Below are 272,209 nucleotides of genomic sequence, written 5' to 3'. Positions count from 1 at the left end.
CCCCTGCGCCAGTGAAACCCGATCCCCTCCCCACCCATCGGCCGCAGGGGCGGGCTGGGTAGCAAAGGTTAGCTCCGCCCGACTCCGCCAAAAGGGAAGTCAGGCGGCGAGGGGTCCCCAGGGTCGGAGGCGCCTTCTGAGGGGGAATAAGGGTGGTGACCATTCGGGGGGCTCCCTGTGGGACCCGGTCCCCGAGTAATGCCCCGAACCCGCGGTCTGCGGGTTTCGCGCCTTCTCCAGCCCTGCGCGCGGGTCGCCCGGGGCTCTGCAGGTCGGTGGCTAACTCCAGGTGTGTCCCGGGCTGCGACCTGGCTCTGCCCTCAGGGGACCGCCAGTGGGGCGGGCAGCGGACAGACTCCACCAACATCCCAGCGTCCGTGGAGGGGGATGAACCCGGGACACCCAACCGCGGGGAGAGAGAGATTCTTTTTGCCGGAGAGGAAGCAGCCTTTGCGCTGGGCCTGTGTAGGAATTCATGGCTGCAACCAGTCGGTGGTTACTGAGGATGAATTAGTCCGTTGGGACCATAAATAGATTTATTTAAAAGAAGAAGAAAAACAAAAACAAAACGTGTGCGGGTGAAGATGGGGAGCAATGGGGTGAGACCCACAGGAACACCATTAGCCAAGTGTAGGGGTCCCCTGACCCAGCAGTCCCACTCTGGGTTACACCCAGCAGAAAGGCATATACGTGTCGTGCAGTGTGCACCAAGAGACAGAAAGTCCTGTACCAGAGTGTTCACTGCAGCGTAGTTCATAACGGCTTCCAACAAGGAAGGCCCCAACCTCACCAGCAGCATAATGAAAGCACTGGGCAGTCAGGTTGGAGCACTACACAGCCCTGAAAAGTGAGAGCTCTACAACCCAGGCAGCTACAGGGAGGCTCTCAGACACGTGCCAGACACTGAAGAACGCTTCCTGCAGGATTCTGTTGTTATGAAGAACAGGAACAAGTTAGAAGTCAGGAGAGTGATGACCCTGGGGATGGGTTAGGCACTGGAGGGGGTATGAGGCAGCTTTCTCCGGGGCCAGTTAGGATGTTTTTTAAAATCTGTGTATTGGTTTCAAGGTTGGGTTCAGTGTGTGAAATTTTATGAAGCTGCTCACTTATGACATGTGCCCTTTTCTGAATGAATGATAGATTTAAAAATCAAAAACAGAAAGACAGGGCTTCCCTGGTAGTGCAGTAGTTAAGAATCCACCTGCCAGTGCAGGGGACACGGGTTCGAGCCCTGGTCCAGGAAGATCCCACATGCCGCAGAGCAACTAAGCCCGTGCACCACAACTACTGAGCCCACGAGCCACAACTACTGAAGCCCGCGTGCCTAGAGCCCGTGCTCTGCAACAAGATAAGCCACCGCAATGAGAAGCCCGGGCACCGCAACGAAGAGCAGCCCCTGCTCCGCAACCAGAGAAAGCCCGCACGCAGCGACCAAGACCCAACACGGCCAAAAAACAATAACAACAACAGAAAGACACAACACTCATCTCCCCACAGGTTACCTCCTAAGTTTGAGGTTTGCAAAGAGCCCAGAAAAGCTCATGAAAGGGGCCCGCTTGCTAATGGCCTCCCGGGTTAAGGAGGCTTCCCAGAAAAGGGACGTGGGACCGGCAGTAGAGGGAGAAGGGTTTCCTGGGCAGAGGGAGTGGCATCTGCAAAGTGTGGAGGCACCAGAGACCCTGGGCAGCTCAGGAAGATTATCCGGTCCATTTTGACTGGACGGTGTGGGTCCCTGAAGCCCACAGATGTGCTATGGTGAGGCCCTGAAGGCAGTTGGATAAAGGGTGAGTGGGGAGCTCTAAGCTGGAGGCAGATTGGAGACTCGTTAGTACTTTAATATTAATTTGATGTTTTTAAGCCACGGGAGAATCAGGGTGCCGTGGAAGGAGGTTAGAGAACCAGGGAAAGTGTAGTGTGTGTAGCAGATTATATGCTCTTATGTTATTTCATTAATACTCACAACAGCCCCAGGAGGCTTTAGTACCCCTATTCTGCAGATGAGGAAACCAAGGCTCAGAAAGGTGAGGTCATTGGTCAAATTCTCATGACCAGTGATTGGCAGCTCTGGGATCTGAATCCAGGCCATATGACTCCCAATCCCGGGCTCATCTGTATCCAGGGTTCTGTTTTTCACCGAAAATTATAGCATAAACATCCCCCCTCTTATTAGAAATCTACATTATACATCCAGTGAGTGAATAGTATAAAAGTTGTACACACGTTTACTTAACCACTCTCCTATTATTGGACATTTAGATCATTTCAACGTTGGGGGTTATAAATCATGCTGCAGTGAAACCTGTGTGCTCTGGGCTCAGCTCCCCACAGGGATACACTAGAAGAGCAGATGCTACACCCAGGAATGGGCTAATTCACATCCCCAGAGAGAGACAGGAGCTGAGCCGTGGGTGTCTCCACCTCCTCTCCAGCACGAATATCTTTGTTTAATCTGGGCTATTTTCACAGTCAAAAGGACGGGTGTCTCGATGTTTCAATGTATATCTTTAATCATCACAGAGGTTGAACATTTTTCATATTTGTATTTCTCTTTCATAACTTTTATTCATTTTTATAATAGCAGAATTGTTTAGTCCAGTGAAAATCTAGAAAAAATGCAATGTCCGACAATAGCTTATTTATGGTATGTATGATTGAATTCAACAATGTCAACAGTCAGTGATTCAACAGAATATTGTGCCATAGTTGAAAGGGCTAAATACAATGCTTTAGTAGAAATATGATCTTTGTGAACTAATATTATGTAAAAAGAAAAACAAGATTGAGTGTGAATGTATAGATTCACACTGCAGTTATGACTCTGTAAAAGCTATAGTCATGCAGCTAAAGATCAAAAGGGAGCTAAATGAAAGTGGATGTTGTGTTTGACTAGTGAAAATGTTGTTATTTTTAATTTTTATTTTTTAGGATACAATTGAGACAGGGAGGAATAATTGTACCAGAAACCTGGAGTGATATAACTCCTGCACATAAACTTGACTCTGAGTTTCTTGGCAACCAAAGCAAAAATCAAATTATGATCACTTATGCAGTCCCTGTTTTCTGACCAAAGGAAATGTATCATTTTATCTGGAGAGACAAGTTTCTTTCTGGCACGAAATTCTAATCATTTTCTTTCTGGGTCTTGAGGTAAGAGTCAGGAAACTTGCTGAGCTGCACATTTGCCTGTAGTTTGTGGAAGATGGGATGGTCTTCAGAGAGGTTCCAAGGGGGGAATTAGGGACCAAGGGGACCCCCCGCCACCTGGCCCCCAGTCCAGGACAAGATGACACACACCCCTCGGATTCTGCTCCAAGCAGGAAGTCATCCGTTATGTCCCGTTGTGACAGTCCAGCTTTCTCCCATCTCTGAGGAGCAGAACAAATGCTTGCCCTCCTCCCCATAACAAATAATTCTCCATTTTGTTTGAAAGATCATTGTTGGCACACGTGGACTGTTTTTCCCTAAGTCAGAAAACAAATGTCTTTGACACTGCCCAGCCTCTGGAGGACAGGACCGCTATGGTTTCTCACATGAGGTGCTGCTACCCAGCCGGGTGGTTTTCTCAGGGCAGTGGCTGCCCTGGCCCCTGCCCACCGCTCCACGCTTATCTTGGCCCTGCACCCCTCACGCCCTGGCGGCAGCCCCCTGGCCTTTGCATGGCTCCTAGAACACCCCAGGTCCTCCCCTCTCTTCCTGCCTCTCTGCTGGGCCAGCCCCGTCCGGTCCTTCAGGTCTCAGCCAAGATGCCACCCCCTTCATGACACCTCTCCCTTTCATACTCCTTTCTTTCTTTGTTAAAGTGTTGGTTTTCTCTCCACCCACTAACCCGCTAGCTCCCTGAGGGCAAGGACTGTGTCTGCACACCTTGGGTGCTCAATAAATCCTGTCGAGGGACTTCCCTGGCGGTCCGGTGGTTAAGACCCCGCGCTTCCACTGCAGGGGGCGAGGGTTCGATGCCTGGCTGGGGAGCTAAGATCCTGCATGCCACAGGGCAGAGCCAAAAAACAAATCCTGTCTAGTGTGTGAATGGAGAAGCGGCCTTTCCAGCAGCTGGCAGTGCAGCACGGAGAGCAAGCAGGGCTCTGAGTCAGAGCCACGCCCAGCATCACAACCTCCACTGAGATGGGCATCCTCTCCCCCACGTGACGGCTGGGGAGACTGTGGCTCAGGGGGGTGGCAGAGCTGGCGCGCAGTGTGGCCCCAGACGCGGCCCCAGACGCTGCCTTCTGCCAGCCTGGGAACTGGCCCAGGGCTGCCATCCAAACACCTCCGCTCCTGAGCCCATTCACCGCCCCCTCTGGGTCCCTTCTCCACTCCACTAGCGTCTTTCCTCATGCAGAAGGTATTCCTCAGAGGCGCAATTGTGTGACTAGGGGGACGAGCGCAAAAAGTCCCAACCCTTCAAGTGGGCTCCCAAAATGAGAGCTTCCAAATTGTGCCAAGTACACAAGCTGTGGAGAAGCCCTGGGCTCTCCCGGGCCTCCCACAGACGCCTCTCTCTCCTGACTCTTACACCTCGAACCTGTGCCCCCCACGCAGCAGGGCAGCCCCCATCGTCAGGGCCGCCAGCGACTGGGAAGTGACCGGAAGTCCCTGCCTGGGCCCGTCTCATTCGTCCACCTCCCCGCTGACGGCGAAGGATGTAGTTCCCATCTGTCCCGCGCCTTTGCACGTCTCCGCCTTTGACCCCATTTCACTCTGCATGAACCCTCTTTCACAGCAGGGGGGGGCAGGACCATAGAGGAAACTGCCAGCCTCACGTGGGCCAGCAGCAGGGCCAGAACGCTCCCAGGCATGTCTGGGTCCTGAGCCCACACATTCTTCACCAGCCCACGGTGCCCACCAGCACGGTGGCAGGTAGTTGGTGAGTGAGTGTCCTGGGCTGAATTGAGTCCCCCACAAAAGTCACAAGTCCTAACCCCCCGTACTTCAGAATGTGACTGTATCTGGAGACCAGGCCATTGAAGAGGGGATCACATTAAATGAGGTCATTAGAGTGGTCCCCCATCCAGTAGAACTGGGGTCCTTAGAAGAAGAGGAGGTGAGGACACAGACACACACAGAGGAAAGACCATGTGAGGACATGGGGTGAGGAGAGCCGTCTACACACCAAAGAGAGAAACCTCAGAAGGGACCAGCTCTACCAACACCTGGATCTCGAACTTCTGGCTTCCAGAACTGTGAGGAAATACCTTTCTATCTTTTAAGTCCCCCAATCTGTGGTACTTTGTTATACGGCACTAGCAGGCTGATACAGTTAGAGAGGGGTTTGGAAGAGGTATTCCGTGTCTGTGGTCGGGGACTCTGTAAATAGGCGTTGGGACCAGGGAAGGAAGCAGGTGGGGGCACAACAAGGTCCGAGGGACTTTTATTACCTCAGCTGTCCTGGAACTCTCCGTAGATCAGAAGAAGAATTATCAGGGCAAATTCAAATAAAAACTGCCATCGTTTAATTTTCTGTGAAAACATAGTTCTCGAGGAGCTGTACTCTGCTTTGGAGACTATATAAAGCTGCTGCCTCGCACAAACGAAAGCCCAGAAATCAGAAAAGCCCGTGATGAGAGCCTGACATTGGGGGTAGGGGTATGATATGCGCTGTCCTGAGAGCAGGGAAGTGGAAATGGGAAAGGTGATTGTTATAAAGATTAAACCCATTGGAGCTCCTGTGGTCAAAGAAGAAAAGAAGGAGGAGGAGGAGGAGGAGAAGCCATTCCATGGCTGAAGCACATGTAATTTTGTTTTGACAAAATGAAACTCTAACTGCTGAGTTTATGGAAAACCTCTCTCCGGATGCCCTGGGGGCAGCAGTGGAGGTTGGGAAGACTTGAGTTGGGATTTTTGCTTGTTTCAGGGCAGATCTGCATTTCTTTCGTTGTTGGCCGCAGACAAAAGAATGATGATCCTTAAATTTCCTGCTAGTCCAGAAAAGTGAATGGGATTATAATAGGCATCTAACCGTTTTCCACCTTTGTTTGAGAGATTCCCCACTTTAGAGCCTCACGGGGAGGCACTGCTTTCTTCCCACTGCAGAAACTAAACCCTCACGTCCCCACAGCAGCCTCCCTTGAAGCTAGGGTGCTGGCCTGTGACCAAGGCGAGCCAATCTCATGGAACTGCCCCAGATTTTGTAGAGGCAGCTGGTGATGGAAGGAAACGAGGCTGGTGGCGAATCCATTTTGTTAGCAGTTAAAAGCAGCAGCAGCAAGAACATGGAATTTCTAGGGTCAGTGCTGGAAGCAGAGCAAGCCGTGGCATCCGGTGCTGAGTGGCATGGTGGTAGCTGGCAGTGACATCACCTGACTGGTTTTGTGCCCTGAATTTGGCTGTAGCCCTGGCTTTACTCCAAGTGTCCCCGGTCTAGCCCAGGTTTAGGCTTGGTCTGCAGTATTTTTGATAATTCTACAAGCTACCCAATACCATTTCGATAAATTTGTTTCTATTTACTTCAACCAGAGTTGGTTTCCACAGCTTGCAACTAACAGTCCTGATTGATACGGGGATTGTTACAGAATTAGTGGACAGTCCCCTAAGGATGGTGGACGCTGAACAGGGGCCTTAATTTGATTGCATCTGGGTGTAACATCTGGACATGAGGTTGGTTGCCTCTGGGTGGGGGAAAGGTAATAACTTTGTAGTGGAATGTGAGATAGTTGGGTTGAGTTAAGCAAAAACGAGTTTGTATGTAGAGAGCAAGGGGATATGGGTGTATTGAGTAGCCAAGGGGTGGAATGTGGTAGGCACCTTTGAGAAATGAAGCCCAGCCCATGACTCCCTCTTCTTTGAGAGCTGCAACTTTTTTTTTAATATAAACTTTACTATTTTAACCTTTTTTTTTTTTTTTACTTTTTTTTGGCCACGCTGCACAACTTGTGGTATCTCAGTTCCCTGACCAGGGATTGAACCCAGGCCGCAGCAGTGAAAGCACTGAATCCTCACCACTAGACCGCCAAGGAACTCCCTGAGAGCTGCAGCTTTTATTAAAATTTTGCAGTTTTTTTTTTAAAGTGCAGATCTTACATCTTAATTCTTTAGTTCTGAGCACTTTATATTTTTTATTGTCATTCTGAATGGAATATTTTTCCCATCACGTTTTCTAATTTGTTACTGCTGATGGAAAGGAAAACTATAAGTTTTTACATATTCATTATGGACAACCGTGTGTACATTATGTACAATTATATTTATTACCATGAGATTTATAATAGAAACATAAACACAAATGGAAACATAATAACTAGTGTGTAATATAGAGGAATAGTTAAGTAAATACATGACAGATCCCCACTATGGAAGATCATGTAATTGTTTGTTTTTTTTTTCATTTTTATTGGAGTGTAGTTGATTTCTCAGGGAACTATTAAATTTAAGCTATGAAGACTGTTGCAACAGAGGTGCTTGTTTTTTAAATAAAATAAAAAAGCAGAACTTAAAATTGGATATACACCAGGCTTTGTTTTTCTGTTTTTTTTTTTTAATTAATTTATTTTATTTATTTATTTTTGGCTGTGTTGGGTCTTCGTTGCTGCACGTGGGCTTTCTCTACTTGTGGCGAGCGGGGGCTACTCTTCGTTGGGGTGCGCAGGCTTCTCATTGTGGTGGCTTCTCTTGTTGCGGAGCACGGGCTCTAGGTGCGCAGGCTTCAGTAGCTGTGGCACGCAGGCTCAGTAGTTGTGGTGCACGGGTTCAGTTGCTCCGTGGCATGTGGGATCTTCCTGGCCAGGGCTCAAACCTGTGTCCCCTGCATTGGCAGGTGGATTCTTAACCACTGCGCCACCAGGGAAGCCCCAGGCTTTGTTAAATTGTATATAAATATGAAGACTACTGGAAGAAAAAGGCAGTGTCATTAGGACAGTGGCATTTGCTGGTCTTTCTGCCCTGCATATTTGTTCCTCTGTACATGTATTACTTTTACATTAAAGAAAAAAATCTAAGACAGGCCACAGGAGTGGTTCTGTAGAACTTGTTTTTACAAAGTTGGAAGTTCTATCTCTACCCTAAGAAAACCAGCCATTGTTTCTTTGTTTTGAGTTTTTTAGGTTTATAATATACTTTTAACTGTAACCACATTACAGAAGATTGGGAAGACGGAGAAAAAATTTACCCATAATCTCATCCTCTTGACACAAGTAGAATGGTGGTACATTGAGTTCCAGTGTTTTATATGCACAGTTTACGCAGCTCCTCTCGGGGCACATGGTTTGCAGCCTGATTTCCTTAATTAACCTCTTCTCGTAGCCGTGCTCCGCGTTGCTGCAGAGCCTCCCCAGCCATCCTTGCCAGTGGCCGATAAAACGCCATCAAGTTGGGGAAATATCATCAGCTCATCCCCTGTTGGACAGACAGGTTGAGTCCAGTTTCTTTGCTGTTATAGGAAATACTGCAAGGACTGTTTATTTGTTCGCAAGCCTTTCCATATTTGGGGTTATTTCTTTAGGACAGATTCCCAGAAGTCAGATGAACAGGTCAAAGGGCACATGCTGCTCTAATGAGCATCTCTTTCTAAGTTGGCCCAGACACCTGCCGTTCGCTGGAAGGACAAATGGTTCTAATTAAATAAAGGCCTGAACTTTCTTCATAGGTTCCAGCTGCGTGTATGGGGGAGTCGCCGGGGTCTTTGTGACCAGAGCAAACTTGTTAAACTAAAAGGTGGGGGCAGGGTATCTCTGTAGGTAGTGTTTTTCTAAAGGAACACAACAATCTTTTGATTGTATGGATTCATATTTTAGGACAATCTGTATAGCTGTGAGCCTTACCAAGTGTCTGCTTTGCTTAACAAGGAGCAGACCCACCAGGCCTTCCCTGAAGCCACCATCATTCCTCCTTACAACTCAAAGTTTATGAAGCGCTTCCATCTCTCTTTGCCACAAATTGCCCCCGTTCTATGGATGAGAAAACTGAGGCCGAAATAGGTGAAGGGACTTGGGAGCACACAGCAATTAAGTAGCAAAACCAAAGCTCAATCTCGTCCCTCCAGCTCCAGGGCCACTTCAGAATCAATCCACGTGGGACTGGATTTGTTCACTCACAAAGACTGAGCACAAATCTGTGCCAGGCCTGGAGGTGTCCGGCCCGGCTCCCAGGAGCTCACGGTCTGGGGGAGGCCACAGGTGCCCTGAGAAGACGCAGGATGCAGGGAGCAGGAGGGCTCTCAGGCATGCCCAGCAGAAGTTTGCCGGGTGGGCAAGGAAAGAAGGAGGAGAGTGGGTGGTGCATTTGGGCAAGTGGGCCCTGGGCCTGGCTTTCAAGAAACTCAGCTCCAGGTCTCCCGGACGGAGACAGTGTGTGAAGCAAACCCTGAAGGAAGATGGTCAGGATTCCCCTGTACACATAGAGCACCAAGGGACAAGGTTAGAGGACACCGCAGCCCTGTCTAGCCCCGTCTCACTCCTGGCAGGGTCTCCTGATGACTAAGAGCAAGCTTTGACCTCACAGACCTCTGTTAAAACACTGCCTCTGGGACTTCCCTGGTGGCGCAGTGGTTATGAACCCGCCTGCCAATGCAGGGGACACGGGTTCGAGCCCTGGTCCGGGAAGATCCCACATGCCTCGGAGCAACTAAGCCCGTGCGCCACAACTACTGAGGCTGAGCTCTAGAGCCCGCGAGCCACAACTACTGAGCCCACGTGCCACAACTACTGAACCCGCGTGCCTAGATCCCGTGTTCCGCAACAAGAGAAGCCACCGCAATGAGAAGCCCGTGCACCGCAATGAAGAGTAGTCCCCGCTCACCGCAACTAGAGAAACCCCGTGCGCAGCAACGAAGACCCAACGCAGCCATAAATAAAAAAAAACAAAAAACAAAACACTGCCTCCACCCCTCACTGGCTGGATGCCCTTAGGCAAGTCACTTACCTGCTCTGAGCTGCAGAGGCTTCTTTATAGAAAAAGGATATTGACATCACCCTCATACCGGTGCTGGGAGGATTAACTTGGATACCATTGTGAAGCTTCTAGACCTGTGCTTTGCACACGGAACCATCTGATAAGTGTTAGCTCTGATGGAGGAGGAGACGAGGGGGGTGGGGGAGGAGGATGTAGCAGGGAGAGCTGGTCTTGGAAGACTTCATGGAAACTTGAGCTGGGGAGAGGATGAAGAATTCCATGGACAGAGATGGGAGGGGAGAGACGCCCAAGGCAGAAAGAACAGCAAAGGTTTGGAGACAGGCCTTGGCCTCTGCAGGTGGGCCTGGCGTCTCTGTATGTCTACATCCTCGTGTGTCTTTATGGAGCCCTGACCAAGGGCCACATCCTGTGCCGCATGTTGGCACATCATCAGCTCAGGTCCTGCTAGAAGCCGGTGCGCTGCGGAGCTGCCGTTTTACAGAGGGAGGCCCTGGGGGTTGGATGACCGCCGGCATCCAGGCGCACACCGTGCTCACGGCACAAGGTGGCCTCCTCCGATGTCTCCACCTTGGCTGCTGGGCCTGGCCCCTCACCTTCCTTCGGGCAGCCTGGCTTTGCTCAGGATGGCTTCCCGCTTCCTCTTGCCGTGTGGCCATGTGGTAGGGGTGGCCAGGAGAAGCCTTGCACATACCACTAGCTTTACAGCAAGAAACCAGGCCAGGCCCCTGGGCTGTCCTGGAGGGCTGCGATGTTTGCGGCTGTGGCCATGGCACTGCCCAGGGTCCAGTCAGCCCCATGCCCGCTGCTCCCCGCCACAGTGTCGGGACAGTGGGCAATAGCAAAGAGACCTTGCTGCATCTCTGCTAGCTCCTCACTGTCTGCAGGACCACGTCCAGGACCTCAGACTGCCAGATGAGGCCCCTGGACAACCTGCCCTGTTTCCTTCAGTTTCCTCTCCAGCCTCTTCTCTCTGCACACCCAGCTCACTCATCCATTCACTCGCCAAGTATTTTATTGAGCACCTACTACGTGCCAGGCACTGTCCTAGATGCAGACATGAACCAAACAGACAAAATCCTGCCTTCGTGGAGCGGCTGCTATGGGGGAGGGAGTTTCCATTCAGACACGAAATATCCCTCCTTTACCTGAGCTGACATTCCCTCCCCTGCAGGCCCTCCTCCTGGCAAGCCCATTCTCATGCTTCAAAAGCTACCCCATGTGTCCCGCCTGTCTCAGGAACAGTGTAATGAGGGGGTGGGCCACCTCAGCACCGCCCCTCCTGGCCCCCCGGCCCTGGCCACAGACAGAAGCTTCGGGATCTGAGAGAGACATCTGACAAGGCACCAAGTGACCGCTGCAGGGGGCTCCGACTTTACCTTGGGTTTTAGTTTCAGTCTTAACATGAAAAGCGCAGTGTTTACCCCAACATGGGAAAAAGTCAGCCTGTGTCTTGGATTTCACAATTTACGAGGCTGACTTCATTTATGAACACACTTTACATGCTCTCGTGTTTCAGACCACCAAACACCTTTCACTCCCTCTGGGATTTTGGGGTTTGACATTGGTCGAGGTTGGGTGGTCTGTGGGCCTGGTGGGATGCAGGCCTCCTCTCCCCCAGCCCTCCTCGGGATATCCCTGGGTCCTCTGCCCTGGCTCTCTCACTGGCCAGCCTGTCCTGGCGCCGACCCTTTGCCCATCTCTCTCACCACTGGGTGGGGCCCCCCTCTGCTCCTCCCAGGGACCCCAGCTCAGGAGAAAGTGCACGTTTGTCCTGCGATCACCCATATGTAGTGTCCCGCGCAAGCGTGGGGCGTGAACAGACGGGCCTGACTTGTGGATGTATCTGATCAGATCAGCCCAGCACGGCCCGGACCACCTGTGCATCCCTCCACCAGCGGCCTGAGCCTACGCAGCTGCCATCCGCTCACGTCCGTGGATCCCAGGGCTCGAATGCAGACTCAGCCAAGCTCTGGCCAGCCACACACAGCATGGCCCTGAGTCCTCACCAACACTGTGAGATAGGGATACTGTGCCCACTTTACAGATGGAGAAACTGGGGCTCAGGAAGGCCAGGGGCTCGCCAGGCATTGTGCAGCCCCTGAGAGCCGCACCTCGTGCTCCCCTCTCCCAGCTCTCCTGGCTCCAAGCCTAGAGCTCCGTCTACTAAAGCACCAGGGAATGGGCAGGAGACCCACTGGGTCAACGAGGTGACCTCTCCCCAACTTCTTAAGAGTCTCAGTGAGGAGGAAGAAGGGGCCAGACAGGTGTCCGAAAGAGCAGGGAACGGATGGGAGGTGAGGGAAGGGGCCCATTTCCAAGAACCTGGGACACCATCTTGGAAGCAGACCTCAGGCGGAGCTACACAGCCAAGCGTGGATTTCCAAAATAATATTTTTGAAGATTCTATAAACCACATTTTAATCATATTAACAGAAATCAGAAGGCCAAGAAAAACGGACAACCCCACTGCCCCATCCCATTAGGCTCATTTTTCTGCATTCCTCTCTAGTTCTTGTTCACTTGCACGAAGGAGTTTTACAGCTGTAATCACAGTGTCGATACAATTGCGTATTTAGTTTTTTCACTTAAGCATGACTTGTATTTTTAAAAAAAGCAAGTATGTGGATAAACTACGTAGGAGACATTCTTTTTCTACTTTTTAAACTGGAGTAACAGGCCAATGTTCCCATCGCCTCAATTCGAAAAGCTGGATAAATTGCAACAATCATATTTTTAAAGGCACCAGAGAATCATGGAAGCAATGAGGCTTAGATTAGATTAAATTCTAGCGCCGGGAGACCCTGAGAGGAGCTGACAATCTCTAACCATTGTTCTTTCTGAGGACTGAGGATGGGGCTGCTCTTGGCTGGGAGGCTTGGCCAGAGGAAGGGGAAGCCCATTAGTATCCGGTCGTCACACGGGAGAGCGGGGCAAGGAAACTTGAGGGGGTTTGGATGCACAGCCCATTTTTCCTGGGGGGCGCATTTGCTGAGTTCTGGGGCTGTGCAGGGGTCCAGGGAACCAGGAGGAAATTGGAAAGGCAGAGTGAGGCTTAGGACACAAAAGCCCAGCGTGGGAGGAGACCTACGTCCAAAATGCAGCCAGCCTCCACATACCATGTAGTAGTGGATGTTGAAGCTACTTGGGCAGGATGTAGGAGAGCTGACTGTCCAGTAGTCTCTCGGGGCTGGGAGACAAAGCCCAGCAGGTGGCCAGTTGAAAGTTCAGGAGGGCATGATCTGGGAACAGGGACGCCGTGGAGACAAACTTGAGTATGACTCAAACTGCAACTCAGCCCCTTCCCTGCTCAGTTTCTGGTTGGATTGAGGTGAAAAGGCTCTCATACCATTTATCCAATAGGGAGAGTTTTTTGGTTTTTTCTTTTCTTAATAAATTTATTTATTTATTTATTTATGGCTGCGTTGGGTCTTCGTTGCTGCGCGCGGGCTTTCTTTTAGTTGTGTTGAGCGAGGGCTACTCTTCGTTGCGGTCCGTGGGCTTCTCATTGTGGTGGCTTCTCTTGTTGCAGAGCACGGGATCTAGGCACGCAGGCTCAGTAGTTGTGGCGCACGGGCTTAGTTGCTCCGAGGCATGTGGGATCTTCCCGGACCAGGGCTTGAACCTGTGTCCCCTGCATTGGCAGGCAGATTCTTAAGCACTGCGTCACCAGGGAAGCCCAGGGACAGTTTTGTATTTAGCTTTTTTTCACATAAGCAGGAATATTTTTAAGAGGTGAGGAGAAACCATCCCTAGAGGAGAATAAAGTCACTTGGAGCCTCCTTGCTTTCCATACACAATGTTCAGCTTTCAATTAAAATTACTATACCTGAAAAGAGTGAAGAAAATATGACAAGGAATGAACAGAAAAGACAAGCAAAGGATACATAACCACCGTTGATCCACATATGGAAGTTAGCTGACAAGAACTTTAAAATAATAATTATGCATATGTCAAGGAAACTGAAGGAAAACATAGGCAAAATAATGAAAGGTAGATTTTCAATAGGAAATTGGACTCTTTAGAGAAAAAAGAACCAAATAACCAAACTGACATTCTAGAACTGGAAAATTAAGAACTCAAGGGAGAGACTTCCCTGGTGGCGCAGTGGTTAAGAATCTGCCTGCCAATGCAGGGGACACGGGTTCAATCCCTGGTCAGGGTGATCCCACATGCCAAGGAGCAACTAAGTCCGTGCACCACAACTACTGAAGCCTGCGTGCCTAGAGTCCGTGCTCCACTACAAGAGAAGCCACTGCAATGAGAAGCCAGTGCACCACAACAAAGAGTAGCCCCCGCTTGCCACAACTAGAGAAAAGCCCGTGCGCAGCAACGAAGACCCAACACAGCCAAAAAAAAAAGAAAAAAAAAAAAAAGAACTCAAGGGAAAGGTTCAACAACAGATTAGACATAGTAGAACACAAGAAAAATGAAATCAAATATAAATCAATAAAAATACATAAATTGAAACATAGAAAAAAATAGAAGAATGGATTTTAAAAGAGGATAGAAGACCTATGGGACATAGTCAAAAGGTCCAACATACATGTAATTGTAGCCCCAGAAAAACAAGGGTGGGTGTGGGCAGCAAAAGCAGTACTCAGATTATGGTCAAGAATTTCCCCAAAGCAATGAAATATGCCAACCCACAGATTCAGGAAGCTCAATTTATCCAAAACAGGGTAAACACAAAGAAAACCACATTCTAAATACCGAATAGTCAAACTGTTGAAAAACAAACAAAAAGAAAAATATTTAAAGCAGCTGGGGGTATTGAGTGGGGATGGGGAAAATACATTATCTTCAATAGAACCTTGATAAATTGGGGTGGGCAGAGGGAGGGGCAGTGGGGACCCAGGAACACCCTGTTCTGATCACAGAGACACAGTGATGCCTGGAGACATGGTCCCTCCCAAAGGAGTTCACAGGCTATGAATACAACAGGATTGCAATATCATGTGATTTGTTTATGGTAGATGGACACATGGGGAACCAGGAGACCCAGAGGAGAGGAGACAGGTAACCCAGACTCGGGGACAGGGTAGTCTTCCCAGAGAGGGAGCATCTGACTGGAGTCCTGAAGAACAGGTGAGAACCACCTGGGGAAGAGAGAAGACTCTTCCAGACGGAAGCCACCAGCAAGTCCTCTCTGCACCAACCTCCAGGCAGTAATCCCCACCCCACCGCGAAGGGCCTCCAAGAGGGTCAGGTCCCTCCACTTCAGGATTCCCCAGAACTTCCCTTGGGATTCCACTGCCCCCAGCGCGTTCTGAGGGAGGAATGGGGAGTGGTGCCCAGGCCCTACCCAGGAACTCAGCAGCACCAGACTTTCTTCTTGCTTTTCTGGAGTGCCTTCCTCCAGGCAAGGCAGCTTCTTAGATTTCAAGGCACCACCTCTGCTCAGAGTTCCAAAAGTCCATCTTGGAAGTGAAAGACAGCACAGCATCCTTTGCCCAGGGGTATGAATCCTACTCTTGGGGACCCATCCTTTTAACACGCGTCTTAATGTCACATGCTTTCAAATCATCCCTTCAGCTGATATCTACTGAGCATCTAACGTTGTCTGATACTGAGCTAGGGACTTCAAATTAAGAAATGAGGGCTTCCCTGGTGGCGCAGTGGTTGAGCATCTGCCTGCTAATGCAGGGGACACGGGTTCGAGCCCTGGTCTGGGAAGATCCCACATGCCACGGAGCAGATGGGCCCGTGAGCCACAACTACTGAGCCTGCGCGTCTGGAGCCTGTGCTCTGCAACAAGAGAGGCCGCGATAGTTAGAGGCCCACGCACCGCGATGAAGAGTGGCCCCCGCTCGCCGCAACTAGAGAAAGCCCTCGCACAGAAACGAAGACCCAACACAGCCAAAAATAAATGAATACATAAATTAATTAATTAATTTTAAAAAAAACTAAAAATAAAGTTAAAAAAAAAAAGAAAAAGAAATGAATGAGTCCTAGTCCTGCCCTTGGGGAAGGTACTTAATGAGAAACATTTAGAGGCCAGTCATTGGGCAGATTGCTTTCAAGCCAATGTGCTGTAATGCTATTTCTTTTTTTTTTTTCTTTTCCCCTTAATGGGGTTAAGCTTTAGAAGTATGTTTGGCAAGTACTTTTAACAACCTACACTGCTCCCAGCCCATGTTCATTACTGGCGTTAAACAACACTGGAACTGAGACTATCCAAAATGCATGAAAAACTTTGGAGGTATATGATCTCATAATTTTATGCCTAACCTCAAATACCAGTTTTCCATGTTTAAGTTTTGGCCATTTAGAATCACAGTGGGGACATAGGCCAAACACACAAAAAACAAGCCCAAACCAAAAAAAAAAAAAAAAAAAAGTGTATAAATTAAAGACTATCATTATCTATGCAAGAGTGAACCCTGAAATCAAATCTGAGACATTCCCTGGAGTATGTGTGTACTTTTTACGGCAGGTTTTATACATGTCTAATCTTTTTCTGCACACAAAAATCACTTTAATAAAACTTCCCCACACACTCACGTTCTAGAAAGAGAGCATCTGTTGGCAATTCTGAGGTCTTATGACTTCATTCTGAAGCCAGGGAAAATTCAAAATATATTTTTTAAACTGCGATGGAGAAATGAAACAACCCATAAAGATAGGAGATGTACTTTAGAGAGACAGGTAAGGATTTGTTCAGAGTTATACAGAATTAGTAAGACTTTAGATCTGATCGGCCCCACCAAAAAAAAATTTTTGTTTGAAACACTGAAGTCACCACCAAGACTTAAAATTAGGGGCCATGGTGTCCTATGACCCTCTGTGCTCTAGTAGGACAACATTTTAACTCCCTTTAAAAACACCACGCAGGGGCTTCCCTGGTGGCGCAGTGGTTGAGAATCTGCCTGCCAATGCAGGGGACACGGGTTCGAGCCCTGGTCTGGGAGGATTCCCACATGCCGCGGAGCGACTAGGCCCGTGTGCCACAACTACTGAGCCTGTGCATCTGGAGCCTGTGCTCCACAACAAGAGAGGCCGTGATACTGAAAGGCCCGCGCACCGCGATGAAGAGTGGCCCCCGCTTGCCGCAACTAGAGAAAGCCCTTGCACAGAAACGAAGACCCAACACAGCCATAAATAAATAAATAAATAAATAAAATTTTAAAAAAAACCAAAAAAACACCACGCAGTAACCACTCATTGATCAAGCGTGTTTGGAACAAAGCCAGTCCCCACATGAGCTATTTTTCCCCAGTTTTGAAGCTTATCCCTTCCAGCAACAAGCCTTTGCTTCTTTATTTTGACAGTGTTGAATGGAAAGATTTCCAAAATGTAGAACACATTTCCTTCCTTTTAGAAACAGAGCATGAGTTTATTTCATCATGTTTTTCTTTGATGGTTTCTAGTCTTTATGTTGATAATGCCCAGTCCTGAGTTGTCCTGGGCAGGGCTGTGTCTGGCTCCGTTCTGAGCACCCAGCACACGGCCCCGCCCGGGACAGACATGCAGCCAAAGTTTGTGGATTGACCCTTTCTATGAGTGAGACTCAGAAGATGAAGAGACAGGGGAGAGTCGCTCCAGCAGCCTAGGAATGAATGACTACAAGTACTGTGACCTCTTCTCAATGAATCTGCCCCCAAAACCCTGGGGGTGTGTGAGCAAAGGCACCAAGAGAGAGAATTCCAGCTCATGCGCACTTGTGGCTGGCTAGCCAAGAAATGCTGCCCCAACACTCTACACTGCCAGCAAGAATCCTAGCTGGGCCTGGATTGATAAGAACATCACCAGACATTTCTTATCTCTCTATCCCTTTAGATAAGTCCCTAACACTTTGCTGGGCAATGGCTGCATGGTGTCATAACTCTCCCCTCCCCAACTTTCTTTCTAAACATGCTCATGCTTTATTGGAAGCCTGCAATCCCAGGGTAGGAAGAGTGAGAGAGACGAGAAATGAGGCAAGGTAAGAGGGTGAGTCAATGTGAGGAGAGCACCAAACAGAGCCACATCTATACATTTTAAATTTCTCAGTATGATTCAGCTCATACTCTGTCCTCTACCGTCGTCTTCACGTCTTAAGAAAATATGGAATTAGAAGTGTTTATACGGGTTGCAAACCAAAGGTCTACAGGCAAGTTCCACAGATAAGTTTTTTAAAGTTTGAATTTGTTTTCTAAAAAATTTATATTTTTGAAGTATAGTTGATTTACAATGTTGTGTTCATTTCTGCTGTACAGCAAAGTGATTGTTATACATATATATATTCTTTTTCATATTCTTTTCCATGATGGTTTACCCAGGATATTGAATAGAGTTCCCTGTGCTATACAGTAGGACCTTGTTGTTTATCCATCCTATATATAATAGTTTGCATCTGCTAATCCCAAACTCCCAGTCTGTCCCTCTCCCAACCCCCTCCCCCTTGGCAACCACAAGTTTGCTCTCTATGTCTGTGAGTCTCTTTCTGTTTCGTAGATAAGTTCATTTGTGTCATATTTTAGATTCCACATATAAGTGATATCATATGATACTTACCTTTGTCTAACTTACTTCACTTAGTATGATAATCTCTAGGTCCATCCATGTTACTGCAAATGGCATTATTCCATTCTTTTCATGGCTAAGTAGCATTCCATTGTATATATGCACTATAGCTTCTTTATCATTCATCTGTCGATGCACATTGAGGTTGTTTCCATGTCCTGGCTATTGTAAATAGTGCTGCAATGAACATTGGGGTGCATGTATCTTTTCTAATTATGGTTTTCTCCAGATATATGCCCAGGAGTGGGATTGCAGGATCATATGGCAACTTTATTTTTAGTTTTTTGAGGAACCTCCATACAGTTTTCCATAGTGGCTGCACCAATTTACATTCCCACCAACAGTGTAGGAGGCTTCCCTTTTCTCCACACACTTTTCCAGCATTTGTTATTTGTAGATAAAGTTTGAATTTGAATGTTTTGCTTTTTAGCCACAGACCCCACCACTCCCTATAGTACTGAGCTGTTTCACCTATTTCTGTTACTGGCCCAGTCTTGAAGCCTTCTGAACTTGCAACCCTTGGTCTAGAAGCACAAATTTATTCATTTCACATGTACTAAGTACCTACGATATTGACAGAGGGATTGAGGGTTAGAGGGAAGATTCAAAGATTAATAAGTGAATTATATCAAACATTTAAGGAAACAATAATATCAATTTTATACAAACTCTTTCAGGAAATAGAAAAGGAATGAATACTTCTCAACCCACTACTCTCTTACCAAACCAGACAAGGATACTACAAGAAAAGGAAATTGCAGCTCAATATCCCTCATGTATATAGACACAAAAATTCTTAACAATATACTATCAAATCAAATCCAGTAATATATAAAAAGTATAATGCATCATGACCAAGTTGGAATTATCACAGAAATACAAGATACGTTTAACATTTAAAAATTAATCAATATAATTCACTACATTGACATAAGCCATATAATCATTTTTATATATATGTATATATATATATATATATATATATATACACACATATATATATATAAGCATTTGACAAATTCAGCATCCACTTATGATAAAAATCTCAGCAATCTAAACAGGAAGGAAAAGGAACTTCTCAACCTGATAAAGATCATCCACATAGACTGACAGTGAACATGCTCAGAGAAGGTTGAAGAGCATCTGGGCTGTTTCTGGGTTCTGGTCATTAAGAATAAAGGTGTTATAAACATTGGTGTACAGGTTTTTCTGTGAACAGAAATCTTCATTTCTCTGGAATAAATATCCAGGAAGACAACTGTTGGGGCATATGGTATTTGAATATTTAATTTTTTAGAAAACAGCCAAATTGTTTTCCAGAGTGGCTGTACCATTTTACATTCCCATCAGCAACATGTGAGTGATCCAGTTTCTCCTCATCCTCACCAACATTTGGTGTTGTCGCTCTTTTTTATTTTAGCCATTTTTATAGGTATGTAGTGAACCATCCCACTATGGTTTTAATTTGCATTTTCCTAGTGGCTAATGATGTTGAACATCTTTTCATGTGCTTATTTGTCTTCTGTATATTTTCTTGTGAAATGTCTCTTCATGTTGTTTTTCCATTTTTTAAAATAAATTTATTTATTTTATTTTATTTTTGGCTGTGCAGGGGCTTTCTCTAGTTGTGGCGAGTGGGAGCTAGTCTTCGTTGTGCTGCACGGGCTTCTCATTTGCAGTGGCTTCTCTTGTTGCAGAGCATGGGCTCTAGGTGAGCAGGCTTCAGTAGTTGCGGCACAAGGGCTCAGTAGTTGTGGCTCACGGGCTGTAGAGAGCAGGCTCAGTAGTTGTGGCGCACGGGCTTAGTTGCTCCGCGGCATGTGGGATCTTCCCGGACCAGGGATCGAACCTGTGCCCCTGAACTGGCAGGCGGATTCTTAACCACTATGCCACCAGTGAAGTCCCTTTTTTCCATTTTCTAATTGAATTGTTTGGGTTTTTTTACTGTTGAGTTTTGAGAATTCTTGATACATTCTAGATACTAGCCCTTTGTTGGACATGTGGTGTGCAAATTTTTCTTCCAGTCTGTAACTTGTCTTTTCAGCTTTTTAACAGGGTTTTTCACAGAGGAAAATTTTAAAATTCTGTTGAGTCAAATTTACGAATTTTTCCTTTTCTGAATAATGCTTTTGGTGTCAACTCTGAGAACTCTTTGCCTAGTCCTAGGTCCCAAAGATTTTCTCCTATGCTTTTTTCTAAAAGTTTTATGTTTTACATTTAAGTTTGTTATTCATTTTGAGTTAATTTTTCATAGGTGTGAGACTCAGGATATGGGGTATAATTCTTTTTATATGTTGTTAAACTCTACTTGCTAGTATTTTGTTAAGGATTTTTGCATGAGGGATTTTGGTCTGTAGTTTTTTGTTTCATTTTTTATTGTACTGTTTTTATCTTGTTTTGATATCAAGATAATATTAACTTCATAAAATGAATTGGGAAGTGTTCCTCCTTCTATTTTCTGGACGAGATTGTGTAGAATTAATATTAATTCTTCTTTAAATACTTGGCAGAATTTTTCAGTAAAACCATCTGGGCCTGGAGGCTTCTTTTTTAAGGAGTTTTAAACTCATGAATTCAATTTCCTAAATAGTTATAGGGCTCTTCAAATTATCTATTTCATATTGGGGGAGTTGTGATAGCATGAGTTTTTGGAGAAGATGATGCATTTCATCTAATGTGCCAAGTTTATGTGTGTAGAGTTGCTCCTAGAATTCCCTTATTATCCTTTAGATGTCTGCAGAGTCTGTCGTGATATTCCCTATTTCATTCCAGATTTTGGTAACTTGTGTAGGTTCCTTTTTTTTAATTTGTCAGTCTTGCTAGGTTTGTCAGTTTTATCTTTTCAAACAACCAGCTCTTTGTTTCATAGAGTTTCTCTACTTTCTTCTATTTTCAATTTCATTGATTTTTGCTCTTTATTATTTCCTTCATTCTACTTGCTTTGGGTTTTTTTTTTTTTTTTTTTGCCCTTCCTCTCATAGAATCTTCAGGTGGACTCTTAGATTATTGATTTAACACTTTCCCTCTTTTCTTTCTTTCTTTCACTTATTTTATCTATTTATTTTTGGCTACTTAGGGTCTTCATTGCTGCGTGCGGCTTTCTCTAGTTGCAGTGAGCCGGGGCTACTCTTCATTGCGGTGCGTGGGCTTCTCATTGCGGTGGCTTCTCTTGTTGCAGAGTACAGGCTCCAGGCGCGTGGGCTCAGCAGTTGTGGCTCGTGGGCTCTAGAGCACAGGCTCAGTAGTTGTGGCACACGGGCTTAGTTGCTCTGCGGCATGTGGGATCTTCCCGGACCAGGGCTCGAACCCGTGTCCCCTGCACTGGCAGGCAGATTCTTAACCACTGCGCCACCAGGGAAGTCCCCCCTCTTTTCTAATGTACGAATTTAGTGCTATAAACTTTCCTCTCAGCACTGCTTTAGTTGTTCTCACAAATTTTGATACAGTGTATTTTGATTTTAATTCAGCTCAATATAATTTTTTAACTTCCCTTGAGACTTCCTCTTTGACCCATGGGTTATTTAGAAGTGTGTTGTTTAGTCTCCAAGTGTTTGGAGATTTTCCTGTTATCTTTTTGTTATGAATTTCTGGTTGGCTTCCATTGTGATTAGAGAACACATTGTATAATTTCAGTTCTTTTAATTTTTTTTGAGGTTTGTGTTATGGCCCAGGATATGGTCTATCTTGGTATATGTTCTCTGACTGTTAAAAAAATGTGTGTTATGCTATTGCTGGCTGGGGTGTTCTCTAAATGTTGTTTAGACAGTGTTAGTTGATGGTATTGTTGAGTTCTTCTATATCTTTGTTGACATTCTGTCCAGTTGTTCTATCAATTGTTGAGAGAGGAATGTTGAAGTCTCCAGATGTAACTGTAGAGTTATCTATTTTTCCTCTCAATTCTATCAGCTTTTGTTTCACATATTTTGCAACTCTGTTCTTTGATGCATACACATTTAGGATTGGTATCTGTCTTGTTAGTGGATTTGCCCTTTTATCATTATATAATCTCTATCTCTAGCAATTTGCCTTGCTCTGAAGTCTACTTCATCTGATATTCATATAACCATGTGATTTTTTAAATTAATCTTTGCATGATATATCTTTCCTACCCTTTTGCTTTTAAGCTGCCTGTGCTATTGTACATGGGTTTCTTGTAGATGGCACATAGTTGGGTCATCTTTAAAATTCACTCTGCCTATTTCCCTTTTTTAATTGCCAATTTCTGTCTTTTAATTGTCCTTAAATGATAAATGACCATTTACATTTAATGTAATTATCGATATGTTAGGGCTTAAGTCTGCCGATTTGTTTTTTGTTTTATATTTGTTCTATTTTTTGTTTTTCTGTTTTCTTTTTCCTGTCATTTTGTGGGTTAACTGAACTTTTTTAGAATTCCATTTTTACTTATGTATAGTGTTTCTTTATATAACTATTTTAGTAGTTGTTCTAGGTATTGCATTATGTATACATAACTTATCCGTCTATTGGTATCCGTCAGTTGGAGTGAAGTATAGAAATCTCATCTCCCTTTAGGTTCCTTTACTCTTTCTGTTTACGGTTGTCTTAAATATTTCCTCTACATATATTTAGAACTACATCAGACAGTGTTACAATTTTTCTTCCATGTCAAACATAATTTAGAAAACTCAAGAGGAGAATGAAACCCTATTGTATTTTCCTATACTTTTTCTCGCTTTCCTGATGTTCCAAGGTTCCTCGTTTCCTTTCTGTTTACAAAAATTTCTTTAGCAATTCTTTTAAGATAGGTCTACTGACAAAAAGTTCTCTTAGTTTTCCTTCAACTGACGATGTCTTGGTTTTCCTTTAATTTCTAAAGAATATTTTCTCTGAGTATAGAATTCTGAATTTTTTCTTCCAGCCCTTGTTAAAGTCGTGCTACTTCCTAATGACCTCCATGATTTCTGATGAGAAATCTGCTATAATTTGAATTGTTTCTCCTGTTGGTAAAGTGTCATTTCTCTCTTGTTGCTTTCAAGATTTTTTTCTTTGTCTTTAGTTTTCAGAGTTTTGACTACGATGCGTCTTGGTGTGGATTTCTTTAGGTTTATCATATTTGGAATTTGCTCAGCTTCCTGAATGTATAAGTTGACATCTCTTGTCAAATTAGAGAAGTTTTCAGTTATTATTTCAGCTCCACCCTCTCTCTCTTCTCTTCCCAGGACTTGATGTAACGAATATTAGATCTTTTGTTATAGTCCCATGGGTCCCCAAGGCTCTGTTCATTTTTTTCCTGTCTGTTGTTTCTCAGTTATTCATACTGAGTACTTTTTATTGTCGTCTTCTAGCTCACAGATGCTTTCCTTTTTATATCTTCTATTTCTTTGCTGAGACTTTCTATTTTTTCATTTGTTTTCAGCATATTCATAATTGCTTGTTGAAGCATTTTTATCATGGGTGCTTTGAAATCTTTGTCGGATAATCTAACGTCTCTGTCATCTCAGGGTTGGTCTCTATTTATCATCTCTTTTCATTCAGTTTTAGATCTCTCTGGTTCTTGGTATGCTGAGTGATTTTCATTTGAAACCTGGACATTCTCATATTGCAGATGAGATTTGGGGTCTTATTTAAACCTTCTGTTTCAGCTGGTTTCCTCTTACTCTGCTCTGGAAGGGGTGGCATGGGCTGGGCCTCATTCTTGCCAGGTGGAGATAGAAGTCCTTGTTTCCCAGTTGGCCTTCACTGGCACCCATGGTAGAGGTGCTCCTATTACCGCTGGGTAGAAGTGGGAGTTCTGGCTCCCCACTAAGCCTTCCCTGAAAACTCCCTGGCTGGGAGGGACAGAAGGGCTGTTTCTTCTCCTCACCTGTAGACATGGGGTTGGGGGAGGGGTGACCTTGTTATCGGGCCAAGGTGAAAGACCTGACTCTCTACCAGTCCTCCTCTGACAAAACCCTGTGGGGAGGAGGAGAGATGCCTTGTTACCGCCAGGCTGGGGTAGAGGTCTGGACTCCCCACGTGTCTCTACGGGCACCACGGGAGAGGAGCCTCGTTTCCAGCTGGTAGGGATGAAAAGTCCTGGCTTCCCACTCAGCCTCCTCTGACACCAGCCCGGTGGGGATGTTGGGACACCTCATTACAGTGCGGTGTGGGTGTGGGCGGGGCTGTGTTTTCTTCTGTGTGTTTAGCTAAAGTAGGGCAGTTATTGTCTAAAAGTTTTCTGTCTTGCTGGGCTTCCCTTTCCTGGTCTTTTGGCCAGAGAGAGAAGGCTTTTGTTTGTCTGTGCCTCTTGGCATTTTTAAATGCCAGCTTCTCCTCCTCCAAGTCTAGGATGTACGAGGCAAAAGAAAACCCAGGGAACTTGCCACTGTGCAATTCCTTGGGTCCTAAGGTCCCTAGTCAGCCCACCTGTTTCTCTCCACCTTTCAGAATCTTCTTCTATTTGTTTTTTTTGTTTGTTTTTTTTTTAATGAAAGCTTCTTTCTTTCTTAATTTCTTTTCGGCTGTGTTGGGTCTTCGTTTCTGTGCGAGGGCTTTCTCTAGTTGCGGCAAGCGGGGGCCACTCTTCATCGCGGCGCGCGGGCCTCTCACTGTCACGGCCTCTCTTGTTGCGGAGCACAAGCTCCAGACGCGCAGGCTCAGTAACTGTGGCTCACGGGCCCAGTTGCTCCACGGCATGTGGGATCTTCCCAGACCAGGGCTCGAACCCGTGTCCCCTGCATTGGCAGGCAGATTCTCAACCACTGCGCCACCAGGGAAGCCCCTTCTATTTGTTTTATATAAAACATTCAGACTTTTTAGTTGTACTTAGTGGGAGGAATAGGGAAAAGTACATCTACTCCAGAAGCAGAAATGTCTCTCTGTGTTACTTTTGCAACTTCCTGTGAATCTATATTTATTTTGAAATGAAAAGTTTAAAAGAAATTCTAACATAGGCGTCTCACCAGCTTGTTCAAGTATTAGAATCCGAGGCAAACAGTTACTCTAGGAGAAGAAGCCTGTTCATGGATTCACGTCAAAGTGTGATAAACTCCAAACGACAGCAGCTCAGAGGCGGGGCAGGCGCGGGGCTGACGTCACCGGGAGTGGGTTACCCAGGCAGCCGTGCCCAGAGCGCTGGGGCTGGGCGGGCAGCTCGGGGCGGACGTGTGGGGTGGCGTCTCGGAAGATCACGAAGCCCTTTGCAAATAAAGGGCCTCATTACCGCTCACCCTGCGGGGGTCCTCGGATGCCTGACTTTGATTCCGAGGCAGTTGCCGGCCCGGAAGACACACAACTGTTGCCTGTTAGAGCTGGAAGGGTCCTTGGGGACCATCTGCCCAGCGCCACCCCACCCCCCCCGCAGCAGGAAGCGAGGCCACAGCCCCACAGCTCTAGCCAGGCGGGTGGAAGCCGGGCCTGAGGAAGGCTGTCTGGCTGCACGGGAGGCTGGGCTGAAGGAGAGACCCGCAGCGGGGCCCAGCTGGCCAGCCGGACTCCTGGCTGGGGGAAACTGGAGCATCTGGAAAGCATCATTCACTTTGACCAATCAATGTTTAAAGACCAAACAAAGACACAGTGAGCACAGCCGGGTTTTTTTCCCCCCCTTCCAAGTCGAACAGCACATCTGGGTGTTTCATTTTAGCTCACAGTCATTTGCTGCCACAAGATGGCCTTGCGGGGGGGGGCGGGTACACAAGCCTCTTCCCACTAGAGGACACGTTTATCCACCTTTAACTCCCAGGAGTAGACTGATTTCACGAAAACAGAAACTCACACCTGCCTAAGGAAAACTGGAAATGAATATTTCCATACTTCAATTTTTATTCTATTCCTGAACCAGGCCCTGGGGTGAGTCGAAGGTGGGAGTGGGCTTGGATAAAAGCAAAACTAAGCCCCTGCCCCAAGCTGTCTGCCATCTTGTGGGAGACATGAAACAGAATGCGTGTCAGATAGAAAAAAGGGCACTTCCTGTTCAAAACAATGACCACACCCTCTTCCTTGAAGCAATCCCTTCCTTGGGGTCCCTTCTGTGACTCCACTCTCCCCTGGATCTTCTCCAGTCCCACCGGCCACAGCTTCACCCGCCCTTCCCATGCTGGGTTCCTGGATGGCTGGTCCTGAATCTCCTCTCATCTCCCTCCACTCTCTCTCCTGGACCGATTCCTCCTCTCCTGTGGCCCCAATTACCATCTCCTTGCCAGCCACCCCCAAATTCACAGCTCCAGCCAAGCCCTTCCCTCTCAACCCAGAAGGACACATCCAACATGGCTTGCGTGTCTGCGTGGTTTTCAGGACTCAACCTGTTTAAAACTACATGCATGCTGTTACGGACTGAATTGTACCTTCCCAAGACTGATCTGTTGAAGTCCTAATCCTCGGTACCTCAGAATGTGACTGCAGGGACTTCCCTGGTGGCACAGTGGTTAAGAATCCTCCTGCCAATTCAGGGACACAGGTTCAATCCCTGGTCCGGGAAGATCCCACATGCCGCGGAGCATCTAAGCCTGTGGGCCACAACTACTGAACCTGCGCTCTAGAGCCCACGAGCCACAACTACTGAGCCCGTGTGCCACAACTACTGAAGCCTGCGCACCTAGAGCCCGTGCTCTGCAACAAGAGAAGGTATCGCAATGAGAAGCCTGCATGCTGCAACAAAGAGTAGCCCCTGCTCGCAGCAACTAGAGAAAGCCCGCACGCAGCAACGAAGACCCAATGCAGCCAAAAATAAATAAAAATTTTTAAAAAAGAAAAAAAAATGCATTTACCTTTAAAAAAAAAAAAAAGGATGTGACCGCACTTGGAGAGGTGATTCAGTTAAAAAGAGGTCATTAGGGTGGACCCTAACCCAATATGACAGGCATCCTTATAAGAAGAGTAGGTTAGGACACAGACACAGAGGGATGACCATGTGAGGACACAAGAAGAAGATGCGCATCTGTAAGCCAAGCAGAGAGGCCTCAGAAGGAACCAACCCTACTGCTACCTTGACCTTGGACTTCCAGCTTCCAGAATCGTAAGACGATAAATGCCTGTTGTTTAAGCCCCCCAGTCTGTAGAACTTTGTGATGACAGCCCTAGCAGACCGATACGCACGCTTTCACCCCAACCTGGCTTGCCTCCTGTGCTCCCTCCTCTGTGAAAAACACGTCCACCAGGCAACTGCCCAAGCCAGGAAGAAGCTCAAGATTCCTCCGAATCCTTCTTCTCTGTCTTCCACAGTTGTCCACGGCCACACCTGGGCACTTGGGCTCCTAAACAGCTCTTAAATCCATTAACTTCTTTCCATCTCTTCAGCCACGCCCCCTCCCTGCTCCCACCCAAGGCTGACTGACCACAAAATAGGCAGAACTGCCAAGTTCAGTGTTTCTCAGGAGCTGTAGCCCCAGTGAGCACGACCACACGTGGCCACAGTTGGGTGAGCGCTTCGTGGCTACAGCGTCCTGCATGTGGGTGCCACCCAGATGTTGCTTCCCAGGATGCCACGCTCCTGTGGTATTCAGAAATCGCACCAGGGACTTGGGCATTACACCAGTTCACACGTTTTGCAGCCACAGAAGGCAATCATGCTGCAATTTCAGAGTGAGGTGCTTAGGAGTGTAAGAGGTCCCTACTTTGGGCTCCTCTCAACTCAGAAATCCCGCCACCCTGGACTCAGAGTGCTGTCACCATTAACCAGAAAACGTCTCCTAGGAGGAAGTGGGAGGCTGAGGCCCCGTGCTCACCAAGCATCCCCCACCAGGCCTTCCCTGGGTGCTTTGCCAAGAACGTGGCCTCTGGGTTCACTGAAATGAACAGAACGTCCGCAAGATTTATGTGTCTGCGTGCTTTCTCCCCAGGCCTCGGCAGGATCATTTCACACACGCCCAGGACACAAGCATCAGGGGCACCAAACAAGTATGAAAAGAGACAGGCTAGAATCTTGCAGCCATCAGATGTAGAAAGATGCTATTTACACAAATATTAGGTTCGTGGTTTGAATCACCAACGGGAGCCTAACCTGGAATGCTGGGCAGGGGCGGGGAAGAGAGGGACAGGGCCCTTCCCTAACACTCACAGCCGGACCCTGCTCACAGCAGCCACACCTGTCTCCTAGGACCCACTCTCGACTGCAGGAGGTGGACCCTGAACACGCAGAAGCTGCAAGGTGTCCCGTGACAGAGGAATGCAGCGGGAGCGGCAGGACCCAGAGGAAGGAAGGAGGGAGCTACTCTTGAAAAGAGACCAAAACCACCGATGCTCAAGTACGTTTTGAAAGAGGAAGGAGAGGTATTTGCCAGGCAGACCGGGTGGGACCGACAGCCCAGGCAAAGGTCTCGTACGGAGTGGGAGGTTTCGGTACAACTGGAGCAGAGTACGTAGGGGTGCCCAAGAGCAGACGTGGCTGCAGTGACAGGCAGGGGCCTGACCATGGAGGGCTTTGGAGCCACACCCACCTGCTCTGAGGTTATACGGAGAGATGCCCAGAGGACTGAGTGGAGTGATCAGGTCAGATTTGTGTATTTATTTACTCATTTGTTCATTCATTCATTCTTTTTGGCCGCACCATGCAGCTTGCGGGATCTTAGCTCCCCGACCAGGGATCCAATCTGTGCCCTCGGCAGTGAAAGTGCAGAGTCCTGACCACTAGACCACAAGGGAATTCCCAGACTTTTTTTTTTTAAAGAAGCTTGGCCCCGTGGTCCCTGTATTTTCAAACGACGACCTCAGTTTCCCCATGTCTCAAATGAGGACAATAATAGAACGTACCTCATGGGGCTGTGGTGCAGATTAAACGAGTTAATACAACCAGACATGCTTAGCATAGTGCCTGGCACATGCATTGTAGCTACAGATCAGTATGACCTATTTTCTTGTCGTGTCACTGTTGTCATCATTCGTCAGGCCCGGGATGGCAGGCTCAGGAGCACATGGCCTGTGCACTTGTGTTCATGGCCTCCTTGCTAAGGAAAGTCAGTGCTGCGCAGTGTGAAGCTGTTTACTGCACACGGACGCCAGGCCAAGGGGTGAATGGTGGCTTGGGCACCACCCCCTGCAAGCTGGCCAAGCCGTGTGCCTGGACACGGGACCACACCCATCCAGAGAGCCAGCGACGCCCTTTTCCAATTTGCCAAGCCCTGCTTTGGGAGAGGGGGCTGGGGTTTTTTCCTAATTCGTGCCTGATGTCCTGGGGTCCCCCCGGAGAGGTGAAGAAGACTTCACTGTTGCTGCCATTTGGGGTGAGGGCTGGAAGCTAAGCGACATCTCAGAGTGGTGTTGGGGGTAGGGGCGAATTGGGAGGGAGGTCTGCCCCCTTTATTCCCCCAGGTCAAGGCCCCTTCCATGGAGTACACTTCCAGGGTCAGTTAGAGGCTGATGGAATTCCACATTAAAATAGAACCCACAGAACTTCAGAAGTGAATGTCCCCAGTGTGTATCTCCTCCAGCCCCAGCCTGTGCGTCATGTTCAGCACAGAACTTAGAGTCAAATAAACCTGTATTCAGATCTCAGTGACCCCAAGCCCCTGTGGCTGTGGCTTGATGCCCTAGGGCTCGGCTTTCTCATCTAGAACATAGTGCTAACAGCTCCCCAGCACAGGGTAGACAAGAGCCCGACATGAACAAACAAACACGCAGATGGCAACTAGCATGGTGCCTGGCACAAAGCAGACACCCCAGAAATACCAGCAACGTGCCGTCCATCCAAGGTGGGGGAACATGCACGAATACTTTCCACCGATACCTAAAATATGAAGGTCGTAATTTGGACAGAGGTTTATTTTAATTAGCTAGCAGTGGGAAAGGTTGCTTCAGGAATGTGAGTGCTTGATGATTTCCCCAGGTGGTAGGGAAAAATATGAAATGACAAAAACAAACCAGGAAACATTCTTGAGGGAAAAAGAGAGAGTCCTGTTAATAGCGCCACCTAAATACAGCAAAGTATATTTTTGTAGATGGCAAAAATGATCCGAAGCTGGGGAAGAAAAATGCTGGTTCTCCCCAAATTTTCCAGCTAGCTCTTTCTTGAATCAAGGTGGCCAGGCACATCTGGAAGCTCCAGCTGAGGGAGTGTCAGTCTGTCCACCCGACTGCTGGGCACCGTCCAGCGCAGAGGGACAAAGCTTAACAATTTTCCAACCCTTCCCATAAAATCCAATATAGCGGCCCGACTGGGAGACCTTGTTCTTTCTCACCTGGTTGGGGAACTAAGATCTCACAAGCCACCTGGTGTGGCCAAAAAAAAAAAAAAAAACTTAAAAAGGAAAAGATGAACATGGCTCCACAAAGGGCCTTCCCCTTTGACCAGTTTTGAGGCAGAATTTGGTCAAATCGCTTCACAAACAAATGGGAGGCCTGGAGCCCCCCAAGCCCCTAATTGGGAACAGGTTAGTGGAGACGTCCGCCGGGAGTCGCCATGTGGTCCCCAACAGCGGCCTTCCCCACCGAATTCTTTTGCTCTGATTTCCACATAAGCCATAACAACATCATGCAGAACCAATTACGCCCGGCTCCGCAGAGGAGGCTGCGACTCTGGTTGGGGTGGCTGGAAGGGGACCCCCTGGGACGGCCTCCTCTGTGGGGGGCCACCCTGCTGTCAGTCTTGTGACCCGTCTGTGCCCGGAGCCCGCGCCTGCCCTCCCAGAGGAAAACCCCACAGCATTTGTCATGAGCTCGCTGAAGAGCTGGAGTGTTCCATGGGTGGCCAAGAAATTGATGACCCCAGAGCTGACGGCTGGTTGGGAGCCACTGTGGCATCAGCTGTTTGGAAAGGGTGGGTGGTGGGTCCATTTACATTAAATGAGTGGAGAGTGGGGACTTCCCCTTCCAGATATCAATTTACCGCTGCAGAAAGGACCTTTAGTGCTGAATCCAAAAGAGGTGTGGCATGGGGAGGGCGGGGTTTGGATGGGTGGGAGCTGCTGGGTGGTGGGAGCTGTCTGGCATAGGATTAAACAATGCATCCGAGTGCTCTATCAGCAAACATCTGCGGGTGCCAACGTCAGGTTCAAATCCTGGCTCCACCGTTGACCGGCTGTGCGACCTTGGGCCAGCGACTTAGCTGACTAGGGCCTCGATTTCTCACCCGCAAATGGGTGTAATCATAGTGTGCAGCCCACAAGCTGTTGTCAGGATTACATGAAATAATCCAAGCAAAATGCTTAGGATACGGCAGGGATGCAGCAAATGTTAGCTGCTATTGAGATTCTACTGGAGGGATCACCAGGTCAACAAAACCACACTGAGCTCGTTAGCTTTGCCCTTTGGGTGTCTTGGGCAGACTGGTAGCAGCTGGTTAGGGAAATGGGGATATGCACTCACCCAGAAAATATTTAGTTCCTAGCTGCCTTCTAAGAACAAAGCAAAGAAGCAAATGCATACAAGTTTGTTATTCATCAGAGGCCCCTGAGACTGCAACAGGCGGGTCTCCCAGCACTCGGAGACACTGGTCCAGTCCCAAGGTGCCAGTTCTAGGTGAGGGGGGGGGTTGGGCCAGGGTCGGCTGTGCCCCCCCATCGTGATTTCCAAACGCAAAGCCCAAGTGAAAGGCTATTAAGAATTGGAAAGGGGGTGCGGGAGAGCTTGCGGCATGCCTCATCTGTCTGATGCCCAGCACTGCCCGTCTGCTGTCCTGCTAATGCACTGGCGGCTTCCCCAGACCACAGGCATTGGTCCATCCTTTTGGCCTTTTCAAGGCTCAAGATTTTCTCAAGCTGGTCCTGCCCCTCTCTGCTCCCTCCTTCTGGAAACTTTCCTTTCAGTCATTACTAACTATCCATCCTGGAGCCCCACCTGGCAGGGACTGCATCTGGGTCATCTCCATTTGCCAGAATCCTGCCACCAGACCATCAGTTCCATTATCCAGGACGTGGTGGACCAGAAGAAGGGGTACAGTCTCCCCCAGGGTGTCCTCCTCTCAGGGCAGTTCCTGGAAGGTCCCCTCTTGGGTTAAATCCTAGGTATGAGTTGATATTGTTGTTATTTACATTTTTCTTGGAAGGTGGAGTTCAAGTGGAGAAACCGATGGATTTGCACTCCAGTTCAGTTCTCAAAAAGGGCCACGGCCAAATTGAATCTATCTGGGTTTTTCCAAAGATCACTTTGGCTGGAGGGGTAGGGAGTGGCTGTCAGAGGTGGGCAAGAAGAGGCTGCTGCAATGCTCCAGACTCTGGAGGAGGACCCCAAACCAGGACAGGGACCAGGGGGCTGGGGAGGAGGGGACCAAATCAGAGAGAAAAGGGCCAGCACTTGATTGATGTGAGAGCAGCATGGGCAGTGGACGGGGGAGACGGGGAATGATTCCCAGCTTTCCTGCCCAGGACGAGGTAGTGCCTTTCATCAATGTGGAATTTGAATATAGCAGAGCAGTTCTGGAGAGAAGGATGAGTTCAGTTTGGACGTGTTGAGTCTGAGTTGCATGTGGATATCCAGGTGGCGAGCTCTAGTGGCAGACGAGGAAAGCTGGAGGTGGGTGCTGGAGGTGTAATCTGGGCTGTGGGATATTTACTACCAACTGGTGATGCCTTCCCACCATCCACTTCATCCCAGTCTTCTTGATGCCTGGATAGAGGAGTGTTGCAACATCCCGAGGTGATTTATAGGGAAAACGTCTTGTGTGTTTGTTTCTCAGCACTGCCTTCCAAGTGGGAATCTAAAACCCCACATTCTGATCCTAAGTGTAATTTCCAGTCATTTCCACCGACAACATTTGGTTCTTATTATCAAAAGATACTCACACAGATGTAGCATTAAAAATCTTGGCTTCAATGGATAAAGAAAACAAGATAATCTAAAGTACTGCAGCAACTCTCAGACATTTACGATTCCAAGAAATGGTTGTTGGATAACTGCTCTAGAATATCCATTTTCCAGTGTGTTTCTGGGTGGAAGAAAGCCAGCCACTTTGTAAATTTCAGGCCGTTCATCTGAACCTTCAATCAGGAATGTCCTAGGGCCTTAGATGGTGAATTAGGCATGGGCATTTCCCCTTGGTGTCCCCAGACCCGACACACATCCAGGCACACAGACAATGCTCACTAAGGGTTTGTTGACCGAAAAAGAAACAGCTGAATACCATAAGTCAGGACATGCTAGGTTTTCTCGTTTGACGTTTCCTTTCAAATGTTCCGAGGGCTTAAATTACAGGGAAAGGAAGCTTCTGTAAGTCAGAAATGGAAACATATTTATATGGAACTGATGTTTTGAACTTTAATGGAGAACTTTATCTTTCCTGTGTCAAATTCTATATTAGTGGTTTGGGGTCCCCTCAAGCATCAGTAATTAGTAGAGGGTTCCTCGTTCATGAGTCCTGGTTATCCCCAAAGTATATTTTTTATGTAGTAATAGCTAACATTTATGAAGTACTTCTTATGTGCCAAGCACTTTAACAAATTATCTGGTTTAATTCTCACAATTCTGGGACGGTGATATGTTTATTATCCCCGTTTTACAGTCGTGGTGACTCGGCCTTGGGAAATGCAGGCCATTTTTCCAAGGCCCACGGCTAGTGAGAGGCAGAGCTGGTATTTGAGCCTAAGGAATGCGACCCCACGGCCCAATTACTGACGGTTCCTGGCGCTTCTGAGCCAACAGTGAGCCGGGGGTGGGTGGGATGGGCCTTCACGAACATTCATCTGCTTATTCCTTTCGGGAACCCTGAGAGATAGGTCGTGTTCTGAACCCACTTTACAGCTGGGGAAACTGAGCCTCACAGAGGTGAAGCCGCGTGACATGGCAGAGGCTGAACCTGGGTCCAAGGACGCCAGCATGCCCCTTTGTCTTCCCACCATTCCCAGGACTCTGCTCCTCCCTTTGCAGCCCCTGACTCTCCCCATTGCCCGAGGCTTACACAGTCTCTGTTAGACAGCCGGTCTCCATCGGGTCCCCCAGGGGCACCCAGGCCGAGAGGGGTCAGCCTCAGCCCTGGGAACCTCCAGGACCCTCCGGGACCTCAGTGCAACTGTGGCCGCACCATGCACGGCTCAGGGGGCAAAAGAGATGGACCACGTGCCGCTGATACCGCGTGAAGGGAGCCTGGATCCCAGTACCCATCCTTCCTTCCCACATCTCCCGTGCTGTTCGTCCTCTGCAAACGGCCACATGAACAGAATCGAGAGACTGATCCAATCCTGTCCCTCTTAGGAGGTTTGCTTGCTTAGCAGGTCTGAGTCAAGGGAAGCCTCTCTTCCTCCCCGTGTGGTGCCCCAGGGACCAGCCAGTCCCCTGCCCCACCCACCCAGCCCAGCCTGCGGCTTGCCAATTGCAGCCCAGGAGAGAGGACTGGGCTCCCCGAGAACAGCCTGAAATCATCCAGGATGCTGCCAGCTGCGGCTCGAGCACCCAGAGCCCATCCTCACTGTCTGCCCTCCACCTCATCGTGGTGTCATGGGATCCAGGAGCAGTGGTTTACGGAAGCCTCTGTGGACCAGGCCTCTGCCCATCAGCCCAGCCAGGTGAGCAGGTTTATCTCCAATTTACAGATGGAAGGTGGAGTCCAAAGTGGGCTTTGGGACCACACAGCCCAGATGCCCATCCCGGCTCAGTACTGCGTGGCTTTGAGCAAATCCCTTCACCTCTCGGAGCCTCAGTTTGTTCATCTCATCAGCAAAATGGGTGCAATTCAGGGGTTCTTCATCTGGGTCCACAGATTCCTGAGAGATCCTTGGAAAGGATGGAGGGGGGTCCATAAAAGAGGATGGGGAAAAGTTACCTCTTTATTTCAACCAACCTATAACTGAAATGTGGCATTTTCTTCCACCATGAATGCACAGAGCTTCCAGAGGAGTATTATCAACACCTGTGACCTGTCATCAATTAATGGCTGTGGCTACTTCGAAATTACAATCACCGGGCTTCCCTGGTGGCACAGTGGTTAAGAATCCGCCTGCCAATGAAGGGACATGGGTTCGAGCCCTGGTCCGGGAAGATCCCACATGCCACGGAGCAACTAAGCCCGTGTGCCACAACTACTGAGCCTGTGCTCTAGACCCCACGAGCCACAACTACTGAGCCTGTGTGCCATAACTACTGAAGCCCACGCGACTAGAGCCCATGCTCCGCAACAAGAGACGCCACCGCAATGAGAAGCCCGCGCACTGCAACGAAGAGTAGCCCCCGCTCGCCACAACTAGAGAAAGCCCACGCGCAGCAACAAAGACCCAACGCGGCCAGATAAGTAAATAGATAATTAATTAATTTAAAAAAATTACAGTCACCATTAGATCTGTCACCGGGTCTTGCTGTTTAATGCATTAATTTGTCAGTGCCCTTCCTGAAGTGTGTGTCTCAGAGGAAATGAGCCCTCAGCTGGCCAGTGGGGTCTGTCTCAGCTCCTCAGCTGCATGAGGTCCCTCTGTGCACACAGCCTGCCCACCTGATCGGTTAAACCACCTGTCGCCCAGCGTCTCCTGCATGGAGGGGAGGGTTTGGACAAGGACTAACTCTTTTTTTTGATTAATTGAAGTGTAGCTGATTTACAATGTAGTGTTAATTACTGCTGTACAGCAAAGTGACTCAGTTATACATATATATACATTCTTTTTCATATTCTTTTCCATTATGGTTTATCCCAGGACGTTGAATATAGTTCCCTGTGCTATACAGTAGGACCTTGTTGTTTATCCATCCTATATACACCAGTTTGCATCTGGTAATCCCAAACTACCAGTCCTTCCCTCCCCCACCCCCCTTCCCCCTTAGCAACCACAAGCCTATTCTCTATAGGATTGACTCTTTAATGCCTAGTGCAGGCCTCTCCTGGTAGGCTCAGCCCAACATCCTTTTAGAGGAAGGCATCAATTTTTGTAACAGAAACTCCTTCAAACAGTTACTCGGTTCCCAAACCTTGGCGTCACCCTTGACCCCTCTTCCAATCCGTCATCATGTCTATTTGCTCCATCTCTAAATTTGTCCAGAGGCATGTCACTTCTCTCCACGTCCGCTGCTTCACCTGGGTCTGAGCTACCATCGTCGCCTGCTCGGATCATGACCGCGGGCTCCCTGCTCGGCTCCCAGCTTCATCATTGGCCCCCCTCCCCATGTTTGTCTCACCACAGCAGCCAGAGAAGCCATTCAACATGCAAGTCAAACCGTTCCTCGCTAAAAACCCTCCAGAGGCACCAGTCTGACTCCCAGTAGGTCACAGTCCTTGCAACCTGGACCATCACTGAGAATCCAGCTCCCTCCACCCCTCGCCCTCCCCCACTGTGCTCCAGCCATGCCAGCCTCCTGGACCACCCGAGCACCGTCCCTCCTCAGGACCTGTGCGCTTGCTGTTCCCTCTGCCTGGGAAGGTTTTGGTCCTCACACCTTCAGGTTCTTATGTCAATGTCTTCTTGCTAAAGCCTTCCCTGAGGTAGTGGCCACTGTGATGTGTGGTCCTGACCCCTCTTCAGGAGCGAAGGACTTGTCCCCTGGCTGCTGGGAGGTGCCCTCGGCTCTCAGCCCCTTTTGAGGATTGTCTCAGCTGAAGAAAACCTCCTGTTCAAGCACATGCATCCTTCCAAGGCAGCCTCAGCCGATGCCGGTCAACATGGGGGATTTGAGACAATTCTGAAGGCTCATCTGTGTCCAGAACTCCATGGGGTGCTGGCTGAGTTCTTCAGCTTGAGTCACAGCTCAACTCCCAAAGCCCAATCCTGCTTCCTTCCCTTCCTCCTGCACACGTGGATTCCAACTGTCCTCCCCAATAAATACCCCCATGCGAATCCCCAAACCAGCATCTGCTTCCCCGGGAACTCAGTGACCCTGGTCACCCAACCTAAAATTGCAGAGCTTCTCCCCAAATACACGCTCCCTCAGCCCTTCCTTCCTTCCCTGCTCATCAGCACCCATCACCACCTGCAACCACAGATTTACTTGTTTATTGTCTTTCCTCCCACCAGAATGTAAGCTCCGTAAGGACAGGAACTTGTTTTGTTTTGTCATTTCATTGCCCAGAACAGTATCTGGCACCATAATCATCCACTCAGAATTTGATGAGTGAATGAGTGAGTGAACAGCTACACCATCCTTGACTTGTAGTCAACAAAATCCTCCAAATCCTTTTCTCACACTCCGTCGACTATGACATTCCGAGTTTGTGTAATTGATTTCGGGGCCTGATTCCAGATCCCGACAACTTGTCACGGCTAAATTCCATCCTGCTGATTGGATTGGTCCTGGTTCTGGCTCTAATCCCCCGAAGAACTGAGAAGCATACATTTTAGAGCTTCATCCAAGTCACCATTAAAAATGCTGCATAGAACAAAATAGCTCTCATAGGCATTTTCTTGGTAGCATTTCTGTCTGCTTTTGTTGATCTTGTCTGTGTACTGATTTGCTTGTTTATTTCCATCCCCTCATTAGCCTACACATCTTGTTAACGGCTGCAGCCCAGGGCCTAGCACTGTGCCTGGCATATTATAGGCTCTTGATAAACATGCATCAAATGAATGAATGGCTCTCCGCCTTACAGAATGTGAGCTGTCTGGGGCAGAAGCCACATCCAGTCACCTTTGAATCTGCCAGGAAGAGTCTTTCGGCATTAATATGTGAGTTACCAGGGCTGGGATATGAGCATGAGGGTGGCTGCGATTCAGGTCGTGTTGTGCTGGCCTCTTGGCCCTATCACCCCCGGGAAGTGGGTGTCACATTTCCACACCCAGGCCTGGCTGGTTATGCTCTCTGACCCCTTGGGGCACCTCTCAGGGACCACTGTAGGGACATGCTGCCTGGTACTCCCTGTGGCTCCCAGGGATGCTGGTCCTTGGACTTCCAGTACCATCCCCTGGATCTCTAACAGGAGCGCCGTGGAGCTGAGCCGCGGATCTCTCTGTTATCAACCAAGCCACTATGATTAGGAAACACCGTGTGCCTGGACTGTCATTTTCCCCACCCTGAGTTTTTCCCCAGCAACTCCTCAATCATCACACAAACAAGACCCCGGTGGATTCACCCACTTGCTCTCTAGACAGGCCCTGAGTATGTCAGAACACTGGGTGGACCAGCTCAGGCTCAGGCTATGAAACTCATGCCCCACACTACATCAATCTCATTCAGCAAATACATGTCATGTACCGTTCAAGGATCCGGGAACAGTAGCGAATAAAGTCAAGTCCCTGCCCTTTAGGAACATACATTTTAGTGGCAGGGGATCAATGTACACATCAGGTGATATATGCCATGGAGAAAAGTAAAGCAGGAGAGGAGGGAGGAGCCATGGAGGAGGGGTGTTGCCATTTTACTTAGGGGGCAGGAAAGGGCCTCACTGAGAAGGTATCTCTTGAGATGTGTCCCTAAGGAAGTGATACAGTTGGCCACAGGGATACTCAGAGAAAGAGGATTTTAAACTGCGCGAATAGCAGGTGCAAAGGCCCTGAGGCAGGAGTGTAATTGGCATGCTCAGTGAAGAGCAGGGAAGTGAGTACGGCGGAGCAGAGTGAGCAAGGGGGCGGGGGGGGCAGCGCAGGAGAGGAGGTCAGAGAGACCGCAGACAATGGGGTCAGATGGGGCTCGGAGACAACCGGCTTCACTCTGAGTGAGCTGGGAGCCACTGGAGGGTTTGAGTGAAAGGACAGACGGACAGTCTGACTTGCATTCTCACTTGGTTTCTGGGGCTATTGTGTTGAGAAGGAATGTGCACAGACAAGGGGAGAAGCAGGGGTACCAGTGAGGAGATAAGGGCTTGGACAAGGGGTTAGCCATGAAGGTGGTAAGAAGCAGTCAGATTGTTTATATATTTTGAAGTCCAGCCAACAGGATTTGCTGATGGAATGGGACGTGGGATGTGAGAGAGAGAAAATCCAGGGATGAATCCACCCTTTTTGGCCTGAGCAGTTGGAAGAATAGGATTGCCATTGACTGAGCTGGAAAAGAGTGTGAAGGAACAAGTTTGGGATAGAGATGCTTGGACACATTCATTCTGACCGCCTGTTAGACATCCAGTTGAAGCTATCAAGTCGGCGTTTGATGCTGAGCCTGGGATTCAGGGCCAAGGTCGGGCTAGAGAGATACATTGGCAAGCTGTCCCCCATCTCCAGTTTCTGGGGTTCTGCTAATCATACTTCCGGGCACTCTGTCGGGGGGTCAGCCTGTGGGACTTGGGGGTCAATGCCTGGCTCCACGTTTAACTGGCTCCAGGACCTTGGGAAAGTCAGTCCCATTCTCTGAGTCTCAGTTCCTCAACTGGGAAATAAAACTAGCAATAACACACTACAGTTTCATGAAGTTTTTAATCACCAAATATAGGCTGTGCCAGTGTTGTGCTGACCTCAAAGAGCAGCAGCCATGGATGCTATTATATTTTGCTGGGCGTGTTTATTGTTGTTGCAAACCCACCGCCCTTTGGGCCTCTGGTTAACTCTGGGCCGTATCCCCCTGGCCACAGTGATGGGGACCAGCGATGGGGCCTTGACCTCTGCACTGCTCATTTGAAAGGATGACCTGGTCTAATCAGACTCCCCGGGCATGAATTTGAGTTGGGGATGAGGAAATTGGGGCCATCAGTGGTGGGTCTGGAGCCGAAAGGCCATTCTGGGTCACTTCCTATGTGAGCAAGCCAAGGACAGAGTGACCTTGAGTGAGAGACTTCATGGTGGCTGGCTGGATCCTGCTCTCATCCCAGGGAGGCCCAGATGGCCGTCAGGCCTATGCTCAGCCTCCTTGAATTCCCACTGGACATCCAGCCAACAAAGGCGTATCTGTTGAGCCCAGGAGCCTCAGTGGGAACCATACGGGGTGATGAGTTCACGGCTCAGCCTGCTGTGGAGGAGATAGGCCCAGCCGCTTCTTTCTCCAATGGACTCTGGAATGTTCCGCCCCCAACAATTGTGGATGATGGGGTTGAAGTCTCTTTGGGCGCTGTTAAAACAAGTGTGTTTTGAAAGCTTTCTAGAACTTCTGGTAAAAAGAAAAGAGCCGTGAAATCACAGGCATTCCATTTTCCCACATCTCTCTCCATGTCCACATTCTGGGGCCATAACCAGCGCTGGGAATTGGCCACGGAGGCACTGGATGCATCCCTCGCTTGGCAAAAGAAAAGAAGGAAGGCAGGGACTGCGCTGGTGGCGCAGTGGTTAAGAATCCGCCTGCCAGTGCAGGGGATACAGGGGTTCGAGCCCTGGTCCGGGAAGATCCCACATGCCGCAGAGCAGCTAAGCCCGTGCGCCACAACTAGTGAGCCTGTGCCCTAGAGCCCGCGAGCCACAACTACTGAGCCCATGTGCCACATCTACTGAAGCCCGCGTGCCTAGAGCCCGTGCTCCGCAACAAGAGAAGCCACCGCAATGAGAAGCCCGCACACCGCAACGAAGACCCAATGCAGCCAAAAATAAATAAAGAATAAAATATACTTTAAAAAAAAGAAGGAAAAGAAGTAAGGCACACCTAACAGCCACAGGATGGGCAAAACCAGCTTGGCCGGCTCTGGGCAGAGGGGTGGTTAGTTTCCAAGATGGGGCAGCGTGAACCTGGGGGCGACGCCGGGGCCTCTGCGCGGTTGTGGAAAGCGCAGAGGGAGGCCCCACCCTGCAACTGCTTCCTCCATGTAGCTCAGCCTTGCTCTCACTAGGCTCCTTCCAAATTCTTTCATCAATGTCTTAACATCATGTGGACACATTGCACGTGATCAGGAAGACGCCTCGTTTGGAAAATGTACCCGAGGCGCCTGCTCTATACTCCCCACCGCCCCGCCCCGCCAGGTGCCTGCCTGTGACCAGGAGAGAAGCATGGGGACCAGCCACCGCCTCAGTGCACCGACGCTGTAAAGTGGCTGTCGCAGCCCGTTACACCCACAGCCTCCAGAGCAGCCCCGTCTCTCTGCCTGGAGAGACCAGAGGCACACGGGGAAACGAGGCGGCCGGGGGTCGGGGCCCTGCGGAGGGCTGGTGCATGCGAGGCAGAAACGCCACCTGCTGGTGGACTTCAGCATGGGCAACCGGCAGCCAGCTCTTTTCCCACTGTCTGGTAGCAGGTGTGTTAAGGCCCCTCCTTTTGCTGTCTTGCTGGGGGTTGGGGTGGCGTGGGGTCTTGGTGTTTTTTTCTTTACATTTCCATCATTCCAAAAAAAATTGCCTCGTGCCCTTTGCAGCCAACCCCCATCCCCTGACCTAGGCAAACACAGAATACTTCAGCGCACTGTAGAACTTCACATATGGACAATTGTATTTGTGTACTTTTGGGGGTCTGCTACAATGTTTCTGACTACAGTTTCTGATGCATCCATTTTGTTGGGTATATTAGTAATTTGTTTCTTTTAATCAGTGAGTGGTACGGGTGTCACATTTGTTTATCTGATCACCTGGTGATAGACATTTTTGTTGATTCCAGTTTGGGGCTATTATGAATAAAGATGCTACGGGACACTTCTGTAAAAGTCTTCTTGTGGACATATGTTTTCATTTCTCTTGGAATAGTTGGTCATAGGGTAAATGTATGGTTACTTTGTGAAATGTTAACTGTATGGTTAAGTGTATAGTTAAATGTTAGCTTTAAATGTTTATGGTTAATTTTGTGAAAACTGCCTCTTTTCCACCAATAATGGATTAAAGTTCTAGTTGCTCTGCATCTTGGTCATCATTTGGTATGGTTGTTTGCTTTTTTTTAATTTTAGCCATTCTAGTGCCTATGTAATGGTATCTCATGGGCTTTTGAAACATTGAGATATAATTCACATACCATAATATTCACCCTTTTAAAGTGTACAACTTAACGGTTTTTAATATATTCACAGAGTTGTGGAATCTTCACTACTATTTAGCTTCATAGCATTTTCATCACTCCAAAACCCTTTAGTTCCTGGCAGAACACTAATCTACTTTCTGTCTCTATGGATTTGTCTCTTCCAGACATTTCATATAGAGGGAATGATAAAATGTGGCCCTTTGTGTCTGGATTCTTTCACTTAGCATACTGTTTTCAAGGTTCATCCACATTGTGGCATTTAACAGGACTTCATTCCTCTTTATGGCCAAAGAATATTCTGTTGTATGAATACACATACACATCTTGTTTACTCATTCATTGTCGATGGACATTTGGGTTGTTTTCAGTTTTTGGCAATTGTGAATAAAGCTGCTCTGAACATTCATGTACAAGGTTTTTTTGGTGGTTTTTTTCCTTTTTTTTTTTTTTTTTTTTTGGCTGCACCGTGCAGCATGCAGGATCTTAGTTCCCGGACCAGGGATTGAACCCTCAACCCCTGCATTGGGAGCACAGAGTCTTAACCACTGGACTTCCAGGGAGGTCCCACGTACAAGTTTTTGTATGGGCACGTTTTTACTTCTCTTGGGCATATACCTAGGAGTGGAACTGCTGGGAAACATTGTAACTCTGCTCCACAAATTCCAGCTTCCCCAACTCTGAGCGCTTCCTCCTTAGCTCAGTGAGGTGAGTGTACTCTGCTCAGCCACCCCTCCCCCTGCCAACGTACAGCAACGCCTCCAGGGAGAAGTCCTGGGCGATTATATAGCTCACCTTGTTCCCTTCCCTCAGGAATCACGGTCCTGCGCTGTCTGTTGTCCAATGTCTGAAAACTGTTGTTTCATTTATTTTGTCCAATTTTCTGCCGTTTATAGCAGAAGAGATAGTCCAGTTACTCCACCAAGTCTGGAAGTGGAAGACCCATACACTTTTCAGATACCTATATCTGATAATTTCATCATCTAAAGTTCTAGGGAGACTCAAATCTGGCTGGTTGTTTCCACTGACATTTACTCATGGCAGGCTGTTGCCTTATGTGTTTTATATGTTTGTGTGAGCTTGTCTTTGATTGAATTTAATCTGGGAGAATCATGAGAAGTTTAAACTGGGACTGCTTTCTTCCAGAGATTATTTGTGTCAGCTTCCGTTAGGTACAATGGATGCAAAATTAATCCGAGAGTACTTAAATTTAATTTTTCTGCTGGGGATTTTTCTCACGTGTTTGAAAAAATTAAAACTCTGGGGCTATATAAGAGTGAGCATACAGGTGTGAATTCTCAAAGACCACCATCATCATCACTATCACCACCATCACCATCATCATTACCAGCATCACCATCATCATCACCATCAACACCACCATCAACACCACCATCACCATCATCTTATCACCACCATCATCACCACCATCATCATCACTATCACCACCATCACCATCATCATCATCATTACCATCATCACCATCATCATCATCATCATCATCACCACCATCATCACTATCACCACCATCACCGTCATCATTACCAGCATCACCATCACCATCATCATTACCAGCATCACCATCATCACCATCAACACCACCATCATCACCACCATCACCACCACCATCACCATCATCTTATCACCACCATCATCACCATCACCATCATCATCATCATTACCATCATCACCATCATCATCATCATCATCATCACCACCATCATCACTATCACCACCATCACCGTCATCATTACCAGCATCACCATCACCATCATCATTACCAGCATCACCATCATCACCATCAACACCACCATCATCACCACCATCACCACCACCATCACCATCATCTTATCACCACCATCATCACCACCATCATCATCACTATCACCACCATCACCATCATCATTACCATCATCACCATCATCACCAACCATCATCACCAGCATCACCATCATCACCACCATCACCATCATCATTACCATCATCACCATCATCATCACCATCAACACCACCATCAACACCACCATCACCATCATCTTATCACCACCATCATCACCACCATCATCATCACTATCACCACCATCACCATCATCACCATCATTACCATCATCACCATCATCATCATCATCATCATCACCACCATCATCACTATCACCACCATCACCGTCATCATTACCAGCATCACCATCACCATCATCATTACCAGCATCACCATCATCACCATCAACACCACCATCATCACCACCATCACCACCACCATCACCATCATCTTATCACCACCATCATCACCACCATCATCATCACTATCACCACCATCACCATCATCATTACCATCATCACCATCATCACCAACCATCATCACCAGCATCACCATCATCACCACCATCACCATCATCATTACCATCATCACCATCATCATCACCATCAACACCACCATCAACACCACCATCACCATCATCTTATCACCACCATCATCACCACCATCATCATCACTATCACCACCATCACCATCATCACCATCATTACCATCATCACCATCATCATCATCATCATCATCACCACCATCATCACTATCACCACCATCACCGTCATCATTACCAGCATCACCATCACCATCATCATTACCAGCATCACCATCATCACCATCAACACCACCATCATCACCACCATCACCATCATCTTATCACCACCATCATCACCACCATCATCATCACTATCACCACCATCACCATCATCATTACCATCATCACCAACCATCATCACCAGCATCACCATCATCACCACCATCACCATCATCATTACCATCATCACCATCATCATCACCATCAACACCACCATCATCACCACCATCACCATCATCTTATCACCATCATCATCACCACCGTCATCACTATCACTATCTCAGCCACAGTGAAGACTCACTGGTTTCTAGCAATCTCTCTGTCCCTAAGAGTGTAGCCACCTTCCAAGTTTTCAGATTAATGCTGAGGTCTCAATTTTGATGCTCACCCTTTACGAGGGTCTCTCATCTTCCTCCTGATTATTAGTTCCCAGAGCTCTGGGTTTCTGTTATCAGCCTTTGCCACCGGGGCAGCCCCAGCTTCTATTTTTTGTTACCGTTCACTGTTCTGGTTTCAGTGCATTGTTCCTTCTTGTGTGTGTGTAACTTTTTCATGGTTTCATTTACCCTCTTGTGAGCTCAGCAATGCATATAAAATGCTGGATGTAATTTGTTCAGGATCTAGCTGAATTGTAGTGGACAGACTTTTTAGGATATTTAATCTGCCGTATACATCATTCCTCTGGAAGCAGAAATCCTCCACCTCGGTGACTTTGTCTGTGAAGAATGGGGACGATAATCCTGACTTCTGAGGATTGTTGCAAGGAACCGAGATATGTACAAGGAATGTACTTAGCATAGCGCTTGTCACAGATGCAGCCTGCCTGCAGTATCCATTCTGAAGTGGGAGGTAGACCAAAGCACTAAATGCAACACGACGCACTGTTTACTCTTCAACAAAGACAAAAGTTAGGCCAGGTGCCCAGAACAAAAGCACCACCTCAGTCTGGGGGGTTTGTGTGCTTGAGCTGGGCCTCTCTGTGGCTAGATGGCCTGAGCACTAAAGCAGGAGTTAGCATGACCCGGGTTTGGATCCCTGTTCTTCTCTTCTCATGCTGTGACATTATTTATCTCTCTAAACCTCAGTCTCCTTAACTGTGAATCAAAGTAATCGACAACTGCCTATCTCACAAGTTTGTTGCAAGGATCCAATGACATCATGTCAGTGACACTTGTCTACAATGCAGCATGTAGATGTCAGAGGTTATTAGGCAGGTAGAACTGGAGAGAGGGAGGTGGCTTTTTGAGGCTATGGTGCTCTGTGTCCATGAAAGGGGGCTGGCCGGTAGGTAGTGTTACCAAGTCCAAGCTCATACTGCCCACAGCTCGATGGGCCAATATATTGAGAGACAAGTTGTTGGGACAGGGACTAGCAACTTGTTTGAAAAGCCAGTGTATTGAGAAGACGGTGGACTCATGTCCCAAAGACCCATCTTGCCTGAGTTAGAATTCAGGCTTCTTTTATACAGAAAGGGGAGGGGGTAAAGTCAAACATTTCCTGGTTCCCATCAGCCCCCAGAGGGGATGTGTTCATTTCTTCCTGCCTGCAGTCATTCACAGGTGGGCCTGGGCAGGAGGTTTCCTGTGAGCTAAACAAAGGTATTTTAGCTTAACGCTCATGACCTGGGAGGCAGGGTTCCCAGAGATGGGCTACTATGTATAATTTAAGCTTATAGGCAACATCCCTTTAGTGATGAACTTGTAATAGAACACAAAGGTTCTTCCCCATTACAGTAGCAAGGGTGGTAGGGAACACTAAGGGTAGGGAGATTGATGGTGATTCAGCTTATCTGGGTTTGAAACCAGCTCCCCCGCATTACTAGCTGTTTGACCTCCAGCAAGTTGATGACTTGTCTGCTCTTCAGCTTCCTCCTCTGTAAAACGAAGATAAATAGCGACCATGTGGTTGTTGAGACGAGCTGATATTCCATGTAACACACTTCACTGAGTTCCTGCCTGGCACATAGTAGGTGTTGGATTAGCAGGAACCGTTCCTATAATGGGGGATATTTGGAAGCCAAAGGAGTGTGGCGTAAGCATAACTGGGCTGTCAAAGATTATGGAGGAACATTTTACACTTTAACTATGTGAAATAAGTGTAAAATTGGATACACCTGCTGCAATTTGCATATTTGGAAAACAGACAAAAGCAAGAGAAAAACACTCAGCAGGGGCAAGAAGAGTCGCCAAAAGTTTTAAACATAATTGCATCAAATGATTTCGTACCAGTCCCTTATGCTGAGGATATATGCTTTTCCCGTAGAAAATGCTTATTAAAAACTCTGGAGTGAGAATCTTGGAAGACCAGATGATATGAAAGGGCCAAGTTTTGCATGAAATGGTGTGGGCAAGAACCAAATAAAATTTTATCTTCCTTTGGATCACAGTTACTAGAGGGTACAAACTGCTGGACAAGTTATACACAGGAAGTCTGAACAGGTAAGGAGGCACTGACAAATAAAAAATGTTTCCAAATTATTTCTTTAGTCAATCTACCCTTTAGCAAAGTCAGAAGCGCTGACCCTTGAGTAGTGACTAGTAATAGTAACATAATTTTGCTAGGTTTTCCTAAAGGAGGGCAGTCCAAAGAAAATAGGCAGGGAAAGATACTAGTAAAAACATTGAGAACCAAAATGAAGTTTCTGATGTGTGCAAAGATACACACTATTGAACACACAAACTGTGTTGTGTGCAATTTCTGTTTATATTACCTCATCAGTAAAGATGTTCTATTGGTGAAACAATGACCCAGGATTTAAATATTCGTATTTGCCACTAAGATACTATGCAGCGTTCAGGGTCTTGATTATACAAAGGCTCTTGGTTATACAACACCATCAACAAACAGATACTAGGACAAAGGAGGAACAGGGCAGTGGGCCCTAGACAGGAATAAAGGTGCACAGTTCACTTCTACATTATGCAGTCATGAAACGCTGCATGTGCTTTTTCTCTGTTGGGCCATCTGTAAAGTAGGGATAAGAGGATAGACAAAGGAATTCGGTTCTAGGCTTATACCCCCTAGACTGCAAATGAATTCAGTTTCCACATACTCAACTAGAACAGACTGGCAAGGCCAGGAGTAACACAGAGGCTACAAAGGAGAATCCTTGAATTATTTAGCATAGGGCTAATCCTTCATTTGTCAGTTTTTCCCTCCATCATTCTGAACACTAGAACTTGAACTCAGAATAAAGATAAAGAACAATGTGTAAGTGACTTTTTTCCCCTTCCTAGCTATTTTATGGCTTCTTTTTTTTTAAAATTCTGATATCATTTATTGGCACAAAAATTATCCAGATACAACATGGTGTCTAGACATGGCTGCACTGTATACTTTGTGCATTTAGTTTAATATTTCTTTTGCTCGTAATTCCCAACATGTACTAGACCTTCCCCCTTTGTGGTCAGCACCTCCGTGACAGCATTTCTGTATTCCATGGCTTCTTCTTTTTTTATAAATTAGACTTTATTTTTTAGAGTCTAATTTTTTATAAATTAGACTTTATTTTTTAGGTTTACAGAAAAATTGAGTGGAAAGTTCAGAGAGTTCCCATATACCTACTTCCCCACTCCCCAGTTTCCCATGTTACTAACACCTAGCTTTAGTGTAGCACATTTGTATAAATTAATGAGTCAATAGTGAAACATCATTATTAACTCAAGTCCATAGTTTAATTAGGGCTTGCTCTTTGTGTCATACGTTCTATGGGTTTAGACAAATATATAATGACCTGTATCCACCATTGTAGCATCATACAAAATAGTTTTGCTGCCCTAAAAATCCTCTGTGCTCCCTTTATTTACCACACCCGCCCCCCCGCCCCAAATCCCTGGCATACATTGATCTTTTTACTGTCTTCACAGTTTTGCCTTTTCCAGAATGTCATAAAGTTGGAATCATACAGTCTGCAGGCTTCTCAGATTGGCTTCTATCACTCAGTGATATGCATTTAAGGTTCCTCCATGTCTTTTCATAGCTTGATAGTTCACTTCTTTTGAGCAAAGAATAATATCCCACTGTATGGCTGTACCGCTGTTTGTTTATCCATTCCCCTACTGAAGGACATCTTGGTTGTTTCAAAGTTTTGGCAAGTATGAATAAAGCCGCTGTAAATATACATGTGCAGGGTTTTGTGTGGACATAGGTTTTCAACTTATTTGGATAAAGTCAAATGACTTTTGAATCCTCTTATTTTAACTTTTTTGTGCTGTTTTGTTTTAGATGTGTCGTTTGTAAGCATCATATAACTGGAATTTTAACTTTTTAAATTTTTTAATATATTTTTTAAGTTCAGAGTGATTTTATTAGATCAAATATTCTTTTTTTTTAAACATCTTTATTGGAGTATAATTGCTTTACAATGGTGTGTTAGTTTCTTCTTTATAACAAAGTGAATCAGCTATATGTATACATATATCCCCATGTCCCCTCCCTCTTGTGTCTCCCTCCCACTCTCCCTATCCCACCTCTCTAGGTGGTCACAAAGCACTGAGGTGATCTCCCTGTGCTATGCAGCTGCTTCCCACTAGCTATCTATTTTATCTATAGTGTATATATGTCCATGCCACTCTCTCACTTCGTCTCAGCTTACCCTTCCCCCTCCCCAATAACTGGAATTTTTAAAAGCCAGTTTGTGGAGAGATAGACAATGAAGCAAATATTAGCAAAATATTAATTGTAGAATCTAGGTAGTAGGTGTGTGAGTGTATTGTATAATGATTTCAATTTTTCTGTATGTGTGACATTTTTCATAATAAATGTTGGGGGAAAAAGTGAAAAACCAAGAAACAAAACAAAACCCTCTGGAGTGTGTGTGTCTGTAAAATCGTAACGGGGCCATTCAGAGGAGCCATGGAGAGGGTCCCACACCTGGAACCTGGCTCTGCCTTCCAGGTGGAGGCAAGTTACTCAACCTCCCTTCTTTTGTCTCCTCTCGGCAGGACGGCAATCACAACATCCAGGGGTGCACGGGTGTTGCAACAACCTACCCAGCACTGGGCCTGGGATGCGGTAGTTGAATTAGTTGAAATAATCCCTGGGGTTCATTCATTTTCCTGCCTGAGAACCACGGGGAATGTGTTGTGCTGCTGGTCACCAGCAGAGGGCGCACTTAAAGCAAGCAAATGTCCGGGTTTCGCGCCTCGCCTTCCTTTCGGAATATTTTTTATAATGATGCGAAATTCAACTCTACTCAATGCTCTGTGGTGACCTAAATGGGAGGGAAATCCAAAGAAGAGGGTATATATGTATATGTAGCTGATTCATTTTGCTGTACAGCAGAAGCACAACATTGTGAAGCAACTATACTCCAATAAAAATTAATTTTAAAAAAAAGATGCGAAATTCAGAGTCAAAGCAAGCCTCTCCACTTTGGGCCTGTGATTCCAGGCATATAACTGGTATTACTGACGACTGCAGGGTCCTCCTAGCGCCATCTCCCTCCTAGCCTGTGCCCAGCAGCCCGGTGTATGATTCCACCTCCCACTCCTGTGCAAGGACCTACTTCCATAAATGGGTCTCCCACTAGACTGTGAGAGATCCTAGCCCAGGGCCTGGCACAGCGTCCAGGATTTGAAGACCACTCAATGTGCACGGAATGAACTGACATCACCTCCCATCACTCACTTTATCTCCCTGCCCAACTGTAGGAGGATTAACAATCTACACAGTGTGTCACTCATCCAGGGCCCTCCCCGAAGCGTGGCTTCTTCAGCCTGGGCAACAACATTCTCAATGGGATTATCCTGGGAAGCAAGAGGGCAGGTGCCCCTCTGCATTCCCCCCATTAAGGGTTGAATTGTGCCCTTCCCGCCGCCCCCAAAAGGTATATTGGATTCCTAACTTCCAGTACCTCAGAATGTGATCTTATAAATAAGGTCATTGTAGATATAGTTTAGGTAAAGTCATTAAGCTGAACCCTAATCAAATATGGCTAGTGTCCTCATGAACAGGGAAAATTGGGACGCAGACACACAGGGTATGAGAATGCCATGTGAAGATGAAGGCATAGATGTGGGTGACGCAGCTACAAGCCAAGGAACACCAAAGGTCATCAGCAAATCTCCAGAAGCTGGGAGACAGGCCAGGAACAGGCTCTCCTGCAAGGCCCTCAGAAGGAACCAGCCCTGTCGACACCTTGGTCTCGGATTCTGGCCTCCAGAGCTGTGAGGAACTGTACATTTCTGTTGTTTAAGCCCCCCAATGTGTGGTACTTTGTTATGATAGTTCCAGGAAACTATACACCCTCAACATGCTTCCCTAAAGGATGTTCAGCTCCAACTGATCCACCTGGGAAAACCCTGCCAATCCTCAGGCTCTGGTTAAACATCAGCCAGTGAAGGGTTTCCAGCAGGGGAGAAAGTGTTTAGAAGAAGAGGGATGTGGGCTAAGCAGCCAGCACTGGTGTATCCAGCTCCACCCTGGCTAATGATGAAGTGCCACCAAGAGCTGCCACTTGTCACTGGCCATATGGATATGGTCCTGCAAGAAGCCTACACGGAGAAGGCAGAGGTAACTGGTCGGGACCCAGTCATCTGGACCTGGGAGCTAGTGACCCCGTTACTGCTGGACATACTCTCCCCCTCCCCCCGTGTAAATTGCCTCCCTTCACCTCCCTACTGGCAAATTCCAAAGCATGGTTCAAGACTCCGCAGACTGCTAGTCGTCCCCCACTCTGTGTTCTTCCATCTTTTATACCATTGTGGAATTATTGCCTGTCACGTGGTTAGCCAGCAAGGCTCCCCAGCCTCCACCGCAGCGAGGCATGGTCACATGACTAAATTCTGACCAATAGGGTGTGAGCAGAGGTGAAATGTACACTTCCGGAGCCAAGGCCTTGCTGCTGTGCGGCGTTCACCCACCCCCTTCCTTCCCGTTTTCTCCTGCCTGCTGGCCTGAATGTGATAGGATGGTGGGAGCTGGAACAGCATTCCGGGACCACAGGATGCGAGATGGCAGAGCAATGAGGGAGCACTGCTCAGCTGGGGCTCTGACGAGAGGAGGAAGTAAACTTGTGCGTTTTTGGCCACTCGTGTTTTGGGTCTTGTTACCAGGAGCCAGGAGAGAGAAGTGGTTGAGAGCCAGACACCCTGGGTTCAACCCCAGGTCCACCACGTCCCGTCAGCGTGACCTTGGGCAAGTCACTTAACGTGTCTATAGCTCAGGCTCTTCACCTGGAGAATGCGAGTAATAAAAATACCCACCCCGGGCTGCTGTGAGAACCAAATTAGTTAATTCCACGTGAAGCGGTTAAAATGATGCCCGTGAGTATTGGCGATTGCACCAGCTGAACCTAGAGTCTAATACGCAGGCTTTCATCCCTGTATCTACAGCACCAGAGCTGCTCTAGAAATAGTCTGAGCTGAGTTGAACAGACACTAATGCTCCTCATAGAAATACAGGAAGGGGTTTAATCAAGTTTTGTCTACGGTGGAAAAGTTAAGTTCAACAGTACTTCTGGACCAAAGAGCGCCTTTTTTTTTTAACAGGTGGGACTCTTCAAGGTTACTGCCCTTTATAGGTAAACGATTCAGAGGGAAAGAAGGTGGCTTTTTCATTATCGACTTCTTGTATTAAATTGTGAGAAATAATCTTCTGTGGGATGATTTGTACAGATTTCCTTCATATATTTTTTCCTGATAATAAAACAAGGAGAAAAAGAAATCAGGAAATGCCTGACTTCCTAAACATTCTACTGTTTAATTGGTGCGTTAACCCCAGGATACAGAGTGCATTCCAGCCCTACGAGCTAAATGGGGAGGAAGGGGGCATTTCGTCACTGCTGATTAGTTTAGGGACCTGCGCACGTGAAATGTGGGGATATCTTAGAATTCCATGATTGTAAAGACATTTGCTCATCCCATTTGATTTCTGTGAGATTCTCTCTTAATTCTCCTTATTTAGGCCCCCAATGATGGACCCACCGATAAACAGACATTGGAAAAAATACTGGTGGATCCCATCCGAGTTCAAGCTTGATGAATAGATAGATAAATAAGTAAATAAATAATGGGTTTTTTTTTTTAGTGACAAATTCACCTACTGATCTGCATTTGACATTTTCTGTAGCTGGAACTCTGAACTACTCCTGGGGCCTGTCTGAAATGAAGAAGAGACTCCAGACTTGTTCTTGGCAGCCCAGGAACCCCTTCCTCTCCCCGGAGAGCCCTCCCTGCAGTGGGCAGCTGGCACTGTCCTCCCCCACTTCTGAGCCACGCAGCCTCCTCCCGGAAGCCCCCCTGGCGCCCTCCCCTGGGACTCCTGGTGCCCTCCGTGTACTCCATCACCAGCACCCATGTCCGAGCCTGCTGGGGTCCGCCAGTGCCCAGGTGAGGACTGTCCAAGGAGGGGTGTTTACAGGTTGAGGGCACAATGGAATCTCAATCCCTGGTCTGTGTGGGGACTGATGGTTTCCTAGCACTTAATTTCTGGCTTCTTAGCTCTGAGTCCTTCTTCCCCTTCTCTTTACCAGGAGGCTATGCTATAGCCCCAACCACTGCTGCTACAGGGCCTCTGGTGAAATATACCCCAAGGGTCCCGAGCCCTTGGGTGGGAAGGATTCAGGGAGGGTGAGCCAGGGGTCCAGGAAAGGACGGTGCCTGCTCTATGGGCCCTGCAGGGCCAGCGCCTACCCCCGCTTTCCCCGAGCCTGATTCCCTCGATGATGCCCCCAATTCCCACCTGCCCCCCTTGACCCTAACCTGATCCCAGCCCCCTCTGCCTGTCCTCCCCACCCGTACCCCCATCTCCCCGCTCCCGCCCAGGCCCCCGCCTGGCACTGACTGTGAAAGCTGCTCCTTGGCCAGGCTGAGGTTGCTGCAGTCCAGGGCCCTGCGCAGGTCATGCCGTTGGCACTGCTGCTGCCGCTCACACAGCAAGGCGGCGCGAGCCCGCTGGACCCTCTGCCGGTCCCAGTGCATGTCTCGCTGGCGCTCTTCCTCCTGGAGCCTCTGGAGAGAGGAGAGGTGACTCACCACCGCCTGTCCCCAGCAGAAGAGCCCCAGGGGATTGTCTCTAGGAGCCGGCCTTTCATTTTACAGATGGAGAAACTGAGGCCCAGAAGGGGGGCAGGTAGGTGAGCAACGTCATGCGGGAAATCAGAGGAGACCCCCCCCGCCCCCGCACCTGCCATCATGCTGGTGGCCCAGCTGATTCCCCCTCTTGGGAGGCCTGGGCTGGCCCTCTGAGCCTGAAGGGACAGCAGAGTCTCGGTTCCAACAGTGGCTCCCAGCCCAGACCTCCGTAAGCAGGGCCCACGGGTGTCAGGTCCTCTGCATCTGGGATGCTACCAGTGGGCAGTGGCACCACCTGGCTGGACACCGGGGTCCTCTGGTCACTTCTAGAATGTGCTGATGCCACAGCCCCACCCCGGGACAATGGCTCAGGATCTTGGGGGTGAATTTCTCTGTGCCCTTTACAGCAGAATGCCTTGAAAGTATTGTCTGCACTTGCTGTCTCCTTCCCCTCCTGCCTGTTCTCTCTCCAGCCCATTAGACGGGCTGCCACCTCTCCACCAAAGAGGTGACTGCCCAGTGCTGGGTCCTGCATCCAGTCGGCAGCCCAGCAGTGGCATTTGACCCAGGGGTTCCCACACTCCCTCTGAATTCACCACGCTTGCATCCCTCCTACCTCTCTGGCTGCTCCTTCTCAGGCCGCTTTGCTCTTTATAAACGATGGGGGTGGGAGGGGAGGGTCCCTCTGTCTACACTCACTCCCTTTGTGATCTCCAGGTTCCCTGCTTTACATACTCTCAGTGCAGTGATGACTTCCTGTTTATGTCTCCAGCCCAGATCTCATTCTGAGCCCCAGACTCTACATCCAGCTGCCTGCTGGGCTTTACTTGGAAGTTGTGTCAGAAAATATAACTTGTCCACCAGTAGCCATTTTTCCTTCTTCCTTAATAAAAGAATCACCAGCACTTCACTGCCTGGAATAAATACTACATTTCTTCTTTATAGTTAGGGGCAACCTAGTGACTGAGTTGTCCAACGAAATGTAAGTGGAAATGTCTTGTGAAACTTCTAGGAAGTGTCGGTAGCGTTCTTCCCCCTTCCTTCTTCCTGCCAGCTGGAATATGCATATGATGACTGGAGCTCAAGCAGCCATCTTGCACTAAGAGGTGGGAACCAGGTGCTGAGGATGGCAGAACTTTAGTCAATGGTCATGGAGCTGCCATACCAGCCCTGGGCTGTTTGCTTAAGGATTTAGTCTACATGCAAGAGATAAAGTTCTATTTTGTTTAAGATGGTGTTATTTGGGATTTTCAGCTGAATCCTAGCAGATATAGATATCTAAAGAACATTGCACACAACATATCCAAAATTGCGCTTGTGATTTCCTTTCTCCCATGAACTTCCCTCCTGGACTTGTTTCTCCCACCATCTTCCCATCTCTGTAAGTGCCAACTCCTTCCTTCTCGTTGCTCAGGCCAGGATGCCTGGAGTAATCCTTAACTCCTCTGTCTCTCATATGCCATGCCAAACCCTTCAACCAATTCTGTTGACTCTAACTTCCAAATACATCCAGAATCCGACCACTTCTCAGCACCCCTGCTGCCAGCGCCCTGGCCTCAGCCAGCACCATCTCTGACCTTGACCATCAGCCTCCCCAGTGATCTCTCTCCTTCCCGCCTTATCCCCCTAAGTCCACCCTCAACACAGCGGCAGGAGGGATCCTGTTAACTGTGAGATCCTGTCTCTCCTCTGCTCAGAACCCGCCAGAGCTCCCCATTTCGGTCACAAAAAAGGCAAAGTCTTCCCCAGTGGCCTGCCAGGCCCTCAACCCTCTGCCTCTTGGACCTCATCCCACCCTCTCCCCTCCCTCCACTCCAGCCACCAGATGCCTCCCTTCTCTGAACAGGTCAAGATGGCCCTTCCTCAAGGCCTTTGCCCTTGCTCTTCACCCTGCCTGATCGTCCTTTCCCCAGACACGTGCAAGGTCCCTCCCCACCTTCAGCCCTTTGTTCCAGAGCCATTGGTCCCCTGATGACCCTCTCGCGCCCAGCAATCTCAGCCCCTTCCCCAGCCTCCTCCCCTCCCTAGCGCTTGTCCTCCTCTCACTAGAACACAGACTCCTTGAGGGCAGCTTCTAGGGCCGAGCGTGACAGTGGCTATAACTAGATGCTTGAGGAAGGTGGCAGGGAGCACAGGGCCCCATCTGCAGGCTCGGGGGGTGGGGGGGTGGGGGCACAGGCACCAGCTTCTCCTGGACTTGCTGTTTCTGAGCCAGGCGGATGAACTCCAGCTGCTCCCGGCTCATGCCCTTCCAGCGGTCGGGGACCACGCGATGGGGCCCGAAGGAGCTGGCTGCCTGCTGGGGGTTCTCCGAGAGCAGGTCCCCATGCAGCAGGTGGGAGATCTCGGCCAGGCTGTCCTCTTGGTCTTGTTTTTTCTCTTGAATTTTCTTTTCTGCTGACTCCAAGGCCTGAGCAGGGCAAGATATTAAGGGAGATGCCCTGAGTGACCCCGGGGGGACTGAGGCATAGGCTGGCAAGTCTCACTGGGGGCCCTTGAAGGAAGAATGTGCTAAAGGGCACCGGGGATGGGGGGAGGTGTAGACTCGTCAGGCATGGATGTGGGGAGGCCCTCAGACCCCCAGCTGCCTGGGAGATGCTGGACGAGTGGGCTGGGCTCGGGGAATCACTGCCTGTTGGTCGCGCACATAATTGCTGCACGTCTTTGTTTGCAGTGATTTGCCAAAGCAGGGAGCTGCCTCCCCCTGTTAGGCTGCCATCTCCCCTCGGCTTGGCCTCACCCACCCCAAGACAGGGCTGTGTACCCCTCCGTGTGGTCCTGGTCACCCTTGGACGGCGGTGGGCCACAAAGAACAGCCAACCAAGTGATTCACAGCAGTGGTGATTTCTAAAAGGTGCTCCCACTGCCCGGCAACCTCAGCCCCAGGGACAAATAAATTCCTGGCCAAATCCCCATTCACGTAAGGATGATGGGTGGAGGGAACGGGCCCTGGCTGTGTGACCTGGAGCAAGTCACCTGCCCTCTCTGGGCTGCAGTTATTTCTCCGTCAAGTCAAGAGACAGATTAAGAGACATTTGTCAGTATTACCAGTTCTCTTTAGTAATGAATGGACAGGGCACTTTTTGAGGTGCCCACACACAGCAGGTGCTCACAAGGAGGCCAGCTCAACTACGTTACATAAGCCCACGCTTTGCGGCTGGACAGGCTGGGATTTGAATACTGGAATCGCGGTATTTGGAAGTCCAGTATTTGAATCTGCCAAAGCAAATCAGATTAGTACTTAGGCATCCCAAAGAAAGTCAGTTCCCCACTCTGAGCCCGTTTCTTTATCAATTAAATTGGGTTAATCGTGCCCCTCTGAAAGGGTTGTTGAACACAGTGACTAATAAGAGCAGCTGATTGTTGCAGGGATTAAAAAGAACTGCTATCATTGATGAGTCAAGGAGGCTGGGGCATGCCGGGGAGGTGGCTGTGTGTTTGTCTTCCCCTCCAGACAGAGCCTGGGGTATACACCTGCTTCTTGTTGAATTCTTTCACAGCTGCACAAACCGCCTTTCTGGTGGTGCTTTCCAGATTCTGTAAATGCTTGGCTGTTTCGTCAAACTGCAGCCTTGTCTTCAGGTAGAGATCCTCTGAAAGGAAGCAAAACGCAATCAAACCTTGCGTGCCTGCCCGGAGATCCTTCCGAGATGTGCAGAGCACCCTGCGGAGTATCTGTTTCTCATCACGGCCCCATCCAAAGAAAGGGGGTGCGTCGGAAGGCTGTGGGAGATTGACACGAGTCAATTCAAGTAAAGCTCTTAGATGGGTGCCTGGCAGTGTTAGCAATCACCACTGTGGCCTGGTAATGTCTGCTATGGATTGGTAATGTCTGCCGTGGAACCAGTGGAGAGGGGTTTAGAGGGCAGCATAGCAGGAGGTAAGGTCAGACTTGTTGGTCCTTGAAATAAATTTGGCTTTTATTGAGTAAACTGAGAAGCTATTGGTTTTGAGCAAAGGATCCAGCTTAACTTTTAACGGGATCATTCTGGCTGCTGGGTTGAGAAAAGACTATGGGGAGACAAGGGCAGAAGCAGGGAGACCAGTTAGAGGTTATTGCAATGATCCAGTTGGGAGATGCTGGCTGCTTAGTCCAGAGTGGTAGTGGAGGACATGGTGAAGGTGGTTGGAATTTGGGATGACTTGCTGCTGGACTGCGTGTGGCATTTGAGGGAAAGGAAGGAGTCAAGATGACTTGGGTTTGGGCCTGGGCAACTAGAGGAACAGAGCTCCCATTGATGGAGGTGGATGGTCAGGTTCAGGGGATGATCATATTTTCTTACTGGACACGAACTGATATAGGCTGGACCTATGTCTTGGCCCACACACTGAGGGCCGGGACCGATGCTGAGTTACCCTGGACTCCAGCATCCCACTGGGGCCCGGACAGAGCACAAGCTCAGAAGGTGTTTCCTGCATGACAGGCATGTGGCTGAAGATATTTAAATCCTGGAACCCGGGTTCTCATGTCTCTTTTTTTGGCCACGTGGCCAAAGCAGCATATTAGTGAGACTTAAAAGACAAAATGAAACAAGAAAAAAAAAGGGGGGGGGATTGATTTGTTGAAGAAAGTATTGAGACCCATCTGTCTTTTTTGTTCCATTACCTGCACATTTTTGGTTGGCACGGGCGATCTTCCATTCCCTTTGCTGTTGCAAGGACCATTCCCTGTTTTGTTCCTCTTGGAATTTCTTCCTCTGATAGAAGTTTAAATCCTCTCCCATGAATTTTTGCATTCCTGATATTGTATTCCGAGCATCGTTATCTGACTGCCGGGCTGGAAGATCTTTCTTAAGGGCTAGGGGGTCGGAGAGGTCAAATTCACGGTGAGTTTCTGGCTTCTGAAAGCTCTGTTGGAAATCATTGATAGCTTTACAGAGATTTTTCCTATCTCTCCTTTCCCGGTTTTCTGATATGCATGTGATCTTGTCATTTTGCCTCATTTCAGCAGCTAGAAGAGATACAGCATATTCATCAGCTTAAGATTCAGAGGAAAGACATAAATTTGAATCTGAGGCAGGAGATAGATGGGCCCCAAGCTAGGCATTTACAACTGCCCTCCCGTGTACATTTCATGGAGCAGGAAAAAGTGGGCTTCGGGCCAGACACTTACAACTAGTCTCCTGTTTGCATTAGGACATAGATGGGCTCCAGGTTAGACATTTAAAATCAGCCTCCTGTTTGCGCTCCGAAATGGAAGTAACAACAGAAACAAGGTAAATAGCCAGGCTTTGTCTCCTGAGGATGCCTGAAGATAACAGTCGTGGCAGGAACAGAGAGGGGCTAACCTTTGTTTGGGTAAAGGATCAAGAGGTCACATATTTCCCATCCTTGGGGCAAGGGAGACATTGCACATGCGCAGAAAGGCTCCTTGGGGGTCAAAAAGGAGGGGGCACCACCCCATAATAGGTGATGCTAAGGCCGTCCCATAGGCCTCTGGGCTGAAATCCCATCTTGGAAAAAAATTTGCGCACGCATGCTGGGGAGGGGCCTAGGGCAGGTCACGTGTGGAAAAAGAAGCCAGGTAATTGGCCAAAGGTAAACAGAGTCCCGGAAGAACTGCCCTATATGAATGACTTCACCGCCTCTTTACTGGGCTCCTCCTCATTAGGGGGGACGCCCACACCCTTTCTCTCCCCGTGTGCATCTCTGCCCTGCTTCTGTCTTAAGTAAGCAAACTGTTTCTCTGTGTGCTCTCCCACTTGTTGTGCTGTGTCTCTAATAATAAACATTGTACCTGTTTTTACAGTTTTTGCCTCCGTGAGAAATGAATTTTTCACCGGGGTCAAGAGCCAGGGGGTGTGGTGGCTGGGATTCCTGGTTTTCATCCAAGCTCCCCAGGTTCAATTCCTGGGCAGGGAATTAAGATCTTGCTTCACGCCACCACTTAGTGCTGCCTCTCCAAGATCAAATCCACTTAAAAAATGATTTTTAGTGATTCTAAAGTAATCCAACCTTCCAAAAAGTTAACACAACCATTAAAGGATTAGTATTCTGAATATTTAAAAAGCACCTACAAATCAACTTAAAAAAAAAAAATAACCTAACCAAAAAGGGGGCCAAGGAGAGGAAAAGGCAAATCAATATAAAGAAACCTGAATGATCAATAAACTTGTGAAAAGATCATCAACCTTACAAGATGGGAAACATCCAATGAAATGGAGAAACATTTCAAATGCGAATAATAGCAGGTATTAGTAAGGATGTGGGGAAACAAAGATTTCTCGTTTACTGCTTGTGGGAGTGTAACTTTTATAACTTTGGAAAGCCATTTGCCAACATCCCGTAAAACTGAAAACATGCACATACTATGACCTATCAATTTCATTTCTAGGTACACCAGGGACATGAACATTGGGACATAATGCAGGACAGTCATTAACGTTGTTTGCAATTATTTTAAAAAACTGGAAAAAATCTAAATCAGCCACCAGTAGAGGAATAAAAAAATTGTGGTTAAAATTCATATGACAAAACATCATAAAGCAATTAAAATGAATATTCTGTACGTAGATCACCTATAAATTCCAAAAATAGATTGGTGAATTTTTTAAATGTTGCAAAAGGATACATTCAATATAACATCATTTATGTAAAATTTTAAAACACACACACAAATTTTATATTGTCATGGATGTACATACCTAAATAGTACAAGTACAAAAACATGCATGGGAATGATCACACCTCTGAGAAGGGAGGAAGAGGAAAATGGTAAGGTGGGGGAGAGCTTTAGCTATGTCTGTATAACATTTAATTTTCAAAAAGCATTTCTTAAGATATCTAAAGCCGGTTTGGCAAAATGTTCATATCTAGTCTGGTGGTGGGTATGTATATGTCTGTCACGTCGTTTTTGTACGTTTGAATTACTTTTTAAAAAAAATTTTACTGAAGTACAGTTGTTTTTTTTTTTAAACATCTTTCTACTATTTTTTTTAAAATTTAATTTTATTTATTTATTTATGGCTGTGTTGGGTCTTCGTTTCTGTGCGAGGGCTTTCTCTAGTTGCGGCAAGTGGGGGCCACTCCTCATCGCAGTGCGCGGGCCTCTCACTATCGCGGCCTCTCTTGTTGCGGAGCACAGGCTCCAGACGCGCAGGCTCAGCAATTGTGGCTCACCGGCCTAGTCGCTCCGCGGCATGTGGGGTCTTCCCAGACCAGGGCTCGAACCCGTGTCCCCTGCATTGGTAGGCAGATTCTCAACCACTGCGCCACCAGGGAAGCCCGAAGTATAGTTGACTTACAATGTTGTGTTAGTTTCTGCTGTACAGCAAAGTGATTGATTCAGTTATACATACATATATTCTTTTTCATATTCTTTTCCATTATGGTTTAACACAGGTTTGAATTACTTTAAGCTAGAATTTTAAAAGGTAAAAGGTTTAGAAAATATGAAACAGTATAAAGAAGAAAATCAATTTCACTCATCATGCCATCACTCCAACTTTACCACTGCTGACATTTTGGTATATTTCCTTTCTGTATTTTTCTAAGCATATTTTTATGTATTTTAAAACATATATATTTATATATGTATTTAAACTTAATTGATAACCCACTGTATATACAATTTTGTACCCTGCTTTTTTCTATTTAAAAAATCCTTATAGTGCTTTAAAAGAAATTGCTAGACATGATGGGGGAAAAGGAATACTATTTGAGTATTTGATCTAAGAGCCAGAACACTATTATTTGAACCATATCTGGTTCTGAGTCAGCTCAGGGGTATGAGCTCAGGCTACTGTAAACAGCTGTCCCCGGTAGAAGGTCTTGAACTTTTTGGCAGAAAATGTGTGTGTTTAAAGATTTTCATACCCAGTTTTTTAAGAAAACAGAGAAAAACATACATTTATCCTCACAATTTATTTCCTACAGCTCACATAGAATTCAATAGCTGTTTTTTTTTTAAGTGAGGAAGCATCAGTGCATTAAGTTAATTGAGCACAAGAAATTGTGAAGTTTTAAAAGGAGGAAGAGCATGAAAATTGCAACTTTTTACATATGTGAGGAAATGTGAACTGGGGTCTAAAGGCACACAGCCCTGAACCGCTAGATGGCCATTCAGGGAATGCTCACCAAAGGTTTCCTGTCTAGCTTTTTCAGTTGCTTCTTTTATCTTCTGGTCACAAACCTGAACATCCCAGGCTTCTGTGTCTCCCTGGGAAAGGAAAACAAAGGGAATTAGAGCCAGATAATTTGATTCAGTTGATAACAGTCCTACTGTAAGCCAAATCTTGTCATACCCGGATGCTTTTGCTTATAGCTGGTTCTTCAGCCTGTCTTAAATTTCCCCAGAGCTTCCTTCTCCTCTTTTCAGTCAATAGATCCTCATCCTCAGAACACTGCTTAGGCATCACCTCCTCTGGGGAGTCCTCTCTGATTTCCTCTCCCAGCCCCAGTTGGTGCTCCCTGGCAGCCTTTGATCGCCTCCCTCACAGCACTGACTCCACTGCATTATAATGTGACCATTTTAAATGCCTGCCTCCTCCACTCTGGGCTATGAACTCCTCAAGGTCAAGTATTGCCTTGTTCCTCGTCTCCTGGGCCCAGCTCAGGCTTGCCACAAAATAGGAACTCCACTGGCATTTGTCAAATGAACGGACTGGAGGGAATTCCTGGCAATGTAGAAAATCCGGCTCAGAGAGAGGAGAATCGCGTTCCAGTCTCTGGCCATTAACTCCAGGCATGCTCTCTCCCCACTGCAGGAGTCAATTTGCCTGTCTGGCAAGGGACAGGGGGCATTATTTGGTCTGTTAAGGTCTCTCCCATCCTCAGCGAAGTCAATACATGGAACAAATCTTCCCGGCAAAGCCTGGAGCCGTCTGCAGCGGTGCCTGGATCAAAACTTTCATTCCAAGGGTTCATCTCCTCTTGTTTCCCGCCGCCCGCCTCACTCGCCCCCAGCCGCTCCTCCACATTCCCTCCTGGCCCCTTTCCCTTCCGGGCTGGAGGATCTCACCCCGATGATCCTGTTCCTGGCATTGAAGATCCGTTTCTGCCTGCGCAGCTCCGCATATCTCCTTTTGGCCAGGCCGAAGCCCTCCTCCAGGTCCTTGGGCTGCGCTACCTCCATGACTGCGAATCGCCAAGAAATTCTAAGAGGTTTTTAAAACTTGTGAGGTTAAAAGAAAAGACAACAAACATAAAACAAGCTCAAGCCAAGCGAGGCTGGCTCCCTAGGAGGTTGGGCTGGTGGGATCCGAGCCTGCTCCAGAGGCTCTCAGTCCGGCCTTCTCCCACCGCGCCAGTGGCGAGAAGACCCGGTTCCTCGGAACCGTAAACAACCTCGGTTGCTAAGAAACATCGCAGGGCTCGCCCGTGTTCTCGCTTTCCTCTCGCGAGACAGCACGAGGCCCTTCCCGCGCTTTTCTGGCCGGCGTGTGAGAACGCGGCTGAGGAGCGGAATGTGCAGCCATGGGTCGTTTGGAGCTGCTGTTTGTGGAGAACTTCAAGTCGTGGCGGGGCCGCCAGGTCATAGGCCCCTTCAGGAGGTTCACCTGCATCATTGGCCCCAACGGCTCCGGTAACTTGGGACCTAGAACGCCCCCGCGCGCCGCGGTCGTCCGGGCCTCTTCCCCCCTGAGGGGACGTGAGGGTGGCCTCGCGGCCTGGACTCGGGCTCGACCCTTGCTGTCCACCCCGGGGACGGGGGATGGGGTGGGAGGCGACCCTCAGACTCCGCCCAGGGCGGGTTGGAGGTGGCAGGGAGCCGCTGCTCGCCGTCCACCCTAGGCTGACCCTCGCCCTCTGCCCCGGACCCCCGACCCTCGGACGGCACCCCCAGGGGCCTGCGCCTCGCCCTCTGCCCCGGACCCCCGACCCTCGGACGGCACCCCCAGGGGCCTGCGCCTCGCCCTCTGCGCCGGACCCCCGGCCCTCGGACAACACCGCAGGCCAGACCCCCGCCCTACCCCCCACCCGAGAGGTTCCACCCTGGACCCTCCTCTCTTACCCCTGCCCCGCTCCCCCCCCCCCCCCCCCCCCAACCGTGGGCTTCTTCTGCCCTCCGCTTTGGTCACCTCTCCTCTCCATCCCCTTCCCTTTCCCATCCAAAAAGATTAAGTGGGAGCGAGGTCGGGAGGAAGTCATTGGTTCCAAGGAGCCCGAACAGCCATTTGGATCCAAGGAAGCTTCGCAGGAATATTGTGAAAATGGCCGCGTTTGTTGAACTTATTCCTGAGTTCCTGGCCCCGCTCTTTTTGTTTAATCCTCACGAATGGGTATGATCCCCATTTTACAGTGGAGGACACTGAGGTTCAGAGGGGCCAGATGACTTTCCAAGGTTGCCCAGTAAGTGGCAGAGTCTGGACTGGAGTTGGGGCCTGGCCAGGCTCCCTTTGGCTCCGTGATGGGAAACAGTGGGGTGATGAGCAGAGCAGGTGGAGTGGGGCCTCAAAGGATAGTGACCTGGAGAGTCTTCTGAAATCTGGAGTCTCCGGTTTGGCTCTCTTAGCCCAGCTTTCCTTTCTTAGCCTCAGTAAATCACTTTATTTGACAGACGTGAATAGGACACTTGAATGTATGCTTTCCCTGCACACCAAATCTGGAATATAATTATTGTGGACCTGTTGTGAAATTTCTGTTGCCTTATAAAAACAGCTGCTGTTGAAGGTTTTCTTTTGCACTTAGTATATGCAAAAGAATACCTGAGCTTAGATGCATTCACATATTTGAAGATTTCCTTGCCTCTTCTGTGTAATATATTTCCTCATTTTCACTTTATTCTGTTATCAGAAAACATTGAAAAAATAATTCCTGGAATCACTCCTGCACTGTTACCCTAACTAATCTTCTCCACTCTTTTATCGGGAAGTTGCTGAGCCCACCACCAGGGAATTTTCACCTTTTAACTGGTGATTATGTGAAGGGTTGCTCAGTTACATTTTGCAACTCCAACCAGTGCAATACTCGGAATGAGTATCTGCGTGACGTCTTGAACATCATTTTAGTCCACTTGAACTACATGCCCGTTACCATTCAAGATCCTGTGAAAGTGGTGCTTTGAACTTGTGTAACCTAGTGCCAAATGAGTTTCAAAATAATATTATTTCTTTTCCTAATTTAGAAATACTTTTTGTGATTAACAACATATCTTAACGTGATTGTGAAAATGCCTTTACAAATCCTCTTGCCCTCCCTAGATCCACATGCCCTGGAAGCTCAGCTCCCCTCTAGAGAATCACTGGTATCCTAGAGACTATGCTTAGAACCGGGTAAAGCCAGTTGTGGATCATTTCAGCAGTGTCTTCAATACCATCTCTCCACAACAGGAATTTCTGGTTTACTTGTTTTTGAATTTTGCCTAAAGTGTTCACATTCTTTTTGCTATATGAAGGCCCAAACTCAATATAGTACTTATCCATGACCGATTTAATGGGTGATATTCTATTTTTGTTCATTTGAACACTTGTTGGTAGATCATCATTTTTTTAAATCTTAACGGAATTACTGGCACATTCAGATAGAATTTGTTAAGCCAATTGATAAGTTCCCATCATGCTCATTTCCTGTTATAGTTTAATTTAGTTAGTCATACTTTTTGTAATAATTTTCTATTGTCACCACCTGCCAAAACTTGACATGTTCCCATTTGTTTGTTTTTATCTATTTATTTTTAAATTTTTTTACTTTTTCAATTTTTTGGCCACACCACATGGCACGTGGGATCTTAGTTTCCCAACCAGGGATCGAACCCGCACCCCCTGCATTGGAAGCATGGAGTCTTAACCACTGGACCACCAGGGAAGTCCCTTGCTTGTTTTCAATAAAATCTAATTTGGGGCTTTTTATGGGAAGCAGAAATTTTTTATTTTTAATTTTACATTGGTGTTTTCCACTCAGATGCAGCAAATGGTTGTTGCCTATGTATAATGTTAGGAGCAGAAGAAGATGTGTAGATTAAGACAGCTCCTGCTCTGAAGGTATAGGGAGTATAAGAAAATGACACACTAATTGAAATAGAAAGCCAGATAACACTGTTTATGAAACTTTAAACACGAAAAATACAACATCTGATTTGGGGAGTTTCGGACAGGAAGAGGTGAAGATTAGGAAAGGTTTTCTGGAGGAGTTGGCATTTGAGCTGGGCTCAAAGCGTAAAGAGTATTTTCCCAGGGGTTTGTGAAAGTCTATTTGTGGGGCAGGTAATAGTCCAAATTGGCCAGAATACAGTGCATATGTAGGGAAGTGGTGGGATATAATGGAATTCTGTTGGATAAGTCCTTGCCAGAGTGAAGAGTTTATATTTAACTTTCTGGAAAGAAAAGTTAGACTTTGAAGGATTTTTATCAGTGAACTACCACGAGGGTGCCTGAGTCTGTCTAAGGCCATCCTCTCCACTTGTGCTTTGGATCCTGTCCCCTCCTTAGTCCTTTGCTTTTGTAATTATTATCTTTCTCTCTTGGATTGTATCTTTCTCCCTTATTGGATAATTTTCATTGGCATAAATACATAGATGCCTTATGAACACTCTCAGGACATTGAGGATCAGTGGATGTGTGAAAAGCAAGTATAGTACAATGTTAATTATAGAATTTAGTGGTAAATATATGGATTTTTACTATGAAATTCTTTCAACTTTCTTGTATGTTTGAAAATTTTATAATGAAATGCTTGGGGGGAAATCCCTTGAACCTCACTGTTTCCTTAGGCTATTGCCCCATTTTTTTTTTTTTTTAATCAGTACAGCAAAACTCTTTGAAACCACTGTCTGTAGTTCCATTCTCTTCTCAGCCCCCTTGATTCAGTTCTCAGCCTCAAAGTCTACTGAAATGACACTTATCTAGGTCACTATTGTGCTATATCTTATAAAAGACAGCGGTTAGTTCCTTGTCCTCATCCTGTTTGACATTTCAGCAGTATTTCATTCATTTAAAAATAATTGAGTGCCTACTATATGCCATGCACTGTTCTAGGTTGTTGGGGATTCATCAGTGAACATGATATAAAAATTCCTGCCTGTATAGAACTGACATTCAAGTGCAGAGAGACAGACAACAAACTAAATATGAAAAGTATATAGAATATTAAAGTGTTAAGTTTTAAAGAGAAACAAGGGAGGGGAATAGGAAATGCTGGGGGTGTTTTTAAAGAAGTTGGTCATGGGAAGGCCTTGCTGTCAAGGGGGCAAGGTAGACCACATTTCATCTCTCCCTCCTTTCCCCAGGTGGTCTTATCCAGTCCCATCCTTAAGCTACTGACTTTCCAAATTATATTTCCAGCCTATAATATTTAGCATTTAGTTTCCTATTTCTAGTAGCCATCTAAAACAATATAATCAGGAAGAGTAGTTAATTTCCTCTCCCCCACCACTACCAAACAACAAACCTGTTCCTTCTTAGGTCTTTACCAGCTCAGTAAAGGGCACAATTTACTCATTTATTCAGACAGAAAGCCAGAGTAATTCTTACTTACTTACTTACTTACTTACTTACTTATTTATTTATTTATTTATGGCTGTGTTGGGTCTTCGTTTCTGTGCGAGGGCTCTCTCCAGTTGTGGCAAGTGGGGGCCACTCCTCATCGCGGTGCGCGGGCCTCTCACTATCGCGGTCTCTCTTGTTGCAGAGCACAGGCTCCAGATGCGCAGGCTCAGTAGTTGTGGCTCACGGGCCCAGTTGCTCCGCGGCATGTGGGATCTTCCCAGACCAGGGCTCGAACCCGTGTCCCCTGCATTGGCAGGCAGATTCTCAACCACTGTGCCACCAGGGAAGCCCCAGAGTAATTCTTGATTCCTCCTTTTACCTTCTACACCCCACTTTCCTCATCCAGTCGTCTATAAATCCTAATGACTCTACCTCTGAAATGCATCCTGAATCCGATTGTTTCTTGCCACTCTTCACTATTACAGTTGAAGCTGCTAGAGCTCTCATTTGGACTATCGCTATAATCTCCTAACAGGTCCTTCTGCTTCCTTTTTTGTCTCTGTGCAGTGCATTCTCACTGCACTTGGAGTAAAATCCATATTTCTTACCATGATCCACAAAGCCCTTTATAACCGGACCCGTGTATGTTTCTCTTCTCAAATATTCTCTTCCTCCACATTTACTGTTCTCTGGTCAGAATTGCTTTTTTAGCTTTCCTTACACAGGCCAAGCTCATTGCTATTTCTGGGTTTTAGCATTTTCCGTTCCTTGGACTTAGAATGCCTTTCTCACAGGGTTTCATATGGCTGCTACCTTAATAAATTCTCCATCATCCTTGATAAATTCTCCCTGTCACAGCCAATACATTACCCATCATTCCAGTCCTGCCTCCTTAATAACCTTGTCCTCTTCCCTCTGTTGCCACTGCTATCACTTTATTTCACACTCTCATCATTTCTTCCTTGGATTAATGCAGTCACCTTTTAGCTAAGTTCCCAACCTCTGGTCTTACCCTACTTTAATCCATGTGGCACACTGCTGCCACAGTAATCTTCATTTGTTCCTGCAAGAAAGAAGATTCATTTTATTTTTTTGAGGAGAAGGCATTTGACAAAATTCAATATCCATTTCCATCAATAGTTTTTTCCAGATGGGGTGATTTTTCAGGTGATTTTTAAAATACTTTTTTGTTTTCCAAAACCCTACATTGAATGGTTTACTGTTATAATCAGGAAAAAAATGTTAGTTTTAAAAACCATTTTAGATAATCCAGAATGGCAGCTGAATTCTTAAAAATAATATTTTATTATCACAAAAGCACTATATATGAATTGTAAAAAATTAGAAAATAAATGAGTAAAAAAGTAAAAACATATTCCCACAATCCAGAGAGTACTATTGTAATACCTTAGGACATGTCCATGTAGATCTTTTTCCGTGCAAACTTTTTTTTTTTTAATGAAAATGAGGTTATACAATACATACTGTTGTCTAACTCACTCTTTTCAGACAATTATCCTCACCTTTCTTTCTTAGTGCATTTCATCTGATGCACAGCTCAAATTCACATTTCCTCAGTTTACTCCATAGTGTTCTTTGACCAAACCATTTTCCATCCCAGAATCACATATTGCATCTGATTGTTATATCCCTTAGATCTCTATTAATTTAGCATAGTTCTTTTTTTTTATTTATAACAGACTCATTGAAAAGGTTGAAAACGTTTTTCCATAGAATGTTTAGATGTGTCTGATTGCTTCCTTATGATGTAGTTTAGTTTGTTCCTCTGTCCCCTCTATTTTTTTGAACTGGAAGATGTCTAGAAAGTTGATGGTTTCAAATTGAAGATTTTTGGCTAGACTTCATTTTAGGTGCTATTGTGTACTTCACATTACCTTATATCACATAATATCTGGTGATGCTAAGATTGACCCCTGGATTAGGGTGGTGACAGTGATCTCTCCATTATACAGTTAGCTGTAACCTTTCTCTCTAGCCTAGTGTTCTAGTGTTACTTTGGCATTATACAAATATTCTCTATCAACCATTTACCCGAATGGTTTTAATGCCAATTAATAATCTTGCCTGAGTCAGTATTTCATTCAGGTTTGCAAAACCAGGTTTTTCTAATCCTGTCATGCTTTCTATATTCATTGGATGATATTCCCCTATTTAAAAAAAAAGTTTTACTTCATTAATTGGGGTTATTTGATTAACATAAAATGCAGTTTGCACTGTAAAATCAGAATAAATGCGCGCCCCTTTTAGTTAGTATTTTCAAAGAAAAGAGTTTTAATAGGGCAAATAGTGAAAGTGAGTTTTTCTGTTTTTGTTGTTGGTATCATTATGGACACATGGATTTTTTTTCACCTTTTATTTTTTTTTTAAATTTTTTATTTATGTTTTTATACAGCAGGTTCTTATTAGTCATCAATTTTATACACATCAGTGTACACATGTCAACCCCAATCGCCCAGTTCATCACACCACCACCCCCACTCCCCCACCGCTTTACCCCCTTGGTGTCCATACGTTTGTTCTCTACATCTGTGTCTCAATTTCTGCCCTGCAAACCGGTTCATCTGTACCATTTTTCTAGGTTCCACATATATGCGTTAATATACGATATTTGTTTTTCTCTTTCTGACTTACTTCACTCTGTATGACAGTCTCTAGATCCATCCACGTCTCAACAAGTTTCCCAATTTCGTTCCTTTTTATGGGTGAGTAATATTCCATTGTGTATATGTACCACATCTTCTTTATCCATTCGTCTGTTGATGGGCATTTAGGTTGCTTCCATGACCTGGCTGTTGTAAATAGTGCTGCAATGAACATTGGGGTGCGTGTGTCTTTTTGAATTATGGTTTTCTCTGGGTATATGCCCAGTGGTGGGATTGCTGGATCATATGGTAATTGTATTTTTAGTTTTTTAAGGAACCTCCATACTGTTCTCCATAGTGGCTGTATCAATTTACATTCCCACTAACAGTGCAAGAGGGTTCCCTTTTCTCCACACCCTCTCCAGCATTTGTTTGTAGATTTTCTGATGATGCCCATTCTAACTGGTGTGAGGTGATACCTCATTGTAGCTTTGATTTGTATTTCTCTAATAATTAGTGATGTTGAGCAGCTTTTCATGTGCTTCTTGGCCATCTGTATGTCTTCGTTGGAGAAATGTCTATTTAGGTCTTCTGCCCATTTTTGGATTGGGTTGTTTGTTTTTTTAATATGGAGCTGCATGAGCTGTTTATATATTTTGGAGATTAATCCTTTGTCCGTGGATTCGTTTGCAAATATTTTCTCCCATTCTGAGGGTTGTCTTTTCGTCTTGTTTATGGTTTCCTTCGCTGTGCAAAAGCTTTTAAGTTTCATTAGGTCCCATTTGTTTATTTTTGTTTTTATTTCCATTACTCTAGGAGATGAATCAAAAAAGATCTTGCTGTGATTTATGTCAAAGAGTGTTCTTCCTATGTTTTCCTCTAAGAGTTTTATAGTGTCTGGTCTTATATTTAGGTCTCTAATCCCTTTTTTTTAAATTAATTAATTAATTTTTTTGGCTCTGTTGGGTCTTCGTTTCTGTGAGAGGGCTTTCTCTAGTTGCGGCAAGCGGGGGCCACTCTTCATCGCGGTGTGCGGGCCTCTCACTGTCGCGGCCTCTCGTTGCAGAGCACAGGCTCCAGACGCACAGGCTCAGTAGTTGTGGCTCACGGGCCCAGTTGCTCCGCAGCATGTGGGATCTTCCCAGACCAGGGCTCAAACCCGTGTCCCCTGGATTGGCAGGCAGATTCTCAACCACTGCGCCACCAGGGAAGCCCTCTAATCCCTTTTGAGTTTATTTTTGTGTATGGTGTTAGGGAGTGTTCTAATTTCATTCTTTTACATGTAGCTGTCCAGTTTTCCCAGCACCACTTATTGAAGGGACTGTCTTTTCTCCATTGTATATCCTTGCCTCCTTTGTCACAGATTAGTTGACCATAGGTGCGTGGGTTTATCTCTGGGCTTTCTATCTTGTTCCATTGATCTATGTTTCTGTTTTTGTGCCAGTACCATACTGTCTTGATTACTATAGCTTTGTATAGTATAGTTTGAAGTCAGGGAGTCTGATTCCTCCAGCTCCGTTTTTTTTTCCCTCAAGACTGCTTTGGCTATTCGGGGTCTTTTGTGTCTCCATACAAATTTTAAGATTATTTTGTTCTAGTTCCGTAAAAAATGCCATTGGTAATTTGATAGGGATTGCACTGAATCTGTAGATTGCTTTGGGTAGTGTAGTCATTTTCACAATATTGATTCTTCCAATCCAAGAACATGGTATATCTCTCCATCTGTTGGTATCATCTTTAATTTCTTTCATCAGTGTCTTATAGTTTTCTGCGTACAGGTCTTTTGTCTCCCTAGGTAGGTTTATTCGTAGGTATTTTATTCTTTTTGTTGCAATGGTAAATGGGAGTGTTTCCTTAATTTCTCTTTCAGATTTTTCATCATTAGTGTATAGGGATGCAAGAGATTTCTGTGCATTACTTTTGTATCCTGCAACTTTACCAAATTCATTGATTAGCTCTAGTAGTTTTCTGGTGGCATCTTTAGGATTCTCTATGTATCTCTATAGTATCATGTCATCTGCAAACAGTGACAGCTTTACTTCTTCTTTTCCGGTTTGGATTCCTTTTATTTCTTTTTCTTCTCTGATTGCTGTGGCTAAAACTTACAAAACTATGTTGAATAATAGTGGTGAGAGTGGGCAGCCTTGTCTTGTTCCTAATCTTAGTGGAGATGGTTTCAGTTTTTCACCATTGAGGACGATGTTGGCTGTGGGTTTGTCATATGTGGCCTTTATTATGTCGAGGTAAGTTCCCTCTGTGTCTACTTTCTGGAGGGTTTTTATCATAAATGGGTGTTGAATTTTGTCGAAAGCTTCCTCTGCATCTGTTGAGATGATCATATGGATTTTATCCTTCAATTTGTTAATAAGGTGTATCACATTGATTGATTTGCGTATATTGAAGAATCCTTGCATTCCTGGGATAAACCCCACTTGATCATGGTGGATGATCCTTTTAATGTGCTGTTGGATTCTGTTTGCTAGTATTTTGTTGAGGATTTTTGCATCTATATTCATCAGTGATATTGGTCTGTAATTTTCTTTTTTTGTAGTATCTTTGTCTGGTTTAGGTATCAGGGTGATGGTGGCCTCATAGAATGAGTTTGGGAGTGTTCCTTCCTCTGCAATTTTTTGGAAGAGTTTGAGAAGGATGGGTGTTAGCTCTTCTCTAAATGTTTGATAGAATTCACCTGTGAAGCCATCTGGTCCTGGAATTTTGTTTGTTGGAAGATTTTTAATCACAGTTTCAATTTCATTTACTTGTGATTGGTCTGTTCATATTTTCTGTTTCTTCCTGGTTCAGTCTTGGAAGGTTATACCTTTCTAAGAATTTGTCCATTTCTTCCAGGTTGTCCATTTTATTGGCATAGAGTTGCTTGTAGTGGTCTCTTAGGATGCTTTGTATTTCTGTGGTGTCTGTTGTAACTTCTCCTTTTTCGTTTCTGATTTTATTGATTTGAGTCCTCTCCCTCTTTTTCTTGATGAGTCTGGCTAATGGTTTATCAGTTTTGTTTATCTTCTCAAAGAACCAGCTTTTAGTTTCATTCGTCTTTGCTATTGTTTTCTTTGTTTCTATTTCATTTATTTCTGCTCTGATCTTTATGATTTCTTTCCTTCTGCTAACTTTGGGTTTTGTTTGTTCTTCTTTCTCTGGTTCCTTTAGGTGTAAGGTTAGATTGTTTATTTGAGATTTTTCTTGTTTCTTTAGGTAGGCTTGTATAGCTATAAACTTCCCTCTTAGAACTGCTTTTGCTGCATCCCATAGATTTTGAATCGTCATGTTTTCATTGTCATTTGTCTCTAGGTATTTTTTGATTTCCTCTTTGATTTCTTCAGTGATCTCTTGGTTATTTAGTAACGTATTGTTTAGCCTCCATGTGTTTGTGTTTTTTATGTTTTTTTCCCTGTAATTCATTTCTAATCTCATAGCGTTGTGGTCAGAAAAGATGCTTGGTATGATTTCAGTTTTCTTAAATTTACTGAGGCTTGATTTGTGACCCAAGATTTGATCTATCCTGGAGAATGTTCTGTGTGCATTTGAGAAGAAAGTGTAATCTGCTGTTTTTGGATGGAGTGTGCTATAAATATCAATTAAATCTATCTGGTCTATTGTGTCATTTAAAGCTTCTGTTTCCTTATTTATTTTCATTTTGGATGATCTGTCCATTGGTGTAAGTGAGGTTTTAAAGTCCCCTACTATTATTGTGTTGCTGTCGATTTCCTCTTTTATAGCTGTTAGCAGTTGCCTTATGTTTTGAGGAGCTCCTATGTTGGGTGCATATATATTTATAATTGTTATATCTTCTTCTTGGATTGATCCCTTGACCATTATGTAGTGTCCTTCCTTGTCTCTTGTAACATTCTTTATTTTAAAGTCTATTTTATCTGATATGAGTATTGCTACTCCAGCTTTCTTTTGATTTCCATTTGCATGGAATATCTTTTTCCATCCCCTCACTTTCAGTCTGTATGTGTCCCTAGGTCTGAAATGGGTCTCTTGTAGACAGCATATATATGGGTCTTGTTTTTGTATCCATTCAGCAAGCCTGTGTCTTTTGGTTGGAGCGTTTAATCCATTCACGTTTAAGGTAATTATCGATATGTATGTTCCTATGACCATTTTCTTAATTGTTTTGGGTTTCTTTTTGTAGGTCCTTTTCTTCTCTTGTGTTTCCCACTTAGAGAAGTTCCTTTAGCATTTGTTGTAGAGCTGGTTTGGTGGTGCTGAATTCTCTTAGCTTTTGCTTGTCTGTAAAGCTTTTGATTTCTCCATCGAATCTGAATGAGATCCTTGCCGGGTAGAGTAATCTTGGTTGTAGGTTCTTCCCTTTCATCACTTTAAGTATATCATGCCACTCCCTTCCGGCTTATAGAGTTTCTGCTGAGAAATCAGCTGTTAACCTTATGGGAGTTCCCTTGTATGTTATTTGTCGTATTTCCCTTGCTGCTTTCAGTAATTTTTCTTTGTCTTTAATTTTTGCTATAATTTTTGCCAATTTGATTACTATGTGTCTCAGCATGTTTCTCCTTGGGTTTATCCTGCCTGGGACTCTCTGTGCTTCCTGGACTTGGGTGGCTATTTCCTTTCCCATGTTAGGGAAGTTTTCGACTATAATCTCTTCAAATATTTTCTCTGGTCCTTTCTCTCTCTCTTCTCCTTCTGGGACCCTACAGTGCGAATGTTGTTGCGTTTAATGTTGTCCCAGAGGTCTCTTAGGCTGTCTTCATTTCTTTTCATTCTTTTTTCTTTATTCTGTTCCGCAGCACTGAATTCCACCATTCTGTCTTCCAGGTCACTTATCCGTTCTTCTGCCTCAGTTATTCTGCTATTGATTCCTTCTAGTGTAGTTTTCGTTTCAGTTATTGTATTGTTCACCTCTGTTTGTTTGTTCTTTAATTCTTCTAGGTCTTTGTTAAACATTTCTTGCATCTTCTCGATCTTTGCCTCCATTCTTTTTCCGAGGTCCTGGATCACCTTCACTATCATTATTCTGAATTCTTTTTCTGGAAGGTTGCCTATCTCCACTTCATTTTGTTGTTTTTCTGGAGTTTTATCTTGTTCCTTCATCTGGTACATAGCCCTCTGCCTTTTCATCTTGTCTATCTTTCTGTGAATGTGGTTTTTGTTCCACAGGCTGCAGGATTGTAGTTCTTCTTGCTCCTGCTGTCTTCACCTTTCTTTTAAATCCTATTATTTTTCTCTCTGGTCATCTATGCAACATTCCATTTCTGAGTCTAGAGCAGGGGTCAGCAAACTTTTTCTGAACTTGGCACAGCTTAATCAGGCATTGAAGAACTTCCCAAGTGATCCTCCCTTTCTTGCTGCCTGCTCAGCTGAAGACACTCATTTTGCTTCACAGATGTATTAGCTTCTGTCCTACTCTTGAGCAAGGAGAAGCAGAGAAAACTGAGCAGCTTACAAGGTGGATACTGTTAAAAAAGAAAAAATAAAAAGGACACCTGGATTTTCATTGGTACAGTGTGTTTTTTTTTTTTTATAAATTTATTTATTTATTTTTAGCTGTGTTGGGTCTTCATTGCTGTGCGTGGGCTTTCTCTAGTTGCGGTGAGCGGGGGCTACTGTTTGTTGTGGTGTGCAAGCTTCTCATTGTCGTGGCTTCTCTTGTTGCTGAGCACGGACTCTAGGCACGCAGGCTTCAGTAGTTGTGGCATGTGGGCTCAGTAGTTGTGGCTTGTGGGCTCTAGACCTCAGGCTCAGTAGTTGTGGCTCATGGGCTTCGTTGCTCCGCGGCATGTGGGATCTTCCCGGGCCAGGGCTTGAACCCGTGTCCTTTGCATTGGCAGGCAGATTCTTAACCACTGCGCCACCAGGGAAGCCCGGTACAGTGTGTTTTAATCCACCAAAATCATTCTTTTTGATGCTCAGATTTTCATAACTTTAATCAGTGGGAACTCCTTCAAGCTGCCTCCTGTGTCCTTTGGTCATGACCTCATTAATATTTGAAAGCTTCCTTGCTTTCTAACATAAGATGTCCCAGTTTTCAGGCTTATCTTCAGTTTTCTCTGCCTCAGACTTGGAATTAGCCACTTCTCCAGTGATTTCTGCGTTTGTTTAGAAGGTAAGGTATTAAAGACTGCCATCTGGGAACTAGAATATTCAGTGCATTTGGGTAACAGTGGCTCTGGGTCATTTCAGAGGATGGGGATAGAAAATGCGTAAAGTGCTTTTTTCAGATTTGTTCTTTTTTTTTTTAATAACAGCTTTATTGGAATGTCATTTGCATATCATAAAATTCATCCTTTTAAAGTGTACACTTCAGTGATGTTTAGTATATTCATAGAGTTGTATAACCATCATCACTATCTAATTCTAGAACATTTTCATTACCCCAAAGAGAAACCTTGTACCCATTAGTAATCATTCACCATTATCTCCTCTCCACCCAGTCCCTGGCAACCACTAATCTACTTTCTGTCGCTATGGATTTGCCTGTTCTGGACATTTCGTATAAATGGAATCGTACAATATGTGGCCCTTTGTGTCTGGCTTTACATTCCCGTTGTCAATGAATAAGGGTTCAGATTTCTCCACATCTTCACCAGCAGTTGTTTTTGTTTGTCTTGTTTCTTTTAGCCATCCTAGTTGATGTGAAGTGGTATTTCATTGTAGTTTTGATTTGCTTTTTCCTAATGACTAATGTGATTTTGAACATCTTTTCATGTTACAGTAATTTTTAAAATTTGAGTTCATGCTGATATTTTGCCATTCACTTTTTAAAAATAATTAATTAATTAATTAATTAATTAAGCTGCGTTGGGTCTTTGTTGCTGTGCACGGGCTTTCTCTAGTTGTGGCAAGCAGGGGCTACTCTTCGTTGCGGTGCGCGGGCTTCTCATTGCGGTGGCTTCTCAGCGCGGTGGCGTTGCAGAGCACGGGCTCTAGGCACGAGGGCCCAGTAGTTGTGGCTTGTGGGCTCTAGAGCACAGGCTCAGTAGTTGTGGTGCACGGGCTTAGTTGCTCCGCGACACGTGGGATCTTCCCGGAGCAGGGCTTGAACCCGTGTCCCCTGCATTGGCAGGTGGATTCTTAACCACTGCACCACCAGGGAAGTCCCTCCATTCACTTTTAACTGTGTTTTCACTGTTCCTTGATTTTTGTCATTGTAAATATTTTTTCTTACTCTGAAAATCTTATTTCCTAACATGACTAATATAATTACTTATTTGCTTTAACTTAAAATATAAAGAAAACTGTCTTAAACTACCAATACCAATAACATTATAAATGATAAAGCAACTGAAGGAAATTTAAAATTACTTTGTACTTCTTTTTGGTTCTTAGAATCGATCCCACTAAGAATGTACAGTTAGAATTCTGTGATCTGAAGTCCGTTGAAATAAATCATTTCTCAGTATGCCTATGTTACCAATTTAATATTCAGTTAAGTTTACTTGTTTGTGATTGTTTTCATTTATGGGGTTTTTTAAATTTAGATTTTTTTTTTTAAATCAGGAATGCATATACATACTTTAAAGGTCAAAACTATGGAAAAGTATACACAGAGAAATCTTGCTTCTACCCCTGCTCCCTGTATCTGTCAGGGTCCCAACAGGAAACAAGTGGCACACTCAAATTAGGACAGTTTTAGGAAGATTTATTTACAAAGGGACTAATTACAAAGGTGTGGGAGGGCTGTAGAGGAATCCCAAGGAATAGAGGGATCACACAGCTAGCAGCAGTGGAGCTGCTGCCACCCCAAGACTGAGAGAGGAAGGAACCTACAAGGAACTTCAAAAAGCCAGTGACATTCTGTTGAAGGGCACAGCAAGTCAGAAGCCACCTTACAGAGAGGAAAATAGGGAAGTAAATACCCTGACCTCACTCTTTTCCCTTCTTCCCTCCTGCCAGGGCTCTCCATTGGCCAAATCCAACTAGAAGCTCAAAGGCATGAGAGCTTGTGGATAAAGGCAGAAGCAGTGTGAGGCAAACAGAAGGGGTCCAACTCAGTTTCTGTGTCCTGCTCTTCTTCACCTTCTATACATAACCATTAATTTCTTGATTATCCTTCAGTGTTTCTTTTTGCAAATGCTAGCAAATATGTGTGTATTGTTATTCCCAACCCTGCACTTTTTCTTTAAGTAAAAGTTCGTATTTAGTTTTTTGCTATATATGCTGTTACGTAATTTTCTTTTTTCATTTCCCACTTCCTCTTCTGTTCTCTTGTTGCTGTGTAATTCTCCATTGTGTGGCTGTTACATAGTTATTTCAAGTGGTCCTTTAATTTTTGGACACCTAAGTTGTTTCCAATCTACTTCTGTTAGAAATGACTTATAATTGTATAATTGTGTATTTGCCATTGTGTAGTTTTGCACACGTAGCAGGGAGATAGATTTCCAGAAGTGGAATTGCTGGTTCAAAAGCTAAGTGAAGTTATAATTTAGTTAGCTATTGCCAAATTACCCCCCATAGTGGTTGTATCATTTTGTACTCCCAACAGTAATTTAATGAGAGGTCCTGTTCAAGAATATGTTTTCAAAATTTTGGATTTTTGCCAGTCTAGTAAGTGAGAAATGGTAGTCAAAACAGTTTTAATTTACATTTCTCTTATTATGACTGAGCTCAAGTGTCTTTTCATATGGTTAAGGGCCTTTTGTATTTCTGTTTCTCTGAATTGACCTTTTATGTTCTTTGCCCATTTTTCTGGTGGGTTGTTGTCTCAGAAATCCTTATAAAATGTATGTGAAAACGTCACTGCTATTCCTAAAATCCTTCATGGCTTCACATAATCTTCAGCATGAAGTTTAGTTCTCTCTTATCATTTCCAACCTTGTAAGCTTTGCTCCACCTCTATATCATTAGTTACCCTTTTCTCACTGGAATGGTACCTTGCTTTCCCATTTGTACCAGTGATCAAGCTATCCTCTTTTCCTGGAATGGTTATGTTTACCTTCAGCACTGCCTCCCCAAACTTCTACTTACTCTTTAAAACTTAGCCCAGAATTATCTCCTGCAGAGTCTACTCAGAGTCTCCAGTAGTTAGTGCTTCTCTTAAGTGCTTCATAGTTCTTTGTGTTAATTTTATCTTAGAACTTACTATAGTAAGTTATAATTTCCTCCTTTTAGTGGGAAGAGTATAGATTTTGGAATCAGACGCCTAACCCCAAAACATGATTTGTTTGACTTTGAGCCTCTGCTTTTTTACTTCTGAAATGCAAATTAAATACCTATCTCATAGGATTATTGCAAAGACTGAATAAAGTAATAGATGTGGAGTGTCTGGCACAAAATGGGGTCCAATAAAAATTGATCATATTCCCCACTGTAAGTACCTTAGGGGAAAATCCTACATACTGTTTCTTTTTAGCTTGAGTACTTAGGAGAATGCCTGATTAATAGGTGTTCCATAAATGTTTGTAGAATGAATGAATTTGAAGAGGCAAGAGAGTGAAGGTTGAGTCCAGCTAGGAGGTTCTTGGAAGTAAGGAGTACTTGAATAACTAGAAGGATGGTAAAGAAGGAGCAGATTGGAAGAGATATGCAGAGCTGAAATCAAAAAGGAACTTACCAGCTGTTGGTAAGAGGGCAGATGAGTGGCAAATATTGAGGTTTTGAGATGGGAGAGTGATACTGTAATTTTTATATCTTGTGAATATTTGGTTCATCTTCATCAAGTGATGATAGTCTAAAAGGTAACTCTTCCAGAGTTATTATTTTTCCTGATGTTAGTTTTGAATTATTTATAGCAGAAGTTCCTGCTCTGACTATTACAAAACTTAACTTGGTTCATTATTCGTTCATTTTTGCCAACAGGCGGTTGTTAAGCTAGGCACTTAACAAATGTTTCCTGACCATGCTATCTGAAGTTACCTCTCCCAGTTACCCTCTATTTCATCACTCAGTTTGTTTCCTCATGATACTTATAATATATAATTTTTTTTCTTTATTGTTTGACTTTCTTAATAGATTATAACATTCGTTAGACAGAGTTGTATCTCTCTTGTTCTTTTACTGTATCCTTATGACCTAGCACACAAAAGAATTAATGTAATGAATGAATTTGGATGGGGAAGTGTTTATTTTAGGCAGACTTTCAATAAGGATTGACCAAAACCAGTTTCTGTTTAATTCTGTTACTGTCAGACTTAATAATTCAGTTAATGTTCGTTTGGTCCTATATACATAACCATCTTACAATAGCTTTCAATCTGCAGATTATCAATTAACCCAGAAAAGCCATGTTTCATACCTGTTAGTTAACTGAGACTTAGTTAAATACATTTGCAGCATTTTTAACCACTTCTAGTTCTTTTTAGAAAGATCATTAACTTCTAAAACTAAGCCATATTTCCAGTGATTGGCAGTATTCTCTTGTTTATGTTTCTTTCCCTGCTTTTGGCACTAGAAATTTAAATTGCTTGTGGATATGAGGGAACGAATGTGAAGAAGAAAGAAAATTAAGTACAGATGGTAGTAGCTGAAATGACATCGCACCTTGGAAATTGTCTTAAACTATCGGCTCATGGTTGGAGAACAGTTTGCCATTTGAGTTGGGAGTCCCTAAGACTACCCCCAGTTTCAGTGATTCACTAGGAGGACTCCCAGGACTCAGCATATAGTTGTACCCAGGACTGTTACTCATAACAGCGAAAGGAAACAAAGCAAACTCAGCAAAGGGAAAAGGCACATGAGGAACTCTGAGGAAACCAGGTGCAAGGTTCCATGAATCCTCCCCCAGTGGAGTCACACAGGACAGGCTTAAGTCCTCCAGCAACAAGTTGTGACAACACATGTGAGATGTTGTTTACCAAAGAACCTCATTAAAGACTCAACCCCCAGGGTTTTTATTGGGAAATGGTCACATAAGCACCTCTGCCTAGCACATACCAAAATTCCAGACTCCTAGAAAAAAAGCAAGTATTCAGCATAAATCATATTGTTTATATAAACAGTTTAGGCACAGTGAGACATTCTTATCAGAAAGTGGTGGAAACCCTCACAGAATCCAAATCCCAATCCCACGATGCCAGCTAACCTTGTAAGCAGGACTTTCAGCGGATAGCAAGCTTGGACATGCTATGTAACTTTTCTGCACTACCAACATATACCAATCATAAATATTCTAGCAACCCTAGTCTAGCCTTTGGGAAAATCCTGGAGGTAGCCATTTTTTAAAAATATGTGACACTTAAAATTTATAAAGTGGGGATAACTGAAATTCAGAGAAGTTAAATGATTTGCCATGGTATAATACTTAATAGTGGGTGAGAGCTGGGGCTTAGATCCATGTATAGATCCTTACATTTAGATAACTTAATACTCTACCATAGCTGCATAGAAACCAGTTATCTACATAAAATTGTTCCGTCACATGCATTTTGAATATAGAAAAGACAGTACTATTTAGATATGTGTATTGGCCCTTGGTAGCCTGGTTTCTTTGGCTCTGGGCAAGGTTTTTTATCATTAAGAATAAATAACTTTTTCTCTCTTTCCTTCTCCAGGAAAATCTAATGTAATGGATGCACTTAGTTTTGTAATGGGAGAAAAAATAGCTAATTTAAGAGTGAAAAATATTCAAGAACTTATTCATGGAGCACATATTGGAAAACCAGTTTCTTCTTCTGCAACTGTAAAAATGGTATACGTGGAAGAAAGTGGAGAAGAGAAAACATTTGCAAGGACTATCCGAGGTATTTTTTTTTTATCTTGGGTAGCAAGTAATAGAACCTGTTTGATTCTACACCAGACTTTTCTTTAAGCAGACATATTTGTTCAAATTCCCCTACTGTCAAGTAGCATTTTTCTCCCTGGTTATTCGGTTAAAATGAAGGAGGGAGTCTACCTCAAAGACAGTGATGTCATAAAAGTCCTTCCTGAGGTTCTTTGTTTATGTTTATATGGTTTTCCTAGTGATAAACTAACTAAATGCATATTTTTGGTTTGTTTAGAAAGTTTTTCCTACCACCAAAAAGCAAATTGTGTGAAATATTTGACTTTGTGTTTTGTTATGATTTATTCATGAATCCCTGTATTTCCTGAGTAAACAAGATTGAGAGTTATGTATATATATATTTTCTATTTATGCTGGGAGTTTACAGAGCCTCTGTAAGTAGACGTTTCTTGGTTTTGTTTTTTGTTGTTTTCAATCTGCCACTACAACATGGTTCTAATGTTCTAATGTATAAATACTCTTATTAACTTTCCTCAACTTCAATCACAGATAATTTTAGAAATACTTATTATTATGTACATATACCTTAGTGCATAATTTAAGTATTTCACCACTTTATCACCTAGATATTTTCATTGGTTAGTTTTTCACTTTCTTGGAGTTTTTTATCAAAAGTCTCCATCTCAGTCAGAGTCCCTAGCTTACTCTATTTACTTAATAAACCATCATAAATTTATTTTTTCCCATCTTTATTGAGGTATAATTGACAAATAAAAATTGTATATGTTTAAATTGTATAACTTGATGTTTTAATATACATTGTGAAATAATCGCCACAATCAAGCTAATTAACATATGTGTCACCTCACATGGTTACTATTTTCTGTGTGTGTGTGAACACTTAAGATCTACCCTCCTAGCAAATTTGAACTATACTATACAGTATTGTTAACCATAGTCACATTGCTATACTTAGATCTCCAGAACTTACTCATCTTGCATAAGTGAAACTTTGTACCCCTTGACCCACATCTCCCCATTTCCCCCTCCCCCAAGCCCCTGGCAACCACCATTCTACTCTCTGCTTCTATGAGTTTAACTGTTTTAGATTCCACATATAGATATCATTCAGTACTTGTCTTTCTGTATGTGGCTTATTTCACTACCATAATGTCCTCCAGGTTCATCCATGATGTCACAAATGGCAGGATTTCCTTCTTTTTTAAGGCTGAATAATATTCCTACATTTTCTGTATCCAGCCATCCATTGAAAGACATTTAGGTTGTTTCCATATCTTAGTTACTGTGAATAATGTTGCAGTGAACGTAGGAATGCAGATAACTCTTCAAGGTACAGATTTCATTTTTTTTGTATATATGCTCAGAAGTGGGATTGCTGGCTTATAAGGTAGTTCTATTTTTAATTCTCTTAGGAATCTTCATACTGTTTTCCATAGTGACTGTACCAATTTATATTCCCACCAACAATATTCAAGGGTTCCCTTTTCTTCACATCCTACCAACACTTGTCTTTTGTCTTTTTGATTCTAATAGGCGTGAGGTGATACCTCATTTTGGTTTTGATTTGCATTTTGCTGGTGATTCCTACTATTGAGCACCCTTTAATATACCTGTTTGCCATCTGTATGTCATCTTTTGAGAAATATCTATTCAGGTTCTTTGCCCGTTTTTAAATTGGGTTATTTGTTTTTTTGCTGTTGAGTTATATGAATTCCTTATTCATTTTGGATATTAACCCCTATCAGATAGGTGGTTCCAGAATATTTTCTCCCATTCTGTAAGTTACCTTTTGCACTCTGTTGTTTGATTCCCTTGCTGTGTAGAAGCTTTTCAGTTTGATACAATTCCACTTGACTATTTTTGCTTTTGTTGCTTGTGCTCTTGGTATCGTATCCAAAAAAATCGTTGCCCAGAGCAATGTCAAGAAGCTTTTTCCCTATGTTTTCTTTCAGTAGTTTCATAGTTTCAGGTATTACATTTAAGTCTTTAATCCATTTTGAGTTAATTTTTGTGTATGGTGTCCATTTTGTATAAGGGTCCAATTTTATTCTTCTGCATGTGAATATCCAGTTTTCCCAACACTATTTATTGAAGAGACTGTCTTTTCCCCATTGTGTGTTCTTGGCACCTTTGTTGAAGATCAGTTAACTATAGATGCTTAGATTTCTTTCTGGACTCTCTATTCTGTTCCATTGTTCTGTATGTTTTTATGACAGTACCACACTTCTTTGATTACTGTAGCTATGTAATGTAACTTCAGATCAGGAAGTGTGATGCCTCCAGCCTTGTTCTTCTTCCCAGCTCATCTGTCTTAGTCCATTTGGGCTATTATAATAAGATACCACAGACTTCATAGCTTGTAAACTATAGAAAGTTATTTCTCGCAGTTCTGGGGGCTAAAAGTGCAAGCTTAGGGTGCCAGCATGGTTGGATGAAGGCTCTCTTCTGTGCAGACTTTTCATTGTATCCTCACATGTGGATGGGACTAGGGAGCCTTGTAGGATCTTTTTATAAGGACACTAATACCATTCATGAGGGCTCCACTGTCATGACCTAATCACCTCCCAAAGGCCTCACCTTCTAACAACATGACCTTTGGGGTTAGGATTTCATCATATGAATTCAGTGGGGACACAAACATTCAGACCATTACACCATCCTATTTAAAATTGCAATGCCTCTTTCTCCTACACAGAGACTACCACACCCCCTTCCACCTCTACTTTACTCCTTAGCACTTAACACTTCCTCGCATGATAGTCATTTTACTTACATATCTCATTTTTGTCTGTCTCCATTATTAGGATATAAGCTCCTTGAGGTCAGACGTCTGTTATGTTCACCACTGTAGAGCACTCCTTGGCATGTAGTAGACACTCAATATTTGTTGACTGATTAAATGCATTTATTAACATGTATATTATTGCATAACTGGCTATTTCAGTAAGAAAAAAATTTTATTAAGCTTTCAATAGTTGTTGATATATGTCTGGTATTTATACTTCCTATAACAGCCTTTATTCTTTTATTTTAGGGGGATGCTCAGAATATTGTTTTGATGATAGTCCTGTGAGTCGTTCTGCTTATATCACAGAGTTAGAAAAGATAGGCATAATAGTCAAAGCACGGAACTGTCTAGTTTTTCAGGTAAGTAGCTTGTAGTATTTTATTTTATTCATGATTTTGAAAATATATCATTATATTTTATATGTTGGTGTGCTTAACTATTTTTAACAGGGAACTGTGGAGTCAATTTCAGTGAAAAAACCCAAAGAAAGAACGCAGTTTTTTGAGGAAATCAGCACTTCAAGAGAGCTTATAGGAGAATATGAGGAAAAGAAAAGAAAGTTACAGAAAGCTGAAGAAGATGCACAGTTTAATTTTAATAAGAAAAAAAATATAGCTGCAGAGCGTAAACATGCAAAATTAGAGAAGGAAGAGGTAAGGTGTCATGAGGTAACCAATTAAGTGTTGGATACAAAAACTTTGTGTTAGAATTTTAAGTATTGGTGTGGGGTTACTATAAAAGATGCTTTTAATAACATAAGACAAAGTCCAATATTCATCAAAGATAAACTTTTTGATGTATTTTCCACTCTTCGGGTTTTTTTCTCCCAAATAGGCAGGACAACCTGCACTGCAAAGATGTCTGATTTTCCCAACTAAAATTAAACTTGAGGGATTTATATCTTATATTGCAGAGGCTCTCAAACTTTTGGATCTTGTCCTCTTATACTTTAAAAATTATTGAGGACCCCAAAGAGTTTCTGTTCATGTGGGTTGTATCTATTTATATATATTGTATTTAAAATTAAAACTGAGACATTTTAAAAATATATTTTAATGATTAGTGTAAAAATAACAATAATAAACTCATTTCGTATTAAAATAACATATTTTTATGAAAAATAAGAGTTTTCTAAAACCAAATAATTAGAAGAGTGGTATTGTTTTACCTTTTTATAATCTCCTTAATATCTGGCTTAATAGAAGACAGACGAATTCTCATATCTGCTTCTGTATTAAATCTTATTTGTGCTAAGACCTAGCGGCTTTACCCTCCATTGGCTTTTACAGCATCAGTGCAGATGTCAACACAGTGAAAAAGGCAAATAAAATCTGAGTATTATTATGAAAATAGTTTTGACCTCAGGGGCTCCGTGAAGGAGTAAAACTGTAAAACTCTAGGAGGCCATAGCCACACTTTGCGAATGCCATTCTGTGGTAGTTCTTCTTTTTTTGTTTTTTTTTAATTAATTAATTAATTTTTTGGCTGCGTTGGGTCTTTGTTGCTGCACGCAGGCTTTCTCTAGTTGTGGCGAGCAGGGGCTACTCTGCCGTTGCAGTGCGCAGGCTTCTCTTGCTGCAGGGCAAGGGCTCTAGGTGCGCGGGCTTCAATAGTTGTGGCTCGTGGGCTTAGTTGCCCTGCGGCATGTGGGGTCTTCCTGGACCAGGGCTCAAACCTGTGTCCCCTGCATTAGCAGGCGGATTCCCAACCACTGCGCCACCAGGGAAGTCCCTCTGTGTTAGTTCTTGGTGCCCTTCACAATGTCTAATGTAGTGCCTTGTATATTGTTGATAACTGTTTGCCTTTAGAGTAATCTTTTTCAAATACAAATCAGATTCTGTCTTTGTCTTGCATAAAACCTCTTCCAGAGCAGTGCTTCCCACTGCACTGAGAATCTAGTCTCCCTTTCCAGCCTGCTGATCTGCCCCTTGTTCACCTCTGAAGCTTTAACTTCCTCTACTCTCCTACCACACTGACCTTTATTATTTATTGGAAGCACCATGCTCCCTTCTATCCTGGAGCTTTTGCTATTTCCTCTCCCTAGATAGTTGTACGCCTGATTTTTACATGGCTGGTACTCTCATTCAAGTTTTCATAAAAAAGCCATGTACTCAGGCAGGCATTTGCTGTCCACGCCCCCGATCTAAATTAGCATCCCTTCCCTGGTACTACTGCATTACTCTATTTTGTTTCTTTTGTAGCATTTTTTTTTTAAAGATTTATTATTTATTTATTTATTTTGGCTGCACCGGGTCTTAATTGCGGCATACAGGATCTTTTTTTTTGAGTTGTGGCATGTGGACTTCTTAGTTGCGGCGTGCATGCAGAATCTAGTTCCCCGACCAGAGATCGAACCTGGGCCCCCTGCATTGGGAGCACAGAGTCTTACCCACTGGACCACCAGGGAAGTCCCTATTTTGTAGCATATTTTGCTGTATGAAATTATCTTGTGTATTATTTGTTTGCTTATTTAATCTCTGACTCCTCTTCTTCCCTCCCTGCCCCATTAAAATAACTAGATTATAAACTTACAAGAGCAGAGACTGTTTCAGTCTTGTTTTCTACTATATTTCCAGTACATAGAAGAGGGCTTGGCACACAATAGGCAATTAATAAATATTTGAAGAAATAAATGAAAAGTGGATGTGTTCCTTATTAGTGATGTTTCTCTGTTTTCTTCACATTTTTATATGTATGTGTATGTCCTTGGTTTTGTCAGAAAGGGGTGGTGTTAAGTGAAAGTCAAACTATAGTATGCATAATATACTCAAACAACTCACAGCAGTGTAGAATTGCAGACCTTTAAACATTGTAAGGACAGTTAGAGTAGTCCACCTTCCCAGTTATTTTTTACAACATCCTGGCAGATGGCCATTTACCCATTACTTGGAATATTTCATTGATTAAGAGCTTTCCTCTTAAGGCAGCACTTTCCTTTATTTCTTTATTAATAGCACAAATACTAAAGAAATTCTTCCATCTCACATATAATTTAGAACTTTAAAATAGTCCTATTAGTTCTATTCCTAGAAAAAATTACATCCTATAGAAGGAATTTTACCTGGAATCATTGAATTTAAAGTCTCTAGGGACCTTAAAAGTCATATAACTTCCTTCAGTTTACAAATCAGGAAGTTGATGTCAGACATGCTTGCCAAACTCTGAGGTCAAAACAAAAATGGGACAGGACTCGGTTAGTGGGTGGCCCTTCATGGTTCTTACCACCATACCACTGAGTGCATGAATATAAAATCCTTTACTGGGCTTCCCTGGTGGCACAGCGGTTAAGAATCCGCCTGCCAGTGCAGGGGACATGGGTTCGTGTCCTGGTCCAGGAAGATCCCACGTGCCACGGAGCAACTAGGCCCGTGCGCCACAACTACTGAGCCTGCTTTCTAGAGCCTGTGAGCCTCAACTACTGAAGCCCGCATGCCTAGAGCCTGTGCTCCACAACAAGAGAAGCCACAGAGATGAGAAGCCCGTGCACCACAACAAAGACCCAACTCAGCCAAAAATAAATAAAGAAATTTTAGAAAATAAATAAATAAAATCCTTTACTGGTTTATTGTAGAAGCATATGCAGAAGCCTTCTCCAAATAATGGTACTTTGGGCAAGAATAACATTTGTTAATGATGTAAATAAAAATTCATTAGCGATCATTTGTTGGCACTCTGGTTGAGTTTATGGAAAGGTCAATGTAAAACACACTCCCTTTTAACTGTTGTTGAATTGTACTGTTTTATAGGCAGAACGTTACCAGAGTCTCCTTGAAGAACTGAAAATAAACAAGATACAACTGCAGCTTTTCCAACTGTATCACAATGAGAAAAAAATTTCTTTTCTAAACAGTGAGTTAGAGCGTGTGAATAAGGATTTGAGTGTCACAAAAGAGTCTCTTTCTCATCATGAAAACATAGTTAAAGCCAAGAAAAAGGAACATGGAATGTTAAGCAGACAACTGCAACAAACAGAAAAAGAATTAAAGTGAGTTTTCAAAATAGTTATTAACAGTTGGATTTTATGTAGATTGATAGAAAAAATAAAAATATAAGTGACACTTTGTAAGTTGATCTTTTAAATAAACTTTTTTACTTTGGAGTACTTTTAGATATACAGAAAAATTCTAAGGATAGTACAGAGAGTTCCCATATTCCCCACACAATTTCTCTCATAACATCTTATATTTTTAGTATGATACACTTGTCAGAATTAATTAACCAATATTTATACATTATTATTAACTAAAGTCCGTACTTTATTCATATTTTTTTAGGTTTTACCTAATGTTCTTTTTCCGATCCAGTATACCATATTATATTTAGTCATCATGTCTTCTTAGGCTCCTCTTGGTTGTGACAGTTTTAGACTTTCCTTGTTTTTGATGTCCTTGACAGTTTTAAGAAGCTTTGGTCAGGTTTTTCGTAGAATGTATCTCAATTAGGATTTGTCTGTTAGTTTTCTCATAATTAGACAGCGTTTATGGGTTTGGAGGAAGAAGACCACAGAGGTAAAATGCCATTATCATCACATTATATCAGGGATGTCAAATATCATATATGGGGAATTCCCTGGCGGTCCAGTGGTTACGACTCTGCACTCTCACTGCTGAGGGCCCCGTTCGATCCCTGGTCGGGGAACTAAAATCCCACAAGCTGCATGATGTGGACAATAAATAAATAAATTAAATAAAGTGGCTATACCAAAATTTTAAAAATATATATCATATATGACACATCATCTATCTAAGATATCATAGTATCAGCATGACATCATTATTATTATTTTTTGTTTGTTTGTTTTGGCTGCACCACGCGGCATATAGGATCTTAGTTCCCCGATCAGGGATCAAACGCATGCCCCTGCATTGGGAGTGCAGAGTCTTAACCACTGGACCACCAGGGAAGTCCCCTATCGTTATTGATGTTGACCTTTTCTTGCTTATCTGTAACCTCCTATTCCAACAGTAAGAAATCTGGGTTCCACAGTCTCCCATCCATTTGCTTAATTGTTCAATTCCAGTAATCATGTATGGCAGTATCAGAATTATTAACCCATATCCTTGCGGGAAGCAACTTTATCAACTGGAGTACAAGGCTTATGTACAATCCCTTTTGCTTTTAGTTTTATGGACTCCACTCATTTCCAGAGTTACTTAGGTTAGCACGTTTACCCCCACCCTCTTCAATAAGGTTGTTTCATACATTTGTAATACAGTTAGATTCTTTAGTCACATTCTACATTCTGTCTAGGATCCCTCGGCCTCCTAAGTGATTTTTTTTTAATTTGATACATTAAGATTCACTCCTGCTGCTGTAAATTTCTGTAAGTTTTGACAAATGCATGATGTCATATGTCCACCACTACAGTATCATACAGAGTAGTTTATCACTCTTAAAAAATTCCCCTGGGACTTCCCTGGTGGTGCAGTGGTTAAGAATCGCCTGCCAACGCAGGGGACACAGGTTTGAGCCCTGATCCAGGAAGATCCCACATGCCGCAGAGCAACTAAGCCTGTGAGCCACAACTACTGAGCCTGCGTTCTAGTGCCCGCGAGCCACAACTGCTGGAGCCCGCGTGTCTAGAGCCTGTGCTCTACAACAAAGAGAAGCCACCGCAATGAGAAGCCCGCGCACTGCAACAAAGAGTAGCCTCCGCTCGCCGCAACTAGAGAAAGCCCGTGCACAGCAACGAAGACCCAACGCAGCCAAAAAATAAGTAAATAAATAATAAATAAATGTGTTAAAAAAAAAAATTCCCCTGTGCTTCACCTATTTGGCTCTCCCTCGCCATCTGGTGACCACTGATCTGCTTATAGTCTCTGAAAGTCAATTTTTATCGTTTCTTTTTAAATGTATAATTTGATCAAAAGAACTTCCCTTTACATACTATAAAATTAAATTTCCTTTAAAGCAAACTTTATTTTTCTTTTTAGATCTCTTGAAGCACTTCTAAATCAGAAGAAGCCTCAGTACATTAAAGCTAAAGAAAACACTTCTCACCACCTCAAGAAGTTAGATGCAGCTAAGAAATCAATAAAGGACAGTGAAAAACAACGTTCTAAACAGGAAGATGACATAAAGGCCTTAGAGACAGAGCTGGTTGATTTAGATGGTGCATGGAGAAGTTTTGAAAAGCAGATTGAGGAAGAAATTTTACATAAAGGGCGAGACATTGAACTAGAAGCCAGTCAGGTGAAAAAGTTGACATATGGGAAATCATTTGTTTCTATTGTTTCAGCTTCTCCTTTTAATTAGAAAAAAATTAAAGGATGACCTCTCTTTCTGATATTTTAAGAGATTTTCCTCAGAATTTAAATTATGAGGATTTAAATTTTTCAGCCTGTATGTAGAATCTAAATTTAATCTTTACAGTAGGCTATTTTTCCTTCATAAAATTAGATGACATTATAACATTTATGAGTTAACTAAAGTCATAGAAAATACTTCAACAAGGTTACATGGTATCATTTTGTAATAAAAGTTAGGTAATTAAATTATATTCTTATGTTTTTAAGGTAATCATTTTTTTCCTCTCATGAATATTGTAAAAACTTAAAAGTCACATAATATATGGCTTTGAAGAAACATGATCACTTAATTGACTGAAGGGAAATTGATTCCTTAAGATTATTTAAAATGTTAAGTGATTAATTAATATCCATTTAGTACATAAGATTTAATTATAAGTCAATAGTAGATATCCAAAAATTTATGATTGAGTTTTCAAACATTCCCTCAACTAAATTTGTCATTTATCTCTTTCATTAATTTTATAATAACCTTATATCACAATATATATATACTAAAATAATTGTGACTGTATAAATAGAAAAATACACAATTTTCTCTGAACTCCTTTCTTTTTTAAGAATTTTAGTGAGTTTTAATGTTCTTTCTCTTTTAAGAATTTCTTACAGAGACCTTATAGAGTTGGTTTTGAATACCTTATTGATCTATCTAAACAGTTTTAAATAAGACGTTCATTTTACGTTCATGCTATCTTAGCCAGAGAAAATGGCTAATTATGGTCTAATTCATATAAAACATAATTTTGACAAGTTTAATTATCTGCTAGTGAAGGATAGCATATAAAGAATTTCCTCTCATGCTTCTTTAAGTGAGTTAGCAATGTTTAAATGCTCTTTATACAGCTGGATCAATACAAAGAACTTAAGGAACAAGTAAGAAAGAAAGTGGGTATAATGACCCAACAATTGAAAAAGCTGCAGTGGGAACAAAAGGCTGATGAAGACAGACTGGCATTTGAAAAGAGGAGGCATGGGGAAGCTCAGGTACCTTGGTTTGGGCAGTAATGATTTAGAATTATTTTTCATGAAATTTTATTCCCATTTTTATATTGGTTTTTCAGTATATAAATGGATTTACATCAGACATGAGGAATTAATTAAATTTTCTGGATTACCTGTTAGGCTGCTTAGTATCGTATCATTTAGGTGCTCTTTCATGGTCTAAGATATAAACAGACAGTGTCTTCATACATATAGTCAGTAAGCATTTTATGTGTATAATGATAGGTGTGGGCAGATGATATTGTCTGTTCTTACATGTAGGTTAGTCCAGTGAGGTTAGGAGGAGGATTGATAAAGGAAAAAAACAAGTATCATAATGTAGGTGAAAAGTCATTTGGAAACATTAAGGACATAGCCCAAGAGGAGCTTAATAGTCTACATGAGAAGTAACCATCAAGACAGCATTACAGTGTTCTGCCTTAGAGTAAGGCAGACCTGGCTTCTATCCAGTCTTGTCCTGTCACTGACCTGTGCTCATATAAATAAATCATTTCACTTCTCTGAACTTTGATTTCTTAATTTGAACAATGAGGTTAGGTATGTCACTTTTTATGGCTGAGTAACATTCCACTGTATATATAATATACCACATCTTCTTTATCCATTCATCTATTGATGGACACTTAGGTTGCTTCCATATCTTGGCTATTGTAAAAAATACTGCAGTGAACATGGGAGTGCATATATCTTTTTTAATTATTGTGTTTGTTTTCTTTGCATAAGTATTCAGGAGTGGTATTGCTGGATCATGTGGTAGTTCAATTTTTAATTTTGTGAGAAATCTCCATACGGTTTTCCATAGTGGCTGCACCAATTTACATTCCCACCAGCAGTAGGAGAGTTCACTTTTCTCCACATCCTTGCCAGCACGTGTTATTTGTCTTCTTTGTAATGGCCATTCTGACAGGGGTGAGGTGATATCTCATTGTGGTTTTGATTTGCATTTCCTGCTGATTAGTGATGTTGAGCATCTTTTCATGTGCCTGCTGGCTGTCTATATGTCTTCCTTGGAAAAACGTCTATTCAGGTACCCTGCCCATTTTTTAATTAGATCTTTCTTTTTTTATAAATTTATTTTATTTTATTTATTTTTGGCTGCGTTGGGTCTTTGCTGGGTGCAGGCTTTCTCTAGTTGCAGCGAGCAGAGGCTACTCTTCATTGTGGTGCACGGGCTTCTCATTGCAGTGGCTTCTCTTGTTGCGGAGCACAGGCTCTAGGTGTGCGGGCTTCAGTAGTTGTGGCACGTGGGCTCAGTAGTTGTGGCTCATGGGCTCTAGAGTGCAGGCTCAGTAGTTGTGGCACATGGGCTTAGTTGCTCCACAGCACATGGGATCTTCCCGGACCAGGGAGCGAACCTGTGTCCCCTGCATTGGCAGGCAGATTCTTAACCACTGTGCCACCAGGGAAGTCCAGGTCTTTTTTTTTTTTTTTTTTTAATAAATTTATTTATTTATCTATTTATGGCTGTGTTGGGTCTTCGTTTCTGTGCAAGGGCTTTCTCTAGTCGTGGCAAGCGGGGGCCACTCTTCATCGCGGTGCATGGGCCTCTCATTATCGCGGCCTCTCTTGTTGCGGAGCACAGGCTCCAGACGTGCAGACTCAGTAGTTGTGGCTCACGGGCCTAGCCGCTCCGCGGCATGTGGGATCCTCCCGGACCGGGGCACGAACCCGTCTCCCTGCATTGGCAGGCGGATTCCCAACCGCTGTGCCACCAGGGAAGCCCCAGGTCTTTTTTTTACGTGGAGTTGTATGAGTTCTTTCTATGTTTTGGATGTTAACCCCTTATCATATATATTGTTTGCAAACATCTCCCATTCAAAGCTGCTACCTCAGTTTAGGTCACTATAAACTTCCCTCTTAGAACTGCTTTTGCTGCATTCCATAGATTTTGGATCCTTGTATTTTCATTTGTCTTGGTGTTTTTGTTAATTTCTTCTTTGATTTCTTCATCAATCCATTGGTTGTGTAGTAGTAATTGTTTAGTCTCCACATATTTGTGTTTTTGGCAGGTTTTTCCTTGTAGTTGATTTTTAGTCTCTGTTGTGGTCAGAAAAGATTCTTGATATGATTTTAGTTTTCTTAAATGTATTGCGACTTGCTTTGTGGCCTAGCATGCAATCTATCCTGGGGAATGTTCTAAGTGCACTTGAAAAGAATGTTTATTTTGCTGTTTGGGGTTGAAATGTCATATATATATCTATTAATTTCATCTGATCTAATGTGCTGTTTAAGGCCAGTGTTTCCTTATTGATTTTCTGTCTGGATGAATTGTCCATTGATGTAACTGGAGTGTTGAAGTCTCCTCCTGTTTTTGTGTATCTGTCAATTTCTCCCTTTATGTCTCTGTTAATATTTGCTTTATGTATTTAGGTGCTCCTATGTTGGGTGCATATATACTTAAAATTGTTATCTCTTCTTGTTGGTTTGATCCCTTTATCATTATATAATAATGCCCATCTTTGTTTTAAAGACTGTTTTGTCTGATATAAGTATTGCCACTTCAGCTTTCTTTTTGTTTCCATTTGCATGGAGTACCTTATTCCATCCCCTCACTTTCAGTCTGTGTGTGTCTCTAGATCTGAAGTGAGTCTCCTGTAGGCAGTATAAACATATTTTTAAAATTCATTCAGTAACTCCATGTCTTTTTTTTTTTTTTTTTAAATTTATGGCTGTGTTGGGTCTTCGTTTCTGTGCGAGGGCTTTCTCTAGTTGCGGCAAGCGGGGGCCACTCTTCATCGCGGTGCGCGGGCCGCTCATTATCGGGGCCTCTCTTGTTGCGGAGCACAGGCTCCAGACGCGCAGGCTCAGTAATTGTGGCTCACGGGCCCAGTTGCTCTGCGGCATGTGGGATCTTCCCAGACCAGGGCTCGAACCTGTGTCCCCTGCATTGGCAGGCAGACTCTCAACCACTGCGCCACCGGGGAAGCCCCTCCATGTCTTTTGATTGAAGCATTTAGTCCATTTACATTTAAAGTAATTATTGATAGGTATGTACTCATTGCCATTTTGTTCATTGTTTTTGGGTCGCTTTGTAATTATTTTTTGTTCCTTTCATCTTTTGTCCTCTTCCCTTGTGATTTCATGACTATTTTTAGTGTTATATTTGGATTCCTTTCCTCTTTTTTTGTGTGTATCTGTCATAGGCTTTTGGTTTGTGGTTACCATGAGGTTCATATATAATATATGAACATGTTATGTTATATGTAACATGTAATATATATGATTCATATATACATATGATTATTTTAAGTTGGTATCTTAAGTTCCATTGCATTCTAACAACCTCACATTTTTACTCCCTCTTTAAGTTTAATGTTCTTTTGTTTTTGGTTTTTTTTTAAATAAATAAATTTATTTATTTATTTATGGCTGCGTCAGGTCTTCTTCGTTGCTGCGCGCGGGCTTTCTCTAGTTGGGGTGAGCGGGGGCTGCTCTTCATTGCTGTGCACAGGCTTCTGACTGCGGTGGCTTCTCTTGTTGCGGAGCACAGGCTCTAGGCACGTGGGCTTTAGTAGTTGTGGCTTGTGGACTGTAGAGCACAGGCTCAGTAGTTGTGGCGCACAGGCTTAGTTGCTCTGTGGCATGTGGGATCTTCCCAGACCAGGGCTTGAACCTGTGTCCCCTGCATTGGCAGGCAGATTCTTAACCACTGCACCACCAGGGAAGTCCCTAGTTTAACGTTTTTGACATCATATTTTACATCTTTTTGTTTTGTATATCCTTTAACTACTTATTGTGGTTACAGATGATTTTACTACTTTTGTCTTTTAACCTTCCTACTAGCTTTATAAGTGGTTTATCTACTTCCTTTACTGTAGGTTTGCCTTTACCAGTGAGGTTTTTCTTTCCATAATTTTCAGATTTCTAGTTGTGGCCTTTTCTTTTCCATTTTGAAAAGTCCCTTTAACATTTCTTATACAGCCAGTTCAGTGGTGCTGAGCTCTTAGCTTTTGCTTGTCTGTAAAACTCATTTTCACTCTTTCAAATTTGCATGATAGCCTTGCCTGGTAGAGTTTTGGTTGTAGGTGTTTCCCTTTCATCACTTAGAGTATATTGTGCTACTCCTTCTGGTCTGCAAAGTTTCTGCTGAAAAGTCAGCTCGTAGTCTTATGGGGGTTTCCTTATACATGACTAGTTGCTTTTCTTTTGCTGCTTTTAAGAATCTCTCTTTATCTTTAATTTTTGCCATTTTAATTATAAAGTGTCTTTGTGTGGATCTCTTTGGGTTCATCTTGTTTAGGACTCTGTGCTTCCTGGACCTGGATGTTTGTTTGTTTCCCCAGGTTAGGGAAGTTTTAAGCTATTATTTCTTCAAATAAGTTCTCTGCCCCTTTTTCTCTCTCTTCTCCTTCTGGGACCCCTGTAATGCTAATGTTAGTACACTTGATATTGTCCCAGAGGTCTGTTAAACTATGCTCATTTTTTAAAATTCTTTTTTCTGTTTTGCTTGGGCAATTTCCAGTACTCTGTCTTCCAGATTGCTGATCTGTTCCTCTGTATCATCTAATCTTCTGTTGGTTCCTTCTAGTGAACTTTTTTTTTTTTTTAATTTATTTTATTTTTGGCTGCATTGGGTCTTCATTACTGCATACAGGCTTTCTCTAGTTGCAGTGAGCAGGGGCTACTCTTCATTGCAGTGTGTGGGCTTCTCATTGCAGTGGCTTCTCTAGGCACACGGGCTCAGTAGTTGCGGCACATGGGCTCTAGGGCACGTGGGCTTCAGTAGTTGTGGCGCATGGCCTTCATTGCTCTGCAGCATTTGGGATCTTCCCGGACCTGGGATCTTCCCGGACCAGGGATCGAATCCATGTCCCCTGCATTGGCAGGCGGATTCTTAACCACTGCACCACCAGAGAAGTCCCCTAGTGAACTTTTTATTTCAGTTATTGTATTCTTAATCTGTTTGGTTCTTTTTTATATTTGCTAACTCTTTGTTGAAATTCTCATTGTGTTTGCCCATTCTTCTGCCTATTTTGGTGAGCATCTTTATGATCATTACCTTGGAGCATCTTTATGGAGTGGATTGCTCCTCTTCATTTCCTTTAGTTCTTTTTCTGAGGTTTTGTCTTTCTATAAAAAAAAATATTTATTTATTTATTTGGTTGTGCTGGGTCTTAGTTGCTGCTTGCAGTTTCCTCAGTTGCAGCTTGCCAGCTCCTTAGTTGCAGCACGTGGGCTCCTTCGTTGCAGCACATGGGCTCCTTAGTTGTGGCTTGAGGGCTCCTTAGTTGCAGCTCGCCGGTTCCTTAGTTGCGGCATATGAGCTCCTTAGTTGTGGCACGTGGGCTCCTTTGTTGCAGCAGGCAGTCTCCTTAGTTGTGGCAGGCAAGCTCCTTAGTTACGGCATGCAAACTCTTAGTTGCGGCATGCATGTGGGATCTAGTTTCCTGACCAGGGATCGAACCTGGGCCCCCTGCATTGGGAGCACGGAGTCTTAACCGTTGCGCCACCAGGGAAGTCCTCTGAGGTTTTGTCTTAATCCTTTATTTGGAACATATTCCCCTGTCCTCTCATTTTACCTAATTCTCTGTGTGTATTTCTATGTTTTAGGTAGATTGTTTTTGCTTCCTAATCTTAAAGAAGTAGCCTTACGTAGGAGATGTCCTATGGGGCCCAGCAGCACACTCCCCTCTGGTGCCCCCTGTGTGGGCTGCATGCACCCTTCTGTTGGGAGGGAGGTAACTACTTGGGCATGCTGGTAGGTGGGGCAGGCCCCTGGCCCTGTTGGCTGCAAGGCCCTACTTTGTGCAGTGGTTGCGGCTGATGGAGGGTGAGATAGGCTTCCATGTGGTTGGCTGTGTGGCCTAAAGGACGCAGAGCTGCTACTGGCCCACTAATAGGTGAGGCCACGTCCTGCATGGCTGGCTGCACAGCCTGGGAGTGCCCAGGGCTGCTGCTGACCACTGGTGGGTGGGGCCCGGACTCCACATGACCAGTGTAGGCTTGCTGATGGGTGGTTTTAGGCTAGAGGGAGGCTTCCAAAACAGTGCTTGCCAGCACTGGTGTCATCATAATAGAATGAGCTCAATGAGCTCCCCCAAATGGCTGCCACCAGCATCTGTGTCCCCAGGAAGAATCCCAGTTGCCTCCTGCCTCTCCAGGAGGTTCTCCAAGATCTCCTGGATCTGACCCAGGCTGCTTTCAATCTACTGCCTCTGTGCTGGGACTTAGAGCATATGAGATTTTGCATGCACCCTTTAAGAGTAGAGTCTCTGTTTCCCACAGTCCTCTGGCTCTCTGGTATGTAAACCCTGCTCATTTTCAAAGCCAGACGTTCTGGGGGCTCACCTTCCTGGTGCAGAACCCCCAGGCTGGGGAGCCCGATGTGGGGCTCTGACCCCTTGCTCTTTGGGGAGAACCTCTACGATCATCATATTTTTTCTGTTAATGAGTCCCCAACCCCGGGGTATTGGTCCTGACCGTACCATGTCTCTGCCCTGCTCACCTGTCTCGTGGTTCCTTCTTTATATCTTTTTTTGTGGCAAATCTTTTCTGATAGTCTTCAGGTTTTTCTCATAGTTACTCTATAAGTAGTTGTAATTTTGGTATGCTCATGGAAGGAGGTGAATTCAGGGTTTTCCTACTCCTCCACCTTGGCCATACCCTCTGTATTCTTATAGCTTTAAATACCATCTGTTGATGACTCCCAAGTTTGTATTTCTAGCTCACAACCTCATATATCCAGCTGCTTCCTCATCATCTTCATTCTGGGTGTTGAATAGATATCTTACGTCCCAAACTGAACTTCTGCTCACACCCAAATGCACCCCAAACATAGTCTTTCCAGTCTCTGATGATGACAAATCAGTCTTACTCGTTGATGAGGTCAGAAATCTTGGAGTCCATCTTTGACTCTTTTAGGAAATTGTGTTGGCTCCACCTTCAAAGTATACCAAAAATCTTACCACTTCTCTCCATTTCTGTTGCTACCACCATGGTCCAAGCCACCATCTTTTTGTTTTTTGTTTAGATCAGTGTAGTAGCCTGAAAAGTTTTCTCTCTTGTGTCTCCTTCATAATAGTCTCAGCACAGCAGCCAAAGTGATGCTTTTAATATCTAAATCAGATCATGAAACTTGCTCTTTTTGAAGTCCTCTAGTGACTTCCCCTTGCACATAAAGTTTAAGTCAAAGTCCTTGAGTGCCCTGCATAGACTTACCTGATCTGCTTGCCCCTTCCACCCCAATTTACCTCTCAAACCTCCTGTTTTTCTATTCTCCCTCTTGTTCTCTGTGGTCTAGCTGTAATGGCCTCCTGGAACGTATCAGACATGTTTCTGCCTTAGGGCCTTTGCACTGGCTATTCCTCTGCTTGGAACATGCTTTCCCTACATTTCTTAGTTTTTAACACTCTTCATGTCCTGTAAGTCTTTGCTCAAATGTTGCCTTCTCAATGAGGCCTGCTACCCTGACCAGCCTATTTAAAACGGTAGTCCCCGGTGCACTTCTGCTCCCCTTACCCTAGCTCTGTTTTTCCCAGTGCTTATCTCCTGACATACTGTTTAATTTGCATATTGTTTGTCTACTGTCCCTCTCTAGAATGTAAACTGCACGAGAGCAGGGATGTTTGTTTTGTTCACTGGGACATCTCAAGCACCTAGAACAGTTCCTGATCTAGAGCAGATAATAAGTATTTGTTGGATTAATGAATTTTACAAATGAAGGAATCAAGGCACGAGATAGTTAACTTGACTGAACTAGTAAGTGGAGGAACTGGGATTTGATTCTAAACACTTTGTCTCCAGAATGAACCTTCTTAATCCTACACTGTATGCCTCTCATTGTAGTCTCTTTGTGAGTTGGCAGATGAAAATACAAACAAATATGAAGGGTAGTATATGATAATATACTAATATATATATTGATAATCATATGAGTAGAAGAAAGGACATTTTGTGGAAGGAGAAAAATGTAGTAACATATCAGTAATTACTTTTAAAACACTGTATAATTTGTATCACATTATAAAATTATACACTGATTTCTGCAAATACACTGATTTCTCATTGCACATTTTTGCCTCTGTGCATGCTAATTTTGGAAAAACCTACTCATCATTACATGTTCAATTCAATAGTTACCCACACCACAAAGTCTCCCTGGTTTGCCTTTTCTCCCCACCCCACCAAAAAAAAAACCTGAAAAATAGTTTCTTCCTCATCTAATCACCCATTGTTCTTAATCTGTTTCTGTCTAAGGGCTTTTATCAGATTGGAGGAAAAGTACAGTTAATGATATAGCTCTACTAGGCTGGAAGCTTTTTAAAGGCAGGATTCGTAATAGTGTCCTATTGTAAGTCCCATGTACTTGGTAGATGTCGGTAAGTGTTGATTGAATCTCTGTTGTCTTTTGAATAGAAAAACACTGACAGAAGAAATAACATATCAGGGTGGAAAGAGATGAAAAAATCTGTACCCATACTTGGTTTCCCACAGGACTGGTGGTTCCCAGGTGGAAAGGGCTATAACTTTCCACAGATCCAAGATCACTAAGGGCTGGGCAGGGGTTGGTTTTTCTAGACAACTAGCGTGATCAGCTGGCATCTTGAATCCAGAATGCCTGGTGTCAAGGCAGTCTGATTATCCCCCATGACGTGTCCAGTGGAGCATCCAGGCCCTGACACAAGCCCTGGGACTGGCCAGAGTAAAGGCAGAGGCAGGTGTTTCCAGTTGACTAAACTTGGTCCTTGATGTTAGCTAATCTTGTTCCTGTCTCTTTGAATGGAATTCTTTTTTTTTTTTTTAATTTTATTTATTTATTTTTGGCTGCATTGGGTCTTCATTGCTGCACGCAGGCTTTCTCTAGTTGTGGTGAGTGGGGGCAACTCTTCGTTGCAGTGCACGGGCTTCTTATTGCGGTGGCTTCTCTTGTTGCGGAGCACGGGCTCTAGGCGTGCGGGCTCAGTAGTTGTGGCACACGGGCTTAGTTGCTGCACGGCATGTGGGATATTCCCAGACCAGGGCTTGAACCCGTGTCCCCTGCATTGGCAGGCGGATTCTTAACCACTGGACCACCAGGGAAGCCTGAATGGAATTCTTAAGTGAGATAACAGAATTTCAATATGGGGACTCTAATTTCAAAATGTGGGAGTCCCTGGGGCTTCCCTAGTGGCACAGTGGTTAAGAATCCTCCTGCCAATGCAGGGGACATGGGTTCGAGCCCTGGTCTGGGAAGATCCCACATGCTGCGGAGCCTGTGCGCCACAACTACTGAAGCCCACGTGCCACAACTACTGAGCCTGTGCTCTAGAGCCGTGAGCCACAACTACTGAGCCCACGTGCCACAACTACTGAAGCCCATGCGCCTAGAGCCCGTGCTCCGCAACAAGAAAAGCCACCGCAATGAGAAGGCTGCGCACCACAACAAAGAGTAGCCCCTGCTCACCACAGCTAGAGAAAGCCCACGTGCAGCAACTAAGACCCAAAGCGGCCAAAAATAAATAAATAAATTTATTTAAAAAAAAATAATGTGGGAGTCCCTGGAGAAAAGGAATTGTATCTTAATCATTTTTTTAGCTGTTGGCACCTAGCATAGTAGATGTTTGTTCAGTGAATTTCTGTGATAAATGAGTAAAATGAGATCATTAACTTCATGGTATATTTTATCCTTTACCACTTGAAAACTGGTATTTCTTCTCTTTTTTGCTGTTGTGTACTGAAAAAGAATTGTGTTTTTTACTTTTGTACACTCCTGGTTTTAGATCACTTAGTGATGAAGTAAGACAGATTAATCTTGCTATAATGCACAGGATGAATTAGACAGGGAGAATGTTAAAGATAAGTGAATTGGAGACGACCACAATCCTTGGACTTAGTGATAAGGTGAATGGAGCAAGACTTGTGAAGTTCCACAAGCCTATAGTTGCCTCATAGATTCCTATACAATTATAGTACTGAGCCACTCTATTGGAATTACTTATTTGTCTGTTTCTCTCACCAAACCTTAGTCCTTGAGAGCAGGGACTCTGTCTTGTTCATTATTATAGCCGTAGTTCCTAGCACATGGTAGCCAGTGAATAAATATTTATTGAATGAGTTAGTTTGAGAGAGAGGTAAGAACTGTATATAGGTATTTGAAAATAATCCCCCTGGGGTTTGAAGTTACCAAAGTAAACTTGCTGGAGATCAGATATCTCCAGCCAGGACATAAATGATGGAGCCAGGATTTGAACCCTGAGTCTTGAAACCTCAAAGCTCTGTACCATATTGCCTTTTCAAAATTAAAATTTGCTCTTATAAGAATTTTCATATGGTTATATATATTTCAAATTTAGAACAATGTATGCTGTTATAGTAAGTTCTGGGCATACAGTGAAAAGTAATCAATTTTGTTTGGATTTGCTGTAATTGATTTCAGATTTCATTTCCTATTTTAGGAAAATCTAAAACACATAAAAGAACAAATAGAAGATCATAAAAAGCGAATAGAGAAGTTGGAGGAGTATATAAAAACATGCATGTAAGTATAGTAAAAAAATATTCCTTGCAGCTTTCTTGTATCTCAGGGGTCTCGATGTTTGTGGTATAGTCATCAGATGAATGCTTCCACTGTATCATAATGTTCTTAGTCCTCCATTGTTTTTTTATTTCATTGTAGATAATTAAAAATTATCCTTGACCACTAAGGTTTAAGTTTTGAAAATATAAATGTTTAACAGTGGTGAAACTTAAAACTCTCTTTTGGTATCGATATTTTATAATAAAAGTATGTCATGGAAGCTAGCACCACCTAAGTATTCTACCACGAAGAATTTCTTTTTAATTGGCATTTACTTACCATTAAGCTTATGATGATTGCTCTGGTTATAGTGACCTATCCTTTCTTTTTCAGAATCCAGAAATATGTATCTTTTGAATCAAGAAAGAATGATTAAAATATCTTTTGCCCATGTTTGGTGCTAGGTTTATTATATTGTATTTTTCATCGTTTAAAATTGATAGAGCATTATTCCATTCCCCTGCAATGCCAGACTAGAGTGTACTGTATCTTGTAATTCCTAAATTTTGGTTTTTCTTTTTGCTGTATAATGTATTATTGTTACTGTTGTGTAGGAATTGCTTGAAAGAGAAAAAACAGCAAGAGGAAACCCTAGTGGATGAAATTGAAAAAACAAAATCAAGAATGTCTGAAGTTAATGAAGAGTTGAATCTTATTAGAAGTGAACTGCAGAATGCTGGAATTGATACCCATGAGGGAAAACGTCAGCAAAAGAGAGCAGAGGTTCTGGAACACCTTAAAAGACTTTACCCAGATTCTGTGGTAATTGAAATAAAAAGGCTAAGCTTTCTTATTTGGGATTAACAATTTGCCATTAATAGGAAGTAATATTATTTCAGAAATCTATAGGTTTTGTGTTTTATTATTTATATTTAAAACATAATAGTAAATAACTGAGGTAAAATGTAAATAACTCCCAGTGATGTTTATAGATAAGTAATTATTGGGGAGAAACATTGACATGAACACATTACCCAGAAAGTCCAGGTATGGCCATCATCCCCAAAGGACACAGGTGCATGAAGTAGTCTGTTGCCCATAGACACATGGCCTCAAACCTCATTTTCTTCATGATTTCAGGTTTTTTAAAATATTTTTTTCAGTAGACATTGTTGGCATACTTTTGAAACGGTGAATTTTTATTCTCCAAATGTGACTGCCATCCAGTATTACTAGTGTATTTCATTAGCCCCAGTACAGCAATATCTACTAACCTGTTGCTTGGGGGGTCAGCCTCACAGAATTGTTTCCTTTGGAATTGGGGTCTGACATCTCACTCTCTTGTCACTGACACCAGTGTACCCTGTGTTAACCGCTTGCACTCTTTGGAAACATCTGTCCATTGGCCTCCATGATACTACACTCTGTTGGTTTTCCTCCTGTCTCTCTGGCCTCCCATCTTCGTTTCCTTTACAGCATCCTTTTTGCCTTTCTGACTCTTAAGTGTTAGTCTTAACTTCTAGACAATGACAGAGGAATAAGGCTGGGTCACAGAATTCTTCCCCTAATACCAAGGAAAATGACAAAAACTAGTGAAAAACTAGTTCAACAGCCAAAAGAGGAAAGGGGCTCATACAGCATGCTATAACCTTCAGAAAATGGTAATAGTCCAGAATTTCTTAAAAAAGATTGAAGTATAGCATTGCTTTTTCTTAATTCTGCAGAAGGCAAACTGATAAATCGATTCATTCCTGAGAATTCTCACTTAGTATCCCTTAATCTAGAAAGAAGCAAACTCATATGTTTGTTTCCTTTAGAGTAAAAATCTATCACTAAAATAGAATCAGAGAACATGGACCTCTGCTTCTCTTAGATGGAAGTGAAGGCTCTAGGGCTCCTTGTTAAATTGAGAAGCCAAATCAAAACCCTCTCTCCAAAAATGGGATTTGTTATCTTCCCCCAAGGAGAGAAACCTTGGTATGGGATATTAATTAAAAACTGAGAAGAAAGAACAAAACTCAGGTATTCAAATAAAGCACATGCACAGCCTTAGCATACCTCTCTTACCCCTGCCGTCCAAGCCCTTAGATGATGGGAAATAGATCAGAAAATACTTAGAATAAAAAAAAAAAAAAAGAAAATACTTAGAATATAGAACAGAAAATACTTGGTCCATCATCTGTTGCTCAGAGGAGATAACCATCTCAATTTTAGGTGAGACAATCAAAAAAAGTTATCCGTCACAGAAAATAAAAGGTTTGCCCAGAGCTGCCCACATTAAATATAGGGAAGGTGAAGAGAATCGATATGGCAGCTATAGGTACATATAATAATAAAAAGAAAGAATAATTTAAAAGGCTTTTAGAAGTCAAAGAGCCTTGTGGAAGAAGGTTACAGAACAGAATCCCCCGTAAGTGTTCTGTGCTGTGGACAATTTAATAAGAGCTTGAATTCATAAAATCAGATTCAAATATGAGCTAAAACAGAATAAAATAAAAAGAAAAATGTAGAGCTAAGGAAACAAATCAAGAACAAATGTTACTGAACTAATAATAAATTGCAAATAACAAGGAATGGATTACATAGCTGAAAATCAAATTACTGACCTAGAAGTAAGGCTTGAGCTAGTCATAGGTAAATTGAGAAGAACAAAGACCAAGGTAATAAATATTAAAGACGATGATCTATCTTGAAGAAATTGGTATTTCTGAAGTAGAACCTAACATTGAAGAAAGAGTCTAAAGATGTAAAATTGAATCTGCAGACATTCTAGGGAGCATTGGTACAGGACGGTTGGCACTGTGACATTTAATAGACTTTTTGAACTTCAGTCTGATTCTTGACCAGTCTTCAGATCCCCAAAAACACTTCTCCACGGGAAGCCTTCCATGGCTTCTCAGGTCAACCTCGTCCCTGTTACATATTCTCAGAGCTCTCTGTGCTTAATCACAGTGTCTGTTATAACTCTACTTTGTACATGCATGTAATTATTGATTATTTATATCTTCCTTCCCTACTAGTCTGAAAGCTCTGTGAAGTCAGAGAGGATGTGTTTTATTCAGGCATGTTTACCCAGTGTGTGGCTCAGTGCCTGCATATAGTAGGTGCCTCAACAGTTTCTTATTTAATAAATAAGGGAATGAATGAATACTATTTAATTGCTAGCTTTGTAAAATATTTTAATACCTTGGTATGACTAATCCCTCCTTATTACTCTTTTGTTGAATGAAGTGTGACACACCTAAATGGATATTTCATAATGAAATTTATTTCCATTTGAATGAGACTGTTAAATTATCATGTTTATAATTTTAGAAAATTAGTTTTTGGTCTATGCTGCTTTGTTACATTAGAAAACAATGAATTATATGTTCCTCATTAATGTATTTGTTTTTCTCTCCTTTTTTGAAACCTGTTAAGTTTGGAAGACTGCTTGACCTGTGTCATCCTATTCATAAGAAATACCAGCTGGCTGTTACTAAACTTTTTGGTCGGTACTTGGTTGCCATTGTTGTAGCCTCTGAAAAGGTAGCAAAAGATTGTATTCGATTTCTGAAGGAGGAAAGAGCTGAACCTGAGACATTCCTTGCTTTAGATTACCTTGATGTAAGAAATTTATAATCCTTAGTATTTAGTAGTGATAAAATTCTGTCTTTTAAAGTGTGTCTTTATTGCCTGAGACTATGGTAGTGATTGAAAAAATCGTAAGTTGGATGCCAGTTAGTCATTCATTCAAATGGCTGGTGTTAATGTATTGGCAGGCAAAGAATAGTATCAAGTGGGTGCTATCTTTCTTGCCTTCATATCATTTCTTCCTAATCTAGTTTTGCCATAATTTACCCTGATGATTTCAAGGACATTGCTCTAGCAGTGCACCACTCTGCCTACTAGCCAGCAATTTATTTTGTCCTATAGCAAAGTATAGGAGATGGATAAGACATATGTTCTGTCGGTGAAATGCCAACCCAGAGTCTCAGTTGTAAATATATGGTCCAGTAAATATACGTGTCAGCTCTTGGTGTGGAGCAAGCCAAATTTTGAGCCTTGAGGTATGTATTGAAAGGCCTTAGAGCATCCAAAGTTTAAATTCCTGAGGCAGGAACTCCGTCATTATCACGGCTGATATCCTTCAGTGATCTTTTCATTGCTTAATAAAGAAAATGTTCTACTTGGTCCAGCTTTCAAGTCCCTGAACTGCAGGCAGTGTGCATAGTGGTTAGGAGCACATGCCCTAGAGTTGGACTGACCTGAGTTTGAATGGCAGCCCTCCTTCTAATTAGTTCTCACTGATTTGTCCTTAACTTTTCTGAGTGTCAGTTTCATCATCTGTGAAGTGGAGAAATTAGTCCTTACCTTATTGTATTATTGCAAGGAATCACTACATGTAGTACACCTAGCGCAGTGCCTGGCACAGAGGAGGGGCTCAGCAAATGCTAACTGGGTATTAATGGTTCAGACTTGGCCTTTTGTAGTTTCACACTTTTGTTTATACCTTCTGCCCACTAAAACTATTTAACCTAGTTCATTTGCCTGTTAAAATTCTGTTTTATGTATTTCATGCTAAAGATTTTTTTCAAGGCACACTCATTTTTTAAAAATATAATACAGAAGTGTATCAAGTATAAAGGAAATACTCCTACCTCATCTCAGTGCTCAATTCCTTTATCACAACTATTTTAGATTGCTTCCATCCATACAGATTTATATAAATATATGCTCCATATATATGTGTGTGTATATATGTGTGTGTGTGTGTGTGTGTGTGTACACACATATATATATATATATACACACACACACACATACTTTGGTTGTATATAGGGTTTTCCCTTTGTTTTGTTTTACAAAAATGAAATTATACTTGCTGTTTTTCAGTAATATATTGCAGACGTCTTTTGATCTCTTTATCGACCCAACTTAAAAGTCATGTCAAAGAAGGTGTAAAAGCTTTCCTGATCGTTTAAGCCTAAAATGATTTTCTGAGTTCCATGCTATTGTGCCACTCTTTTGAAAGTATGTAAATGGGTATTATCTCCCACTAGATTTTATGATTTTGAGAGCATGAAGGGCTTCTCATCTATTGCTTTATCCCAACTAGTTAGTGACAGAGTTGAATCCAGAAATTATATCTTCTGGCTTTTGATGAAGTATACTTTTAAAAAATATTACACGAGCCAAAGGTGGGATATTGTTCATCAGGTTCTTGTCAAACTTTTATTGTGTGTAAGTGCATACTACTAATCATTTGCTTTCATGCTTATGTATGTTCTTTGAAAAAGAATGTACTGAGTGTTTGGTTTTTATTTTAATATACCTAATATATCAAGTATATTTTAAACCTTTTAGATCAAGCCAATCAATGAAAGATTACGGGAGATTAAAGGCTGTAAAATGGTGATTGATGTCATAAAGACTCAGTTTCCTCAGCTGAAGAAAGTAATTCAGTTTGTGTGTGGAAATGGCCTTGTCTGTGAGACTGTGGAAGAAGCAAGGCATATTGCCTTCAATGGACCTGAAAGACGGAAAGTAAGAGGCTTAGATTGTACTTTCGGATAATTTGAAGCAGTATTTATAAGCCTAACATATTACACACACAAATATCTCTATATGCTTTCGTATGTTCTCTTATGTAGGGGAAACTAAAATAGAACCTAAGATGTTAATGGCTTCAGTAGTTTTTATAATGTTGAGTTTTCAAAAAATTAATTTCTCTAATACTTCCCCAAATCATAAATCATATTTTGGAAGTTAGATTTATTGTAGTGAGAGCCTAAAGCTGTTAATTTTTTTTTACTCTATATACAATAAATGTCCCTGTTGAATCTCAGATTTTCCCTGTACTTACATATATAATACGTGTGTTTCTGAATACCAGGAAAGATTTTAGGTGCTTATTTTACATTCTGGGTTAATTCTTCCATAGCTTAATGGAGATATTAACTGTCCTTTTACACATTCAAGGTTTTAACACATTTTGAAGTTGTAGAAATAGCACAATTGAAATGAGGTTACTAGATACCAGTCTCTCAAGGGAATAATTTTGGTTTTAAAAATATTGTTTTACTCTCAATTGAAATAGAGTTTGTATTTAGTTAAGCAGTGTTAAATTCTTCAAATTATCTGACATAGTTTTTTTTAAAACTACATCTGTGATGAAGTGTAACACAATGCCTAAGGGCATAAACTATGGAGTAAGACCAGTGATACTACTTAGTAATTAATTATGTGACTTTAGGCAAGTTTCTAAACCTCTAATTTTAGTTTGTTCATCTAAATTTGGGGAAATAATAGTACTTATTTCATAGAGTTATAGGATTAAAATAAGTAATAACATGCAAAATGCTTTTATAGTGCCTAGCAAATAGCTCTCAAAAAGTGATAGTCATTTTTTATTTACTAGTCATTTTACACATTTGATCTGGAATGTCCAGAATCGCAAATTAACACGAAGCGGGGTGGGGGTGGGGGTTGGGCTATTCTTATGAAAGATAGGAATTTCCAGTATTAAATGTATTGACTTGTCTAATATGATTAACTTCTCATACATTTTAGTAGTTATATCTATAATTATCTTAATGATAGTGTGATCACTGTCTTAGTAATCACTGTCATTGATTTCTACATGTTAAATTCAAGCAGGTGTAATAAGTGAGCTAATACAGTATCTTCCTTACTTTGCTACCTAATTAACTATGCTAAAATTGATTTTTGTATATTTGTAAAATGTATTTTGTAAAATTGATTTTTGAAGATTTGTGTGGTCAATTTAAAGAAGTCACATGAAAATAAGATTGTGTTTAACACTTCCTTCATTCAACATTGATTTATGGTTTATATCTTGTCCACAGTAACATGCCGTACCCCTTTAGGCTGTATTTTGTTCTTATCGGTATTTCAAAATTTTAATCAGGTTTATTTGTCGTATTTTTACGTTAAGTATATTCCAGGGACTCTTATCTTCTTCCTATTACTATTATTCCACTTGAAGAATATTCTCTGTGTTTTAGGATGCATAAAACATTTGGATAGGGAGTTCCCTGGTGGTCCAGGGGTTACGATTCTGTTCTTCCACTGCCGGGGGTGGGGCGTGGGGGGCGCGGGTTAGATCCCTGGTCAGGTAACTAAGCTCCTGCATGCCATGTGCGTGGCCAAAAAAACGACCAAAAAAAACCAAATATGGGAAATGCCCATTAAAACTACACTGAGATACTATTTTCACCTGTGAGATTGATCAACATAAAAAAGTTTGATAACACTTTATGGGGAAAGAGACCCTTGCATTCACTTCTGTGGGCATGTAAATTTGTACCAGCTCTGTGAAGGGCAATTCTAGCAGTTGTACTTCTTCAGAACGTTACATACACACGTATATGAAATGATATATATAAAGATTTATTCATCGAATCACTGTATGTAGCAAGCAAAATTGGAAACAATTTGCACAAGACTATGTTCAATAAAATTATAATGCGTTCATAGAATGGGACACTATGCAACCTTAAATAAGAATGAAGCTCTTTATATACAAGTGTCAGACAATCTCCAAGATATATTCAGTTTAAAAAAAAGTAATAAGTAGAGTGTAGTATGTTACCATTTATGTAAAAAATGGGGAAAGAAGAGATATATGTGTGTATTTGCTTATGCAAAAATATTTCTGGATGACTACATAAGAAATTGACAGCATCAGTCACCTCTGGGGAGGATAACCGGGTGCTGGGGTCTCGCAACGCCAGGGAAAGTCTTCACTCTTTACTCTTGTATCTTTTGGATTTTGAACTACATGAATATTTTACCCATTCAGAAATAAAAGAAAAAGTTAAAGTATATTATTTCCATATCAGTGAAAGACAACTTTAAAAATATGTATAATCTGCATAACACAAAAATTACAGAAGATCTACTTGTAACACTGAAACAGTATTTCTTGAAACAGTTGAAGTTGGTTCATTGGAATGATTGGTTAGCCCTCAGGGCAAATTTTTAATGCCAAAAAATTTCTCCTTTTCCTAAGCCATGTTCTCTGGAACTTTTATTTAATGCGATTTAAAAATTCCTCCAACTCCTTATTTTGTATAAGATCCCGGTTGTGCCAGCCATGGTATTTTTTCAGGAATGCAACCTCCAAAGTAGGCATAGGATTACTGCCCTGAGCAACCGTTGTAAGCTATAAGTTAAGGAATTTGCAGGCTGGAAATAGAAATTATAGTCCTTCCAGGATAGGAATTTGATTGTAAATCAAATGTAAATAGGTTATTTGATACTAAATTTACTTTCAGTAAATTATTTTAATAAACCTAGAAACTATCAAAAAAAAACCCCTATAATTCTATGAATTGCTGCCCATTGCATTTTTAGAATTGAAGGAGGTCTATAACATGGTGGTTATTGAGAATATGGACATTAAAAAAAAAAAAGAACATGGACATAGATGTTTGACCAACTTTTGGTTTAGGAATTTTAGTCCCTGTGTATGACTTTAGGCAAGTTTCTTAATATCTTTAAGCCCCAATCTATAAAATGGAAATCATATTTACCTCACGGGGTTGAAACATAGAATCAAATAGCATAAATGCACTCTGTCAAGCACAGTACAGTAAATGGTTGCAATAACAACAGCAGCAGCCAACCAAGCAATGAAAGTAAAAAGAATCTCAGAAAATCGTTTGTCCCTCTGCTCTGAGAGGGGAAGTTGAGTTGCCTAAGTATCATGGCTGGGAAGGGAGAGTTGGCGTTAGAACACCATGTGTATTATGACAGATTCTTAGCTCAAAGTTCTCAATACACTTCTGTCTCTTCTCTCCAAGCCAGCCCATGGATTTTTTTCCCTTTGTGTTACATTTGGCTTTTACATATCGGAAACACAAGTTAATAAATGTTCAGTTTGGGAAAAAGAGCTCAAAAAGGAAAATAACCATCCCTAACATGTCCTCTAGAATAGAGTTGCCAGATAAAATGTCTGGACATACATTTAAAAGTTATTCGTTGTTTATCTGAAATTCAAATTTACCTGGGCATCCTGTATTCTTATTTGCTAAGTCTGGCAACCATACCCTAGAAAGATCTAGTGAGTATTGTGGTATATATGCCATATATTTGATAATCAACTATATTACTCTTAACCTTTATAGGTATTTGGTATATGTATAATTGGGTCTTTACTATGAGATCAAAATATATTTACTTAACTTCACATTTTTTTAATGGTATCACTTTTATATTTTAATTTAATCTAGAATTAATTTTAATATGTATTATTAGATGTAGGTATTAGCTTTTTCCCCCTAAATGGTTAATTACCGGTCCCAACATCATATATTGAATAATTTTTCTTCTTCCTACTTATTTGATTGAATTTACTGATTTCTCATCAGAGTCTAAATTATTTATACTTTGTTCTTTTTTCACCTAGTTTAATTTGTTATCTCTAATTATTATTTGTAGCTATCTTACTGTATATTTATATTTATTAGAATAATCTTTATTATAATCTATAAAAGAATAATTTCTTTTAGGAAATAGTCAAGATATACATTATAAATAAGTAAACTATTAGCCCACAAGCACTGTAAAATCATCATGTATAAAACTACACTCAGGTTCTTCTTTCTAGATCTTGATCCCTCTCCTGTATTCTTCAATTCTTAGTACCACTATTCTAACCAATGAAATTCTGTTTTCTCCTCATGGATTTCCTTGTTACCACTACAATTCCCAAGGCTTTCTGATTATACCACCTAAATATTTCTCAAATCTTTTTCCTTTTCTTCACTGTAGGTATTGGCTGATTTCATACTATCACCTCTGGCTTCACTTGGACCACCCCATTTTCTAGATACTTGCCAGATTGGTCTACTTAAAGTTCATATCTGACCATTTCACTCTCCTGTTTGCTGTTAGACTGTTCAGTGCTAATCCCCCAGCCCCCTTCACAAGCCCCATCTGTCCTCATTTGTATTTGATCCACATTCTTCCTGTGATGACGTACAAAGAACTCTGTGATCTGCCCTGTCTACCAGCCTCATTCTTTCCCTTCTTTCTTGAAATACAGACACATAGCTAGAGCTCTAGGAGTCGTCTTAGACTACAAAATGACTTTGAAGATTGTCATATAAGAAACACTGACACACACATCACTAGTGACACACTGTAGATGTAAAGTAAGCTTTATTTAGAACAACTTAAAAGCAGAGAAGCAGTGGAGCCTGTGTATTTCCTCAGCTTTCATTCCACAGAGGTGGGCTTTGGCCAGACAGAAACAGCGTGAGCTAAAAGTGTTCCAGGAGGGGGAAGCTGCCTCAATACCACTTTATATTTTTATGGGGAGGTCGGAGGAGTAAGCTGATCACGTAACAGTGGACTTCCTGGTCAGGGAAGCTGCTTTCCAGACCAACCAGAGCTTATCTACAGGAGTTCAGTTTCCATGCCATGGCTGTTGGTATCCAGTAGAGATCTAGTGTCCTTCCATAGTTCAGGCCTGATTAGAAAACTCATTGCCAAGCTAACAGTTGGGAGGGAAGGGAGCCCCCATGGCCTTCCAGAAAATAAGAAGCCTGTCTCCCTTGAGTAATCCAAGTACTAAGGATGGTAGAGCAGTATTATAGGAGTCTTTTTTAACTATGCAACCACCATACATACGCTGGAATGTTTACCTCTGTAATTGCAAGAGAGAAACTAAGTCTTCTGTTAAATATAATTAATCTACTTCTAACTAGTACCTCTGATAAGATACAGTGAAAGCCTTCAACTCCACTGGAAGCCTTCTGTGAACCTTCCAGGCTGGGTTGGAGCACCCAAGTTTTAAGCTTCCAGATTACTCTATGTTTCTATTGTCTCATACTTTACATTGTAATGATATGTTTATATGTTTCTTTTCCCTACCAGCATGACTCCCTAAGGGTCAGTACCATATTTCACTCCCTTTTGGTCACTCCAGTCCCCAGTATAGAATGTTTCAAACACAGCAGTCATAAAGAGAATGTTTGTCTGAATGCAGGAATGAATGAGATTCCTGTCAGCTTTTTGTAAAAATTAGTTCACATTACGTGGTTTTAGTCCTCCACGAGCTGTCTCCTCTGCTTTGACTAATTAATTAGAAACATTTGCAAAACACTGAGAATTGCTTTCATTTATTCTATAAAGCATATGGTTACTCATAGGACTATAAACTTTAAGCTATTTTATACCTAAAAAATACCTTTAAGCTATTTTTGACTCCATTTAAGTTTTTTTCTTGGTCCCAGTTTCATATTCATTTTAGAGAACGTGATATTTTTGATATCCTAAAGTAACTAAGGCTGTTTTCATAGTATGTCTTTGACATGTGATGTCAGATTCTTTAAAATACAGTATTATATAATGCAGACTATGAGATATTAAATACAAATACTCTTGGTTTTTTCTTCTCTATATTGAATATGTTTAGAACTAATGTATAATTTTATTTTGAACTTTTTAAATTGCTGCTAATCTGTTGCCTAGAATTGTTTGGGCCTTAGCAAAACAAGGTTTTGTATTTGAGTTTGTTGGCTGGTGTCCCTCATAAGCTAGTTATCTTATTAGTGGAGTTCAGTAAGTAGTTTTTCTCATCTACAAAGTCTCAGCTGTGAAAGTTGTCATATTATGTTCTGTTTTTATCTTTACGTACATTTCTCCAAGGTAAAATATTTTTAATTTTACAGACAGTAGCTCTTGATGGAACGTTATTTTTAAAATCTGGAGTCATCTCTGGAGGGTCAAGTGACTTAAAATACAAGGCTAGATGCTGGGATGAGAAAGAAATAAAGAATTTAAGAGACAGGAGAACCCAACTAATCCAAGAATTAAAGGTAAATCCATGTTGTAAAAATTGGAGAATACCAAGTAGAGTAATTGTGTTTTTAAGCTAATTTCTTGGGTAATAAATGTACCATGCCTATAGTGTAAAAGGTTCAAATTATGCAGAATGGAATAAAGTAAAAAATAAAAATCTTTCCCTTACCCATCCTTACATCTCAGTGGTATTTGTTAAACATAGTTTGATGCATAGCCTCCAGAAATGTACTCTGTGTATGCAAGCATATGTGTTATTTTTCTGATTTGTTTTATAATAGACTTTTGCTATTGATAGTGTTTGCAACAAGCTTTTTCACTTAATATCATAACGTGGACATGTTTTCATTTTAGCGTATAGAGAACCACTTTATTTTTAATGAATCCTGCCTGGCGTTTCATTATATAGATTTTGCTTATTTAACCATTGTCTAATAATGGACATTTGGTTTTTGCTATTACAAATGATGCAGCATTAAACTTTCTTTAGAGAGGGAAAATAACACAGTGCCTAAGAGTATAAATCTTATAGCCACGCTGCCTGAGTTTGAATCCTGACTCTGCCACTTACCAGCAGCAGTATGACCTTAGGCAACTTACCTTACCCCTTTGTACCTTAATTTCCCATCTGTAAAATGGGGATAATAAAAGGACCTTCCTTTTAGAGTTATTTTAAAGATTAAATCAGATATTCCAGATAAAATACTTAAAACAATGCCTGGCAAAACTCTAAGCACTATATAAATGTTTGTTGTTATATCTTTACTTGTATCTCTAAGATGATTTCCTACATGTGGAATTTCTGGGTCTAAGATGTGTGTATTTAAAATGTTGATAGATACTGCTAAGTTCCCATCAAAAGAAACCTGTAGTAGAGTGTGTATGTTCCTAGATTGCAACACTAGATACTAGCAAATATTTTTAATCTTTGCCAATCTGGTAAAGAAAAAAGTGTAATCTAATTGTTTGAATATGTAATTCTTATAACTGAGGTTGAGCATTGACTCATGTATTTATTGGTTCTTTGTAATTTTTTTCTTCTGTGAACCTCTTTTTTTTAAAATAAATTTATTTGTTTGTTTGTTTATTTATTTTTGGCTGCGTTGGGTCTTCGTTGCTGCGCACAGGCTTTCTCTAGTTGCAGCGAGCAGGGGCTACTCCTCATTGCAGTGCGCAGGCTTCTCACTGCGGTGGCTTCTCTTGTTCCAGAGTGCGGGCTCTAGGCACGTGGGCTTCAGTAGTTGTGGCACACGGGATCAGTAGTTGTGGCTCGTGGGCTCTAGAGCGCAGGCTCAGTAGTTGTGGCGCCTGGGCTTAGTTGATCCACGGCGTGTGGCATCTTCCTGGACCAGGGCTGGAACCCATGTCCCAGGCATTGGCAGGCGGATTCTTAACCACTGCGCCACTAGGGAAGTCCTCTTCTGTGAACTTATTTATTTCCTGTGCATGTTTTTCTATTAGGTATTTGTTATTTTATTACCTACTTTAAGAATTATTTGTATTATAAATAAATTACCTTTAGTCATGTATGTTGTAAATATATTCATGTTCATGTTTCAATATTTCATGTTGTAAATATATTCTCTCTTCAACTTTTTTTGTCGGCTATATTGAAATGTAATTTATATACAATAGTGGTCACCAATTTTAAGTGTATGATTCAATAAGTTTTGACATGTATGTAGTTGTGTAACCACCACCAAAATCATGATATAGAACATTTCCATAACCCCCCAAAATTCCTTTGGGCTCCTTGGTAGTCAGTACCCTTCCCTGGACCCTCTGGACCCTGGCAACCCAATCTGCTTTCTATCATTGTAGCTTTTTCTGACTTAGAATTTCATATAAATGGACTCATACAGTAAGTAGTCTTTTGTGTTATGCTTTCTTCATTTAACCTAGTGCTTTTGAAATTCATATTGTGTGTATCAAAAGTTTATTCCTTTTTACCGTTCAGTATCTGTTTGACATTTGACTTTATCATACATGTATTTTTAATCTTTATGTAGCCAAATTTATTAATCTTTTATAATTTCTGGATTTCAGTGTCATGCTCAGAAAGACCTTATTCTTTCTGAAAATGACAAAAGAAATTCAATACTTCCTTCCAAAGTATCATTGGTTGAATATTATAATCCCACACACACACTTACTTGAAATGTCAACTTTAACAGATACTAAGTCAGTAGAATGCTTTTAGATTATTTATTTTTCCTATTTAGCTTTCTTCTTTTGTGTATACAAATGACCAGTTTTTGATTCAAGGAGATATTCTGGCAAGGTTACTCTGCTAATTTTAATCTTTTTCTGTAAGCATAAGACCACAAATTATGTTTTGATCTAAGTAAGGTATATAAATAAATATTCAGCTTTTAAAGGTTTTACAAATTTAGGCCTAGGCACAGAGAAAGTTCTAGGAAGGTGGCAACTTGAAATGAATCTGGCTTCCTATCCATGTTTATACTAAGCTCTTACCTGTGTGTCTCACCTGAACCTAGTGGAGAGTTGGGTGCAAATGATGTCTTGGGTTCTGGGGGAGGCCACCAGGGAAAGCTGATGCAGGGCTTCTCTTGATCTTTGAAGAGTGCTGGGAGAAGAATCAGGACATAGGGGAATCCTGGGGGGAGGTTAAATATTTGTCGCATGTGAATATGCGTAGTCTTGAACCCCATGAAGCTAAATATTAGTAGGTTGTGGCCTCCCTATTCCTGAGTTTGGGAGAGGCCAAAGAGACCAGAGAGACGTCTTTTCCTCCATCTCAGAGTGGGACACTGACAGTTTTCTGTTGTAATTGCTGGCCTTTGGGTGTAGAGAATGTTTGTGGGGCAGCTGCCATTTAGGATACCTTAATACCCAGACCTGATCCTCAGTAGGGAAAGAAATGCACAAATGCATTTGAGGTGTTCCAGGAGCCATCAACACTTCAACAAAAAAGTAGCAGTAAGGAAACGCAATGTAGTGTCGACCCTCTCTCTGTCCCCACACACAAAAAAAGACTTTCTGGCACTAATAAATGTATTTCTAAACTATAGAATGCAGTAGATAGATTGAGGGATGGGATTGCCATTGTTGAGAACCAAATTAATAACCTGGAAGACCAAGTGGAATAGTATCTCAATGAGGGGGAAAAAATTACAAAGATAAGGAAATCATGAGAAAAATAGAGACTTAGGTAGACTCAGGAGACTTGGCGTGAGAATAATAAAAGTTGCAGAAAGAGGAAGGGGAGCACAGAGGAGAGGAAATAATTAAACAAAAAAGAAGAAATGTCTCTAACTGAGGATCCACCTTAATTTACCAATTGAAAGGACACACGCAGTTCCATGTAGGTTTAATGAGAAAAGGCACACATTAACACAGAAGTCCTAGGTTTTAGAGGCAAGGCTAAAATATGAAAATACGCCACCCCCCTTTAAAAAATATTCCTTGTATTTTTTTTTTTAAATCAAGTTCGTATCAGACTACAAAACTAGATGAGACTGGAATAACAGCTATAGGCAACTGAGGGAAAAGGACTACATCCCAAGATATCATTTACCTTTCAGGAATCTGCAGATAAGCAGATTCAGAGATAATGTCATGCACATACTCCATGTTACAAAAATATCAGAGAAAGTACTCTAAGCAACACATGGATTAGAACAGACCTAATTATAATAAATGAATAGTGCTAAACTAACTCAGCAAAACCTGGGAACTAGAGATGGAGAGAGAAGTAAATATGTTCCAGAGGTCTTATCTGTGAGGAAATGAAGAAGTAAGAATATTCTAAAGATTGTATCTTGGTGGGTGGGGGGACATGGGTGGGACTAGAGTGTTTAAAAGTACACTAACACAGGAACAAATAACAAAAATAATGCATGAAAAGAATAAAAGATAAAAAGTAAGATGGAGGAAATAAAATTTTTGTTTATCAGTCATTACAGTAAACATGAGTGGATTTAAGTTTCCCATTAAAAGACCAAGATCAAACTGACTGTACTGCTGAACTGAATGAATAAGCATTTTCAGAACTCTAATGAAAAACTGATGAACTCATAAAAGTGCTAACAAAAGATCAAGATGAAAAAAAAAAATTAATTACATGGGACTGAGTGAACTGATGAGGATGAGTATAATTTTTGTGACTTTCTGTCTGAATTTAAAAAAAAAAAAATCCCACAAGGACTCAGAGGCAAAGAATATACAAATCAATTTTCACTGCAAAGTAAAGGAGCTGTTACAGTGGAGGATTACTGGACTGAATGTCAATATTATGACATAGTATGAGTGTGTTTTCATGTTTGGTAATTGCAATCATTGTTGCTTTTGTTGTGGTCATCCATGTACAATACTTGGTGTCAGTCTATTTATCCCTTGTAAAAATAAAATACAGTGTGTGTGTGTGAAAAAAAAAAAAAAAAGACTCTTTTATTAGTTTAGAGTTTTTCTGCTTTTTCATTTTATCAAGTGTCCTTTCAGTTCTTAATTATTAGAAAATATAAATAAAAATGTTCAATTATCCTTCTCTTTAACATTTATCATTTTATAGCTCTTATCAGAGTTCTACCATTTTTCCCCCAACTAAAAAGTCCTAGCCATTCATCTCTGGGTTCTGTCTTGCTATATGTGCTGTAATTATTTTAGCTGACCTTGTCTAATTTATTTCTTATCTAGCTCAGTCATTTTTGAGATAAAGAAGAGGAAAAAAAAAAAAAAAGACCAAGATCATCATAGCTTAAAATAAGGCAAAACTCAGCTAAATGTCATTTGTAAGAAATTGTCTTAAAATTGAATGTTGAAAATTATGGGATGAACACCTGGCAAATGCAAACAAAAAAGAACAGGAGTGACAAAATCAGACAATGTGAACTTTAAGGTTAAAAATCCTCACCTATAGTAAGCTTTCAATAAATATTTATTGAATGAATTGAATAAAGAAGGACATTATATATTAAAAAACAAGATTTCCATTTTAAACCTCTTTGCAGCACATAGTACCTAAATATTTAAAGCAAGGATAGTTAATAAAAATGAAACTATAGTGAAACATTTCAGTATATGTATGTCTTTCAAAATTGGACAGATCTAGTAGACAAAAACAGTAACTTAGAGGAATTGGTAATACAGTCAATAAGCTTAAATCCAGATTCTATTTCTAACACTTATTAGCAGTGTGACTCTGAGTAAGTTACTTAAATGCTTTTATGCTTTAATTTTCTCATCAATAATAATGGGGATAATAATAGTACCTATTTCATAGCATTGTTAAGAGGATTAAGTAGGTTAATGTAAACTTTACAAAACAATAAGTGCTCAATAAATGTGAGATATTATTTAAAATAACTATGAAACACTAAAAACTGTTCATATGCTTGTCCACAATGGAAACTTCAATAGTTTTTTTTAAAGTAGAGATTTTTATAGGTCATCTTGATCATAATTTAATGAAATAGAAATAGTGACCAAAAAAATCTTTGTCTACATAGAAATTCAGAAATGTACTTGTAGATAGTTTGGGGATCAAACAAGTAATCAAGAAGAAAGTTACAAAATGTCTTGAAAATGGTGAATACAAAATCTTTGAGATACAGTAAAGCTACATCAAAAGGAAAATACCTTCATTATTAAAGAAGAAAGATGAAATATAAGGGAATTTATTACTTTAAGAAATTAGAACCACCACAAAATAAACAACAATAACGGAAATTTTTAAAGCTGCAATTAACTAAATAGAAAAGGGAAAAATGAATCTAAAGCTGGTTCTTTTGAAAGACTAATAAAATAGAGAAACTCTTTGCAACTCTAATGAAGGGAAGAAAAGTTAGAAGTAATCATGTACAGATCAGGAATGAGAAAATTAAAATAATTTTAAGAGAATCTTACAAGCAAAAAATTATATAGTAAAAAAAAATTGAAAATCTGTAAGGATGATGTTCAGAAAAATATAAATTGCCAAGATCGACCAGAAAAAAAGTGGAACATTTGAAAAATGAGGCAGTGGCAGGCAGTGGTGTAGTTGGTTGGCCCAGTACCTATCCACAACCTTTTCCTTCCGTGCTTGCCTCTATTATAGAATCGTAAAAAACTAAAACAGCTTGATTTCCCAAGTTTCCTTGTAGCTAGTGGTGGCTCTGTGACAGTTTTGGAGATATAAATGGGAATGTTGGTATTATCTTTTGCATTTTCTTCTTCCTGACTGGAACGCATTCAAGAGGCCTGGAGATGCAGCAGCAGTTTTGCACCAAGAGATAGCAAGCTTGAGTATAAAAACCATTGTATTAAGAAGCTGAAAGTTAGATGCCATTGTTGAGGAGCTGCATCACTGTAGACTGCTTTTGTGTGAGAAAAAAAAACCAAAACACATTTTTTTAAGCCACTGTTAGTTGAATGATCTCTCATTGAAAAAAGACTCCAGGAATGTAAAATAGTGACAGCAGCTATGGAAGACAGTGTGGTGGCTCCTCAGGAAATTAAAAATAGAATTATCATATGATACAGCAATTCTGCTTCTGGGTATATACCCCAAGGAATTGAAAGCAGGGTCTGGAATAATACTTGTACACCCATGTTTATAACAGCATTATTCACAATAGCCAAAAAGTAGAAGCAACCCAAGTGTTCGTCAGCAGATGAATGGATAAACAAAATATGGTCTATACATATAATGGAATATTATTCAGCCTTAAAGAGGGAGGAAATCCTAACACATGCTACAGAATGGATGACTCTTGAAGACGTTACGCTATGTGAAGTAAGCGAGTCACAAAAAGACAAATACTGTATGATTCTACTACTTTTATGAGGTCCCTAGAGTAGTCTCATTCATAGAGACAGGAAAGTAGAATGATGGTTGCCAGGGCCTGGGGGGTTAGAATGGGGAGTTGTTTCATGGGTCTAGTTTTCAGTTTTGCAAGGTGAAAAGAGTTCTGGAAATTGGTTGCACAACAATGCAAATGTACTTAAACACTATTGAACCGTACACTTTAAAATGATAAAGATGGTAAATTTTATGTGTATTTTGCCACAATTAAAAAAGAAAAAGACTGGGACCAGATGGGTTTATAGCTCAGTTCTGTCTAATATAATTCTAATGTTACATAAGCCATTCTAGATCATAGAAAAAGATGGAAACTTCTCAGTTTGTTTACTAAAGGTAGTATAACTTTTTTTAATATAAATTTATTATTTATTTATTTATTTATTACTTTTGGCTGCGTTGGGTCTTCATTGCTGCACGCGGGCCTTCTCTAGTTGTGGCGAGCGGGGGCTACTCTTCGTTTCGTTGCAGTGCGTGGGCTTCTCATTGCGGTGGCTTCTCTTGTTGTGGAACATGGACTCTAGGTGCGCAGGCTTCAGTAGCTGTGGCGCACGGGCTCAGTAGTTTTAGCTCGCAGGCTTTAGAGTGCACGCTCAGTAGTTGTGGCTCACGGGCTTAGTTGCTCCACGGCATATGGGATCTTCCCGGACCAGGACTTGAACCTGTGTCCCCCGCGTTGGCCCGCGGATTCTTAACCACTGCGCCACCAGGGAAGCCCCAGTATAACTTTAATATCACATATTATAAAGATACTACAAAAAATAAAACTAAAGACTGACTTCCTTTGTGAGTATAAATATGTAATTTCTAAATTAAATATTACTATAGAGAATTTAGCAATGTAGTAAAAGAAAAATACATCTGCTGAATAGAATTTCTTCTAAGAATACATGGGTATTTCAGTATTAAGTGATCGATCAACATAATCCATTACATTAACAAATTAAAGGCAGGAGAAAAATCATATGATCATACATAAAAAGGCATTTGATAAAGTTCAGCAGCTAGTCCTAATTAAAGTTCTAAGTAGAAGAGTAATTGGTGGAAATTACTTCAATAAAATAAAAAATATCTCTTACCCAAAACTAACAGAAATAATTGCTTAAATGGTGAAACATAAAAACTGTTTTAGTTAAAATCAGGCAATAGAGATATCGGCTATCACTGTTACTATTTAACATGATCTTGGAAGTTATATTAAATATAGTTAGTCACAAAATGAAATAATTTGTATAAATTTTTGAAAAGAAGAGAAAAACTGACTTTTTGCTGATAATAAGACTGTAGTTTAAAAACTACTAGATTTAATAAAATAATGGAAGGGCAACATAAACGAAACTGTGTAGTTTTTCTCTATATTATCAAAAAGCATCTAAAAAGGGAAAAATATTCTGCTCACAATAGGAAGAAATATAAGTATAAAGGCACAGTACCTATTAGAAAACTAAATCTTATTGAAGGACAAAACAATTGAAAGGAAAGACATACTATATTCTTGGGTTAGAAGTCCTCCAATTAATATAACTTGAATGCAAGTTCAATTAAAATATTACCAAGAGGGGCACTTCCCTGGTGGTGCAGTGGTTAAGAATCCGCCTGACAGTGCAGGGGACACGGGATCAATCCCTAGTCCGGGAAAATCCCACATGCTGCAGAGCAACTAAGCCGGTGAGCCACAACTACTGAGCCCACGTGCTGCAACTACTGAAGCCCATGCGCCTAAAGCCCGTGCTCCGCAACAAGAGAAGCCACAGCAATAAGAAGCCCACACACCGCAACGAAGTGTAGCCCCCGCCCGCCGCAACTAGAGAAAGCCTGGGCACAACAACGAAGACCCAACGCAGCCAAAAATCAATAAGTAAATAAATAAAGTTAAAAAAAAAAATACCAAGAGGACTTCCCTGGCCTGCCAATGCAGGGGACACGGGTTCGATCCCTGGTCCAGGAAGAGCCATATGCCGCGGAGCAACTAAGCCCGTGCGCCACAACTACTGAGCCTGTGCTCTAGAGCCCGCGAGCCACAACTACTGAGCCCGCGTGCCACAACTACTGAGCCTGCGCTCTAGAGCCCACAAGCCCCAACTACTGAGCCCGCGTGCCACAACTACTGAGCCTGCGCTCTAGAGCCCGTGCTCCACAAGAGAAGCCACCGCAATGAGAAGCCTGCGCACCGCAACAAAGAGTAGCCCCCACTCGCGCAACTAGAGAAAAGCCCACGCAGCACCAAGGACAAAATGCAGTTAAAAAAAAAAAAAAAAAAAAAAAATATATATATATATATATATATATATATATATATGTATGTATAAAACCAAGAATTTTTTATTTGATAAAACGATCCTCTAATTCTTACAAATGAAGAATTTCCTGAGACTAGTCAAAAAATAGGTAACAAGAGAGAGTGTGGTAGAACTTGTGGTAGTATTCTGTATGTTACCAGCATACAAAATACTATGAAAAGCCATTGTAACCAAGCTGAGGTAGTACCGGCATAGGAATGGACAGATTAATGAAAAAGAATAAGGACTTCAAAAATATGGCCCAGCATATGTGATAATTTAATATACAACTAAAATGATGTTTTAGTTTGGTGGGAAAAGGTTAGATTATTTAGTGAATGGTATTGGCACATCTAGGAAAGTAATTTTGTGCCCCATAATATGACATATAAAAATAAATTCCAGATAGATTGAAAACTTGAATTAAAAAATATTTTAAATGAGGATACATTTTTTTAAAAAGTTTAAAATGAAGACTATAGGTTCTGTAGTATCAAAGAACTCTGTAAATTGACTTGAAAAAGACACGATAGAAACATCGGGGCAAAGGATAAGAGTAGTCAGTTCATAGAAGAAATCCATATGGCTAGTAAACATGAAAAAATGCTCACTATAGAATATAGTACTCAGGGGAACACAAATTAAATTAGTGTTACTTCAGATATATCAGTAAGACTTGGGAAAAATATATATGCTGGTAGGGTTGTAAAGAAACATACTCCCTCATAACATTATTTATAGAAATGTGAATTGTTGTAGCCTCTGGGAAAGCAGTTGGTACCAGCTAGTATAATAAAAACATGAATACCTTTGACCCGTTAAGCTCACTCTGGGGAATCTATTGCATGGAAATAAAAACACCAATATTTAAGGGTATACATACAAGTATGTTATTGCAGCACTGTTTGTGGTGGCAAGAACCTGGAAACCAAGTGAATGCCCATCATTACAAGAAGAGTTAAATACTTTTGTTACAGTCACACTGTGGAATAATACACAGCCATTAAAAGACTGAATTTAGAGCTTTATCAGTTGACCTTTGTACGTAACTGAATGAGAAAAGCAGGAGGCAGAAAAGCATGTTTAATGTGATTCTAAATTTGTAAAACAAGACTGAAAAGAACAACATATATAGGTATGTATACACATGTTTTCATATACGGACCTGGAGTAAAAATACAGAAGAACATATACTAGCGAGTTAATTTGGTTGAGTAATAGGGTAGGTGAAGGGAGAAGGAAATGGGTGAGGCAAGACAAGGATGCACTAAAAACAAGGCAGCACGTATCATATGATCTCATTTATGCCATTTTTGTGCCTTGGGTGGAACATGCGCTCCCCATTCCTCATTTTCATGCCTGTTTCCTGTTAGGAAGATAGTTTTTTGAGGATGTTGTATGGCATCTTGGTTACTCCAGATGACTTATGTACTTAATTGCCCAGTATCAGAAGAAGGGAAGGTGGAGTGTGGATGTGGTTATATGTAAAAAGCAGTGAATTATGACGTACGAAAGCACTGTGAAAAGTAAAAGCGTTGTCTGTTATAAAATATTTTTATATTTGCCTTCCTTTTTAGGATTTAATGAAGACACTTCGCAAGGAAACAGATTTGAAACAAATACAGACTCTAGTACAAGGAACTCATACACGACTCAAATATTCACAAAGTGAACTAGAAATGATTAAAAAGAAGCACCTTGCTGCCTTTTACCAGGTAACATAGACTTACATAAAATTTGATGGAAATTAGAACCAGGACATAGAATTTCAGGAATTACATTTATAAAGCACCATGTAGTTTTTATACTCTTCCCCATGATTGAGGTACATTATAGTTCTTTAAGTTACTTTATTTTTATGGTTGTTAATGTTGTTATCCAGTTGTACCTGAATTTACCTTATCTCACAGATTCTCTTTTTATTCTGAAAGATACCTATCATGTTTTTGGCTTCACTATATAAAGCTAAAATGACCATGTTAAAAAGACATTTTTTTCTCTTTTGTAATCAGGAACAATCTCAGCTACAAAGTGAACTACTAAATATTGAGTCTCAATGTACTATGTTGAGTGAAGGAATCAAAGAACGGCAACAAAGAATTGAGGAATTTCAAGGAAAGATACATAAGGTTATGAATGATATATTATTACTAAATGGCATGTGGAATATAGTTCTAGACCAGATACCAAATTTAGGGCTTCTTCAATATATGCTAAAGCAAAGTTTGATAAATGCTAAGTTCTATTGGTTTGCCAAATTAATTTCCTTGTGTTTTTTTTGAGAACCACTATTGCTAATCTCAAGAGAAAATGACTAGTATACATAGTTATTCTCTTCAGCTCTCCAGCCTCTCCTTGTCCATTGTAAAATTTGCAGCCACTTTCTTTATCTCACTGCCCTTAACACCAGGAAGGAAAGAACTTTGTCATTTGTGTCATTTTTAAGGTTGTGTATTCACTCAGTAATTTTTTCTTGAACATTTATTATATGCCAGGCACGGTTGCTTGGCTTTGGGGCACCGAAGATATGATCATCTAGCCTCTGCTTATAAAGTGACAGACACTTTCTGGTTTAATTCATTCCGCTGTTGCTTATCTCTAATCCTTAAAAAGTTGTTTGTCACACCATCACTCAATAACTTTCACCCATTGCCTCTAGTTCTGCCTTTTACCACATGATTTGAAACTACGCTTATGTTGCCCCTTAATTATCTTTTTCCAGGTTAAATACCCCTAATTCCTTAGTTATTTACATTTACTATGGATCTAAGACCAGTTCTGGTAACCAGCCTTTGGGTACTCTGTTATTTGTCAATGCCCAGAACAAAAAATAATGTAAAAATACTATCTGACCAGTTCAGAGTACCCTGGAACTCTGCACACAGAACTATAACTTTCCATGGCTTGGATTATCTACTTATACAATTTTTATAGCTTACTGTTGTGTCAATCATATCACTTTCATATTTAATTTATATTAAACTGAAATCTGAAAGTTTTTTAACATGTCCTGTTGTTAAAACAAGTCTCTCTTATCCTATAATAGTGCATAAATGCAGGGCTTTAAAAATATTAATGTTAAATGTTATTTTGTTGGATATGGCTCATTCTAGTTTTTCCAGGTGTTTTGAGTCTTAATTCTATGCTTCAGTCCTCTTGGTTTTACACTGCTTAAGACTCTAAAGTATTACTCAGATATAAAGAATATTTTATGTATTTATGTAGAATGTTATATTTTGGTGAATGAAATACTTCCGATTTTGTATTAAACACTTCATAGGGCCAAAACACTTAAAAGGCCAGCTATGTGCTTTCTTATTTAGTTTTCAGAATAAGAAATTTGAAAATAAGTAAGCGTAGTTTATGGAGTTAAAGAAAGAGAAAGCACTGACTTTTCAGAGTACAGTGATGCTTGTTGGGATTAGTCTTTGGCCTAATCCAGGAAAATCTTGGTGGGAAAAACATAGATTTAAGCATTGTCTATGTATTTTCTTAAAATTAATTATTAAACCGCTTGGTTTAAAATAATTTAAAAGGTTGAAGATGATATTTTTCAACACTTCTGTGAAGAAATTGGTGTAGAAAATATTCGTGAATTTGAGAACAAGCATGTTAAACAGCAACAAGAAATTGATCAAAAAAGGTATTTTTATTAAAAGATGTTGGTAAGCAGTTACTTATATATAAATATAACCATTATTTCATAATTTAAAGGAATTTGCCTGAGGTAGTCTTTATTTCAGTTCGTCAAGAAATAGCTAGTAAACATTCCTATTTTAATAAAGAGATCTAATTCTTTTATTCCACAATTTTTTAAAGAGAGAAAGCACAAATATACAAAATAAGAGAATGGGGAAATAATTACACAGTGGTTATTAAAATTTACTTAGTTTTCTGTAAATATCCATATATGGATAAAATTGTATAGCCTTTCTATAAACAAACTACCAGGGAGACAATATATTAGGTGAAAATATCCCAATTATAGTGGAGAGGAAAAAGGTAAAATACTTAGTACTTAGAAATAAACTAAGATATGAAAGCAATATATAAAGAAACCTTCAAACAAGACTGAGAATTATATACAGAAGCGTGAATTAAAAGGAAAGGCAAACTAGTTCTTTCATAGGAAGGCTCAATGTTGTAAAGAAGTTGGTATTCCCTAATTTAATCTATAGTGTACTTTAAATATCATCTCAATACATGTATGGACAAGATTTTTTTTAACTGGATAGGTGATTCTAGAGTTCACATTCAGAACTAGTTAAGAAAAATATGAAAAAGGTAATGAAAAAGGACTAGAACTCCCAGATTTTAAAACATAGTATAAAGCTATCTTAATTAAATCTTGAGGTACTGGCTCACAAATAGAGTCCAGAAATATACTCAGATCTGTAAGGGAAATTTGATTTAAAATAAAGGTGCATTTCATCAGTGGAGAAAAGATATACTTTTCAGTAACTCAGTTGGAATACATTTGTTAGCATCCTGGGAAAAAACCTACTTGGATCCCTACATCATTCCTTAGACTCAGATTAATTCCAGCTGAATCAAATATTTTAATGTAAATAAAATGAAAGCATAAAAATATTACTAGAATAAGTCATAAGAAAATTTTTTAAAATAATCTCAGATTAGGGAAGATCTTTCAGTATGACAGACCCCAGAAGCCATAAAAGAAAAGATAGATAAACTGCAAATGTATAGAAATTTTTAAAAAATTTTTGCATGGCAAAAGCATCTTGAAGAAAATGAGAAGACAAATGACAGTAAGGGGGAAAATATACATACACATACATGTTTATATGTTCCTTTCCAATTAGTATGCCTTCTATTTTCTTGTCTTGTTGCACGAGCAAGGCCCTCCAGTACAGTACTGAATAAAAGTGGTGAGAGTGGACGTCCTGCCTTATTCCCAGTCTTAGGGGCAAAGCATTAAGTCTTTAACGTTTAGGTATGATACTAACTTTAAGGTGCCCTTTAGCAGATTGAGGATGTTCCCTTCTATTTATAGTTTGCTGAAATTTTTTATCATGAATGAGTGTTGAATTTTGTCAAATACTTTTTCTGCTATCTTTTGGGATAATTGTATGGTTGGGTTTTATTTTGGGGGGATAGCTTATTAATATGGTAAATTACATTGATTGATTTTAGAATGTTAAACCAACTTAGCATACCTTGGGTGAAGCCCACTGGGTCATGTTGTAGTATCCTTTTCAAATATTTTTGGATTGATTTGCTAAAATTTTGTTAAGGATTTTTGCATCTATATTCATGAGAGTATTGGTCTATAGTTTTCTTTTCTTGCAATGTCTTTGTCACATTTTTGTATCAGGTTAATGCCAGACTCATAAAATGAGTCAAGAATTATTCTCTCCTCTTTTCTCATGGAGAGTTTTTATATTATTTCTTTCCTAAAAGTTTGGTAATTTTTCAAGTGAAGCCACTTGGGCTACCCACCTTTCTTTATGGGAAGATTTTTAAATTACAAATTCAGTTTCCTTATTAGACACAGGGCTATTCAGGATATCTTTTTTCTTGAGTGAGTTTTGGTAGTTTGTGTGTTGGAAGGAATATTTGTGTATTTCATGTGAGTTATCAAATTTATTAACAAAGTTATTAATATTCCCTTTTTATCCTTTTCAATTTCTGTAGGATCTGTACTGATGTGCCCTCTTTCATTCCTGATATTGCTGATTTGTCTTGTCTTTTTTCTTCTTGATGTCTAGCTAGAGGTCCTTTGGATCCTTGGATCCTTTCTAAGACCAGCTCTTGGCTTCATTGGTTTTCTCTGTGGTTTATCTGTTTCAATGTTGTTGATTTCTGTTCTTAACTACATTATTTCCTTCCTTCTACTTATTTTGGGTTTAATTTACTCTTCTTTTTCTTGCTTTTTAAGGTAGAAGCTTGCTTTATTTATTTTACACTCTTCTTCTTTTCATGTAAGCTGTTTATTTCCCTCTAAGTACTGCTTAAGCTGCATCCCACTGCTTCTGATATGTTTTATTTCATTTTCATTCCATTCAAGATATTTTCTAATATCCTTTGTGATTTCTTTCTGTGACCTATGGGGTGTTTAGAAGTGTTATTTAATTTAACACTTGGTGGAGGGAGGATTTAGATATATTTCTGGTACTGATTTTTATTTTAATTCCATTGTGGTAAGGAATATATTTTGCATTATTTAAATCCTTTTAAATTGATTGAGACTTATTTGATAGCATGGCATGTATTGTATCTTAGTAAATGTTCCATGTACACTTGAAATGAATATGCATTGTGCTGTTGGGTGGAGTGTTTTCTGGGTGGCACTTAGGTCAAGTTGATTGGTGTTGCTAGGTCTTCTGTGTACTTACTGATTCTCTGTCTAGTTGGTCTAGCATTTCCTAAGAGAGGAGTGTTGAAATTTCCAAGTACTTTTGGATCTCTCATTCTCTTCTTCCAGTTCTGTCAGTTTATACTTCATGTATTTTAAAGCCTTGTGACTAGGTGCATACATATTTGGGATCATTATGTCTTTTTGCTGAATTAATCCCTTTATCTTTATAAAATGCCCCTTTTTGTCCCTGTCATATTCCTTGTTCTGAAGTCTGCTTGAACTTCAATATAGTTTCTTGCTAAAGAGTTCTGCCTATCAATCATAAAAATACAACTGGAACTCTGATTGAGATTGCATTGGATTTATAGATTTATTTGGGGAGATCATCTTCAAAGTATTAAGTCCTCTCATCTAAGAACATAGAATATCTCTTCATTTATTCTAATCATCTCTATCCTTTATTAAAATTTTAAAGTTTTTTTCCATAAAGATCTTGTGTGTTCTTAATTTCTAGATATTTTATAGTTTTATTCCTCTTACGACTAGTATCTATTTTTAAGATATTTTCCTAGTTGCCTTCTACTGGCTTAGAAAAATGGTATCAAATTTTAAATTATCTAACATCTGATAACTTTGCTAACCCCTCTTATTACTTATAGTAGCTTATCCATTATGTATCCCAGGTATTAAGTTTGAGGTGCCTGTGACATCCAATTGAAGGTGTAGTAGAGTAGACAGTTGAATATACAAGTTAGGAATTCATGGGAGAGGTCCAGGCTGGAAGTGTAAATTTGGGGATTGTCAGTATACAGATGGTACTTAAAGTCATGTGACTGGATAAGATCACCAAGGGAATGAATGTACATAGAAGAGAGAAGAGATCCTAGGCTATGTAAGCAAGTTGAGGAGTTAAGAAGGAACTATTAAAGGAGCAGCCAGTGAGGGGAGAGGAAAGCCAAAGTGGTATTCTGGAGCCAAGTGAAGAAGTGTTCCACTCGTACACAGCCTGTGCGTCTTCCTCCTGCAGCAGAAATAAACCCCTGAAGGGTTTGTTCTTAACCACTCGTACAAGCAGCATGGTCAGTGGTTAAGAGCAGGGATTCTTTGGCCCTTGCCTGAGTGTGTCATGCCTGGCTCCACCACTTCCTAAGTGGGTAGCCTTGGGCAAGATACTTAGCTCTCTGTGCCTTGGTCTCCCCAACTGTTAAATAAGGATAGTGGTATTACCAACTTCAGAGAGTCATATAACTTAAGTGAGTTAATTCATGTAAAAGCATTTATAACGGTGTCTGGCATATAGTAACCTCTCATTAAATATGACTCTGTTTTTATCATTATTGTTGTTGCCTTTGTATTACTAGTATTTAGCACAGTATCTGATACAATTAGTGCTTTAAAATGTTTCTTAAGTGAATGATTCTATTAGCAGGCTATGTGAGGGAGAGTGGGTGGAGAAAGTATGAGCTACAGTTGATACTGAAATTCTTTTTGTTTAGAGATACGGCTTTTTTATTGAGTTATAGTTGATGTACAATATTATATATTATAGGTATATAATATAGTGATTCATAATTTTTAAAGGTTATACTCCATTTGTAGTTTTTATAAAATATTGGCTATATTCCCTGTGTTATACAATATATCCTTGTAGCTTATTTTATACCTACTAATTTGCACCTCTCAGTCCCCTCCCCCTATATTGCTCCTCCGCCCTTTCCTCTCCCCACCGGTAACTACTAGTTTCTTCTCTATATCTATGAGTCTGCTTCTTTTTTGTTATATTCACTAGTTTGTTGTATTTTTTAGATTCCACATATAAGTGATATTATACAGTATTTGTCTTTTTCTGTCTATTTCACTTAGCATAATACCCTCCAAGTCCATCCATGTTGTTGCAAATGGCAAAATTTTGTTCTGTTTTATGGCTGAGTAATATTCCATTGTATATATAAACCACATCTTCTTTATCCATTCATCTGTTGATGGACACTTCGTTTGCTTCCATATCTTGGCAATTGTAAATAATGCTGCTATGAACACTGGGGTGCGTGTATCTTTTCGAATTAGAGTTTTTGTTTTTTTTCAGATATATACCCATAAGTGGAATTGCTGGGTCATATGGTAGTTCTATTTTTAGTTTTTTTTTTTTGAGAAATCTCCATATTATTTTCCACAGTGGCTACACCAATTTACATTCCCACCAACAGTGTACAAGGGTTCCCTTTTCTCCACATCCTTGCCAACATTTGCTCTTTGTGTTCTTCTTAATGATAGCCGTTCTGACAGGTGTGAGGTGATATCTCATTGTGGGTTTGATTTGCATTGCCCTGTTGATAAGCAGTGTTGCGCGTCTTTTCATGTATTTGTTGGCCACCTGCGTTTCCTCTTTGCAAAAACGTCTATTCAGATCTTCTGCCAATTTTTTAATCTGGTTGTTTGTTTGATGTTGAGTTGTATGAGCTGTTTGTATATTTTGGGTATTAACCCCTTATCGGCCATATCATTTGCAAATATTTTCTCACATTCAGTAGGTTGTCTTTTCCTTTTGTCAGTGGTTTCCTTTGCTGTGCGAAAGTTTTCAAGTTTAATTAGGTCCCATTTGTTCACTTTTGCTTTTCTTTCCTTTGCTTTAGGAGACAGATCCAAAAAATATTGCTACAATTTATGTCAAAGAGTGTTCTGCCTATGTTTTTCTCTAGGAGTTTTATGGTTTCTGGCCTTACATTTAGGCCTTTAATCCATTTTGAGTTTATTTTTGTATATAGTGTTAGAGAATGTTCTAATTTAATTCTTTTACATGTAGCTGTCCAGTTTTCCCAGCATCACTTGTTGAAGAGACTGTCTTTTTGATGCTGGAATTCTTTGTGGGGACTTTATGAAGCTAGCAAAGTAGGAAAGTACATCAGGAAGGAACATGTTCTTAAATTCCCAAGTTTGGAGTTTGTGAATGAATAGCTATTTGAAAAGACTGATTGGCTAATTAAATAAGAATAAACATATAAATTGTTACTTAAAGAAAAAGATAAGGGAAGGAAACTATAGATTTTAAAGGATTTAAGAAACATATTCATATGCAGTGTATGAATCCTGATGCAGTTTTTTTTTTAATTAATGAGACCCAGGAAATTTGGCAGTGAAAGCATTTTGATATTAAGGATGTTGTTATCATTTCTACCTATAGTAGTTTATGGTTATGTATTAAAAATCACTTCACTTTTGGAGATACATGTTAAAATATGTATAGACGAAATTATATGATGTCTGAAATTTGCTTTAGATAATCCAGTGGTGGGAAAGAGTGATGAGTGGGATTATAGATAAAACAAGATTGACCATGAATTGATACTTATTAGAGTTGGGTGATAGCTATATGGGAATTCATTATAGTATTCCTTTCATGTTTGTATTTGTTTGAAATTTTCCATAATAAAAACTAAAAAAGAGTTTAAAAAATAATTGAAGGACTCTGTTTACCTCTTGTAATGCTTGACTTTATTATACTAGATTAGAATTTGAGAAACAAAAAACTCGGCTTAATGCTCAACTTGAATATAGTCGCAATCATCTGAAGAAAAAACTGAATAAGATTAACACATTAAAAGAAACTATCCAGAAAGGTAGAGAAGACATCGATAACCTAAAGAAGGTAATTAATGATGGGTGGCTGAAGTCATTGAAATGATGACTTTCTTCCATGATTCAACATTCGTTGAGTTCCTGAAAAATTCTAATAGTGATAGAAGGTGGGGGCGGGGTGCACATTTGAGAAATACTTGAAATACAGTCCACACAGCTTCATGAATTATTAGATATTGGGAGGGGTGTGACACGGGTGAGTCCTGAATTCTAACTTGGGTGATTGGTGGATAGGAGGAGAGATTAAGGAGAGAAAATTCTGGACCTGTGGAGCATGACTTCCCTGTGTGACATCTAAATAGCAATTTCCAGCAGGTAGTTAGAGAGGACGTAGATAACAGAAGTCTAGGCTGGTTTAGGGGAGTAAACTGAATCCTTATGTGAGTGGGTGAGGCTCCAACCAGAGAGGAAGGCAGTGAAGAGCAGTGGGGTGAGGATGGAGTTCTGGAAGGAGAGGCCACATAGGTTATGAAGAGAGCCCGAAGGGGTGGTGTTACAGAAGCCCCAGAGTGGGAGGGAGAAGGAAGTGAGGGAAGTTGCCGAAAAGGTAAAGTCTGGAAAATGTCCATTTTCAAGAGGTCAAAATCTGGAAAATTGCCAATTAAGAGGTCATGGTAGCAGGAACATTTTCACTGGACAGTGGAAACAGAAGTCAGATGGCAGCAAGCTGAGAAATGAATTCAAAGTGAAAGAGAAAGGTAGGTAGTGATTACCCGGAAGTGTAAACAAGGGTGGGTCACGTTCTGTGATAGAGGTTCAGGCAACCTACAGGATAGGGGTTTACCTTGGAATGGCTGGGTTTGTTATGTTAATAATAAAATGATCTATTGACCTTATTAATGTAGAAGATGGTAAATCTACAATGTAAATCATCTCCATTCAGGCTGAAGAAAATTGTCTGAAAGTTGTGGATGAACTCATGGAGAAACGGCAGCAACTTAAGGACATATTTGTCACTCAGAATACCAACACTGAGAAAGTCCAAGCTCAAATTGAAGAGGAACGGAAGAAGTTTTTGGCTGTTGATAGGTGACTAAGAAGTTTATCAGAGTTTAAAAGATGTTTACCATCAACTTGAAATTTATTATAGGAAGTTTTATTATTTGAATATACACCCTTCGTTGCTTTTGGTCCCACATCACACCTATCAAGCACTGCAGTTTGGGGGAAAACCAAGAGAGGTGGTTAGTTGTTTAGAGTGAATAGTTCCTTTTGGTGGGTGAAAACATGGACCTATATAAAGAGTTCCTTACCCTAAATCCCCCTGACACCAGTACCTTCCTACTGGGGAGTCTCCTGCTAGTCTGTCTGTGTGACAAAGCGTAGCAGGTGAGACGTAGAATCTGGAACTACACTGCATGGTTCCATGCCCCAGTTTTGCCACTTATTTACTGTGCCTTCGTTTTCTCATCAGTAAAATGGGGATAATAATAGTGCCTACCTCATAGAATAATTGTAAGGATTAAATGAGTGAGTGTTTATATGGTACTTAGAACAGTACCTGGTACACGATAAGCAGGTATGTTTGCCGTGATGATGACCAATAACGCTTTGAGTCAGCTGGCTTGTTGCCCCACAATGACATCTGCTTTCCTGTGTGACTGACACAAACATAAGCGATCAGATGAAATGAGCTCTGTTTTTGTTCAACTTCTTGGCATTTCACAATTTCCCACAATGTTCAAAGACCTTTAGTATTTCAAGATACAGCCAGAAAATTCTTTGTCTAAAATTTTTGAGTGGAATTAAGTTCATTTACTCTTGATTTTTTTTTTTTAACTCGTATTTAAACAGATCCACATCTCTGTCATCAGATTTCTAAAAACCATATAGTTCTTATTTTATTTTATTTCTGGTCCTGTTTCTGGGTCCTCTTTAACGTCCCACCTTGTTTCAACTGGTAAAACTCCCAAGCCCTCAGTAAGATAGAAGGCATTACATTAGTGGTGGTAGTAAAAAAAGTTGAGACTGTCAGGTGCATAATGACTTAACTGGTAAGACATTTCTCTTGCTAAGAGACTCTTTCTCTTGGTTTGATGTTCTAAAATGTAGAACTTATACTGAAAGAGAAATGCAGCTTGAAAAATTGTACTGATTTAAAAGTAAGGTAAGTAGGGCTTCCCTGGCGGCGCAGTGGTTAAGAATCCACCTGCCAATGCAGGGGACACGGGTTCTATCCCTAGTCTGGGAAGATCCCTCATGCCGCGGAGCAACTAAACCTGCGTGCCACAACTGCTGAGCCTGCGCTCTAGAGCCCGCGAGCCACAACTACTGAGCCCGCGTGCCTAGAGCCCGCGCTCCGCAACAAGAGAAGCCACCGCAATGAGAAGCCCGCGCACTGCAACAAAGAGTAGCCCCCACTCGCCACAACTAGAGAAAGCCCATGCGCAGCAACGAAGACCCAACACAGCCAAAAATAAATAAATTAATTAATTAATTGAAACAAAAATAAGGTAACTAGGAAAGGGCTGTATTGGTGCTAGCCTGATGAAAGTAATAATATTTATTATTGAAAATCCTCCCTTGGATTAAATAATTATATTCATGGCCTTTGTCAGGAGTGTTAAAGTTTAAATTACAAGCATCCATGGGCTAACTCTGCAACTTACAGCACTCATAAGAAAAAATCTTTTTTTTTTCATGTAAGTTTATAACATGTTTTTTTTCCTTGGTGCAACTTTACATAATTAGTAAAATATAATCACTTTTTCATATCTGTGTATTTACAGGGAAGTGGGAAAACGGCAAAAAGAAGTTGTAATGCTTCAAACTTCTCTGGAACAGAAGCGGTTAGAGAAACATAACATGTTGCTTGATTGCAAAGTTCAAGACATTGAAATAATTCTTTTGTCGGGGTCATTGGATGACATCATTGAAGTGGAGGTATTCTAGCAAATGATTTTAAAATATGTGCAGTTGTGTGGAACTTAATGTAAGGCCTTTGGCTGCTTAGTGAAGTTGCATCTATGCAGATTCTTCCTCTTGTTCTAAAAGCTCCTTTAGGGGCAGAAAAGACGTCTCTAGGAGGGAAAAAGGGCAGGATGGTCCTCATGCCAGAGGGCTGGGCATTTTGTGCAGTTCTCTTATTTCTCTTGCTAATCCGTGTCCTTTGAGCCCCACAGGATGGACCAGAGTCTCTTACCTGTGCACAGATGCCCAAGGGGGGTCAGAGACTTGAACCTGTTGGAGTTAGGGGCGCTGGGGAGGCGGTGTGAGCCACAGGCCAGGTGCCATTGGCCTGCTGGCGTGAGCACTTCTCTGTACTCTGGTAACGTTGTCCGCGGTGTGTGGAGGGGTCTTGCTCTGCACCTTCACCGACAACCTGAGGTGGTTCTCAGCAGAAACGTGCCTCACTGAGTCTGTCCAGGTGGTGAGAGTGTGGGGGAGGCAACAGCAGGCCCCACGGAGCCACAGGACGAGACCAGCGTCAGCCAGCAGTGGACGTTTCTCTGTTTGCCTCTTTCCTTTCTTCCTCGTCACATTTGTATCGCACAGTACTCTTTAGGCTGGCTGGAAGTTTATACACCCTTAGTTCTGTCACTCATGTTAAGAAAGATATGACTATACAGTTCAGGAAGAATATCTTACTGTTAGCCAATCCAGAGGATGGTGAAAATAGTTATTGCTTTTACCTCTCAGATTATCTCTGAGTTCTTTAGTGAATCTCTGTGGTCTCCCTTCCACATCCCTCCTCCCCTTTCTGCTCTGCCCCCAGTCAGAAATCCATGCATTTCCATCCAATTTCTACTCCAGAAGAGGCCTTCAGTCCTTTGGGTTCTTCAATTTGGAGTAACTATAAAACAATTGTTCTCTTGCTAACATTGACCACTTCTCATAGCATAATTCTGGTGTGATAGTATACTCAGACGTCCTTTTTCTTGGGAATTCCCTGGCGGTCCAGTGGTTAGGACTCAGTGCTCTCGCTTCTGGGCCCCCGGGTTCGATCCCTGGACGGAGAACTAAGATCCCGCAAGCTGCGCAGCTCAAGGCATCAGATGACTCATATAGAAGCTTAATACAAAATACGATGTTGAATCACATAAATAGGAATCGTGAGATTCAGGATTACATTTTGTATTCAAGTTCCACTTCTTTGTGAACCATTTTAACATAAATATATTACATAAAATATAGACTTAATTCCAAAAGTAGTTTTATTGGGTTTGTTTCAGCTGAGAACATCTAGAAAAGAGTGAGTAACAGAGGGGGTTTTTTCTCTTAATTTGTAAGTCTTTGTCTTTGGTATCAGCATTACACCAAAAGACCAGCCTACAGGTTAGTAAGTCCTCATGTATTTGTCCCTTCTTTCCTATTCCTCTCTCCATTCAGAGTGATATATATTGAAATTGAAATATATTGCTATGTTGTCAGCATTGCATTAGGCACTGAGACCACAGCAGTGAGTATAACTGCCAAAAATCCCTTCCTTCACATTCTGCTAGGGGAGAGATAGGCACAGAAACAAAATGGTAAACAGATAAAATATTTATGTATTTGGTGATGCTGTAGGCTAAAGAAAATATAAAGCAGGGAAGGGCATAGAGAGTATTGGTGGAGGAGAGTTTGCAATATTAGATGCAGAGGCCGTGGATGTCCTGAGAGAAGGCAGCTGGTTAGCAGACAAGGTAGAAAATGAAGAGATGCAGACATCTAGGGGAAGGGTGTCCAGGCAGAGGGCAGTGTGCCAGCCCTAAGGTGGACGTGTGCCTGGTCTGTTCAAGGAGGCCAGTGTAGTGGGAGCGGAGCGAGTACCAGGAAGACTGGCACAAAGTGAAGTTAAAGGGGAAGGAGAGGCCAGACCATCATGGCCTTGCAGGCCAACATAAGGGTTTTAACTTTCAATCTGCATGAGGTGGCAATCAACTGGAGGCCTTGGGACAAACAGATGAGTAGAGATCACCATTTCAGATAACAAGGAAAGGGCTTCATATGTTTTTCAGTTGGGACCTGAAGCAGAAAGTACCCAGGCAACAATGGATATATATGAAAAAGAAGAAGCCATTAAGGTAGACTACAGCTCTCTAAGAGAGGATTTGAAGGTAATTGAAAGATTTCTGTTGTTCATGACTAACTCATGGTAATAGTGAATATTTAAATACTGCAGAATAATTTTAGATGATAGAGCATAAATGTAGGGGAAAAAGTAGATTTCCTAATGATTTTTTAAGAAATAGTCTAAATAGGTTACACATAAAATGTTTAAAACATTTAAAGTTTTCATATCATCGTTTCTCACTGTGTGTTCTGTAGAACACCAATACCATGAAATGTCTTGCCAAAGAAGAAAAGTTTCTGTCAGTGTTTTGAAAGTCTATTCCCTTCTTGGAGATTCAGAATGAATAATAAAGTCTTTGAGAAGTCCTGAAATAGACAAAAGTAGCCAACATACTCCAGCATCCTGAATTGCCCTGTCCGTGTCCCAGTGCAGTACCCTCAGGAGGTGACAAATCCTTCACAGCTACAGAGCACAAACCTGGAATCCAGTTTCATGGTCTCATTAATTTAGCAGCTCTTACTCTTTCTCTTAACCCTATAGCCATATTTTGCTTTGTGTTTTGACTTCGTCCTGAAGCTGCTTCTCTCATGAGGGCAAAATGACTGTAGCCTTTCTTGGCCTTCCAGCCACCTAACCACAACCCTCAGAGAAGAGAGAGGCTGTCTTTTGTAGTGGTTCTGTTCTAAAGATTGAAGAAAGGCTTTTCCACAAAGCTCTACCAATTGTCCCCTAATCACAGTGGCCTAAATTGGGTCACATGTTCATTCCTGACCAATCACTGTTGGGGGTGGGATGGACTTAGCTTTAGACCAAGCAGGGTTCATGGGACGTATAAGGGAGAAATGGTCAAACATGGGCTCTGTTAGAAAGGAAGAAATGGAGAATGGACACCAAGTAGCAGTAGCTACCACATCTTTTAATTTCAGATGTTTCTAATGTATTTTGTTAGATTTGTTGGGCTCTTTTCATTGTACTTGTGGTACTTTTGGCAATCAGAAAAAAAGCTCTTATCTATTTTATAGTCTATTCAGTGCCTTCGTATTTAGGAAGTCCTTCCCCACGACATTACTGAGTAAATATAAATATTTTCTTCCTGTTAGTGATTTTTTTGTTTTCACTTACCTACTTAATTAATCTGAAATGAGGTAAGAATCTATTTTTTAAAAGGTACGTAAGTTAACCAGTTTACTCAACATCTGAATAATTCTTTTCCCAATGAATTAAAATGTCACCTTTATCAGATATTAATTAACCCCCTCTGGGGGGGGGGGGGTCAAGAAAGTTTTCCTGGAAGGTGATGCCTACATCACTTTTTCCCTTCTCTCTTCACTCAAGTTAGTTCTGCTCATTGTTTAGGTTTCAGCTTAAGTGTTACCCCTCCAGATGGGTTGGATCCCTTCTGCCTGCCCCATAATACCTGTGCTTGCCTGGTGGAGGGTTTCACGCTGTTGCAGACGCCAGTTTGCATGTCTGACTTCCCTGTGAGCTCTTTAAGGGCAAGGACAGAATAGTTTTCATCACTGAATCCTCAGTGTCTAATACATAGTAGATGATCAATATTTTTTAATGAATGAGTAAATGAAGTGATAACGTGAATTGTTACTTTTTTAGCCAGATTAAGAAAGATGAAGGTGCAGCGCGTTCCAAGAGAGCAGCATCTATGACTCTAGAGCTATGAAAGAGCACAGCCAACTTCAGGAAGCTACAGCAGTGTGACCTGACCACACTGCAGACTCAGAGAGGGCTGCAAAGGAGGGCAGGAGCGGATGCGGAGGGAGACGGGCCAGATCCCGAAGGGCCCTGTGCCTAATTATTGTACCTTAGCAGTTTGGATCTAAATGGCATGCTAACCATTGCTGTTCTTTGCCAATAATAGGCTCTACAACCTGATAAAGAAGTTGAGGCCCACCTTAGACTCCTACGGCAACAAGTAGCATCCCAGGAAGACGTCCTGCTGAGGACGGCGGCCCCAAACCTCAGAGCCCCGGAGAACCTAAAGACTGTCAGAGACAAGTTTCAGGAGTCCACAGATGGTGAAATGAAGCTTTAGTTGTTAGCAAGATCATATTCATGGGTGTTAGGGGTTTTGATTTCTATAACAATTACTAATAACCCCCCCTGAATTGCACCTTTGTTTTTATTATATATATATTTTTCCTCTGTTATCTTATAGTAATGTACTTTTAATACTGAATCACTAATACATTCCTTTTTGAAAAGCGTTCTTCTTTAATTTAAAAACAGGTGTATTGATTATTTTAGAATAGTGTCTTATTTCATACCAGCATAAGAGGCATATTAGATACTCTGTTGGAGTTTGTTATTATTACTTAAAAATCAGCCCTACCAGAAAAAGGGCTCATCAATTTTAAGTCATTTTCTTGGAATTAATAACAGTTGAGGTGTTTTGAAGGTAGATTTTACTCAAGACAACCAAACTCAAAATCTAGTTTAAAAAGTATTTTATGCTTTAAAGTTGAAATAAGAGAAGCCCTTGGTGGTCTCCAAAATAAAGAACATTGATTCTCTCTTAGCTTTTGAGGCCAGCAGAAAGGAAGCCAGAATACGTAGGCAAGAGTTTGAACAGGTGAAAAAAAGGAGATACGATATTTTCAGCCAGTGTTTTGAGCACATCTCGGTCGCAATTGATCAGATCTACAAGAAGCTCTGCAGAAACGACAGTGCCCAAGTACGTATTTTTCACCTCAAATATGAGTGGGAACTTCGTGTTATTGGTGGTGTGTTTTTTTTCTGGTGGGAAATCACCACCACACTATCTGAGTGACCCACTTACCGGGCAAAGTCAGCTCATGAAAATTGGTTATTGCAGTGACCTGTGTTCTAGGTCCTACTCATTCCACCACTAACCAGCCTGGACAAGTCAGAATCTCTCTGGTCCTGCTTCTTCATCTGCAAAATGAGTGGGTTAGATCATTTGGTTTCCAGGTTCTCTTTTCAGTTCTGGAATTCTGTCACCTGTACTAATTTGATTTTATAGAGCCGTCTCTGTAGTAAAGTTAGGGTAATGTAGACGATCTGGGGAAAATGGTTGATATGGGGTCTGTGGAGTTGCCCAGAGTAACAAAGGAGAGGGAAAGAACTAAAGGCAGCGTTCAAATCTAGATATGCCCCTTGTACTGGTAATCTCTCCATTCCGTGATCAGCATCCATAGCAAATACTGTGGACTTGAATGTGGACTAAAGATGTAGATCTGATCTTATGTATCTCCTTTTCCCTCTTTCTCATGGTATTCTTTTATGACTGAGGTAATCCTGAATCATATATTTAGAATTTCCACCAAAAATAACTTATTTTCAGTAAAGTAAGACTAAAAGAAACCCATTAACTCCTTGAGGGCAGGATTCATCAATAAAGATTTGATGAAAGGACCAATGAAAGAACTGAATGAAGATTGCTTTGGTAAGACTGCAGCATATGCTTCTGAGCTTTGAATGGTAGCCTGGTGGGAAGGCTTTATCCTTTATGTAGGTTAGAATGTTTTCCCTCTACTCCCTGCCCCAGACACCGTTGCTGTCTGTGATTACATATAGAGCTAAATACATTATTGAGAGGCATTGATATTTTTCCATCAAAATGGAGGAAAATCTAACCAAGAGTATTTTGTAAACTCTGTTGCAATTCCAAGTTGAAATTTACTAATAGCTTTTCTGATGCTGCTAAATAAATAACATGTGTTTCAGGCATTTCTTAGCCCAGAAAACCCAGAAGAGCCTTACTTGGAGGGAATTAGCTATAACTGTGTGGCCCCAGGCAAAAGGTTCATGCCAATGGATAATTTGTCGGGGGGAGAAAAGTGTGTGGCAGCTTTGGCTCTCCTGTTTGCTGTGCACAGGTAAGGTCACAGTGAGCTATATGATTTTGCATCAGGGCAGAAACCAAATAGACCTTCCTACAGAAGACCTGCTAATTACTTCTCTTTAGTCATATTTAGCGTATGTGATACAAAACTTTTTTTCAGCCAGACAATTCAGGTTAGGCTGTAGGCCTGTAACAATTTAGACAGCAAATCTAAGAGAGAATTCAGTCTTTGACAGATTTTTATTCAATTTGTTATTATCAGTAGCTACTAATATTCCAGCTTCATAGAAAAGAAAGGAGAAAAAGGAGGATCAAATGGCCAGATGTGAAATCAGGATTGCCAAAAAACAGTACCAACGACAAAGCCAAACAAAATAAAAACACCTAACTTGTATATTATTTGCCTTGTCCCTATTCAGAGATCTGCTATTTAGTAAGGAATGTTAAACAAAGTATTTCTTCTGAAAAAAATGTTTAACCTCCTCATTTCCACTGATGATGGTGACACTTATGTCTGTAAAATAAAGGGAAAAAATGTTATAGCTAAAATTAAGGCAGTGAACTTCTGACATTCAAAGCATTAGATGAAGAACTAAGGTATAGATGATGCTGCCTCTCTATTTTCATGATCAGAAAGATCAACATAGAAGTTTTACAGCTGTTTTCTACTGGTCTCAAGAAGGAAAAGGAATTGGCAATTACAGGAAAGGAAAAGAAAATGCCATTAATGCAGGAGGACTTTGGGAAAAGCAGGAGGCAGGAACTTAAACAGGAGCCTGTGTGAAGTAAATCTTAGCAGAATAAGACTAATGCTAGGTGTCACCCCCATCCATTTACTCAACAGATATTTATTAAATATTTACTGTGTGTCGAGTGGTGTTAACAGACATTAGAGGGACTTCCCTGGTGGTCCAGTGGCTAAGATCCCATGCTTCCAATGCAGGGGGCCCGGGTTCAATCCCTGGTCAGGGAACTAGATCCCACATGCCGCAACTAAAGATCCTGCATGCCGCAACCAAATAAATAAATATTTTTTTAAAAAATAGACATTAGAGACAGCAGTGAAGAAAACAAATTCCCTGCCTCAAAGATGCTTCATTTCAGTTGAGGAAGACAGATGATAAATAAGGTGTATTAGTAAAGTAATTCTCTAATATAGAGGCTATTAGAAAATGACAGATGCTATAGAGAACATTAAAGAAGGGAATGGCAATAGTAACAGGGAGGGGTTTGCCACATTTAAGTCTTCTGGGAAGGCCTATTTGAAAAGGTAGTATCTGAGCAAAGATTTGAAGAAATTAAGGGAGCAAGTCACGTGGATGGATGTTCTAGGGGAGAATTCTAAGGGAAGAATGTTGTAGACATGAGGAACAAGTGCAAAGGCCCTGAGGCCAGAGTGAGCCTGGCGCCTGTAGAGAATAGACTGTATGCAGCAGTGGCAGGCACAGGGTTAGGAAACTCCTGTAGCAGTCAGGGTGGAAGATCATGGCGGGTTGGACCAGTGTGGGAGCAGACAGGGCGTGGGGTAGGAGGGACCCTAATCAGCTGGAGTGATAAGAGCTGCCATTCACTGAGCTGGAGAGGACCACAGGAGGGATGGGTTTGAGGGGTAGGTGAGGAGTTTGATTTTGCACGAGTTCAAGCTAGACACCCACATGGAGCTGAGGAAGCTGTTGGACCCATGAGGCCAGGGTTAAAGAGAGAGGTCAGAACTATCAATAGAAGATCCCTAAAACCTTGAGAGCAGATGAAATCACCAAGGGAGCTAATCAGATAGAGGAGTGCTCTAAGCGCTGAGCCCCGAAGGCACTGCAGTGTCAAGAAGTTCGAGAGATGAGGAGGAGCTGGTAGGAGACTGGGGCCTGTAGCAGTGGGTGAGGCACGGGGAGTAGACCATGTCGCTCGCTGTCCTTGACGTCAGAGGAACGGGGAGGACCGCCCCCCGGTACCATCTGCAAAGGTCACCTGGGATGTGGACTGAGAATTGAGCGTTGTATTTACTGACATAGAGGTCATTGGAGACCTAGACGAAAGCATCCAAAAGGACATGTTTTATTTATTTATCCTGAATACTCTTAGTCCTCTCCTCCAAGTCTTATAAAACAAAGTTGTAACTTAAGCGATTATAATTTTTTTCTAGTTTTCGGCCTGCTCCATTCTTTGTTTTAGATGAAGTAGATGCAGCCCTGGACAATACTAACATTGGCAAAGTAAGTTCCTTTCTGCTTTTAATTTCCAGTACAGTGTCTATAATTCAAGGATCATGATGCAGTCAGAAGGCAATTTACCCTGAACAAACATAGTTTATTTGATAGTTGCTGGTTAAAAGTAGATTTTTCTAAGTTAAAAATCTAAAAACAAGATGATTCAGGGTAGCAGTTTTCATTCAAGGTTTAGGGGACCCTCAGTGAGTTGGTGGGGAGTCAAGTGAGAATCACTATACTGGATCCACAACATTGCTACTGGGTGAGTTGCTTTTCCCTAAATCTAGGTTTTGGGACCTAGAGCGTCCTTAATAGTAGGCCACATGGCAAACAGGACCAAATTAGTGTTTAATAAAGTCCAAAAATAACATATCTAAATAAAATTCCAAAGGAATTAAAGTTCAAAATTCTGTTCCCCTTCATTTATTAAAATTTATACAGTCATTTACTACACTTGCACTGTTTTCAGTATTTGAGACCATGAGGGAACTAAGGACACAACTGAAAGTCAGCCTTAAAGATCAGTGCATAGATACACAAAGCCACCTGAGAGGCAGGCTCTCAGACCACACATCCTGACTGTAAATTTTTGACCTGAGAATGGGGTTGACCATGGACATGTGACCAAAGGATAGAGGCAAACACTGGCAGTACCTGTCACTGCCCAAGGCTGGGACAGCTCCATCCTGCAGAGTCCCTGTGTTGTGGTCCTACTTCCAGAGCCATCCATTTCCAGAAATGGATGAATGAAACTCCTGGTTCTGATTCCCGGTTCATCCATCTTCCAGAAATGACTGGGCTTTGCATTTACAGCTGCTTACAAGGAGGCTGCTCTGGTCATGCTGACAGAGATATGTTAATTTGTAAACTGGCATTCTGGTTTATACCTTAGTCTTATGAGCTTGGTTAATGAGTCCAGCCCCGAGAGATGTATTCAGTCTTGGGGTGCCACCCTGATAGGTTGAGTCTCTGAAACTGACCTCCCTGATTCCTTACTCTGTTGAACCTCATGGTGTAATGCCTGGGAGAGTCAGGGGATTTTTCAGGAGCTGCAGCCTGGGGTAACTTCTAATTTTAGGCAACAATGTCATCTTTCAGATTTCCCAGGCTGTATTCATCTAACCCAAACCTCTCTAGGACCTTATTTATTTTTTTAAACTTTTTTTTTTTTTTTTTTTTTTTTTGGCTGCGTTGGGTTTTTGTTGCTGCGCTCTGGCTTTCTCTAGTTTCGGCGAGTGGGGGCTACTCTTAGTTGCGGTGCACGGGGCTTCTCATTGCGGTGGCTTCTCGTTGTGGAGCACGGGTTCTAGGCGTGCGGGCTTCAGTAGTTGTGGCTCGCGGGCTCTAGAGCGCAGGCTCAGTAGTTGTGGCGCACGGGCTTAGTTGCTCCGCGGCATGTGGGATCTTCCCGGACCAGGGCTCGAACCCGTGTCCCCTGCAGTGGCAGGCGGACTCTTAACCACTGCGCCACCAGCGAAGTCCCGGACCTTGCTTTTTAAACATGTCACAGCGTACATAAGAATAGCACATCAACACCACACCCACAGAAGTTAGAAAACAAGTCCAAAGTCCCCTGAACCTTGTAGAGAACAGGCAAGAGCCACATTCTGTGACCTACCAGAGACTTCAGGATTACTGGGGGAAGAAGAAAACACGGGAAGAAAAGAAAATCTTGATTTGTCTCTCTTGAATGCCAGCCAGTCTGCATCAGCTAACTGGACTCCCTAGCCTCAGTCATTTGGGAGAAATTTCCCCTCAGAAGGTTAATTTTAGTACTTTGTATCCCATACCCTTTGTGTGTGGGCTGGGGGTGGGATCCATCACTGTGGACTGCCCCTTCTCTCTGTAGCGTTTAAGGGATCCGTATCTTCTAGCAAAATTTAGATGTTCGTATTAGTGGCATCTTCACATACTAGGTCTGTCTTAAGACTCTTTTCTATTTGCACCTATCCTATGTATTAAAAACCTCTAAATTTCCAGCTTCCCTTTGAGATTTACGTTCCTGGCACCCCGTTGCTGAATTGAGTATGAGCAGTGATGTAATATGAGCAACTGTGAAGGAGCTTCCACTCCCTCTTGTGATCAGGGTGCCCAACACTTATCGTAGGTAACTTTCCTAGCAAAATGCATGCCTTAACGTATTTGCAGCCCACCTCCTCTTCCATTCTATCAACATCCCAAGACTTTTTAAAGACCTGAATCATAGTGGCTGCCATTGCCTCTAATGCGGCAGTTCCTTCTATGAATTCAGCCTCTTAGCCCAAAGCCGTTTCCCTCCTCTCTCATCATTCACCTCAACTAGTGACTCATTCCTCAACTGAAGCTGCCATTCCTGCTTCCAAAACTTGTGTCCTTAGTATCTTGGGTGCAGTCAGGACCAATACACATGGAGAAGACACCCTCTGGGCTTGCAGAGAGATCCAGGGAGTTGGCAAGTATCTTGTTAAAACTGTGGTTTGAGTCTAAGTTCTTTATCATTCTCCAAATTCTGAGTAGTTTGTTCACCAAGACCCATTTCTATCCAGCCTTTCTTGTTCTTATTCTCATTCCTTGGAATTAAGCCTCCTGAAGGAGCTGTTGAGCTCCCCTCTAACCAAATGAGTTGATTATGGATTATGAATACATATATAATCGCCATATTTTTCCCATCCTGAGGCTTTGCTGGCAATATAGGTAGTTGGAAGTTTAAATACCAGCCCTTCTTCACCCTCATAAAATATCTAAGTGGTAGTTTTATCTTGTTGTAAATGTTGATTGCATATTCACATGATAGTATCTTAAGTTAGAGCTTTATTCTTAAAAAAACGTTCTTCCAAGTTTTCAGTTACAGAGTTAATGAGATTTATATTTTTTTACTAACCTCTTATTTTACAATCTGAGCTATTTCCATTTCTGCAGTTGTAGTGGATTTACTGAATTAACAGAAAGGGAAGTAAGTGCCTTGTCACCTAAAATGGGCAGATTCAGAGACATGCAGAATCACTGTCCTCAAGACCCCGAGAAAGGAGGCCTTTCTTTACTCATGAAATGTGTGCTTTCTGTTTCCTCCCAGGTATCAAGTTATATCAAAGAGCAGACTCAGGAACAGTTTCAGATGATAATCATTTCCCTAAAAGAGGAGTTATATTCCAAAGCTGATGCACTGATAGGCATCTATCCAGAGGTAAAGATAAGTAAATGGGGGAGAGGAATAAGATCACCTTAGAGTGTCCTGACAGCACAATTACAAGTTCCTAGTGAAGTCTATAGATAGTTTGATTTCTGCAGTTTATAAATATAGGCTTAAATGATTTTTTAATCAAATAAGACTTAACAGTTAACTACTCAGATATTTTTCCATGGCAGTACACAGAAATTTAAGATATATTTTAAGTGAAAAAGCAAATCGAAAATTGCAGAACAGTATGATAATTGTTTATAAAATAATAGTACATATTAACTTAGAATAAATTGTCGATACTGTATTTCATATTTCTGTAACGTTTGAATGTTTTAGGCAAAAACAAATGCATTGTGATAGAACAAGGAACCATTTATCTTCCAAAACTAACAAAGGGGAAAAAAACAAAGAAATTGACAAGTTCCAAGTTGTAGAGTAACTTCTAGGATTCAAACACACCTTTCTTGAGCCACTGAAAATACCTGAGCTAATGGAGCAGGGCAACTCATTCAAATCATTCAATTCTTGGACAATTAGGTTTTATTTCCTGCGTCTTCCTTTAAGCTAAGATAAAAATTAATTTCCCTTCCTGTGCCTAATTAATGTCAGGGGATCACTGGAGATACGCTGCCGGAGAGAAATGGAAATTCTCGTTACCAGTGTAGGAGAGGGATAAAATCTTTTCCTACCCAACTCAGGTTCTCTGGCTGGGGCCCTGTAAATTAGACCAGCAATAGATAGATTAACAAGAGAAAAACAGGTTCTTAATATGTGCATCATGTGTGCACACACGGGTACACCCAGTAATGAGTAACTCAGTGGGGTGGCTAGAACTTGGACTTATATACCATCCTAGGCTAAAATAAGGAAAAGCGTCTTGGGGCTTCTGGGCAGGGGAGGCAAGTGATGGGAAGGTGACCAGGAAAAGTACAGTAAACAAGGGCTGTTCAGTCAGATTTGCTCTGCAGATTCAGGTGCCTTCTCCACTGATAAAGAGTTAAGAGTGGAAAGGGTGTCATCTTTTACATAAATGTAAACTTCCTTTACAAAAGGAAAACTTGTGCCTGGTTTTTGGAGCTTTACCTACATCTGCTGGTTTTCAGTAGCCTCTGGCTCAAAACAATCCATATGCAAAAGAGGCATATTTTCGGGTGGCATATTCTGGTACCCTTTACCAGATTAATACAAAAAATAAATAAAGCTGATGTAAATGCAGAGAAGTAATACCTTTTTAGCTGGCTATAAGGAGGTTCCTTTTTAAATGCAAATCTAGACTCACTAATGGCTCTTATTTTACATTTAATAGCACTTATTCCCTAAGTAAAGGAACTGACTTTTAACTGTCTTCTCTCCATTTCAGCATGATGACTGCATGTTCAGCCGAGTTTTGACCCTAGATCTGTCTCAGTATCCAGATACTGAAGACAGAGAAAGCAGCAGGAGACAGCAGGAGGCCCGTTAGGACGCAGAATGCCCCTGGGCTGTTAAGAGCAGAGTCACGCAGCGGTCAGGCCAGTCATTGTTCTCACTCTGCCGTTCAGTCCCACGCCACTCCTGAGTAACAGACTTCCGGAGCAAAAGCTAGACAGCCTGTGTGCCATTTATGGAAAAGCTTAATTTGCTACCAAAGATGCTGTAGCTCACTTCCATTAAGGAGTGCTCAGGCCCCACTCCAGTAGGTAGTATTTCTTGTGAGAGTTAGCTCTGAATGAGCTTAAAAAAGAAACCACCATAGTTTTAACTTCCATTTTGAAAGCCAGTCAGAAAGTTTTCAAATCCTGCATCATCTTTACTCTGATCTCGCCTTGTATGTTTAAGTAATCTTTAAGGGAAACTCTTAGTTCCTAAATATGCTAGTTATAAGGTGTTAAACCTGTGTTTTACGGAAAATTATTTCAGAGGAACTGAAGTCAGTATTGAAAATGCCAATAAAAAAGTCTAATTTCAAGTGTCTACCATCTACAGTTTCAGAAACAAAACTTTAAGGTGAAATTAAATTATGTCTGCTTCAATGCAATTTAAATTTTTCTGAATATAATTTCTGTTAAGGAAACATTGAAGAACACAGGTTTTCCCAAGTAACAACTGACTTCTCCACTTAAACAGTCGTCCTTATTATCTGTGGGCATCACGCATGCCAAAATCCAAGCACGCTCAAGGGCCTTATTTAAATTGGTACAATATTTGCATATAACCTATGCACATCCTGTCATGTACTTTAAATCATCTCTACATTATTTATAATGCCTAATACAATGTAAATGATACGTAAATAGTTGCCTGTATGCGGCAAATTCAAGTATTGCTTTTTGGCATCTTTTTTTTTTCCCCGACTATTTTTTTTTTCTTGGCTGCACCATGCGGCTTGCAGGATCTTATTCCCCCAACCAGGGATCGAACCCGTGCCCCCTGCAGTGGAAGCACGGAGTCCTAACCACTGGACCACCAGGGAATTCCCTTTCCTATTTTCAATCCAAGGTTGGTTGAATCCACAGATGTAGAACCCATGGATACAGAAGGCCCACTGCTGTACATTGTTAGCGGTAGGAAAGAAAGGTGCAGAGTTTTCAGTAGTACTTCATTTCCATTTAAAAATGGAATTAAAATATTCTAAGGTGCTGGTGGTCTTGTATTTAAGGCTGCTTTGGGCCCAAGTGCTAATTAATTAATCAAGGAGTGGCCTCCTGAAGTAATGGCATCTCTTTTGAACAACATTCATTATCTCAGGTAAAACTTGCTTTCCTGTGCTCCATCAGCTAGTCTCTAAGAACTTGAGATAGCAGAAGCCACTAGTCCTTTGTTCCTTGTTTTAGTGCTGGTAATACCAACTAAATCACCGCCGCCTTCTGCCTTGAAAGGCATCAACTTTACATTGAAATGTCCCTTCGGTGACACAGGAGCTCAGTGTAGACCCTTTTCTCTGCCTGGGCTGTTCTCTCTGTCTTGTAACTTGGACTCGTGGATTGCCGGTGATCCCTGAGTAGGATCACCGTTCTGTTATAACGCAGTACCCCCATATTCCTGAGAACCCCAGCGCCATGCAAAAGTACACAGTGAAAACCACCGGGTGATGGGAAACATGGGGTCCAAAAAAAAAAAAAAAGACAGGAACTTAATAAATAGCTGGTTTTATACACACTAAATAGTTAAGAGATTCACAAATACCATAGCATATATGGCACTTCATCTCAAAAACACTCAGATGTTGGCTTGTGAAATGGGCAACCCATCGGGTGAAGCTTGCTGCTGAGGTCGAGTGGGGGAAGGAGGCTTGTGTGAGGGAGCTGGCCGGGGGCTGAGGGCTGGGCGGTGTATCCCCCGCAGCTCCACGCAGCCGGCTGCAGTCTCCCGCTTTCACCTAGAGCAGGTCCAGCAAACTTCTTTAAGGGCCAGAGAGTAATACATATTTCAGGCTTCGATGAGGGAGCAAGGAGACTATTGTATAGGTGTCTGTATAACTATTATTTAAAATATAACCATTTAAAAATGTAAAAGCTATTCTAAGCTTGAGGCAGCAAACAAATCCATCCTTAGTCACTCCCTGACCCAGTGTTTCTCAGAGACAAAATTATAAATAAGTGAACGAGTTATGCTCAGATTGTTTCTTTCTAACATATCAATCTTGTTGGAATAAATTTGCATTTTAAAATAAGAATCACAGCAGAACCGACTAGATATATTCATTCATTACAACAAGAAGGCCTCCGATTCTTCAGCATGGCACTCAGAGCTCGTCTTGAACTGGCTCTACTTTTCCAGTTTTATATCCTGTTTCACATCATTTTCCATGCTTGTAATATTGCTACACCCTATGTATGACCAACTTTCAAATTCACATATCTTGCCCGGATTGCACTTTATAAATGTGTCTCTTTTTAAAAAGCCAACTTAGTTTGCTTTTCAAAAAGTTTAATAAACACATTCAAGTAATCAGTTTCACAACTGAGTGGCAACTCAAGGTAAAAATTCTCATTAAGTACATGATACCACACCTTGTCATAACTGAAGAAAAGTTGAGCAAACGGAATTGAAGATAAAATTTTATTTCTGACCAGAACAACATAAAAGATTTGTTTTCCATGCTTCAAAAAGAAAAAAACAAAAAAGGTCTTAAGCAACTCTCTGGCTTTTCTCTCATTCCCTACACATCCCAACTTCATGCTTCACTTTCCCTAAACCCGTGGGGAGCTACAAGACAGGCAGCCTTGACACAGAAACCAAGCAGGGACAGCGCCAGGGCCACAGAGCAACTCCCTGGGCACGAGCACGCAGCCCAGCATGCCATCTGCCCTGCGCGAACCCTGACAACGTCTAAAGTGTTAACAGGCCCTTGACAAGTTTTGCCTACTTCACTCTGTGCAAATCCTTTAATATGGGCTGTGGGGAGAGGATTTTAAGAGACAAGAACAGAAAGGTTGGACCTTAACCCATAGAATAAAGGCTTGGAAAGCTTGGAATTGAACTAAAAGTTTAGAACTTGGTCTTGTGCTCCACTTGTAATTTCTCAGTTATCCATCGCATGACACACTTGGACACTGACCTGTGCTTCTGAAAAGGCCCTCTGGCTCCTGAAGACTTCACTTCTTAGTAACAGTTAGACCTGCCGTTCTTTAGAGACCAAGTACTAACTGAAATTACACAACTCCAAAGAAGCCTACAGGTCAAGTCATTCTTAAAACATACCGCTCTCACTGGCGGACTCAGTGCCTCCAGTTTCCATTCCTTCTTTACTATTTAACAATGTAACAAACACACTTCTAATTTTTTTTTCTATACTAATGGATGTTTCCACAAAAATTATAAGATTTAAGTGTCTAGTGTCTTATTTTCTCTTTGGCAACTACTGTTGCTTGGACAGTCTTTACTTTCCCCCTTTTATTAGAGAAAAAAAAAACCACCTGACAGGGTGTATCAAATGGGAGTCGGGAATACCAGGTACGTCCCTGCCCATTGATTTGGTCCCTGAGGTAGTTGTGTATCTGTCCTCACAAAGGATACCTGCCGTGTGTATGCGTCACCTCCCAAGCAGTTCAACACAACGCGGAACTCCCTCACCCAGCCTCTGAGGGCCACACACCCACATGGCTCTTTTGGGGTATTTGACGGTTCAGGAGCAAGAGGTCCTGTGTGGAGTTCTCTAACATTCCTCATCGTTTGGGATGGCACTGTGGTTACAGAAGGCTGGTTTTCAAGTTGCAGGTTTTATTGGTTTTAAAGATTTCAAGACCCTCCAGCATCATCTGTTTAAACAAAAAGAAAGGAATACCAAAACATTAAAGTTGATCTTAAAAAAGTATCTGCAATGGGATTTTTATTTCAAAAATTGATTATGGTTTTTCTTATGTGCTAAAGACTTTGAAAATACCTCCATAATGGAAATAGTGGCCACTGTCTAAAAATGGCTTTCTGAGTTATAAATACCACCACGGGACAAAGTAAATGATAACATTAGATTTGTAAAGCTCCATGGAAATCTCGACCCATGAATGTGCGTGCTTTTCCCCTTCTCAGTGGACTGGAAGAGGGGGCGGCTGTCAACAGTGAGGGGCAATTTCAGCACACAGGGCGGGAGCCTGCTGACTTGCAGAGAAGAGTGAAGGCTCAGGGTGTGTGCACAGCGGGACTGCCTGCAGGTGGGAGCCTGCCGTGCTGCTCTGAGCCCTCCCGCCTGCAGGTATGGCCAGCAGCACTGAGAAGGTGAACCTTGGTCTCACCCACATGCACAGCAGGACAAAGCTTTCTGTAAGAAAGACCAGAGGGCGCTCTCTACACAGACAGACCTGCTTGGAGAGGAGGCTGCCGGTGTGGGTGCTGGCATCCAGGGGATCCCCGAGGAGCCCACAGACTGGCTTGCCCACTGCTCTGGAGCAAAGTCCACCAGGCAGTCCGCTCTGCTGCCCTATACACACACCACCAATTCAGAGGGCGGCCTGGGACAGGAAAGCTGTGCATATGCAGCAGCGGCGGCGGCAAATCCACACAGCCGACTGCGGAACAGTCACCCGGGCCCGCCTTCTAAAATGCCGGCAGGCAACTGAGGAGCCCCAGACATGGGGGAAACACGCAGCAGGAAGGAGACTAGAGGAAGAGAATCTCTTGTCCCGGAGGGAACAACTCAAAGAACACTAGTTTTTGGGCTTCCCTGGTGGCGCAGTGGTTAAGAATCCGCCTGCCAATGCAGGGGACATGGGTTCGAGCCCTGGTCCCGGAAGATCCCACGTGCCGCGGAGCGGCCAGGCCCATGAGCCACAATTACTGAGCCTGCGCGTCTGGAGCCTGTGCTCCGCAACAAGAGAGGCCGCGATAGTGAGAGGCCCGCGCGCTGCGATGAAGAGTGGCCCCCACTTGCCGCAACTGGAGAGAGCCCTCGCACAGAAACGAAGACCCAACACAGCCATAAATTAAATAAATACATACATACATACATACACTAGTTTTATTTTTTTAGTTTAGTTACAGATGTCCCTAACTACTGGATTCACAATCCAAATATTTGCTAAAAGACTTCAAAGAATTTTATCCAAAATACTATCAAAATGGAATTCTTCCTCTAAAGATACGTGCACTGAAGTTGTACAGAATGTAAGGGGGGTGGGCGCAGTGTCAGCCGCAGCTGGAACTCAGCCGGCCCCTCAAAAGGCTCACCGACACACACTCACCGCCACCACCGCCAGCCAGCAGGAGCCAGCACCTCACCTGTCTCCTCCTCCCACCGGGCCCAACTCACTCTGCAGGCAGCCACTGAGAAACCTGCCGTGTTTGCTTATTTAACGTTTATTATGAATTTTTGTATCCATAACAAACTATTTCAACAGTACACGTTCCTTGTGGTGTAGAAGGAAAATGCAGTATCACAGTACTGCTCAAACATATGCACTGAGGACCTAATTTAAATGTTATTAGGTAAGTAACTGGTAGTATGTTAAACGCTTCATAGCTCTCCGAAATTCTTGGTAGATTACTATATTGGTGTTTAAGAGTGTTTTACTGAGGTTTTCTTATCTAATAAAAAATAAACTCTGTTATCGAAAAATCCTCTATTCTAATGTTTTCAGGAATAGAGTAGTCAGATAACCAGGGAAGTCTCTGGTATCTCTAGAGATTTGAAAAGATACCATAGTCCTAAAACAACAGATGCTATGAGAAAAACTAAATCAGAAAACAAGAGCTCTCAGAAATGAACAATAACACCCAAAATAAAAATTTAACGCCCAAAATTAAAAAGAAAAGGATGGAACATATTTTGAGAATCCTCCAGAAAGTTTTTGAAGAAAATTAAGACATTAGAGAAAACACAGTAGAAATGAGTCCAGGAGGTCCCAACTAATGTGACTGAGGGAAGAGGGAACAGAGGAGACAGATTATTCCAGAACTGGAGGGAAGAAAAAACTGAGCAAGGTATATAAAAACCTTGCTCACCTATACACATCCTCAGGAAGTTTCTAAACATCAAGGAAGAAGAAGATCCTAAAAGCATCCAGAAAAGAAAGAACAGGTCACCTACAAATCACAGAGATCTGGGTTGCAGCAGACCCTCTTCAACAGGAAACCTGGCCGCTTAAGACAGTGGAGTTCCAAGGGGGAGTCATGAATGAAGAATCCCATGCTCCAACCAATAGTGACGAGCCAGTCCTCGGGGGCCGGGGGCCGGGGGAGCTACCGGAGGAGGTTCTGGCAGAAGTGGGTGCGGCGGGCAGAAGGCAGACCTGGCGGTAATCCAGGACAGCAAGGCAGGGGGCTCCAGGGTGACACGGCTGCAGCAGTCCAGGACGAGCAGGTGGTCAGGGGATGACTCGGAAAATGAGGGGCAATATGACTGAGAGAATACGTACATTTAAAAACAACGTGAAATGTGATTTTTTTGGACAACAAGGAGAAAAGAATCTAGAAACTCCCCCCAAAAAGAAAAGCAACACAAACACCACCAATACACAACAACCAAAAATGGGAGCATGATTAATGGAATGTTAAGGAAAGAAACACACTGGACCTTGATACTAAGAACACATCCTGCAGCTGGCACAGCAGTCATGGCACCGGACCCATGAACACAACACACAGCTGGCTAACCAGGAAAAATACTTCCTGTGTTTTTAAGCAACTATTGTTTTCCAACTTTTAGAACCGACCTATAGACAAACTGGAGGGCTTCTTTCCCCTCAGTCCGTGACCATGACGATCAACACTGACGATATAAAAGCTGGTGGGCTTCGGAAAGTGAGACGAGAAAGGGGAGGCGAGAAGGGTAGGGGCCGTTACAGCTGCATCTTCATACTGAGAAGTCAGAAAACGTAAGTGCACTATTTAAAGAATGAGAAAGTACAGACTATGGAAACCTGCAAAAAGGAGAGGGAGGGAATGGTAAGAGTGAGCTAGATCCCCTTTCCTAGGGGTGACAGAGATTGTCTATTTAAATAAACAGTTCAACTAAATATTTGAATAGTTTAAATAAATCTCATTCAGTGATAGAGGTAACAAAAAACACATGATTTAAAGTGGTTTTCTCTGGAAACTAAGGTGACATAAATCAGGATAGTGGTCACCCTCAGGTGGTGAAGGAGTGACTAAAAAGTGATGGGGCTTGGGGCGGGCGGGGGCAGGCTCCTGACACCGTTTCGTTTCTTGAACTGGAGGTAACCAGTGAGTTTTCGCAATTGTGTATTCACTTTGTGAAAACTCACTGGGCTGCTTCCAATTTGTGTACTTGGCGAGTTTTTCTTCAATAACATGCTAACTTAAATAAACAGAAATTGTTAAAGTAGGAACCTCTGGGCAGTTGGAATGATCTATGTATCATTGCTTCGACCAAGAGGCTGGGGCATTAAAGCAAACCACTATGACTGAAAACACCTCCAAATAAGGCCAATCTGCAAAAAAGAAAAGACATTACAGGGCTTCCCTGGTGGCGCAGTGGTTAAGAATCCACCTGCCGATGCAGGGGACACAGGTTCGAGCCCTGGTCCGGGAAGATACCACATGCCGCAGAGCAGCTAAGCCCGTGCACCGCAACTACTGAGCCTGCACTCTAGAGCCCGCGAGCCACAACTACTGAGCCCACGTGCCGCAACTACTGAAGCCCGTGCGCCTAGAGCCCGTGCTCTGCGACAAGAGAAGCCAACACAATGAGAAGCCCGCGCTCGCTGCAACTAGAGAAAGCCTGTGCACAGCAACGAAGACCCAACGCAGCCAAAAATAAATAAATAAATAAATAAATAAAATTTTTTAAAAAAAGAAAAGATAAGACATTATACCAGTATCTGATTGTCTGAGTTTCTTTGAAACTTCAATTTCATTTTCTTCTAACTTCCTCTTTGCACAGTCCTGGCATGCATTACCTGAAAGATGAAAACTTTTATTAAAAAACTTATCTAAGAATGGCTATCATCAAAAAGAACATAAACAACAAATGTTGGCAAGGATGTGGAGAAAAGGGAACCCTTGTACACTGTTGGTGGGAATGTAAACTGGTGCAGCCACTGTGGAAAACAGTATGGAGGTTTCTCAAAAAACTAAAAACAGAATTACCATATGATCCAGCAATCCCACTCCTGCGTATATATCGGGAAAAAACAAAAACTCTAATTGGAAAAGATACATGCACCCCAGTGTTCATAGCAGCATGATTTCAATTGCCAAGATATGGAAGTTAAGTGCAAGTGTCCATCAACCGATGAATGGATAAGGAAGACGTGGAATACATCTTGGAATACAATGGAATACTACTCAGCCATAAAAAAGAACAAAATTTTGCCATTTGCAGCAACATGGATGGACTTGAAGGGCATTATGCTAAGTGAAGTAAGTCAGACAAAGACTGCATGGTATCACTTACATGCGGAATCTAAAAAATATAACAAACTAGTAATGTAACAAAAAAGCAGACTCACAGATATAGAGAACAAACCAGTGGTTACCAGTGGGGAGAGGGAAGGGGGGAGGGGCAACATAGGAGTAGAAGACTAAGAGGTAAAAACTATGAGGTGTAAGATAAGCTACAAGGGTATATTGTACAACACAGGGAAAACAGCCAGTATTTTATAATAACTATAAATGGAGTATGACCTTTAAAAATTGTGAATTACTATATCGTACACCTGTAACACATAACACTGTGCAGCAACTATACTTCAATTTAAAAAATTGTTTCAATTTAAAAAACACTTATCTGATTTTACTGAAGCACTGACCAACTAATCCCTACCATATGCTACAGATGTCTATCAAGTTAATGCTTTTTTCAAGAGAAATGGATGACTCTGGGAGTCAGAGAACGCAGCTAAAATAAATGTGTCCTTTCCCACGGAGATAAGGGAGAAACGGAAAGCTGAGCACGCCTGTTTCACGATTCCTTAGCTGAAGCCCGTGCAGCACTACCAAGTTTCTATCTGTGGCTCTGCTGAGAGGGGCAGGGAAACCGGGGCTGCAAGGTCCCCGGCTCCACTGACCAGAGCCCCTTCTAACCCAACTGACTGACCAGCGTGGGGAAACCTGGCACTAAGTTCACCCTAGGGTGGACGCCGGGAGCCTCTGAGCGCAGTCGTACCTGGTAACTCATAAACAGGCAGAGTCGAGCCCTGCAGGATGAGTATGGACATTTCAACCAGGTAGTAGATAGAAAATTTTACACCAATGCTTAGAAGCTTTGCAATTAAAATCTCTGAAGGGGATGGGTCAAATTATACGCTACCATGTGTAAAACAGAGAGCTAGCGGGAACCCTGCGGTACAGCACAGGGAGCTCAGCTCCGTGCTCTGTGATGACCTAGGTCGGGGGGCGGGGGCGAGGGAGGCCCAAGAGGGAGGGGATATAGGCATACATATAGCTGATTCACTTCATTATACAGCAGAAACTAACACAACCCTGTAAAGCAATTATATCTGATTAAAAAAAAAAGTAACTACATCTTAGACCCAATGGTATGATACAAATAGACTCTTGTTCTGATTCCCCCGGACTCTTGGTTCCAGGACAGGAAATTATTCCTGGCACCAGTGGATGGCCCACGTTTGACAGAGCTGCTTCCCAGTTCAAGGGACCGTCACGCAGTGTTGCCATCTATCATCTCTGGCGGGGATGTCTTGACACAACACGGGCTAAGTATTCAACGTGAGAAACACATCTATGATTTTAGAAGTAAGAGCAGGAAAACACTGGAACATGTAGGCAAAAAACAGGCTGGCAAAACCAAGATCTGCTTTACCGAACAACGTGGTGCTGTCCACTCGATCGGCATCTGGGGAAGAAAGGAGAACAGTCAGCAGAACCGACTCCACAGCGCTTCCTCGTCAGGCCGGCGGTGGAGACGGAGGCGAGGCCGGCTGTGACGCAGCGGGGGAGGCCCGGGCCAGCCTGAAGCCTGCTCTGCGCGCCGAGGCAGCGGCGCCGGCTCCCGCCCCTCCTCTCCACCCCCAGGGCCGACGTGAGGACTGAACCCCGACGTGTGAAGCCCCCGACAGCCCGGGCGCGGGGAGCTGCCACCACGACTGCCGTTGCTGCTGACCCAACACCCTCTCCCAACAGGAGAAGCACCTCAAGAACTCGCGTACAGATGTCCCTGAGGACACGGTCACACATTACAAGTCCAAACGGCCTTCAGCCCCCAGCAGCCTGTCAAATGCACTCAGCGGCCAGGGTCTGGAAAAGGGGGCCTGGGTGGGGACCGGAGGGCCCCGCCATCGGCGGCACGCGCGGGAGCCCCGGCTGAGGTCCTGCGGGCCGGCACGCAGGCCCGTGCAGGGACACCCTGAAGGCATGTTCCACTGCTGTCGGTCCAGGACCCCAGCCCCAGCTTCAAAATACCTGGGCACTAACTCTCTGAGCCTGTCTCATCAGCTCTAAAATCATCTACTTAGTAGCAGTGGATACTGTGACGAAAAGTGAAATAAGGTCAAGGATGTAAAATTCATAGCAGTGTGTAACACAGCGCAAGGGTCGGCTCCCTGCTCTTTCCCTTAGTAAAAAAACTTGACTGCCACCCTAATGACACTTTTATTAATGTAAATGCAACTTAAGTCAGTCCACCTTGCTAATTATTAGCAATTCGGAAAAGGACTAGTGGGAAGAAGCTAGACTGCTGGATTATCTGTGCATTTGGTTCCCGTGATCTTCGCATTATCTCTAGGCTTCAAGTTCATGGCCGGTCACATGCAGGCAGCTTTGTGGTTAACCCAATTCCACTGTGTGGGTGACCACGTCTGAGTTTCCTATTACCGTGACATGACAGCCAATACAGACCTCTTGAAGTTTGCCGTCATCCACGTTTTATGACACCAAACTCAAAGCCATGAACTGCCCTTATGGCAAGATGACCAGTTTAAGAAGTGCTCACTTCTCTTGGTCATTCCTGGCAGATGATCAATTCCCCAAAGAAGGGCCAAGGACAATTACTTAAAAGGTGTGTTGCACTCAGCAGAACAGGGAAAAGATGTTATTTAAAAAAGAAATAAAAGTCTTCATGAAATCATTTTGTGCTGCTGTGTTTTAACTTTTAAAATGTAGTGACAGGATAAAGGTATGAGGTATCTGCATTTTTCAGGTTGTCAGTATCCCAGCTGATGAAGCTGGCTGCGCAGTTTTCTTTCTCGGTTAAGGTAATCTGAAGCATGGCATGTCATCTGTGACGAACAGACGCGTACAACTATATGCACAGCTTTAACTATAACGTTCTATTTATACGCTATTACTATCATACCAATAACCCTAGTCTTCTATTTTTAAAGTACCCAGAGACATTTAAAAAAATAATAACTAGAAGACTGGTGAATCTAATGGTATGTAAAATTACCTTTCAATTTTATTTTATGGTATGTAATTTATATCTACAAAAAAGGGAAAAAAAAAAAAAAACGGAAGAATCCTATCAGATTTGTATATTGAAAAGTGAAAAAAAAATCCCATACCTGGACTTCGCTGTTTGCAGATCTGAGTGGCAAGGTCTTGCACGTAGCCCGGAAAATAGTCAAAACAGTCCCCATAGGACACGACTTTGATCCCATGCAGAAGCATGTCTGCCTGATGCTTAAAGAAATGGTCTTCGTTCTCCTTGAGCACAACCATGTAGTGCTCCAAATCCACCTTGTTCGGCACCGAATAAAGGAAGAGGGCCTGGAATATCTGATCACGAAGGGTCTCTCCGCAGCCCACAAACAGAAAAGATTTGGTGCAGTACAAGTTCTGAAGAACTTCCTGTGAAAGAACCAACGAGGAGATCGACATGCTCATCTGAAAGTGAGTGGGATCTTATGATGTAAAGCTAGATATTTGCGATTTTAAATCGTTGCTCCCTAACCAGCCTTTCCCAAGAGCCACAGAGGAGCAAAGTTAGAAAAGCAGAAAGGAAGGGGGCCCCTTCCTCTCCAAGCCAGGGTAAACAGCCCAGGCCCCAAATCCACATCCCCAAATCCGTGCAGATGCGCTACTGCCCACCCCTTCCCACCCACCATCTCGTCAGTGTAGTCACTCAATTCAAATCTTCTAGAATTATGTACAATTTTAAATGATTAAAACATAAAATAAGGGCATGAAATTTTCTTTCAGCTCCAAGCTGTGCACATGTAACACCCTGGAATTAACCTCTGTCTCAGTGAATCACAGATGGGAACTCCACGGAGAGGGGCCTGGCCTCAGAAGAACAGGGTTTTGGGGAGTGCGGGCAGGAGAGCTGAGGAGGGGACCAGTGACAATGACCCAAGGGAGAGGGCGTAGAGGGAAACGAAGATCGTTAGTGGGGTCACTCAGGCACGCAGCAGAGAATCACCAGTTCAGACACCCAAACACCTCAGAGGGAGGTTCAGTATCGGCAAGGAACTTCTTCCCACGCAGTACTGGTGCCACTGAGGGGCGTCACCCCTGTGCCCAGGGTGTAGGGGCGAGGGAGGGAGGGCCTGATGCTGAGCTCAACAGCGAATCAGTGAAGGCCCGTGGCTTCTTAAGTGCCATAATAAATGAGTTTATAAAAAGCTAGCAGGCAGTTTCTCCACACTTCATTTTGTCCAGGATATCAAAAAAGCCTCACAGAGAATGAAATTTTAAAACTAGGTTTTGAAAGCTAAAAGAGATTGCTAAATAGAGAAAGGGAAGAAGATGCCTGAATGAACACAGAAGAAAGATGAGTAGAGAGGAGTGGCCAGAGAAGAGCGCTGCAGACCGTGCGGGGGCCTGCGAGTCACGCTGAAGAAACGTAACTGTGACCCTGAGCAAGAGGATCACGAAACGTTCGCTGAGCATCTGTGCCAGGTGCCAGACCCTGTGCCAGACCCTGTGCCGGGCCCTGGAGACAGCGCTGAGAGCAGCGGCGTGACCGAGGGGCAGGAGGCCTGGAGGCCAGGAACCTACTCAGACCGCCGCCACTGCTGGCTAGCGGCCGCCACGCAGCCCCAGGGGTACAACCAGGGCCTAGTCAGGATGGGCATACCATGACTTCTGGGTCTTGAGTAACGTCTTTGTATCCCGATGGGTCCAACACCATCCCGCAGGGGTCTGTGTATAAGCCGTGAATGTGAAGAACTCCGTACTTCATGTGTCCTCTAGCCCACTGAAGGACCTAGCAAAGAGCAAGCCAGACAGGGGAAGAACGCTGGTATGTAAAACAGGTGTAAGAGGAAATATCCACAGTGACTCATGGCCTCTCAGACCTACCTGGGACACAGTAAGAGAGATGCTTCAATTTATAATTGCACCTTTAAACCTAAGAGAAACTCAGGTGTTAAATGCTACTTATTCCTGTCCTGCCATGTCGAAAAGAACTTCTTCAGAGACCGAGACTGTTAGGTAGAAAATACCTTTAACATCTCAGCTTATAGCACACTGTCAAGACTGATGACTTTAGGGAGATGATGAAGGCTTTCACTTCTAAGTCACATGTTTTATTTTAATTACTGCTAGGTATACATTGTTTGTACACCCAGAAAAATACACATATACAGAAAAAATAATTTATCAAATAGCTCTCAATTGGCTTCATTTCAAGATACAGAAGATGCACATCACGTATATTCCTTTTATCTCCACGCCAGGGGCTTTCACGTCAGCGGGCCGGACTGACAACCCCAGACAAATGGACTAACCCCCGCCCCCAGCCCCCCACGAGCAGGTGGAGGAGCCAGCACTTCTGTTCCCTGCCACGTGCAGCTTATCTCCAGGGGCCCTCGGTACAGCAGGGAGCAGCCCCGCAGACGGGGCCACGCTGCTCCGACACGGGAGCAGGTGTCCTGCCACGTGTCACGGGGTGGGGGAGCCCGCTCGCGGCGTCGGCCGGGGCCCCGTCACAATTCCTCAGCCAAGCGCCGGGAGACAGGCCGCCTAAGGGCAGCTCCCACACTTCCCCGGGTCCCGAGTAAGACAGCATCGCAACGGGCCTCGGTGTCCCTGCGTGTGGAGCGGGGCTGGGACCCCCTGCCCGCCAGCAGTGAAGCAGGAACAGGCAGCAGCCGTAGCCGGCAGCGATCGTACAAATCCACAGGCACACACGGCGCACAGGAAATACAACCGATGCAATCAAACTGTGGTCAACCTTAGCAATAAAAGAAATAAAAGCGTAAAATGTGCACCTATCCGATGGGAGAAATGTGTTTTGTTAGGTTTTTTAGTAACGCCTCGTGCTGGCAAGACATGGGAGACGGAGTCCCCCCTCACACAGCTGCAGGAGTGTAAACTGGAAATCTTCCTGGAGAACATGTGGGTGATTTACATCGTTTGTCTTTAAAATGGTCATACCCTTTGACCCTAACAGTTCTCCACGAACTTATCAAAAGTGTAGGAATTTTCACTGTAGCGTTATTTATAGTTGTGAAAATATGCTCACAATGATAACTATAATCTAGTCTCACAATGAAATTACATTTAAAACCATGCTTTTAAAGACAGCTTGATGACAGGAAAATGCTCACAGTATAATATTAAGGGAAAAAAATCAGCCCAAAAACTTGACGTGTATTGCAATCCCAGTTTGTTAATTAATAAATAAATAAGAGAATTAACCAAAATTCACAGCAGTAGGAGTATAGGTGATCTTGCTTTCCTGAACTATAGCCTCTATCACCCACATCTCCTACGATGACAGAGCCCTTGCGGGTGTGCAGGACAGAAGCAAACCGGAAGCCAGAGCAGGTAGACGAGGGGTGCTGAGGGGCTGGCGGCAGCGCCCTGTCCCAGGCCCTCCGTGCCTCGTTCCAGCGGGGAGAGGAGCCTCCGCGAGCAGACAGCACCTTTCCTATGACGGGCCCTCTGCTGGGAGGTGACAGCTCGTGCCACACCACAGCAGCAGTGCAAACATGCCTGCGCCTCTGCCTCTACCCCGCCTCCCACCCCGGCGCCCGGCCCGCACCTTGGTCTTGTCCTTCAGATCCAAAGACTCCATGGGCTTGTTGTGCTGCTGCCCGAAGATCTCCAGCAGGTTGTCGTAGTTGGTGGTCAGCACCATGGTGCCCCTCTCCATCAGGCTGAGGATGGACTGCAGCACCAGCGGGCTCTGGATGTGCTGCTCCAGGTTGTCGAAAACCTCCAGCAGGCAGTCCTGGAAGAAGTTGGGCTTGGTGTCGCCCGTGCGCTACGGAGAGGTGGACCGGAGTTACAAAACCGCCATCCCTCAGTCACCACCGAGCACCTAGGCAGGAGACAGTACTCTAGGCGCCAGGGATGCAGTGGTTTTTTAAAAAAGAGAGAAAACGGCTGACCTTGTAGAGTTTACTGAAACCCTGGGGGAGGGAGGCAGGTAACGTGCCGACACGTCAGCAGTGATCAACGCTGCGGGGAAGCCCAGCGGAGAAGGGGGCTCGCTGCCGCGCGGCAGAGGGTAAACAGGCCAGCGGGCCCCGGGACGGCCTCAGCAGAGCGCGGAGGGAGGGAGGCAGCTCTGGAGACGGGGGTCCGAGCGGGGCAGGAGCCAGCGCGAGGCACCGAGGTGAGAGCACAGGTGGGACTGAGGGCGGGCGAGGGGCCCTGGTCTCCGGAGAGGAGTGAGGGCACGTGTCACAGGTGAGGCCAGACAGCTGACCTGGAACCAGATCACGTGGGGCCCTGAAGACCACAGTGAAGACCGGGGCTCCCTCCCCCTCCACGAGAGCCACAGAGGCACTGGTCTCCTCCTCCTTGCTGCTCTAGGGAACTGGATGAAAGACAGCGTGTCATGCTGCTGAGAGGCCCAGCAGGGTCAGGAGTGGGACTGGGCCCCTGGATGTAGCACCAAAGGTCACTGGTGGCCTTGACCAGAGCGGCTTCGGGGGAGCCCGGCCGCGCTGGGTTCCGAGGGGAGGCGGGCAGCGGGCAAGAGCGAACACAACAGCCCCGGAAGAGCTGTGCTGTGACGGGATCAGAGAAACGGGGTGTGGCGCCAGGAGGCTGCTTCATGCGCTCCCAGCACGCGTGCCCCTCCGCCAGCCTCGCCCCGGGGCCAGCAGCACGGGCGGGAGAGCCTGACCCGTGCGTTCCCACGAAACGCCTCTGCCGGCCCCTGCCCCCCCCCGCCCCGCGCCCCCGTCACCACCGCCATCAGCCTCGGGAGCGTCCACCAGAGTCCCCCACGTCCTCCCAGGTGGTCGCTCATCCCAGGGCTTGGCGCTCCGTCTTCCGACTCTCCTATCCCTGCCCGCTCGGGAGACCCCCGCTGTTCCCGCTGTTCCCGGGGCTGGCCGTCAGTGAGCCCTCATCTTCGCGCGCTTCTGTGAGCCTTCGCCTCATTCTGCCCTGAAGACCGGCTCCCCACGTCCCTGGCACCCGCACACTGCGGACCAGGGAGGACGCGAGGGTGGCACCCGCTCGCTGCCGAGTCTCTGCAGCTGCGCGTCTGTTGCAGCTCACGCTGGGTTCACACCCACGCGGCTGCTCCTTCCTATGTCACAGCCTCTAAACGCCTCCATCACCCTCCTCCAGCGACCTTGTCCCATCTCCGCCATCCACACCCCTAACCTTATCATGACCCGCAGCGGGACCCTTTCCAGGACCCCTGGCCCGCCTCTCCCTCCACCTGCCCAACTCTTAGCACCCCGGCTCCCAGGGGACTTCACCCCGCCAGGACCCATGGCACTGACCCACTGTCTCTCCCTCCCCCGCCAGCCTAACTTCCCCCATTACGCAGCCTAGATTCCATAATGTAACACTACAGTTACTCCTGAAATTCGCTTTCATCTTCCCCGCCCTTCCCTGGCTTTGCTGGAATCCTTGGGCAAAACCCCAACCCTGAGAAAACCAACTCTCCACTTACTCTGTACCTGTTCCCAACCCGCTAAACACGAGGAAAACACAACCGTTCTGACTGCCTCACTTGAACTCTTTTTTTTTTATGGAAGTTCTCAAAAATACACAAAAGTAAAGAGGAGAATAAGATAAAGTGCCAAATATTCATCTCCTTGATTTAACAAGCATCAACCTAGCCGGCCTCTATTCGAACGAATGGCCTCATCCGAGGGGTCCTTCTCTGGTCCGTTGACTCTGCCCCTTCCTCCCCTGACAGGGCTCAGCAACTTCCTTTAGAAAGGGCCCGAGAGCAAACTATTTTAGGCTTTGCGGGTCACACAGTCTCTGCTGCCAGTACTCAACTCTGCCCTGAAGCATGAAAGCAGCAGCCCTAGACATTGTGTAAAGGAACGCAGAACTTTATTTACAAAAACAAGCAGCAGCCAAACCCTGCCCTATGATGCTAGTTCCCCTTATTAATACGACACCCATACCTGGCATCGTCGCCCAGCTAAAACGACTTCCCAGACTCTGGTAAAGCCACGTATGGCCACACGTACAACTCTGGCCAACGCCATGAAAACAAAGTGACTTGCATGTCAGCCCCCGTAAGGGAGGACGCACGGCCCCTCTGTCCCCTTCCCACTAGCTGGCAGGCACACATCACTTACGGCAGGAGTCGGGGCAGCTAACCTTGAGTACGAGGTGCGGGCTGCACGGTGAAGACGGCGGAGCCATAAACGGGGGCCCGGGTTCCCCACACCGTCAAGCCCCTGCGCTCCCCTGGGGCTGCCTACCCAGATGTTTATGTGAGAAATGTAAACACAATCACAGTCAAGCCACGTACTTTTGGCTTTCTTTCTGCAGCAGCCGAAGCTCTGCGTACTAGTTTTCAGGCTTTCTTCTCGGTTAACTAACCCTCAACATCTCCCCACCCCAACTCTCAGATGACGGCTATACTTCTTCAACAAACCTAAGGGGAAGAAAGCTGCCTTGGGCCTCGGCCACAGCGTCTAGCTCCCTGCGTGCGTCCTGTGCGATGGCGACCTGGCTGTGACCTGTGTGAGCTCAGCCCTTTCTGCACCCGCCCCACTGGCTCCAGGGCATCACTCAGTGAGTGTCCCCTGTATCACCAACCGCTCTTCCTCTGCTAGGTCCTTTCCACCTGCAGACAAAGAAGCTCCATCTTCTCCCATCTTACAATGTTTGGGAAGCCCTGGTCGCGTGAAGGGATGCGGCTGGCCTGCTTGGACCAAACGAAGACCTGGCTGCTCCGTCCCTTCGCTAAAAGAGGGTGAGATCACCAGGCTGGTCCCCAGAGCAGCACGGCGACCTCCCTGAGACAAGCCCCCTATCCAGGTTCTGTTTAACATGGACTGTTTTAGGAGCCCACACTGTGCTCGGCACCCCGTCTGTTTAAAGGGACGATATTCTGATGAACTGAAAGATTTCTGGCTTGTCAGCCCAACTCAGTGAGAAACAGACACGATGCGGGCTTGGAGAAATCTAAACGCTAGACTCATTCACCAACCTGGCCCAGAGCCAAGGTGTCCCCAGTGAGACCTGACGCACTTGTGTGAAAAGACTTACAGGGGACATCTTCCGGATCAGGTCATGGGCGACAACCAGCAGGTCCCCGTCCTTGGTCACCTTCCTGCGGAACTCGGCCACATCCCCGGGGTGCAGCACCTCGAGCTGCTCCGCGGCCTCGATGATGGCTTCGATGCAGCTCCTCCACGAGCACAGGGCGGGGATCCCTGGGGCCACGGCGGCACTGACTCCCGTCCCGATGACCAGGAGCAGTTCCTGGGGCTGTTTCCGGATGAGGCTTTTTAAAAACTTTCTACTAAAAACAAGGGAGGCAAAGAATGAAAGCCAACATGGAAGTACTGCAACCACGAAGAAAACAATGCAGTCTGGGAACATCCGTGAGGCGTCCGGTCAAACACAGCCCGTGCTGGACACAAACACACACGCATCGTCCCCCCAGTTATACTAACCGCAAGACGGAGCCTGTGTACTTTTCTTTTTGTGTATTAATCTCACATGTTCTATCCTCATTCCTAAGGGACTTGGGACAGCACTGTCTTATTGATCTCGAGTCCCCCACAGTGTTGAGCACACGTTTAAGTGATATGTATTTGTGAACAAGAAATCTCAGCAATTTAAATTCCTTTAAAACTGCAAAGAGCCTGTAAATACAAACTATGATGATAAAATGATCCCTGATTACAGGGACAGAAAAGAAAATTCCTGGCAAAATGCTGGTCCTCTGCAACCCACTCCCCGGCAAGCACCTCCTTCTCCTGCGTCACTTTACAGAAGTGTAACCCGCCCACTCCCAGTCAGAGGTTTCTTTCCTGTGAAACGTGGCACCCCCAGCCTTAGACCTGACCCTCTGGTCACCTGCTGCTCAGTATGGAGGCCAGGCGACAGTCGCCTCCTTGGGCAGAAAGAGAGCTGCCTCTGCGAACGTTCCTTACTTTGGAGCAAAGGGTAGTTACCTGGCCCCGGAGACGCCCTCCCCAGCCGGTGTTCTCACTTCACTCACCCTCCCAGCTACCAAATAACATATAAGGAGACTTGTGATGGAAGCTATACACCTGTTTGAGGGTGCAGTTGACTTCATTTACCTTGATTTTTGTTCACTTCTGTTTGTTGTCTTTTCCACGGAATCCATCTGTGAATCCTAAAGAGATTCAGAAGCAATCGGTCAGAAGCGACTTCTACTTCCCAGATGAAAGTTCTTTTATTAGTACCCTGGAAGAGAGATGAGGTGGAATTAAAATCAAAGGTCCTGGAGCTTTCTTTAAATTAGAATAACTGAAAAGCATCGTATACAAAAACGTACATCCAAAATGATTCCTAAGCCCCCATTCCTAATTCTGTGACTTGACAGGCCAGGCAAAGTCTCAGACCCAGATTCTGCGAAGCTTGACACTGGAGGGAAGATGAAGGGAAACTAGTGTGAGGGAGCGCAGGTGGTGCAGTGGTTCAGCGCTGGGTGTGTTCACTGCCCCTTCATGACTCTGCTCCAGAACCGCTTCCAGGTGACACGAACACAAACGACTTATCACGGAAGGAAGACAACGCAATGGCACGATAAAGTAAGCCACACACGGGTTTCCAGGACTATCCGAGCTCTCGCGGTGCACTAAGACGGACCACGACATGCCCAGCAAGTCTTCCGAGGAGACGCCAGGCCTCCCCTCGGCCGTACTGAAATCCAGTCCAAAGGAATAATCGAAGTAAAAGGTCAATTCTTAGCTTACATAAAACACGGCTCTCGAATCAGCTAGGTCTCTATTGCCAAACTATCTCCATGTTCTATCATTTTTCCAGAATCATATTTCCCCCCCCCCCAATTCTCTACCTAACATTTACTGCAAAGAAGGAAATATACAGAAAAATAAAGATTAAAAAGCCCATAATCCTACTACCTACAAGCAATGACTGTTAGCATTTGTAGAGTTCCCTCTAGACTTTTTCCTTTAAAATTTTTACATCATTTGAGACCATAGGTCATATCCTACTTTTTTCATGCATTTTAATAAAAGCATTTCTCTTATGTTATTCAAAACTATTCCTAAATATAAACGTGATAGCAACATACATGAAAGTCTATCTTACTGATATGCTATCATTTACTTCACCTACCTCCCCAATGTAGGGCATTACTGTAACACTCTGACAACCATCTCTGTGCACAAAGTTTTCATCTATTTTGAAATTATTTATTTAGGAGAGATTTCTGACAAGCAGAATTGCTCAGTTAAAGAATATGAACTCTGTAAAATATCTCAGCACATTACCGCCAAACTGCTTTCCAGAAAAGTGGTCAGCAGAATATATAAGTGCCTGCTTTGCATAGCCTAACCAGCACTAATTGAAAACCACCTTTTCACATGTATAATCTCTTTTTTTACCCCCTAAATTAGAATTAGGTCACCAAAAACAATTTTCCAGGGGAAGGAAACAAGGCTTAATCAGTCTATGAGCATCTTTAGATTTTAAAGCTAAACAGGATCGTAAGAATATCCCCTGAAAATGTATACAGAACTCTGTGTAGGTGCCTGCGCACATTTCCCTCCCGCTCATGGGAAAGGGTTCAGAGCGCCCTTCAAACTCCCAAAGGTGTCTGTGACCTTTCCCCAAATGTTAAGAGACCAGTCTGTAGGCGAGGAAAGTGCTGTTCCCTGATGCCTGTCACCTGCCCAAGGCTGGTGCTCAGCCCTAACTCCTTCCCGCTGTGGAGTTAACTATCTGAGTCATCAAAGGTCAGACTGTTTCATTTTTGTTTTTTTCTACTAGATATTTTCTAAGGAAAGGAATAAATATTGAGGTTTTCCACTATCTTATATAATCCCCAGTATAAGCAACCTTGGGCCCCAGCCTGGAGATTTCAATGACTGACCTAACTGTTCACCGATCCTCAGTTTTAACGGCTATGAAATAGGAAATCTTGCTAACTGACCGAGTTTTGAAAGCTTGGGAACCTCTCATAGGAAAGATGCTCCGGATTCAACCTCTGGAGGCACAGAGCTCAGGAGGCCGCAGACTTCCTTTCTCAACCTCCCACTGCAGGCCGGAACTCAGAGTTCTTCCTGTTCAATCCTATATGAAAGGTTAATACGAGATGCTTACGGCTGACTAATCCAATTGCCCCCCAATCCTGCTCCCCCAAATAATCTACATCACTTGAAAATAGTTCCTCCTTCCCACCTGGAAAGAAGTCTTTTACCTCATCCTGCTCTACAAAACATTTTAGAATTTTCTTTAAACAGTCACTGGTCAACCAATGACTTAAGAAATCACATGCCCCAAACTGTCACCGCTGTGAAGAACTTTTAAAAGTCTCTCTCTAGTTCTTTCAATTATTGTTCAGCTGCTTTCAATGCTCCATGTATGTATGAAGATAGACACAAATGGAAAACCTCAACATTGAATTTACACATCTGCAAAAAAGTATGAACAAATTAAACTTTTCTGGGCCGGACTTAACTCCAAAATTAAGTGATTTCAAAGTTTTCCAAAAGAACAAGTTATCACTACAAGTACTGAGCACTTATATAACAGGTGACAGCCTGCACTCCTGGGTGGTTGTTTGCTGGCTTAAGCGCTCAAAACTCATTCTCCTCCTGAGCGTGATGAAGGCCTGGAGCCGGCTGCGCAGCACCTCCAACAGAACCGCACATGCTCCAAACTCAACAGGCAGGTGAGCCTCTAGACTTTAATACCGATGGGTGTCTTTAAGGATCAAAGTAGCCAACACAGAAAGTACCCAATTACATTAAATCTCAACACAATAACTATGTAATGATGAACTGCATAGCTGCCCATATTTAGACATTTACAGTTCATTATAACACTGCATGTTGAAAGACATTACCTCATTTCCTGTTCTTTCAGCAGCATAATTATCCGAGCCAAATCTCACAATGACTTAGAAAGTACCCCAAATCTCTCCTTGTTTTTAAACCAAGGGCCAAGCACGAGATCTCCCTCCAAAGCACTCAGTGCCCGATCCTAGAAGTTTCTGTAGGTGGGCAAGCCTCTGGGGTTCTGCTCCCATCTCCAACACCATTCCTCCAAGCCAGTCAGGTTCCAGACAACAGGAACAAAAGCCTTCAGAGACCTTTTAGACACTGCATCTTTTGGTTTCCTTGGTGATGGTGTCGTCACCACAGTTTGCAGGCCCAAAGCCAAGTCATCATGGCAACCCATTTTCTTTTTCAAGGACCTATCAGCATTTTCTGAAAGCAAAATCAGGCCTCAACACAGATTTGTATAAGCAGTTCCCGTCCTTTTTATTTAAAGCCATGAATAAAAGTCTGAATAGGATATTTTCTGCTTAAAATCTGAGATCATGAGTATTTTATGAGCTTCAGAGTAGCCAGAGACTGCCTTATCCTTTGAATCCCTAGCGTCCAGCACTAAATAAATGTTCACCAAACTGAGTCTAATGCAAAACAGAATAAACTACAAACACCAAACTTGTTATTTACAGCTAGCAAAACAAAGTCCCGCTCCCCAGCTCCCTAACTCCACCGCGCCGGACTGTCAGTGACCTCCCCGCCCCCGCTCCATCGCGCCTCCTGGTCCCCTGGCCCTTGTGTAGTCAGTCCTGCTCTCACTGACTCCGGGCTTGGTCATGTGACTTCTTTGGCCAATGGGATGTCGGCAAACAAGCAAGCAAGCATTTGATAAGCACGTTGACACTGGAGCCTGCCCTCTTGGAACTCAGCCTCCTAAAGCCCGGTCTAGCCTCCTGGACCCCCCTGGACGGCCACCGATGGAGAGCACACCAGCTGACAACCCAGCACCATCCACTCGACAAGCATGCAAGGCTATGAGGGACCGTTCAACGCCAGGCAAGCAGCCAGATAACCACAACTGCGTGAGCGACCCCAGCTAGGCCAGCCGGAGTCCTGCTGAACCAGGCCCAGGTGCTGATCTACAGAACTGGCCGTTCTTTGAAGCACTCATTACCGTTCTACACAGCCAGAAAGAGCAGAGGGATGGGAAAAAAGACAAAAGTATCAAGACCAAAAAAAAAAAAAAAAGCACAGATCAATGAGTGAAAGGGTCCATAAAGTTTTGAGGGGGAGGGAGAAAATATTCGTCAACAATAGTATTTTAGGGACTTCCCTGGTGGTCCAGTGGGTAAGACTCCATGCTCCCAACGCAGGGGGCCCGGGTTCGATCCCTGGTTGGGGAACTAGATCCCACGTGCATGCCACAACTAAGAGTTTGCATGCCACAACGAAGATCCCCCATGCCAAAACTAAGACCCAGTGCAGCCAAATAAATAAATAAATATTTTTTTAAAAAGAATAGTATTTTATTACAAGTAGCATAATAAAAAACTTAAAACGAATCACTTTCTATTATAAATTACACCTTCACTTAAGTACAAACCCTGAATTAGAAGTTTCCAGTCTGTGGGACCCTGAAAAATATTCTTAAGAAAACTTCTTAACTTCTTCCTATAAATAATCACATGGGTTTTGAGTGGTATAAAAGAGCATGGAGATGACAACTCCCAAGTTGTACAGCCCCAGATTACAATGAAGGAAGAGGGGCCTACAGTAGACATACGCTCAAAATATATTCCTTACACAGGGACATCGCAAATGTTCATGAAAATTTCCAAATGCTCGCTTTGAACTCACTTGAACCCAATCCATAGTGATGGAATAAGATCCCCCAGAATTTGTGGAAAAAGTCAGGTCACTGTGACTACAAATGACTTGATTAATGTAAAGGCCTGGCAACACAGCTAGCTCTGGTATTACCACTCTGCTACTGTTACAGAAGTAACCCACACTAAGAAATGATTTATAAATCTGCTACTCACAGGAGACAGGAGACCTGAAATATTAATACTAGTATTAAATGTAATCCCTGTAGCCAGTGTGGTTCCTAAGGACTGGAATGTCCTTAAATAAGGCCAAACCAATTGCCCTGCGACTACACCCAGGCAGGTGTGGAGGCCTCCGGCCATAAAGCAAGCTCTTCCCGGGCTCCATCAGCACATCGCAGAGGAGTGCCTGGGGCCATAGCTCACTGACACTGACACACCTGGTCCTTAACATCATCCTCCTTGCCCTTCACACTAACTTGATTCCCTCAAACTGCCTTTTTCATGGCAATCTGGTTCCCCATGTTGACTTGGGAGGGGGGGGCCACAGAAGCAGAAATCATTGGGCAACAAGAGGAAGTTTTCAAGTACATTTGACAGACTTCTAACCACTAATGAATCATCTGGGATCTGGTTGGTAGAGGTATTTCTGGCGAGTTTGGTTAGCATAAGTAGGTTCACCTGAGCTGAAAACAAGGTGCAAATGGACAAAAATTAAGCTTCCAGAACTGCAAAGGAGATGCTTGCCCTGAAACCACAACACCTGGGGCTCTGGTGGAGAAAACACAGGATCTGGAGACAGGAGACACCACCATATCCCCAGCCCCGAGATCGCTCTGAACCTCAGTTTCCGAATCTGTCAAATGGGAATGCCACCATCCACATCACTGATTGTTGTGAAGATTTTGAGTGAGTCCGATATCTGAAAGGCACTTAACCTTAAGATGTTTATCTATTACTATAAACCACCTCAGCAGCCAGCTGCTCTCCCTCAGCAACAGGAAGCTTTCGGTTCAACACTACTTCTCCACAATGACATATTCATTTAACCTGGATTCTGGTAAAACTTAACCCAGTCATTACTAGTAAGAGATCTTCAGGATGAATTGTTTTCTTCAAGTTACAGGAAATACAAAACCTTAATTTGAAAACATGCTACTTAACGAATCACTTTTTATTCAGTCAAAATAAACTGCAGGGGGAAAAAATCCTTATTTGTAATGATCAAAATGTGTTCCTTTGCTTCTTGAAACCAGTGCCTCCAAACAGAGTTGCTTGGGCACATAAGCTCAAACCAAGAAAACAACAAAACCCGCCACTAGTAAAAAATTTAAAGGCCACAATTTAGTTCAAAAAGCAACATTCATTACTGACACTTTCTACGCCCCTATTAGATTCAAGGGCAAACACTAAGCACTTTACATGCATTCTCATGTAAAGCTCTCAACAACCCTGTGACGTGGCTCTTATTATTACCTCTCACCTGGCCAACGCTGACAGTAAACCCTTTTAAGAGGCCAACCACCATGCTAAATGGAGTCTTGCACGTTTTCTCCAATCATCAGTGCAGCTCAGGAGGGCAAGCAAACATACCTGACATTTTACTAGGAACACTGCCAACATGTGAAGTGGTCACTGGTTAATAGTTTGTCCATCAGATATGACATGCTGCACAACTCAAATAGACACGTTACTTAACAATAAGCCAATGATGGCTTATTAAAATGCACCAATGCAGAGGCCAAATGCTGAAGCACCAGCATTTATCCATCCCAAGAGGAATAAGAGATGTTCTAGAAAGTAAACCTCCAGTGAAATCTAAAATTATAGAATTTTAGAGCTGGAGGGATCTTAAAGGTTCTGCGATGTCAAATACCCTAAATAACAGGTGTGAAAATTGAGACTGAGAGGCAGTGACTTGGTCAAGGTCCCCTAGGGAGTCCGGGGACAAGCTATAAACTCATTCCTGGCTTATGTCCCATAATCTTGCCACTATCCCAGGCACCAGCTGGTCCACTGTGACCCCAAAACTTCATGTAAGGTACTCATTTGTACCTCTTTTTACGACCTATCTTTACAAATACCAAGCCACACAGTTTGGCTGATCTGCAGGTTCACCTGCTTCCTTGCTCCATTCATTTTCCAGAAATGCTAAGAGAAACAGCCATTATTAGGAAGATACTAGAGGCAGCAAGAAGAAGCCTCAGGCAAAACAACTAGCTCACAAGAGCTTTCTGTTTGCTCCCGGCTGGCAGCTTATCACACAGCTGTCCGTGTTAACTTTAGCAGGGAACAGATAAGGAGGGCTCAGCTGGGAAACAAAGCCACCACTGGAGAGGACTTCATTCTCCTGGGAAAGAGACCTTGAGGCTCTTTGAGGGAGGAAGTAGGATCCAGCACAAAGAGTCCAGGCTTAGAAGTTAAACAACCGAGTATCAGCTGTACTACTTAATATGGGGTTGTTACCCCGTCTCTCTGAGCTGTATTTCCTTCATCTGTAAAAAAGGAATAATATCTTACATCTCAGGGTTGCTGCAAACACTAAAAGGGGTAACACTTAAAACAGCAGAGCCCACGACAGTGCGATCCCCACTACACCATATGCACGCGATGGTATCCTTCCTGGATTTAATCAATTGAAATTAAATAAAATTTAAAATTCAGTTCCTCGGTCACACTGGTCACGTTTTAAATGCTTGACAGCCACACGTGTCGAGTGAACTGGACAGCACAGATCCAGAACACTTTCATCATCACAGAAAGTTCTACTGTACAGTGTCACTGTACCGGGCGAGTCTCCCTGCCCCTCACCCAAGTCCAGGCCTCAGCAAACAAAAGTCCTGTGGATTTATTCTCAATCGATCTCTAATCCCTACCCTCTGCCATGCCTTGCAGTCCTCACAACTTGTCTGGACTGACAGCCACCCTGCTTCCGGTTTCAGCCCCTCTGGTCCCACACTGTCTCCAAAGTGACGTTTCTGACACAACACATCTGAACTCGTCTCTCCTTCAAGGGCTTTCCAGTTCCTTCAGGACCCCCAAGCCCAGCTTCCAAACACTCCATGATCTGGTTCTACTTCTGAGACCCAGCCTCTCCTCTCCCTGCCCACTGTGCCACATGTGCACCTCCGGGGTGGATGCTGGGCTCACTCTGACACACAGTCACCCTGATGAAGCCCTAGGTGACCTATGGGCAAAAGACCAAAACCTCCCCTAAAAGGACTAACAAGTTCCCAGCGTCAGTCCCCAGGCAGAAGACGGTGGGCTGAGACAAGAAAGAGCTGGAAAGGTCTTTTGGGTCTAGACTTTAAGAAGCTTAGCCATGCTTGAGGAAGCCGAGGTCCTTGCTGGCACCACCCTGGTCCAGGTCACCTCCACCTCTCATGTGGTCTTGCTTCCTCCAAACAATTCTCCCACACCAGACCCAGCAATTGTTCAAAAACACAAAATCCCTCTTCACTCCCCTCCTCAAACCCCTCGATGGCCCCCCACTCCCTTCAAATACCAAATCCTCCACCGGGCTTCAAGAGCTCCTCTTGCTTTGGTCCTGACTACCCTGGCCCAGCCCGTTCTTGCCACTCCGCGCCTGAAACCCCGCCCTCTGCCAAGCTTCCCAGTTTCCCCCATTCTGGTCTCCTCTATCCGGAACACCTCCCTCACTCCTCTCCACTGACCAACGCCCACCTTTCTTCAGCTGGGAGCTGGACCATCACTCACTCAGGGGGATGGGAGAAGCAGTAATTCAAGAAAGGGCCAAGGGCATGGTGGGCCTCAGGGAACAAAGCTGGATTCTTCCCACTTAGGATTCCCTCTAATAGCCCCTGAGGACCTTGCTCATTAAGGAGGTATTACATCTCCAGCCACCCCCCCCCAGGATGAATCTATGCTCCAGCCCACCTCTTGGTTTCCAAAATCTCATGTGCTTTGTGGCATGCCTCTCCTTTTTACATACTGTCCCTTTGCCTGGAGTGACCCTGGCAAACTTCTTGATTTCAACCTTCAAGAATCAGCTCACCTATTACCTGTCACTCTTCCTCCCCTCCAAGAAGCCCTCCATAACACCCCTTCCTAAGAATCTGACCCTCACCCCAGCTAAGTTCAAGGCCATATAAAAACTACCTATGTGCTTAACTACCCCCCTCCATCGTGGCCCTGAGAGCAGGGGCTGTGTCATCTCTGGCTCCAGTGCCAATTCCTGGAAAGTTAGTCTTTTGGGTCTAGACTTTAAGAAGCTTAGCCGTGCTTGAAGAAGCCACGGTCCTCACTGCCACCACCCTGGGTCGAGGTCACCTCCACCTCTCATGTGGTCTTTCTTCCTCCAAACAATTCTCTCCCACCACAGCCATTTAAAGAAAAAAAAAAAAAAAAAAAATTAGCTCCATGAATGACAACATTAGGAGACAAGCTCAAAGAGTCCTGATCCGCCCCGAGCCCCTCACCTACTTAGCTGGGCCACCCTGCACCACATCGGATCTGTTTTCTAGGCGCTTCTGTGGAGCCATGAGTCTCACCGCAGAGCATGAAAATTAAACCCTGTCCTGCTCTGGCCTCAATGCAACAGTAAACACGACGCCACGGCCCGCGCTGAGATCACACCCCCTACCTGGTTACAAAGAGTCATCAGGTGACTCTTATGCCTCTACTTCTTTTATATTGTCAAGAATTCACAAACCCCCAGGAGCACTATTCACGGACGCCCCATTGGTCCACGGACCTCAGGTTTGAGAAACCCGGCCTCGAGACCAGCGAGGAGAGGGAGCCAAACGGCAATTGAACCTCAGGGCAGGTGGTAGAGGGCAGGGCAGACGCCGAGGGTGGGGACGGCGGCCCAGGGAGCCGGGGGAGACGGCGCGGAAGGCCTCGCGGCCCAGCGGGGTTCTGAGGAGACCCGGGGATGGGAAAGTCAGGGACGGTCTCGGGGGTCCTGAGGGAATCTTGGGGGGTTTCTGGAACCGAGGATGCTAAGGGGTCCCGGGGCCCTGAAACGGCGGGAGGGCCTCAGGGGGTCTCGGGGTCTAGGGTAAATCCTGGGTTTGGGGGCTCGAGAGTCCTGAAGGTGTAGGGGCCAGCGGTGGCCGGGGACTCCGAAAGGGTCTCGGGGGCTGGGGCTCCCGAGGGCGGGTGAGACGGGGGTCTTGGGAACCGAGCTCTGTCGGGGTCCTTGAGGCGGCCGTGGATCCCGAGAGAGGCCGGGGGTCTTGAGGGGCTCTCCATCCGGCACCGCCGGGCCTCCCCAACCAGCCAGCTCACCCGCGGCGCCGCCGAGACGCTGGTCGGAGCTCGCGCTCCCGCCGCCTCCTCCCGCTCAGCGGTCCAAGTCTCCGGGGGCTCCGGGAGGCCGCGCGCCCCTCGAGCTGGGCGGGGCCGAGCGGAAGTCGGTCTGCGGGTGGGAAGACGGCGCGCGCACCCGGAGCCGGAGCCGGAGCCGGAGCCGGAGCCGGAGCCGGAGCCGGAGCAGACGACGCGCAACCCCCAGCCGCGACTCCCACGGAGGCCGGCCGCGGCGTTACGGCGAAGCCTTGCCTCGTGCGCCCGCCCTCGCCGCGCGGAGGTTCCGCCCCAAAACCAACGGCTCCCGAGCCGCTGGCCCCGCCCTCCCCCGAGGCCCCGCCCCATCTCCGGCGCAGGCGCGGTCGAGTGCGCGGAGGCCTCTCGCTGGGCCGAGACTTCGTCCGCGTTCCGCCTGCGGCTGCTCACAGCGCGTTCTCAGCTTCATCTGCAAAATGGGCGCACTTTGCAGGGACATAGAGACCATTAAGTGCAATCAGAGGCGCCTCTCTGCAGCCAGGCTCTGCATCACACTCATGCACAGCTTCTATTCTCCAACCCGAGTTGGGTCCAGACCCGGGCCAATGTCGGGTCTCCACACACGCCCTGCTTGCCAAAGACCCTGCGGACCTAAAATCGCCAGTCCCCTCCCCCAGCCCCGCGTTCTTTTCTTTCAGAGTTCTTACCACTCTGAAATTACGTATACTTGTTATTTTTCTCTCCCCAGCTCCCCGGGAGAGCCGGGACCTTGTCCGCCGTGTCCATCCCTGGGTACCCAGAAGCTAAAACGGGGCTGGGCACACGATCGGTGCCCAAATGTGAATGAGTGAGTGTCCACCCGTGCTCTCCCCTCATCAAGAAATACTCTCACCCGGAAGCTGAGAATGGGACCAGCTTGGGTTCGGATCCCGTGAGTCCCTGTGACCACACGCCCGTCCGTGTCCCAGGTTCCGCGTCTGTAAAACCTGTGATGCTAGTGCGCGCCTCCTGGGGTGGTTGAGAGAACCAAATGAGATCGCGCATAGATGGGCTCGGCACAGAGGTACGCAGCTGGTTTAGTGTCCCCTAGTGATCTTATTATTCTGGTGGCCCCCTCCTCCCATTGTCTGCCTCTGGAAGCCCTTCCCTTCCCTGAAGAAAACCTAACCGGATCAAAAGCCGCTTCCTCTTGCCAGCTTTCCCGTCCTTCCTGAGTCCGCCCTCCCTGCCCTGCCCTGCCAGCCAGAGTTAATGGCTATTTCCTCTCTCCTCAGCACCTCCCCCCATCCCCCACCCACCCCCCCGCGGGTTTTAAAGTTGGCTAACAAACCCCACCCCACCCCCAGCCTACAGGGAGCCTCCCATTCGTGAGGGAAGTCGTGCTTGTAAGTTTCAAAAGCCTGTGAACTTTGGGGCCCCAGAGCCCCGAACACCGTGGGGGCCAGTGAGTCAGGGGTGAAGGAGGAGCAGAGGTGGGCTTCCTATGTGGTGCCAGGCACTTGCCTGTGTTCCTTTAGTTCTCGGAACAAGGTGAGGAAGTCGCCATCGTTATTATTCCAGATGGGGAAGCTGAGGCACATTTAACCACCACTGCCTGCAGCTCCTAATGCCCTGTACCCAGGGTCGGAACACAGTGCAATTCAATTCCTCAGCACCTGTGCTGAGTGCTGGGCACCTGTGTTACCCGAAAACCGGGTTCACCTCTTGGTGAATGTGGAGCCAAAAGACACAACTAAGCCAAAAAGCGTGTGAAGGGACTTCCCTGGTGGTCCAGTGGCTAAGACGCTGCGCTCCCAATGCAAGGGGCCCGGGTTCGATCCCCGGTCAGGGAACTAGATCCCACATGCAGCAACAACCTATCCCACAGGCTGAAACTTAAAAAAAAAAAAAAAAAAAAAAAAAAAAACCCACATGCTGCAACTAAGACCCGGCACAGCCAAATAAATAAATAAATAAATATTTTTTAAAAAGAAAAAGCAGGAGAAGGAAGGATTTATTATTACTTGCAGCAAGTAAGGAGAACACTGGGGATCTTTCCCAAAGCAGTGTATCCCTAGACCACAAAATTGGGAAAGTTTTAAGCTAAGGGTGGGGAATTCCCTGGTGGTCCAGTGGTTAGGACTCCGTGCTTTCACTAACGAGGGCCCGGGTTGGGAACTAAGACCCCACAAGCCACGTGGCACGGCCAAAAAGAAATAATAAACTAAAGACGCATGCATGTTCACGAAGGGGCTTGAGCAGAGGAGAATTCTGCATAGAATTGGGGCAAAGGTCGACAGAGTCCAAGCTTTAGTTGATTGAAGTCAGAAGGGTCAACATCATCTTTCTGTCCTCCACTTGGATGGGGGCCTTAGTTCCTGCAGAACTCAAAGACTGTATTGGATTAGGATGTATATCTCTTGAGGAGGAACTTGGACTCTGTTTTATCACTGACTATTGTTTCTTGACTGCTTTTACTTTGTTCCTGCATTCCCTCACTTCTCTTAATATCATTAATTACTGAGACCTGTTCAAGGGCAAGCACTATGGCCAAGCTGACATCCCAAAATGGCTTAGGCCAAAAATAGCTTGTCTTATGTCAAGAAAGCCATGCCTGGTTCTCTTTCTCTGGGGCCCCCCTAACCTATCTGCTTACACCTGGACCTGTAGGAGACAGCCCCTGCCCTCAAGGGCCCCACGCCCCAGCGTGGACCTTGATAAACAGAACCCTGTGGGCTCGGTGCTGTCAGAGGTCAGACCCAAGGCGCAGCGGGGCCCCGGGCAGGGTGTGCCAGGATGGTGGAGCTGGAGTAATCAGTTAAGCTCTAGGCGAGGTGCAGGCTGGAAGTCTCGGCCCCTCCACCCAAAAGCTCAGCCAGGCAGCCTTACAAGGACAAAGCCAGCAGAAGGGACACCTTGGGAACAATGCCTTCCCCTCCCCTCCCCCATATCCAAGAGAGACACAGCTTCTCTCAAGCTGTGGAAAATTCCTGGGAGGCACTGCCACCTGGCCGCGTTGCACACTCTCAGAGCAGATAAGGCAGTGGCGGGGCAGGTAGACAAGGAGCCGGCATGGTGCTGGGGTGCGGGCGTATGTCACACAGTGTGGGCCCTGCAGGGTGTAGGAGTCCGCATCCCAGCCTCCACCCCACGGGTGTGAGCACGTCTCATTCAGCGTGTACTGAACACAGGAGTGAATATGTGTATGCGTGAACCCACAAGGCTCGGTTCCCCAGACAGACCCCACTCACTTCTGTGCAGAAGTTGCTCTCGTGGATATGCTTTTGTGTGTTTAACTACTGTTTATTGAGCACCTACCACGTGCCACGTGCTAAACTCTCCATATGCATCTTACCGCACCTGTCAGTCGTCCTATGCGGTAGGTATTATTATTCCCCTTTAACAGACTGAAAAGCAGACACTGAGGACTTAACGGTAACCAGGCCAAGCTGGAAGGTGGGCATCTGCTTGGAACCGCTGCAGGACATGCCTGGCTACAGAAAGGGTGTGGTGTTGGCAGAATGGAGAAAAGGGACAGAGTCACAGGCGGGGCCCCGGGAGAGGGAAAAGACATCAGGGATGAGCTGACAATCCTTCCATCCCAGAAAGGAAGTTGTTGCTCTGTTGCCACGGAAAGACCCACATCATAACACAAAGATGCCCTGCACGGGTGTAAAGCCCTGATGTATGCATATGGTATACCTCTGGACCACACCCTACGTAGATAACACACACACTACGCCCCCGTGTGGCTTGTCGGATTTTAGTTCCCGGAGCACGGGTGGAACCGGAGCTGTCGGCAGCAAAAGCGCGGAGTCCTAACCACTGGACCGCCAGGGAATTCCCCTACGCCCCCCCTACATCAATTTCCTGTAGAAACTCCTGGTGCTGTACCTGTGTCTGGGCAGGCTGGCAGGTAGGACTGTGACGCCAGTGCTGGGCAGCCAGTGGGGGGTGTGTAGCTAGCAGGACGGCTTTGCTGGCAGGAGAAGGGAGGAGGGAAGCTTGGAGAAGTCTCTCTGGCCCTCCTCCGCTGTTCCGTCTGCCCCCCACCCGGGCCCCAGCTCAGGCCTCCTCACCCCTGGCCTGGAAGTTTGCAACAAGCCACACTGAGGTCTCGGCTCACCAATCCAGGCCCCTGCTCCCCAGCAGCCATGATAAGGCCAGGGGGACCAGCATGAATACCTCCTAGGAGCTGAGGACACAGCAGGAAAACAGCCCCTGCCCTCATGGAGCTGACGGTGCAGAAGGGAAATGGGCAATATACACATGTGTCACGTGCCTAGGCCCATGCTCCGCAGTAAGAGAAGCCACCGCAATGAGCAGCCCACACACTGCAAGGAAAAGTAGCTCCTGCTCGCCACAACTAGAGAAAGCCCGTGCACAGCAATGAAGATCTAATGCAGCCAAAAATAAATTAATTAATTAATTTAAAAAAACATAACCATTATTAAAATTTATAAAGAAAAAAAAACACGTGTCAGGGCGTGGGGAGGCTATAAAGAAAAGGGCAGTTGGGTCAGGGACAGACACCACTATGAAAATAAAAGGGCAAAACACAGCCTGGGAGCAATTTGCAAACACATATCTGACTAAGGACCCAATCTAAAATATACTAAGAACTTATAACTCAACAATAAACGAACAACCCAGTTTTTAAAAACTGAGCAAAAGATTTGAACACGTTTCATCAAGGAAAATATATGAACGGCAAATAAGGACCTGAAAAGATGTTCAACATTATTATGGGGAAATGCAAATCAAAACCACTACACACCACCAGAATGGCCAGCATTTAAAAGCCTGACCATACCAAGTGTTGCAGAAGATGTGGAGGAACTGGAACTCTCACACTGTTAGTAGGAATGTGAAGGCATACAACCACTGCACACCTATCAGAATGGCTAAAATAAAAAATAGTGTTGTACTTCCCTGGTGGCACAGTGGTTAAGAATCTGCCTGCCAATGCAGGGGACACAGGTTCGAGTCCTGGTCCGGGAAGATCCCACATGCCATGGAGCAACTAAGCCCGTGCGCCACAGCTACTGAGCCTGCGCTCTAGAGGCCGTGAGCCACAACTACTGAAGCCCGCGCGCCTAGAGCCCATGCTCCACAACAAGAGAAGCCACCACAATGAGAAGCCCGAGCACCGCAACGAAGAGTAGCCCCCACTTGCTGCAACTAGAGAAAGCCTGCGTGCAGCAACAAAGACCCAACACAGCCAAAAATAAATTAAAAAAAAAAAAAAGTAAACATACACTTCCCATGCAACCCAGCAATAGCACTCAGGTATTCGTCCCAGAAAAATTAAAATTATGTTCATGTAAAAACCTTACATAAATGTTCATAGCAGCTGTATTCATAACAGCTAAAAACTGAAAACAGCTCAAATGTCCTTCAGTGGGAGAACAGATACACAAACTGTGGTCCATTTACATCACGGGACACTTACTCAGCAATAAAAAGGAATGCACTGTTGATACCTGCAACAACTTGGATGGGCCCCAAGGGAATTACGCTGCCGGAAAAAAAAAAAACTCAAAAGGTTATATGTTGAGAAAAGTTGAGAAAAATCACCTCCTCCTCCAGGAAGCCCTCCTGGCTATGCCAGCCCTGGTTGGGTGGGGAGAGTAATCCTATCTCTGATTCTTACAGCACTTCTAGACTGACCTGTGTGTCGAAGGCCAGACCATGCTCTGTCCAGGGCTCTGCTCTGACAATTCCTCTGTGCATTTCTATTCTGACCGGAAGGGTGGCTCCGAGTTTTCCCAAGCCTGGGGCTCAGGGTTTGGTTGGATTTAACTGAATGACATCACCTCGTGATTGATTAGATCTCAGAAAAAATCACCTATTTTGGAGCAACCTTCACAAGCATTCTGACTCTCTTTGCACAGATGAGGTCAGAGGAGCCCAGAGAGGGTACTTCCTTGCCCCAAGTCACACAGCATGTCTACAGTGATCAGCTCATTGATGAACCATGATTGAGATGGGAGAGAAGGTGAAGCAGCATCTGTGTGGAGGTGGAAAGCTCAGCTCTGAAGGCCCTGCCAGCTCAGTCACGGGAGGAGAGGATCCTTCAGAATCTGAGAAGTGAGCTAGAAAAATTGCTTCTGTGGGTATTTATAATTAGAAGTTTCTGTGAAGCTTGAGTCCAGCCCAGAATCCATGAGCCAAGCCCAGCCTCTCCCACCCACCCCCGCCCACCAGCTTGGGTTATTCTGCAGACTGGAGAGAACTGGCTGGAAGCTGGCCAAGGCTTGGCTTCTGCCTTCGAATCCAAGCTCACCCCCCAACCCCATGCTGCCCAAAGATGAAGGTTTACCCTCCTCTCCCCTGTGCTGCACAGAAGGGGCCTGAATGCCATTCCAAAGGGGCCAAAGGCCTCCTGCCTTGTCAGCTATGGCCCCCTCTGGTGCATCTGGACATGTCTCAGCATCCGTGATCTGGTGTCCTGAGAGCACCCCATCAGCCTGCTGGGGCTCTTCTCACAGCTGTCAGGTAGCGTTCTTGCTTTAACCAACCCTGCTCTGACAAACCTCTTTTTTTTTTTTTTTTTTTGGTCGCACCACTTGGCATGTGGGATTTTAGTTCCACAGCCAGGGATCAAACCTGCGCCCCCTGCACTGGAAGCACGTCGTCTTAACCATTGGACCGCTGGGGAAGTCCCCTGACAAACCTCTTCTTCTTTCAGTGATGGGAAGTGGGACTGACTTGTTTTGCACATCCCAGAAAGGAAAGCAGTCTTGCTACCTGGCTCAGAAGACAGAATTGAGTTATCTGTGCGGAGACTCACAGACCCAGGACTGGGAGAGCCCGTCTGCCCCCCAAGAGGACTTGGTGCCCCTCCCCTGTGTCCTGCAGCCTCTTTTGCCTGCCTGTGGTGGGGTCCTCAGAGAAAGCTGTGAAGGGACCCAGAAGTGCATGGCCCTGAAATTAACTGTTTACATCAGCCCATTTTACAGATGAGGAAACTGAGTCCCAAAGAGAAAGAGCTGACTACAGGGTTGGTGGGGGGGACAGGACGAGCTGCCAGCAGAGCCGTAACCTGGGCCCAGATCAGCTTCTGGTACCTCACAGCCAGCAAACCCAAAAACAGCATCTAATAATCCCTAAAGCTCACGCGAAGCCCTCAGGGGAGGTGCTGATTTCCCATCTTCCGGAGGAGCCTGAGACTCAGACAACCCCGGTGCCCTAACAGCCCTGATTTCCTTACCCTCTCCACCTTCGCTTTGACTGAAAATTAGCCCCCTGCCCCCACCCTCCAGAGAAACAATGCAAACCCTCAAAATGACGACTCATTCATTCATTCAACATCTCACTCATTCATTCTGTAAGTCTTTATTGAACTCAAAATCTTGGGAAGATTTTATTAAGTGCTTTCCTGCAGTTGGACCAACAGGCCCTGTGTTCGCCTTGGTTGGGGTCAGGGTGTGAACATGGCCCCCCGCAGACCCCTGAGCAAGCCCCTCGGGGAGACTGTGGCCGCCCAGAAGTGGCATCCGGGCTCAGTCCTGGAGCTTGCTGGCATACACCTCGGCCCTGTCCAGGGGCGGCCCCCGGTTTACAGATGTGTACGAGGGCTCCGAGGTCCCCAGGGACTTGGGGATGGCCTCCTGCGTGATCTGGGAGTCGTGGGCTGTTTCCCCGTCAGCACTGCCCACGTCCCTGATGGAGGAGATGAACAGAGCCGGGGTTAGGGGCGCAGAGCAAACCCCAACCCCTCAGCTGGTCAGGGACCTTTCTACTTAGACATTGCTTTCACGGAGGTCACCTTAGGCCTTCATTCAATAGACCAATCTTTCCAGAGCACTTACTGTGTGCCAGGCCCTGGGATAAGAAAAGTGTCACTCTTTTGGAATTGTGTGAACAATTTACAGGTCTTACCATGAGCTGGACAAATGTCCCCAAAGAGCTAAGATTGTATGGGGAGACAGACCACAGCACACAATGATCAGACAGAGTGGATGAGTCCACTGGAGGGCTTCCTGGAGGAAGGGGCAGTTAATCTGGCTTTAAAGGAGGAGAATGGAGGCACAGAAAGGTATTCCAGGCATTTGATAGGAAGGACTAGGGAGTGTCTGGGGCAAGAGTGCAAAGTTGGGTGCAGCTGGAGCTGGGGTGGGGATGGTAGGAGGGACGAATGGAAGAGCCAGGCTAAAGTCAGATAACAGGACCTTGGTGCCAGATTAGGGTGCTGCCCAAAGGGAGGGAGGGACATCACCACATCTAGACTGCTCCCAGGTCTGGCCAGACAGACCAGTCTCTTGGTGGCTAATCTCATCTATTATCTGTGTTTTTAACTTAAATGTCAGAGGGCAATCTGATCTCCAAGTTCACTGCCTCCTCCCTACTCCATCCTTCACCCACCCCACGTCTCCTCCTTCCTGGCTAATCTCTACCTTTCCACGTAATTTCACCTACTCCAAGGAGCTTTTCCATCCGCTGCACCCGCGCTGGGACAGGCACCCCCACCCCGCCCCCCATCTTTAAAGCCGCCTGGGTCTCCTGCCTCTCTTGCTGAGATGCACACTGCATGTGAGTTTTCAATTCATCCCAGTCCTGATAAAAATTTGTTCCTGCTGTTCCTTCCTCCAGGAAGCCCACCCTGATGCTCCAGGTAGGATCTGCCCTGCCCTCTTCTGGATTATCATGGCACCTGCACCTGCGGCTGCCTTGATTCACCCCCTGCTCCATCCTCCCAGGATTAGTGGATTCCTGTCTTCCCACAAGGCAGCCCCATTAGCTGCTCCAGACACCCCATGGGACACCTCCAGTCCTGATCTAAATAGACGCACATCAGAGTTGGTAGTGGCGTCAGGAGACTCAGGAGCTCTGGTCCAGCTCTGTTTTACCTGGGGGTGTGACCCTGGGCCACCCTTCCCCCCTCAGGCCTCAGTTTCCCCATCTGTACTGCAAGCGAGTGAATTATAATGACAACAGAAGCTAATACCCATTTAGTACCTGGGTACTGCCCTGAGGACTCTATAGGGAATATTTCACTTAACCCTCGCAACTCCATGGGGCAGATAATATTGATTAGAATCTCCATGTTCCAGAAGAGGAAACTGAGGCATAGAAGGATAAGATACTGGCCCAAGACACACAGCTGTGTGAGAGCTCAGATCTGCCCACAAAGCCCCAGTGCTCAGCAACCCCCTACCCAGCTGAAGACTTGACCTTGGACACCCCAGGACCCTGCTCCCCTCTCACTAGACCCCACCCCAGCCAGGGTGGAAGGCAGCTCTCTTGCTCCCGGGCTCCCCCCACCTCAGAAGACCCTCCTGGTGGAGTGTGTCCCCAAGCCCTGCCCGCGCCCCCCCAACTGGCGGGAACTCACGCGAGGCTGAGGACAATGGCGCCAGCAAAGCCAATGAGCAAGAAGAAGGGCAGGGAGCCCAGGATGGACGAGATGACGATCATGCCCCCGCTCCGCCGGCCCGGCCACGTGTCGATCGCCGAGTACGGAGCGACTGTGGGATGCAGGCTGGTTACTCTCCAGATGCTGCACCCCCCCAGCCTCCTCCCAGGGACGCACAGGGAAGCCTTCCCTGCCCTGGAAGCCTAAAATCTCAGGGGTGAAGCAAGGACCCAGGTCAGTGCCTCTCCCTGGGTTTCAGGCGTAATTATCTGACTTGCTACCACATCCCACTCCCCAACTTTCTCTTGCGTGTGTCTGCTCTCACTCTCTTTTAACCGTCTTTTTGCATAATTTTGAATTATGAACTGACTCAAGTCTTCCGGTGAGACGGATGGGATACAGATTATAAACAAAGGTGGAGCAAAGCTCCCCAGTCTAACAGAGTCAGGGGAACTGTGCCCTCCCTCTGCTCTGGCCAGTGTCACCCTTTTGGAACTAAGTGGACAAACCATTTATAGGTCCTACTGTGAGCTGGCTTTTCGTCCAGTGTCTTCTGTAAATCCCATGAGACCCCCGTTCTGCAGATTGCTCCCTGCAGCTCAGGGAGATTGAGTTCCTGTTCAAGGGCTCTCAGACTCCAGCCTCAAGCCTGTACGTCTGTCTCCCTGCCCCAAGAGAGCTGGGCCTGGTACTTTTATCTGGATTACCCGAAGGAACCCTGCTGGAGGAGCAGAGCAAGGATTCTTCTTCCCACTTTTCAGATGGGAAAACTGAGGTCCCACCCAGCAGTGAGGCTCAGATGCTGGGCTTGAACTTGGGACTCTCGGCCCCAGGGCAGTGCTGTTTCAGTGGGACCACAAAGCATGGGCGTGCCATTGGAGGGGTGAGCGGGGACAGAGGGTAGGAAGGAGCCCCCAGCCACATGCACACCTGCCCAGCTACACCCTCACTAGCCGTGTGACCTCAGGCAACCTCACAGAGCCCTAACTGGCCCATAAGATTACCATGGGTGGCAGGGGAATTGTTTTTTTTTTGGCTGTGCCTGCAGCTTGTGGGATCTTAGCCCCCCGACCAGGGATCGAACCCAGGACAGCTGAAGTGAAAGTGCGGAGTCTGGACTGCCAGGGAATTCCCAGGGAGTTCTAAAGTTAGGGTCACAGGTTGTCAAAATTACCGTAGGAAATCTCTTCTGTCGCCCCTAAGGTTCAGCAGACATGATTTGGTGTGTATAAACCTGGGATCTGTGTTGAGAACTCAGATGGAGGCTTGAGGGGGACAGGGCAGGACCACCGGCAGATGCCTGGGCCTGCAAGACCCCCCATTTCAGAAAAACCATAGGAGAATGGCACTCCTGCTGCCGCCAGGGCTCATGCCCCTGTGGCTAAGATGCCTCTGGAACCACCCTACAGGATAATGATGTTGTCCTTGTGAGGGCTCAACAAAGGGGCTCGTTAGGGTCTAAATGCAGGATAAACGCTGAGCCCTTTGGAGGCAAATGCACCATCAGGGCTGGAAATGCCGGCTGACTCTGTCTTCAGTTACACCATCCACAGCCAGCCCAAACACCTGCAAATCCTCCACCGGCCTCTGTCATGACACCTGGTCCTCGAGGGAGGGAGGGAGGGAGGGAGGATGAAGTCTTGGGTTAAACTATTTTAAGATGCATTTTCCTCATAACCCAATAACCTGCCTGTATCTGGGGAGACTTTTCCAAGTGACAGCATGTGTCTGCTTCCCTGGGTTCCCTTGAGGACCACTCCCAGCTCACCTCCACCACTTACGTCGGTTGGTGCGGATGGGGTCCGACCACAGGGTCTGGTCCTGTACCAAGCCTGTGGACATATTGACCAGGACGTACTTGAATCTGGAAGGAAATGGAGCAGGGATGACTTCCTTCCATCCTGTGAGCCTCAGCCACAGGGAGGGGGAGGGACCGGGGCAGAGCTGGGACTCGTAGGAGATGGAGATCTACGTGGCCCCAGTGGGTGGGGTGGGGGTGGGGGGCTCTGGCAACAGGATGCTGCTGGACTTCGCATTGGCAGCACCTTTGCCAGGTGTTTCCACAGCTCAGATGCCACCTCATCCACAAAGCCGTCGGAGCCTAGGCTCTCCCTCTGGGAGCCCCTCTGTTTCTCTGCCGTACATATTGTGCACGTAGCAGATTTGTTGAGTATTGACCCATCTGTCCTTCTTGCATTTTTGCCTTCCTCTATTCCCAGCCTGGTGCTCGGTCTCACAAAAGAGACTTAAAAAAAAGGAATAATATCCATTTGCAACCCCGATGCCCTGTGATAAAGGCTAACTTTATATCCAGAAAATCCCAATCAAGTGTTACAAAACATAAAGGAAGATCAGGTGACACAGTACAGAATACCCATGGCCTACCTTAGGTCTTCTTCACCCTCAGTTAAAAATGATGGATGTTCTGAGATCAAAGAAATCAACAGCCTCTAGTCTGACACACAAAAAAATGAAGACCCTTAAAATCTTTGTAGCATCCAGTGTTTTGCTTAATCCCTGCTTCTCTAGGTTTGAAGATGAGAATTCCAGAGGCTGGGATGTGTGCCCTGTGTCCCCTAGGTAGGGTGGGCTCAAGTAGGAGGGAGAGGTTTTCCCATGTTAAGAACAAGGTCAGAGGTAAGGGTTGACGGTGGGGAAGAGGACAGCCAGGACCCAGGTCCTGCCCAGTGGCCGAGGCCAGAGGAGGGGTGAGCCCTGTGAGAGGATGGAGGTAAGGGATGGCCTGGGCCCCAGATGTGGCCTAGAGGGTACAGAGGCCCCAACCTAGGCGTCTCCATGGTAACAGGGGTGAGTGTAATCAAGGCTTGGCGCTGGGTGAGACGCCTGGCCCTGGGTCAGGGCTGAGCCCCCAGCTCGGCACAGAGCAGATGCTCAGGAAATACGTGTGGAAATGAACCAGGGAGCTGCTCTGCGGTGCACTGCAGGAAGGCGGGAGAAGTCTTTGCGCTGAGCCCCAGCTTTTCTCGAGGTGACCCCCTTCCCTCTCTGGACCACAGCTCCTTCCCTGTCAAACGAACTGCCACATGGGTGATGGGCCAGGACCAGGTGCATAACTTGTAGGGCCCAGTGCAAAAAGGAAAATGCGGCCCCTAGTTTAAAAGTTAAGAATTTCAAGATGGCAATGGCAGAGCATTAAGCCAAGAGGGGGTCCTTCTGAGTGCAGGGCCCTGTGCACGGTCACGAGCCCAGGAAGCCAGGAATCCTTTATGGCACCCGGGACGGTCCTGGCATGTGGTAGGCTCCAGAGAAATGTGGGTTCTCACACTTCACCGGCTCTACATCGCCCCACGTCGGGGCTGGGGCACACCTGCCCCTCTCCTGCAGCCGTTCACACCCACCTGTATTCCGTGGCTGCTGACAGGGGTGGGTTGCAGAGGCCCCAGAAGTTGGGGTCAGACAGGCAGGTCCCATTGATGCCCACCCTGACCAGGTATGCGTTCAGGATCTCCGAGGCCCGGGACACATCCCTGACAGCATCCAAGCTGGGCAGGTCGCTGCAGGGGGTCAGGTCAAAGGCCGCCGCCTTGTAGGGGCCTGTCCTCCCTCCCTCCGTTTGCTGGAACGTTGAGCTGAGTGGGGCCTTGGTGCTGTCCTGCACAGAGGCGTTCCTGAAGCTGGCTGTAGAGGCAGTGCCGGGAGTGAGGTTCCTGGCCACCCCAGCTTAGTCACTCACTCAGTCATTCAACAAACGTCCCTAAGCATCCCCTCTGCGCCAGCGCTCTACCGGGCCCTGGGGTCTCTTCCTTACTTGCTGGGTGATCTTGGACCACTCACTTTACCTCTCTGGACCCTCTGTGAAATGGGAGGAAAACACCTCGCAGTGCCTGCAGATTGGGATTGGGCACAGGTAGGCAGTCAATACTTGCTTGCTGAAAGAATAAAATGATGACCCCACAGGAGCTGATGTAAATGGCTCCTGGCTAGAAACGTAAGAGGTTGTCATCGGGTCCCTACTCTCAGATCCCATCGGGTCCCTACTCTCAGGTCCCTACTCTCAGATCTCACTGGTTGCTGCCAGTGAACAGGTCGGGGCTGGCCCAGAGCCCTCAAGTCCGAATGCGTGGCTTCCATCCCAAACACCTATCTTGAACTACCACGGGAAACCTTGGGCAGGACTTGAGCTTGAGGACCAGAGAATCTGATTTGCTCTCCAGCTCCGGGAGCTCCCATGAGTTACTCAGCCTCTCTGAGCCCCGATTATTTGCCTCTGTGATGAGCATCCTAACGGTTACCTTGCAGGCAGGTTGTAACTATTAGCTCTAAGGTGTGCGAAGCACGAAGCACAATGTAAGTACTCAGTGATTGATGCTGTTATTATTTCCCCCACTAGACTGGATGTCCCTCCAGGGCAGATGCACGTCTGTGACCGCAAGCACCCAGCCCAGGGCTGGCACAGAGCGGGCACCAGTGCATGTCAGTGAGGTGCATGGGGTGGTTTAATTGCAGGGATGGAGCACCCCTCTACCTGTCTCCTTCCCTCCTGCCTGCAGACAGGTCAAAGCCCCTTTCAGAGCAGCCCAGAGGAAGCAGGACCCTTACCCGAGTCGACCAGGACATAGAGGTAGACCTCGTAGGTGCCATGGAGGGCCGCTGAGCTGTCAAACATGCAGAGAGGCTTTTCCAAGGCCACAGTGGTGAGTGTGGGGTTGCTGGTGGCAAAGGTCACACTAGCCAGCTGGGGCTGGAGGTTCACACCTGGAGGATCAATGAGGCCAGGAGCTGACCCCCAGCAGAACTGTCCACACCCACGGGCACCCTCTGCGCGCGTGCGTGCACACACACACACACACACACACACACACACACACACACCCCTCTGCAGTTACTGAACATCTGCGGTGAGCCAGGCACTGGGTTTCACTCTCCCTGTGGGCCATCTCAGGAACTTGTCTCAGACACAGGCAGCATTCCCGTCCCCACCCAGCCACCCTGACCAGAACCAGGAAATCCAGCTGAACTACTTCTCTCTCGCTCCCCCCAACAGACATTCAGTCACCGAGAACCCCATTGCCCCGCCTATGCATCTCTCCACCCCGTCAGCCCGGTCTGAGTCCACCCTCTTCACCTGGACCCTAGTAAACAGCCCTCCCCCATCCTCTGCGCTCTATCGTGCAAATCTGACTGCGTCCCTCTCCTGCTGGGCCCCTTCCTGGCTCCCCACTGCCCTCCAACACGGTCCAGCCTCTCTGGAGGGGCAGTGAGGTCCTGAAGCTCTGGGCCTTGCCTCGTGGGTCTCCAGCCTCCCCTCCATGCACACCCCCTGACCTCATGCTCCGGTCACACCGATGGACAATGGGTGGGAGGTTCCCAGGATAGACAATGCCACCGCCCTCCTCCCTGAACTTGCCCATGCTGCCCCTTCACCTGAAATATCCCTCCGTGTCCCGAGTCCAAGCGTCACCATGAGTCTAGTCCAGTCCCTCCTCTGCTCTCCCACAGTCCCCTGTGTGCTTGTCTCTTGCAGCACCCAACACAGAGCCCTCGAATCCCCATCAGAGGAAGCTCATTATCAACGTTGGCTATTATTATTAATATCTGGCTCCCCCGAGCCTGCACAGGGCCTGGCACAGAGCAGGCATCTGTGCCCATTCCTGGAGGGAATAAGTTCCCATCCCTGATGCCACTTCCCATCCAGGCTCCTCTGGGGACCCTTCAGGAGGATCAGGGTGCAGGACACGCCCCGGGACACAGTTGCCCGCCCTCCCCGGGCACAGCCCCCTCCTCTCATCCGCCGTTTACCTGAGCCAAGTCGCAGGCAGCCGAGGGCCAGCAGGACCCAGAGCGGAGGCATCGCCCGAGAGAAGCTGCGACAGGGCGAGTGGTCCAGGGGGCGAGCGTGCACCGCGCCTCTCCCGTCGCGCGCACCTGTCGGCCCTGGGCCCCGGGCGCGCCCCGCCCCCGCCCGAGTCAGCCAATCTTCGGCCTCCTCGCAGGATATTTACATAAACCCTGCCCCGGGCTCCCCCGGACCGCGAGGTGCTCAGGGCACAACTCCATCCCCGCCGGACCTTCCCCGTCCCCTGACCGAAGCTCCTACTGTGTGCCACGGCTGGAGCGGCGCTTTCAGGGCGTCTCTCGCCTAATGAGACCTTGGGGGCAAGCCACTCCCTCTTGGAGCCTTAGTTTTCACACTGTAAAGTGAGGACGCTGATTCCTTTATGGAACTCTATTTATGGAAACCCTACTATGTGCCACTCACTGGGCTCTTGGGAAGATGAAACGGGTTAACGGGTGAAAGTGGTGTCATGGAAAACCTCGAAGTCCTTGGTCTGTGAGCTGTCTGGAGACCTCTGGTGTGGCCCTTCAGTTCACAGGTGCAAGGCCAAGGCCCCGGGAGGCCAGGGACTCGCCAAGGCTGCAGGTGGGCTCCGGGGCTGGTGGAGCGCAGGACTGCTGCCCACCAGCCCAGGGCTGTTTCAAAAGGGATGGGTCAGGGTTTCAAGGCGTGCTTCCTGGGGGAGCTTTTGAAAATAGTGTTGGGGTCTTCACCTGGACCAGATGGTTCCCTCCAGCATCAGGAAGCGTGCACATCTCCCAATACACCTTAGATTTTACATTTTAAAAATAAAAGTAAAAGGATGGGATTTTTTAAAACTGGAGCCCAACAGTAACTAGTGAATCTGTGTATGACATTGATGGCATAACCACTTGAAGAAAAGGACTGTACCTGAGGGGCTTTGGAACAGGCTTGCCTGCCTGTGCTCCCTTGGTAGAGAATCCTCTAAGGACAAAGAGACCCTTCTCCTCACTGGTGAGGCAGTGGTGATGGTGGGAGACAGAGCAGCTGGGAAGCAACTATGGGGCACCCTAGGACTGGTGCTGTCAGCACCCAGCTTCCCGCCATAGGATGAAGGGGATTTGGAGTGGGGGAAGAGGGAGTATTTTCAGTTAGCAATATTATTATGAAAAAGTAACAAAACGACTCCCAAGCTCTGTCTACTGAGAGGACATAGAAGGGATGACAGCCTGTTGCAAGGAGCTCACTTAGCACTCTTGGACCCGAAACCTCATCCACCAGCAAAGCGCACCAGGGCCCCTAGAGAGATGGCGACTCCAGGGCTGGGACAGGGAAAGTCCAGAGGAGCCTAGAAAGTAAAGAAGCTCTCGAAGAACGATGGCACAGAAGGGGCTTGAAAGGGCTCCCAATGGTCAGATTGGGGAAAATTTGAGCACAAAATAAATAACCAAAGTAACATATTTAGCCCATTGGCTAAAATCCAAATCCATGAGTCAATACTGATACTTTTTAAAAATATTTATTTATTTATTTATTTATTTATTTGGCTGAGCCAGGTCTTAGTTGCAACATGTGGGATCTTTGCTCTTCGTTGTGGCATGTGGGCTCTTAGTTGCGGCATGCATGTGGGATCTAGTTCCCTGACCAGGGATCGAACCCAGACCCCCTGCATCGGGAGCACAGAATCTTAGCCACTGGACCACCAAGGAAGTCCCAATACTGATACTTTAAAAAACGTTTCATAAGAGAAGGGAAAATTCTTCTTTAAAGAAGAACACCAACAAATAAATGTAGAGAGAATGACAAAACCAAAAATCACTCTTTTACAACCATCCTGGTAATAACTGATTCGAGAAGGAATCATCTCAGAAGATGTTAAAATCATAGGGTCAAATATTTTTAGGGAACAAGATACACAGAAATCTGGAGACACCAACTTAATGATATAGTCAAATCTGATGTCACCAATAATGGGACGGACTGACCTCACGTGCTTCCCGGCATCATGGCTCTGGGAAGGGCTCAGCATCATCTATGGATTTCCTGGCCAAAAAGTCTAACCGGAATCTAATCAACAGCAAACAATCAGATACATTCAAACTGAGGGATCTTCTGCAAACCAGCTGGCCTGGATGCTCTTAAAATGTTACTGTCATAAAAGGCAAAACAAAAACAAAACAACAAAACAAAAGGCTGAGAATCGCTGTGGACTGAAGGAGACATAACAACTATTGTATAAAGGCACTGAGTGTCCCTTGATGAATTCTTGGGTAAAAACAAAGAAGCTCTAATGAACCCTGTGGTAGTTAGCATGACAAAGAGAGAAATTTGAATTACGGAATGTGTATTGGATAATAATATTGATTAGACACTAAACTTCCTGAGTGTGACCACATTATTGTGGTTCTGTAGAGGGAGATGCATGCTGGACTATTGTGGGTGAAGCGTCGTGATATCTGAAACTCACACTCGTATTTAAGGAGAGAAACAGGGAGAAAATAAGAGACAAAGCAAATGTAGCATAATGTTAACAATTGGTAAGTATGAATGTTCACCACACTCTTCTTGAAACGTTCCTATAGATTTGAAATTTTTCAAAGTAAAAGCGTTGGGAGAAAAAGATTTTATCCTCAGCCACAAACGCACTGATCCCCTCCCAGGGCCTCAGTTTCCCCTCTGTAAAATGGGGCGGGGGTTTGATGGCTTCTCAGCTCTGACCTGCCAAGAGTGGAAGAACAGATCCTTATCTCCAGGGAACAGAAAATGCCCCGAGATAAGGAACTCTTGAGCAAGGGGTGGGGTTTTCCTCCAGGAATTTTTATGGACTGACATTTCTTGCCCAGCGACTGTGTGTATGTGAACCAGAGTTTTTCAGAGGCCAGCAGAGCTGACCTTGAAGGCTCAGCCCAGAATCCCCCATGAGAGAGAGAAGAAGCAGGCAGGGACTCACTGTCTTCTCCAAGACACTGCAGTTTCTTATGAAAACACAAACAAAAATCCTTAGCCTCTTGCCTTGCCCAAATATGGAGAAAATATTTGGGGGAAAAAGTTAAAATAATAATCTACTGAGGCCCAGAAACATTCTGCAAAAAAAAGTTTTGGATTTATAAACAAGTTTCCACTTCAAAGTGCTGACTTTTGTTGGCAGATTCTGAAGAAGGGAAAAGCGCAGGAGATACGAGTCGTTTGCCTGGGTGACACTCACGCTGGTGTCAGTAGAGGGAAACTGGGGTGCCAAAGAGGCCCTGACACCTGCCAATGCTTCAGCCCAAACGTCCCGTGTGGACATTCCAAACATTTTTTTTGCAAATACCAATTTTTAAAAAATTTCCCCTTTTGATCAGGCCCATTCCAGGGCCCTGAGTCTTCCGTCTGACTTAATATTTTACTTCCAGTTTTATTGAGATATAATTGGCGTACAGCCCTGTATAAGTTTAAGGTGTACAGCATAATGATTTGACTTACGTACATCATAAAATGATGATCACAATAAGGTTAGTGAACATCTATCATCTCACATAGACACAAAATTAAAGAAGTAGGAAAACAATTTTCTTTTTAACATCTTTATTGGAGTATAATTGCTTTACAATGCTTCGTTAGTTTCTGCTGTATAACAAAGTGAATCAGCTATATCCCCTCCCTCATATCCCCTCCCTCTTGCGTCTCCCTCCCACCCTCCCTATCCCACCCCTCTGGGTGGTCACAAAACACCGAGCTGATCTCCCTGTGCTATGCGGCTGCTTCCCACTAGCTATCTCTTTTACATTTGGTAGTGTATATATGTCCATGCCACTCTCTCACTTTGTCCCAGCTTACCCTTCCCCCTCCCTGTGTCCTCAAGTCCAGTCTCTACCTCTGTGTCTTTATTCCTGTCCTGCCCCTAGGTTCATCAGACCTTTTTTTTTTTTTTTAGATTCCATATATATGTGATGAGAACTCTTAGGATTTATTCTCTTAACAACTTTCATAGGTAACATACAGCAGTGTTCATTATATTTATCATGTTGTACATTACAACCCTAGTACTTATTTAACTTATAACTGGAAGCTTGTAGCTTTTGACTGAGTTCATTCAGTTCCTCCTAGCCCCTACTCCCCACCTCTGGTAACTACAAACCTGATCTCTTTTTCTATGAGTTTGTTTGTTTTTGAAGTGTAATCGACTACAACACTATGTTAGCTCCATCTGACTTTAAATCCGTTTGTGTATTTCAATCCATCAGACCATCTTCCTGAACCCTGGCCTGGACTACGTGCTTGCTAGGAGGCCACGGAGCAGGAAGCTCTGTAATGGGAAAGGTTATACAAACCCAGCCCTGCACAGACCTCCTTTGAATTTGAAACATGGGGAGTTTATGGGTTGGAAATTCTTGACCCAGAAATGTTTCTCCAAGGGCCAGAGAGGCCAGAGAGGCCTGAGCCGGTTTCCACAACTCTTTTCTTTTGATGTCACCCCAGCAAACACTTGGTCTTAGTCTTGGCCACATCTGAGAAGTCCTGGAAGCCAAGCTTTTAGCTGCCGTGAGATTTAGTCACTTTCAAACAAAACAAAATGTGAGCAAAGAAACCCCAGCCCCCAGGAGCTCACCCATCCACCGCCAGCTCCAGGTTGCTCTCAGCAGCCCTCACCTCTCCCCGTGTTCCCCAGCACCCCCCCCCCGACCCCCCGCATCCTGCAGAACAGCCCCAGCAGGGCCCTGAAGGGCCTTGGCTCTGGTTCTTTCTCCAAAGCCTTAGTTTCTTTCTCAGTGAACTGGGGGTACTCAAGGTGCCCCCTGGCAGAGCAGAGGTGTGAAGTGCGGTCGTGGGGTGAACACGACTGGGGTGCTGGGCAGTGTGGGGAGTTAGAGCCTCCAGACCTTCACCCTCCTTCTCCAGGCCATCAGAGGCCTCCCTTTCAGTGCCTGCTCAGGTAGAATCCAGCCTTACTCTGCAGGTATTTATTGAATGCCTACTATGTGCTGGCCACACCAGTCTCCCAAGTGACTCAAATCCATCTGTTCCTTTCTGGTCCTGTTCCCGCTGCCTGGCACATGCTGTTACTTTGCTAGGGCTGCTGTAACAAATACCACAGACTGGCGGGGAAGAGGCGGGGCTGAAACAACAGAAACTTAGTTTCTCACAATTCTGGAGCCTAGAAGTCTGAGATCAAGGTGTCAGTAGGACTGGTTGCTTCTGAGCCTCTCTCCTTGGCTTGCAGGTGGCCGCCTTCTCCCTGTGTCCTCAGATGGTCTCCCTCTGTGTGTCTGTGACCTAATCTCCTCTTCTTATAAGGATGCCTGTCATATGGATTAGGGACCATCCTAATGACCTCATTTCACCTTATCACCTCTTTAAAGACCCTGTCTCCAAATACAGTCACATTCTGAAGTACTGGGGGTTAGGACTCCAACTTTCACCCATGACACACATACTTGGCTCTGTCTATGCCTTCCTGCCTGGACTAATAACGTAATAACAACAGTTGCCCTTATGTGTCAAGGACTACGCTAAGTGTTTCACACACGTTAACTCATTTATCACATCCAGTCTGAGAGGCAGGTATGATTATTACCTCCATTTTACAGATGAGGAAACTGAGGCTCAAAGAGGTTGAGCCTGTTAGACTGTAAGCTCTGTGGAGGCAGGAACCTTGTCTTTAACCCCAGCACAGTGCCTGATGCTGTTATGCAGGACAGACAGACATGCCCAGTGTCTCCCAGGTAGGAAGTAGGGAGAGGATTTTAAACCCATGTCATGGGACCCCATCATCCATGCCCTAACCTCTGCACAGACCTGCCTCTTCTTTGGTCTCCTCTCCCCCAGAAACCAGAGTGGCATCTCTAAAATGCTAATCTGGGCGTCACTTCCTCATATAAAACCCTTCAGAGGCCCTGACCGTCCTCAGGATAAAGTCCAAGCTTCTTACCCTGGCATCCAAGGCCTCACATGGCTGGTTAGCTCCCGCCAACCTCTCCGCCTTCCCTCTCTCCCCCAACTCGGGGCACTAACCCTCCTGAACATTGGCATGTCCCCAAGCTCACCACGCTCTCTCTTGCCCTCTGTTGCTCCAAAGATGCGGCCTGTTGCAGCGTCCCCCAGCTTTGGTATCAACTGATGTTTTCTCAAGACTGATTTTGACTGCTGCCCTCAGACGGCTGCCCAAGGCCTTTCTGCACGTGTTGTGCCCACTGCTTGGACTGCCTGTGCTCCACACTCTTCCATGGAAACCACCTGTCCTCCAAGGCCCGGCCCAAATCCCTCTTCCTCCAGGAAGGCTTCCTTCCATGGCTCTCCACACGTGCCATGGCTACTGTGATGACATCATGCCGGTGATGTGTCTTGCTCCCTCAAACCCCAGAGTAAGAGCCCATCCCGGGCTGTGATAGGATCTTCCTTGTTACAGTGACTCCCATGCCCTGCACAGGGCACATGCCCAGCAGTGTTTGATGAATGAATAAGTGAAAGAATTTTTATTTATTTTATTTTTTAAAAAATGAATTGATTTATTTGGCTGCGTTGGGTCCTAGTTGTGGCACACGGGATCTTGGTTGTGGCATGCAGGATCTTTCCTTGCGACACACAGGCTTCTCTCTAGTTGTGGTGCACGGGCTCCAGAGTGCACGGGCTCAGTAGTTGCAGTGCGTAGGCTTAGTTGCCCCGCGGCGTGTGGGATCTTAGTTCCCCTGACCAGGGATCGAACCCGTGTCCCCTGCACTGGAAGGCAGATTCTTGACCACTGGACCATCAGTCCAGTGGTTGTTTTTATTTTTTCTCTCTTTTAGTTGTGGCTCACGGGCTCTAGAGCGCAGGCTCAGTAGCTGTGGTGCACTGGCTTAGTTGCTCCACGGCATGTGGGATCCTCCCAGACCAGGGCTCGAACCCGTGTCCCCTGCGCCGGCAGGCGGATTCTCAACCACTGTGCCACCAGGGAAGCGCCACCGTGAAAGAATTTTGCTGTACAGGAGAGACTGGCACAACATTGCAACTGAACTATACTTCAATTAAAAAAAAAAGACGGACTTCCCTGGTGGCACGGTGGTTAAGAATCTGCCGCAACTACTGAGCCCATGCTCCGCAACTACTGAAGCCTGCGCACCTAGAGCCCGTGCTCCGCAACAAGAGAAGCCACTGCAGTGAGAAGCCCGTGCACCAAAATAAAGAATAGCCCCCGCTCGCCGCAACTAGAGAAAGCCCACACGCAGCAACAAAGACGCAACACAGCCAAAAAGAAAAAGAAAAAGAAAAAGAAAGAATAACAGCAGTAGGGAGGGTGTGGGGAAACCAGCACTTTCAATTATCCTTATAATTTGGTATAGCCTAGTGGAGATGTTTTTGGTTTTTATTTAATAAAAAATGTTCTATTTAATAAAAATCAAAATGTAAAATGTAAAAAAACATTTTAATGAATATAAGCAGAAGAGAGGTGGCTCTTTGAAGGCGCCAAGTTCATCTCGGTTCACACCAGACGCCCTCTAGGAAGGAGCCGTAGCGAGGCGTGCGGCCGGCTGGCATCACTGCAGGCAGGAGGGGTGTTCACACCGCGGACGTATTTTGCAGGCTGAGCCACCAGGATGCTGCTGGTGGATTGGATGTAGGGTGTGGGTAAGGGAGGAATCCAGGGTGGCCGCAAGCTCTGGCCCGAGGAGCTGGAAGGATGGAGTTGCCCTTAAGCGAACGGGGAAGGCGCTGGGAAGAGCAGCTTTGGAGGGGAGAGGGAATCCAGACGTCAGTTTTAGACCTTCTCATTCAGTTGAGGCTCTGGAGCCCAGAGAGGGCGAGTGGCTGGGGTAAGCCACCCAGCCACTCGGAGGCGTGGACAGACCCTGGTGATCTTCCCGCCCCTGGTGGTCTCCGCTTTGAGGTCTATGAGGCCGGTTCTCTGACCAGGGCCCCATCCCCGGGCTTCGGAGAGTTTACGGAGCCAGTGGCAGCTTCTCCCACCCGGTGACACCGGAAGGGTGGCAGGAGGGGAATGGCGGGGACTGATTTACAACCTGAGAGTAACTGACATCCCCCAGCGCCGCCAGCTAGCTGCCCAGTCCCGTGCGGGGCACAGCGGCCTGAGGGCCGTCAGACCCACGGGTCCTGGAGGAGCTCTTTGGAGCCCCGGTGCCAAGGCCGAAGGGGGTACTGTGGGGCAGAGGAGGGTCAGGGGTGCTCTGGCGTCACACCCACCCACCACCTCCCCCGCCTCGTGGTGGGCGAGGTGAGCCTTCTCCGGATGAGCGGTGACAAACTGGTTTGTCCGTGTCTGGAATGGAGCCCAGATTAGACATTAATCTCTCCTTGTCTGTGTGATCTGGAGGCTGGCAGGCATGGGGGGCCCTGAAACGCCTGGGTCGGCTTGTTCTCTCTCCGTCACATGGCCACGGGCAACCCGCTCACTCCCCAGTGGCCCCTCACCCTGGCCAACCCTGTGGGTCAGAGCCTGGAGGGTGAGAGCAGAAGGGGGGGCACTTTACAGCTCCCAGGCTCCTCCCCCTCCATCACGTCCCTTCATGCCTGCAGGAGCTTGGGGGGGCATCACCCCCACTTTACAGAGGAGAAAACAGGGGTTACCAGCTGCAGTGCCTTTCCCCAAGTCTCCTGCCCGAACTGACCCTGCGCCCCAGGCTGCCGGCTCTGCCTCGCAGAGGCTGTGTTTCAGGGGTTCAGGAGGGATGGGAGCTATGGATGGAGGGGATGGGGTGGGGCCTCCCCAAGCCCTGGGGAACGAACAGCCGGGCACTGGGAGCCTGGACTCCAGGCCTCTGCCTGATCGACTGCTGCTCAGTCCCCCTCCCAGTCCCATCCATCCCAGGACGGCCCGGCCAGCCGGGAGGGGCCTGCGAGTACATCCAAATCCACCCCCTGGCGGGCTGGTGGGGACACCGAGGCCTGGAGGGAAGAGCTGAGTGCAGCCAGCCGGTCAGGCCCCAGCAGGGTCATCTCAGAAGCCTGTGTCCTTGTCCCATCTCTGCTCCCATTTCCAACGACACGCAGGCCGCAGCCCCGGCCCTTTCTCAGCCTCTCCCAGCACAGATATAGAGCAGTTCCAACCTGGTCTTTTCTGACGCTGCCCTTTTGGGTACCAGTGCCTGAATTTGAACACCCTGCCAGTAACCTCAGCTCTCAAATGAATTCTCTATTTCATGTTTTCATCCTACCCAACCCTCTAATGGTCACCACTCTAAAAGGCCTGAAAAGCTAGGTCACATGACTCTGTGAACATCTGGGTGGGTGGGAGGGTCCTTGGGTAGTTCCCCACAGAGGCTGGGAGGCATTCAGCTCAAGCCCCCAGATTTGCTGTCAGTCTCTGTGGCCTTGGGCACGTTGACTGTACCTTGCGCTGTGTCCTATTTGCAAATGATCTTAATCTCTCCCTCACGATCTGCTCTAAGGATTAAATAAGCTAATGTATATAACAAGGACTCAATGGCAAGGATTAAATGAGATGGTGCATATCATGAGTACTTGATAAATAAATAAATGAGTCCTGGGCATTTCCTTGTTTAGCAGAGTCTTACTGCAGACAAGTAACCCCACTGGGGGGTTTAGAAAGGAGCCCATCAATGCAGCCCATGGAGGTCCGAGGGCGCAGGCAGGGTGGAAAGATGGAAAGGGAGTCGGGAGGGACACACGGAGAGAGCCTGGTCTTTACCTGGTCCATGTCCAATGGCTGAAGGTACCTTGGAGCAATGACCACCTAAGGGTGTCCTCCCCAGCGTTTGAGCTTAGCTTGTAAATCTTAGATTCTAATGATGTATGACTCTATCAAACGTGAACACTGAGAAAAGATTTTTTTTTGGGGGGGGTGGGCTGGCCACACCACATGGCTTGCAGGATCTTAGTTCCCCAACCAGGGATCAAACTCGGGCCCCAACAGTGAAAGAGCCAAGTCCTAACCACTGGACCGCCAGGGAATTCCCAGAAAAGATGTTTTTTTGCTATGGAAATTTAAAACACAAACAGAAATAGAAAGAATAGAATATACGTATCACTTGGCTTCATCAGTGATCAGCATTTTGCCAATTTTGTTTCATCCATCCTCCTGACTTAAAATAAATTTTTATCCTGGAAAATTGTAAATATGTTAGAAAAGTAGAGCAATGGAACAATGAATCTCCAGTACCAGTCCCCCAGCTTCAACAATTATTAGCTCTTTCATCAATTATTTTGTCTATACTCACACCCATTTGCCCCTCCCCAGAGATGATTAGGAAGCAAATCCCAATTTACAATGAATGGAAATTACAAAATATTGGATTATTCCATTGAGTCTTTGCCTTGAGTTGGAAAATGTCTTCAAACAAATGTATTCCTTATCAATATAATAATTAAATGAATGATAAGAGTCACAAGTACATTCTATCAGGGTCACCTTCTGGGAATATTATGGTAACTTTTTTTTTTTAATTTTTTTAAAATTTTATTTATTTATTTATGGCTGCGTTGGGTCTTCGTTGCTGTACGCAGGCTTTCTCTAGTTACGGCGAGTGGGGGCTGCTCTTCGTTGCGGTGCATGGGCTTCTCATTGCAGTGGCTTCTCTTGTTGCGGAGCATGGGCTCTAGGGCGTGCGGGCTTCAGTAGTTGTGGCACGCAGGCTCAGTAGTTGTGGCTCGCAGGCTTAGTTGCTCCGCAGCACGTGGGATCTTCCTGGACCAGGGATCGAACCCGTATCCCCTGCATTGGCAGGCAGATTCTTAACCACTGTGCCACCAGGGAAGTCCTATGGTAACTTTTTATCTTATGTGTCACTATGGAGTCATGGTATTTCATAGATTCAACGTGTTTCAATCAAGCACAGTCAATTTACTTCTTTTAGTGCTCAAACTGCCAGACCTTTGGGCAATGGGAGGCCCTTTAAGTAAGCTCTTGTGTCTTCTTGACATGACCCCAGTGAACCTTTTTTTTTTTTTTTAATTTATTTATTTTTGGCCGTGTTGGGTCTTCGCTGCTGCACGCGGGCTTTCTCTAGTTGCGGCGAGCGGGGGCTACTCTTTGTTGCAGTGCACAGGCTTCTAGTTGCGGTGGCTTCTCTTGTTGCGGAGCACAGGCTCTAGGTGCGCGGGCTTCAGTAGTTGCGGCACACGGGCTCAGTAGTTGTGGCTCGTGGGCTCTAGAGCGCAGGCTCAGTAGTTGTGGTGCACGGGCTTAGTTGCTCCGCGGCACATGGGATCTTCCCGGACCAGGGCTCGAACCCGTGTCCCCGGCATTGGCAAGCGGATTCTCAACCACTGTGCCACCAAGGGAAGCCCCCCCAGTGACCCTTAAAAGCTTCCTTGCCCTGTGACTCATCAAGATGGCCCAGGTTTACCAGGAGGCTCCTGGCCCACACGTGGGGATAAGGAAGATATTTCTATATCATCATTAATAATTGCTAATGTAGTTATTTCAAATCATGAGTTTGTGTCAATATTTCCAATATAGTTCCAACATTAGAGTACTCCCACTTACATTATTTGATTCTATAATTGTTACTTATGTTCTTATCTGAAAATCTTGACTCCTAACATATGAACATATATACTTAGTTGTTTTCGCTTACACTACAATAAAATAGTTCCAAAAGAACTCTGCCAGATTCATACAGGAGAAAAGAAAAGAAAACTACTGAATCAAGTTCAGGATTTTATAAGAAGTTCCTTTTTACACATCCCTTTGTGATGGTTAATTATATGTGTCAGGTTGGCTGGACCATGGTGGCCAGATATTTGGTCAAACATTATTCTAGATGCTTCTGTGAAAGTGTTTTTTGGATGAGATTAATGTTTAAATTGAATGGACTTTGAGTAAAGCAGATTACCTTCCATAAAGTGGGTGGGCCTCATCCAATCAGTCGAAGGCCTGAACAGAACAAAAGACTGACCTCTCTCTGTTGAGCAAGAAGGAATTCTGCCTCCAGATGGCCTTGGACTTGAACTGCAGCTCTTCCCTGTTGCTCTTCTGCAGTCTCCAGTCTGCCAGCTGCCCTGTAGAGTTTGGACTTACCAAGCCTCTAGGATCACATGAACAAATTTATTAAAAATAAATCAACCTCCCATCCAAGTACTAACCAGGCCCCACCCAGCTTGGCTTCCACAGTAATTAACACAACACTGTAGTTCAACTATACTTCATTAAAAAACAAAACAAAACAAAAAATAAATAAATCAACCCCTCTCACGGTCTGGAGACATTGTTGGCTGTCACAACCAGGGTGATGGGGAGGGGTGCTGCTGGCATCCACTGGGTAGAGTCCAGAAATGCCAATATACATCCTACAATGCACAGGGCAGCCCCACACAGCAAAGAATGATCCCGCCCCAAAGGTCCACTGTGCTGAGTTGGAGAAACTCTGCTCTAAGGCATATGTCATCCACACTCTGTGTAGCCTGTAAGCAGTCACTTAACAGACAGCGACCGCCACGTTCCCTTTTGCTTCCCATTCGGGTGGGTAATATAATGGTAGTTCAGTTCTGGGTTGCCTTCAGCTTTGGGCAAAATACAGCACCTGGAGGAGAGGGGCGTCTGCTCTAGCGGTCCGCTTCGGGGTGATGCAGCGGAATCCTGAGCGTGCAGCGTGCTGGACACCAAGGGATGAGAATGACCAGCTGTGCCAGGTGCTGCCAGAGGCCACATAGCTCGGGGCTGATGAGCGCACATTAGACTTGGTGACGTGGGAGCCCCCGGGGGCCTTATGCCAGCCGGCTCAGAGGATCAGGGGCTGCTAGCCAGGATGCAGGAAGCAGCGGAAGAGGGAGGAGGAGGTGAAATACGGGGAGAGCTTTCAAGAAATGTGGCCGGAAAAGCGTGAGAAACAGGGAGGGGGAAGCTGTCGTGCAGGGAGGAGCCCACAGGGGGCCGCGTCCAGGGGAGACCTGGCGCTGGGGTCTCGGGGTCTCAGGGTCTGCTGTGGGGCCGTGGAGGGGGCGGGGCGATGAGCGTCGGATTCGAGAGCTCGCCCAGCGGGACGGCTCAGGGCAGCCTGCAGGCTAGGAAGGCGAGTCCCCCCCCTCCCCCCAACCCCGATCTGGAAGAGGAATGATCAGTCCTCAGAAGTTACAGACAGAGGTGATGGGTCGGGGCTGGAGGCAAGGAGCCCAGTTACTGAGCATCTGTGCCCACCTAAGCATGCGTGGGGTGGGGGGCCAGGACCTCCACCACTGACCACCCAGGAAAGCTGCATGGGCCTCCCAGCTCCCAGATTTACTCACCTGAAAACGATTTCCCAAGTGGCCATACTGGGGTCATGCGTGACCTAGGAGCATCCCTGCCTGAGGACTCACCATCCACTGTCTTGGGAGAAGGAAACAGTGACTGACAGTGTGGACAGGGCGCCAGGGCGCTTTGGGAACTCAAGGGAGGTGCCTGGCCCAGCCAGAGGCCCAGAGGACTTCCTGGAGGCGGTGGTACCTCAACTGGGTCTTATAGGGCGAAGAGGGGCCATGAGGTGCATGGAGTGGGTTTTTGGTGCAGCGGGGACTGTAGGGAATGGACCGGAGCCCCCAGAGTACCGCCCTGCCTGCGGAGCGCTGGCCCCTCCCTTGTCTCCTTCCCACTGTCCGCGGGGCCGCGCGCTGGTGTCGGGCGCCCCCTGGCGGCGCCCCGCGCGCGGTTCGGACAGGGACCGGGCGGGGTGGTGGCGGAGCTGGGAATGGGCCAGACCCCCCAGGCTGACTTACCCCGGTTCTATTCGAATCAGAAGAAAGAGAACGAGCTTTTGGAGGAGGAAAATATTTTAGCGTATATCTTTGATATATTTGTGTCTATACTAACGCAGTCGTAAAATAGTTTTAATTAATGATGAAGAAATGTTTACATACTGAGGTTTGGGGAAGTCATTCTGGCATATACAAGGCTTAACTTGAAATTCATGCTGCCTTGGCTCTCTCCGTCTCTCCTGGGATAACCGGATCAACTCCCTCCAGGCCCTCCTGCTTCTGCTGCTTCCTCCGTGTGGCAGCAGGAAGGACCCAACGTGGACATGTGAGTCTAGACATCCCACCTCATTCCTTAGGGCTCAAAAAGAAGCAGACCCAGGAGTAGATACGAGAGATCCTCCATCGTTCCTAAAGTCAAGGAGAAGTGCCTTGAGCTTCCCGGAGACCAAAGCGCAGAGGGAAATAGGGTCCGTTTCTCTTATGGGTTCAGTGCTCAGGAATAGTGAGGAGTCAAAGGTGAAAGATTCCTCTGACTCCCCAAGATTCCTGGGGTCCCAAATTTCCCCCAGAGTGGATTTGGTTGAACCACAAGAGCACAGAGCTTCGGGCAAATTCTGGGTCACAGGATGGACCCTCAAGGAGTCATGTTTCTGATCTCGGTAATTAGCAGTTCCAAGGAGGAAGCGGTGAAGAGGAGGTGCATCCTCAAGGAATCCTGGAATATCATGGCCCCTGGAAAGCATCAAGGCTTCCTCCCCCTTGGAGGTGGGGCAACCGAGGCAGGGAAGAGGGGAAGGGATGTGGCTGAAGCCATGCAGGCCAATTCTGCAAATATTTACCGACAACTGGACCAATTGAAGCACTGAGTGGCAGGCCTGTGTAAGGCCAGTCCTCTGCATCCCTCAGGAAGAGGGGAGAAGGCATGCAGGCAGAGCTTGTCTCATAGCGACTCCAGGCCAGCCTGGCTCCGGGCTTTGCATCACAGACCCAGAAATAATGACCAAAGGGGTTCCCACACAATCCCTGCCACCCTCCGCGCCTCACCCCATCAGACGGTCCCCCTCCTAGGATCTTCTGTGAAACAGGGTGATGATACTGCATTCTGGGGTGTGACGTCTGTCATGAATGAAGGGAGCTCTCACTGTTCTAGGGTGAAGTCCAAAGGCTGGCATTTAAGGCTCTCCTTAACCCCCCCTGGCAACCCTCAGCTGCAGCCAGACTGAGAGGGGCCTTGCTGGGCCACCTGACAAGGGCCTGGAGGAACAAATCTGTCCCCTGCTCAAAATCCACCCCCCGCTCCCTGGCGACTCCCCCCACCCCCAGCTCTGCCCAGGCCACAGACTCAGCGGCCGGGGAGCCGAGAAGTGGAGAGAAAACTGGCAGGTGGGGACCAAGGCCAGCTGGGGAGCCCGTGCCGGGTCCAGAGGGGCCCTGGGTCCTCTGCTCTGGCCGATGGGCAAGGCACACGCAGCCGGTCAGTCACGTTTGTCAAGTAAAATCAGAAATACGGATTTTTAAAAAATTGGAATCACCCTATTTTTAATCTACAGGTTTTTGAGGTATAACTGACATATAATAAAGCTCACATGTTTAAAATGTATGATCTGATGAGTTTTGACATATATATCAAGTTTGACATATCTATCTCTCTATCTACGTATATGTGTATATATATATATATATATTTGTGAAGCTACCACTACAATCAAGACAATGACCATTTCCATCACCCCCCAAAGTTCCCTCATGCCCCTTTGTAATCTATCCTCTTCGTCCTCCTGTCCCTTCTACCCCACCCCCAGCCAACCACGGGTCTGCTTCTGTCACTATGGATGCAATTGCATTTTTTAGATTTCATGTGAATGGAGTCATATGGATTGTTCTCTTTTTGTGCCTGGCTTCTTTCACTGAGTATAATTATTTTGAGCTTCAGCCATGTGGTTACACGTATCGAGTTCGTTCCTTTTTACTGCTGAACAGTATTCCATTGTAAGGATGGACAATTTGTTGATCTATTCACCTGTGGTGGACAATGGGTTGTTTTCCCTTTTGTTCTTTTAGCCGTTACACATAAAGCTCCCGTGAACACTCATGTGCACCTCTTGTATGACCGTGTGCTTTCATTTCTCTTGGGTAAATCCTAGAATTGGAATGGCTGGGTCACGTGGAAGGCATGTGTTTAACTTCTTAAGGAACTGCCAAATTGTTTTCCAAAGTGGACGTACGTTTCCAGTCCCACCAGCCACATATGAGGGCTCTGGTTCCTCACATCCCCACGGACACCTGGAACGGTCAGTCTTTAATTTTGGCCATCCTGGTGTGTGTGCAGTGCTACCTCGTTATGAGAGCTCATTCCCTAATGACTAATGCTGTTGTACTTCTCTTCTTGTGCTCATTTGTCATCCCTGTATCTTCTCTGGTGAAAGGTTTATTCAAATCTTTTGCCTGTTAAATGAAAATTGGTTTGTCTGCCTTCTTACTGTCTAGTCATAGAGTTCTTTTTATATTCTAGATCGTACAGTTTCAACGGGGGCAGTATTGCCCCCATGGGGGTGAAAATTGGTTCTGAGGGAGGGAGTGAAAAAAATCATGTCCTTTTTATGCAGAAAGCATGAATATGCATACAGTGCAGAAGCAGTATCTGTGCTATTAAAATTTCATGGGGGCAATTAGGGAAAAAAAAAATGCCTAAAAAGGCTCCGTGAGGGAGGGAGGGGTGAAAAAAGGCTGAGAAACGTCGTTGCAGATACAAGTCCTTTGTTGGATATTTGTTTTGCAAAGAGCAAAAATTTTAAATTTGGGTAAAGTCCAATTTATCAACTATTCCTTTCAAGGTCCAAATTGATCCAACACTATTTGTTGAAACACTTTTCTTTCCCCTCTGAATTGCTTTGCTTTTTGACCTCTGTCAAAAATCAATTGACCAGGGCTTCCCTGGTAGTGCAGTGGTTAAGAATCTGCCTGCCAATGCAGGGGACACAGGTTCAAGCCCTGGTCCGGGAAGATCCCACACGCCGCGGAGCAACTAAGCCCGTGCGCTACAACTACTGAGCCTGCGAACCACAACTCCTGAAGCCCGCGCGCCTAGAGCCTGTGCTCTGCAACAAGACAAGAAACCACAATGAGAAGCCCGCGCACCGCAACGAAGAGCAGTCCCCGCTCGACACAACTAGAGAAAGCCCGTGCACAGCAACAAAGACCCAACGCAGCCAAAAATAAATAAATAAATAAATGAAATAAATTGACTGTATATGTGTGGGTCTATTTCTGGACTTTCAATTCTGTTCCAACTAACTCAAATATTTTTAGTATATGGTGCAGACCAAAGAGAAGCCCGTCTTTGATCCAACTGCTATGGGCCCTGCCTGTCCTCTGTCTCCCGTGCAGATCTCCTGGCCTGCCTTAGCCAGGCACTTCCTGCCTCAGGTCTGCAGCTGCACCTCCGTCCTGGCCCAGAACCCTCTGCCCCGAGATGATCTCCTGGTCAGTGTCTCCTCCTCTGAGAGGGAGGCCCCTCTGGCCCCTCTCTGTGGCATCACTCTGTTGGTTTGGTTCTAGGAGAGCTCGGCGAGGTCTGCAGGCACCAGATCACGCACAGGGCCGTGTAGACAGAGGTGGAGAATTGGGGTCTTATTCTATGTGAGAAGGAAGCAGGAGTGACAGGATCAGACTTCAGGCCTGGGGATGTCGCTCTGGCTGTCACACGGAGGTGGACTGGAGAGAACAGTGCGGAGACCCCGGCCGGCACACGGACCCCGCTGGCCACTCACGCTGCCTGCAATCCCGTCATCAGAGCCATCCCTCCTTTTGAGGGCAGCGCCTGCGAGAATGAAAGTAGCTCTGGTTGGCCTCGCTCTGGGGTCTCAGGTGGTGGGAATCAGGAGAAGCAGGGGCTGGGTGTCCTGAGGGGGTGCGGTGGGCCACTAGTGTCCCCTGCTGCCCGCCAGAGTAGCAGCACTCCTATGGCTTGCCCTGTCCCTCGGGGTCACGCCCTTCCGTCATCAACTCCCCTCTGGCCAGCGGGGCTTGCAAACTCCTCTGATGATGGCACAGTCCTCACCCTCACCCTGGTCCACTCATGCATCCACAGACTCAGTGCGTGTGTATGTTTGTTTTTTTGTTTTTGTTTTTTGTTTTTTTGCCACAGCACACGGCTTGTGGGATCTTGGTTCCCCGACCAGGGATTGAATCCATGTCCCCTGCAGTGGAAGCACAGATTCTTAACCACTGGACCACCAGGGAATTCCCTCAGAATGTGTTTATTGAGCACCTACTATATGCCGGCTCTGGGCCAGGTGGTGGAGCTATACCACCACCTGACGGTAAGCAGACGTGTCCTTGCTCTCAGGGCCCCAGGCTGGTGGGGGAGTGAGAGAGTAATCAAGAAATCACACCCTGAGTGGGTCGTTGTGAATTGAGATGGGTGCTCCGAAGCACAGGACTGGGTCAGGGCAGAAACAGGGTTCCAAGAGATCAGATGAGACAGGAATTGGACCCGGTTCAGGGATTCCCGGGGGCTTCCCTGGGGAAATGATGGCTGAACTGGATGGGAAGGATGGGAAGGTGCAAAGAAGTTCCAGGTGGAGGAAAAGGCAGACGTGTAGGTCCCGCAGCTGGAAGGACGATGGCTCACTGAGAAACAGAAAGAAAGCCAGTGAGCAGCAGGGCAGGGGTGAGGAGAGGGACCCAGGGGCCTGATAGGTCCTGCCGCCTTCAGGCCAGGACTTGGGCCCCTATCCCAGGGCCAGGGAGAGCACACAGTGCTAAGCAGGGAAGTGACATATTCACATTTGGATGTTGGAAAGATCACCCTGATCCTGATTCTCAACACCCAGCTGGTAAGGAACATTCTTCTAAGAGAAATATGAATGTGACTGAGGTTTAGAAAGGATTAGAGGATTAATATTAATTTCATTAGGGGTGATGATGATGATATTGTGGTTATGGAGAAAAATATCCATTTTAAAAAATCAAGGCACATATTGAAGCATTTAGGATTGAACAATCACCATGTCTGAAATTGACTTTAAAATATTAAGGAAAAAGACAAATGAAGAAAAATGGCAAGATAATTAACAATTGTTTAAATCTAGGTGATAGGTACAAGGAGTGTCCATTATACTAGTCACTCTACTTTTGGGTTTATTTGAAATATTTCATATTAAACAGAAAAAAAAAGAATAGCAAAGAAAGAAGAAGGAAAGTCAAATAGATAGATCAATGATAGATAGATGGGCAGACAGACAGACAGAAAAGATAACCCTGGTTGTCCAGGCTGGGTTGGAGGGGCCAGGCCTCCCAGGCTGCGCAAGCCCATGAGGACGCTGTCCATTGCAGGTAAATTCTAAAATGACCACCAGTAGCCTTGTATAATCTTCTCCCTGTGAGTGTGAGTGAGACTTATAGATATGATGGGAGATCGCTCCCATAATTATGTTATGTTAGATGGCAAAAAGGAACTTTGCAGGTGTAATTAAGGTCCCTAATCAGTTGAGTTAATCAAAAGGGAGATTTTCCGAGGTGGGCCAGACCTAATCAGGTGGCTCATCAAAGCAGGAGTTTTATTTTTTTATTTTTTAAATTTTATTTATTTATTTATTTATTTATGGCTGTGTTGGGTCTTCGTTTCTGTGCGAGGGCTTTCTCTAGTTGTGGCAAGTGGGGGCCACTCTTCATTGCGGCGCACGGGTCTCTCACTATCGCGGCCTCTCTTGTTGCGGAGCACAGGCTCCAGACGCGCAGGCTCAGTAATTGTGGCTCACGGGCCTAGTTGCTCCGCAGCATGTGGGATCTTCCCAGACCAGGGCTCGAACCCGTGTCCCTTGCATTGGCAGGCAGATTCTCAACCACTGAGCCACCAGGAAAGCCCCCAGCAGGAGTTTTAAAGACAAGGAAGTCAGGAGGATGAGCTCCTGTAGCCTTGAAGGCACAGCTTCCATGAGTTCTACAGCTGCAAGAAAATGCATTCTGCTGATAACAACATGAACTTGGGAAAGGACCTGGAGCCTCAGATGAGATGACAGCCCTGGCTGACACCAGGATTTCAGCCTATGAGACTGAGCAGAGAGCCCAGTTGTGCTGGGCCTGAACTTCCGACACACAACAATTGTGAGACAACAAGCCACTCAATTAGTGATGGTTTGTGATGCAGCAACAGGCAACAAATACACTGTTAAAGAGTTTAGGTGAAAGAATCAGAGGCTTGGATTAGGGTAGTGACAGTGGGGATGGTGTGAAGAGGGTGGGCTTGAGAGTGTTTAGAGTTTCAAATCGCCAGATGGATTAGATATGAGAGCGAGGCAGTGGGACGCCTGGAAAGACTCCTAGATTTCTGGCTTGAGCAATTGAGAGGCGGGCCTGCAGGAGGACGAGACCAGAGGGACAGCCTAGGTGTCCCTTCAGGCATCTAAGAGAGCTTGCTGAGCAGTCTGCTGGGCCCAGGGAAGGTGAGGGCTGGAGGTGAGGCAACGTGGGCAGTCGCTGGTGTGCGACAGAGGCTAGTGCCAGGGGAATGAGGAGATGGGCCCCAGGATGGAGCCTTGGGGATTTGACTCTGAAAGTGCCTGGAAGGGCTGATGGTGGAGGCATGGGTGGTGTCCCGAAAGTTGGGGAAGGGAAATGCCTCAGGGTGAGGGTCAGGGGCTTAGGCTACACGTGACACGGGCCACCAAGGCCTGCCATCATGACCTCTTCATGACCTTTGCACTCTGTCTTCTCCCCTTCCCCGTTACCACTGGGCAACTCCAGCCCAGGACTCCTGGCCCTCCCCCGACCTCCTTCAGCAGCCTCATCCCCCTCACCGGCCTCCCTGACTCCAGTCCCTACCAATTCTCCAGGGTCCTTCTTATACACTCATGTCTGAGATCACATCCCTGCTTGGGACTCCCTGGGCTCCCAGGGCAGCTCTGGGAGGGCAGGAACCAAGTCTGACTCACCTGCTACTGGGTCCTATGTGGGTGCTGGTGACAAAATTGCAGATATTACTGTGGCTTGTGATATTTCTGTGGTCTGCAGCCTGCAACCATACTGAAAGGAAAGATAATTTAAGATAGAAGTTTGTGAGAGTGAAGATGTGATTTTTTCCCCACTCAAGTCCACAGACCTCCTGAATCCTAACTACCAACCCCAAGATGAAGGGTTGGAGCTCCATCCCTAACGAGGCATGAATTGGTGCATCGCCAAGAAGGAAGACAATGTCAGCAAGCAGTGGCAGCAGATTCAGCAGGGCCACTTTGAGTGCAGGAGGACAGATTGGGCTTAAGCAGGAAGACAAGTTCATTGACAGCCAGCCCGCCTGCAGGAAGAGTCAGCGCGGGAGGGCCTGGGCTGACTTTGAGGGTCAGAGGGCACCCCATGAGGGACCCCAGGCAGGTCCCACCTCTCTGGGCCTTCGTCCCCCATCTGTGTGATGAACAGGTTGGTCCCCAGGCCTCTCAGGGCCTACAGTTCATCTCTGGTAAGGAGGGCCCTGACAACCAACGTGCCATCCAAATGCCCCCCTTGGTTAAGCAAGGGCTCATCGTGAACCTGCCCTCAGACCCACGGATAAGCAAGAACAGAAATGCCTCTCAACTGGCTCTGGTGGGAAGGGGAGGGTATTGGCTCCTCTACCTGAAAGGCTGGGCTTCCCTTTCCATCCCTCAGCCCTGCTCTCCTCTATATGGGCTCCGTTCTCCGTCCCTCCTGCTATCCGGGTGGCTGTCAGAAGCTCTCCTCAGGCAGCCCCACTGCGAAGACAACCCAAGTCGTGGGATTGGCTCCGACTCCAATTGGACCAGCCCTGGACCAATCACTGCAGCCGGGGAGATGCTATTTTCTGACAGGCAGGCCAGGTCAAGTGCTCACCCCACATGGACTGAAACGGGGGCTGAGTGGGCCCCAGAGGAAATTCTAGGACCGTGGTAAGAAGAGGATGGAATGGATAGATGCTTCACCTACAAAAGTAGCAAAAGCCACTGCAAGGGGTTGAACAGTGGCCCCTCAGTGCCCCCACCCCAAGTTATGTCCATCCAGAACCTGTGAATGTGAGTGACTTTATGGGAAAAAGTCTTTGCAGATGTAATGAAGTTAAGGCTCTTGAGATGAGAGCATCCTGGGTTTAGGGTGGGCCCTGAATCCAATGTCAAGTGCCCTTATAATAGGGAGGTAGAGGGAGATTTGAGCCACAGAGACGCAGAGGGGTGGAAGCCATGTGACAACGGAGGCAGAGACTAGAGTGGCACAGCCCCAAGCCACGGACTCCCTGGAGCCACCAGGAGCTGGAAGAGGCAGGAGGGATTCCTCCCTTCAGAGGCAGCGCGGCCCTGGCGACAGCTTGGTTTCTGATTTCTGGCCTCTAGAACCGTGAGGGAATACATTTCTGTTGTAAACCACCCAGTTTGCGGTCATTTGTGATGGCAGGCACAGGAAACTAACACACCCACCCCAGTCTCATCGTGAAGCATCTTGTAACCCCAAGGGTTGAGAGTCTACACGGGGGCTGGGCCTCAAACATGCCCAAACTTTCTCTCTGATCCAGCCCCTTACCTGTCGCTCTCAGGATGTACCACTGTCCCCAACACTCCCATCAGAAAAGGACAGCAGTGGATGTGAACAGCTGTTGGGCTCTAAACATTCTGCAATGAGCCTTCGCAAAGTAGGTGTTAGATAAATATATCAATATGACGAAGTGAGGAATTCCCTGGCAGTCCAGTGGTTAGGACTCGGCGCTTTCACTGCCAAGGGCTGGGGTTCGATCCCTGGTTGGGGAACTAAGACCCCACAAGCCACCCGGAGTGGCCAAAAACAAAAAAACAAAAAAACCCCACTGAAGTGAGATCTAAGTATACAAATACAATCACTGCCTTCTCCTCAAGGCTCAGGGGCACAAATCCCAGCTGTGTGGCACCCTGGCCTTGTGAATAAGCCACTTGGCATCTCTGAGCCTCAGTTTTCTCACCTGCAAAATGGGGATGATGAAATTGCAGTCCTGGGACTTCACTGGTGGTCCAGTGGTAAATAATCTGCCTTCCAATGCAGGGGACGCATGTTCGATCCCTAGTCGGGGAACTAAGATCCTCCAGTACTGCGGGGCAACTAAGCCCCCGCGCCACAACTACAGAGCCCGTGCACCCTGAAGCCTGCTCGCCACAACTAGAGAGAGAAAACCCGCACGCCACAACTATAGAGAAGCCCACGCACTGCAACAAAGGGCCCACGCGCTGCAACAAAAAGATCCCGCATGCCACAGAGAAGCCCCAACACAGCAAAAAATAAAAATAAATTAATTAATTAAATAAATTTTTTTTAAAAAGAAAGAAATTGCAATCCTGCAGTTAGAGTGGGGGTTAAATGAGCTGGATACAATGAACTCGGCCCATTGCTGGGTGTTTAAGAAGAGCTGTCAGGACTTCCCTGGTGGTGTAGTGGTTAAGAATCTGCCTGCCAATGCAGGGGACATGGGTTCGAGCCCTGGTCCGGGAAGATCCCACATGCCATGGAGCAACTAAGCCTGTGAGCCACAAGTACTGAGCCTGCGCTCTAGAGCCCACGAGCCACAACTACTGAGCCCACGCGCCACAACTACTGAAGCCCGTGCGGCTACAGCCTGTGCTCCGCAACCAGGAAAGCCATTACGATGAGAAGCCCGCGCACCGCAACGAAGAGTAGCCCCTGCTCGCCCCAACTAGAGAAAGCCCGCGTGCAGCAGCGAAGACCCAATGCAGCCAAAAATTAAATAAATGAATAAATAAATAAATTTATTAAAAAAAAAAAAAAAAGAAGAGCTGTCTCCCTTCTCCTTCCCCCACCCCCGTTCCCGCCCCCCAGTGGACCACAACCCATGCTGGGGTCTGGGAGGACAGCACCATTTTCAGGCATTTGTTGGCCTCAGTCACTCTTGCTTTTGGAGGCTCTGCTCACATCATCCCAAACATGAATGTACCCTTATAAAATGTAATTTTTTTTCCAAAATAGATTCTGAAAGGGTTTTTATAATTTTGCTCTTAAACTGACTTGGCTCCTTGACTCTGCCTTTGATGACCTTAGAGCAGATACCTAACCTCTCTGGGCCTTAGCTGGCTCATCTGTGCAAGAGCGATAATGATGTGTTCCTAAGTCACGGGGTCCAATGTCAACATTTGTAAAGTCATAAGACAGAGCCCGACACATAGCAAGTCCTGCAGGTACGTCTGCTAAATAAGATAAAATGCCAGTAACTCTTCATTTCTGATTTCTTATCAATGACCCCAAATTCTCAGACTTCTCACTACTTGAGAGTTCTCCACTGTGGTGAAACTTTCATAATTACCACATTGAAAATAATGATGACATAATGTCACATCCTGTAGGTATTTAGTGAAGCACCTTTTTAATTTCGTCATTTTATTTTTGCATTTTGCAGTAGTACACAATGTTGGTTGCTAATACAATTTCTATCACCCCAAGGGGACAAAGGCTGTGTGTTCATGGGCAAGGAAAACAACTTCCAGCAGGACCTCTGAGAGCAGGAGGCTGGAAGAGCCGGGAAAACGAGGGCAGGCTCTCCAGCTCTCTGCCGGGCTCACCCGACCTGTCCTCGCATCATGTCTGGGCTGGACAGGCCCGAGGGGACATACAGTTCAGCCTCCTCATTGACAAATGGGAGGCCCGGGGCTCTGGAGCAGAAGGGACTTGCCCAGGTTCAAACTGTATGGTCCCAGGTCTCCCTCCGATGATCAAATTTCTTTCCCTATTTCAACCCCTCCCACATTTAGCACAGCACCCCCTCCTCCTCATCCCGGGGTACAATTGTTCTTCCCAGGAACAGCCTGCTGCCCTGCAGCTCCATGAAGAAGGGCTTCTCCTTTCAAAACTTGTCATCCCACGTCTGTTCTCCAATGGGCCTTCCCTCCTGAAACCAGAAAAAGGACGAGCTAATGCCAGATGGTGTGTGGGTGGCTGTCTCTTCCTTCCTGGCTCCGGGGTTCGAATCTGGCCTCCAGGTTTAATTTGCTGTGTGATTTTTGAGTGTGACTCAGCCTCTCTGGTTTTTGCTTGTCTCACCTAACACAGAAGACGACACCAGTTGCCTTCTGGGGCTCAGGATTATTCTTGTCCACATTCGTGAATCTTCTGGCATAAAGCAGTTCCTCAAGAAACGTTAGTTACGTATCTCCCCAGCCCCCAACCCCATCAGGCACTTCCTCTTTCAAAACCTCTGAATCCTTTCTTCTCCCCAGTGTGTCAGTGTCTAATAATAATTTTAAGGTTATCCCCTCTGGGGAAATTTTAGCAGAGATCTATTAAAAAATAAGGTGGAGGGCTAAAGGTAGAGTTTCTGCCAACAGCTGAGGATGAGAAGCTATTTCGTGTGTCAGGCGGACGGTGGAAAGGGTGAGAGGAGGGGAGAATGAAGGCTGTTGAACCTTTCCAAGTGGCTCCTCGGCCTTGGTAGCGCGTGAGAAGCACCCGGTGTTGGAGAAGCTGTTGCAGTCTTGAGCTGGGGGCGGTTGGATTTAATTTTCCAGATGAAAACGAAGGCTGAGGAACAGGGATTCCAAAAACCTGAGTCACAAGAAGGGAGTAAGTCAGGCTGGGAAGCTGCTGACCACACAGTCACGTGACCGCAAAAAAATGTCAACAGATTATCGGGGTGGATGAGGAAGCCTTTGAACCTGCCCCTTGGACCGTCTGCTCATCCACCCCAGGTGAGGCTATTTACTCCTGACCTACTCCCAGAAATTGTCTTTTCTAAGTCCAGGTGGGTTCTCGGAGATCACCCAGCCCCACGTGCCATTCTGTGGACAGTAAACAATGCTCAGAGAAGAGGAGGTTGGCGGCCACGCACTCATATCGGAACTGGCGGCTTCTCTGACCAGTCCCTGGGAGAAGAGCTCTCTAGCAGCATTTGTTTCTAACACTGACTGGCTCTTTGAATGAGATCAGCCCCAGACGTTTAGAGAGAAAGACATGAACCATCAATGCTGTTGTCCCTCATACACCCAAGCATGGTGTCCAGGTCTACGGGGCAAGGATGTCGGGGAATGAAGCAACAGAGCTATTCAAGCAGATGGGTTGTGGTTGATTTTTCTTTTCGCTAAACTTTGCCTTATTGCTGCTGCTCTAGGGCTGTTTGCAAAATAAACCTTGGGGAAAGAATCGCTGGAGTGGAGAGCTTACATGATTCCCTTCATCTCAGGTTTGCCCATTGTCTTGGTTTTCTGTTGTTGCCAATAACAAACTAACGAAGTAAGCACCTTAAAACAACACAAATTTATTATCTTATAGTTCTACGGGTTAGAAATACGACTGGAGGAGGTGGGGGTGGGTGGCACTCACCGGGTTAAAATCAAGGCGCAGGCAGGGCTGTGTTCCTTTCTGGAGGCTCTAGGAGGGAACCTGTTTCCTAGCCTTTTCCAGCTTCTAGAAGCTGCCTGCATCCCTTGACTTGTGGCCCCTTCCTTAACCTTTAAGACCGGCAGAGTTGCATTTATCTGATCATTCTCCTGCTGTCACGACTCTTTGACTACGGCCAGGAAATCTCCAATTTTAAGAATGTATGTGATTACACTGGGCAAACATGGATAATTCAGGATACTGTCTCCATCTCAATATCTTTAATCTAATCACATCTGCGAAGGCTCTTTTACCATGTAAGGTAATATATATTCACAGATCCCAGGGATTGGGGTTGGACATCTTTGGGGGCCATTGTTCTGCCTACGTATTCTTTTCTTCCCCTCAGTGGTCTCTCTAAAAAAATACATTTCACTTCTTTGCAGAAAAGAACATTTTCACTGTCATGGGGAATATGGTTAAACCAGATTTTTTTCAAGGATTTTAAATCTTTTTATTTTTAACTCTATTTTACATTCTGCATATATACAGAAAAGTGCATAACTCAAAAAGTTACAGTCTGATTTTTAGAAACTGACCACACCAATGTAAATCAGCACTCAGATCAAGAAACAGAACATGCCCTGGGACCCCAGAAGCCCTGCTCATGCCCACTTCAAGTCCAAAATATTATTCAACATTTGTTGACATTAAAAAATTTCCTGGGACTTCTCTGGTGGTCCAGTGTTTAAAAATCCGCCTTCCAATGCAGGGGACGCGGGTTCGATCCCTGGTCGGGGAACTAAGATCCCAAATGCCGCAGGGCGACTAAGCCTGTGCGCCGCAACTACTGAGCCCACACGCTCTGGAGCCCTCGCACCATAACTGGAGAGCCTGCATGCCACAACGAAAGATCCCGAGTGCTGCAGCTAAGACCCGACGCAGCCAAATAAATAAACAAATAAATAAATAAATATTAAAAAAAATGTCCGATGTGGGCAATACTTGGAGTATGATTGAATAAAAAGGAAAGAGCCCAAGTGCTGTTCATTTATTCATTCAACAAATATTTTCTGGCACCTGTCCTGGGCTGGATGCCAGGGAAAATGGGATGAGCTGATTCGATGAGGGTCCTCTGGCACAGAATCTATGGAGGTAACTGTGTGTGTGTGTGTGTGTGTTGGGGGGTGTGGGGAGGGAGTTTGTGAAAGACATAAGAATACAAATGCATTGACCAGCCCTAACCAGAAGGCTTCCCAGGGAAAGTGGGTCCCGAAGATGAACACAGCTGAGGAGAAGAAAGGATTTCCAGCAAGGGGGAGAGCACAAGCAAAGGGGTGGCAGTGGGGCAGGCAGGGTCATGGTGGAGTTTGGGGAAACAAAGAGAGAGATGACCCCTGGACTTGCCAGCCTCTGGGCCCTTGCTCAGTCATTCCCATTTCCCATTTTACCAGCCCAAATCCCAGCGGTCCAGACTCAGAACCAGAGGCCATAGCCCTCAGGCTAGTGTCTTCATTTCACAGATGCAGAAGCAGGCCCAGAGGAGAACATACACGCACGTCTGGTCATTGGCTTCATTACTTCTCTCACTCCACACTTCTCTACAGAGCCTCCCAACCCCTACCCTCCCCTGTGCCTGGTGCTGGGGACACAGAGGTGTCAGGCTCCGACCCTGCCCTGAGGCACGCAAGGCCTGGTGGCACAAAACAAACCATGAGGCCTGAAGCACGATCCAGACCACCCATTTCTTCCTCCAGGGCGGTTGCCATACCCCACGGTCCCTTACTGCCTATTCCACTTCCCTGCTTCCCTATCAGGCCTCTCATTCATTCTTCATTTGCACATCCCACATGTATTTATTGGGCATCTACTTCGTGCTGGGCAATGTTCCAGGCACCGGGACTACAGCTGTGCAGAAGACAGACCCCTTCCTCAGTGGGGAAGTCAGACAATGAACAGAACACATAGCTATATAATGGGATGTCAGCGGAGGTAAGTGCCGTGCTGTGAAGAAAAAGAAAGCACGGTAAAGGGCTAGAGGGGAGGGAAGCTGGTGTTTTAGGTAAGGTGGTCAGGGCAGGCTCTTAGAGGAGGTGACTCTGGGACCCAAAGGAAATGAGGAAGCATGTGTTACAAGGATGGGGGAGGAGGGAAGGGGGGTGGGGCCTGGAGGCAGGCCCCTCCTTGATGGGTCTGTGGACTGCAGGGGGATGTCCTTGGCCATTTAGCAAGTTGGGAAATCTCAGCACTCTCCCTCCATCTGCATCTCCAGGTCCTTAGAAATGGGCCACGGGGGCTGAGGTCTGGGAAGGGCCTCTAGCTGCCTCTCACCTAGATCTTCCTCTCTCAGTGGAGGCCAGCACGCGGACGGATGCCCACTGGACCTTGGCCTTCATCAGGAGCATGTGCCCAGCTGCCCTCATAGCTCTCCACCCCTCAACACCCTCATACCTAGTTAACACTCAGAGCGAGACCCCATCGTACAGCTGAGGAAACAGGCTCAGAGCCTTTCTCAACGCCCTGCACTGCGCCAGGCGGAGGAGTCTGGGGGCAGGAAGGGCTCTGCCACCGTCCCCCCATGAGACCTCTTTATGGGGGAGGGTGACCTCTTTCTGGGTTCTGAAGAGGAAGTTCCCAGGGGAAACCGGTCCTGCCAACTTGACTGAGGAGAAAACGAGGGTGGCAATGGGGAGGGCAGGAGACAAAGTCAGTCTCTCGCGGGGCGAGGCAGGGCGGGGGGGAGGGGGGGCACGGCCCGGAAGGGGCGATGGGAGGGGCTCAGAGACGCCAAACTGCCCGAGGGGGTGCAGGGGCCGAGGTCGGTCTTGGGGTGGGCCTTGGGGGGAGGGTCTGGAGAAAGTGGGCGCAGGGGTGGAGGGGCCGGCGAAGGTCGAGGCGGAATCCCGAGAGCCGTTTGAGGAAGAGCTTGGCCGGAGTCGGAGGTCACCGGAGGCTAGACGCTTGGGGTGGGCGGGGCCGGAGCGGACCGGGAGTTGGAGGGTGGGGAAGGGAGCCAGCCCGGTAGGTCCGGGGCCGGAGGTCAGAGGAGGGCGGCCCGGGGCGTGGCCTGGGGCGGGTACGGGGTGAGGCCTGGCGTGCCAGGGGCGGGGTCTAGCTGATAGGGGGCGGAGCCTGGAGCCGGTGGCGGGACCTGGATGGCTGGGGTGTGGCTTGAGGGCGGGCAGGGGCGGGGTGGGCAGCTACCGGGGGCGGGGTCCGGATGGCCTGGGGGCGGGGCCGGGCGAGGCCGGGCGGGGCAGGCGGCGGCCTGGAGGCGGGCGGGCGGTGTCGGCGACGCGGAGGTGCGCTCGCCTCACTGGACTCGGCGGGAGGCGGCGGCGGCGACGCGCACAAAGGCGGATTGTGGCTTCACTGGTGCGCGCGGCGGGCGGTGCCGGGGCGGGGGCGGCGGGGCGCGCCGGGGGCCCCCGCGGGCGCGGCGCGGGCGATGAGCCGGGGCCCGGCATGGCCTCCGCGCGGCCGCCGGGCCGGGCCTGCGCCTCGGCGCCCGCGCCCGCGGGGCTCCGGGCCGGGCCGCCCGCCCTCCCCTCCGCCGCCGCCGCCGCCGCCGCCTCCCCGGAGCCTGCGGGCGGCGCGGAGGCCGAGGAGCGCTCGCTGCAGCACATGCTGCGCGCCATAGCCGAGGAGCGCGGCCGCCTGAGCCTACGCCGCGAGGTCTGCGGCCTCGGTGAGTGGGGTCGGCCGGGGTCGAGGCCGGGGCCGCCGCGTCGTCGGGGTGTGCGCGCCTCTGGGTGTCTCTGCGCGTCTCTGTCTCTGCGTGTGTCTCTGTCTCTGCGTGTGTCTCTGGGGCTCCCTGCGTGTCGCATCCCCCTCACGCCCCCGGCTCCCTGCGTCCGGCTGTTTACTGTGCCTCCGCGTCTCCGTCTCTGATTTTGGTCCCAAGAGCGGTCCGGCACGCTCGCGTCCCTGTGTGTCTGTCTCCCGGGTCACTCGGCGTCTCCCTCTGTCTGTCCATCCGGGCGTCTGCCCGTCTCCCTCCTTCCCCTCCGTGGCTCCGCCAGGCCTCTTCCTTCTCCAGGAAGCCCTCCCCGGGGCCTCAGTGCCGCTGCAGGGAGTGCGGGCGCTGGCTCTGGGGAGACCCGGAGCCCGACATGGCAGGGCCGGGGCCCCGTGGGCTCCGGGCAGACCTCCCTGCCAGCTGCCCCGGCCACCGTCCCAGCTCGCCGGGAGGGCAGGTCTCCGGCGTCCCAAAGCCTTTGTCTTCCCGCACCGTTCTCTTTGCACATTGGCTCTAACTGGGGACCTGTTGGACCGTCGCCCCCTGAACCCACCCGCTTGGCAGCGGGAGCGGGGCCGGCCGCCTCTCTGGGTGTGACGCTGCTCTAAGGAGGCCCTAAGTCCTAGATGGGCCGGTGACGTGGGGTGGAGGTGCCCCGTGTGGTCTGCGAGAGCCTGGGGCTCCAGGTGTAGGTGGGGTCTCCCGGCGTGGCTGGGCGTGAAGTGATGGCTACTGACGGATCGTGTTCAGACTAAAGCCCGAGGAGGCCGTTTTCTCTCTGAAAAGACCCCTCCCTTCTTCCTGCAGGAATGACTTCATACCACGTTCTCAGCCACCCCCCATCCCCACCCTCATCCCCAGTCTGGGCTGGGGCTGTCTGAGGGGGCGACAGCATTTTGTGGAGAAGGGAATGTCAACGTTGGAGATTCTGCCAGACCCACTCCCCTTCATTCACCATTGGGGAAACTGAGTCCCAAAGAGCCAGCGCATCCCCACCTAAGGTCACAAGGCATTCCAGGCCCCTCAGCAGGCCACACCCTGGAGGCTGGAAGACGAGAGGAAATAAATTTGCGTCCTCCTTTTTGCAGGAGGCAGACTTGGTACAAGACACTTCCCCTCAGCAGGTCTCAGCCCAGCCTGCCCTGGAACGAAGCTTTCCTCAAGCATGGGGGTGGGGGCGTCTACAGGCCGGGATGGATGAGGATAGAGGTTCTCTGGTCTCTTCTGAAAAGGTGTCACTAATTAGTTTCGAGCAGAAATGGAAGGGTCCTCATTCGTTCATTCAGCACATGTTCATGCCCGCCTGGCAGGCCGCCTGTCACCTGGCACAGAGTGTCTGAGAGGGGAGGGGTCGGAGGGACCATTGCTTAGGCTCCTCAGCCCTGTTGGCTCAGCAGCTCTGGGCACCCCTCACTCCCCTGTCAACACGGTCCTACTGTCCTCTGAGCATCTCTCTGCCCTGTTAGACAGTCCCTGCCCCCAGGAGCCTGCAGTGCCACCCCCTAAGAACAATAATTTGCTGTAGCACCTGGCATTTCCTGAGCACTCAGTATGTGCCAGGTGCTTTATGCAGGCTCTGTCAATTTGATACTGACCTTGCCAGATACAGGAACATTATCTGCACTTCACCGATGAGGAGCCTGAAGTCAGAGAGGCAAGAGACTAGCCCAGGGACAGCCTGCGAGGAAGCTGTATAGCTGGGATTGACCCCTGGTCAGTGTGACCCCAGTGCCTGTCCCCCCAGATGTCCCAACCAGGCCTTGCTGCACCTACTGCGCTGCATCTGGGGAGGGGACCTGCCCATAGTAGGCCAACGGCACAGCCTGGTGGTTGCACTATTTCTGTGTCTCCCCTCCTGCCTCTAGTTCCCCCTCACACACGAGCTCTTCCCATCTTACCACCCCCAGCCCCTCAGGACTCAGTCCCTGTAGTGCTCTGATGCGCTGCACTTTTCTTTCTGCTCTTTTCTGCGCCTGGAAAGCTACCTCCTACTTAACCTGCCCTGCAAACACGTGCAGGTCTCCCTTCAGGCCTCAGAGCTCATGCTGCCCCCCGAGGACCCTTCCTCCACACCCTGCCCTGCTGCCTGTGCTCTCTTTGTACCGGGTTCGCGTCCGGTGGACGAACGGACGACTGTGGCACTGATGGTCTGTGTGGCTGTCTCCCCAGTTAGCAGGTGACCCCCCCCCCCCCACCCCAGGGCATTGCCCAAGTCTGAGTCTCCTCAGTGCGCAGCACGGGCCCATGCAGAGCAGAGCCCCAGGGCACACTCAGCAGATGAATGAGAGGATTACTTTCTGGACTGGGGAAGGAAGGGTGTGGATGGGCAAGGAAGTTGGAAACCTAAAGTCTTAGAAGGGCTCACGTTGCCCGTCTCTCTCATTTTTCAGATGAGAAATGTGTTCAGAGAGGGGCAAGCTAAACAGTGACTTCACGCCCAAAGTAGAGTTAGGACAGGATGACTGGCCCGAGCGCCCAGGCGTGAACCCAGAATGCGCTCCCCAAAGCACTTGTACCATGTCACCTGCTCATCTCCACTTTGCAGCTGGGACAACCTGTTACATTTATGAATTAACTTAAACCTCCCAGATTTTTGTTGTTGTTGTTTAATTAAAGCTTAGGTTGTTCAGGACTAACCTCAGGTTGTTTTGAAGGTATAAGGGAGCCTCTGGGGGAGACGCTTGACCCTGGACAATCTGTTGTCATTTCTTTTATTTATTTATTTATTTGGCTGCGCCGGGTCTTAGTTGCAGCATGTGGGATCTAGTTCCCTGACCAGGAATTGAGCCCGGGCCCTCTGCATTGGGAGCACAGAGTCTTAGCCACTGGACCGCCAGGGAAGTCCCTCTTTATTTAAAAAATAAATGTATTTATTTTTGGCTGCGTTGGGTCTTCGTTGCTGTGCGCGGGCTTTCTCTAGTTGCGGCGAGCAGGGGCTACTCTTGGTTGCAGTGCGCGGGCTTCTCACTGCGGTGGCTTCTCTTGTTGTGGAGCACGGGCTCTAGGCACGCGGGCTTCAGTAGTTGTGGCTCACGGGCTCTAGAGCGCAGGCTCAGTAGTTGTAGCGCATGGGCTTAGTTGCTCCGTGGCATGTGGGATCTTCCCGGACCAGGGCTCGAGCCTGTGTCCCCTGCATTGGCAGGCGGATTCTTAACCACTCTGCCACCAGGGAAGTCCCTCTGTTATCATTTGAGTCACAGTGTCTGTCTATGAGATGGGAGAAAGCGACTACCCCCCTCTCCCTGCCCGCATTGTCTCTTGGTTGCATGATGAAAAGTACCTTGGAGATCCAGACCTGATTTTTGAATCTTGTCTACTGTGGCCTCTGCAGTAGAAGCATTTTTTTGAGGACTTGCTCCGTGCCAGGTGGGGGGATCAGCCTTGATCCGTGCTGCGTGGGGTGTGGGTGCAGTTGAGTGGGGAGAGAGAGCCAGATAAACAGGTGACTTGGCTGAAGTAAAAATCCTGCTGGAAGCAGCCTGGGCTGTGGCCACTCTGAGCAGGATTTTGGTGTTTTATCCACAGGAAACTGCCTGTGATTCCAGGTAACAGGTGAGCCAGGCTGATGGCTGAGGCAGCCTGTGCAGGGCTCCAGAATCTCTGAGTTGGGAAGAATCAGGTGGTCCAATGCCCAGATGTTGTGTGATGCAGACGTCTGGACCAAAGGTGGAGATAGCCTGACACTTCCTCCTGGGGCTCGGGCCTCCTAATGGGCCCTGGACGTCAGCGCACGCGTGCTGTGTGGGCAGGCTCCCTTCACAGGGGCAGCACGCCCCTGGCGTTTGGTCAAGTCACGTGGACACGACCCGGGTCTGAGTGGCGGAGGGACGCTGTGAGTGGAGGGACCTTCCCCCTGCTGCTTGTATTGGGCCCTGCCTAGGCTGAGCGTTTTATTTTATTTTATTTTTTCAATTTATTTTACTTTATTGTTTTTTCCACTGGCCGCGGCTGGCTTGCGGGATCTTAGTTCCCCGACCCGGGGTTGAACCCGTGCCCTTGGCAGTGAAAGCGCAAAGTCCTAACCACTGGCCTGCCAGGGCAGTCCCCAAGGCTGAGCATTTTAGAGCTGTTTATTCTTGGGCTCTCGCCCCCGTTTAGGTGGCCTAGGGAATTTTCTCTCTCTTTGGAGTGCTGTGGGACAAAAGGAGTGTTTCACATTCACCATTTCCTTTTATCGTCAAAATAATCCTCTAAGGTAGGTATCATTAAACTGTTCTCTTTGTCCTGGTGAAGAAGCACAGGTTTAGAGGTGAAGTAACATGCCCCCAGTCCCATGGCCAGTAAGTGGCAGAATCTGTTTGAGCTCTTAGCAGGGGTGAAGCCCTCACACCCGTCCTCGGGTGCGTGTGGCCTGGCCACCATAGGTGTGCTCAGCTGCCTGGCACGAGGTGGGCTGAGGAAGGGCCCAGGTCGAGGTGTGAGAGGTTGTGAGGGGCACAGAGAAGGGGGCCACCTCGGCCGACCAGGGGGGGTTCGTGCAGGCGTGGCCTTTGAGAGGGGGCTAGGGTGGGCAGGACTTGCCTGGAGGAGCGGGGAGGCTTGAAGCCTGGCTGTGGGAGTTGAGGCTGGAGCGGTGTTTGGGGCTCCGAATGCCCGGCTGGGACTTTGGTGTTCGCTTGGCCTGGCCTTCGGCAGCTTGGCGGGTGTTTGACTCGTGGACCGGCCGGCACTGGAGAGGCCGTTAGCACGAGGGGTGCTGCTCACGTGCCGTGTGCCAGCCCCGCTGGACCTGCAGCAGCACCTCCTATGGAGGCAGGTTCCGTTATCAGCCCATTTTGCAGATGAGGAAACCAAGCTTCAGAGGGGAAAGTGACTCACCCAAGGTCATGTAGCTGGGAGGTAGCAGAACTGGGGTTCCTGGGGTTCCAGCCGAGGCATGTCAGGTGCCAGTAGCCATCCTGCAGAGAGTTCTGGAATGAGCCAGAGGAGTACGGGGGAGACTGCCTTCCTGTGAGCCTCACCTCTGTGCTGAACACCTACACGTGTGAGGCACCTGACACCACCCTGTGAATCGGGAAGGGGACCTTGCATGCTCGGCCCAGCCCTCTGTCTTGGCTCGGTGCAGTGTAGCTGGGCTCAGTGGTGGGCGGGGGATGTTCGTGGGAGGTGTGGCTGGAAGGGAAGACCGGGGGCCTAAGCACGCCACGCCACCGTTTGGAGCTTCTGGGTCCTCATCTGTAAAGTGGAGACAGCAGAGTCTGTAGGGTCATGGAAATTGTCTGAGAAGTGACAGGCACAGCCTCATGCCGCCCCGTGAGGACTGCAGGAGACGCGGCAGGAACAGACCCAGCACAAGCCCTGGCACGGCGTTGACCCTCTATGCTGTTGTTGTTATAAAGGACACAAACATCTGGCCCTGTGCCTGCACGTGGAATCAGGGTTGGATTCAAGCTCTGAAGTTCAGACTGCTTTGCAGTGGCTGGGGCCAGTTTCTCTGGGTTCCCCGGGGGCCCCGGGCCCTCTGTCCCCAAGGCAGGCAGAGCTAGTTCTGGGGCAGTGCAGCGGGGAGGAAGTGTGGCCGTTTAGAGTGGCAGTGGTGTCTCTTTCGGTTCCTGCGCCTATTTTTAAGGCCTGTGGGTTCCGGCCTCTATCCGTTTCTGGGGCTGGAGCAGCCCGGGCCGCTGCCGGTGTGGTCCCCTCCCAAGGCAGGGACTCTGCATCCTTCCAGAGAACGCTGAGGACTCTGGACCTCGCACTCTAAGGAGACTGAGGGTCATGGCTACAGGGATTCTTGGCAAAGCGAGAGGGCCATCAGCTGTGTTGGCACCCTCGCCCCTCCCCTGGCCTGGGCGCCAGTGCCTGCTCTGCCCCTTCCCTGAGGCCTCGCACAAGCCGTGCCCCCTCCTTGCAGCGTTGGCTCCTTATTTACATCTGCCTCCTTCACTGGGCCGGGCGGCCTCAGGAATACCAGCCAAGCCACGAGACCACTGCAGAGAAGCCCCGAGCAGGACTCTTGTTAAAAAAAACAGCGTCAAAGTTCCCAGACAAATTTTTTCCAATTAGAAAATGTTACATGTACAATATGGAAACTGGAAAATATAAGAGAACGGAAAAAAATTACTCATCGTTCCAATCATGCAGTCACACTATTAACTTTGCAACATCTTGCTTTCCAATCTTTTTAAAGCCCCTTTAAAGAATACTTGATATTCTATGCATAAAGTTTCTTAATCATGCTTTCTCACTTAAAATTCCTAAAACATTTTCCGTGTTGTTCAAACTCTAAACATTATTTAAATGATACAGGATAGTTGAGTGGATGTGCCATAATTTACTTAATTGGTTTTGTCTTGTGGGAAACTTAGCTTGGATCCTGTTTTTCACTCTTATAAATAGCTTGCAACAGGCCTCTTCATTTGTGCGAAGCTTTCTGCATTTGGATGACTTCTTTCGGCTGCCAACCTGGGAGGCCATTTCTTAGAGGCTGCTGTCTGACCCCCAAGGCAGAACTAGGGCCATAGGTGGATGTGACGGGTGGCAGACAAATGTTTACCAAACTCATAGAGAACTTTGTTATTTATTTATTTATTTGTTTATTTATTTTAATTTTTGGCCATGTCGGGTCTTAGTTGCAACATGTGGGATCCTCCGCTGCAGCACATGGGCTTCTCTCTAGTTGCAGCGTGTGGCCTCAGTAGTTGTGGCGCGTGGGCTTAGTTGCCCCGCCCGCGGCCTGTGGGATCTTAGTTGCCTGACTGGGGATCGAACCTGCATCCCCTGCATTGGAAGGTGGATTCTTAACGACTGGACTATCATGGGAGTCCCATGGAAAACTTTCTGAATCATTGGCATTGGTACAAACAGGAAGAAAGGTGAGTGGTGGGTGACGGCTTCCTGGCACCCGGGTGTGCCAGCTGCTGAGAGAGGATCCAGCCTCAGACGGGGCTTGGGGCCGGGTGCCCGCTGGTCGGTGATTCTCCAGGCCGGTCTTCTCCCTGGGATTCCAGGCTTGCCTGCTGAGCGGGGGAGGCAGGGGCCCTTTGTCCTGCAGCTGGGGACAGGGAGGCCTGGGAGCTGAGTGGACCCAGGCTGCTTCTCCCCTCCAAGACCCTCTCACTTCCAGCTCTGGGCGGCCCCTGTCTGCCCAGCCTCGGGGACAACAGACGGTGGCCCCTGGGTCAGCACGGGTGCCAGGCTGCCTGTGCCCAGACCCTGTGGGTGCAGTGCAGGCCTTGGTCCTGGCTCTTACCCTCCGGGGGCTAGTGTGGGCGGGGAGACAGTGCTGGGTGTGACGGGCAGCCCTCCAGTCCGTCCTCTCGCGTGCTGCTGCGCGGCTTTGGGACAGGTGTTCTTCCGAGAGCGGACCTGACGTCCCTCTGCCTGACGTCGTGCCCTCCTGCCGTCGGGGCTGATCTGGCAGTTTGCTCCCCACCTCCTGGTTTTGGCTTGGGCAGCAGAACATCCTCAGGGTCACAGCCATCCTGGGGGAGCCGAGATGGACAAGAAAGATCCAGAATTCAACCAGCCTGTCGCTGTTGCTGTGCGGACAGGTGGGTGAAGCTCAGAGGGGGCCCTGGCAGACTGAGCACCAGAGCCAGCATGCCTGATGGGCCCTCCCGCCTGTTGTCTCGGTTCAGGTAAAGAGATCGAGGCCCACTGGGGGCAGGGCAGGGTGTCCTTATTTTCCGTGTGCAGTGACCGGGCTGGGGTGTGGAGGGAGAGAAGCACAAGGAGGCCCCTCAGGGCCCAGTTGGCTGCAGCAGGAGCTGAGAGGTTGTTGGTGAACCTGCAGACGAGGGGTCAGAGCGTCTGGGGGCCGAGGTAGGGGCCGCCCAGCTGGGGGAGGACCCTCTGCACGGTCCAGGCCATGCAGGATGAGCATCAGCTCACTTGGGAGGAACCACCTTTTTAATATTTACTTATTTATTTTTATTTATTTGGCTGCGCCGGGCCTCAGTTGCGGCATGTGGGATCTTTTTTAGTTGCAGCATGCGGGCTTCTTAGTTGCGGCATGCGGGATCTAGTTCCCTGACCAGGGATCGAACCCGGGTCCCCTGCATAGGGAGCGTGGAGTCTTAACCACTGGACCCCCAGGGAAGTCCCTAAAAAGGGAGTCTTGTGTCTGATGGGGTACAAGACAAATACCCGGTTAGCCTGACTCTTTTAAAGCAATGGTCCCCAACCTTTTTGGCACCAGGGACTGGTTTCATGGAAGACAGTTTTTCCATGGACCGGAGTGTGTGGGGGGGATGGTTTGGGGATGATTCAAGCACACTACATTTATTGTGCACTTTATTTCTATTATTATTACATTGTAATATATAATGAAATCATTATACAACTCACCATAATGCAGAATCAGTGGGAGCCCTGAGCTTGTTTTCACTTGCCACTCGCTGATAGGGTTTTGATATGAGTCTGCAGGCAATTGATTTATTACGGTCTCTGTGCAGTCAAACCTCCCCGCTGATGATAAGCCGTATTTGCAGCCACTCCCCGGCGCTAGCATCACTGCCTCACCTCCACCTCAGGTCACCAGGCATCAGATTCTCATAAGGAGCTCCCGACCTAGATCCCTCACATGCACAGTTCTGGTTCGAACCTACTGGGTTCACGCTCCTATGAGAATCTAATGCCGCCACTGATCTGACAGCAGGTGGAGCTCAGGCGGTAATGCGAGCGATGGGGAGCGGCTGTAAATACAGATGGGGCTTCGCTCGCTCACCTCCTGCTGTGCGGCCCGGTTCCTAACAGGCCACGGACCGGTAGCAGTCCATGGCCCGGGGGTTGGGCCCCCTGTTTTAAAGGATATGTTCTTTGCCTCCCGTGAATGACCAGTGGGTACGTGAGAAGTGTCTCTTGGCAAAGTGAAAAGGAGAGGGGCTTAATTTTTAGTCCTGTAGTTGGAGGTGCTGTCGCTGTTTATCTGTAGTGTAAAAATCCTTTGGTTTGGGACGAGCTTTGAATCTTGACTGTTTACACTTGGGACAACGCTTACGACAGAACAAATGAGAAAAGCAGAGTACAAACTACCCTTTACGAGGAGCGGGTCTATCAAGATCATCAGGAAAAAGCCCAACTTTTACAAAGGGCTCTGCTGCGTCCTCACTGGTGCTCACAGCTGCTGAGCGGAATCGTGGGCGGCTCTTGTCTCTGTTTACAGAGGGGGATTGAGGCTCAGGGTGACGGGGACCTCGAGTGAGGCGGGCCTGGGCTTCTGCCTTCTCATTCTTTCTGGAACGTTGCTCACGGGCACCATTGCAGCCGCACCACCACCCAAGACCCAGTTGATTGCTCACCTTTTCTGTGCTCTCCACCCCTCTCTCCGTGTACATTTTTAGGTAACTGTAGTCACTGTTGCCTCCCTCGTGCAGGCCATAGTGACTGAGCATCCGGGGATGCAGAGCTGGATGGGCTTGGCCCTGCGTCCTGGGGCTGAGAGCTTCCCCGGGAGATGGTAGTGGCAGGTGGGTAGAGGGTAACCGATCGTGCTGCCCCCTGATCCCGCCCACACCCATCACGGACCAGCCCCCACTGCTGACTGCCCTCGGACACCCGTCTCCCCAGAGTGTGTCACCTCCAGCTCAGCCTGACCAAGACTGGGCAAGGGTCAGCCCTTCTTCACCCGCACCTCCAGGTGTGGCCGAGTTCTGTCTGACCTGAGCCATCCCTCATCCCCACCTGGGTCACCTGTGGGCTGGACTGCACCAGCCCCCGCGCCTGGTCCTCTGTCCCACCACGGCTGCCACTCCTGACTGTCATACTCTGCTGCTTACACCCCTAAAAACCTCTGAGGCCTACAAGTCAGAGTTCAAGATCCTCTGTGACCTGGCCCTGCTGACAGCTAAGCCCCAGCCATGCGAGTCTTCTCGGGGGGCTCCTCCACACTTTGCCACTCTGTCGCCCCGTCTCTCAGGGGAGCCTCACCTCTCAGTTCTCGGCTCAAGGGCCCGTCTGGCCCTTTCCTGACCCCTTGAGAGGATCAGCTGGGCCCCCCCCCCCCTTTGTTCTTGACGGCGCCTGTACCGATTTCTGCTATCAGTCCTGTGGCACTGCATAAACTCCTGTGTGTGACTTCCTCTCCATCACCCCCTGGGGTCCCCTGCAGGGTCATTGGCACTGGCTCTGCATCCCCTGTGCCAGCTCAGGGGGGGACTGATGGTGGAGCGAGGCCCAGGGAAGGGGCTGTGAGGGGAGTGTGGGTGATGAATCGATGGGTTGGTATCTGTTGAGTGAAGAGGGTGGTCATTTCTTGGGGAGGTAGCCCTCAAGTGGGGCAGTCCTCACGGGGGGTCCTGCCTGGGCAGAGACAGAGCAGGGAAGAAGGCAGAGGAGGCTCAGAAATTAATTTTCCCTGAATGCTGTGTCACGTTGGGGAAGTCACTGCAGCTCTCTGGGCCTCCGTTCTCCTGGCAGAGTAGGACTGATTACTGCCCTGCGTCCACCTCGGGCAGAGGTCAGCCTCCAGACCTAGAGCATCAGAGAGTGTCACGGAGGCTGCCTGTGACAGGTGACGGCCCTGGGTCAAGTCCACGGGGCCTGTGGGAGTCGCTGTGGGCAGGGCCCTTCCCCCTTCCAGCTCTCAGTTTCCTCTTAGGTAAAATGGGGAGAGGAAGGTTGACATGGACCACTGTTCACAGCCCGTGGTTCTGGGATGTGTGGTCAGCAGTCCACAGGCATTACTGCCTAAAACCGAGCCACTTGAGAAAAGCAGGGCCAGTTACACTGCACCTCAGGGAGGTCAGTGCTGCTCTGTGCTCTGATTCAGGGACAAGGGAAATGAAATAGGAAGAAGCAGAAGTAGGAAGAATTGCATACGCCACCCTGCAGCCCAAAGATGGAAATAAGAACCGGTCGTCCCACCACCCAGAGCTACACCGTCACCCTCGGGGCTTTAGGTTTCATACCCGCCGAGCCCCCCGGCTCTGTCTGCAGGTCCGTCCTACCGATCCGCAGCATCTGGTGGCTGGTGCTGCCTCGGGTGGTCCCCAAGACTGCGCCCCCTGCCAGGAGGTGGGGGCCTAGCGTTCCAGCTTCCCCCTGACCCGGGGAGGAGGGAGCTGCCCCCCAGTGGGGCTCATCAGCTCTTGCTCAGCTCCTGGGAGCCCTTGTCCCGCCCCACTCCCTGTGGCAAACCCCAAGGAGTCCGCTTAGGCCGGAGCTGCTGAGCCGCGCAGGGAGCAGGGATGGGGTCATCTCAGGCCGGGCACGTGTCTGGGAGCCTCCCTGCAAGTCCGGCTGCCGCCCGTTACTGCAGGCCCAGCACTGGTCGTTCCCATAGCAGCCCGTGGTGAAGGGGGGTGTCACCCCTGCCGGCAGACGAAGAAGATGAGACTCAGAGAGGGGAAGGCCCTCGTTCAGCGTCCCAGGTAGTCAGTCTGGGTTCTGGGCCCAGCTCTCCTGGACTGGAGGCTGTGGCCTGTCCCTCTCACGCTTGGACATCCATCTCTCCAGGTAGAGGCATTTGGCGCCTTTTTTTCCGTGTGGCTTCGCCCCGGTCTAGTGTATGAAGAAGAGCCCCGCCCCCTGGTTGTCACAGAGAAGGAGGTCTTAGAAGAAGCGAGAATAAAGGAGGGAAATGAAAGAGGAGGCAGGCTTGGGAGTGGGCCTTCCTGGGGAAGGAGCTGCGGGTGGAATTGAGCAAGGGAACCAAGACCCCAGGAGCGAGGAGAAATGAGACAGGCGGCCCCTGGGGGAGGGGTGGGACGTGTTTGGAGGGACTACGCTAGGTGACATTGAAGGGAGAACACCTGAGGGGCAGGTGTCCTTTGGGTCTGCCCAGGGGCTGGGGGGAGGGGGACTTGAATCCTAGCTTCACGCAGTGTGTCATCAGCTTTGCATCCTGGCACATTGGAAGCGCTCGGTAAACGGCCTGGAGCCCGAAGCCTGCAGGAGTAGGCGCTGGGGCACAGCGGTGAGCAAGACAGTCCCTTCCGCCTGGACTCACTGGGTGGGCTGGTCCAGCTGTGCCTGGTCCCCAGCTCTGAGCCTGGTCTGCGGGCCAGGATGGGCGCACCAACACGGCCTGGGGTTGCTGGGTTTCAGCATCTGCTGTGGTGCAGCGGTGGGAGCGGGTGGGCTGTGAGCCTCTTGCGGTGCTGGCCAGGCTTCTGGGCTTCTGTCACGCGCCTCGTGCTGCGTGGCGCGGTGGGGTGGGGGCAGGAGGAGGTGGAACAGGGACCAGGGCAGTGATCAGGGCGGTGACCAGGTGATCGCAGCCCAGGAAGGTGGGGAGGGTGGGCGGGAGGCGGGAGCTGCAGTGGCTGGGTGGCAGCTTCTGTCGGGGCTGGGGCACCTGTGTGGGTGTCCACCGAAGATCCCTCCGGAGAACGGCACCTCGTCTTGGAGGCCCGTTTATGTGTCACAGCAAAACAGTGAGTCAGGAGTTTGAATAAGGCCATGTCGGTGATGAGCTCCTAGGAGATGGGAATTTGAATGTGGAGCTCCTGTTTTGGCCTGATAACTGCTTAGGCAAGATCGAAGCCCTCTGGGAACAGTTGGTGGGGAGCGAAGTAGCCGCAGTCCTGTGACGGTGGCCGCAGGGCTGCAGGGGTTTGCAAGCATTGCTGTTCTGGAGAATGCAGAGGATTGCTTTTGGGAACTGTGGGCCGTGGGAACTGAAGCCTCACCCTTGAAAGTGACCTTGAGGTCGGGGTCCGGGTTTGTTTCTCACTGCACCTGCAGCCTCAGGTAATGCCCAGCACAGAGCAGGCTCCAAGTGGGTGCTGAACCCGACTTGGATTCCAGTGCCAACTCCCATTGTGATCTTGCTAGGTAACCAGGACCGAGGGCCTCCTGGGGGTGACCTGAGGGCCGTAAGGATTAAGGATTAAGGATTTCGCAGCATGGCTTACATTGTGAGAAGGGACAGTGGCTTTGGGCTGCGTTTTAAAGCCGCTGTGGTGCTCTCTGAGTAAACTGGAAAACCAGAGTGTGTTACAGTCGCGCGGTTATTTGTTCAACATTCACTGACTCCCGCTGTGGGCCCTGCCCTATGGTGGGTACCTGGTCACCCTGCCAGTGAGGTGCCTTGTCATGGTGGGAAGGGACACATTAGTGTGCTGGTGTGACAGGCTTAGAAGGCAGCTCTGGGCCGTGGTCTGGCTCTGCCACGTGCCAGCAGTGTGACATCAGACAAGTGAATCAAACCTTGAGCCTCGATTTCCTCATCAGTTAAATGAAGGTAGTAACGTTATCTCACAGGGTCTCTGTGAAGATCAAATGAGGTAAAGTGGCTCAGGTGCGTCAGGGGAGGTGCGTGGGGCGGGTGGTGGGAACAGGCCCCAGGGACGTGATGGCCGAGCTGACGTGCACAGGCCGGGTTGGTACGGGCCTAGGGCCCCGTGGTGCGGTCCAGGAAGACTCCATGGTGAGGGGCGGGGTGGCCTGAGGATGCGCAGGGTGTTTGGTCAGGGATGAAGGGAGGGGCTGCAGCATGGGGGACCACAGCGCAGACTGGAGGGGCTGTCTGGAGGGCCTGGCTCATCTGGGGAAGGAGGCTCGACTTTTTCCTGGAGAAGAAGGGGGCCAGGCAGGTGCTGGGCTCTCCTGACCCGGCCACCTTGCGTCCTTGAGACCCCGTGCTTCCCTTAGGCTGGAGCGGAGGACCCGCCTGGCCTGTGGGATTGCTCACGTTGGGGACCCGTCTGACCGGTACTTCTCCATCCAAGTGCCTCATCAGGGCAACCCTGGGCCTCCCTGGGCAGCTTCTTTGTCTTTTGTGCCCTGAGGGAGGGTCTCCAGCCCACGAGGGGCACTGAGAGGCACGAGTTGATGAAAGGCCTATTGAGGGGCCACAGAAGCCTATTCATGCTGCCCTGGCTGCCGGGGGGCGGAAGCGGCCAAGGGCTGCCTTGGACTCTCCCCAGAGAGGCCAGTTGACCCCCAGCCTTTGGGAGGGGCCAGGCTGAGCCGAGGCTGCTCCTGAGCCAGGCGGTTCTCAGGAGGTCCCTCTCGGGGCCCTTGGCCCAGGTGGCCCTTGGACAGGCTGGGCATCGGGCATCTACAGGCCGCGGGTCATACCTCTGCCCCTTCCTTCTCCCCACACACAGCAGAGAGACTCTGTCTCAAACCCTTCAGGGGTCCCCAGTCCTCTGAGGATAAACACAAAGCCCCCAACCCAGCCAGGAGGCCCTGTGAGGTCGCGTCCTCTCCAGCTCGGGCTCCCACGTGGCATCCTGGCTTCTGGACCCTTTCCCTATCTCGGCCTCACCGGGAGGACCTTGGATGCTGTTCCCACCCCCCCACCAGGAAACTCCCCTCCTCAGGGCACGCTCCCTGACGCCCCAGCGAGGCGCAGCGCCTGTCGTGCAGGCTCAGGGAACACAGCCTGCCCTCCCGACCCTCACGAGGCAGCCGTCCTGCTTGTCTGTGTGAGTTGTTGATAAATCCTCCTCCCCCTCAGCGCCAGGTAGGCGGGGTCCGTGCTCGATTCTGCTCCCCGTCCCACCCAGCACTGAGCACCCCGCCTTGAGTGGTGGCACTCGGGAAATGTTTGCTTCAGCTTAAGCAAGATGTGGATGGCTGGGTTCAAGTACCAGCTCCAGCCGAGGTGAGGCTGGTAGGTGGTTAGCACGGTGCCTGGCACACGGTGAGCCCTCGGTGCTGTTTAGATGCACAGCATATTATTAATACACTACAAAATGTTTGAAAAACAGGAAAAAGTTGTAATTCCACCACTCTCAACACTAACCTCTATGGGCGTTTGGGTTCAACTTCCTTTCAGTCTTTCTTCTTAGGCATTGTTTTAAAAAAGCAATTTCCTTCCTTCAAGCATTGTGTACAGTTTCTGTGGCCTGCTCTTCGTTTTTTGCTGTTCTTTTTTTTTAGCTTTCTATCATAAGCATTTTCCCAAGTAACTGCATTGTGATTAAAAATGTTTGTTACTCTTGGAATAGGTAAACATGGTCAGGGCACAAAATTCAGAAGGTCTGAGGAGAGTCATAGAGAAAAGGCCAAGACGCCTTTCTCCTCCCTGGCCTCTCTCCAGAGGCCGTGATAACACTGGCAATGATGTAAATAACACTTGCTGACCCTGGGCCCCTGCTCAGTGGCAGCCTGGTTGGGCTTCGAGGGTATCAACTAATTAAAAACTCCGAACAGCCCCGAGGGTTGGGCTCCATTATCCCAGTGCCCCAGCCTCTCACCCCACAAGCACTTAGGTCATTATGAATGATTCACTTTTATATGAAAAACCTCTAATATTGTTAGCTCCTCATATTTTCCCTCGCTTCGTTTACCCGAGATCTTTCCTTAGCAGCACAGATAGAGCTGCTTCAATTCGTGTTTGAAAGCTACACGGTATCCCATTCTGTGAATGATCTCTCATTTATTTAGTTACTTTCCTGTTGATGGGACCATTCCAGTACTTTGTAAGCAGTGCTGTTGGAATTACAGAATTTCACACGGGCAGATGGAAGACTAGGAAAAACCCCTCAGGGGAGGAATTGCTGGGTCAAAGGGAGAAGCAGTTGTGGTTTTGTTGCCCAGCGGCTCTCATTACAGATTTCATCAGTTTATTATCCTGCTGCCTGATATGAAGTCCCCATTTCTCCACACCCTCTTCAGCATGGAATGTTGTCAGGTGTTTTGATTTTTTTTACATCTGATAGGTGAAAAATAGAATTGTGTAGTTTTCATTTACATGTCTCTGATTGTGTGAAGCTGAGCATAGTTTCCTGTCTTAGAAGACATTTATATCTCCCTTTGCCTTTCCGTCCTGTTTCATTTTATTATGCAGTGTATGAAACTTACTTGTTAAGAAAATTAACCCTCATTTAAGAGTTCCAGTGATTTTTCCAGTGTGGTGTTTGTTTTTGCCTTTGTGGTGTGTGGGGTTTTTTTCCCTATGGAAATTTTTTATGTTGTTTGATTTATCTATCATTCTTTTCGTTTTTCTTTTATTTATTTTTTGTCTTTTCTTGTTTTTTGGGTTTTTTTTTTGTTTTTTTTAAAAATATCATTCTTTTCTTTGACAGCCTTTGTGTTCTACTCAGAAAGGCTTTCCCCTTTCTGAGAGAATAAAAAAATTCACTCAAGGTTTATTTGATTTTCTTATGATTTTACTTTTGGCATCAGAAGTTTTTCTTTTTTGGAATTGGTTTTGACATGACCAGGGGCCCAACCTTATTCTTTTTCCTCAGCTGACCAGTTGTTCCAAGACCAACTGTTTAACTGTCTTCATCCTACAGATTGGAAGGATGAATATTTATATAAACTAAATTACCATGTATTTTCATTCTGCTTTTGTACTTTCTATTCTGTTCTGTTGATCTAATTGTGTACCAGTACCACCTTGCTTTCATTAATCACTCGGTTCATTTCATTCATTCACTTAATTAGCCAATATTTATTGTTTCCTATAGGCCAAATACTATTCTAGGAGCTAAGTGTACAGCAGTGAACAAAACAATCAAAGAAGGAAAATGCTCTGTTAAAAGCGATCTGTTCTAGTAAGGCAGGTGCTGGCACACCATGGCCCCAGGCCACCTCCAGCCTGCTGCCTCTTTTTGTAAATAAACTTTTATTGGGACATAGCCATGCCCATTTCTTCAGGTATCGCTATGGGTGATTTTGTAGTTGAGACAGGACCGTGTGGTCTGCAGAGCCTAAACTATTTTCTATCTGGACCTTAACAGAAAAAATTTGCTGGCTCCTGTACTCAGGAAAGACTGAGAGCAAAGAAGACAGGTAAAAAATATATGATGCTATACAGTGATAGGTGCTATGGAGAAAAATAAAGCAGGAAGTGGGGTAGGGACTGTTGGGGTGGATTTACAATTTTAAACAGGGTGGTTTGGGAAGGCCTCCCTGAGAAGGTAGGTGTTTGAGAAAGGAGCCAAGGGGAGGTGAGGACGTCAGCCTCGTGGAGGATTGAGAGCAGGGGCGTGGCAAGAGCTGATTCAAGCATGGGGGCCAGTTAGGGAGCTGGGCAGGAATAGAGGCAGGAGATGGTGGTGCTTGGCCCCGGTGCCAGAGTGGTTTGTGAGAAGTGGTTGGATTCCAGGTACATTTAAAGGTAGAATCAGTGAAACGATGCAGAGATGAAGTCAGAGAGTTCTGCAGGAAAGCAAAAAACAAAAGCAAAAAACAATGGTAGAATTTAACAAATCTGTAAATTAACATATCTGTCCAAGTAAGAGAGGACTGAAAACTTTCCGCTGGAGACAGCTTCTGGTGAGACAGTAGCTAGAGGTGATGTGGGATTAAGGGAGGGTTTTTGATTTGTTTCCTTAAAGTTGGGTGACTCTTGAGTTCTTTCTTAGGGTTAGAAGTGAAGAAACTAATCCATGGTAGCTTAGACAAAAAGAAATTTATTAAAATAACCAACAAAGGGGCTTCCCTGGCGGTCCAGTGGTTAAGAATCCGCCTTCCAGTGCAGGGGACGCGGGTTCGATCCCTGGTCGGGGAACTAAGATCCCACAAGCCGCGGGGCAGCTAAGCCCACGCGCCGCAACTACTGAGCCCACGCACCTCAACTAGAGCCCATGTGCTGTAAACTACAGAGCCCACGCGCTCTGGAACTCGCGCGCCACAACTACAGAGCCCACGCGCCCTGGAGCCTGCATGCCACAACTAGAGAAGAGAAAACCCGCACGCCACAACTAGTGAGAGGCCCGCGCACCACAACGAAGAGCCCGCATGCTGCAATGAAAGATCCCGCGTGACTCAACGAAGATCCTGCGTGCTTCAACTAAGACCCAACATAGCCGAAACTAAATAAGATAAATAATTTTAAAAATTTAAAAAATTTTAAAAAATTAAAAAAATAAAATAACCAACAAAGGCCTACTATATAGCACAGGGAACTATACTCAGTATTCGTAATAACCTATAAGGGAAAAGAATCTGAAAAAGAATATATACACACATATACGTACATGTATATATAACGGAATCACTTTGCTGTACACCTGAAACTATACTTCAATAAAAAAATTTGTAAATTTTTTACAAATTTGTAAAATCAACTATACTTCAATAAAAAAATTTAAAAAAATAAACAAAATTTTTGGCTAACAATCTGTAGAAGAGTTGAAAACTAAAGCCTCCAGAAGACTAGGAATGCCCAATACTAAGGACTTGAGTGGCCCCACTGTCTCCATCTCCTATCTCCGCTCTCTCTGGCCCTTTTCTGTCTTGCAAGTCGACCTCGTCCACGTGGCAGGACAGGCAGCCAACAGTCTGTGGGTTTTTTGTTTGCAACACGGAAGGGTTGTGTAGTTTGGGTTGATGGTGACATGAGGATTTAGCTTTCTAGTATGTTTTAATATCTGATAAGAATCATGATCCCACATCACTCTGAATTTTCCTGGCTGTTCTTATTTTAAAACATTCTCTTGGCATTTTCTATTGGGTCATGCTAAATTAATAGATCAAATTAGGTAGAATTGCTCCCTCTATGATTTGAATATTCTATTATTGTTATGCTTGCCATGGTGATCTGTGATCAGTGATCTTTGACGTCACTACTGTAAAAAGATTATGACTTACTGAAGACTCAGATGCATATGCCTACATCTGGGACCTTGGAAAGAATATGAGTGGCAGGGTTTGAGCCCCAGATGCTATCGAGCCACTGGATTGCCAAGCTTCAGTTGCCTTATTTTTAAACCAAAGACTGAGGTTTTAAACTAAACTGAGGTTATCCCCACCTCATCAAGTGGCCATGAAGAGGTAACAGGTGAAAGGGCTTTATAAACTGTAGAGTGCAGGGCAAACATGAGCCGTCAGCACTGTCCGTGCTGTTGAACTGTTGGCACGATTACATCCCCCATTCAGTGTCATGCAGAATGAGGTAGAGAATCTGTGGCCGGGTGGTTGTAGAGCCCGGAGCTGGGCGTGGGAGGCATGGGTCCTAGTCCTCACACAGCTGCGTGCCTTCTCCCACGCGTCCCCAGAGTCACTAGTCTATAAAGGGCTCTCCCAGTTCTGAAGTTCAAAGCCGGTAACTTGTGAAAGCAGGTCACTCACTGCAGGCAGGGGAGGCGGCTGGATCCCCGTAGTCCCATTTGGAGCTGGCAGATACCAGTTTTTCTGATAGAGCCCATCCTCATTATTCATGGATTCTGTATTACAGATTTACCTACTCACAGAAATTTATCCATAACCCCGAAGTCGTCAGTACCTTTGGTGCTTTTGTGGTTAATCGCAGACGTGTGCAGAGTGGTGGGAAACTCTGAGTCATCCGAGGTAGGTGCACGGTCCCAGCTGAGGTTGAGCAAGGTGACGCCTCGCCTCCTTGTTTCAGCTCATCATTTTTGTGGTCTATTTAGTGCCATGTATTTGCATTTTTGTGCTTTTTGGTGGTGATTTTGCTGTTTAAAGTGGCCCCAAGCGTAAAGCTGAAGTGCTGTATAGTCCCAAGCAAGAGAAGGCTGTGATGGGCCTTATGGAGAATATGCATGTTAGATAAGCTTCGTTCAGGCACAAGTTATAGTGCTGGTGTCCTGGAGTTCAATGTTAATGACCCAACTGTATATTAAATAAGGTGTCTTTAAACAGAAACACACGTAAAACAAGGTTATATATATTGATCGGTCGACGAAAATGTAACCAGAGACTTGCAGGAACGCAACCCTGTATTTCCCTAGGAGCAGTGGTTCGGTATTTGCTAAGTCAGTGTTTGCGGCTACTTCATAGAACATAACTACCATGGATTACGAGAACAGATTGTGAGGACCACAGCCCAGCAGGGAGCAGCCTGGGGGCATGGAGCTGTCCGTGGTGCTGCCCCAGTGAGTGGCTCAGCATCTGGGGCTGCATCTCTCCCATAAGTCTATCATCCACTGGATTCAAGGGTCCAGAAACTTGCTGCCCCTGCGGCCAGATGGCAGGGAGACAGGGACGGAGAGAGTCCTGGAGATTAGGGAGCTCTCTGCTGGACTGGCGGCTCCCAGGGTTTATGACCCAGGGGATTTCTTGCCGGACAGGTCTTGGGAAAAGCTGGTACTGATTTCACAGGCCACACAAGGGTCCAATTACCCCTCATGTGTCTGTTCACACAGTTACTGCACTACGTGGTTTAGGGACACGGGCAGGTTTGGGATCCATGACCTCATCTGAGCGAGCCACACTGCCGACAGAGACACACAAAGCAGCAGTGCAGAGGGTCCCCACGAATGTACATGTGGACAGAACTTTACAGCTTACGAAGGACTTTCGTATTGGCCTCTCCCCCTGTCCCCCCGTCCTCACCGTTGGTTCTGGGAGGGTGGCAGGTTAGAGCCCTCTGACAGATGGAGTTCCTGGGATCCAGAGGGGTCCAGTGGACACCTGGTTGGGGAGGAGGAGAGTCAGGACCTGAACTCAGATATGTTTGGCTGTAGATCCGCACACTGTACTGTGCTTCCACGAGTCTGAACTCTCTCCCTGACCTTGACCCTTCCTAGCTTTTGGACTTGGACTGTCTCCTATCCCACCCTCCTCTCCTCCCTCTGAAGATGGGGAGTCCCTTCTCTATCCCCCTTCTCTCACTTTAATGAGCCTTATGACATTCATCAAAAGTCGTACATTCATGGGAAAAAGTGGTATCATCTTACTATTAAAAATATTAAAAGTAAAAAAAAAAAAGAGGGACTTCCCTGGTGGCGCAGTGGTTAAGAATCCACCTGTCAATGCAGAGGACACGGGTTCAAGCCCTGGTCCGGGAAGATCCCACATGCCGCGGAGCAACTAAGCCCGCGTGCCACGACTACTGAGCCTGCGCTCTAGAGCCCACGAGCCACAACTACTGAGCCTGCATGCCACAACTACTGAAGCCTGCGTGCCTAGAGCCCGTGCTCCGCAACAAGAGAATCCACTGCAATGAGAAGCCCGAGCACCACAATCAAGAGTAGCCCCTGCTCGCAGCAGCTAGAGAAAAGCCCGCGTACAGCAGTGAAGACCCAATGCAGCCAAAAATAAATAAATAAATAAATAAATATTTTTTTAAAAAAAAGAAGTAAAAATAAAGAAAAAAGAAAACATATTTCCTGTGAGGTTCAGCAGCTCCTGCCTTTCGGGTGTGTGATGTATGTAGTTGTGGTCAGTGTGTGTACAGCTTGAGCTTCTGCTCTTTCACCAAACGTTGTATTACACACATTTCCATGTACCTACTTGCCTTCATAGGCATCCTTTTAAAAGACTGATGGAGGGCTTCCCTGGCGGCACAGTGGTTGAGAGTCTGCCTGCCAATGCAGGGGACGCGGGTTCGAGCCCTGGGCTGGGAAGATCCCACATGCCGCGGAGCAACTAGGCCCGTGAGCCACAACTACTGAGCCTGCGCGTCTGGAGCCTGTGCTCCGCAGCAAGAGAGGCCGCGACAGTGAGAGGTCCGCGCACCGCGATGAAGAGTGGCCCCCGCTCGCCGCAACCAGAGAAAGCCCTCGCACAGAAACGAAGACCCAACACAGCCAAAAATAAATTAAATAAATAAATAAAAGACTGATGGAGGGGCTTCCCTGGTGGTGCAGTGGTTGGGAGTCTGCCTGCTAATGCAGGGGACGCGGGTTCGAGCCCTGGTCTGGGAGGATCCCACGTGCCGCGGAGCAGCTGGGCCCGTGGGCCACGGCTGCTGAGCCTGTGCTCCGCAACAAGAGAGGCCGCGATGGTGGGAGGCCCGCGCACCGCGATGAAGAGTGGCCCCCACTTGCCGCAATTAGAGAAAGCCCTCGCACAGAAACGAAGACCCAACACAGCCATAAATAAATAAATAAATAAATAAATTTATTAAAAAAAAAAGAAAGACTGATGGAGATTAGGTTTAGTACATACAGCATAATTTACCTAGATTAAATGTCAATAATTGCAGAATATTATTTTCTTTTTCTCCTTCCTTATTATGATTATTGTTGTTACATTATTTGCTCTCATTAATACAGAGGGAATGTCTTTGTGCATAAGGCATTTATTTACTTTACTCCTATTTTTTCTTTTCCATAAGATAGAGTCATAGAAGCAGGAAAATGCTCATTTGCTTTTCACAAAGGATATAGTGATTTTTGTTCTCTAGCCATATATGAGAGTTCCCAGTTCAATGTACTCTTGCCAGCTTTGGCTGTCATAACTTTTTATCAACTTTATTGGAGTATAATTTATGTAAAGTAAACTGTGTCCATGTAAAGTAAGTAATTGGATGAGTTTTGATGGTTGTGAAAGCACCACCAGAAACAGAACGTTTTGGGGCAACTACCAGTCTGCTTTCTGTCACTATAGTTTTGCCTTTTCTGAAACGTCATATGAATGTGGTCTTTCAGTGTGTAGCTTTTTTTATGCCTGACTCCTTTCACTCAGCATGATGATTTTGAGATTTATCCGTAGTGCAGTGTGGATCAGTAGTTTGTTCTTATTGCAGCCAGTAACATTGAGTGGCTATGTCACGTTTCACGTGTACCTTCTCCTGGTTTCCAGTTTGGGTTTCTAGGAACAAAGTGTCTGTGAACACTTGTATACCAGTGTCTGTGCCAGACACATGCTTCATTTCTCTTGGGCAAGTACCTGGTAATGGCTGAATCACTGGTAAATATGTGTTTAACTTTGTAGAATCTGCCAGTTTTCCTAAGTGGTATTTTTTTTTCTTTTTGCACTCTTCCTTTTTTAAAAATTATTTATTTATTTATTTATTGTTTTTGGCTGTGTTGTGTCTTCGTTGCTGCATGCGGGCTTTCTCTAGTAGCAGCGAGCGGGGGCTACTCTTCCTTGTGGTGTGTGGGCTTCTCATTCCGGTGGCTTCTCTTGTTGCAGAGCACGGGCTCTAGGCACGCGGGCTTCAATAGTTGTGGCACACGGGCTTCAGTAGTTGTGGCACGTGGGCTCAGTAGTTGTGGCTTGCAGGCTCTAGAGCACAGGCTCAGTAGTTGTGGCACACGGGCTTAGTTGCTCCGCGGCATGTGGGATCTTCCCGGACCAGGGCTTGAACCCATATCCCCTGCATCGGCAGGCAGATTCTTAACCACTGCACCACCAGGGAAGTCCTAAGTGGTTTTTTTTTTTTAATTAATTAATTAATTTATTTATTTTTGGCTGTGTTGGGTCTTCGTTTCTGTGCGAGGGCTTTCTTTAGTTGTGGCGAGCGGGGGCCACTCTTCATCGCGGTGCCTGGGCCTCTCACTGTCGCGGCCTCTCTTGTTGCGGAGCACAGGCTCCAGACGCGCAGGCTCAGTAGTTGTGGCTCACGGGCCCAGTTGCTCCGCGGCATGTGGGATCTTCCCAGACCAGGGCTCGAACCCGTGTCACCTGCATTGGCAGGCAGACTCTCAACCACTGCGCCACCAGGGAAGCCCCTAAGTGGTATTTTTAAAATACCAAATTTGCCTTCTTAAAAGTGACAACTTGGGGAATTCCCTGGTGGTCCAGTGGTTAAGACTTCATGCTTTCACTGCCGAAGTCCTGGATTCAATCCCTGGTTGGGGAACAAAGATCCTGCAGGCTGCGGGGCGTGGCCAAAAAAACACAAACGACAACTTGTTCTTTCAATGTGAATTTTTAATTACTAGTGAGATTTATATTTTCCCACATTTTTGTTAAGTGGTTATGTTTCCTTTTTGGTAGTTACCTGTTTTGGTGTTTTACCCATTTATCTATTGGGGTCTTATGCATTTTCTTTCATAACTTGCTATGATGTGAATTCTTTATTTTTTTTATTTTTTTGGTTTGTTTGTTTATTTATTTAGGCTGCGTTGGGTCTTCATTGCTGTGCAGGCTTTTCTCTAGCTGCAGCAAGCGGGGGCTACTCTTCGTTGCGGTCCGCGGGCTTCTCATTGCAGTGGCTTCTCTTGTTGCGGAGCACGGGCTCTAGGCACACAGGCTTCAGTAGTTGTGGCACACAAGCTTCAGTAGTTGTGGCACGTGGGCTCAGTAGTTGTGGCACGTGGGCTCTAGAGCGCAGGCTCAGTAGTTGTGGCGTGTGGGCTTAGCTGGCCCGTGGCATGTGGGATCTTCCCGGACCAGGGCTCAAACCTGTGTCCCCTGCATTGGCAGGTGGATTCTTAACCACTGCACCACCAGGGAAGCCCCGTGAATTCTTTATTACCTGGACATTAGTTATTTGTTGTGAATTTCCCTCCCCTGGTTTTCATGTTCCTTTTGATTTCAGCCATGCTTCTCTTGGGCATAAGGGGAATTTTGAGTGTTCGGGGTCGGGGGCAGCTCTTGACCTTTGCGATTTCCCTTCTGGCTTTAAACTGGGTGTCCTGGGTGTGGCCGTGGTCTGCGTGTCTGTTCTGGCAGCATCTCTGGGTGTGGTGCCCATGGCTGGTCCTGGCGATGGTTCTGGCAGGCCTCTCCCCACCTCATGGGTGAGAGAGGCAGGTGCGTGGGGTTTCCCTGAGAGAGTAGAGTTTCTTCCTCCTGAGTTTGTCATTGGTACTGAAGTAGTTACGCTAATGATAACATCTGTGTGGTGTCCACAGCTGACAGCGAACGTCTAGCCCCCCGTTCCTTTCGGAGCGTGTTGGCGCTGGGTCTCCCAACCCTCACCTGCCGGGCGCGCAGGGGCTGCAGGTGCTCAGGAAGGCGGGGTCGGGGTGGGCCCTGTCCGGACGCCCAGGGGTCTTCTTAGCACACGTGACAGGCCCACCTGCCTGTGGAGCCATTGCTCTGAGCCCTGGGCGAGCTAAGTGAGGGGGCTTCAGCCCTTGTGTCGTGTGGTGTTTGGGGCGTCTTCGGAAGCTCTTTCTAGGTCAGAGCCCTTGTGACTGAGATAAAGTGGCAAGTCCATGCCCTGTGTCCTGCGTGGGGCACCCAGGCCTCAGGTGGACCGCGGCTGGGCCACGTCCCTGCTGTGGTCACCTGGGCAAGTCACCCCCCTCACTGAACCTGCTTCCTGTTCACTTGGGACCACGCATTTATTCACACAGCATTTATTGAGTGCCTGCTGTGTGCCTGGCTCTGCTCTGGGCACTGAAATCTGACGGTCATCCACACAAGTCCCTCCTCCTGAGATGCTTTCATGCAGTGGGGGACAGACAGCAAACAGATATGAAACACCAGTGGTGATGATGGCAGTAAAACAAGGTGATGTGACAGGGAAGCCCCTTGGGCCACATTTAATGTGGTGTCCAGAGAGGCTCTCTGAAGAGGTGAGAGTCGTCTAAGCTGCAGCTGGAATGACAGGAAGGAGACACCTGTGCAAAGGCACGGGGGCAGAGAATCGGAGGGGGAGGGGCCAGCAGCAGCACGGGGAGGGGCTGTCATGGAGAGCTTTCTCAGAACTTTGGCTTTTATTCCGAATTCCTTGGGAAGGTTCTAAGGGGGGCAGGGAACAATCTTTAAATAAAGATCCTGTGGCTGTGGTGTGGAAGGCAGACTGTCGGGTGGGAGTGGAAGGGGCAACCAGTGCATTCTAGGGGTGATGGCACCAGCCCGGGTGGGAGGCTGGCAGTGAGGGGGACTTTCTGATGGCCATGTGGGCTGGAAGCATACGGGGGGTGGGCTGGTCCCCTCTGAGAGGTTGTTTGGGAGTGGCCCGTCGAGGCGGGGGCAGCCGGCCCAGGGTGACCTTCGGGCTGGGCCCCAGCAGCCCCGGTGTGAGCTGAGCCTTCGCGTTTGGAGGAAGTACTGGCAGGCAGTCTGCTTCAGACTCTCGGGACCCGCAGACTCCTTCACTAACCGGGCCGGGTGAGCAGTGAAGAAAGTGATTTTTCAGCATTTAAAGCAGGGACATGGGACCCCTCGTGTGGCCCCCGCTGGGCCAGGCCTGGCGGCACGTGGAATCCTAGAGAAGACAGTGGCATGTATTTTGTGCCACCTCCAGCACTCCACTCCTGCACGCAAACCCTGCATCTTCCCCCAACCCCAGAGCCCCTCCCTCATCGCGCTCCCGGGGTTGCCAGCTGCCTGCTAAGCGCTTTGCATTCATTATCTGGGTCCAGCATTTTCCAAGAATCTCAACGTGGGGGTCTGACAGGTCTGAGGACTTGGCGGTTTCTAACTCTGTGATCTTGGGCTCCTTTTTAACCTCTTGAGAGTCAGCTGCTTCTGTGAAACGGGGCAGTAGTCATAACAGAATGCAGGCAGAGTTTAGTGAGATGATCTGCATAGCTCTACCTGGTGCTCACTCAACATGGCAAATGTGTAACAAATCGTAGCCATCTGGGTGCCCGAGGTACCATCAGGCTCCTTCTGCTTGCAGAATAAAAAGAGAGTGCCGCCCGAGGGGGGCAGTGCTTGACCCTGAGTGATGCTGATGGTGAACTTGTACTTCGCTGTGGCAGGTGGTGGGGATTGGAGACCTGACCCACTGCTTGTCATGACCAGAGCTGCTTCTGTATCCCCCGCGGGACCAGGAAGCAGTCGGCGTGGGCAGTCTTTGAGCATTTCGCCTGATAGGCCTTCTGCTGGGCTTTAGGCTCAGAGGGAGCTGAGAGTAAACAAAGTCACGGGAGAGTTCCTGTTTTGTTTGGAATAACACGGCCCCTTTGCTTAATTTTGTAGGGATCTGTAAGGGCGTGAATTGGGCGTTGCCTGTCGTAAAGGTGTGGCAGGAATGTCAGGGCGGTGATGCAGAATGATGTGGACAGCGACATTCCACCTGGTGCCTGCCAGCTTGGGGATGCCGCTGTCAGTCCTGCGGCCTCTCCCAGCCTTTGCCCCCAAGGCTGACGGGTGGCCTTTGTCTTAATCAGGCTCGCTGACCTGGACGCCTGACTGATGAGGCCCCTTCTTTTTCCCTCGCATGGGAGCCAGGCAGGGCGTGGGAGTGGGTGGGCTGCAGACTGCCCGTGGCAGCCCGGCAGAGGGCAGAGGGCAGAGGGCAGGAGCTGGTGTGGAGCCTGGGTCTCTGGTCATGGTGACGTAAGCAAAGGCTGGGGTTTTCTGCCTGCGGCTCAGTCTTCCAGAGCCTGATGGCAGACTCCCCGGAGGAGGGAGCATGGGCTGCAAGTCAGGGGGCCTGGCCAGTCCCTGCACCGCCTGTGAGGACAAGGGAGAGCCCCGCATCAGCGGCCCCCAGGTTCCCGCCTCCAAGGTTGGGTTAGGTCAGGTCCTTCCAGCACCCAAGTGCGAGGACTCAGTCACGGTGGTAAAGTAGTTTCCGGAGAAGAGAAAGAAACCAGGAGCAATTTAATATCTTGGGTTTCTAAGAAATAGCTCTGCAGCATATCTTGGAATTTTGTCGGATCTGTCTAGACACCTGCCTTTGTGGGTCCCACTCTGTGCCAGGCGCGGGCTCTCCACGCCCATGGTCTCAGTCTGTGTTCACCCCCAGAAACCTGGGGGTCAGAGAGGCTGCAATGCTTGCCCGCTGTCGCATGGCAAGCGCAGAGCTGGAGTGGAAACTCAGTCCTTCCTACCAGAGCCTGTGGGCTTTTTCTCCTTGTGTGGGAAAGAGTACCATAAAGATTTATCATAAAGAAATCCTGTTTGTAATAAAAAGAAGAGTCAGTCTGGCATGCCGAAAGGCTCCGTGGTGCCGGGGTGAGGGTAGGGGTGGACGTCCTCCCTGCTTCCTGTCTGCAGCTGAGAGTGGTTGGCAAAGGGGCAGCTGTTCCTTTAAGTCGGATTCTCCGTGGGAGCTGCCGCAGCCTGGGGTGGGGATGGGGGGAGGGAGGTGCCTGCCTGACAGATCTCCCCTCCTAAGCCCTTCCGGCTCCCAGCCAGACAGCCTGCCCATGACATTCCCTCTGATTCCGTCTTTCCTTCCCCACCGAAGCTGCTGATTCATCCACAGGCTGGAGTCCACTGTGCCGTCAGGGGCGGGGGGGGGTCTCAGGCCACCGCTGGGTGGAGGAAGGGGGCCTCCCAGGAGGTGGCCTTGAGCCTCTTTGGGTGCCCCATGGTGGGGTGTGAGGGAAAAGGGGGCTCTGAGCATCACAGAGCCCTGGCCGCTTTCTGACCAGAAACACAGGTCGGGGGCGGGGTGGGGGACAGGACCCGGGCTCGGCCAAGGTCACGGGGCTGGGGCCAGGTTGACCCATCCTTCCTCACTCCTCTCTGGTCTCCCTGTGCAGGGTGCTTCAAGGATGACCGCATCGTCTTCTGGACTTGGATGTTCTCTACCTACTTCATGGAGAAGTGGGCTCCGCGGCAGGACGACATGCTCTTCTACGTGCGCCGGAAGCTGGCGTACGTGGGCAGTGAGGGCGCCGTCGACGGGCGGAAGGTGAGTGGCCCCTCGGGGCCCGGCCAAGCCTCCCTGGAGGTCTGCTCTTGGTGTGAGAGAGGGGCCTCCCTGCAGTCCTTGTGCGAGTCAAGAGGGGAACATGGTGTTCATTTAGCACCTGCCAGGCGCCGGGAACTGTGCGGGGAGGGCCGCACCCGCGTCCGGTGGCCGGATGCGCTGGGCTTGTGTCGATAGACATCATTATTAATCTTCACCACGACCCTGGAAAGCAGCGATTATTATCACCGTAGTACCTTGGAGGAAACACGGACAGAGGCTGGGTGATTTGGCCAGCATCTCATAAGTAGTAAATAAATGGGGGAGCAAAGATTTTGACGCCAGCGGGCTGCGGCCCTCCCTGGCTGCGGGCAGTTGAGCCGGCTTGGTGACGATGCTGGTGCCTACCAGCCCCTGAGCCCTCACCACGCACCCGACATGGTGCTGAGCGCCCTGCCTCCCGGTCTCGTTGTGTCTTCCCAGCGACTCAGCAGGGCAGGGGTTATTATCCCCTTTTTACAGAAGAGGAAGCCGAGGGCTCACAGGTGAAATGAGTCGCCTCAGGTGTTTCATCTGCTAAGTTTGTGCAGAGCAGTTGATGGAACAGACTTTGAATGTTTTTCAGAAGCTTTATTTAGTATTTTGTAAAATGTTTAAGCAACCTGTATGCCAAACATGGAAACACATTGCTTCCCTTTAAATACACAGAAACGGGAGGGCCGTGGAGGCAGGTCTTTGCAGCGTGCCCACCGCAGGGCCTGCAACCCCGGGCCGGGGCTCGTTACCTGGGGCTTGTGCCTTCCCTGCCATGTGCCTGCTCTTTGAGCTGACGTGTGATGGGTTTTCTGCAGATGGACAGGCCTGGTGCCCGCTGCAAAGGAGGCACGGTGGCTTGCATGCCGGCGGCCATATGGCTGGTCTGGCCGGGCTGCGTGTCGTGCAGGAAGGCCCAGGGGTGGGCCAGGGTCCTCTGGTGTCCATCTGGTGTCTGCAGCAGCTGGCTGTGTGGCCGTGTTGTCACTGGGGCCAGTGGGCACTGGAAGCCTGAAGTGCATCACGTGGAGCCAACACAGTGTGGCAACTGTAGTGACCAGAAGGGAGGGGCGTGGTCAGCAGAGGCCACCTGGGTGAGGTGAGTCTGTAAGGGAAGGAAAAGGTGCTCCGCAGCAGAGGGGCCGATGGCCAAGCTGTGGGTCTGAGCACGTAGCAGCCCCGTGTGTGCAGGTGGTTGCCAGTGGTCTGTGTGGCTGGGTGTAGAAAGGTGGAACCCGGCATGTCAGGTGGGTGGGGCCAGATCACGTGGGTACTGAGGGTCATGCCCAGGAATTTGGGTTTTATCCCCAGAGCCCTGGGAAACCACTGAGCCTGATAAACCGAGGAAGGGGACGTGGTCAGGGTTCCATTTAGCAGGCTCTCGGGCATAGGTGGAGGAAGGGCTGGAGGGGGTCAGAGTAGAAGTGAGGAGCTGCCAGTGGTGGGCCAAGCCGGGGGGAGGAGGGGTCAGCTCCGAGGAAGGTCCAGGAAGTGGGCTTAACTAGCAGGGCTTCAGGTGATTGAATGTGGGGCGGAGGGGAGACTCGGCCTGGCAGCCAGGTCTCTGGCTTGGGCCTGGGATGAATCTGGAGAGGACACAGGAGGAGGGCAGGTGTTGGACGGGTTGAGTCGCAGGTGCCTGTGGGACATCCAGATGGCAGCGTCTTCCAGGCAGTGGGTTTCCTGTCTGAAACTGAGCAGAGAGGTCAGGGAGGAGCTACAGATTTGGGACCATGGGCACCAAGATGGCATGGGAAGAGGAGGGAGCCTTGGGGGAGTAACAGAGAGGCCTAGGACAGAGCCCTGAGCCCGCCTGGCATGGGAGGGACCAGCTGGAGCGACTGGCTGGAGAGGTGGAGGGCTCCAGAAGTGGGCGGGCGTGGGGATGCAGGACGAGAAGGGGGACAGGCCATTGGATCTGGTGACCAGAGGCTGTGGCACAGGCCTCGCCTGCACGGCCTTGGTGCTGGGTGGGACCCGAGCCACACTCAGTGTGGGCAGGGGGAGCCCTGGGAGGGATGAAGGGGTGGCATTTGGGGGCAGGTATTGGTGGAGAGATCCTGAGTTGAGCACCTTCGGGAGCCTGGCCCAAGGTCCCCAGTCACACCTGCCCTTCCAGGCCAGCGTCGTCTCCCCCGACTGGCCTTGTCACCTAGTCAAGTCAGCTCCTCTCTAGGGCTCAGCCTCTCCTGGAAAAGGGGGCCGGGTTAAGGCCGTCCCATCGCACACACCTGGGGGGCCAGAGGTGTGGGTGATGTGACCACACGAGTCCCCTGGCAGAGGGTGGTGAGAGGCTTGGGAGCCTCGGAGCCGGCGACTCCCGTGATGGGCACGCTCTCCTCTGTCCTCGGCGCGGCCCCGGGGGTGCAGGCACTGCTCCCTCCATGGTTCGCCAGCGAGGAGACTGGAGCCAGGGAGCACCCGCCTGAGGGCAAACAGCCGGGAGGCAGCAGGGCTGTGGCCTCCGACTTCTGTCCCCCACCTCTCCGGCCTGTTGGCATCTGCTGGGGTTCAGATTGCAGATGATGGGTTTTTTTTTTGCAAAATCTTGGTGTTTTCTCGAAGGCAGGGAGACCAGAGGCTCCAGTAAGGACTGGGCACATCTGAGGCTCTCAGCTGTGCCTTGGGTTTCGGTGCCTGGAGAGGCCCCGGCTCTAGTCAGGGAGGGTTTTCTTAGCCCAACTTGGCCTTGAATTCTCCAGGCGGGCAGGCGGGAACAGGGAGAGGTCAGGTCTGCGTGTTCCCAGAGCGGCCGGGCAGGGAGGCGAAAGGAATGGGCAGACGATGGCTCTTTCTCGTGGGGAAAGAACCCTGGACTCAGGCCGGAGGAGTTTGGAGCAGGAGGCCCAGGGCCACGTGCGAGCTCTCCTGAAGGTTGGGGGGTGTTGAGGTCGGAGGGGAGCCTGAGTCCATGGGAGCGTGTGGCAGTCTAGCTGTTCATGTGCTGGAATGTTCCATTGAACACCTGCCGTGGGCTCTGTACAGATGCCTCTCTCCCAGCACTGGGAGCACAGAATGACTCAGACTTGGCCTGGTCCTCGGGGAGCCCGCAGTCTGTTGGAACTGACAGACAGCATGGCCAGTGACACGTGGAGCCGTCGGTGCTGTGATGGTGGGAAGAGTGTGGGTGTCTGGGGACCCACAAAGAGGAGGAGGTGACATCTGGCTGGAATGTTGTAGGACAGCGAGAGGGGACGGCGGTGGACTGAGGACATTCATGTGGAGGGACCGGCACACACAGAGCAGGAGGGGCGTGTCAGGCGCACACGTGACGGCGCCCTGCCGGGGTGGGCCGTGTCACATCTGCCGGTAGTGTTTGGAAGGCAGCCGGCGGGCAGCGATGTGGGGAGACCCCACAGGCCTGGGGGTGCGAGGTGGGCAGGGAGGGGGAGTGGGGAGACCACACAGCCGTTCCCAGGCAGCTTCTCTGCCCGCACTGCTCAAAGGAACAGAAAGGCAAGCCCCTGGCAGGCGTGCTGCGGGCCCTGCCGCAGCGCCTGCGCGCTGCGGGTTCTCTGCGGCAAGCCCGGGCTGCCTCCGGCCCCCTCCTCATCCTGCAGCCTAGCGGCACCCGGTCACCATAGCAACCCCAGGGCTGCCTGCGCTCGGCCAGTGGTGGAGGGTGGCTGGGTGGACGGGCCGCCGGTAGGCGAGGTGAGGAGCAGCAGCGTGGGCGGCACAGGATGCTGGGGACCCCCCCCCCCCCAACCCGCTGCAGGGCCTGAGGGACGACCTTGGAGGCTGAGTTCTTGGTGAACTCTGGGTCACATCGCTAGAGGGCCCAGGGGTAAGGTTGGAGCCCACATCTGCGTTAACACCTGGCGGGTGCAGTGGTGAGGGAGAAGGTGCCCCCGTGGGGCTGGGACTCACTTCCGCCCTGGGCCTCGCAGCTGGCTGAGGCCGAGCCCGAGGTGGAGGTGGAGGTTTACCGGCGGGACTCCAAGAAGCTGCCAGGCCTCGGAGACCCTGACATCGACTGGGAGGAGAGCGTCTGCCTGAACCTCATCCTGCAGAAGGTACAGGGGTGCCGCGGGGCAGGGCTGCGGGAGGGGGGCTGTCAGAAGGCGCCGAGGGACAGCAGACCCCTCCACAGCCCCGTCCTGCGCTCTCTTCCAGCTGGACTACATGGTGACGTGCGCTGTGTGCACACGAGCTGATGGGGGCGACATCCACATCCATAAGAAGAAATCCCAGGTGAGCCCTCTGGCCGCCCCGTGTTTATTTTGGGAGGCAAGTCCTCCTCCTCCCTTCCCTGCCACGAGGTGAGCGTCTGGCTCCAGAAATCCATTCAGCCCCCGGGGGCCTGTGTCCTGCTCAGGAGCACTGAACCAGTCATCGCAGACGGCTTCCTCCCGAGTGGCAACCTTGAGCGTGGCCTGGCCCTGGGCAGTGTGACCGCGGTGACCTGTGCCTTGGGCAGCACACCCCACCCCACTGAGTGGCTCCGGGTCTGGGTGCAGGGCCGGGGCCCCACTCAGTCCTTCGCATCTCCTTTCTTTCAGCAAGTGTTCGCATCCCCCAGTAAACATCCCATGGACAGCAAAGGGGAAGAATCCAAGATCAGCTACCCCAACATCTTCTTCATGATCGACAGCTTCGAGGAGGTGGGCTCTGTCTCCCTCTAGTTCCCCCTCATCAGGGAATGCGAGGGAATACGAGACGCTTTTCCCTCAGGCCTCACATGCCTTCAGAAAGGCCGTGGGCGCTGGGCTGGGCTCCCGCTCTTCCTGTTGTTTGACTCGGGGCAAGTGAGTTCACCTGGCTCAGAGCCTCGGTATTCTCATCTGTAAAATGGGCACCAGGGTTGAAAGATCAAAGAGCTCATGAATAATGGGAGAATGCGTCGTAAACGCCTACAGAGAGTGCTTCCCAGGCAGGAGGAATCGTTGTTAATGGCCCTTAAACTCTGAATCAGGGCCTCCACACCTTGGGACCCTAGGATGTCCAAGATGGCTGGGGCTCTAGAAGTCATGTGGACCAAGCTTCTATTTTAAAGTTGGGAACGCTGGGGCCCAAGGCAGGTGACTTGACTGGGAAGTGTGGGCTGCCAGGGACCCAGCTGTGTCCCACCTGCGACCCTGCCAGCCCCTGTCCAGCCACCCTCCCCTGTCGAGGCCCTGGCAGCAGTGCCGGTACCCACCGGAGGGGGTCGGGGCCATGGGAGGACTCAGGAAGAAGGGGGCCTGTGTTTCAGGGCTCTTCTCGATTGGGTTGGTGTGTTGAGGCATCTCAGGCTCACACGGCTCGTCCGTGGCAGAGCTGAGATTTGAACCTCAGTCTGTATGACCTCAGAGCTCGGCCTGTACCCCGGCCCCCGGGAGCGGTGACTCGAGCAGGGGCGGGGTGTGGAGTCCCCCGCAGGCCACCCCGGCGGTCGGGCGGTCCGTCCATCGGGCTCCTGAGCTGGTGCCTGCACGCGAGCCGTGAAGCTTGGGGCGGGTGGGCCGAGCGCCCACAGCCAGGGTGGAAGAGATCCTAGAAAGCGGGCCAGACGGTCCCCGTGGACCGTTTAACTCCCTGGCGTGAGGAAGAGTGATGGAGGCAGTGTCCTTCCAGTGGCTATGGCGGGTGCGTCCTCTTCCGGTCCCAGAGTCACTGTTATCAACCCCACCCCCTTGTAGCTGCCCCCGCCCCGCGGTAGCCTGTCCGCCTTCCTGTGCTGGTCTTGGTGGAGCCGTGGGGGGGCCTTGAGCAAATACCCTGAGGTCTGTGGCTCAGCGTTCCCACCTGCAAAGTGGGAGTTCCTGAGCAGTCCGCCCTGGGCCAGTGAGAGGGTGCTGGGCCGGGAGCCGGGCTGCGGTTGGGTGGTGGCAGCTGGCAGGTGATGAACCCGTCTCGGCCTCGTGCCCCACCCCAGGTGTTCTGCGACATGACCGTGGGCGAAGGAGAGATGGTCTGTGTGGAGCTGGTGGCCAGTGACAAAACCAACACGTTCCAAGGGGTCATCTTTCAGGGCTCCATCCGCTACGAGGCGCTCAAGAAGGTGTACGACAACCGCGTGAGTGCAGGGCGGGCGCAGGGCCCAGGGGCGGGCACCCCCCAGGCCCCCTTCTGCCCTCGCCCGGCTCGGAGCTGCACCTGCCCCTCCTCGGAGCGCCCGCAGCCCCCCGGAGCCCCCTTAGGCGGTTGTGTTGTGCTCTCTACAGCACGCCTCGGCCCACTCTGGCCCACTCCGGCCCCCGAGGGAAGACCCTCCTGGGATTGGCCCCTGCTTGACTGAACTGAGGGGAGAGGAGTCCAGGTGGACGGGCCGCTCGCCCGCAGCTGAGCGCGGTCCCGAGGACGTCCTCTCTCCGGAGCCTGGGAGGAAGGGACGGGGGAGGTGGTCTCAGGTCCCACTGGGCTGGGGCTCTCTTCCCGGCCTGTGCTGGCCCTGCGTGGGGCATGGTCATCGGGCTGAGAGGGGCATCAGCCAGGGATCCCTAGCGCCCCGGCACCGCCCTGCCTTGTGGGCGAGCCCGGGTCAGCCGGGGCTCGGTCCGCCTGGAGGTGGGCTGGCAGTGCTCAGGGGCTGCTCGTGCCCCCAGGGAGCGGGCGTCCCGACCTGCCTGGCTCAGGCCCTCTCCCACCCATCCGCAGGTGAGTGTGGCGGCCCGCATGGCGCAGAAGATGTCCTTTGGCTTCTACAAGTACAACAACATGGAGTTTGTGCGCATGAAGGGGCCACAGGGCAAGGGCCACGCTGAGATGGCGGTCAGCCGTGTGTCCACTGGCGACACGTCCCCCTGCGGGACCGAAGAGGACTCCAGCCCGGCTTCGCCCATGCACGAGCGGGTAAGGGCCGCGCAGCTCGGGGAGGGGCCTCCCGCCCCTCAGATCTGCTTCCCACCGTCTCCCTGACCCTTACAGCCCCCGCTGAGGCGGGTGTCATCATCCCCAGCCTTCTGGGGAGGAGGCCGAGGCTCAGAGAGGGCAGGTGACTTGCCCACCGTCGCAAAGCAGGTTATTGCCTGGGCCCTGAGCTGCCGCTGCAGTGGGGCTCAGTCTCCAGGGTCCTGGCGCCTGCCTCAGTGGACCTGCTGGGCGAGTGTGGGCACGTGACCCGCCTTCCCGGAGGGTGAGACAGGGGTGATGAAGAGCGAGCCTCCCCTCCTGCTCCAGCAGGATCAGCCGGGGTGCAGAGGCCCTGGGGCCGCCCAGCTCTTCTCTCTGCCCCGGCCACTTGTTTACAAGGTGTTGTGCACCTGAACTGCTGGGAGGCCGCCAGCAGCCCGTGGGTGGGCCTGAGCTTTCCTGTCTGCAGGCCTGGGGACCCAGGCTTGCCCAATTTACTTGCCCTGTCCCAGGTCACATGGCTCTCATGTGACAGCACCGAGCCTTTGAGCCCTGCTCTTTCTAGGCCACTGTCCTTCCCCAGGGGTGGGAAGCTGAGGTCAGTGGCAGCTTTATTCGTAGAGCCTCCAGGGGGCCCCAGGGCTCAGGCAGGGGAAAGTCTCCAGCCCACTGGCTGCTTTGCCCCAGTTGGGTCTTCAGAGGGGGCTGCTCGGAGCTGGGCATCTTGGATGAAGACAGGGCACTGGGGGCACCTCCAGGAGAGGGGCTGCTGGGGGGCTGGAATCCGGGTGCTGCTGCTTGCGTGACCTGGGACCGGTCTCTTCTCCTGAGCCTCAGTTTGCTCATCCAGAAACGGGGTGAAAACACCTGCCTCCTGAGGTGTTGGGGGCTCAGAGGAGCCGCTGAACATCAGATGGGGCCCTCAGGTTACAGTTGCTGTGGGGACGACTGCTGATCTGCTTGGGAAAATGGCTCCCGAGCGTGTAAGTCGCGCATCACTGCTGGCGCGCCCGAGACGGGGGAGCGCATACTTGCAATACTTTTAATTCTGTAAAATTACGTTCACCTTGCACATCTCCAGGTAGTCAGATGGCGGTTTTCCTTCTTTGTTTGTCTTTTTTTACTTTGAAGTTTCTGCAATGAATGTGTTTTATAAGCAGAACAGAAGCAATAAACGCTCTTTTTTGTGATGATGGGTGAGAATTCCAGGCAGGGGCCTCTGTTGTCTTGGGAATAGAGGTGGTTTACAGTTGAGATAAGGAGCCTTATTCTTCTCCTTGGTCCTAAATTGCCCACTGAGGCCCTAACGAATGTGTATGTGAAACCCCTTGTGAAGACGTGGGCTGGGCTTGGGCTGGACAAACCTGGGTGCCAGTTCCAGCCACTTGTTTGCTGAGTGACCACAGATAGGTTACTAGACCTGCCCGGGCCTTGATTTTCCATCTGTCAAATGGGGGTGATGATCTTTCTCACTCAGGGTGGCTGCGGGGGTGAAGGAGACGGTGCCTGGGAAAGTCCCTGGCCCATAGTAGCAGGGAGGCCTGGGGTCAAGGGGAGGGGCTTGCCAGGGTCACGCAGCTGTCAGTGGCAGGCCCTGACCTCCCAGGACTGCACGGGCCCCCTCCACCTCTGTGCTCACTGTCGCTTGTCCCTTCCCTTTTCCAGAGGGGTTGTTTGTAACCAGCGCATGACAAATGCAGACTCTGTGTGTATTGTGGTTTCTGGTGTTTGTTTTTTATCTTTTAAAAACCTTCCCTGGATTGTGGGAGGACCTTCTGGAGCCCAGCGGCCGCCGGGACTCTGGTGGATGTCGGAGCCGTGACGAGGAGGCTGATGGGGCTCCCGAAGTCTCAGTCCCAGCTCGTCTTGTTCCTCAGATTCTTGTTTGCATGGGGAGGAGGGAGGAGATGGGCCACGTTCCCTCTGCCTGGAACGCCCTTCCCCCCCTTCTTCACCTAGCGAACTCCTACTCGTCCTTCAAGACCCAGCTCGAGCGGCATCTCCTCCAGGAAGCCTTTCCTGATTTCCCAGGCTGTTGATTCCTTTTGCCTCTGTGCTCCCCTGTACCCTGTGCTTCCCTTTTTCTGTCTCAACAACCAACATTCGGTCTGTGGTTGTCACTTTTGGGTCTCTTGCCCCCAGCAGACTGTGAGCTCCTTGAGGGCAGGGACCACTGTCATGTGCCTGTCTGTCCTTAGTGCTGCCCTGAGTGGGTGTGGAGAATGGTTGGTGAGTGGCAGTGTGGCTGGAAGAGAGGAGAGGAGGAGATGGAAGCATGGACCGCTTGGCCACTGCACGTCTATGAAAGGATGCTGGGAGAGAGGGGGGATGGGACATGGTAGCCGAAAGAAGAAATCAGGGTGAAGAGCACGGCCTTAGGGGCAGAAGACCTGGGTTGCAACCCGGTGTGGCCACCATCCTGCTGGGTGACCTCGGGCACGTCAGGGTCGCTGTCCCGCCTTAGTTTCTTCTTTTGTCAGATGGGCTGATGCCGGTTCCCGTCGTGGGTGGTGGGGAAGGTTCGGTGCCGCGGCAGCAGCCAGGCTTGCTTTGGGCTCTGACGGCCCTCTGACCAGCGTCTGAGGCCCACAGGAGGGCAGCCCGGTCCCTCCCGGGGCGGCGCTGGCGGCTAGTGCCCGCCGGGCCCCGGCAGGGCGGGTGTCCTCGTCATTCGAGGCGGGAGATGGGTGGGCGCTGGGACCCCGGATCGGTGGGCCACTCTGGTGACTCGCCCCTTGTTCCCAGGTGACCTCCTTCAGCACTCCCCCAACGCCCGAGCGCAACCACCGGCCCGCCTTCTTCTCCCCGTCCCTCAGGAGGAAGGTGCCCCGGAGCCGCATGGCGGAGATGAAGAAGTCTCACTCGGCCAACGACAGCGAGGAGCTCTTCCGGGAGGATGACGGGGGAGGTGACCCTGCCCCTCCCCGGGCTCCTTCCTCCCCTCCTCCGCAGTTAGAGAGCCGGCAGGTGCCGCGGGCCGGCCGTCCCGGGTTGGGGGTGGAGCCGTGGACAGACAGACAGACAGAGGCCCACCGAGAGGAGCCCCCAGCCCGGCGCTCTCAGCGCTCGGAGTGTGAGGCACAGCTGGCGGTCTGCACTAATTTCAGGGGTGCAGGGCCTTCCCGACGTCACTGGTCTGACCGTTTGGCCGAGCGGGTGGGGGAAACGCCCTGGTCCGCGTGCACATGCTGTCACCTCCCTCCCTGGCTTTTCTTTTTTTTCTTTTTTTTTTTATAAATTTATTTATTTATTTATTTATGGTTGTGTTGGGTCTTCGTTGCTGCTCGCGAGCTTTCTTTTTTTTTTTTTAATTTTTTATTTATTATTTTTATTTTTGGCTGTGTTGGGTCTTCGTTTCTGAGCGAGGGCTTTCTCCAGTTGCGGCGAGCGGGGGCCACTCTTCATCGCGGCGCACGGGCCTCTCACTATCGCGGCCTCTCTTGTTGCAGAGCACAGGCTCCAGACGCTCAGGCTCAGTAGTTGTGGCTCACGGGCCCAGTTGCTCCGTGGCATGTGGGATCTTCCCAGACCAGGGCTCGAACCCATGTCCCCTGCATTGGCAGGCGGATTCTCAACCACTGCGTCACCAGGGAAGCCCACGAGCTTTCTTTAGTTGCGGCGAATGGGGACTACTCTTCGTTGTGGTGCGCGGGCTTCTCGTTGTCGTGGCTTCTCTTGCTGCGGAGCACAGGCTCTAGGCGTGCGGGCTTCAGTAGTTGTGGCTTGCTGGCTCTAGTGCTCAGGCTCAGTAGCTGTGGCGCACGGGCTTAGTTGCTCTGCGGCATGTGGGATCGTTCCTGGACCAGGGCTCGAACCCGTGTCCCCTGCATTGGCAGGCGGATTCTCAACAACTGTGCCATCAGGGAAGCCCTTCCCTGGCTTTTCTTCTCTGGTCGCTCTGGAACCCCGGGGCGGGGGGGGGCGGTCCCTCAGGGTCTCTCCTTGCTCCGTGCGGTCCCCTCAGGGCTCACCTGCCCTCCTCCCCGAGCCCGCGGGCCTGTCTGTCTGGCGGCCCCCTGGGCGTCTCGGCCCGGATGTCGCAGAGGCCCTGGTTCTCACCCACTCAGTCTGCAGTGTCCCCCGGCCGGCCTGCGCCTTCCCGCTGCTCTCTCTGCGCACATGGGCCCCGCCATCAGCCAGCCGTGCAGTGGGGCGGCGGGTCCGTGTTCATCAGAAGAGCAGCGGGAAGCCGTCTGGAGGAGCTGGGCTGTGGCGTTGAACGGTCCGGACCGGCGGGACCCAGAGGCAGAGGGCCTGCTGGACGAGACCCTGGCCAGGGCCAGGAGACGCCGGCACCGGTCTCGACCTGCTCTTGAGTGAGCTTGGGCGAGTGCCTTCCTCGCCTCGGCTCACTTCCAGACCAGCAGGAAAGCACTCGTAGCCCCCAGCCTGCCTTCCTGCGTGACCCGTAGATTGGCTGACGGTGACAGGTCATCCCAGCCTCACCCCCATGTCCTCCCAGTGACAGACAGTAGCAGAGGGGAGCAGCGAAGTGACACAGTGTGGCGATGGGCCAGACCCCACACAGGAGACTCTCCAGGACAGAGAAGGGGGTGTCAGGGAGAGCTCGGAGGGGTGGGCCCTGAGGGGTAGGATCGGGCTGGATAGGCAGGCAGGGGCGCTGGGCGTCGCAGGCCGGGGCGATGGGGCGCCCAGCAGAGGGTCGAGCTGGGCCAGGGAGGAGCCACCTGGAACGGGAGGTGTCCTCCCCGCTGCCTGGGCCTGACCGGCCTTCTCCCCTCCAGCCGACCTGCACAACGCCACCAACCTGCGGTCTCGGTCCCTGTCCGGCACGGGGCGCTCCCTGGTCGGGTCCTGGCTGAAGCTGAACAGAACAGACGGGAATTTCCTTCTTTATGCACATTTAACCTACGTCACTTTGCCGCTGCACCGGATTTTAACAGGTAATTCTGACTTTGCGTGGGACCTCTGGGAAAACCATGGCCCCTGAAGGTGTCCCCTGGGGCCGTGCTCTGGCGCCCACCCCGTTAGTCGAGGGGGAGGCGGCGCTCTCGCTGGCGGGCCGCAGGGCGGAGCCGGGCAGTGGCTCCAGAGTCCCCGCGTGAGCCCCGTTCCCCGTGGCCTCGCCAGGCGGTGCAGGTGCTGCACGCCCATCCGTTCCCCGTCTGCACGGAGGGTGGTCACAGCACCGCAGTTCCCCGAGGGTTGGAAGAGACAACGCCCGCGAACGACGTGGCGCGCTTCCTTCATAAATGGAGCGCTGGAGGTGTGACCGCCCGCGTCTTCCCCGCCGCCCTAGACATCCTGGAAGTACGGCAGAAGCCCATCCTGATGACCTAGCCGTGTGCGGAGCCCACGCGGAGCCTCCAGCCTTGCCCAGGCCTGGGGGTGCTGCCAAGTGCCTACCTGCCCACCGCCACTGGGGTCTTCCGGGACCACCCAGCGCCGCAGCCGGAGCCAGGCGGGACCACTCGACTCCCGGGGCTGGGGCCAGCTCCACCAACACCAGCCCAAACTGAAGTGCCTCGTTCTCCTCCCCGCTGGCTCTGCTCCTGCCCCTGCGCCCACCCACCCGGCACCCTCCGCCCGTCTCTGGAGAACCCTCTGCACCCAGAGAGGACCAGAGATGCCAAGAGGCGTAAGAGAGAGCAGAGGAGCAGCCAGCATCCAGAAGAGTCCAGCGCTACGGACCCGATGTACGCATCCCGACAGACAGCAGGCAGAGACCACTGGCTGGGGGCACGCGGTGTGTCAGACTGTCAGCACTGAAGGAACCGCGCGGTTTCAGGTTTTGTGACACTGTACCGATGACCTACAGCGTCCACGTTAGTCCCGATCGTCTGTCCTCCCTCGTTTACTCCTGGCCGTAGGTGGGTTTCCGCGGGGAGCGGGGAACACGGCTGTCTGATGGTTTTGCCCTGGGCTGGGAATACCTCGCCCCGTGCCCGGCCCCAGACGGGCCCCCACCTGCCAGCATGGCCTTTGCTTCCAGCCAAAGAGCACCATCACCAACACACGCCCCTCCAGTGCGGGGACAGCCATCCCGTCCGCGCCTCAGCTGGCGTGGCCTGCACAGTTTGGGTTCTGAGGGCGGGAGGGAGGGCTTGGTAGCCAGACAGGAGAAGGGTGGGGTCCCTGCCAAAGGGCGAGGAGGGGTCTGCGTTCTCCCAGGAAGGTTCCAGGCGGAACCTCCGTCCCCTGGGGCCGGGGGAGGGGACAGGGTGTTTCATCTTCCCTGGTTTCCTAGAGCTCGTTTCCTTTGACTGGGCGTGCTGGTCCCATTTCTCAGACCAGTCACTGAGGCAAAGGGGAACTGGCTTCCACGTGGCTTGTCAGACCTCGTTCCGGCTTGAAGCGTTTCCACCTACGGTGACACATTGTGCTGTTCTCAAAACCGCGAGCCTCCTCAAGAACAGAAGCGTTTCCCCTGCCCGCGGGAGTCAGCCGTCAGCTGGGTCTCTGCTGCTCCGTTTTGCTTGCGTCCTCAGGAGTGTTTGTTTGAAGGGTTCCTGGTGTACTAGGGTTAGAGATCCTCTGGGGGGAGAAGAGGGAGAGGAGGAGGGGCTTGTTTTCCCGTCCGTTTCCATTCTGCGCGTTCTGAGGGTTTGCGCTGGGCTCCAGGAACCGGGGACTACTTTCGGGCTTCTCCAGATTTTGTATGCTGTTATTAAAACCGAGCTACTGCATTTCATTCTGCCTCAGTTTGCCCACCTGTAGATGGGGCTGATACCACCTACCTCACCGCAGTCTCCGGGGTTCCGGTGCACGACCGGGTCAGGGCGAGATGGCCAGCTCTCCGGCATAGCTCACCTCAGGTCAGGTGGCAGACCATCGGGACACTTACCCTACCCCACCCCCCGGTCACCCAGGCCAGGGAGGCGAGTGGTGGGGTCTGGGCGAACGTCCTTGCGTTCTCTGACAGCGCCTGGCTCATGCTCGGCTGCATCTCAGCTCCCCGCACAACTTCACGTTCCAAAACTGTGTCTTAGGGCAGCACAGAGTCAGGTCACGCCCCAAAGTGTTGGAGCAGAGCCTCAGGGAGCCGTGAGCCTGGCCCGGTGTCCCCAGATGCCGGGTGAGGGTTCTCTGGGGAGCCCAACGCTGCCGCCACGTCTGTGTCCGAGGCGGCGGAATTATAGCTTTTCCTTCAGGCTCCTTTTCTTCCTGGTCTTCTGGGGTCTGAAGACTCTGGCTCAGTTCTTGGGAGAAATGCAGTGCTAACGTATCTGCCGTGGAAGGATGAGGTAGTTCTGCACACGCACAGTGCAGCTACCCTCCCCGTTCTCATCGGGGAGGAGCCCGAGAAGGGTCCTCCCACACCGGAGCCAGAAACCGGCTCCTCCTCAAACGTAAGTCTGCCTCGAAGGGTAACTGAGGGCCAGTTGCAAGGAACGCGTGAACGTGCTTTGCAGAGCTTAGACATGCGGGCCACGGTGGTATTAGAGATCACACCTCACTGGTAAAGCGCGTGAATGTAGGTAGCACCTAGCATGTGCGGGCACCGTGCTAAACGTTTAGGTGCTGTCATCACCCGCTTCTTACAGATGAGGGAGCAGCCACACACAGAGAGGTTGGGACAACAGGAGCCCAACCCAGGCGTCTGGCCCCAGTCGACACTGAGCCTCGACACCGTGCTGCCCCAGGACTGACGCACGAACGTTCCGTGCAGTCGACCTTTCTCGGTCTTAAATCCTCCAGAGGCTACTTCTGACACTGAATTTAAAACATGCTTAGAGGCACTTGGTAACTAGGCAGTAAGCTGTTACTCTGAGTTCTGCTTTTCTCAAAGTCACAAATGACATCAGTAGCAGAGTGACAAGTGATGGGGCCAGAACCGGGGCCCCGACATCCCGGGGCATCCTGGTGTTGACACATCGTACTTCCTGTAGGGCCATCTTTCGTTTTCTGGGAACATGCCTGTCTCTTGTATAACGAGGGGACAGCCAAAGCGCGTGAACATCTCTTAAACGGGAATTGGAATTAAAGTGCAGTTTTCCTTTGAAGAAACCTGTAACCTCTGAGCTTTTTAGGACATTAATAAGAAAGTTATCTTCGTTTTAGAGTCAGACCCGTGTCTTCTCTGTTTCCATCTCCTTCAGCACCTGAAGGTTCAGGCAGTGTTTGTTTAGTCTCCATTCCGATGTCTGATGGAAGGAACTTTCAGTTGTCTGTGAAAACGGCTGAGGCTTGTTATTTCAAAAGAAGGATATTATTTTTAAGTAACAGAGAAGTAGTCAAAGAGAAGAAAAGGCAAAATATTCTAAAGCCAGTCAACTTGGAGATAGCATGGGTTTTCTGGCGAGTCAGAGCCTTGCTAACGTTTGGGCTTTTCAAGGACTGTGAACAAATCATCGGAAATCAATTAGGTTTCTGTCAATGATAATAACGACAGACAGGCATGTTCCTGATGTGATTTTTTTTTTTTTTCAAAGAATCTAGCTAGAATCGAACCAGGATCTATTTTTGCTGTTTTAATCACAGATAAACTAGTCAGTAGAGATTTTTGAAGAATGATGTGAAAACTTTTTTATTTCTTAAAAGACATTCATCAGAGGCAGTCTCTATGCAGTTGGTACATTCTAATGACTGACTTCTGAAAAACATTCGACATTATCATAATGCGGGGGTTTTAAATTGCTGGCCAAAATTCTTCAAAGATTTACCTATAAAACTGTCAACTTTCTAATGCGCCTTGGTGATAGGTTTCACTCTGATAATTCTGTTCAGTTTTCCAACGTAGCTGGAATTTAGTTACAAAGACCAAGTGTCTTTTGCCAGAACATTGATTATTCCTGTTCAGGCTTTCTCTCTTCTGTGTATGAGACAGCAGAATTACTTCCCTTCCAAAAGATAACCGCCCTAATAGGACACAGACTCCGACAGGGATGTGATGCTGGCCGACATCGGGCCCTGGAGCTGGAGTGGAAGTAGCCTCTGGAGGCGTCAGCAGCCCTTCTGGCAGCGCTGCTCTCCGGCCAGGCGGCCAGAGTCCCACCCCGTCCCTCCGGGAGTCGGGTGATGGGTGCACCGGGGCTTCTTCCCTTTGTTCCTGTTCACTGACGGACGCGATTCTCAGCGGAAAAGGACTCCTGCAGCCCTTCGTCTGAGCCCCGGGAACAGACAGCCCTGGAGAACTCCTCGGGACACCGCACAGAAGCCAAATCACTTGAACACCGAGTGGCCTGGGGCTGGGTTCAGAGTCCACAGCGGGTAGAGCTTCAGAAGCAGAGGCAGCCGGCCGCGTGGAGGCGTTGGTGTTTGCAGTTTTCTACTCTTCCCAGGGCAGGCGGGCATCTTCGCGGCTGCGGTTCCAGCCCTGAGCTCAGTAGATGAAAACCAACAGCGACACTCCAACTCCGCTGAGCGGCTGCCAGTGTCCAGTCTTTCGTCCCCCACTTGCTAGAAGGTTGGGCGATTTAGGTGTAAATAGCAATCTTTTATGGTCTCCAAACGAGTTCTGTGTGTGAGAATATGTAAACCTGCGAAGAAAACCTGTTGAGATTTTTCACTACTTTGAGGCTTAACTAAAATTTCTACAAAATATATTTTAGCAGAAACACCAGGACGGCATACACTGACTATATTAGGATCTAACTGGCAGTGCTGTTTCCATAAGCGCTGTCAACAGCTTCTGGGTTACCCATCTTCCACGTACAACAGAAATAATTTCTAAGCAGTTGGTGGTTGGCTGCTAGCTGTGCTTTATGATTTTGCATTTCTTTTGAAAGTTGATTTGCATGTTGGGTGTTATTTATTTCTTCTCTGATGGATCTGTACCTATTTTTTTTCTCCAGTGGGTGTTTCAGATTACAGGTATTACAGCAGTGTGCTAATTTACTGATTGAACCTTAATTCCCCCCCAGAGGTGTCTTAAACTTCTTTTGGAGCTTTCATACAAGTTACTTCATTGAATGACAGAAGCGACCCCATACCCTGGCTTTGGCAGGCCTGGGAGTCAGCAAGGGGTTCTGGAGGCCAGCAGCTGCAATTTGGTCGGATGCTGTTATTTGCAAAATGAAATCAGAGATGTGTTTCAGGGTCAGATCTCTCAGCCCCTATGAAGTCAGTTACACTATAAAATTCCCAAGCCTTTGCCAGAGAACCTCTGCAAAGGCCCTGAGAGAAGTGGGAAAGTGACTAGAATAAAAGGAGTCCCAAGTTCACGTTCTGGCAGGCTTCGCGTGAGCTACTGGTCTTCTGGAAGGTGGTTTTGGAGCGTGGCTGGCTGTTGCCTCCCAGCCCCGGTTCATCAGGTTGACACTGAGAATGCTCACAGCCCCTCAGGCTGACTCTGCCAGAGCCTCCTACTCTGGTTCCTGCAGGTGGAAGCACTGCTCAGGCAGCGGGCTTTTTCTTTCCGTGGTCAGGTGCACTCTTATGTCATAGGGTGATGGGCACAAGTAAGGCCTAAGACACTGTAGAAGGTTATAGAAAATGACAACAAAAAGGGGGGCGGTCTGCGAGGAACACTTCCACAAATCTAGAAATAGAGTAAAGGTCACCACAGCACATGACATCTCTCAGAAACACCAGAGCCAGGATTCTCTGAACTGGCGTCACCAAGGGCAAGCCTGTACTTCGGAAGGCGTACAGACGGTACCTAGAAAGGAGGCAGTTTAGTGGGTAAAAAAGGTGACTTCCTTCTCATTCAGATCAACCCCCTTGTTGTTAATAATTAGGAGGTCCTTTTAAGACAGTCACCTGATTAGTAGACATGTGGGGAGAAAGTCTGTACCCTGGAAGCTACCTGCAGTAACTGCATTCCTGTTCACTGCCTACTCTTCAAGGCTATGCTGCTGTTTGCATTCTTTTATTCTGACCTAGATGCACTTTTAGGAACTACTGTCATGCACTGGCTTAGGAAAAAAATGTTGACTGGAAGGGAAAACCTTTGGGAATTTCATACCGGCAGAAGGGGTAAATGTAAAATAACTGAATCCAGATAATAACATGGTTCACTGTATATATACTTGTTGAATGTGTAAACATGCTGTACTTTGTGCTCGATTGTTAAAATGACAGAACAGCTGGAAAATTTATATGAGGAAGGAAAAATATTTGTTCTGGGGATGATCAAACAAAAGATGTCTTTGCTTTTGCCCACAGCAACATTAAATGCCCTCCTGACTTGGCCTCGACGTAAGCCAACAGGCTTATTAACAAGATACTTCTTTCCTATTTGTGGGTTAAGGGTCTTTCATCATGGAACCTGACTTTAATAAAACAATTAGACTGCTCAGTTTGAAATACCATGGTTTTTAGTAGACTTTAGTGATTATAATTTAAATAAACAATTTTGTTAAAAAGATTTTAGCCAATTTCAGAAACCACTGAAGCTTAGTCCTTCAATGGGCACATACACACCTTCAGGTCACAGTGGAGGGAGCCCGCGTGGCTCTGTCCCCTCGACAAGCTGCATCTCCTTAGGGTTCTGTGAACTGTAAAGGAGAATCACCACCTACCTTCCCAGATGCAGTGAAGTTGGAGACACGTACAAAGGCTGACGTAGTTCCTGGCAACTGTGATAACCATTGTTTCCTCCTGAAATAATGTGCCCAAAGGGTGTTTCATAGGTTATCTTTAAACAAGTCATAAGGGAGCACAGATGTTGCCCAGTGGTTCTCAAATTTGACTTGTGTCAGAAACACCTGTTAAAACCCAGACGGCTGGTGATGAAATATTCTGGAATTAGATAGTGGTGATGGTTGCGCAACTCTGAGAATATAGTAAAAACAGCTGAACTGTGCACGTTAACAAGGGTGAATTCTATAGTATGTGAATTATAGCTCAATAAAAACCAAAACACATGCCTGGGCCCCTGCCCGAGGATCTGGTTGGGTGGGTGTAGGGTGGGGCCCCAGAGCTGGCATCTCTAACGGGTCCCTGGGTGTCGCTGCTGCCTCTCCCACGGACCACACTGCAGAGCCACTGCTCCAGCCCGGCCATTCAGCTGAGCACTAAACGAGGGCCGGCGCAGCGGAGATGCACTCCTCTTTACACAGTACCTACCCGCTTAGTGTCTTCAGCAGTTTCCATTAGATGTTGTCAGTTCAAGAAAAATATTTTGATGGGCAACTCAGTCTTTATAATATTTTCTTTACCAGGAGACACCTCTTAAAAACCAGCTAAGTGCTGAATAACTCAGGAACGTTTTAAAGATACGAACCTTATTCTAAAACTTTCAAAATTATATTACAATGTAATCTGTTAATGCCTTAATAGTGATTTTCTAAATCACCAAAAACTTAAAGTAACATAAACTTAAAATACATTTCTTCTTTCATTTTGATCCTTAGTTTTAAAATGTCCTCCTGAAAAAAAAAATAAAATAAAATAAAATAAAATGTCCTCCTGGACACAGATTCCAACTCCACTTACTTGTAGAAGAAACCTCGCCTGCCTCAACTCCAGTTTCTTTGGAAAGCCCACCCAGGAGCCCCTGTCTGGAAGGTTTGCTGCAAGCACTAAACAAGAGAATATATAAAAAGCCCCTAGCGCAATGCTGTGCACATTATCCAACGAAAGATGTTATTCCCATTCTAATTTGTAAAAACGTGAATCCAACAGAAATTCCCGAACGGTCTGGAATTGGTCTCATCTGGCACAAGGGGTCTGATAAGAAAAGGGTCCGGGTCTCTCCTCACCTCCCAGCGACCTTCCTGCTGCTGAGGAGGCTTCTGGGCACTGCTTCTGCATGGTGCTTCCCCCGCCGGCTGGCTTGCCTTGTACTAACGCCAGGCGCAGCACAGAGGAACACAAGAGTGTCAAACACTGTGATGCTGTTTACTTTCCATTTATTCACATTGCATGGATTGATACACTTCCTCAATGGGAATCATTCCAAAACTAATACAAGCTGAGATTACATTGTCCGACGATTCAAGTATTTTAGTTTTAGAAAACGATTTCCGATTTAAAATAGAAAGCAAACAAGTTATCCATTTGATTGCTGAGACGTTTCCTGCCTCCGCCACAGCTGTGTCCGCATCAAACGGAGCGCCCTCAGCCTGGACCGTCATTGCCACTGGCCACCGACACACAAGAGGCCTTGTGCTCAGAACACCGAGTGGGAAGAAAAGTTCTGACAGGTTCCTCACGGTCACCTACTGGACAAATCGGTTTCTACTCAAAAGTCCTCACTTCCAGAATGAGAATGAATCCTACGGTTTTGGGACTAAGCCATTTCGTCTGGAAATCTGCAAAGCCTTCAAATGCACTGCGCTGACATTTGGATTGTTCTGAAATATAAGAGTATCTGACAAATGCTCAAAACAAGCAACTTGTTTACCTTTAAAACGAAACCAAAAAAGCTGTCTCAGTGAAAACTTGTTCTGAGCTCTAACAGTAAGGTAGAATATTAGTTTTTTTTGCTCTACCCCAGAACAGGTAGATATTTTTTGGCATGCAGCACATCAAAAATACAATTTAGAATTGAAACTGTAAAACAATCCTTTTAAGGAAAATCAGTCCATAAACAGACCTGTCCTTCCATGGAAAACACAACCTAAACTTTAAAAACGACACGCATTTTTAGCCTGTAATTCTAACAATGAAGACAACATAACATTCAATTTTTTGCTTAATGGGAATGCTCAGAAGGAGGAGATGAATGAACAGCGGTTTAAAAACAAAAAGGCCACTGGGATACTCAGTGTTTGTCAAGAGATAACACAATCTGATTTAGAATTAAAGATATATACACCCTTTAGGCCACATTTATGACACACTCTTTATAGATTCTCAAACTAAAGACAACAATTTTAGTCCACGTTAAACATTTTAAAGCCTAATTTCTAATAATTTGTTAAAAATAAATCTAAACCCACAGGGCAGAACTGAGGTGTTACACAGTGGGGATGAAAAGGCAAGCCCTCCAGGGGCCAAGGAGCCCCTCCCCCAGTAACAATACACGGACTTAAGAGTTTACAGTGAAATCCACATACGCTTATTAGGCTCTTTTACACTAATACATAATTAAAGTGGAGACTGGCAAGTTCCTAAAGTGTAAGAGTGATTTTAAGAAAATATCACATTTTGACTTACGGTGGACACGTCTCCCCCCGTAATCTTCATTTTAACAGTACAGTCTTAGCAAGAACTTGCTGGGAATGTTAGGAAAAAGAAAGCCACACATATCCAGTCATTTAACAAGACAAACTATCTTTACCCAGGGGTGGGGGGTGGATGGGGGTGTGAAGAGTTAATCCAATCATGACTTTCATGCCATTTTTGGTGAACATTCCACATCGCATGCAAAAGCAAGCAGAAGGATGCACGAAGAGTCCCCAAAGAGGTCTGAGCGCCTTACTTTCTGGCGGGACCCAGGAGCACGCGCGGCTAAGCTGTGACGTGCTGAGGTTTGTCCCCCTTATTTCCTCAGCCCGTTAGCATCTGGATAACCCTAAGGTCAACAGGGCAGGGCCAGGGTTACCTTAACAGCATCCACCACCTGTTGACTAAACTCCTCATGAATACTCCCAGTTGCAAAAAGGAAGAGCAAGGTGACCGCCCCTCCCCCCAACCTCACGCCACACCCCAGCCCAACAGAGCGAGCGAGCGCCTCCCTCTGCGAGTGGCGGGACGGACGAAGTCGCACGCTGGGCCGAATCCTCCCAATGGAGCCAGAAAGATGCGAGCCGCAGCGCAAGCGTCCTGAGACTCTGGCGCGACTACCTGACCTCAGGTGCTTAAGAGTGACACATCGCAACATGGATTCCCCGCCTCCTTTACATCTAAAAGTTAAAGCTTTTTTTCTTTTTAAATAAAAGCAGCTGTACTATCTACACTGATTTTGACTTTTTTTAAAGTCAGAGACAGCATGTACTGAAGATCAGAATATACGAGTGTGAGCCCTCAGGCACGGACCCTGAGCCTTTAAACAAGATCATCTGGTACCAGCATTAAGTGATTCATGAGGAATGAATGAAAGTGGACATTTAGAACATTAAACTTTACCTCTAGTTCATATGACCAGAGTCTTCAAAGAACGCTAGTGTTAGTTACCTGACAGCTATGGAGAAGTGACGTGGGTATTCGTGTGTGTACCCATGGCTCCCTTCCAAATGGACATACTGAATATCTTACTTTTTAAAAAGTAAATGGAAATTTCAGTATCAAATGCAGAATACACTGCTGTCTAAAAGTGAAAGGCAACATTTACACACATAATTTTCTCTTCCATTTCCTTATTGCATGTTTCCTGGTTAGTTCACATGGCTCCTGTGTAATAAAACTCCTATGATTTAATAAGTTTAGGTTTTAGATCCATAGGGTTCATCATGGTACAAATAACCAAGAGCATATTCTCTTCCTTTTGTTGTATGGTTTAACCCTTTCTTTTCTATAAGGGTCTACAAACTACAAACTTGTGCTTTTAAGTCTCATTCCTGGCAATCCCCCCCA

General features: G+C 46.8%; 5 protein-coding genes across 18 annotated transcripts; 2 read left to right on the top strand and 3 right to left on the bottom strand.

Moving 5' to 3' along the window:
• Window positions 1-52,096: 52,096 nt before the first annotated feature.
• On the bottom strand, window positions 52,097-62,625 carry RIBC2 (RIB43A domain with coiled-coils 2). Its single transcript, XM_068561720.1, has 7 exons — window positions 62,512-62,625; window positions 61,629-61,710; window positions 58,159-58,503; window positions 57,027-57,145; window positions 55,735-55,962; window positions 53,323-53,489; window positions 52,097-52,175 (listed from the first exon to the last, which is right to left on the bottom strand). Exons 1-7 carry the CDS (start codon window positions 62,623-62,625, stop codon window positions 52,097-52,099), a joined length of 1,134 nt encoding a protein of 377 aa, XP_068417821.1.
• Window positions 62,626-62,966: 341 nt separating this feature from the next.
• On the top strand, window positions 62,967-148,191 carry SMC1B (structural maintenance of chromosomes 1B). 2 transcript variants are annotated; one of them, XM_068560952.1, is made up of 25 exons: window positions 62,967-63,075; window positions 80,982-81,170; window positions 84,207-84,319; window positions 84,410-84,613; window positions 87,707-87,945; window positions 89,894-90,152; window positions 91,112-91,252; window positions 101,644-101,726; window positions 102,320-102,527; window positions 105,126-105,311; window positions 107,052-107,231; window positions 113,387-113,533; window positions 124,172-124,309; window positions 124,607-124,723; window positions 126,131-126,237; window positions 132,418-132,559; window positions 133,433-133,578; window positions 135,279-135,432; window positions 137,490-137,588; window positions 139,422-139,578; window positions 140,080-140,234; window positions 141,248-141,399; window positions 143,506-143,575; window positions 146,622-146,732; window positions 148,090-148,191. In XM_068560952.1, the coding sequence occupies exons 1-25, from the start codon at window positions 62,967-62,969 to the stop codon at window positions 148,189-148,191; spliced, it is 3,708 nt and encodes a 1,235-aa protein (XP_068417053.1). The 2 variants fall into 2 exon arrangements, with proteins under 2 accessions (XP_068417053.1, XP_068417054.1); XM_068560953.1 differs by lacking the exons at window positions 141,248-141,399; window positions 143,506-143,575.
• FAM118A (family with sequence similarity 118 member A) lies at window positions 142,907-178,402 on the bottom strand. 10 transcript variants are annotated; one of them, XM_068560963.1, is made up of 9 exons: window positions 177,292-177,559; window positions 167,534-167,660; window positions 166,491-166,746; window positions 163,054-163,275; window positions 161,143-161,271; window positions 159,629-159,914; window positions 157,930-157,962; window positions 155,981-156,064; window positions 142,907-143,388 (listed from the first exon to the last, which is right to left on the bottom strand). In XM_068560963.1, the coding sequence occupies exons 2-9, from the start codon at window positions 167,578-167,580 to the stop codon at window positions 143,378-143,380; spliced, it is 1,068 nt and encodes a 355-aa protein (XP_068417064.1). In that variant the 5' UTR covers window positions 167,581-167,660; window positions 177,292-177,559; the 3' UTR covers window positions 142,907-143,377. The 10 variants fall into 10 exon arrangements, with proteins under 10 accessions (XP_068417064.1, XP_068417060.1, XP_068417063.1 ...); XM_068560959.1 differs by lacking the exon at window positions 142,907-143,388 and adding an exon at window positions 150,757-151,969; XM_068560962.1 differs by lacking the exon at window positions 142,907-143,388 and adding an exon at window positions 150,757-151,969 and having other exon boundaries at window positions 166,491-166,743.
• A 6,370-nt stretch (window positions 178,403-184,772) lies between these two features.
• UPK3A (uroplakin 3A) lies at window positions 184,773-192,437 on the bottom strand. Of its 2 annotated transcripts, XM_068561657.1 has the most exons (6): window positions 192,386-192,437; window positions 191,186-191,341; window positions 189,985-190,264; window positions 188,407-188,489; window positions 186,605-186,737; window positions 184,773-184,932 (listed from the first exon to the last, which is right to left on the bottom strand). In XM_068561657.1, the coding sequence occupies exons 1-6, from the start codon at window positions 192,435-192,437 to the stop codon at window positions 184,773-184,775; spliced, it is 864 nt and encodes a 287-aa protein (XP_068417758.1). The 2 variants fall into 2 exon arrangements, with proteins under 2 accessions (XP_068417758.1, XP_068417759.1); XM_068561658.1 differs by lacking the exons at window positions 188,407-188,489; window positions 189,985-190,264.
• Window positions 192,438-221,838: 29,401 nt separating this feature from the next.
• KIAA0930 (KIAA0930 ortholog) lies at window positions 221,839-268,046 on the top strand. Of its 3 annotated transcripts, none has more exons than XM_068559891.1 (10): window positions 221,839-221,973; window positions 249,891-250,042; window positions 253,963-254,088; window positions 254,189-254,266; window positions 254,575-254,676; window positions 255,930-256,070; window positions 256,652-256,846; window positions 259,592-259,754; window positions 261,592-261,750; window positions 262,107-268,046. In XM_068559891.1, exons 1-10 carry the CDS (start codon window positions 221,910-221,912, stop codon window positions 262,145-262,147), a joined length of 1,221 nt encoding a protein of 406 aa, XP_068415992.1. In that variant the 5' UTR covers window positions 221,839-221,909; the 3' UTR covers window positions 262,148-268,046. The 3 variants fall into 3 exon arrangements, 2 of the variants coding, with proteins under 2 accessions (XP_068415992.1, XP_068415993.1); XR_011075926.1 differs by having other exon boundaries at window positions 221,840-221,973; window positions 259,592-259,813; XM_068559892.1 differs by lacking the exon at window positions 221,839-221,973 and adding an exon at window positions 241,080-241,155.
• Window positions 268,047-272,209: the final 4,163 nt, after the last annotated feature.

Source organism: Eschrichtius robustus, chromosome 13 (assembly GCF_028021215.1).
Source record: "Eschrichtius robustus isolate mEscRob2 chromosome 13, mEscRob2.pri, whole genome shotgun sequence".
In the NCBI taxonomy this organism is placed as follows: Eukaryota; Metazoa; Chordata; class Mammalia; order Artiodactyla; family Eschrichtiidae; genus Eschrichtius; species Eschrichtius robustus.
The sequence above is the reverse complement of the archived record's forward strand: the minus strand, read 5'-3'. Positions and strand labels throughout refer to the sequence as shown.

Excerpts from the sequence above, each read along its gene's own strand:
- RIBC2 (XM_068561720.1), bottom strand. The coding sequence starts at position 62,625 with ATGGAGGTAGCGCAGCCCAAGGACCTGGAGGAGGGCTTCGGCCTGGCC. Across the intron at positions 58,504-61,628 it reads AGCTAGACAGGAAACCTTTG|CTGCTGAAATGAGGCAAAAT; the intron begins GTGAGCATTCCC and ends TATCTCTTCTAG. Across the intron at positions 52,176-53,322 it reads GCCAAGGAGCAGCTTTCACA|GAAAAAATATATGAAGGAAA; the intron begins GTCAGTGCCAGG and ends TTTTATTATCAG.
- SMC1B (XM_068560952.1), top strand. The coding sequence starts at position 62,967 with ATGGGTCGTTTGGAGCTGCTGTTTGTGGAGAACTTCAAGTCGTGGCGG. Across the intron at positions 90,153-91,111 it reads TTGAACTAGAAGCCAGTCAG|CTGGATCAATACAAAGAACT; the intron begins GTGAAAAAGTTG and ends CTCTTTATACAG. Across the intron at positions 133,579-135,278 it reads AAGTTTTTGGCTGTTGATAG|GGAAGTGGGAAAACGGCAAA; the intron begins GTGACTAAGAAG and ends GTGTATTTACAG.
- FAM118A (XM_068560956.1), bottom strand. The coding sequence starts at position 167,580 with ATGGATTCCGTGGAAAAGACAACAAACAGAAGTGAACAAAAATCAAG. Across the intron at positions 166,747-167,533 it reads AGAAGTGAACAAAAATCAAG|TAGAAAGTTTTTAAAAAGCC; the intron begins GTAAATGAAGTC and ends CCTTGTTTTTAG. Across the intron at positions 163,276-166,490 it reads TGATCCGGAAGATGTCCCCT|CGCACGGGCGACACCAAGCC; the intron begins GTAAGTCTTTTC and ends ACCTCTCCGTAG.
- UPK3A (XM_068561657.1), bottom strand. The coding sequence starts at position 192,437 with ATGCCTCCGCTCTGGGTCCTGCTGGCCCTCGGCTGCCTGCGACTTGGC. Across the intron at positions 188,490-189,984 it reads TCAGCAGCCACGGAATACAG|ATTCAAGTACGTCCTGGTCA; the intron begins GTGGGTGTGAAC and ends ATTTCCTTCCAG. Across the intron at positions 184,933-186,604 it reads GCCATTGTCCTCAGCCTCGC|GGACGTGGGCAGTGCTGACG; the intron begins GTGAGTTCCCGC and ends CTCCTCCATCAG.
- KIAA0930 (XM_068559891.1), top strand. The coding sequence starts at position 221,910 with ATGCTGCGCGCCATAGCCGAGGAGCGCGGCCGCCTGAGCCTACGCCGC. Across the intron at positions 254,677-255,929 it reads TGATCGACAGCTTCGAGGAG|GTGTTCTGCGACATGACCGT; the intron begins GTGGGCTCTGTC and ends GCCCCACCCCAG. Across the intron at positions 256,847-259,591 it reads CTTCGCCCATGCACGAGCGG|GTGACCTCCTTCAGCACTCC; the intron begins GTAAGGGCCGCG and ends CCTTGTTCCCAG.